The 288,358-nt window shown below is 31.8% G+C and overlaps 12 protein-coding genes and 1 long non-coding RNA gene across 28 annotated transcripts; 9 read left to right on the top strand and 4 right to left on the bottom strand.

Annotated features, from left to right (window-relative positions):
* Positions 1–3,137: 3,137 nt before the first annotated feature.
* Positions 3,138–16,658, top strand: LOC126850664 (fatty acid synthase-like). Its single transcript, XM_050593887.1, has 19 exons — positions 3,138–3,453; positions 4,390–4,640; positions 4,809–5,040; positions 5,161–5,579; positions 5,680–5,970; positions 7,756–7,963; positions 8,382–8,542; positions 9,101–9,418; positions 9,516–10,018; positions 10,170–10,474; positions 10,719–11,120; positions 11,221–12,236; positions 12,372–12,616; positions 12,874–13,570; positions 13,721–14,549; positions 14,710–15,185; positions 15,316–15,570; positions 16,075–16,326; positions 16,402–16,658. Exons 1-19 carry the CDS (start codon positions 3,282–3,284, stop codon positions 16,492–16,494), a joined length of 7,125 nt encoding a protein of 2,374 aa, XP_050449844.1. The 5' UTR covers positions 3,138–3,281; the 3' UTR covers positions 16,495–16,658.
* A 2,275-nt stretch (positions 16,659–18,933) lies between these two features.
* Positions 18,934–24,044, top strand: LOC126850679 (uncharacterized). 2 transcript variants are annotated; one of them, XM_050593918.1, is made up of 3 exons: positions 18,934–19,048; positions 21,374–21,540; positions 22,133–24,044. In XM_050593918.1, the coding sequence occupies exons 2-3, from the start codon at positions 21,437–21,439 to the stop codon at positions 23,865–23,867; spliced, it is 1,839 nt and encodes a 612-aa protein (XP_050449875.1). In that variant the 5' UTR covers positions 18,934–19,048; positions 21,374–21,436; the 3' UTR covers positions 23,868–24,044. The 2 variants fall into 2 exon arrangements, with proteins under 2 accessions (XP_050449875.1, XP_050449874.1); XM_050593917.1 differs by lacking the exon at positions 18,934–19,048 and adding an exon at positions 19,389–19,472.
* Positions 24,045–27,952: 3,908 nt separating this feature from the next.
* On the top strand, positions 27,953–49,508 carry LOC126850699 (transmembrane protein 114-like). Of its 7 annotated transcripts, XM_050593951.1 has the most exons (9): positions 35,898–36,002; positions 36,899–37,169; positions 37,252–37,356; positions 37,461–37,999; positions 40,168–40,414; positions 42,603–42,680; positions 43,172–43,309; positions 46,129–46,243; positions 48,696–48,949. In XM_050593951.1, the coding sequence occupies exons 4-9, from the start codon at positions 37,925–37,927 to the stop codon at positions 48,796–48,798; spliced, it is 756 nt and encodes a 251-aa protein (XP_050449908.1). In that variant the 5' UTR covers positions 35,898–36,002; positions 36,899–37,169; positions 37,252–37,356; positions 37,461–37,924; the 3' UTR covers positions 48,799–48,949. The 7 variants fall into 7 exon arrangements, with proteins under 7 accessions (XP_050449909.1, XP_050449906.1, XP_050449907.1 ...); XM_050593949.1 differs by lacking the exon at positions 46,129–46,243 and having other exon boundaries at positions 35,857–36,002; positions 37,011–37,169; positions 48,696–49,469; XM_050593950.1 differs by lacking the exon at positions 46,129–46,243 and having other exon boundaries at positions 35,887–36,002; positions 36,984–37,169; positions 48,696–49,469.
* A 1,637-nt stretch (positions 49,509–51,145) lies between these two features.
* Positions 51,146–59,751, top strand: LOC126850668 (proto-oncogene tyrosine-protein kinase ROS-like). Of its 2 annotated transcripts, XM_050593892.1 has the most exons (10): positions 51,146–51,275; positions 51,460–51,644; positions 53,572–53,683; positions 54,271–54,364; positions 54,479–55,123; positions 56,057–57,492; positions 57,658–57,747; positions 57,953–58,170; positions 58,481–58,951; positions 59,167–59,751. In XM_050593892.1, the coding sequence occupies exons 2-10, from the start codon at positions 51,552–51,554 to the stop codon at positions 59,512–59,514; spliced, it is 3,507 nt and encodes a 1,168-aa protein (XP_050449849.1). In that variant the 5' UTR covers positions 51,146–51,275; positions 51,460–51,551; the 3' UTR covers positions 59,515–59,751. The 2 variants fall into 2 exon arrangements, with proteins under 2 accessions (XP_050449849.1, XP_050449850.1); XM_050593893.1 differs by lacking the exons at positions 51,146–51,275; positions 51,460–51,644; positions 53,572–53,683; positions 54,271–54,364 and having other exon boundaries at positions 54,481–54,614; positions 54,685–55,123.
* Positions 59,752–60,347: 596 nt separating this feature from the next.
* On the bottom strand, positions 60,348–61,361 carry LOC126850711 (uncharacterized). The gene is made up of 3 exons (XR_007687570.1): positions 61,220–61,361; positions 60,923–61,140; positions 60,348–60,844 (listed from the first exon to the last, which is right to left on the bottom strand). It is a non-coding gene; the product is annotated as an uncharacterized LOC126850711 (long non-coding RNA).
* A 1,189-nt stretch (positions 61,362–62,550) lies between these two features.
* On the top strand, positions 62,551–71,126 carry LOC126850685 (antitrypsin-like). 4 transcript variants are annotated; one of them, XM_050593927.1, is made up of 9 exons: positions 62,551–62,712; positions 62,790–63,129; positions 63,350–63,513; positions 63,605–63,784; positions 63,866–64,073; positions 64,171–64,388; positions 64,499–64,699; positions 64,795–64,924; positions 70,676–71,126. In XM_050593927.1, exons 2-9 carry the CDS (start codon positions 63,120–63,122, stop codon positions 70,834–70,836), a joined length of 1,272 nt encoding a protein of 423 aa, XP_050449884.1. In that variant the 5' UTR covers positions 62,551–62,712; positions 62,790–63,119; the 3' UTR covers positions 70,837–71,126. The 4 variants fall into 4 exon arrangements, with proteins under 4 accessions (XP_050449884.1, XP_050449882.1, XP_050449881.1 ...); XM_050593925.1 differs by lacking the exon at positions 64,795–64,924 and adding an exon at positions 70,465–70,594; XM_050593924.1 differs by lacking the exon at positions 70,676–71,126 and adding an exon at positions 65,006–65,443.
* Positions 71,127–72,709: 1,583 nt separating this feature from the next.
* LOC126850686 (antichymotrypsin-2-like) lies at positions 72,710–75,443 on the top strand. 5 transcript variants are annotated; one of them, XM_050593929.1, is made up of 10 exons: positions 72,710–72,867; positions 72,947–73,140; positions 73,337–73,364; positions 73,529–73,692; positions 73,788–73,967; positions 74,051–74,261; positions 74,359–74,567; positions 74,683–74,880; positions 74,976–75,105; positions 75,184–75,443. In XM_050593929.1, exons 3-10 carry the CDS (start codon positions 73,355–73,357, stop codon positions 75,342–75,344), a joined length of 1,263 nt encoding a protein of 420 aa, XP_050449886.1. In that variant the 5' UTR covers positions 72,710–72,867; positions 72,947–73,140; positions 73,337–73,354; the 3' UTR covers positions 75,345–75,443. The 5 variants fall into 5 exon arrangements, with proteins under 5 accessions (XP_050449886.1, XP_050449887.1, XP_050449888.1 ...); XM_050593930.1 differs by lacking the exon at positions 73,337–73,364 and having other exon boundaries at positions 75,184–75,440; XM_050593931.1 differs by lacking the exon at positions 73,337–73,364 and having other exon boundaries at positions 72,947–73,136; positions 75,184–75,440.
* A 1,594-nt stretch (positions 75,444–77,037) lies between these two features.
* Positions 77,038–84,230, top strand: LOC126850671 (proto-oncogene tyrosine-protein kinase ROS-like). The gene is given in 9 exon segments (XM_050593903.1): positions 77,038–77,043; positions 78,700–78,835; positions 79,447–79,546; positions 79,663–80,310; positions 80,559–80,914; positions 80,917–81,999; positions 82,365–82,597; positions 82,869–83,339; positions 83,554–84,230. Coding segments are annotated over 9 exon segments (3,381 nt in total). The 3' UTR covers positions 83,902–84,230.
* A 2,475-nt stretch (positions 84,231–86,705) lies between these two features.
* LOC126850709 (probable small nuclear ribonucleoprotein G) lies at positions 86,706–87,849 on the top strand. The gene is made up of 4 exons (XM_050593967.1): positions 86,706–86,941; positions 87,083–87,105; positions 87,480–87,604; positions 87,725–87,849. The coding sequence occupies exons 1-4, from the start codon at positions 86,910–86,912 to the stop codon at positions 87,773–87,775; spliced, it is 231 nt and encodes a 76-aa protein (XP_050449924.1). The 5' UTR covers positions 86,706–86,909; the 3' UTR covers positions 87,776–87,849.
* Positions 87,850–90,150: 2,301 nt separating this feature from the next.
* LOC126850677 (uncharacterized) lies at positions 90,151–93,655 on the bottom strand. Its single transcript, XM_050593914.1, has 3 exons — positions 93,302–93,655; positions 92,924–93,044; positions 90,151–92,851 (listed from the first exon to the last, which is right to left on the bottom strand). Exons 2-3 carry the CDS (start codon positions 93,017–93,019, stop codon positions 90,752–90,754), a joined length of 2,196 nt encoding a protein of 731 aa, XP_050449871.1. The 5' UTR covers positions 93,020–93,044; positions 93,302–93,655; the 3' UTR covers positions 90,151–90,751.
* A 3,405-nt stretch (positions 93,656–97,060) lies between these two features.
* Positions 97,061–198,345, bottom strand: LOC126850665 (uncharacterized). Its single transcript, XM_050593888.1, is given in 14 exon segments — positions 97,061–97,146; positions 97,149–99,810; positions 102,510–102,639; positions 102,976–103,180; positions 103,283–103,484; positions 103,561–104,157; positions 104,260–104,451; positions 104,545–104,714; positions 105,887–106,051; positions 106,412–106,479; positions 107,762–107,951; positions 113,776–113,931; positions 133,249–133,340; positions 197,999–198,345. Coding segments are annotated over 14 exon segments (5,031 nt in total). The 5' UTR covers positions 198,141–198,345; the 3' UTR covers positions 97,061–97,086.
* An 843-nt stretch (positions 198,346–199,188) lies between these two features.
* On the top strand, positions 199,189–203,493 carry LOC126850681 (cilia- and flagella-associated protein 206-like). The gene is made up of 13 exons (XM_050593919.1): positions 199,189–199,281; positions 199,379–199,544; positions 199,628–199,808; positions 200,117–200,286; positions 200,516–200,717; positions 200,790–200,919; positions 201,209–201,316; positions 201,398–201,497; positions 201,686–201,753; positions 201,937–202,085; positions 202,146–202,244; positions 202,333–202,468; positions 202,852–203,493. The coding sequence occupies exons 1-13, from the start codon at positions 199,189–199,191 to the stop codon at positions 203,068–203,070; spliced, it is 1,821 nt and encodes a 606-aa protein (XP_050449876.1). The 3' UTR covers positions 203,071–203,493.
* On the bottom strand, positions 203,348–208,799 carry LOC126850698 (uncharacterized). The gene is made up of 5 exons (XM_050593947.1): positions 208,649–208,799; positions 206,661–206,751; positions 205,417–205,712; positions 205,089–205,333; positions 203,348–204,905 (listed from the first exon to the last, which is right to left on the bottom strand). The coding sequence occupies exons 1-5, from the start codon at positions 208,689–208,691 to the stop codon at positions 204,789–204,791; spliced, it is 792 nt and encodes a 263-aa protein (XP_050449904.1). The 5' UTR covers positions 208,692–208,799; the 3' UTR covers positions 203,348–204,788.
* Positions 208,800–288,358: the final 79,559 nt, after the last annotated feature.

A 288,358-nucleotide genomic window follows, 5' to 3' on the forward strand; every position in this document is an offset into this window, starting at 1 on the left:
GTCCTTATAATTATTTAATTAATTATAACTATTATAAAATTTACAAATCAAAGAAAAATAAAAACGTTTTTGTTACAGTTACTTATATTATAGTTCCGAAAATCTGATTCTTATTTTCGAATAGTATTAAACATAAGAAAAATTTTTATTATTAATTTTTGTTGAATTGTTATTTAATTCAACGAGTAAAAGACATTTGTTACAAGGAAGCACATTTAGCCATCAAATTTTAACAAGATGCTATATTTTTTTTAAACTTTGGACAGCAGAAGTTTAATAAAACATATGAATAATAATATGTACTTACATATTACAAATAACATAATTTTTTGATGCTTTACAGTTTATATAGTAGTTTTACATATTATAATTTAATAAAAGAGATATATGATTTATTAAACATATTTCTTTGAAACGAAAGAAGTGCGTGTTGCAATATTGAAATATATTGTTGCATCATCGTACTTTGATTTATTAATTTACTTGAATATTCAAAATATGTATATCCGATAAATTAGCCCGTAGAATTTTATCGGATATACATATTTTGAATGTTGAAATGAATTAATAAATCAAAGTACGATGCATCTTGTTAAAATTTGTTGTATTTTCTATTTCAAACAATTAAGAGTTAAGATTCTTAAAAAAATCAGTACTTATGCTGCCCATATAAATGATTGCTAAAATAAGGATCAAATTTGATCAGTAAATGAGTGTGCATTATAATAAAAGAGAAAAGTGTTATAAAATATAAGTTAATCAATGATTAAATAATCTATAGTAATATGTAAAGTCCAAAGCCAATTAATATTGTTTATTACTAAGTTAAAAGTCTTAAGTTTCACTTAAAGCTAAAATAACATGTGTGTAATTGGGCCTAAAATCTCTTTTCTCGCCACGCGCTTATATTCGCGCAAATTTACAGATGTTTTAAAATTAATTTCCCTTTAATTATTGCAAAAATCGCAAAATAGTATAGAACTTTTCTAATCAGGCTAACCCGCATACGGTGATATAATTATTATTGTATATATGTATATACGGTGATATATATGTACCCTACATGCACAGAGAAAAAGATTTCTTTAAACTTAAAACATCTATTTGTTTCATTTATATTTGTTTCGTTATAAAATCATAATTAAAATCATAATTCAAGTTTCTGTCATAAAAGCGTATATATGTCAGAAACTTGAATAGTGAATTGCACATCGCACCGCGGTAAGCGAATAAATTATAATTTCAAATAATAATAATTATTTTTCCATTAAACATACAACAATATAATTTAATGTATATTCAGCGTAATAAAACAAATATTATTTAATTAAAAAGCTTTATTCCAAATAATAATTATTTTTACGTCAAACAATATAGTTTAAAACAACTAAACTATTTAATTTTTATTCAATAAAATAATGTCTAAAATTATGTTATATGAAATGTTATAATTATGATACCTGATGACCCTGTATATAGGGTGACCGGCGTCAATCGCATCACCGTCCATAGAGCAGGTGAAACTGAAGAGAAAAGTCCTGTAGCACTTTGCTATTTTCGCAATAATTACCGAGAAATTAATTAAAAAGGATCGGCCAATGCGCGCGAGTATTAGCGCGTAGAGAGAAAGGACGGTTCTCGTTCTTCCTTCGCTTCATCGCGCGCATTGGCCTTTCCAATCCTTTCTAATTAATTTCTCGAAAATTATTGCAAAAATAACAAAGTGATACAGGACTTTTCTCTTCAAAAATTTCAAATAAAATCTCTCATATTGTTGTATATCGTTTAAAAGGGCTTAACAAAATTTTTTTTTTGCCTCAAATCAAAAATTAACGTGTCAACTCATTCAAGAATTATTTAAGATCAAAGTTTAAAAAAGCCAATTTTCAAAAAAATTGTTGTCTATTTGGAAAAATCCTAAATAAACGTTTGAGATTGGAAAATGTTTGTCTTTTCAAGTCTGTTTTATAAAAAAATTCAGATTTGATCTAGATTTTATATAAAAAATAATTTTGGCATTATTTTTAATTAAACATTAAACAGTTTTTGCGTATCATTTTCAAAAAAAAAACACCCAAGATTAAATCCGAATTTTTTTATGTAAAAAATTTAAAAAACAAACGCTTTCATTTCTTGAATGCTTTTTTAAGATTTTCCAAATAAAAGTAACAATTTTTTGAAAATTAGTTTTTTTCAAATTTTGACCATAACTCTTGAACGGATCAACCTCCGGTTTAGGCAAAAGAAAAGTTTGCCTTCTTTGTCGCAAACTGGAGATTGATATATTCCTTTTTTAAGCCCTTTCAAACAATATACTACAATATGGAATGAAACTTTTGAGTTGGTGTCCCTCTAAGAGGGACTTCTTTGCAGAGATAATTCCTCCAATCCCATTAAGGGAAACCAACGTAACAGCAGAAAAAAAATCTATTTTTAACAATTTTTTTCTGGTAAATAATGGTTTTTTCTTTTCAAATTACATTATTAACATCACAAAGTATAGAGATTGAACTATCTTTTGTGAAATTTTTGTTACAAATTATTAATATTAATATTTATAGTTATAAAAGCCTATATTGTGAGTAATCTTAAAAAAAAACGGACGCATTCATAACGAGGCAACAAAAACTCTAAAACAAAAAAAAACAAACATTTTCTTAAAATATAAGACAATAGCTTCAGTAATACGTATGGAATTTTTGATTAAATAATTTGTTCTTTTGTAATGTTAAAAAATAGAGATCAATATCTCATTAATTTTGGTACTTTTTTCTTCAACAGTCTGTCATTTTTTTTGTATCAAATAACTTTTTATTCAAATCCATACGTGCAACTGAAGCTATTGTTTTATATTTAAAGAAAATGTTTGATTTTTTGCTTCAGAGTTTCCATTGACTCACTAAGCGTGCGCCCGTTTTTTCTAAAGCGACTTGCACTATTGGCTATTGTAGTTATAAATATTAATATTTTTTAACAAAAATTTCACAAAAAGTAGTTTAAATTATGTACTTTGTGATGCTAATAAAGTGATTTGAAAAAAAAAATCAATTATTTATCAGAAAAAAATTCTTAAATATAGTTTTTTTGATCTCACACTGAATTCCCTTCCTTAAAAAAAAAATAGTCTCTCAAAATGATCGATATGTATTTTGCAGTTTTTCATAATTTTGAACCGTTCCCGAAATATAGATGATGGAGACAGGCTTTATAGACATCTTATACATGTAATTCTCAAATAAAGTTGTGATATCTCTTTTCAGAATTATTTGAATTTGTAAAAGATGGAAAATAACAAGCGATTCAATCCATATGTCAGTGTTGATGCTGAAGAAGAAATAGTTATCTCTGGTATTGCCGGAAAATTTCCTAATTGTGACAATATAAAAGAATTTCAGGATAATATTTTCAATAAAATGGATCTTGGTTCGAGCTATCATCAACGCTGGACTAACTGTAATACAATAATACAATTTTTGAAAATAAACTTTGAAAAAATCTATATACATTATCATAAATAAATAAATAAAATTATAGAGTATTTTACAATCCTCGTATAATACTTTATTAGTGTGTTCTAGGGGTAAAATAAAGTCAAAAATTCTAACGCAATAATTTTGAGACTGCAATAGTTTTTGAATTATAAGCAAAGTTAACCAATGATATCGCGTAATACATAGGAAACGATAAAATAAAATTAGTTGTGCAGTAAAAATCAATATCACTTGACTTGAAAAAATCAATAATAAATGACAGATCGGTATATATGTAAATGTAATTACGAGCATGAGCGCGCGAGTTTTACGCAATATCTTTGATAAACTTTGATTGCTTTTGATTCAAAAATTATTGCAATTTTTGTATTAGAATTTTTGACTTTATTTACTGATATTTTAGACGAAAAGTTTATATGAAACAAACACATTTGCTTTTAAACAAAAGAATTACTTTAATGAAAAGCCTTAATCGAAGAATAATAAAACAAAAAAAATATTTAACACAATGTTCGCATAAAGCCACGTAACGGTTTTTACTAGTCTCGATTGCACGTGTTTTCTCACCAAAGTATTGTTCGCCAGTGTGCTCGTTTCCAGCGCTATCACATTTTCGATCGCTCGCTCGTTAGCACGTTTGCACGTTCGCATATTTCGAGCTATCACTTGTGACGGGTATATTTAATTTGGAATTACAATCTTTCAACATTTACTTATAAAATATGCTAATAAAATATTATGCGGAGATTGTAAGACACTCTGTATATAAAATATGTCTTTAGAAATATTTTAGTCTAACTATCTACCATATAACAACGTGACAATATTACTTATTATATGATAATATTACTTATTTTATTATTATTATTTTTATTCAAATTATTTTAAATCTTAACAGATATCTATGAAATGCCTCCTCGAATAGGAAAAATAAACAATATAGAAAAATTTGACTCGAAATTCTTTAACATATCGACCGAAGAAGCTCATGTACTTGATCCTGGATGCAGAATATTATTTGAGCATACCTATGAAGCAATTATTGATGCGGGTGTAAATCCCGCAGAACTGCAAGGAACAAATACGAGCGTTATTACAGCAATAAGTGTTTCTGATTCATATACAGATTTGATTTACGAAAAACCTCAAGTATGTGGTTCACATTGTGTGGTTATTTAATAATTTAAGTATTAAAAATCGATAAAAGAAACACGCGTTTCTAAAAGTATTTAAATATACATATACAAAAAGATATTGACACAAAAGATATGGAGAGAAAACATTTTTAACATGAAAACTGTATATAATTGTTAATAGATTGCTGGATTACCCATTCTTGGATGCTCTAAGAATATGATAGGAAACAGAATTTCTTATTGGCTCGGCGTTACAGGACCAACATATAACATCGATACTGCTTGCAGCTCGAGCCATTTCGCAATGGTGGAAGCTTACAGGATGATTCGATCTGGCATTTGCGAAGCGGCTATTGTCGCTAGCATAAATTTGTGCATCCATCCTTTTATCACTCATCAGTTTTTTTGCCTGGGTATATGGAAGATAATATTACTGCGTTCAAAGTTGTTACATTCTTAAATAGTAAAATATTTAAACAAAATACATCAATCATTTATATTGATTGAAACAAATAAACTGCTGATTGTTTTAGGAGTTCTATCTACTGATGGTTATTGTAAACCTTACGATGAAGAAGGTTGTGGTTACATGCGTAGTGACTCAACTGCAGTATTGTACCTACAAAAAGCAAAAAATGCAAGAAGAATTTATGCGACTTTTGTCTATGGAAAAACCAACTGCGATGGTTTTAAAGAAGAAGGAATTACCTTTCCATCATTTGACAAACAAAAAATGTTATTGGAAGAATTTTACGAAGATTGCGATATTTCGCCTCTTGAGTTATTTTACATAGAGGCTCATGCAACTGGTACTCTAGCGGGCGATCCTGTGGAACTTCGAGCCATAGATGAAGCTTTATGCGCTAAAAGACAGCTACCTTTGTTATTGGGTTCAATAAAGTCGAATATTGGACATTCAGAAGCTACTAGCGGTCATTGTCAAATTGCAAAGGTAAATTTACAACAAAATAGGATTGACAAAACTATATAATCTAATGTTATATGTAAGTTAATGCATTATTTTCTCATTTAAACGTTATTTTTGAGTAAAGGTTTTAATAGCGATGGAAACTGGTATACTAGCACCTACTATACATTTTAAACGTCCACGAAAGAATATGCCTGCTATCATTGAAGGAAGAGTAAAAATAATCACTGAACCGACAGAATATAAGGATGGTTATATCGGTATTAATTCCTTCGGATTTGGCGGTGCTAATTGCCACATATTACTGAAACCAAATCCAAAAATTAAAATCAACAATGAAGCAGACAATAATTTACCTAGACTTGTAGCTATTTCTGGATGTACGGAGGAAGCGGTTAAAATTATATTAGATGACGTAAGTACACATTATAATTTATTTCACAAATGATCAAATTTTTCTTATAATTACTTTATATATTAAAATAAACAAAATGTACAGGCTCTATTAAATACAAATTCAAACAAAAATATTTAACAAATAAGAGCCAGCGCTGGAGTTGGTGCGCATACTTTATTTAAATATTAAATTAATCTAGAGCCGAATTTACGACATTACAAAATTGAACGAACGTTTCGGTCCTTTTTTGGGACCTTCTTCAGCGTGAAAATTAGACGCAAACATATAATTAAATCGGCAGGATCCTGAAATTGACAAGGTGGGTTAAATTTAACCCTACCCGACATGTATATGACCGTTATCGATAAAATGTCAAAACTTTAGTATTCAATAACTGTTTTTTGGCGCTCCCAACATATCGTTCTCAATGTTGAAAATTTGTCAGTACATATATTGAAATCCCGATGAAAATGGTCATTTCGATCCAGTTTGTATACCAAGATATGTTAAGGAAATGACATCACACATTAATTATTTCTCGTCAGTCTTCTACCTTAAGAATGGTCATTGGCAGATTATTGTAATTTTATTGTGTTTATTTATTATCTATGGCATACCTTGGTTTAACGTATTATGATTATATTTTATATATCTGACATATTCACTTACCAACATTTAATCAGTTATTTATTTATGTTTATTTATTTCTAACTTATTTATTCATCATTAATTTTTAATTTTATTTACTTTTATTTTTGACAGTTTTTTATGCTTTGTTATTCTTTTTTATTTATTGTTTAATTTTTGAAAGGATAAATGATTGTCTTTGAATAAGAAAATTTAGGGATTTAAGTATTATATCCTCTATGTTAAATTCAACCCACCTTGTCAATTCCAGCAGGTTTGCTATTGAAATGATTTGATAACATAACGTGTCATGCACTTCCTGGTTTGCCAACTTGGGAGAGATGTGAACCGTCAGATTTAAATAATTGAGATTCTCATGACAAGAAAGAGGCGCCTACGATATCTTGGTGATAAAGAATCAATGCATATTATTAAGATACAATTGATATGGATTAGTTCGCTTGGATTCACCCGCCGATTAATTATATGTTTGCGTCTTATTTTCACGCTGAAGAAGGTCCCAAAAAAGGACCGAAACGTTCGTTCAATTTTGAAATGCCGTAAATTCGGCACTAGATTAATTTAATATTTAAATAAAGTATGCGCACCAACTTCAGCGCTGGCTCTTATTTGCTAATTATTTTTATTTGAATTTGACTTTATATATTATTTCTGTTATTTTAAAATATTTACAAAATTGATCTGTTGTTAATAACAAATGATAAAGAATATCTGCATATGTATTGTACACAAATATACAAACATATGAAACATATACACGATAAAATGTATTTAATACATAAAATATATATATGTGATAATATACCACAATAAAAAAAATAAAAAAAAATTACACAATATAATGCTTATATGTAGTCCTTTGAAATAGAAGTGATATAGTACTATAAAAAATATTTAAATATTAAATAATAAACAAGAATAATAGAATAAAATATTATAATAAAATGAAAATCAGAAAAAATTTAAGAGAGTGTTTAAATTTATATAAAGATTTTTAAAAAGTTATTATTATATAACTTAAATAATATTTAATTAAAACACATTAATTTACGCACACATAAATTTTGAGTTTAAAAAAAATTAATTTTAAGAATAGTTTATTATAAATATAACATAATTGTCGTATACTTACGATTAGTAATAATATTTCTATAGGTACAGAGTCGGTCGATAGATGTAGAATATATCTCTCTGCTACATCGTATTCATAATGACAATATAAAAGGACATTCCTACAGAGGATACATTATTGCTGGATCTAATGAATCCGATAATGCAATAATTAAAATAGAACGCAACGTATGTACGAAAAGACCGATTTGTTTCATATTTTCAGGACTCGGATCTCAGTGTTTTAACATGGGTAAGTAAATCGCACAAATTTTATATTACAATAATATTACAAAAATATTTAAGAATTATTAAAATATAACGTACATAATTGTTTGCAATTAACATTTAATAATTTTTAATTTTTGCATATGTTGACATTCTTAAGTATAATTGAAATATAAAACACAGATGTAATATCTCCAGTTTGCAAACTTTGTAATTTTTTGGCATACATTTATTAAGTATGATAACTAAATCTGATTAAACTAAAATATACAAAATATAGTAATAATACTGTAGGAAGAAGGTGCAAAATCAAGATAAACAATTTCCCGAGATTTTATTGATACAGTTTTAGATCAATTTTTTAGCAAAAATATTATTTAAGAGAATGTATTACAAAACATTACGAAATAATGTAATTATATTGATTTTTTAAATATTGATAGGTCGAGCTTTAATGAAATTTCCAGCATTTACTAACGCGATCCAGAAATGCGACACAATTTTAAGACCTTACAATATATCGGTGACAGATATAATAATAAATAAAAACAAAGATATTGTCAACAATGTAATCCATTTATTCGTAGGCCTTGTTGGGTTACAGGTATAAACATATATTTATAAATAAAATACGAGGATCATTTCATAAGTAATGCTCAATGCTGTAACGCCGCGAATGCATGATGTAATCCCAACGAAATTTTTAGACAATTTAGTGGAGGACTCGAGAAAGCAAAACGTCGCTTAAAAACTTCTATAATGCGTGTTCATTGTGAATTGACGAGTGTTAGAAATAGCTTCTGCAAACGCCTTAGGGATATGACGGGTGAAGATCTATGATCGTATATCAAGATCAATACTTTGTAGTCAAAAATTTAACAGACATTCATAGTAATTTGCATTACTTATGAAATGACGTATATCTTCTATGTAAGCTACAGGATTTTTTTTGTATTGTCTAATTTCTTTTACAAGAAGTCTTATATTTAAAGATCAGTATTTTATTAAAAAACTAAAGTTATTTGTAAAATATATAATTAAAATAAAAAAGAACCTGTTGCATGATTATATGCAGAATGTTATATTTGTAACATTTCATAATATTATCTTATTCAACGAAAAAGCATTAGAAAGTTATAATAAAAAATAATATGTATGGCAGATCGGAATAATTGATCTTTTAACAAGCATTGGTATCACTCCTGATATTATAATGGGTCATTCCATTGGCGAATTAATCTGTGGATATGTCGATGGATGCTTGACGGCTGATGAAACAATCATGTTGGCATATTATGTCGGCTTAGCATTTTTTAAGTCAAAAATAATAGATGGCTTAATGGCTGAAATTAATCTCAATTTCGAAATTATGAAAAATATCTGTCCATCGGATATTGATGTAGCTTGTTACAATAATTTACATAATTCTATTGTAAGTGGACCAAAGAACTCTGTAAGAACATTTCTCGCCAAGTTACAGGTTTGTGAAAACACTCAAATATTATTAAATAATATATTTATATATTTATAATTATATATTAAATTTTAAATAAATGACAAAATTTATTCCTATTTAGAACGAAAATATTTCTGTAAAAGAAATTTCATTCGGATGTATACCTTTTCATAGTCGTTACGTCGAGCCGGCAAGAGTTAAACTTTTGGAATACTTGAATCAAATATTGCCGCAACAGGTGTCTCCAAGTTCAAAATGGTTGAGTGTGAATAAATCTTATGAATGGTTCAATACATCTCCAAAATTAAGTCTAGCAAAATATTATGCACACCATCTGTTAGCTCCAGTATTATTCTCAAAAAGTCTGCGCTTTATTCCAAACAATGCAGTGACAATTGAGATAGCATCGCACAACATTCTACAATATATTCTTAATGATTCCTTAGAAACAACAGTGACAAATGTCGCGTTAGAACAATTTTCTCACAAACCAAATGTTGAAACATTTTTGCATGGAATTGGAAAACTTTATAATGCAGGATTACAGCCAAAAATCGCAAATTTATATCCGGAAGTTAAATTTCCTGTAAGTCGTGGTACACCAATGATTTCTCATCTTATAAGGTAAATGTAACACAAGTTTCTTCAATTATGTTCGTTATTACATAAATGGTGAAATTTTAACAAGCAAAAGATTGAGTTGAAGTATTTTTAATGGTGATGTAAAGACAAATTAATATTTTATACATTGTTGAATTGATGACATTTTTTGTAGATGGGATCATTCCAAAGATTGGTATATATTTCGTTATACTGGGAAAAAAACAATTGACAAAGGGGAAGTAATTGTTACTATTGATTTTTTCGACGAAGAATTTACATATATGACTGGACATGTCATTAATGGAAAAAATTTATTACCTGCGACGGGTTATCTTTTACTTGTATGGCAAATGGTTGGCTGGTTAAAAAAACAATGTTATATCGATATACCAATTGTATTTGAAGATGTCAATTTTCTACGTTCTACAATATTACCAAAACAAAGTTCGATCGATTTAACTCTTATGATGCAAAAGGGTAACTTGTACAATTAAATTAATTTTGCAAATTATATATACAAAAAAATAAAAAAAATTTCTCTAATATATGAATGAGAGGAAAGATTATATAAATTCAGAAAAAAAGCTTGTATTTAACAAATAAACCATTAGAGCAATCTGTCAATAGAGTGACTGCAGATTTGAGCAGAAAATGTACTGTTAGCATCAATTGCGTTCTTATAACTTATGTTTACAAAAAATTGATATCGATATTTTTACAGGTAGTAACAAATTCGAAATAATTGAAGGAAACAATACTGTCGTTACTGGAACAGTACGAATTCCAATTAATATTGAAGACGAGAAAATATGTACTACATTTATTGATCGAAATGACAATGATGAAGAGGTGATGAGTACGAAAGATATCTATAAAGAATTGAAGCTTCGTGGTTATCAATATACCGGAGAATTTCGTGGAATAAAAAGCGCGTCCATTAGGGGAAAGAATGGTCACATTGTCTGGACTGACAACTGGGTAACATTTATGGATAACATGTTACAGATGATGATTTTAGGACTGAATTCGAGAAGTCTTTTTGTACCAACAAGAATTCGTAAAGTAGTAATCGATCCAGAATCTCATATAAAACAAATCGAAAGGCTTCCAAATGAAGAGAAACGTATGTTTGCAGTAATTATAAATGAGCACAATATTTAACTTTGTATTATTTTTCGAAAAATATATCTATATAAAATATGCGCTATTGTTCTATATTGCAGAAGTTCTTGTACAAAATTATAAGCATTTAAATGCTTTAATATCCGGAGGAATTGAAATAAGCGGCATTTTGGCTACAGTTATATCTCGCCAACAAAGAGCAATTGATCCCGTTCTTGAAGAATACAAGTTTGTCGCTCATCAAGATTTAGATGTAATGTCCTTAGAGGATACAACAAGAATGTCCGTGCACATTGCGCTCGAGTGTTACAATATGATAAACGTAAAAATCATGGAATTTGTAGAGGATAGCGATCAAGTGATGCCGGAGAATTTGAATTGTTTATTTGTGAATAAAGTTCTGGAAAATTTACCGCAAATTCAACCCGATATCAAACTGGTAGCAACACACGAGCGATTCAAAGATATCACTTTGTCTGACAATATTTCTACAATACAATTTGATAAACTGACAAAAAGTGAAAATTGTTTGATGATTATAGGTTACGAAATTTTAACAAAAAATAAACACGAATTATATGAACGATTATTATCTGTCATAATGCCAAAAGGATTTCTTCTAACATTCGAAGAGTTGGATGCTATCTACGATTACTCATGTCTGGATAAGTATGGATTAAAAGTAATTTTGGAGAAACGCACCAACGACAAGACAATTATATTATTAAGAAAAATACATGATATTGAAAGGAGTCAACAGATTGTGCATATAAATAATTATGAATTTTCATGGATAGACAGGCTTAAATCATTCATGAACATTGAAAATGAAACTAGGAGAATTATAGTCGTCGCAGAAGGAGACTTTGAATGCGGACTAATCGGCCTTGTAAATTGTTTGCGAAAAGAACCGGGCGGTAAAATGATTAGAGGTATATTTATTCAAGATAAAGATGCACCTACTTTTTCATTGCAAGAACCGTTGTATAGAAGCCAGCTACAACTGGATTTACCCATCAATGTTATACGTTCCAGAAGCATTTGGGGTTCTTACAGACATTTTCCATTACCATTACCCCAACCAAAACTCGTAAAGAGTGCTTATGTTTCTCAAATGGTATGTTAAGAAGATTCGGTATTTAGAAAAAATTGTAATAATATTTCGTGATAATTTTATTTTTAAATTAAATAATGATTTAATAAAATTTAATTTGAATAAATTAAAATGATTTATTACATTTATTTAATTTAGGTGCGAGGTGATCTCAGCACTTTTTGTTGGATGCAAAGCATGATACCTTTGGTCAACAATGATGAAGAAAATCTGGTAAGAATAGTCTATGCGTCTATTAATTTTAGAGATGTTATGACAGCTAGCGGTAGACTCATTTCGACTTCCGTCGCATCTTTTGAACAAAATAATAGTTCCTTAATCGGAATGGAATTTGTTGGTTTTAATAAAAATGGACAAAGAGTAATGGGAATGTGTCCAAATGGGTAAGATAATGATACGCACACACAAAGAATTTCGATTAATGTATTTTTAATAAATAAATTGTTTAAAATAATTCTTTTATATTTAAATTTAAAATAAACTTTTGATGAAGTAAATAAATAAAAGAATTGTTATATTTTGCATATTTCTTTTTAATTTTCTATATATAGAATATCATTCAAAATAAAAGATTTTTTAAATGTAACTTTAATATAATAAATAATTTATTATATAATCTTTTTTTAAATCTTTTTTTTAGCGGATTTACAAATGTTTACATAGCTGATAAATATCTCAGTTGGGTCATACCTGACCAGTGGACCATGGAAGACGCCGCGACAGTCCCTTGCGTATATAGCACGTGCTATTACGCATTGTATTTGAGAGGTAAAATGAAGAAAGGCGACAAAGTATTAATTCATTCTGGTACAGGAGGCGTTGGGCAAGCAGCAATTCACCTTGCGCTTTACGAAGGTTGCGAAATATTTACAACGGTTGGAAGTAGCGAGAAACGAAATTTTATAAGAGAAACATTTCCCTCTATTCCCGAGGATCATATTGGAAATTCTCGAGACACGAGTTTTGAACAAATGATTATCCAGAAGACAAAAGGTCGCGGAGTGGATATCGTATTGAATTCTTTAGCTGAAGAAAAATTGCAAACATCCATCCGTTGTTTAGCGAAAGGTGGTCGTTTCCTCGAAATTGGAAAGTTTGATATGATTTCTAATAATTCTTTAGAAATATTTGCATTCTCAAAAGGCATTAGTTTTCATGGTATAATATTGGATAATTGGATATTTTGTGCAAAAGAAGAGGGTAAAATCATATTGCATAATAAAATAATAGAAGGGATAAAGAAAGGGGCTATCAAACCGTTATGCAGAAAAGTCTTTGAAAGGGATGAAATAGAAACTGCGTTTAGATATATGGCTGCTGGAAAACATATTGGCAAGGTATGATCATATTTTAATATACCTACAATATAAAGATTAATTTGAATTGAAATATTAAATTCTCAAAAAAATACAAACAGTTTTTTTTTGTGTTATCTTTAATATTATATGTAAATAGAAACTGTGTGTTTTCATCAATATTATTTGCAGATAATAATAAAAATTCAAAAGGAGAATGAACTCTTGGATGCGCCTATACTTGCACATCCCCGGTACTACTGCCTGGAACACAAATGCTATATCGTTTTAGGTGGTCTAGGTGGTTTTGGTTTAGAATTAATTGATTGGTTGATTCTACGTGGTGCAAAAAATCTAGTAGTAACCTCGCGAACTGGAATAAAAAACGGATATCAGCAATCAAGAGTAATGTTATGGCAATCTTACGGTGTAAATATACAAATCGTTACAGCTGTTAATACTTGGAAATATAGAGACTGTGAACATATATTAAAATTTGCCGAAGAACAAGGTCCTGTAGATGCTATATTCAATCTCGCAGTTGTGTTGAAAGATGATATATTTAAGAATCAATCCCCACAAACATTCGAAGAAACCTTCGTGTCGAAGGCATGGACAACAAAAAAGATGGACGAATTATCGAGAACTATTTGCACTCAACTTCGACATTTTGTCGTTTTCTCTTCCGTTTCATGCGGAAGAGGTAACGCAGGCCAAACAAATTACGGAATGGCAAATTCCGTAATGGAAAGAATTTGTGAAAGAAGAAGAAAAGAAGGTTTACATGGTTTGGCTATACAGTGGGGCGCAATTGGTGAAGTTGGGCTTGTCGCAGATATGCAAAAAGATGACAAAGAATTTGTTATTGGAGGTACATTGCAACAAAATATATCTTCTTGTTTGGACACATTAGAAGTATTTCTGCTACAAGATCGGTCAATTGTAAGCAGTATGGTTGTTGCTGAGAAACAAAAATCTAGCCAAGCAATGAATCCAGTTGAAGCAGTTGCTAATATTATGGGTAAGTTTATATAGCAACTGTAATATAAAAATTTTATAGCGAAACATTATGCATTAAAGATATCACAAGAGATGTAAGGTTTAATAATTGCTACATTGTTTTAAAAGAAAATAATGATTTTTGATTAAAATCAAATCAAAATATTTCAATTTTAAAATAGGTCTGAAAAATTCAAACATAGTGGCGCCAAATGTATCACTGGCTGAACTAGGCATGGATTCAATGATGGCAGTAGAAATTAAACAAACCTTAGAGAGCGAATTTGATATTTTATTGACAGAAAAAGATATTCGAAACCTTAATTTTGCTGCGCTTAGAAAAATGATAAATGCAACCGAGCAAGAAAAAACGTATGATGTTACTGAAGCTGCTACAAATATTTTAGACAGTTTTGAAATGTTTATACAAAAACTTGAGGATTCTGACTTAAGTCCAAATATTTATGTAGAACTTGATACAAAAAGGGAAGTTACTGGAAACATAATAATTCTTATACCAGGAATCGACGGATCTGCAAGCGTATACAAACTGATGGAATCGAAAATTAAATCTATGGCAATGTGTTTGCAACACGGTGCAATTAATATGCCGGATGTTACTCGTTCAGTAATGAAATCAGCTGCATATCTTCTGCCTGTACGAAATTATAAGCTAATCTGTTTGATATTTTTATTTAAATTATTGTGTATTTAAACAACAATATTTAATTATACACATTCTAACACTTTTTTTACATACTATCTCATATTCTTATGTTTATTTTTAGTATGTAATGGAGAAAATGCAAGATCAAAAAGAATTTTTAATAGTGGGTTATTCATTTGGATCCTTAATTGCTATCGAATTAGCAAGATTATTAGAAGCTAAGAATTTCATTGGACGGTTAATACTTATAGATGGAGCACCTGATTGGATAAAATTTTTGAGTAAAAATTATTTTAATCATACTTCGCAACAAGAATTGCAAAATGATATTTTACTTTATCTTCTAAAACTATATCTGGAATCTGACAATGAAATGGTTAGTCAATTATCAAAATCACATTATGACTTTTTATTATAAAATTTAATTAATTGGGTTTACATACAGTTATATAAAAGAGTATATAAAATACTTTATTAAATTATTTGAATATTGTTCTAAAAGTCTTATATATATTTTTAAATGATAAAAATATTTTTTATTATCTAATTTTATATATAATACAGATTACAAAAAGATGTTTTTAACGTTTTATTGATAATTAAATATAATAATAATAACAGTACCTAAGAATTATATAATATTTACGATTGAAATGTAGAGTATATTTCAGAATATATGTAAAATGGCTGTCAAATTATAACAGTAATTCTTGATTACAAGTTATTGCTAATAATTAAAAGATAAACTAATTTGACTTACGTAGTTTAAAAACATAAAAAAAATAGTTAATATAGATAAGAATATAGACATACAGTATCTCCAGGAAATACAATATAAACTTTCGTATTATTGTACTAAAAATATTTACATTATTTGCAGATTGCGTTAGACCTGAAAGAGTGCAGTACATGGGAGGAAAAATTAGAACTAATTACTGCTCGCTTTTCGGAGAAGATTAATATGTTAAGTGTTGAAAATCAAAAACTCTTATGTACAACGGTTTACGATCATATAATTGCTGCACAAGATTATGATATATCTTCATTGTCACGCATAAAATCATCTGTAATATTATTAAAACCTACACTTACACCTTTCACTTTTCCTGAAGAGGATTATGGTCTACATAAGGTAAATTTTTTATTAAAGCGTAACACATTTTATCATTTTTAAGATATTTTTTTAGAGAAGAGAAATCACTTTTAGATTACTGAAAGTGCAGTGCAAATTCATTACATAGAAGGTTCTCATATCACAATGATGGACAAAATAGCATCATTAATTAATGAAGCATTCTAAAATAAATAGCTCTGTGGATGCTTCGCCGAACAAATATCGATTAGTTGGTGGAGGTGCAGGGAAAGTGGTTCATGGGTAAAATGCGGTATTATAACGGTTTATTATAACTAAATAATGGAATAAAATATAAAGAAAAAAATGTTCGTCTTTTTATTGCGATGTTAGATCTGGGATTGACTTTGTAGTCGCGCGGAAGAATGTCAAGTACTCCCTCGCCCGATCCACTTGAAAGCGTCAGAGCACGACTCGATATCACCGAAACACTGCTCAAAGATCGAATTTTTTAGAAATTTCGATTGCTTGGGTTAGAAACGTCGAACAAACTCTTTAAAAGTAAAACAAACTCTGTAATTCATCGCTAAGATACAGGTTTATGAAAACGCTTATAGTTTAAATATAAATTTACGACATAGATACTCATCTGTCCATAATGAATAACATTTTTGCACATTTCAAGTGTTTTGTGACACTTTTATCCTTTCAGCGGTCATTTTACATCTTGAAATTGATTTTATAAAATAAATATTTACACAGCAAAGAAATAAATATCAAATAAAAACATTAATATTAAACATTTTAAAAATTTCTTTATTAGGGAAGTATTGCGTTTATTTAATTTATATTAATGTAAACAATTCTTTTCGATAATATTGTAATTATTTATTAATTATACCATTATATTTATTGCTTTAAATCGCTTTAAACGCTGAAGATAAGCTCAAGAAAATGGACCGAAACATTCGCTTTAAATCTATTAAACCTTTGTTCTGTAATAAAATATGCATTTCATTTACTGCCCTAGCTTTGTCATTTTTTATTTAATTTGTAATTGTATTTTCAAGAACCTGTACTTTTAATTTATAACGATTTTTTTATATCCACTGGCTGAAAAAAATGCGCTACATTCTTATTTCTCTTTTTTCATAATATTTATTATTATTTTAGACATACAGTAATAAGAGTAATAAAATCGTGTATAAAGTATCGTAAAAATTTACTATTAAAAATAAATTAAAAATCAATTTCTTACATAAATATATTGCGTTTTTAATTTCTTCTCACGAGAATAAATTTGTTGAAGTATTTCAAAATAAGCTTATTTATTGCAGATCAATTAGTGGTTTTAAACATTTTAATTATCTTTTCATTAAGAAGTATTGCGTCCATTGAATTTATTTTTATGTAAACGATTCTTTTCATTAATATCGTGATTTATTAGTCATAATGTTAGTCATTTGTTTTATATTTATTAAACCTTTGTTCTATAATAAAGTATGCGCTCCATTTACTGCCCTGGTTCTCATTTGCCATTTTTTATTTAATTAATGATTGTATTCACAAAAGCCTGTACTTTTAATTTATTACAATTTTTTTATATACCCAGACTGGAAAAAAATGCGCTATTCTTTTATTTCTCTTTTTTTTATAGTAGCAATTATTATTTTTGGACATATAGTAATAAAAGTAATAAAAATGGTGAATCAACTACCGTAAAAATTAACTGTTAAAAATAGATTAAAAACCAATTTCTTATAAACGTATTAGGTTTTTAGTTTCTTCTCGCGCGCGCGCTCGCGTGGATAATTTGTTGACAAATTTAAAATAATTTTATTTATCGTAGATCAATTAGTAGTTGTAAACATACTAAGAATCTTTTTATTACGGATAGTATTGCGTTTATTTATATTAATGTAAGCGATACTCGTAAGTTACAGCGTGTACACACATTTCTCAATAAATTCAAAATTAAAAAAGAAATGAATCCTTTCATCGATTCTCAACGAATTCAATACCAACCATCCTTTAATAATATTCTATCTATGTAAAAAAATGTAACTCAATATCTCAAAATTTACGAAAGTTAGAAAGTTAGACCGTGTACAAACATTTCTCAAAAAATTCAGAATTTTATAAAAAATAAACCCATAGATTTTCATCAAATTCAATGTCAACCATCTTTTAATGATACTCTATATATAAGAAATAATATATAATTAGAAATAATAATGAGAAAAGACGTAAGGAGATCAGTAACGAATCTCTTTGATAGATGATCGATCTTCTTTAAGCAAATAGAAATTGTAACATAAAGAAACAACGTCAGTAGATATCAAGTAAAATTTTTCGGCGGAAGACAAAAAGAAAAATCTACGATAAAACTGTCGATGACACAATTCAGAGTTTAATTGCAGCAACATTAAGAATAATAAAAATAATTGGAAAACAAGAATTTCATAAATTAATAAATCAATTACGAAAGAATCAACCGAAAAAGATAAGTATAATCACGATCTGAATCATAAGTTAATATCTGGCAATATAGACGATTAAACATAAAATTATTATTAGGTAAAATGGGAGAAATGTCTCTTTGAAAAAAGAATATAAAAAGCCAAATAACACAGTTTTCAGCTCACAGTTCTTTCTCGCACAGTACAACTCAGTCTTATTGTTAGTACAATTTTATATACTCTTTTATCTTGTGTGTTTTCGCGGCCAACACCTAAAACAAAAACATCTCATTCTGCCAATTATTGCATAGAATTATCCAGAAGTAAGCCAACTTAATTTTCCTTCTATTTTCTCTTTTCTCTTAGATTTAAGTAAATTTACGATAATTATGCATATTAGGGCCAACTTCATAGGTCATTTCAATGACATTGATATTATATATTATCAAGGATCCTGAAGAACATTCAAAATATTTTAACCGTCGCCTATTGTTTATTAAAAAGTTATTAATAAAATAAGTTTAACAAATGAAACGTAACTTTCTGACACTATTTAAGAAGGAATATATTTGGTGAAATATGTGTGTTTATCATATAGTAATCATAATATTGCTTTCAATACGCTATTTGTTTATTTTCTTCATAAGTTATTCGCAGTGTAGTCTTATATTTTTGCTTAGAGTGTGGTAATCCTTCAGTGAGAGTTAAAATAAAAAATGTATTCAACAAAAATAAGAAAAAGAAAAGGTAACATTCAATATCTTAAAAATAAATAAATCTATTACAAATACGTAGTAAATCTCCTCTGCTCATGCGTCAAATTAAAAGAAAAGAAGTATTTTATAGCTTCACTATAAGTATAACACACACACACACATGCCATATATATTGTGTATGTGTGTAAGAACATATATTAATTGCTCCTTCAGTCCTATTATTGAATTCTGTAAATTATAAAAATATCTTGATATACATATAACATGTATTGTAGTTGAAAACAAAATAATAGAACATCCAGAATGGAAAACAAAAGAAAAAAAAATATACTATTGCGTACAAAGCTAAGGTTTTTCTCACTAGATTGTCTTGAATCTTTTCCAATGTGTTTCGAGCTTTTCGAGATCCGCTCAACCGCAGTCAAGTGCATGCGTACTCAACTAATATTTAAGAATGTATGTGACATATATTGAAATACTAGCAAAAGCATTAAAATTTCATAGATTGTTCTATTATTTCTTCTGAATATTTGTGCAAAAACTAAGCACAATTCTCTTAATGATTTGGAAGTTATTTAAATTTAAAGTTACTATTGATTCTTATGGAAAATCGCCTATTGTAGAACTTATTGACAAATTTGACAAAGAAAAAATATTACCAATGAAACAAAAATTTTCACATCTATTAAGGAAATTCGAATAAATATTTGTGCAAAACTTGATTTAAATCCACTAATTCGTTTAAAAGTTATTTACTAAAAATTGTAGAAAAATATTATCTGTCTCTTTTTCTCTTTCTGCAAATTACTTGTTTTTTATTGTTTTTCTCAGTTGATTTCGGAGGATATTCACAATCAAAAGTTTTTGCCATAAATTAGGAAAAATATTAATTACAATTATTTTCTTTTACAAAGACGTCAAAATTCACATTATTTTGTGATACTTAAATTTTTTTCATAACCCGGATTTATTTTTTTGATTTTTCAAACAGTATAAACGTAAGAAACATGTTTTTTTTTATTTTTAATAATTTTTTGCTACTATTGTACATTCAGAACAACCTTAAAGTCAATTTTATCAAAAACGAAACCTCAAATGAAAAAATTTTATTCTGCAATTTTGTTACCACGAGAATCACCGACCACCCTATATATATTTTCCACTTTTTTATAGTAATGTATGCAAATTGTTTTGAAATTGTATGAAAATTGTTTAATTAATAAAATTAGCAAAAATGCATATAAAGGCACATCTCACCGATTTTATCGCCACTTAGGCAATATTGTATAGGGGAAGTTGTGCTGAGTAATTCCTCGCAAAAATCAAATGGGAGACAGCGTTGGTTTAGAAGATATAAGAAATTAAAGTTTGACAATAAAGTTTGTATATATCGTAATAATCAGTTATTTTTTGACTGAAAAAGTTGATTTTACGATTTTCACACATAAGTGAAGGAGAGGCAAAGTTCCTGCACATTCACTCCAAGAAAATTCTAACCTAAGCAAATAATGTTTCATTTTTCCGAGAAATGAATTTTAATGTTTCATTTCTATTATTTCATTGTTTTAGTTCTCCGAAAATCGCTCTCTCTCTCTCTCTCTCTCTCTCTCTCTCTCTCTCTCTCTCTCTCTCTCTGAACGTAATACTACGTTCTTTTATGACTAAAACAACTAAGCTAAAGCAACTAACATTTGCAGCAATTTTTAGTTTAATGTTTTTTTTTTCTATAAAATTATAATAATTTAATAATATATTGTAACTATGGAAGTAGATGAAGATTTTAAATAACTCTTTCAACTAGATGAATTGCCCTTTTTTATCATTGTCTGCAATAAAGAATTTCCTGTATATATTCCAACTACAAATAATAAGTGATTTAAAGCACGATATAGAAAGCAAATTTTCAAAATTTTATTCTTGTCTTAATTGCAGAACCTTGCGGCTTTTCACTTTAAAATCGTGGAAAAATTCTTGATCGTGAATGTGTTAATTGACATGACAATGAATAAGGATAGAAAACTGACCGAAGAATATCTGTTGTTGGATCATCCTAACAGCTGTTCGTACTCCGACATGGAAATGGAGAATAAGACGGAAAGGTATGCCTCGTATTACACATTGGCGTAACTCGACGTTTCGAAAAGATTTCTTGACAAAAACATAGTTTTCTCGCACGCTGATTTTGATGCTGATCTCGCGACCTTTGTGCAATTCAATGCCTTTTGACGAATTTTTCGCGCGTACGGATAATACCTTAAATTTTTCGCGTTTTCTCGAATATGGATACATTTACTACACGTTTGATACTGATGACGATATAAATTATATCTCGAAAAAACACATTATAAGTCGAAAGAGACGATATGTTCAATATTCCATCGAGTTTGACTGTGCGTAAGATCAAATATTTTTTCAATCGCGAGTACACTCAATAGATGTACATAACTGAACGTGATAAAATTTTGAAACAACATGATAGTGGTGATGGTTAACAGATTTCGAACCGTCAGGTTCTTCTCCAAGTTGATTTCATTATCGCGTTCGTGAATAAAAAGTTTAGTGAAAAAAAAAATGAGATCGATCATATATATTTGCTCATTTATATAAGCTTAATATTGCTCGAATGGTACTTTCTTCAAGATATGTCAGAAATTTCGTTGAATTTTATGCAACAAATCGTTGTCATTACAGTTTTGAGGATAACAAGTTCAAAGATTCAACCGTACAACAGCAGGAAAAACGATTCAATTTTGAGTGTATGATGCAGGCAGTGATGGCGAAGAGTACGTCCAATGAACCAAAGGATTTGGATCGGTATACTATCGGTGGTGATGATACGGGAATCTATACGAAATGGAACACCGACCATTTAGTATTGGGAGATATGTGCAACTGGCTGATAGATTGCGCGTATTTTTACCTTTGCGTGGAGAACTGCAAAGAGCGCCGTAATAGATGTCGCGATATCATGGACGATTTTGTGCTTCGGTATCGAAAGGCGATGGAAGGCAAATATGAATGTATCTTTCCGTGGGGTAAAAATTGGTACCAATTCTCGGTCACTTCGACCTTAATGCTCTTCCATTATATGTTAATAAGTGAAAATGGACGGAAAATAGAGATTGATATGATACTATCAATCATTGTGACGCCAAGGAAAACGCTTTGTCAGAAACACAATCAGGCTAACAGCGTATACATGGCACTACCATGGATAGTGGCGCATTATTACAACACAATTGAATCTTTTTCCCAAAATGACGACTACAAATACGTCGTTGAGTATACAAAATTGCAGCCCGTCAAAAATAAAACAGGAGGATTGTACTATGATTATACATATATCATGCATGGGAATGTTTTAGCCTATGGATATTTGTCCGAAATGGTAAAGTTGAGTTTTCCGCTCCTCTCTTTTGACAATTGTATGACAGATTTTACGTTAAAATGGGAAAAATGTCGAAAAATTTTGGCTCATCCGACGATTTCTTATGGACCAGTCGGCTTCTACACTCGAGCGTCTACGTTGAAATCATTCTCAAACAAGGATAGCAAACTCGGTATAGAAGTCATTCCCACGTGTTTGTTTATTCGTATGTACGGTGACGATTATTCGTTCGCGGTTCGTGGACAAAATTCGTGGATAGCATATTACGAATCAGACAAACTGAGCGATGATATGGCGCAATATTGGGTACAATATAGAAATGTTCATTTTGCTAATCAAGAATACAAACCTACTTTTCCGGACGTTGGATTCTTTTACGAAAAGTACGCTAAAGAAAATCCATATGAACCTGTAAAAAAACGTTGTAAACTCACATCTCCTATTACAACTAAGGCATTTCTTACAAAACCTAACAAATGTCCAATTGTGAATGCAGGGTTTGTGTTTTCGTACGCCAATATTGGAATGATGCGACATTTTTATAATTGTGCCGAAATGCGTTACACTTCTAACCCGAATAGCGAGCGCGGCCGTTTTAGCGTAGACGAATACATACTTTGCGATTACAATAATCATACCATAGATATATGGATACGTATACATCGACACACAAATTATGATATGATCATCTTCATTGACCGGGAACGTTTATGGAAACAGGAGGATTCTAATGTATACATATATCATCTAAGATGGGATTGTAAAAACTGCACGCTGACATACTGTGGTAGACAAGAGGTGCAACATCCTACCGATAAATGGGATCTATGTTATCCGAAAGATATCGAGGTAGTTAATACGAATAACACGATTATGCTTCTTGATCACGGAGAACCTAAATTAGCCATGTATCCCAATTCGTACAAAGAATTGAATTCCAATTTCAAGACAGTCTATCAAGATAAAGAGTACGAATTTGTTTTTAACGATCAAATAAATCAATACTGCTTAGCCGGTTTATATATTGATAAAAAATAAACAAAAACAGCCACTGTACGAGATACTTTTATTGTTTTTAAAAATAAGAGAAGAAGAGTATTGTTATCATATTATAGTGCCTCAAATGAGGCGTGGGAATTTCGGGATCGGTTGCGGGATAAAAATTGGGAAATTGGGGCTCCGCCCAAGGAGTCTCACTTGGTTTTTTGTAGATTTAAGCACATATATACACATGATTTATTAGAAATATATATATTGAATTAAAGATTATATATATAAATCTTATTTCACTCCTCGCTCTTCAGACCGTTTTGCTTATCGCAATTTCGGGTGATTTTTATTGTCTCCTCTTCGATTAGTTTTTGAATACGGGAATCGCTCAGTGACATGATCAAATATGGTTGTGTCGCTTAACTCGTATCGGCAAGCCCAGATACAAGCAAAGAAAGTTTACAATGATAGGCCGTAAAAAACGTAAACATTAGCGTGCTATTGTTTATGTCGCAAGATCGCACTGTTATTGATAATTTGTAGCAAAAATTATTTTGCGTATTATGACGTATATATAAGCAAAATATTAAATTATACAAGTATTTTAAATTATAGATCATTTATTTAATAATTGATTAATATATGACGGAGCTTATTATTGTCATGTTAATCGGACCTGCGATTTGATTATTATATTACGCGTTCTCAATCCGATATTTTTTGGCCCCCCTTGCACTCCCCCTCCCTCCCCCCCGTGAGTGTGTATGTGTGCGCGTACGTGCGTGCTTCCTGGCCATGCATGTACTTTGATATTATTCAAACTTTTTTTGTTAATAACTTTTTAATGAACAATGATTGACGGGTAAAACTTTTTGAATGTTATTCAGGATCATGACCTTGACAACATATGTCAAGGTCATCGGAGATGCTTCCCCTCATCTTTATTTTTACCGAGATATATGTTTAACTTTGATTTCCTCGAAAACTATTATTTGTACGGTGAAAATGTGTAGAATCTAAAATGTTTATCTCTGAGAGATCTAAAACTTTTGTCTAGAATATTCATCATGATTATTCGTATTTGACTGAGATAAACGTAAAAAACTATAATTTTTATGAGTTTTTCATGATTTTTATCATGAAAATCAAGTAGTCGCCAATTTTCATTATGATATTCGTAATTCAGTGCATCAAAATGCGTAAGAATACTGAGTTTCATAAAAATCGGGTGTGAGTATTCTTTTCGGAATTACACTCAAAACTAGATTTATTATGTAAATAATTATATACATATACACATAAAATAAATTGCTCGCGCGTAGCGCGCGTTTAGTATTCTAGTTTTTGTAAAAAGAACAATAGAAATTTAATTAATAAACAGTAAAATGTGAATAAACAGTAAAATTAAAGTAATAAAGTAATTTTTTACACATTTTTTAAACATATTTTTAAAACGTTATTTTTTAACAATTATAAAGATGAGATAAATAAAACGTTGCAAGTTAATGTCGAGAAAGAGATGGTTGTAGAAAAAAAATTTAAAAGGAAAACTATTTAGTATCAAAGAGGGCATATGATGATAAGAGAGATTTTCTTATCAATTGATATGTTAACAACAAGATCAAGATCAAGATCAAGATCATTTCCATTTTTCAAATGGGATTATATGGATTTTTTACGCAGCTTTTTTTATCGTTACTAACGAACGAAAAGACGAGTCCAACGATCTATACATAACATCGACATAACGACACTCAAAGTCATTTCAAGATCATAAATAAAGTTTATCGGGCGTTTGCAAAAATGTATTGACGTCGATGACGTAGACATTTTGAACATTTATTAAAAAGGTAAATAATATTAACTCAAATAAAATAATATTAAGATTTATTGATCATGCTATATCATTTTGATTTTGGAGTACAAGATTATCTGAAGGTCACATTGTTATATATAGTTGAATTCCTGTTGGAATCAGGCAAAATGCTATTTATCTAAAACCATATGATTCCATTTAAAAAAAATATCGATGATTTTGAAATAATCTTCAAAGTGACTTTTATATGATTTTTCAATTTTATTAGCGTGTTTCTCCCTTTGAATCATACAACTTTTTCTTTAGTCATTTTTTCATATTTGTAAAATCACGGATTTATTTAAGGTGTAGGAGTTGATAGGATCTCTAGTATGTACACAAACACACTCACGCACGCACGCACGCACGCACACGCATTCATGCACTCTAGACAACGCTAGTGAACGGGTAGAGCACAGTAAACTAAACAGAAAAGTTTTTTATCGGCTAAATGTCGACTCTAATTGATCAAATTTTATTCAATAATAACTTTTTTATTAAGCGTTATAGAAAAAAATAATAAAGAATTTTTCTGTTAAGTTTATTGTTCTGTATCCGCTCATAAGCATTATCTAGAACACTTTGGGGTAGCCTGTATATATATATATATATATATATATATATATATATATATATATATATATATATAGAAAATAATTGTTTTTAAAAAAAAGTATGCAATTATTTGCAATATATTTTCTTATAACAATTATTTATTTTTTCTTTATACCGTTTGATTCATCTTATTATTCTGTCCATAAAAGTATTACGATACAATTATCGAATACTAAATAATTTTCGAGATATTTTATATTTTATATTAAAATATGTCAGATTAAGATACAAAATAACTCAAAAAATTCTTAATGAAAAAATAGTTTATTATAGTGTTTTGGAAAGCTATCGACATAAGCTATAAGAATATGCAATAAAAAATAGGGAATTCCGTTTAAGAAATTAAAGTCCTTGACTTGACCTTGCTATCCAAGGTCAAATCAATGACACCATCTTATGGTCCCCTCAAAACCATACAATTTTTGTTCAAAACGTTTTTCTCTAAAATGCTTAGTTTTTGAAAAAAAAGGGGTTTACGTGTGGTCTAGGACACCCTATATATACAGGCGTATATATACGTTGTCAGCTTTGTTTAATATATAAAATGCATTATTTACATTATAGTATTTTGAAGGATATCATAATTATGTTAGGTTAAAGTTTACTTAAACTGTTGCAAGTTTAAAAAAAAAAAATAAAAAAATATTTAATTATTTTCTGTTTAATTTGACATGTATTTTACTATATAGCTACTACATAGCTAACTATATTGCGTTGATGTGTCTATGCGCGCGCATGTGTGGTTAGTGTCCGATTGAAACCACTTCTTTTAGTTTCGATCAAAATCGAAATTTTTAAAAGAACAAAAACTTACAAAAGCTTTATTAAAATTAACGATTAAAAGAATATTGTTAGAAAATGAAATTCATGTATATTTCTTATAAAATAAGATTTTATTAAATATCTTATTAAAATATAAAAATAAATTCTTCAAATGATATTACAAAATAATATGTTATAAAGCATTATAATATTATTATTATTAATATTATTATTAACTATATTGTATTATTGTTAATTATATTAACCTCAACTTTCAAAGTTACAAAATATTATAGTTATTATTATAATATTAAGATTATTCAAAAGTTTACACTCAAATCGTTTTTACTTGAGCTTAATAATTAAATTTTCTAATTAATAATTAAACTTAAAAATAAAATTATACTACAACATAAAAATAAGAATTTCTCGACATTTTTTCTCGATTCAATTATTACTTAATTATGCTATTCGCATAAGTTTGCCCAACAGAGCTAAATAACTGTTTGCCTACATGGCTGATAAAAACTTCGTTGTAGCTCTCTATAATTGCAACTAGTTTCGACTGCCCAAATTTTCTTTCAATTTCGACCGAAACCGAGATCAAACTCAAAACTCGTGATTTTTGAAATCGGCTGCAATCGACAATAAAATTGAATTTTTAGTCGGACTCTAATGCGTATTTATATATATATATATATATATATATATATATATATATATATATATAAATAGTTTCCAAATAAATAATTTTATATGATTTTTGTGTTTTGCATCTATGTATGCACACGCAGAAAGTGAAGACTAACTATTGAAGAAGTAAGTTGCCCCACCTCTCAATTGTAACTATTGCTAGTTGTGCTTCTCTTATTCTTAAGCTATTCACGTATTCAGTGTGAGATCAGTGTCAGTCAGACCGTCAATCAGTGCGTTCGGACGGTTGAGCTCCGTCTTGCGTAGTGTTATACTATTTTGTGAAGCCTGTCGCGCCAACCGAGGAAGAACGGTATTTTCGGTGTTTTGCGCTCGAACCACATATCTCCTAAGATATTTCGAGGTGAGTCAATAGAAGATGGCAAGTCAAAAGAGCAACCGGCTGCCGAACACGTGCGCGTTTCTACTTGCGACGTCAACGCACCATTTAGAATCGCATAAATACATAGGGTAATAAATAATAACGACAAATTTTGCATATTATATTTATCCAAATGAAAATGATGAATGACAAAGATTTTATATATTATATTTATCATTCAGAAATAGATCTTTTCTGGCAAATGATTAAATTCTAATTTATAAATTGACATTAATTAAATGCTAATTTATTACACTTTCTTAATATTAAATCTTAATTTAATTAAATCTTTAATTTAATTAAATCTTTTATTAAATCTTTAATATCTTAATTATATATCACAAATTAAAATTATATCAAAATATAAATTAAATGGAGAGAGAATAAGGTTTTGTTGTTTTTCTTTTTTTTAATTTAAATATGCCACTGACACATAAAAATTAATATTGCAATTTATATATATTTTATTTTATATAAAATATATAGCTATATAAACATAAATTTTCAGAATAATGTGTTACTTATTTAGAAACGATTAATTTCTAAATTAATAATTATAAAGGATGGGTGATGATAAGTGCCTTAATCGCCTCCAGTTGTATTATTAGTAACAATAATAAATATATAAATTGTATTTAAATATTTACTTTTTATTTACAGTAATACAAGCATGATTTAGACATTTTTTGTATCTTCTCAATAACTACTTAATAAAATCGCAGAGAAATATTATTGATACATCAATAAAACAAAAATGATAATAATGATGTCTAAATAAATAAGATAATTTATCTCTTTAAATAACACTCGCAACAAAACAAAGAACAGACTATATCTTGTGCTATGAGTATAGGATAGATCTGTTTAAATTTATTTTTTACTATCTGCGCATTGTAATACTACTACCGATTTTACGTATGTGTCTCATGTAGTCATATATGTGTAAATCTGTGTGGTACACAAATATGCTCTATAAAAAAACTGCGAGCAAATGCTAAAAAAATATGATTTTTTTATGATTGTTGACGACCAGATCCAAGTTCGTAGTTTCTTAATGGACGGTATTAAAATAAAAAAATATTTTTATATTTCCTAGAACTCTATATGTTCTATATTTATGAAGATATGAAAAAAAATTGATTCTGCATATTTAAGAAAAAACAATATTTTTGAGACAATTTGAAGCCTTATTGTCATTCATCCTTTCTAGTAAAATTTTTAAATTAATATTTTCAAATATTTTTACATTAATATTTTTTATGCAATTTATATTTTACTATTTTAATTTAATTAAATAAGAATATTTTTTTAAAACATTGTTAAAATATGATGAAAATAAATGTACAAAATTAATTTTTTTATTATATTATTTATTAATATTTATATAATCGTATTAAGGAAATTACAAGACATTAAGAAAAGAATTGTATTATAAATATTAGCAAGAAGAGTCTATGATAATTTTATTTCAATATTAGTAGAGAATATTACCGTTATTATTAAATTTGTATTGATTTTATAGAAAAATATTTTTATATTTACTATATATATTCGTTTTAGATACATTTTATCATTTTTATATAGTTAATTTTTATCATTATTTCAATTATTAATTTTATCATTTTTTATATAGTTATCTTCTTCTTAAAGAAGAAAAATAATTCTTGAAGAATTATGATAAATGCAATTAAATTTTCTCTTATCAATATTTTTACTTTCATTAAAACTTAAAACTATTCTTACTTTTAAAACAAAAATATTCTTTGTCACATATTTTTTATTGTACATATAAAGATGAATTCAGGTTAAATAATACGTAAATCTGATCAAACGTGATACTCTCTTCCTTCCTCTCTCTCTCTTCCTCTTTTCTTCTCTCTTTCTATGAATCTATTGTAATACTTTTAGCATTAGAACTCCGTTAATAAAATTTACGTTTTCGTGTAATACATTCTTCTTAAGAATCATTTTGCAAGTTTTGTGTTACTAATTACTATTGTTCTCCGGATATCTTTGATAATATAATATAAAGAATAAAGGAACTACGAAGAAATGTTATCATAACACAAAATAAAGAATTTAAATTATGATGAACAATTACTTCAGTTATACAATACAATAACAGACACGATGAGAAAATAAAATAACAAATATAAAAAAATAACATATTATATACTAATAAAAAGATTATTAAATTTTCACTATATATTTAATTAATTCAATTATTTACGTTAAAGAAAAAGTTGGTGGATAATAAAATTTATATCATATCATATATACATACATTATCTTTAGATCAGAAAAATGTTCTAAAATGTCGATTTGTTAAAAAAATTAATATCATTTTGCAATATTTTCTTTATAACAGAATTTTGTTGTTATTTGTATATTTTGTTGTTACAAAATTCTTTTAAAAGATTTACTTGTAAGAATCAAAATCTATAAATCGATATTTTGGTTATTTTAAAAATATTTATTCAAAAGCAAATATTTACATAAATAATAAATACATAAATATAAAGCATACATTAGAATTAATCACAATACATATGTTACATGCTTAAATATATACATTAGATTATACAGAATACTTTATAGAGAATAAATCCATTTAAGTACAATATAAAATATTACATGAATGGCACACAATAAATGGCAATCAATAATAATTTATGATTTTATTTGATTAGTAGCATTTATTGTTTGTAATATGCTGTGAATTTTTTATATTTTTTTTATATTTGTTGACTTATATATTTTTGATGAATTGGTCAATTAGTTAATATTTTTAATGTTAGATAAGAAAGTATCATAACATTTAAATAACAAAAGATGAAAAAAAATTAACATTTATTTATTAACTTTTATTTCTAAGATTTCAATAATCTAGTTAATTAGAAACTAAGAATTTTAAATAGCAGTTATCTAAAAAAAAAATTAATTGTATTACTATATTTTTTTTTAAATAAAATTATTTTAGCATAAATATTTTTATATTTTTAATAATTTATGTAAATAATTGAGACATATATTTATATAAAACATATATATGCAAATAATTTATTATTATCTTTTAACATATTAAATGTTGAAAGATATTATATATTGTTTCTAAAACAAAAATCTTTATAAAAATGTCAGAAAGATTATTATTAAGGATGTTCTGAATATACAATAGTAGCAAAAAATTGTCAAAATTAAAAAGAAAACATGTTTCTTACGTTTATACTGTTTGAAAAATTAAAAAAATAAATCTGGATTATGAAAAAAATTAAAGTATTACTAAATAATATGGATTTTAATGAGATTCTTCGTAAAAGAAAATAGTTGTAATTAATATTTTTCTTAATTTATAGCAAAAACCTTTGATCGTGAATATTTCTGAAATCAACTGCAAAAAACAATGAAAAACGAGTAATTTACAGAAAGAGAGAAAGAGACAGATAATATTTTTCTACAATTTTTAATAAATAACTTTTAAACGAATAAGTGGATCTAAATCAAGTTTTGTACAAATATTTATTAGAATTTCCCTAATATATGTGAAAATTTTTATTTCATTGGTAATATTTTTTCCTTGTCAAATTGACACATACATCCTTAACTAAAATATTAATATTTTAACAAATTAATAATTCAGATTTTTTGGATTAAGGACTATTAAAGAAAGTTAATTCTAAAAGTGATATTTTGTTTTTTACGCGAAAAAAGATGTTTATTTTAAAAATATTTTAACTACTAAAAATTATCGGTATTTTAATTTTCCATTTCTTTGAAGCATTAATTGTATGTGTGTGCATGACATCATATCATAATAATAATATTTAAACAATTAAATTATAATTAAATGAGAAAACTGGTAGACCAAGGCATGGATATCGGTATGCAAACTTACACTATTATTATTAAATTTTATTAACTATGTGCATTAAAAATGTATGTTTTAAACCGTTTTTTTGGTCTATTTTTAGCATAAATATAAATATATAAAAATTAAATTGTAACTTGACATATACAATATTTGCAATTGCAGTCAAATGTCAAATTAAAAATAAATAGAATAAAGGCTCACTAAAACTCGCATGGAATGTATAAATAAGTGAACAGCGTCCAAATACTATCGTCACACCGTGTACCGTAGGTGGATTACGAATAATTTATATTGTTTTGCTGTTTTACAATATAAATTATACAATATTATAATCCTTCGACGATATAAATTCTACAATATTATAATCCACCGACGATGTAAGTTTAGGCACGATACACGCGTTTGGACGCTGTCCACTTATTTGTACAAATTCCACGACGGTTTTAGTGAGCATCCATTTTGCCTAGACAGCATAAGAAGGCTAAAAGGCATCTTAAAGATCGTCTAAAAGACGATAAGATATTTTTAAGTCATTTTTTAGGAACACGTACTATTTATATGATTGTTATTTTAAAATTTAAATTTGATTGCAACTGCAAATATTGTGTATGTCAAGTTTTACAATTTTAATTTAATCTTTATATTATATTTATATCCATGCTGAAGATGGACCAAAAACGATCTAAAATGTACATTTTTAATATACATTAATTAATAATAATAAGTTTGCACACCGATACCCGCGTCTTGCTTCTTATCTGTCAGTTTTCCCACTTAATTGTTCTTACCCTGAGCCTATTGCTGTTATTATTCAATTAAATAGTAACAACATATTTGTTACACATTATGCAAGTTTATAGTTACTATAGTAAAACATTATATAATAGGTAGTATTGACATAATATTGAGTTATAATTTGTTTGTTTACGTTATATGATGTATCTATTATGTATACCTTTCCCATCTGTTTGGACAAAATTGGTTTATTATATAATTCTTGCATTTTAGCTAACGTATAAATTCTAAAACACTCTTCAATTATTATTGCCTTTATCTGATTTAAAGCTATGTTTATTATCGATCTTGCATAATATCTTTCCTTGCAAAACGGTCTTCGACAGGATGTGTTATATTCGTGCTAGGTTTTCCAACTGTCAGATTGTTGACATTGATGTCGCTCACATATATATGCTTACACACACACACACATATATATAATCATAGATGCTAAAAGGTGTTCCCTCTCATTTCTTTATCTATCGCGATTTTGAATCTACGTATTTTGTGGCTGCCGAAATCAGTAGTCGTTTTGATATCATTATAGGAAATAAATCTCGGAAAATTTTGTCTTAATCTCGAACCACTTATTCTTTCGTTTGAATCTCAAATTGAATTTTAATATCATCAGTGATCATTAGTTTCACTGCGTAATAATTGTATCTTGCATTCGCTTTTCTCTCTTTCTAAATTTTATTACATTTTTATCTGGCCCAAAATGCCTATATCAAATTTACTTTAATTTAAAAGAAGTGATGTGTTTCTACACAGTTATTAGTAAAATTTAATCATTTATTTTAATAACGTATTATTTCTGAGGAACTCGATCAAAGATATTTTCACAGAAAATTTTTTGGTATAATAAATTTATTAGAGAGCCAGCTATTTTATAGCAACTTTTAAAGTCAAAATATTGATATTCTTTTAATATTTATTAACAAAGATTTATATTTATTTACGAAAAAAATGATAATGCCAGCAAGTGTAAGTAGGTAATTATTTACATTAACATATCCCTCCGATGACTTTGACTATGCTATAAATCAATCAATATGAACGACTCTTCGAATAAGAGCAGGATACTTTAATGCTTGTTGTCGTGACAATAATAGGTTGTCAGTAGATGTATCTAAACCCGCGCTAAACTGCGCGTTTATGTCTACAATCATTTGTTTAATAATAAGCACAATGAGTAAACAGACGATGTCTGTCTCGGTTGCGCAAAGCATAATTATTAAATTTTTAAAGAATTTTGAACAAACATGCTAAACCAGCTGAAGTTTTTGTGCAGATTATGCGTATAATTCGATAAGAACACATTATCAAAGTTCCGAGTATGCAAATGACATAAGCTTTCGTGAAGGTCATGAAGAGGTTGCAAATTTGACTCAAGCGCGTCATCCAAGGATTACGTTTGAGAATAAATTCGCGATTTCTTATTAAAAACGATTGAGAAATAACTGTTCGTGAATTTAATAAAGGGATTGGTTTAAGTTATAGAAGTGTGCAAATAATGATTGGGAATGAGTTGATGAAACATCACTGCACGATAAGTGCCTCAAATTTTGAATGCAAATTAGAAGGCCATAAGAGCTAAAATCTCTCAGAGATTTTCAGATCGTCATACAGCAGAAGAAGATGCATTTTTCATGTGCATTCTCACATATGATGGATTAGTTTGAACTTTTTAAAAAAAAATCTTAGAGAAAGAAAAGTTCTCCAATGACGATGAGGTGGAAGATTTCGCGCGCAATTGACTTTGTATATTCGTCCTGCTGCTTTTTATGAAGCAGAGATAAAGAAAGGAATTGTCATTGCGATGGCAAAAATGTGTGAACATTAGTGGATGCTAGAAAAATAATTTTATATTAATTTTTATATGTATTAATTGAATAAATAATTTTCGAACGAATCTCGTTTATATTTGATCCATCCTAGTATGTATTAAAAAAAAGAGGGTATTAAAAAGAACCTTTGCTTATAATTTCATCGATAATTTTTCATTATATTATATGTTAAAATGCAAATAATTTTTAAATTGCATTGAGAGTATTTAAATAGAGAGTATATAAGATACACAAGATATATTCCTCCTTGTTCTTGACAATTATTAAGATAATGATCCTGAGCAATTTTGAAAAGATTTTAATCATTGCTCATACTTTATTAAAAAATTATTAACAGTTAAAAATGATAATGCAAATAAGTGTTGAGAAATTAGATAAAAGAAATTTAATTAATTCGCTCGGCGAAAATACAAACGCGCGGCGAGAAGAAATAATCCACCATATTTTATAATAAATATTTTATAATAAATTATATTTTATAATTATTCCGACATTATCATATTGTACATTATTTATAAAATAACGTATTTCGCATAATTATGATCTACACAGCATGCTCGATTGTTTTTATTATTTTTTACATACAAACTATTGTTTATTTAATAATGATTATTTGATTCTTATTGCAATTACACTTCCATAAAAACTATAATTTTGCAGAAAAATATGTACAAAAAATTGTAATGTAACATCAGAAATGTTTTAAAACTCAAAAATTATTTTCCTTTTTTTATACAATGATAATGAGAAATGTAAAAACAACAGAATTTTTTTTTTCTCTCAATCCGACTTTTTTTTCAAATTATTAATTATTAATTCTTAATTCTTAATTATTAATACATTATTAATTATAGTATTTTTGTAGATAGGAATCCATTTTAAGCTACAAAATTTTCTAAAATTTTGTCAGAATTGCATCGAGATACTGGTTAAAATATCAGTTTAACAATTTAACAATTTTTTAGAAACATTATCTCTCCTTCTTTCCTTTATTATCAAAACGACTAAGAAGAATTTGCTTAAAATAAGATGTTTTAATTTAAGAAAATTAACTTAAAAAACTAGATCTTATCTCAAAGTTAAAATGTTTGGCAGACTTCCCTTACAAGTTTGATAAACAAACGAAATATTCTATAATATGACAAACCTTTTGCGCTTATCCCATAAATATAAGAATATAATCTTATGCATCTGACCTTTTTCTATCTTGCCAGGTTGTTGGTCCAAGTTAAGTTATAAACACCGACTAGTGGTGAACGTCGCAGCAGACATTATCGATTTCTCGCATGTGCCAGATACGCATTCTTGAATTGCTACCAAGAAACAGAAAGGAGAAACAGAAAACGACATGGCAAGTCGAATGAAGGCATTGTACAATCAGGTATTATACATGAATAGAATAAGAATCTATTTATGTGGGGTACACATATCATTTAAGTTTAACAGAGATCTTAAACATTTAACTAAACGCTAAGATAATTAGCCTATATTTATATGTTTTATGATATTTTAAATTTAGATTAAAATAACAGTTAAAATTTGCGACAACAAATAGAGACTTACTTAGAAGTTAAGACGCAATGATAAATGTTAATAACAGATAATAAAGAAATTAACTAAAACACTAACATATTTAAGATGTTACATCAATATTCATAAAATTAAAATCTATATAAGGTTATGTATGTTTTATATAAGCTTATGTATGTTTATACACAGGGTGTCCGAAAATTCGCGCAACACCCTTTAAGGAAAGGTAGAAAGTGTTATTCTGAACAGAAATGTCCTGTACCATTTTTTTCTACAACGCTTAATAAAAGAGTTATTATTGAGTGAAGTCTGGCCTATCATCGCCGATCTTCAGCCGGACGCACGTCGGTGAGCTGTCATAACATCTGAGCGCGCTCACGCACACTACCAGGCGCGCAACTCACCGATTGTCCGATGATAGGCCAGACTTCACTCAATAATAACTCTTTTATTAAGCGTTATAGAAAAAAATGGTATAGGACTTTTCTGTTCAGAATAACACCCTCTACCTTTCCTTAAAGGGTGTTGCGCGAATTTTCGGACACCCTGCATATATATATATATATATATATATATATATATATATGGGTTTATGTATGAATTTCACAAAATCTATCAAAAAAAAAAAAAACATCGCAAATTTTTGAAAGAGGATTCCGGGTCACCTACTGACAGAATACAATTTTTATAATTTTAATATACTTATATATTAATATTGCTCAAATTTACGAACACTTTTGTAATAAGATCTCCCTGGCTGCGTTTCGGTATTCACTGACAATACTGGCAGCACTGTGAGTCCGTTCCGATGTACATGGCAATAAGCTTTCAGTTTTCGTATTTATATATGACGTCATAGATTTTGTCGTCACCTCCTATTTTCACTACTACGGTACTCGAGGTGAGGCAGTTGCAGTAAAAACATGGCGGGAAAGTTGTGCCTTATAGACACAGAGGGCAACAATGATGATATATAAAATAGTTCTAAGTCGTGAAGATGCGGAAAAAGCACGATAAGGTATCAAAATACCATCAATATAATAATAAATAATTTCGATATTTTGATAAAGATGAAAACATCATTGTTACTTATTTTATAGACATGGTTTCTGCAACATTATTACTGCAAGAGGCTGGAAAAAGGAATACTATGCGACCTACAATGTACAACCTACCTTGCAATGCATCGCTGACTATTAACGAAAGTGAATATCATAAGAGTTATTAAATATAAATGCATATAAAATGAGTAATATCAATTTATTTAGTTGATACTAGGTACTTTTAAGTAAATATGAATGTATTATAGTGAACATAAAGATGAGTTTCATAACGGCAGATGTACTGTGAAACAATACTGGGAGAAAATAGCAAAGATTATGCAAGACAAAGAATATGACGTAACAGGCTTAAAATGTTCAACGAAATTTCAAGCTTTGAAACATACGTACAAAGGAATTGTGGATTATCACAATGACGAGTCGTAAAAATCCTTAGAAATATTTTAAGGCATAATATTTTGTATATTTTTAAAACTTATTTTTATGTAAAAAAGCATTTGCATGTTGTTATATATCTGTACACTTAAAAATTTTATTATAAAAATTATATTTAATTAGAGATTAATGTTAGATTAATCATAGATTAATTTTTGTTGATTTAATTATAAAAATAAATGTACCCTCTTCCTCTCTCTCTCTCTCTCTCTCTCTCTCTCTCTCTCTTTCTCTCTTTCTTTCTTTGCTTTAGGAATTATTTGTGGATGAGCCGTGGATGCAATCATTGGCAGTGGCTAGACTCATGTTAATGAAATTAAAGAAGAAAAAGTGGATAATCTATCAGAAAAATGTAAGATTAAATATACATGTAAAGTAAATTTATTATAAGTGAACATTTTATATAATTATAATTTTAGGTATTAAAAGAAAAAAGTTAAACACACTTATAGCGCAATATGTAGCGGATAAGAAAGAAAAGAAGATTCGGGAAAAACAGCATAATATAAAAAAATGATTGCGGATTGAGAATGATTAAGTAAATTGAGAATTTATGAAAAGATTACACAGGTCGACAAAAAAATTTTTGTTAAGTAACTCTAATCATAATAGATGTTTTTTATAGATTTTCGGCTATAAAAAACAATACTAACAATCCAAATTGCTCCATCATATCAGATTTTAAAGTTAGATTTTAAATTTTAAAATGAAAAATCGCTGATTTCTTATCTTAAAGTTCAAAATTAAAATTACTGATTACTCTGATAACAAAATTTTTTTTGTTGACCTGTATTTGATTAGAAAAAAAATTAATTCTGTTATGTGAGGTCAGAAAGAAAAAAAATAATAAAAGTTTTTGTTTTATATTATAAAATTTGATAATTAAAATATTATGTTATGTAAAGGTGATAAGAATTTATTTTAGTTTTTGAATCATTTCTTTTTTTGTTTTATTATTTTAATAAAAACCTATATAGTTCATTAAGTTCAGCTTATTAAACAGAATTTATAATATTTTTTTTTTAATTTATAGCATATGTATGACTGTAATAAATGCAAATTAAAGCAATATTTTTGATTAGTATTATAATGTTGCAATGAATATATTTAAGCATTTAAAACAAAAAAGGCAAAATATGGTAATATTTATTTTATAAATATTCAATTATTTTAATAAAAAATATAAACATGCAAAAATAAAAATGATTGTATTTTTCTTTATATTTTCTAAGGATTCTACTAAAAACATCTCGATCGATCTTGCAGCTCTATTGAATGACGTCACATCGTCAGTACTTACAGTGAATACCAAAACGCAGTCCCTATCTTTCAAACGAGCGTCAATCTATCAAGATTTATTGCCTGTTGTTTTTCTTATCTAACAGACGCGGTTTGTTTACACAAAAATAAAAATTTTTATACTTCCTATTTTATGTTTCTTTGAAAATAATTGTAATGAATTAATGAGATCTTTGCGGTTAATAAGACATTAAACTGATATAATTTGAATAAATTTTTATAAAACGCATAATAAAAAATTGTATTATGCATTTAATTATAATTTATCCAAATTATTTCGTATCTGATATTACATTAAATGCAAAAATGTTATTAATCTATTACAATTATTTTCAGAAAAATAAAATACAATAAAATAAAAATTTTTGTATTTTATAAAATATTTACATTCGTGAGTTAATATAGATAAAAGAAAATTCTTATAAAAAAAGGTTCTATAGAATACTTTGATACTAACAATTAGCTGAAAGCAAGAGCAAGAACAATTAAAACAAGAAATAGCACAGGAGGAAAATCAGATTAAGAAAAATAAAATTGACAAAAGAATATTAACAATATGAAGCAAGATGTGACAAAGAAAAAGAAAGTCATGGCCAAGTTCTCGAAAGCTGAATAAGAGACAGACTAAACAAGCAAAGCACGATCTGTGCTCCGACTGGGGTCACCGCACCCACTTCTCTTAACTTAATTAATTAATATTAAGCCAAATGCGAGACAAACCGGCGCTTATTATTATCTTTTATTATTTTTACTCGCTTATTATCATTGTTCGCTATTGAATTATCGTACATATCGCGCCTGATCATTGTAACTGCAAACCCGAAGTGTACAAAGTGACGCACGTATACATATATAGTACATATATATATATATATATATATATATATATATATATATATACATTTTTATATTATAATATATATTTTATATTATTTTATATTATAATTTATATTATATATATATATATATATATATATATATATATATACATTTTTATATTATTTTAATTTATACTTTGCATTTCTTTCATTATTTTTTTTTATTTGATATAAATATATATTTGTGTCTTCTTCTTAAACTTTTATTTACCAATTAAAATATTTTAAATATTTCAAAAAATTTCTGAAATATTTCCGAGTTGTGCTAATTTAATTTACTCACAAATATCTATTATTTAAAGTAAGAAAAAATATATAAATATTATATTAATATTTCTGCTAGGTTATTTTTGAAAGACGACTTCTTCTGGGTTGTACTGCTCTTGTGGGGCTCTCGATATGCATATGGTCCGTGGCTATAGGAACTGATCATTGGTTCTCAATACGATCACCAAATGATCAAGGTTTACCTCTGGGAGGTGCTGGTAAAGTTGGCAGAAGATTGCTTTATAAACACACGGGTCTCTGGAGAAGCTGTATCAACGGATTGGTGCCCGAATCGGAAACTTCTCCGAAATTAGTGGAGTATAGTGAGTATGACTTATTGCTGATTTTTCATAAAATATAACAAAAATATTTTTTCCGATGATTAAAATCAACTTAGTTTTGTAAATGTGATTTTATATGATTATATGATATTTCAATTTTAATATAATTGAGATTTTAAGAGATACTTTTTTAAGAATAAGTAAGATAAAAAAGAACATAAACATTTCAATAATTTTAATTAAAGAAATCTTTTGAGGCAATCAAAAATTTTGTTAAGCGGAATGTCAAAACGCTTTGCGAAAGATTATAAAATTTTAGAAAAGTAGCTTTTCATAGCATTGGAAAAAAAAACTCATTTTAATTTAGTTTAATTTTTATTTACAATTGATGATCAACGAAAATTTCTGCTATTGTACTAAAAACATTGGCTCTTATTTTGAGCTTTTATCGGCACATTTATATTATATTTAGAGTGCCGCATTTAGAGGCGCAGATAAATGTACAGTCACACGACTAAAGTCAGTCGTATTCTCATTGCACATTTATAGCACCTTTAACTCAGAGGTACATTTATGACTACCGTGTTGTATATCATGCTTATTACGTGCAATCGGCTGTCAAAGGTTCATTATATCACGCGACATGAGTTATAAATTTTTTTCTTTTAACGCAACACAAAACGCAAATGCTCATATAATTGTAACATTTTTTTTTTTTTTATTAACCGATATTTTTGTCGATCATTATAAATTTCAAAAATATATATTCTATTTCGAAATACTCTCAGGCCGCGATGTACTGCATTTATTTCCTAAACTTCGATCTCGTGATCAAGTGGCCTCGTTTGAATTGATATATTTTAATATATAAAATAAATACTATATACTGTCCAGTTCCATTCTTTAGAATGGCTATGATTGGCCAGTGTAGTACGTATTAAAGTATATCGATTAGGCCATAATCGTCAAATGATATTGCAGTTGAATATGCCCATTCAAGCTAGTTTTACTTCAAAGTGCAAGATTCGTCCTAATTAATCCTTCAAAATAAAAATAGTGTAATGAAATGTATTTTTATTGGACTTTATGCAACTATATTTTTAGAAGAAATTTCAGAATCGATCAAATATTATTAATATTGTTATAAAAAGTTATTATTATTTTCTATTATTAATTTCTATTATTTACAGAAAACTTGATCTATAATAATTTTATTAATGAAATCAATTGTATAACAATGATTGAATTAAGATTGTATGTGTCATGTGTCGAAATATTGAAAAAATTTCGTAGACTGTTTCTTCTATTTATACTAATTTATACTATTTTTTCTGAACATTTCTGCAAAATCTGAGCACAATTCTATTTATTTGATTAGGACGAAGAATCTTGTATTTTAAAGTAAAACTAAAAAAAAAGCTTCAAGCCCATTTTAAGTGCAATATCGTGGATGCTTTAGACGATATTGATCATGCAATCAAAGTTTGAAAAATAAATGATAGCCTGCGATTATTTAAAAATAGAATAAACTTCTTCTTCTTTTTCTTCTTCTTTGTGATTCTATAAATTTTATATTAGTTTCTATATAGAATTTGTCTATACGCCAGTTAGTGATATAAAATAGACGCTTTTGAAGCGCCACAACACGCTAGTCATAAATGTACCTCTAAATTAAAGGCTCTATAAATGTGCGATGAAAATACGATTGACTTTAATCGTGTTACATTTATTTACGCCTCTGAATGTGACGCTATAAATGTGATGATAAATGTGAGCTCAGAATAAGAGCCATGGTATTAATCTTTTCAAAACATTCAACAATTTATACAGTCAAAGGAATTAGTCTTTATTCATACAAGTTATTCTAATGTATCATGTCATATTTTTTTTTTTTAATCATTAGAAATCTTCTTGTAGACTGTATGCTTGAGGTAACTTTACAAAGTATAATCTAACATTAGATGCAAAAATCGATCGAGAAGTTAATCAATGACAAATCTAGAATGAACACGAAAAATGTTTTATTTAATAAATTGTTTATAATTTGAATATATGTTGATACGAAGCTCTGTTTTTATTGGAACAACAGGTATTTGCACAACACAGTTTTACATTACAAGTACATATTTATAAAATATATAAATTAAGAAATACAAAGACAAAACATCATTAAAAAAATACATTTAATAAGTTTATTTATAATTTGTGTATATATATTATTATTTTTCAGATGAATGCGATTATATAGATATGTTTCCGACAGACTTAGAAATAGAATTAGATAAAAGTTTGAATTTGAAAGTGCTGAGTAAGTATATCTAATTAAATTTTCATATAATTTGGAAATTAACATATCTATAAAAAAAAATAAGAGAGAGAGAGAGGGAAAGAGAGAGAGAGAGAGAGAGAGAGAGAGAGAATTATACATTTATTGCAAAGCAGCTAATTTGGTTAAAAAAAATGCCGGTGACTTATATTTTATTCTTTATGTGAAAATAAAATATTCTTTATTGAAAGCATATAATTATTATACAATATAATTGAATTGTGTATAAGCTATATTACTACATGCTATATTATCAATACATTTATTTCATTGAATGCCTTAAATTAAATTGCATAAAAGTGGGCTTGCTGTTTTTTAACAAATTAAGTTATTTCATAAAATTGCATGTACACGAATTACATACAAGAGTGTCTTGAAAAATTATCTTGTATAAAAGCATATGTGTAATCCTGTATTGTATGCGAGCTTAATATGTATTCACAGTCCAGCTTGATCAATTTATGTATTTTCAGATTACGCCAAGACTCAAGTCTCATTTGCTGTAATCAGTGTTTTCGTAATGGTGATGGGTTTTTGCTTCTCAATTTATACATTTTTAAATCCACGTTATATGTTTAAGCGTCTTGCTGCAGGAATACACTTCATAACTGGTAATTAGCATAACATATTAATTATATCTGTATAAATGTTTAATCTGCAATAAGTTTTTAATCCAATTTCGCATTTATGACTTAAGTAATAATTATATAAAAATTATGAGATTTATTCCAAAATATTAGTAGATTGTTTTGTAGTGATATGATGTTGTATTACCAACAGTTATCTAATTATAATAACGTAAAACGTGTTGATTTTCACTTTATCCTTCACTAATATATTTTTCTCTTAGAAATATTTTCAACGATTAAAAATAATTGATCAGGTAAATGTTGGCTTCTTGGCTTCTTTAATTATTAAAATAAATATGTATGTATGTATTGTTCTTCTTTTAATTGTTTTCTTACAATTTTAGATACATGTAGATGAATATTATACAGTGTGACTATTAAATAACCGGACTAAAGCTGTATAAAATTGAAACGACAATTATAATGACAAATTTAATTTGTTTTGTTCAAAATATGTTTTTTCAGTCAAACATTAAGTGGATTAATTTCTGGAGATTCTCTATTAGAATTGTTTTAAGCATTCTTGCCAGAACCGCTTGGATCGTTTTAAAATGTTATTGTAATGAATTCTTTTAATTGATATTGTCAAAATGGATTTTTGAAAACAAGATGCCAAATCAAGCAAATATGGCAGATAATCGAACACTATTAATGTTTCAAGCGAGTAATTTTTTAATCATTTATTAGCGACACAAATTGAGAACAGATCTTCTACTCTTTCAAATCCTTGTATAAAATGTTGCGGATCATATCTTTTGAGATATTCTGATTCTTCAGCTAACATTTTCACAGTCACATTTGCATCAATTTTTAGTAATTTGCATACTTTTGCCGAGATTCCGAGATGCCGAGATGCCGAGATTCGATTACGAAACTGTTTTTGAACGCCTCGATTGCTCGTCTTTTACATTCGTCTCTAAATTTTTCCAAATCATTCAAAAACTTATGTACACAATAGGGAATCATTTTAAAAAACTTTTTTCAACATTTATATTTATATTTTACATTTGTAAATTTTAGTACTTAATATTTTTATTATGTTTTTGCGGCGACATCAAATTTTTACTATAACTTTTACTCCAAGAGCTATATTCTATGATGCATCCAATAATGAAATTTTTATAATTGATAAATCCGTCTTGAAGCTTTAAAACAGGCACTTGTTGATAGTTGCCACTTACACAAAAAATAAAAAAAATTCAATCCGGTTCTTTAATAGTCGCACCTATATACCTTCATCCAACATTTATATCTTTAGCTAAGGATGCAAACTCATGCAGTGGGATAGCGTAAACGCGGAACAAAAGCGGAACAATTGCGAGTGTTCCGCAGTTTTCGTCATGCTCGCAATTTATTTCGCTCTCGTTTATTTTGCATTACGCTAAAATTTGATCAATTAAAACAAAAAAATTTACTCCTTTTTGTTCTGATTAAACCAAATTTCAATCTTTAATCATCAATCTTCAATTTTGATCCGTAGAGACTTTGATCTGATAGAGACTTAAGAGACATTGGCCCGTATTCTGAGCAAAATATTGTAGACCGCTTTCAGAAGTATAAATAAATGTTATAGTCGAAAAATCAGTCATATTTTAGTTATGATGTCCAGTTAAAGAACAGATGTTTAGTGTAATAAATTCACTTTATTAAATATGTATAGCACAAGTGTAAAGTCGTTCACTCCTTTACTAGGTGTATTGGCTTCTGCACACATGACGCAGCAAAAAGTGACGCAATAGCGAAATAGAAAAGTTATAAGTTGATTAGATATTTTGTTACGCGACAAGCATTGCTTGTGTTCTGTGTGCAAGAGCCACATCGCAAATGAGTAACGATTAGTAAGCAAAAGTGTGTATGGGAATGGATATAACCTAGAAATCGGTTATGCTTGCATGTTGGCGCCTGGAACTTGTTCAAATGGCAATCTGTGTGATGATTGATTTATCTTAAGGAGCCGCTTTTAGATAAGAGGTACATTTATAACTACCATATCGTATATCGTGCTTATTACGTGTTTATAGCGGCATTGTAATTGATCATCGAGTGGTCAATTTACGTACCATAACCTATCGTTAGAAAGTCTTGAAAGTTTGACTTTTTGTCTTTTGACGCGACTGCAATACAAAACGCAAAGCAAGCATATAAAATGCAATAATTAGATTAAAAATGTTAATTTAAGAAGATATAATTTAATTATAATTTATTATATATTATACATTTTTACAAACCATCCTGAAAAAACTGTCGGATCTGAATGAAACTTGAGATTTATTATTGGGGTGTGTTAAAATATATATACATTATATATAAATAACTTTCCCTGCAATATATTTAAATGGCGATAAAATTGGAGGTGTGTTACCTTCTATACAGTTTTACCTGGTTTTCTTGATACCATATAACTTTCGTAATTATATTTTTTTTATCGCCAAAAGTAACCGAATTATTTAGGTGACCTGTTTTAGATATCTCGCCCTATATAATGCTGACGTATGCGTGTACTCGTACATATGCATTCATATATGTGAATTTTGTATTTTGTAACTTTATATATTTATAATATAATAGCGTATATATAAATATTATTTACTTTATTTAATTTATTTAATTCTTATGTATATATTTAGAGAAGCAGGATTCAATCAATATTAAGATAATGAATTAATATTGATTTGCGACCGGGGGTAAGATTTCCAAAAAATGTTTTTTAATATTATATAAACTTTGATATAAAATAAGTAAGATAATTTTTATTATTTTGAACATAATATTTTTTAAAGAGAACGTTTATACTTTTGAAGGAAGCCACTCTGCAGTCAACAGAGGACATATCTGCCATCCTGAAGAGCTCATTGCAGAATCTTTTTTGGTCCACCTATCAGAAGATGATAAGCTTGTATTAAAAAGATTGTTGGAGTAAGAAATTAGTTTGATCAATGAGCCCCTAACAGAGCTGAAAACACTTGTTTTATTTTCGTAGATCGCACCATGCTTTAGATGTTCTCATTTGCGATTCGCTCTGGCGTGGCCTTGCTTTGTGCATGATTTCTTCTTTTGTTTTCTTCTTCTGTTTTTCCCTGTTGATGCACATTGTATTGTTCCATGTGATATTTAGATCCAAATAAATATGTCGTTTCTTATAATGTATAAAGATATGCTCTTTGAATTCTAATTTAACAGAGTTGAAAGAAAAAAGTTATTGCATATGAGGAAGTTCAGAAGAAAAAGCATGAAAAAATCATTGTGTGAAACTAGAATAGAACTAAAGATACAATCTAGATATAGAAATAAAAATACAAATATTGGCAAAACGAAAATAAAAACAAGAAAACTAAACAATTAAAAAAATTTTAAATTTAAAAATATCAACAATACCTCAAGATTAGAAGACTTCAAAATATATTAAAAATGATTATTACAAAATTTAATGCTTTATAATTGATTTGTTTCATTTTTTTTTTTTTTAAGAAAAATATTTTTATTCGTTGTTCTTTTATTGTAAAAATTTTTATTAATTTTTTTATTTCTGTTTTTTGATACATTTTTAATTGTATTTATCTAATTGTATGTATTTTTACTTTACTTTTATAATTATAGAAACTCGACGTGTATCGTTTTTATTAATGAAATCAATCTTATAACGCCGATATAATTAATCAATTTATCAAACATACCCTTACTGTCGAGTACAGCACGCCGTTATTATGTATAAACTCCCGGACACATTTTTATTGATGCATCTGTCGAGAATGGCATAAATATGCTGTACATATAATCTAGAATAAAATTTTCTCTATAAAATACTTTTTTTTTTTTAAGCAAAAAATGACAGTTTACTCAAAATCTTGCTATATTTATTGTATCATTTAAGGCAGTTTTATCGGCACATTTAGCGATACGAGTTCAGAATACGGACCATTATGTCGTATGACTTTCATATAAAACATTTTTTTCTACAATTTGTGATGTTTGAAATTTTACAATGTTTTTTTTTTTTTTTCTTTATTTTATATATGTGAAAAAAATATATATATAAATGTGTGAGTGGATCTGTATGTGTACACAGCACATGCATATTAGATGTATATATATGTATGTTTCATTTTACATAATGTGTAATTTGCGTGAAAAAAACAACGATGTAAAAAACACCACATACATTTTTTCTCCAGTTAAAATAACAATTCCTTACATAAATAGAATCTTTACAAAAACAAAATTATTTTAGCAAAAAAAAAAGTGATTTTTTACAAATATAAGACATTAAAAATATGTATAAATTAATGAAAAAATGCTGAAATCTGTAAGAGCAATTAAATATTAAAACTGTAAGAGCAACTAAATATTAGAATTGTTATTAAAAAAATCAAAATGGCATAATTAAAAGAGAGAAATATAGGTTAATGACAGAAAAAATACTGAAATCACTAAAAAATTCAAACATGCTAAAAACTTTACAAAAATTATATGTAAAAAATGTGTTGCCAAAATAACAGTTTTCTTTTTACAAATGAACGAAATAAAATAGATTTATGAAAAGAATAAATATATTAATATTAAATTTTCTTTTTCATTATTTTTGCTAATGGACGGCAAGTTGATGGCAGAAATAAAATTTAGAGAGAAACTTGACAAATAATTAATATAATACTAATGTGGAAACTTTTTATTGTTTAATTTCATTAACAAGTATACATTAAATATGTACGTTTTCTGATTCATCTTCAGCATAGTATATAATATAAAATTAAATTTGTATTTAAAATTAAATATGTACAATATTAAGCGGAAAATTCAACAATTGCCAATTTCCTTATTTAGTTTATCGTTATTCGTACTCTAAATTTATTTCTGTTATTAATAAAATTTAGACATGAGCGGAATGTTCAACATCGATAGATTTAATACGTTTATTTTCCAAATAATACAATTTACATACAATCAAATATATTAATTACATAAAATTAATATTTAATTAATTAATAATTCTAATAATTGATGTACTACAGTAATATCTAGTAAATATAGTAAAAAATCATTAACTTTTTGTTTTAAATATTTTTGAACTCTTTAGTGATTTTAGCACTTTTTCATGCCATTCTATTTCTTAATTTTTTTTAATTTTTATAAAAATTATTTTGAATAAAAATTTTATTTTTATAATAATTTTGCATACATGGTCACTCTTATGGCTTCAGTATTTTTACGCCTTTTAATTTACATGCATATATTTTTTTTATGCCATTTTTCTAAAGAATTATTTTTTTTTCTTTTTACAAAAATTTTATTTTTGTAAATATATATATATATATATGTAAATATATAAAACTATAATTAATTTTGCGTTTTTCTTCATTTTTTTTTCTAGCCGCTTGCAACATGGTGGTGATACAAGTGCTACTTTCTTCAATCGAATACGAAAGACGTCATGTCTTCGAAACTTTTCCAGAGGGTGCATTGGTGAAATATGATTATTCGCTTATTCTTGCATGGATCGTGTTTTTGTGCAATTTTATGTCTGGTCTTGCCTTCTTGATTTTCTCAAGGAAGAGAAAGAGAGATAAAGCACCTACGGAAGAAATAGCTATGGCTGATGAACCAACAATAATTGGACGTTGAATTTCTCCTGTTACCGTTATTGTTATCAATTTCATTCTTATTGTTCATTAAAATTAAGAGATTTGAGCGTGAATTATAAATAAGGCTAGCTATGTGAATATGCTTATAATTAACTTTCATATATTTTTTTTTTTATTACGAATTTATTACCGATAAAAAAACAGCTATTGTACATAATATCAGAAAAAGTATAACAAATAACATATACATTAATTAATATATCAAGAAATTTTGAAGAATTTTATATTTTGTGCAAAAAAAATGTAGAAAATTATGATCGATGTATATACATATTTTTATAATATAAATATATGTATATAAATATATATATATATATATATATATATATATATATATATATATAAGATGTATATAAAGGGACTGAATATTTTGTAAATATTAAAAAAAATATTTAAAAAAGTGCTTCAAATAAAAATTGTAACGTTTTAGGTAATGTATAATAATATTATTGATCTTGAATTACTTTGAGGATTCCGTAAAAATTATTCTGAATTTTTTAAATATAAATTCCCATTTTTTATATTTCAATTGATCAAAACAATATGTATTACAATATATTTCAAAATAATATAATCAAACTCTGTTGTTAAGAAATTTGTAAGTTATGAACTGCGAAGTTATGACATCTATCGACGGAGAGAATGAGAGAGTGACTTAAAATATGTCATATAAAAACAATGTACGATTAGATTTACTTTTAATACCTCTTTGTGTATATGTGTGTGTGTGTGTGCGCGCGCGCGCGCGTGTGTGTGTGTCCATGCATAAGTGCATGTACAGAATGTCATAACTTTATAGTTCCTTACTTGTATAATATTTAATAACTCCAAACTTCCCATATGATTTCATTTCTCCACAAATATGTCTATGTACACAGTGTGATCAAGAATTACCGCGAATGCCGCTGCAGCGTCCTATAGTTGAAAGAGGGGAGGAAAACTTACGTAGTGAGATCTAATTTAGAATTCTTATTACAATGGAACCTTAAAATAATGTACGGGGCTTTGGCACAAAGTTTTTATAATAACTATATAAAAACGAGGTTACTCCCGTTAAAATTCAGAGCCGTAGCAGCCGCACGAGATTTCTACGAACACGCACTTTTAAGTGCATTATCGCTGGAAGAGGACACTTTTTTTCTTATTGAAACAAAAGTATTAAGCATTTTAAGCAATAAATAATTAAATCATGCTTTTAATTTATGTAGCTTTTTATTATTAATTTTTTATTAAATATATTATTCAGCTAATTTTATTATTAAATTAATTTTTTTAATTTTATAAATTTTGTTGAATGCACTAGTGCATATCGATGCACATTAAAAGCTTTTATTATAAACAAATTTATATACGCATAATTAATTATTATATTTTCCTTTAGTTTTAACTGTGTTCTATTGTTTCTTAAGAAGTTTCAATTGTTGCAGCGTTAATTATTTTTTACACATATGATCGCCGATGATATTATCAGCTATCACATTTTCGAAAAATCTCATAAAATATCAAAAAATATCGCGATATCATGTGCAATATTGTTTTCTTAGTGTATAAAATGTTAAGAATGCTTTTTTTTATCTTTTATGGAATTCTACGCAAAATTTTAATTAAAAGACCGGAAACGCAAAAATAAAATTTAAATTACTAATTTGATTACTCATTAATAATATCAATAATATAAAATTAAACGAGAGTTTTTAGAAAGTGTAATTCTTTTAGCAAAGAGTATTTTCGCAGAAGAAAAAAAGTCGCAAGTGAAGTATAGCAAATAAAAAATAATGGTTCAGCGAAAGTGTTTTATTTAAATCAATTATTTAAATTGATGATACACGATGGTCACCAATCAAATACAAATACGCAATGATTAAATCAATTAAAATCGCGTGATATAAAAGTTACAGTCTGTCAAGAACAACTTGCAGTATAGTGGTAGGCCTTCGAGAACGCTTATATATATATATATATATATATATATATATATATATATATATATATATATATATAAACTATTTGTCACAATTACAATTTTAATTATACTAAAGGTATAGAAAATATAGATGATTTGTTAAAACTTGGCTTATGAATGGTAACAAAACTAAAGATTTATAATTGAGTAATTTCCTAGTTGCCTATACTTTCTCGAACAATAATTATATATTGCACATTTTTTTCTTCTATTTGGCTTTTTTAAATTATATTAAGGGGAACTACAGAGGAAAATAACTGATAACTGACAACATTTATATTATTGTTCGATATAACCGAATATATGTGTCAGTTCATAGCATCGTCATTGGCTTTCAAGGAAAAAAGTGAGTATTTAATGACTAAAAGTTTCATAATTTGATGATTTGTAAAATACATCGTGATTGGTTATAAAGAGAAATTTTAAAAAGTAACGCTAGAAGAGATCTCATGGTTGATGTATTAAATAAATTTCAAGAAATAATATACGTAAAAAAACATCGATTTGATTAGCATATTGACATTATCCAGAATATTGATAGTATCAGTATTCATAGCTGAGCCACCAAGGATTGCGCGAAAATTGATTGAGCCCAAGTATTTACAAAAAGAAAATAATTATTATGTCAAAAACGGTATTATGTGTTTTACTGAAAGTGTTAATGTTAGCGAGAGCAGATACCTTGTCAAAATATTCGGATTCAGACTTCATACAGGTAAGAGATTGTTTTGTTGCATATAAAATTAAATGTTATTATAACTAATAATTTATATAAAATAACTAAAACTGTTTATGATAATTAAATATATGTATTATATGATAATAAAATAAAATTATGTAACATAAAACACTAGAAAACACTAGTATGTGTAAAATTATAAAAAAAAAAGAATGAATAAATTTTAGAAATTTTCTTTATTAATGAATATTTTATCTTACAAAATTAATTAATTAAGATAGTAATTAAAATTTGATTTTATTATCTTTGTTTTTTTTTAAATAGTATTTTAAACAATATTAAAAGATTTCTAGTTTCTTCTGCGATATATTAATATATACTGATTTTTATGTAATTGTTTTTTTAATTCCTGAGACATTTTTTTTTAATTACTTACAATTATTTATTAGCATAATAAGATTTGTACTAAATCAGTTTTTATTTAAGAAAATTAATTCAAAAAATGAGCATTATTTTTTGATTAAGTTAAGAACAAATATATATATATATATATATATATATATATATATATATATATATATATAATAGAACAGAACTACTAAATATCGAAACCAATGAGTATTGATATAATAGATTTTAGAGTTGTATCAATTAATTATAATAATGAAATCAATATTAACAGGAATCAACAATATACCAATCAGCCGATTTTCGGTTGCGCTTTTATATATACATAATTTTAATATATTTATGTTATATAGCCATATGCGTACAATCTTATGCAAATAATGTAGATTAATTACAATATCATGTTCTCCAAAATTTGTTTAAAAAATGTAACCAAAAAAATAACCAAAAAAAATTCGACAAAAATTTACAAGAATTTATATAATTTTCATGACCATAAAAAAAGGCAATATTTATAATATTTATATTCTTGAAGTAGAAACGTTATTGAAATTTAAATGATAACAAATAAATTTTTGAAATAAAAATCGTTTTAAAGTAAAATTACTTATTCGGAGAAGTTAACTAACTTACCGTAAAAAATCCAATTTGTTAAACAAAATTGTTTTGACAATTGAAACTATAAAGTTACATATATAATTTTATATTTAAAAGAAACGGTTGTGCATTCTTATTAATCTTCATTAATTTTTTCTGCACGATTTTCGGCTGTCGCACATCAATTGATATAACTGCATACCAGACCGTCTGGATCAACGAGCATCAAGCGTCGAGCTATATTGATTTACATAACAAATTCATTGATCTAAACGATCTTATAGATGTCCATTTGAGGCCAATTTGTGTGCGATTGCTCTTCCTCTTTCATATAAGAGTCGTATTTGATATGCAAGAAGATGTCTTGAAAAACAATAAAAATAGATTTAAAAACATGTAATTACATTGTAGTTAATATATTATCGAACAGGAGAGATATAAAGACAAATCAAATATAAAGACAAATGAAGCCAATATAATTAAACAAACAAGACAGTTGAAAACAAAGAAAATTTCTATAAAATACATATAATAAAATAAGAAACTGGGCAGGAGGAATTAAAGCGCAAAGCGTTTTTCAAAAAATTTTCTTTTGATTACCAAATGTTTTTGTCCTTGTTTTGGAAATGAAACGTTTCAATATTGATATTATAAATCTATTGAAGATAATCCAAAACATGGACAAAGATTTCACTTGCCTAATTTCTTATTTTATTATTATATTAATTAAATAAACGAGTATTTCAGCTACAATATTGGAATACATGGTGGACAATTTAAAACACGACGTACTATTTTCAAGTATGAGCGTATATATTTATTAAACAAACAAATTTAATTTTATTTGTACATATTTTATTTATTATTTAAATCATTAAAAAAATAACAAATAGCCCACCAAATAATGCGTAATTCTTTTTGTATGTTATATTTTATCAAGGATATTCCAATATTTCAGAATAACAATTTACAAAATTTTAAATCTCATCGGAGTCATTTTGATAGTGTGGGCATGAGAAATAAAGTTGAGATTCCATTTGCAAATACATCTGTGATCTCAGAATCTATTGGTAAGTTGCAAACAAATGTATAAGTTGTTAAAAAAAATCTGCAATAAAAGAATTGCAAATATAATTTACAGAAAAAGCAAAAATATTAATAGAGAATAAATTACCAAAAAAAAAATATCTTTCCACAGCTAGAAAAATATAATTGTCTTTTTACAGCAAAAAGAGAAAGAAAAATTCACATAGTATGTAAAATTAATCAAGATTTAATATAAAGCCACCATTAATTATATTACTTAATTTTGCTAGTTTATTTATTTTTTTTAGAATAATCACAAATAATATATTTTTGATTTTATAATCAACAAGATATTTTCAAAAAACGTTTAATGGTTTAACAAATTTTTTATTTGTTATTGATTCGTATTTTGACAATTACTTTTTTAATTTTTAAAATATGCAAATTTTTTTATATTATTTTATTATTTTAGAAATTACTTGCTGTATTAATTTCCATATTTTGTAATTTACGTTTACTTTCTTTTTTGCTCTTATTTTTACTTTAATTTCTTTTTTCCAAATTACCAAGATAATCAAGATAATGTTTTGTATACAATTATGTCAATATGCTTCAACCTTCAAATTTTTAGAAAGCATTTTAAGCAAACCAACATCTCCCAGAGCATTTGTAGAGTTTCATAATGAATTCCAAAATGAAGAAAACAACATTTCTGTGACATTCAGGTAAGAAAATCTAAATTTTCAGTTTAGTACGTCACTTATATGTACATAGAATGACATTGGTTTTGTTACAATTTTACTAAATATAAAAACGCTAAAATCTTATTTTTTTTACAGATGGAACCAACCTGAATTTAGAGAGGAAGTAATACAAGGATATACAGTACAGTGTTGGTTCATCGAGAATCAGAAAGAGATTCAAATCTGTGACAAAAGTGTCTCAGCTACAATATTGGAATATACGGTGAACAATGTAAGACCTAACACGACGTACTGTTTTCAAGTACGAGCGCATACTAAAATTGGTGCTGGCCCTTACACAGATTTGATTGATGCATCGACGATGCACGAAAATCCAATACCGCAATTATTGATGGTAACGGAAAATGGTATCGACATATGGGATCTGGATTCAAAAATTAACGTTAGCCTCGTTAAAGTTAAGAACATTCAATCTGCCACATATTCGATAGCGGAACACAAAATTTATTGGAGCAACAAAGAGAAAGAGCTAATGCTATTTGAGAGGAATGAAAACAATATTACAAGAATAGTTAAGCTTCTAAATATTGCGTATTTGCTCTGCATTGACTGGATAGCAAGAAATCTGTACTGGTTACAATTTGACTTGAATATATCTAGTCTTTCATCTATGATGAGGCTCGATTTAACAATGTGGGAAAAAGGCATAGTGAAATATGAAAAAATTTCGGAAATAATGCCTTTTAAATTAGGCGGTTTTAATGTACTACCGTCCCTAGGGTATGTTAATTTTCATCCAATTAAAATAAATAGAAAGATAATCATGCATATTAAGGATCTCACCGATTTCAATGACTTTGACATATGTTACCAAGGACGCACTCTTGAATAACTTTTTGGAAGTTATTCAAGAACGCGTCCTTCGTTTAGTTATTGCTTATTACAAAGTTATTTAAAAATAAGTTTAACAAGTTATATTAAAGTAAGTTTAACGAATAAAACGTAATTATCTGATAATTACTATATATTAAAAAGTATACACATGCACATATATGGCATGTGTGTTATAAAGTGAAATTATAAAATTATAAACCTTTTTTTTTAATTTGACGGTTGAGCGAGGGAGATTTACTACGTTTTAATATGTATTTTTAGCAGAATTATATATTTGTGAGATATTGGATGGTGCGGAGTTCGGATGGGGAGGGGAGGGAGGAGATGAAGGTGACGCTGTCAAAATAGAAATTCAACTTACAAAAAAATATGAACAAATACGGTGTATTAAAAATAGTATTATGATTATTATATATTGAACACATATTTCACCAAATATATTCCTTGTTCAATATACATGGTGCCAGAAAATTACGTTCCATTCATTAAAGTAATTTTGTTAATAACTTTTTAATAAACAACGTCTGAAATTTTTTGAAAGTTGCTCAGGATCATATCTTTGACAACATATGTCAGAATTATTGTAATTGGTTATTTTTCCTTATAATTACCCTTGAATAATATTTTTGTTAATGATTTTTACTGATTTGTAATCTTTTAATAATTTCATATGGCCTTTTAATTAAGATGAAAAGCTATAAAAAAATAATAAATATAAATTTTATTATAAAAATTTTAAATATTTACTATATAAATAATTTTTTTTTGTTATTGTTAATAATGTTCTGTAATAAATAAAATAATGTATATATTTTTTAGAATTTTGTATTGGACAAGTTACGTTGATAATAGAAATCAGTTGATGCAATCTGATCTTGACGGAAATAACACTCAAATTATTGAGAATAATTTATCTATTATATGCCCCTTTTCACTCGGCAAGAACTCAAGAACGATTATCATGAAAATTGACGACATGAATTCTAAGATGCCGCTAATTTATTGGTTATCGTCCTATTTTTTCTTTGTGACAGACATTAATGGTTCTAGATGCAATTTGATTTTAGAATACAAAAACGTCGGCCGTAAAACTTACTTTCTATCTTTTGTATTGGACAAGACAAACATTTACATCTCTACATATTTCATAAATGGATATGTGTATATTTTGAAAAAAGAATACGCACTTCTTGATAGCGTAGATGCATTCAAACATATCCGAAACATGAGCAACATAAATGTGAGCATATCTGTAAAGTATTATGCTTTCGAGAAATCTTTGCAATCCTACCCTCCGACAAAATGTTTGACACCTGACAAAAGAGTGTACAAGATAGAAGAAGTGAATGTAACAACCAACAGCATCATCATAAATCTTCCGGAACCAGTTCCTAAGAGTGGATGCAAAAAGCACAACTTACCTGCCACTTTATATACAATCAATATAAGCTATTGTCTGGACAAAGAGTCTAACTTGTTCGATAATTTGACCGAGCAGACGTACGAGCGACATTACGAGATTCAGAATTTGACGCCTCTTACAGAGTACAAGTTACTGCTAATCCTAAGCAATTTTTACTCCGATCAGTTATCGATGGGCTCATTATTGGGCTCGGAAGTAACACTGAGAACTAAAGCAAGCAAGCTCGATGCACCGGACAATGTAACTGTTGAGGCTCTGACGCCTACTGTAGCGGCAGTTTATTGGATACCACCGAAGAAATTAAACTGCATTCCCGTATTCTACAAAATATACTGGACCTTAATTACTAACAATACGCGAGAAATAAGCGAGTCTCTAGTTGTCAATAAAATTGAATATAAGCTAAACAATAAATATTTACAGCAAATAATTGAATCATTGTTACCGGGACAAGTGTACTGGGTATATGTACGCATTTATCTAGCCAACTATAGCGATCTTTATACTAATAGTTTGAGCAAAACCTTATACATGTATCCGGAACCAAGCAATATAACTTTGAACAAAGTTAGCAGAAACGGTATGAATATCTCGTGGATTCCTAGCGTTAATTTGACAATTTATTACGTTATGCAATACAGAAATGTTGAGGCACAGAAGTGGCAAATTGCAAACAACTTTGAGCCGAATAATGAGGGGACAGTAATGTATTATATAAAAAACTTATTACCAGAAACTCTATACGAGTTTCGTTTGATACTCAGATACCCTAACTACGAGAAAGACTATATATGGCCATCTGATGGACGATTTATTTTTCCAACACTGACAAGTAAGCAAAAGAAAGACATTATAATATTTCATTTTATAGTTTATTTTCAATATAAATATGTTTACAAAATTTAGAAGCTTAGTAATTCGTAATAATAAAATTATAACTAGAAATAAGTGCTTAAATAAAATAAAGATATTAAAAACATATTTTTGCGTAACAAAGGTGGAACATCAGTTATGCGATATTATCTATCATTTATCGTAAGCTTGATTGCAATGCTTACTATAATCTGCATCTACTACTTTTATTACTGTAAGTATATTTGATACGCATTTAGTTCTTTAATTGCAGAAAGAAATCATATCTGACGTATTGTAATATATATATATATATATATATATATATATATATATATATATATATATATATTTTCTAAGAAAAGTGTTAATATTTTTGTTAAAAAAGCAATGTAAATTTTGCAATGCATATTATTAAGCATATTGTAATTTTATGACAGTATACCGACAACGCAAAAGAGACAGCGAGCAAGTTTTGTCTTCGACAATGACCAACATCGAATTAGCGATTCTACATGAGATACCTGATGGTAACCTTCAATTTAATACGTTATATAGTCCTATGCTGCAATATAATTCGGATGAATATGAATTCATCAAAATCAAACGTGAAGATATCAGATTAGAAAAACTTTTAGGCAGCGGCACGTTCGGATTGGTAAAAACGAATTTTTTCAATATTATACGCTATTTCAAATAATTATTTTTAACGTTATTAAATACATTAAATTTTAAATCTTTAAGAAATGAAACAGACATGTACTTCTCGATAAGAATAATTATATGAATAATTTTCTATAAAGGATTATAAGTAATGTAAAATTTTTGTGAAATAACATATACATGTACTACACTATGCATTTTTTCTTAAATTATTTAATTCATAAAATAAAATAATGTCACTTGACATTAAATTATACATTTTTTAATGAAACATGAATTTAAATTATTTAAAAATTTTTTTGCAGGTGTTTCAAGGAAAAGTAAAAAATTTAAAAAGATCGGGCACAGAGATATCGGTTGCCATAAAAACGCTTCGGAAAAACGCTTCGTCGCAAGAAAAAAAGAAGTTTTTAAAGGAAGCCAGGCTTATGAATCACTTCTGTCATAAACATGTGCTACAATTGCTGGCCATTTGCTCAGACGAAGATTCTCCATTGATCATATTGGAATTAATGGAAATTGATCTACTACAATATTTGAAGGATAGTCGAAAATTGCAACCGTCAGATTCGCACGCTCTGCGTCTGCACGATTTGTTCGCCATGTGCGAAGATGTTGCGCGTGGCTGCTGCTACCTGGAAAATCTGCGTTTCGTTCACAGAGATCTCGCGTGTCGAAATTGCTTAGTCTCCGCGAGAGATCGCGATAACCGTGTCATTAAAATTGGCGATTTTGGATTAGCTAGAGATGTTTACAAGGATGACTATTATCGCGTGGTAAATACATTTATCGTAAAACAAATCAAATTTTTTAGAAACATTTGTTCCTTTTTGTTAATATAATGCATTTTTACTTTGCATAAAATTAAAAAAAAATAGATTATTTCTATTTGTACAAAACAAGAGAGAACATTTTTCGTTCTAATATAAATGTTCTAAAAATTGACATTAACATGAACCGAAAGATTAACTGCTAATATCAAATGTTTTAGAAAGAACGAGCTCTTCTTCCCGTTTGCTGGATGGCACCGGAATCTTTGGTGATCGGAATATTTACTTCTCAGAGTGACGTTTGGTCATTCGGTGTTTTAATGTGGGAAATTACATCGTTGGGTGAACGTCCCTACACTGGCAAGACTAACGAGGAAGTGATAGATTATGTACGCGCTGGAGGCAGGTTGCCAATGCCTGTCAATTGTCCACCGATTTTGTACGAGTTGATGCTGCGTTGCTGGAGTCCTGCGGATCATAGACCAAACTTCAAAGTTTGTCTCAAAAATATTGTAGCTTTAAAAAGTGACATGGACGATACCTTGCTGAGTACAGTGGATATTATTTAGCCGATAAAATAATATTAATTAATGATTTTATTTTCCAAATGATCCAATGAGGAGCTCAACATAAGAAAAATCATTTAAAATAATTAATATTCTGCCGTTTTTAAGTTTACTCTTACAAGTGTAAATAATATAGCTGACGCTATTATTTTTAGATAAATAAAACAAGATCTAATGGTTTTGATTATTATAATTATTGATAAATTGTTACGGTTATTTTAGATAAAATACACAATTATATTACGTTAATGTATTTAGTATTTTTAAATATTAATATATATTAATACATTTATACTAATTTTTTAAACTGTCACTAACATTTTTTTTATTTCCTTACCTTTTTTTTCACTCATAATCTGGATGTATGACTGAATTAGTTTTAAGCGCAGAAATATTAAAAGAAAAAAAAAAAACAAACTTATAATGATACCAACATTATAATGACCATATTTCTGGCAGATAAAGGAGTGGATCTGGACTACTGGAAAAAAGAAATTAATTACCTAGAATTTCAATCAGCTAAAGCTGCACTCACAAACATTTTTGAGCAAGATATGGAATTATATTTATTTATAATTATACCTAATATACCTATATTATACCTAAATTTACGATTAAATATCATTGCAATATGACAGATATCTTTATAAGGTTTTTTTTTACAGAGATATAATATATAACACACAAATTGTTTTTATAAATTGGTTTTATTTTATAAATTTCCAGATATATATGACACATTTAAATCTTGCAAATTTTTTATAATGTATATTTATGCAAAAACATCAATCAGCATAAGAAGCAATAAAAATGTATAATGTGCTATCTCTATTTTTTATATTATATAATTATAGTTACATATTTGCTTAATTGTATATATGCATATTAATTATTTTCTTACACCTAATACATATGAGTGCAAATAATTTTGGCTTCCTTTAAGCAATAAGTAAATAGATCAGAAAATGACTATAACACACTTTCAAACTACAGATTATTTATTTATTAATGAATTTTATATAGATAATAAAATTAAAAATAATTTAAGCTATATTGTATTGTGGGATATTAACTTTATATATAAACATAAGCATGTAGTAAAATAAACATAAGATAATAATAAACATAAGAATGTTATTTAATCTATATAATAAAATAAAAATTAGTTTATAATTCTTCTTTTATTTCTATATTATATGTAATGTGATCTGCATTGTAAACCCCTTCCAGAAACCTCTGCATTCCGTTTATGTCTATTATATACATAAACGATTGATCTGAACAATAAATTTTTTCGGCGGTTTTACCGAATTTCTTTTCTTATTTTTGATAGCTGTAACGATTTTTTATTGTAATGCTTGCAATATGCAAAGTTCTATTATTTACAGATATATATATATATAATACTTACACTGTGATAATAATCCAGATAATATAAATCTCAAATCAAAAGTTGAATTAATCGTAAACATTGGTAAATATAACTCTATCTTCACATTTGTTTGTGTATGTAGTTTTAATTGATTTAAATTCATTAAAATTTACTTTATTTGATATATAGAACAGGCTGTCATGTCCAGATTTCATCTCTTCATTTGGCAAAAATATAGTCATTGTAATAACGTTACTCTGTAAAATTATTTTATTAATTATTTTTTGATTCAATATTTTATTTTCAAATGTTTTCTTATAAATAATAATTATTTACCAAAAGCTGAATTTCAATGAACTTGGCTTTCCAATGTGGTATTTCACCATGAATGAGTTTCGATTTTTCGAATTTAATCATTGCAGCCGAATACGATGCTGACGGAGAAATATTAAATTTGCGAATAAATATTTGTCCATCCAATTTTGGACATTTAATGTTGAAATAGAAAATGTTTACTAACATAATTTTTGTATCCTTGTTGATATTACCTTGTTTATACAAAATATTATTATTATTGAAAATGTACTTTCCATAAATTATACTTTATTTATACTTTATTGTTAGTCAATTGATTTATACCTGGAACAATTATTTCTCATATCTGATTTACTGTTTCTCTATTTGTTATTTCTTGGGCCCATGAATTTATAATTTTTGCAGCTTGCACGTCATTTCTGAAATCTAATTTTGAAATCGAACAATGGAATTTATTTTTGCACATAGATGAAAAATCGTCTGTTAGATCAACCGAATTGTGAACAAATATTGCAGTTTCCTTATAAAATCCGACATTTTTGAGTTTCTGAAATATTTTACTGTAGTATATATTGAATTAGTGTCCGCGAGAAATTATGAGAATGTCATTAAAAATTAGCGATTTTAGAGCTAGCTAAAAATGTTTACAAGAATGACTATTATCGCATATAAATGATACCTTGCTAAATCCAGTGAATATTATTTAGTCGAATTAAAAATTAAATGAATGTCGTTATTTTTTAAATTGCCCAACGAGAAACTTAATATAAAAAAAATAATTTTATATGTCTAATATTTTGCCGTTTCGGAGTTTAATCTTGAGATGTTAGATTTTTTCTCTTTAACTTCTTTCATCTTTTATATTTTAAACATGTTATAATTATAGAAATATGTATAACAAGCTATATCATGCTGTATTATTATATTATAATCATATATTTTGTTTATGAAATTGTTAATTACTAGTCTTCTGTAGTTATTTTCTGTCATTCAACAAATATAACAGTCAACAAATATAATAATTAATAATTTTATATAAAAAAACTTTTTTATATTAAAAAAATATAAACAATAAACGACAGCAGCAATCAAAAAAAATAATTTACAGCTTTAATATATGTAATTTGTAAATTATAAAAAATTTAATAAACATTTATCATTTAAATAAGGAAGTGATAAGGCTTCTTTGTTAAAAATAAAATTTAAATTGAGAGGGTTATTATAAGACATGTAAATATGTTTCAAAGCATGAGTTTTAGAAAGAATAACAGAATAATATTTATGAATGTTATTTCTCTCTTTTTCTTTTTTCAATTTCAATCACCTTTACGTGACACTACAAACAACAATATTGCTATAACGACCGTTACAGAGATGTAGGTAGACACGTATTAAGCAGTCGTGTATAATCATCGATAATTGTGGTATCAATTATTTCTAACCATTGCAACAAAAGTGCCATTGAACATCTTATACGAAAATTGTTCCTAAAGTTGGAAATTAATTTTGTTGAAGTAAGTTAAGACCGTTTATAAAATTACGTGAGACTAACTTGAATTTTGTTCTAAAATAACGTATTCTTTCTCTACAGTTATTTTTGATAATTTTCTTAATAGTTGATGCAAACAATACAATGCAGCTAGTATCTAATCGATGTTAAAAGAAGAGACTAAAATTGAACTAAATAATTTGCCTCTTTAAATTTTTGAATTTTGAAGCTTTTAAAGAATTGAAGAATTTAACTGGTCATTTAAGATAATTGATTGTTGGTACATAAGAAAAATTAAAAAGAAAACAAAAAAAGCTATATACATATATATAATATAAACGTATATTAAATTGCATAATTTATTCTTCAATTTATTCGATATAAGTATATACTTTTTATATATATATATCATAGAATTGGGATTTTGTTACGATGCATACAGGTAATATTACATTAATATTAAAAAAAATTTAAAATAATAATAATATACATATAGTTATTATATATATATATATATATGTATATATATACATGTATATATATATATATATATATATATATATATATATATATATATATATTAGTATCTAAGCCATAAATTATTAACATATTCAGAAATAACTGTTCTTTTTAATTTTATAATAAATATATTCTTTTAACAGCGCTGTTTGCTATCATCATCGCTAACATTGTGTATGCTTTCGATTTATCGATGCCATTTAACAGAAATATTTATAAAAAACTTGATCTATCTACAGCGATTGTAACATATGTAGAAATAAAGGATATACATAGTTTAAAATCACCAGTGTACACACATACATATGTAATTGATTTGTATCACATATAAGTTTTGAAATAATTTTTAATTTATCTTATATAAGTTTATGTCTAATTTTTAATTTATGTTTTGTCAGAGAATGAGAAACTTTGGAAATAGTCTGGTTAGTCCTATAGTTATGGATATGATAACAGCTTTACTTTTAAACGTACTTAAAAACTCGTCAAAGAAAGAATTGATAACATATTTGATCAGGAATAAAGTCGGTAAAATCCCTCTCAGCGATATGTACAAATCGGAATTCTCTTACTTAAATGTAAGGATGAAGAATGAAAAAATATACTATAGAACAAAATATAAATATACAAAATTATAATATAAATTATATGTCTTTTAGGATATCGAAAACATAGAATTGTATTTTGGAAATGCAATATATGTTCAAAAGTCAGTTAATTTAACAAACAATTTTATATCATTATGCATGAAAAAGAAACTTCATTGTTCAAAAGTAGATTTCAAGAATAACGTACAAACTGCAAGAATTATAAATTCATGGGTCGAAGAGAAAACAAATGATAAATTACCACACGTAATTTTTCCAGGTAATTATGTAAATCATTTGACTAACATTAAATTAAATATAAGTTAATGATAATTTATGCAAAGTACATTTTCAACATGAAAATATTTTACAAACAGATGTCGATATCAATAAGGATACAAAAATTATGTTGATAAATGTTGCGTACTTTCATATTGGATTGGATAATATAAAAGCAAAAATATCAGAAAAACGCAAATATTATGTTACTCCATCAAAACTGTTTTATGTTCCAACAATTCAAATTGAAAATTTGTCATTTATTTATGGCGAAGTACCATATTGGAATGCAAAATTTGTTGAAATTCCAGTTTCGGTAAATAATTATTAATTATAAAAAAAACTTTCAAGGATAATATATTGAATCAAAAGTTATCTCACAGAATATAAAAAATTATTATATTGAATCAAAATATAATTTTACAGAATGCCAACATTACAATAAATATATTTTATCCAATCGAAAAAGGATCTGAAGGCCTAGAATACATGTTAAATAAACTTGATTTTGATGAATTTAAATTAATTAAAAATGTATACACAAACAAATTTGAAAATATAGATTATCTAATTCTACCTAGGTTTACAATTGAATATCATGAAAATATGACAACATTTTATTATCAGGTAAATATTGTGTAAATAATAAAATCTGTTTACAATTGATATGTAAGAAAGATTCTGGATAAGTATTAAAAATAAAAACTGATAACCATTTGTAGAACGGTGTAACTACGATGTTCAAGAATGATGCGGACTTGACAGGTCTCTCCAAAATTCCTTTAAAAGTGAACAATATCTTTCAAACAAATTTTATAAACATTAATGTAAAAAATTCAGAAGCTCCAAATGGTAACCTACACATTGTGAATAATAAAAAACTTTAAGAAAATATTGCGTGTAAGCATTACAATAAAAAATTTTGAATTACAGTTAACGAAAATAAAGTAAGAGAACCGGCAGATTCACAGAAACAGCTGATCATAGATTGTCCGTTTTATTACGCAATCAATGTGCACGGAGAAGTAGCTTTTGCTGGAGTCATGCAAGCACCAGAATTTTTATTTAGAGGATATAGAAAAGATGAATTATAATTATATTTATTAATTTAAATTATATTTATTACATTCTTATATTTATTGAAAATTTATGTCACAATATATGTATAACTTAATTTGTTTTTAACTTTATCATATTAATGTATATAAAATTTAAGCATTAATTAATAAATAATTTGTATTTTGAAAATGTGCTTGATTGCTCATTTTTTGATCAATTATCTTATTATTTAAAAATAGCCAAATAGTGCAAATCAATTTGCACTTGTGTACATTAGATGTAACAAAATAATTGTATCCATTGCATAATTATATAATATAGAAGAGAGAAATAACACATATGCACTTTTTATAATTGACGCGCTTTATATTGATTGATCTTACATAAATTATGAGTGAATCTCGTCAAAATTTAACAGATTTTTTTTTTTTAAGTAATTATTTGCAGTTAGCAAAATTTATTTACAACTGATATGTAGGAGAGATTTTGGATAAATTCTAAAAATAAAATAAAACTGATAATTGCTTATAGAGGGACGTAACTACGATGTTCGAAGATAATGAGAACAAATCTCTCAAAAATTCCCCTAAAAATGAACAACATCAATCAAATAATTTCCGTAAATATTAAAGAAGGAAGTTTGAAAGCTCTAAAAGGTAATTTATACAACTGTGAATAATAAAAAATTTTAGGCTAATATTGTGTGTAAGCATTAAATATTAATAAAAAAATTTTGATTACAATTGACAGAAGCAAAATAAAAAAATCGGTAGATCCACTACAAGAATTGGTCGTAGACTGTTATTTATACAATTGATGTGCACGAAATGAAAATATTTTCTGGAACCACACGAGTACCAGTCTTTATATTTATAAGAGATGAATTATAATTTTTATTATATTTATTATTTTTATTAATATTCATTCTTATATTTATTGAAAGTTTATGTCACATAATGTATGTATAAATACTTATAACTTAAATATTTTAAATTTTATCATAATAATATACATAAACTTCAAGCATTAATAAATAAATAATCTGTATTTTGAAAATGTGCTTTAATCATTTTTTGATCAATTTTCTTATTGAAAGTAATCGAATTTTGCATTTATGTGCATTAAACGCAACAAAATAACTGTATATGCATATACAATCGAGCGAATAGGTATCTATAATTATAAAATAAAAGAGAGAGATAGCATATACGTACTTTTTATTTTTGACGCGTTTTATATTAATTGATCTTCTAGCATAAATATATTATAAAAAGTTTTTCTCAAGATTTAAAGCTATAAGGGTGATTCAAAACAACCTAATATCTTTGAAATGTTATATTCTTGAGCAAATTAGAAGCAAATTATAGCATAAAATCCCATAATAAATGATGTTTATTGTAAAATCGCAAAGTGAGACTGTTTCTTTTCTTTCCATTTTACTTAAAAATTTTGATATAATAAATATAACTACGATATCTTTTTTAATCTAACTTTTTCCTCTCGACTTAACTAATATGTGACATTACTAATAACTACGTTATTTTCGGCATCGGTATAGCTTTTAGGTTCATTAAACTACTTTAACTTACTCACTTGATAAATGCCTTCACTACTAAATATGTTCTCCAAAGTTTATTGTCGTGATATATATAGTTATATATTATTTATAAACGTTATTTACTCATCAATAACATAAATAATATAAAACCAAAAAAATCTTAGAAAGCGTAGCTCCTTTTAAAGCAGCGACGAGTATCTTAACAAAAAAAAAAAAATAATTCACAAGTGGAATGTAGCAAATAAAAAATAAAGCTTCGGCAAAAAAGTTTCATTTGAATCGATTATATAGACTGATGATTTATAATGATCACAAATACACAACATTCTATAGCTATATACATACGATCTTATCTAACAAGTAATGTAGTTAATTACAACATTATATCAATTCTCTAGAATGTGTTTGCGTTTAGAAATGTAACAATAACCGAAAAAATAATTCAACAAAAATTTATATAATTTCTATGATCATAAAAATACAATATTTATAACATTTATATTCTTGAAATTGAACAAACGTTGTTTAAATTTTAATGATAACAAAAATATTTTTGAAAATATCAGTTGGGTTAAGATAAAGTCACTTACTTTGAAAAGTTAACTAATTTACCATAAAAGAAAATTGTTAAATAACATTGTTTAAACAATTGAAAAGAGTTGTACTTTCATGTATTATATTATTTGCTAAGGGAAGCAGTTATACGAATTCTCTCAATCCGATTTACTGTGATTTGATTTTGGACTATCATACACATATATTGATATGGCTGCATTTCCATAGCAACCATCTGGGTCGACGAGCATCGAGCATGAAATTATAGTTATATTGATTTATATAACACCTTCATGGTCCAGACAGTTTAATTTGTGTACGTTAGCCCTTTCTGTTTGATATAAAATCTGTTTGGTATGCAAGAAGATCTTGCATATAAAAAGCAATAAAAACAGATTTTAATATAAAGAAAAAATAAAAATAAATTTGTAACTACACTGTAAAAAAAAAATGTAAAAAAAATGTAATTACAATGTATTTTTTAAACATATTATTAATCAGGCGAGATATAAAAAGAAATATTACGTTTATATGATTAAACAAACAAGAAATTTCATGACAATTTTTTTATTTGTATATATATTATTTATTATTATGAAATTGTTTATTACTAGTCTTCTGTAGTTATTTTCTATCATTATCAACAAATATAATAATTTATAATTTTATATAAAAAAACTTTTATGTTAAAAAAATATAAACAATAATCGACAGCAGCAATCAAAAAAAATAATTTACAGCATTAATATATGTAATTTGTAAATTATAAAAAATTTAATAAACATTAAACATTTAAATAAAGAACTGATAAGGCTTCTTCGTTAAAAATAAAATTTAAATTGAGAGGGCTATTATAAGACATGTAAATATGTTTCAAAGCATGAGTTTTGGGAAGAATAACTGAATAATATTTATGAATTTTATTTCTCTCTTTTTCTCTTTTCAATTTCAATCACCTTTACGTGACACTACAAACAACAATATTGCTATAACGACCGTTACAGAGATGTAGGTAGACACGTATTAAGCAGTCGTGTATAGTCATCGATAATTGTGGTATCAATTATTTCTAACCATTGCAACAAAAGTGCCATTGAACATCTTATACGAAAATTGTTCCTAAAGTTGGAAATTAATTTTGTTGAAGTAAGTTAAGACCGTTTATAAAATTACGTGAGACTAACTTAAATTTTGTTCTAAAATAACGTATTCTTTCTCTACAGTTATTTTTGATAATTTTCTTAATAGTTGATGCAAACAATACAATGCAGCTAGTATCTAATCGATGTTAAAAGAAGAGACTAAAATTGAACTAAATAATTTGCCTCTTTAAATTTTTGAATTTTGAAGCTTTTAAAGAATTGAAGAATTTAACTGGTCATTTAAGATAATTGATTGTTGGTACATAAGAAAAGCTAAAAAGAAAACAAAAAAAAACTATATATATATATATATATATATATATATATATATATATATATAATATAAACGTATATTAAATTGAATAATTTATTCTTCAATTTATTCTATATAAGTTTATACTTTATATATATATATCATAGAATTGGGATTTTGTTACGATGCGTACAGGTAATATTACATTAATATTAAGAAAAATTTCTTATAATAATAATATACATATAGTTAATATATATATATATATATATATATATATATATATATATATATATATCTATAAATTTTTAGTATATAAGCCATAAATTATTAACATATTCAGAAATAACCGTTCTTAGCTAATTTTATAATAAATGTATTCTTTAACAGCGTTGCTTGCAATCATCATTGCTAACATTGTGTATGCTTTCGATTTATCAATGCCATTTAACAACAACATTTATAAAAAACTTGATCTATCTACAGCGATTGTAACATATGTAGAAATAAAGGATATACATAGTCTAAAATCACCAGTGTACACACATGCATATGTAATTGATTTGTATCACATATAAGTTTTGAAATAATTTTTAATTTATCTTATATAAGTTTATGTCTAATTTTTAATTTATGTTTTGTCAGAGAATGAGAAAGTATGGAAATAAACTGGTTAGTCCTATAGTTATGGATATGATAACAGCTTTACTTTTAAACGTACTTAAAAACTCGTCAAAGAAAGAATTGATAACATATTTGAACAAGATTAAAATCAGTGAAATACCTCTCAGCGATATGTACAAATCGGAATTCTCTTACTTAAATGTAAGGATGAAGAATGAAAAAATATACTATAGAACAAAATATAAATATACAAAATTATAATATAAATTATATGTGTTTTAGGATATCGAAAACATAGAATTGTATTTTGGCAATGCAATATATGTTCAAAAGTCAGTTAATTTAACAAAAGCTTTTTCATCATTATGCATGAAGAAACTTCATTGTTCAGAAGTAGATTTCAAGAATGACGTACAAACTGCAAGAATTATAAATTCATGGGTCGAAGAGAAAACAAATGATAAATTACCACACGTAATTTTTCCAGGTAATTATGTAAATCATTTGACTAACATTAAATTAAATATAAGTAATGATAATTTATGCAAAGTACATTTTCAACATGAAAATAATTTACAAATAGGTGTCGATATCAATAAGGATACAAAAATTATGTTGATAAATGTTGCGTACTTTCATATTGGATTGGATAATATAAAAGCAAAAATATCAGAAAAACGCAAATATTATGTTACTCCATCAAAACTGTTTTATGTTCCAACAATTCAAATTGAAAATTTGTCATTTATTTATGGCGAAGTACCATATTGGAATGCAAAATTTGTTGAAATTCCAGTTTTGGTAAATAATTATTATTTATAAGAAAACTTTCAACGATAATATATTGAATCAAAAGTTATCTCACAGAATATAAAAATTATTATATTGAATCAAAATATAATTTTACAGAATGCCAACATTACAATAACTATATTTTATCCAATCGAAAAGGGATCTGAAGGCCTAGAATATATAGTTAATAAACTTGATTTCGATGAATTTAAATTAATTAAAAACCTATACATAAACAAATTTGAAAAATAGATTATCTAATTCTACCTAAGTTTACAATTGATTTTCATGAAAATATGACAAATTTTTATTATAAGGTAAATACGTGTAATTAACAAAATCTGTTTACAACTGATATGTAAAGAGATTCTGGATAAGTATTCGAAATAAAACTGATAACCATTTGTAGAACGGTGTAACTACGATGTTCAAGAATGATGCGGACTTGACTGGTCTTTCAAAAATTCCTTTAAAAGTGAACAATATCTTTCAAACAAATTTTATATACATTAATTTAGGAAATTTAGAAGCTCCAAATGGTAATCTGCACATTGTGAATAATAAAAAACTTTAAGAAAATATTGCGTGTAAGCATTACAATAAAAAATTTTGAATTACAGTTAACGAAAATAAAGTAAGAGAACCGGCAGATTCACAGAAACAGCTGATCATAGATTGTCCGTTTTATTACGCAATCAATGTGCACGGAGAAGTAGCTTTTGCTGGAGTCATGCAAGCACCAGAATTTTTATTTAGAGGATATAGAAAAGATGAATTATAATTATATTTATTAATTTAAATTATATTTATTACATTCTTATATTTATTGAAAATTTATGTCACAATATATGTATAACTTAATTTGTTTTTAACTTTATCATATTAATGTATATAAAATTTAAGCATTAATTAATAAATAATTTGTATTTTGAAAATGTGCTTGATTGCTCATTTTTTGATCAATTATCTTATTATTTAAAAATAGCCAAATAGTGCAAATCAATTTGCACTTGTGTACATTAGATGTAACAAAATAATTGTATCCATTGCATAATTATATAATATAGAAGAGAGAAATAACACATATGCACTTTTTATAATTGACGCGCTTTATATTGATTGATCTTACATAAATTATGAGTGAATCTCGTCAAAATTTAACAGATTTTTTTTTTTTAAGTAATTATTTGCAGTTAGCAAAATTTATTTACAACTGATATGTAGGAGAGATTTTGGATAAATTCTAAAAATAAAATAAAACTGATAATTGCTTATAGAGGGACGTAACTACGATGTTCGAAGATAATGAGAACAAATCTCTCAAAAATTCCCCTAAAAATGAACAACATCAATCAAATAATTTCCGTAAATATTAAAGAAGGAAGTTTGAAATCTCCAAATGGTAATTTATACAATTGTGAATAATAGAAAATTTTAGGCTAATATCGTGTGTGTAAGCATTAAATATTAATAAAAAAATTTTGATTACAATTGACAGAAGCAAAATAAAAAAATCGATAGATCCACTACAAGAATTGGTCGTAGACTGTTATTTATACAATTGATGTGCACGAAATGAAAATATTTTCTGGAACCACACGAGTACCAGACTTTATAATCATTTCCAACATAAACATGTGCTAAGATTGCTAGTCGTCTTAGACAAAGATTCTGCAATAATTGCGTTGGATGGAATAAATTTTGTTAATCTGCTACATTATTTAAGAGATAGTAAAACGTTTCAACCGTCAGATTTGCACACTCTATGTCTGCAAAATTTGTTTGCCATGTGCAAAGATGTGTGAGAAGCTGTTCCTACCTGAAATATCTGCGTTTTGTTCATAGAAATCTCGAGTTTTAAAATTGCTTATCCGCAAGAGTTTATGAGAACCGTGTCAATCAAAATTGGCGATTTTGAAGCTAGCCTGAAATGTTTACAAGAATGACTGTATTATCGCATATAAAAGATACCTTACTAAGTTTAGTGGATATTATTTTGTTAATAAGATTAAATTAATTAATGTCATTATTTTTTAAATTACCCAATGAGAAGCTCAATACAAAAAAAAATTATAAATATCTAATATTCTGCCGTTTTGATGTTTAATCTTAATGTCAAATTTATAAACGTATGGCATCAATGTATATATCAAGCAAAAACAATATTTTTCTTTTTAATTTCTTTTATCTTTTACATTTTAAATATATTATAACTATAGATATATAACAAGTTATATCATGGTATTATTATAATCATTAATTTTGTTTATAAAATTATTTATTACAAGTCTTCTGTAATTATTTTCTATCATCGTCAACAAATATAATGAGTTATAATTTTATATAAAAAAAACTTTTTTATATTAAAAAAAATATAAACATTATTCGACAGGAGCAAGCGAAAAAATACTTTACAGCATTAATATATGTAATTTGTAAATTATAAAAAATTTAATAAACATTAAACATTTAAATAAAGAACTGATAAGGCTCCTTTGTTCAAAATAAAATTTAAATTGAGAGAATTATTATAAGACACGTGCATATGATAAAGCATGAGTTTCGGGAAGAATAATAGAAAAATATTTATAAATTCTCTTTCTCTCTTTTTCCTTTTTCAATTTTAGTCACCTCTACGACACTACAAACAACAATACTGCTATTACAAAGGCGCAGGTAAACACGGTATTAAGCAGTCGTGTAACAGTCATCGGTAACTGTGGTGTCAATTATTTTTAACCATTGCAACAAAAATGCCATTGAAGATCTCATACGAAAATTGTTCCTAAAGCCGGAAATTACCGTTGTGGAAGTAAGTTTCGGACCATTTAATAAATTTACGTGAGACTAACTTGAATTTCATTTCAAAATAACGTATTGTTTTTCTGCAGTTATTTTTGCAGATAGTTTTTTTAACAATTGAAACAAATACAAATGCAGCTAGTATCTAATCGATGTTAAAAGAAGAGAATTTTGGATTAAAATTGTACCGAATAATTTGTCATTTTAAATTTTTCAATTTTCAAGTTTTCAAAAAATCGTGGAATTTAGCTCATCATTTAAGATAATTGATTGTTGATTGTTGGTACATAAGCAAAAATAAGGAGAAAACAAAAAAGCTATATACATATATATATATATATATATATATATATATATATATATATATATATAATATAAACGTATATTAAATTGAATAATTTATTCTTCAATTTATTTGATATAAGTTTATATTTTATATATATATATATATATATATATATATATATATATATATATAGAATTGGAATTTTGTTACAATGCTTACAGGTATTAATACTATATTAAAAAATTCTTATAATAATAATATATATATATATATATATATATATATATATATATAAATTTTAATATCTAAATTATAAATTATTAACATATTCAGAAATAAATAACCACTTCTTCCTGATTTTATAAAAAATGTATTCTCTTTGTAGCGTTGTTTACGATCATCATCACCAACATTGTGTGTGCCGCCGATTTATCAAAGTCATTTAAAAGCAAAACTTATAAAAATATTGATTTATCTGCAGCGATTATAACATATGTAGAATTGCAGGATATATCTAGTCCAAAAAAAACACCACTGTCTACATATTATGTAATTGATGTATTTGTATCTCATATAAGTTTTGAAATAATTTTTAATTTATCTTATATAAGTTTTCGTCCAATTTTTAATTTATGTTTTGCCAGGAACCAACATTCTTAGGAAATAATGTGTTTAGTCCTGTAAGTAGCGATATGATAGAATCTTTATTTTTAAACAGCGCTAGAGGATCGACAAGGAATGAATTGATGACTTATTTGGGCATTACTGATGATAAAATAAAACCTTTTAGCGATATGTACCGACCGGAATTGGCTTACTTAAATGTGGGATAAAGAATGAAAAAACAATACTATAGTACAAAATATGAAAATATAAAATTATAGTATAAATTGTATATGTTTTATAGGATATCGAAAACGTAGAATTGTATTTAGGAAATGCAATATATGTTCACAAGTCAGTTGATTTGACAAACGATTTTTTATCATTATGCACGAATGAACGTCATTGTTCGATTTCAAAAGTAGATTTCAAGAATAACGTAGAAACTACAAAAGCAATAAATTCATGGGTCCAAGAGAAAACAAATGATGAAATATCACAAATAATTTCTTTAGGTAATTGTGTAAAACATTTGACTAACATTGAATTAAATATAAGTTAATTATAATTCATGCAAAGTACATTTTCAACAAGAAAATACTTTACGGACAGGTTATATCGATAAGGATACAAAAATTATGTTGGTAAATGTTGTGTACCTCAACGTTAGCTTGGATAATGTAGGGAAGATAGACAAACGCAAATTTTATCCTTTTCCATCAAAAATGTTTTTTCTCCCAACAATTAATTTTGATAACTTGAAATTTATTCATGGCGAAATACCACAATGGAGTGCGAAATTTGTTGAAATTTCAATTTTGGTAAATAATTATTATTTATAAAAAAATTTTCAAAAATAATATGTCGAGTCAAAAGTTATATATCTCACAGGCTAATGAAAAATTATATATTGAATATCAAAATATAATTTTACAGAATGCCAACATTACGATAACTATATTTTTACCATACGAAGAGATGAAACTTGAAGGCCTGGAATACTTATTAGATAAAATTGATTTAAGTGAATTAAGATTACTTAAAACTATAAACCATTATGAAAATATAGATTATCTGTTTTTACCTATATTTAGGATTGTACATGATGAAAATGTAACAGATAATTTTTATCAGGTAAATATTGTGTAATTAATAAAATCTCTTTACAACTGATATGTAAGAGAGATTCTGGAGAAATTTTAGAAATTAAAACTGATAATTGTTTGTAGGAGGGTGTAACTACAATGTTCGGGGATGATGCTGATTTGACAAATCTGTCAAAAATTCCTTTAAAAGTGAACAGTATCATTCAAGCAAATTTTATAAACATTGATATAGGAAAATCAGAAGTTCCAAATGGTAACCTATCCATTTATAAATAATCTATAAGAAAATACTGCGTGCGTAAACATTACAATAAAAAATTTTTAATTACAGTTGACAGAAATAAAGTAAGAAATCTGGTAGGTTCACAGAAAGAGCTGGTCATAAATTGTCCGTTCATTTACGTAATCGAAGTGAACGAAGAAACAATATTTGTAGGAATCATGCAAACATCAAATTTTATATATAGGAGACATAAGACAGATGAATTATAAATTTTATTACATTTTTATATTTATTGAAAGTTTATATCACACAATGTATGTATAACTTAATTTTTTTTTAACTTTATAGTATTAATGTATATAAAACTTAAGCATTAATAAATAAATAATCTGTATTTTGAAAATGTTTAGTCATTTTTTGATCAATTTTCTTATTGAAAGTAATCGAATTTTGCATTTATGTGCATTAAACGCAACAAAATAACTCTACTGCATATACAATCGAGCGAATAGGTATCTATAATTATAAAATAAAAGAGAGAGATAGCATATACGTACTTTTTATTTTTGACGCGTTTTATATTAATTGATCTTCTAGCATAAATATATTATAAAAAGTTTTTCTCAAGATTTAAAGCTGTAAGGGTGATTCAAAACAACCTAATATCTTTGAAATGTTATATTCTTGAGCAAATTAGAAGCAAATTATAGCATAAAATCCCATAATAAATGATGTTTATTGTAAAATCGCAAAGTGAGTCTGTTTCTTTTCTTTCCATTTTACTTAAAAATTTTGATATAATAAATATAACTACGATATCTTTTTTAATCTGACTTTTTCCTCTCGACTTAACCAATATGTGACATTACTAATAACTACGTTATTTTCGGCATCGGCATAGCTTTTAGGTTCATTAAAATACTTCAACTTACTCACTTGATAAATGCCTTCACTACTAAATATGTTCTCCAAAGTTTATTGTCGTAATATATATAGTTATATATTATTTATAAACGTTATTTACTCATCAATAACATAAATAATATAAAACCAAAAAAATCTTAGAAAGCGTAGCTCCTTTTAAAGCAGCGACGAGTATCTTAACAAAAAAAATAAATAAATTACAAGTGGAGTGTAGCAAATAAAAAATAAAGCTTCGGCAAAAGAGTTTCATTTGAATCGATTATATAGACTGATGATTTATAATGATCACAAATACACAAGCGCATTATATATCGTTTGATTAGATCCGCGTGATCCAAACGTTGCAATTCATTGAGAACAACGTGCACGAATAGTGGGGACTTCTAGAACGCGTATATATAAGAAAGAACTGTCACACACAGTTGCAGTATTTAATCAAACAAGAGATATAGAAAATATATATCATCTGGCAAAATTTGGCGCGTGAATAGTGACAAAATTTAAGATTTATAATTCAATAATTTCCTGGTTGTCTAATTTAATTTTTTTCGAACAATAATTATATATCACACATTTTTTTTCATTCGCTTTTCAACTATTAGATTATATTGAAAGAAAGACTAATAATATTTATATTATTATTTGGTACAACAAATGCATACGTGTCAGTTTAACTTTAATATCATAGTTTTCATAGAAAAAAAATAAGTATTACTCAAAAGTTTTATAATTTAATGATATCGTGGCTGGTTATAAAAAAAAAAAATTTTAAAGTAGCGCTAGAAAAGATCTCGTGATTGATGTACTAAATTTCAAAAAATAATATACGTCAGAAAGTATCGATTCAAATAGCACATTGATATTATCCAAAATATCGATAGTATTACTATTCATAGCTGAGCCGCCAAGAATTGCCACAAAAATTAATTAAGCGTAAATATTTACAAAAAAATTATTATGTCAAAAACGGTATTATGTGTTTTACTGAAAGTGTTAATGTTAGCGAGAACAGATATCTTGGATCCGGATTCAGATTTTATGCAGGTAAGAGATTGCTTTGTTGAATATAATTAAATATTATAGCTAATAATTCGTTTGAAAATTAAAACTATATATGATAAAAAAATATGTATTATATACATCAAATAAAACTATATAACATAAAACACTAAAGAGTATGAAGAAATGTGAAGAGTATGAAGAAAAAAGAATGTACAAATCTTTGCAACTTGATTTATTAATAGATTATATAATATAAAATTAAAAAGCTTATACAGGATGTATTAAAACTTGACTGCATCTTATCTTTCTATTTTTTTCTTTTTTTTCATTAAGTACTTAGGTTTTAATACTTTTAGCATTACGCAAGATTTTCTATTTATTTTCACTATATTAAATAGTGATATTTGGATTGATTTTTTTACATTTTTCTTTCTAAGATTTTTTAATTTTTTAAATATTTATAACTATTTATTAGTATAATAACATCAGTAATAAATTAATTCTTATAGAGTAAAATTAATTTAGTAAATAAAGATCATTCTTTTTTATGTTTAGGATAGTTATATAAATATATAACATATATAACAAAAATTAAATTAAATAAAGTCGAGAAATAAAGTCGAATATCGGAATTTTGAGTTATATGAATCAATCATGATAATAAAGCTAATAATCATAGTAATCAACACATATCAATCCCATCATTACATATTAATATTATTATATATGCAATAAGCTAATCTTTTAGGCTACGCCTTTGACTTTGTGTATAATTTTAATTATACATACATCCATTCTATAGCTATATACATACGATCGTATCTAAGTAATATAGTTAATTAACATCATTTTCTCCAGAATTTGTTTGCATCAAGAAAAGTAACGATAATCGAAAAAAATTCAACAAATATTTATATAATTTCTATGATCATAAAAATACAATATTTATAATCTATATTCGTGAAATTGAACAAACGTTATTTAAACTTTAATGATAACAAAAATATGTTTGAAAATAATAATCGTGCGAAGATAAAGACCCTTACTTTAAAAAGTTAACTAGTTTACCATAAAAAAAGAAATTGTTAAATAACATTATTTGAATAATAGAAAAGAGCTATACTTTCATATATTATATTATTTGCTAAGGGAAGCAGTTATATAAATTCTCTTAATCCAATTTATTGTGTGATGTGATTTTGGACTATCACACACATATATTGATATGCCTGCTAGCAACCGTGTGGCTCAACGAGCATTGAGCATAAAATCATTAATATTGATTTATATGTATAACATTTTCTTGGTCCAGACAGTTTAATTTGTGTACGATAGCCCTTTCTGTTTTATATAAAAAACTGTTTGGTATGCAAGAAGATCTTGCATATAAAAAGCAATAAAAACATATTTTAATATAAATAAAAAATAAAAAAAACATTTTAAAAATGTAATTACACTGTACTTTTTAAACATATTATTAATTAGGAAAGATATAAAGAAAAATATTACTCTTATATGATTAAGCAAACAAGAACTTTCATGGCAATTTTTTTATTTGTATTATTTATAATTAAAATTTATATTAAAAATTTATATTAAAAATTATTATTAATATATTATTTATTATTAAATATGGACACGTTTTTAATCCAGCGGTGCTTATTTTATTCTTTTTATGTATTATTATATTTTATCAAGGATAATCCAGTATCTGAGAGCGATTATGACATTTTACAAAATCTCAAATTTGACCGGAATCATCTTGACAGTGTGAATGTGAGAAATAAAACTGAGATTCCATTTGCAAATACATCTGTGATCTCAGAATCTATTGGTAAGTTAGAAATAAATACATAAATTATTAGCAAAAAAAGTCTACTACAAAAAAATTGCAAATATAATTTACATTTAAATTTAATTTATATTTAAGAGTAAAAATAAAATCTAAGAAAAAATATCTTTTTACAGTTAGAAACTTGTAAACTTTATTTTGTCGCAAAAAATAAGAAAGAAAAATTCACATATTGTATATAAATAAGATTTAATATGAAGCAATTAATTATTTAATTTTGCTAGTTTATTTTTATTATAGCAATCGCAAATATTATATTTCTAATTTCTTAATCAATAAGATATTTCTCTATTATAATAATAAGAATAAGATATTTCTGAAAAACATTTAATGATTTATTAAAAATTTTGTATTTGTTCTGGATCAACAATTATTTTTTCATGTTTCAAAACACGTCAACTTTTTTATATTATTTTATAATTTTTTAAAATCAACATTTACTGTATTAATTTCCATATTTTATAATTTACGTGTATTTAACTCTTTTTTTGCCTTTATTTTTACTTTAAATTATTTCTTCAGACTTATTGAAATAATTAAGTTGATGTTTTTGTATATAATTATGCCAATATGTGCAATCTTAAAATTTCTAGAAAGCAAGTTGGTTTTGAGCAAACCAACATCTCCCAGGGCATTTGTAGAGTTACATAATGGATTTTTAAATAAAGAAGACAACATTTCTGCGATATTCAGGTAAGAAAATCTAAATTCTCAGTCTGTATTCTTTTAAATTTAATAATACGTCTAAAAACTTCGATTCTGTTATAATTTCATTAAATTTAAAGACCAAAATATTATTTTTCTTACAGATGGAACCAACCTGAATTTGCAAATGAAATAATACAAGGATACACAGTGCAGTGTTGGTTCATCGAGAATCTAAAAGAAATACAAATCTGCGATGACAAAAATATTTCAGCTAAAATATTGGAGCACACGGTGTACAATCTAAAACCTAACACGACATACTATTTTCAAGCACGAGCGCATACTAAAGTTGGTGCTGACCCTTACACAGATTTGATTAATGTATCGACTACGCACGAAAATCCAATACCGCAATTATTGATGGTAACAAGAAATGGTATCGATTTATGGGATATGGATTCAAAAATCAATGTTAATCTCGTCAAAGATAAGAAACAAGTGATAGATGTCACTTATTCGATAGCGGAACATAAAATTTTTTGGAGCAACATAGGCAAAGAGCTAATGATGTTGGAGATAAATGAAAACAATATTACAAAAATAGCTCAGCTTCAAAATATTGCGCGCCATCTCTGCATTGACTGGGTAGCAAGAAATCTGTACTGGATAGAAAGAAACTTGTTTTATTTTGGTGACATTATAAAGTTCGACTTAACAAGATGGCAAAATGGCATAGTCAAATACAATAAGATACTGAAAATAAGCATCTATGGTGACACTGGCGGTTTAACTTTACTACCCTCTACAGGGTATGTTAACTTTCATCCATTTGAAATAAATGAACAATTATTTTCATTAAAGATCTATACTGATTAGTAATTTTTAAAAATTTTATATAGCTTTTTAAGATCAAAAGTTATGAAAAAGTAGTAAATTAACACAAATTTAATTATAAGACTTTTAAATATATAAATAATTAATATTTATACATCGAATTTTTTTGTTATTGTTATTGTTAATGTTTTATAATAAGTAAAATAATGTATATATTTTTTAGATTTTTATATTGGACAAATTATACTCATAATTATAATCATTATTTTGATCCTCTGCCAGTGCAATCGGATCTTAACGGAAAAAATGTTCGAATTTTTCATAAAGATTTATCTGTGTGTTCCCCTTTCGTACTTAATATGTTCAGTTTTCATCATATAAAAATTAGCAATATAAATACTAAGGAGCCGCTAATTTATTGGCTATTCGATAAATTTTTGTTAGTGACAGACTTTAATGTTTCTATATGCAATTTGATTTTAAATGTCGAAAAGATTGGCAAATCATTCTTCAAATCTTTAGACATTGACAAAACAAATATTTACATTGATATTAAATACGATAATAAAATTTATGTTTTGAAAAAAAATATGCGCTTCTCGAGACTGTGGACGCATTCAAATACATCCAAAAGGTAGAATCATCTTCTCCGATAAATAAAATTCATGCTTTCGGTAAATCTTTGCAATCATATCCTCCGACAAGATGTCTGACACCTGATAAAAAAGTTTATAATGTAGAAGAATTGACGTACATGGTAACGACAAACAGCATCATCGTAAATATTCCAGAGTCAATCCCTAAGAGTGGATGCAAAAAGTACAACTTACCTACCACCCTATATACCATCAACATCATAAGCTATTGCGTGGACAATAAACTTAACGAGTTTGATAATTTCACCGTGCAAACATACGAGCGATATTACGAGTTTCAAAATTTAACATCGCTTACAGAGTACAAGTTACTGCTAATAATGAGCAATTTTTACTCCAATCAGTTATCGATGGATCCGTTAATTGGCTCTGAAGTTATACTGAGAACTAAACCGAGTAAGCTCGACGTACCGGAAAATGTAACAGTTGAGGCTTTGACGCCTACTGTAGCGGCAGTTTATTGGATGCCATCCAAGAAATTAAATTGCGTACCCGTGATCTACAAAGTATGTTGGATGTTAATTATCAACAATACGGGAGAAACAAACAAGTTACTTATCAATAAGACTGAAAAATGTACAGTAGATAGCAAATTTTTCACGACAATCGAACCATTGATACCAGAACAGCAATACAGGGTATACATACGCGTGTATTCAGTCAACTCCAATGATCATTATAATGACAGTTCAAGCGAAATTTTATATATGTATCCGGAACCAAACAATATAACTTTGAACAATGTTAGCACAAACAGTATGGATATTTTGTGGATTCCTAGTGTAAATTTAACAATTGATTACATATTGCAATACAAAAATGTTGAGGAGCAAGAATGGCAAATTGCAAGAAACTTTGAGCTGAGTAATGGAGAAAAAGTAATGTACTATATAAAAAACTTATTATCAGGAACTCGATACGTGTTTCGTTTGATATTAAGATATCCAAAATATGAGAAAAACTCTACGTGGCCTTCTGATGAAAGAATTGTTTTTTCAACACTGACAAGTAAGCAAAAGAAAATATTATAACATTATATGCTGATTTTAGATATAAAAATGCTTGCAAAATTTAAAAATTTAGTACTTGTTAATTTAGTACTTGTTAATAATAAACTTATAAATAAAAGGGAGTTTTTAAATAAAATAAAAATATTAAGTGTATGTTTTTGTGTAACAAAGGTGATATGTCAAGCACTCTTCAAGGAATCATTTTGCAACAGTTTAAAGACTTCTTTCTGTTTTATGTTATTGCTCTATGTTTTTTGATTTGTATTTGTATCCGGCGTTTTGACTCTAGTAAGTATATTTGATATATTTTAACTTTCTAAGTATCTCATAGTATTAAATAGTATATTATAATTTTAAAAACAGTATATCGAGATTACAAGGTATATCGAGATTACAAGGTAAGTAAAAAAAGAAAAAAAGTTTTGGCTGAAATAAATGCATTAGAGATTGTACCTAAAATGCCTAACAGTAACGTACAATTCAATACGTTATACAATCCTGTGTTGCAACATAATTCGGATGAAAATGTATTGACTGAAATCAAACGTGAGGATATCAGCGTAGGAAAACTTTTAGGCCGCGGCGCATTCGGAGAGGTAAATACTAATTTTTTCGATGCATTGTTATATATTATTACTATTCAAATCTATAAAAAATGAAATGTATACGCATTTCTCAATAAAATTAATAACACGAATAACTGTTTATAAGAGATTATAAGTAATGCAAAGTAACATACACATGCACTCTACTATATATTTCTAGTTACATTAGTTAATATAAAATAACATATATAATATCACTTAACATTGAACTATATATTTTTTAATAAAATATAAATTTAAATTTATTTTAAATATTTTGCAGGTTTTTCGAGGAAAAGTACAGAATTTAGGAAATTTGGGTATAGAGATATCCGTTGCGATAAAAAAGCTTAAAAAAAATGCTTCTCCGCAAGAGAAAGAAAAGTTCTTAGAAGAGGCCAAGCTTATGAATAACTTCCGACATAAACATGTGTTAAGATTGCTAGGCGTTTGTTTAGACCAAGATTCTCCATTAATTGTACTGGAATTAATGGAGGTTGATCTGCTACAATATTTGAGAGACTGTCGAAAATTACAATCGTCAGATTCGGAAAATCTGCGACTGCAAGATTTGCTCGCTATGTGCGAAGATGTTGCGCGAGGCTGTTGCTATCTGGAAAATCAACGTTTTGTTCACAGAGATCTCGCATGTCGAAATTGTTTAGTATCCGATAGAAATCGTGAGAATCGTGTCATTAAAATTGGCGATTTTGGACTGGCTAAACATATTTACAAGGATGACTATTATCGCGTGGTAAATTTATCGTAAAAAAATCAAATTTTTTAGAAAAGTTTGTTTTTTTTATGTTTATAATACAATACATTTTTATTTTGCATAAAATTTAAGAAAAATAGGTTATTTCTATTTGTACAAAACAAGAGAGAACATTTTTTGTTCTAACGTAAATGCTCTAAAAGTTGACATTAACATGAACCGAAAGATTTACTGCTAAAATCACATGTTTTAGAAAGGAGAAGCTCCTCTTCCTGTTTGCTGGATGGCACCGGAATCTTTGACGGTCGGAACATTTACTTCCCAGAGCGACGTTTGGTCATTCGGTGTTCTAATGTGGGAAATTACATCGTTGGGTGAACGTCCCTACACTGGCAAGACTAACGAGGAAGTGATAGATTATGTACGTGCTGGAGGCAGGTTGCCAATGCCTGTCAATTGTCCACCGATTTTGTACAAGTTGATGCTGCATTGCTGGAGTCCTGCGGATTATAGACCAAACTTCAAAGTTTGCCTCAAAAACATTAAAGCTCTAAGAAATAACATAAAAGATACTTTATTAAATCCAGTGGATGTTATCTAGATGTTAAAATTAAATTTATTAATATCATTATTTTTTAAATCCAATAAGAAGGGGAAATATAAAAAAAATAATTTTAAATAATTCATTTCTGCCGTTTTCATATTTAATTTTAATATTAAATTTATCAATAAAGATAAGAAAAACATTTTTTAATCCTATTTTGCGAGAATTTTGATAATTAAAAATCACAACACATGTCTTTACAACTGTAAACAAGTGTGAAGCTGATCTTATCACTTATGAGTAACCCAAACAAAACTTAATGATTTTTATTACTATAATTATTGATATATTGTTACAGTAGTATTAAAAACGATGACTATTTTATATTATACTAGCATCTTGTTTTATATTCCTTTTTTTTATTTCTTTAAATAAAATGTACAATTTAAAAAATTTTTCTATATTTTTTATTCCCTTTCCAGTTCTTTTCAAAGTATAAGATTTCAAAAGTATAGATATTTTTTAAAAAAGCAATTAAGAAAGAGGATATAGCAAGTCACCCTAATTTATTATAAAGAAAAGATCATTCTCTTAAACACGATCAAATTCGAATAAATCTCGATCAACGACGAGTTCAACTAAATAAGATAGAATTATCAAATTTATATCGTTTTTAACCTCTCCCTCATATCAAAGAACAAAAAAATTAATAATTTTATTTGTATTAACAATAGAAAAGTACTGTATGTACCAATGACAAATTAATCATCCATTAAATTAACCGGAATTTGATCTAGAAAGGCCTTCACACAACTTATCTCTCACCGGCAATTCATCATTCCGATGCGGTCATTGACGAAATATTTCACGTATTATGACATATATACGCGCGGAATATTAAATTGTAAAAGTATTTTAAATTATAGATTAATTATTTTTTTTTGATAGATGTATCATGATAAAATTTTTGTCAAATTAATTATTCGGTTCTGCGATTCAATTATTTAATTGCGTATTTTCAATCCAAATCATATTTGAATCACCGAAAAGTCCAGCGATACACCGAACAAAATATATTTAAATTTAAATATTTTTAAAAAATTATTATTACTCCCAAAGAGAGATAGCAACGAAAAGATAATTTATCTTATTTTAAATTCCTGTTACTACGTTTCTTATTTGATTAAATAAATAAATTATGCGAAATACGCGATTCAAAATTTATTGTTGCATATAATTACATATGATTTAATGTATATAAAAGATAATTAATTATTAATTATATTAATCATGTCAAATTATTTCCCTATATTTCTCACATTCGCTTTTGGAAAAAGAATTTGACGGAGCGTTTCGCATTGTGTCAATATTATCCAAGTATTGACGAGAAAATAATAACATAGTAAACGTAAACAATAATAATAATAATAGAGCGCAATACACCATCAAGATCGAATATCATATTACTGATAATTTATTGCTGTAATATTTTACGTCTTATATCATATGTACATGCGAAATATTAATGTGAAGAGGTATTTTAAATTGTATAATAAATTAATTATTTATTAAATTTATTAATTATTTATTAAATTGTGTAATCATGAAACTCTTCTGAGGCCTGAATACTACTTATCGATCCTACGATTCAATTATTTAATTACGCGTTCTCAATTCGAATTATATTTAAATAATCGAAAAATGTCGTTAAAGCATAAAACGAAATAGTTTTACTCTAAGTATCGATAAAAAATAGTTATTATTCACAAGGATCGAAGCAAAATTAAGCGATAATTTATAATTTGATTTCCTGTTTGATTTTGTTCTTATTTTGAGAGGTTTTTACTTGCATTTTATCAGTTTGATAATAATTTTAATGGATTAATGAAATTTTTGGAATGAAAATGACATCAAACGATATAATTCGGATAATTTTTATTTAGATAAGGAGAGGGCATTCTTCGGAATTTTATGTAAATGTTTATTTAATTTTTAGATTTGTACTTACTTAAAATTTATCTGAATAGTGTTTTGATATTACTTCATTCGCAAGAATTTTATTAATCAAATAAAATGATGTTCAAAATTATAAAAACTACAAAAATCTTATAAAATTTATATATATATATATATATATATATATATATATATATATATATATATATATATATATATATATATATATATGCAGGATGGCCTCGAACATTCCAGCCAGACTTTGAGATCTTATAGGAAATTTAATTCTAAACAAAAGATTTCCTATAAACATGGATAAAAAAATGCTTCCTTAAGAAGTTATCGCTGAAAGACCTCTGATAAAGGAAGAGCAAAAGATGAAAAGGAAATGAAATAAAAAGAAAATGAAACTTAAAAGGCAGAGCAAAAGGTGAAAAGAAAATGAAACTTAATAAATTTCTTGAAAAAAACGATAAAAATAAAAGTAAAAATCTTTTTCTTTTATGAAAATAAAATAAATTTTTTCGCTCCTTGTCTGATGTTATCTTATCCCAACAATTATCGCATCCGTGTGCTCGATACGTCGGTCATGTACATTAAATATATATAATAATAGTCTTGTCATCAAAAAAATATTCATAATTTTAAATTTTATTGTCACACACGCTTTTAATATTATTTTAATATTACACTTATTAATAACGACACAGTCGACACACGAATTATTATTTCACTAAAAAGACGCAGGAAAATTAGGGAAGCGGGAACCTAAACATACCTAACTTGCCTCTAGCTAGGTACGTCTGTGGTAACGCGTGACGTATTAGCTGAGACGTCACTTACGCATGCGCACGGAGATTCCCACGCGGGAAAAAATCCCACGGCAGCGCATCACTGCGAAAAACGCCGAGATGGTCGCTCTCTCTGGTATCAATTAGAAAAAGCGTCTTGTGAAAAACTGCGGCGCGACCCCTTTCAGGTTTCTCTCTGATCAAGTACTCTGTTTCTTCTACGTTCAACCGGCAACCGGCAGTCATCGACAATATAAATTTGTATAAGTGCGCAAAGTGTAATTTGCTTAAGTAAATTGTAAATCAACTGTCACCAAAATGAGCAAGGCACATCCGCCCGAATTGAAAAAGTAAGTAATTTTTCGCAATTTCACGCACGCACAATGCCTTATCTATTATTTAGTTTTCATCATTATTTTCAATCATCAACAGAATATATTGCGTTTCACACACATTATTTATTAATTACAATTTTGTACTTTTTTTTTTAGGTATATGGATAAAAGACTATCTCGTAAGTATTACAAAAATGTGCTAATAAAATTCAAATTATATACCTAAGAAAAATATTAGGTTAGATTCAAGAACAAAATATAAGTCTCATTACGTAGATCTACTTGTACATCTACTTAGAAATTTTTATGAAATATATTAATATATACTTGATATAAATATTTTTTTTTTTTCAAGGAAATCACATGTATTTAAAGCAAGCCTCTATGACTTTCTTTAAAAGAAATTGCATGCATTTATAATTATATTTTATTGAAATTTATAACATTTAAGAGACATTTATATATGTCGAAGACAATATATAAATGCATCTTTATATTAAAACAAATATATTTTATACTTTTATTGTGTAATTTTATTGGAAATATCTTGCAGTAAAATTGAACGGAGGTCGACATGTCATTGGCATATTAAGAGGTTTCGATCCATTCATGAATATGGTTATAGATGAAAGTGTAGAGGAATGTAAAGATGGTACCAAAAACAATATTGGGATGGTGGTAAGTTGTAGAGTATGATTTTATAGAAAGTAGATTTAAAAGTATGATATTCTACAAATTTAATATTATCATTTAAAATCAATGAAAAATTTTCATAAGATAAGTTGTATATTGTTCTAGGTAATTCGTGGCAACAGTGTCATAATGTTAGAAGCTTTAGATCGAATATGATTCATTCTACTAGAACTTTATCTACATTTTTAATATGTATATCTCTGAATAAATAATCAAATTTTTTCTAAAAATATGTAGATATCTGGATCTTTCTTTCATAACAAATAACTCAGATTAAAATTTTTGAGCATATAAAACACTATTAAAAGATATATGATTTACATCTAAAATAGAAATATATAGTTAACTAGCAAAAATTACAAATATTAATAAGAGATAGAAAATTATTAGCATTTAAGTTGTTATATCCTGCGATATAACTATGTTATATCCTGCGATAAATAGAAAGCAAATAAATAAACAAATTTGTTTTATTAAAATTTAGTTGTAAATTGAAGTATATTTAGAGAATATAATTAACATATTTATAAATTGTCAACTAATTTATTTCCTCATGTGATATTTAACAGATAGTCTTTTGGGGTAATTATCAATACTTGATTTATTTTACAGCTTCATTATATATTAGCTACTTTGTATATTTTTATTGCAAGCTTTATATTTTTATATCATAATAATACAAAACAGATTATGAAAACACATGAATAAGATGGATATCTTTAATATACAAAGCATGAAACAATATTTATATACTATTAGAGCAATGTAACAAGTTTGTTGCATATTTCTTAGATTCACGATACAAAACATAGTCTTCATGAACATGTGCGCCCTATGTGTAAGATACATATAGATTCTATATCTGCTAATTCAAGGCTCAAATCACTTAACAATAGAGACATATATCAAGATTTGCATTCACAGATTAAACGTATATTTATTAAAGAAATATAATAGAAAGAGTAGAACATGTTCAAATAGATTTATTTCTGCACAGACAAGTCATCTATATAAGTCCATAAAAAATAAATATGACTATATTAGAAGAAGTATTTCAAATCTACAAGGCACTCAACATTTCATTTTTCATATTCAGGAACATTATTTATCCTCAACAAATTGTAAATGTGACGTCGCATATAATAAAATATTTTATGACATTATCTTTCTCTCTCTCTCTCTCTCTCTCTCTCTATTTTACATTCTAACAACAGGATGGAACAGAATGAATATTAAATAGTGGATATTTCATGATACACAATATACACACAAACTTATTATTAAAAATATTCTATTGTTTCATATATTTCTGTTCTGCTCTTATATCAATTGTATTATAAAATTAAAAAATTATTATCAAACATATAAAGTGCACATATAATAAACTTTAGAAAACAAAATTGTCATCTTATATGTTCCGATACTAGAATATTTTATCATTATGGCTTATTTTAAAGGAGTGATATTTAGATGCAATATTTCTTTTAAAGAAGAAAACAATGATTATCTCAATAATAAATCTATATCACATCATAAATAAATAAAAACGTAGCTTCTATTTTATTCTTTTTTTATTTTATACGCCTCTTTGAAAGAGAAATAAAATGCAATACAAAAAAATATACTTGTATTACATTTCATTGTGTTGTATAACTTATATCATGTCAATTAGGAAAAAAAATTAGAATAAAAGGGCCAATTTTGGTTCAAATTGGCTCTTTATTAATTTGATTTGACATTTATAAATTCATGTCAATTAATTAATCATGAGGGAATGGGTCTTTACACAATATGCAGCAGAACTTTTAATTTATATCTACCATAATTAATTGTCTATATTCAAGAATAAAGTCAATTTTATACTCTTCTATCTTAAACTAAGATTTTTTTTATGTACATAAACATTTCATTGTGCATCGATATATATATATATATATACATATAAAATACTACTATTTGTTATACATATAAAAGTTCATATATTATATGTTATATTATATAAAAGTTCATATATTATATTAAGTAATTATTAATAATTAATAATAATAATAATAATGTGCTTTACAGTGCCAGCATAACTTGAACTTTCTTATACAAAATTAATAAAAAAAAAGAAACATTTAACAAATCTATAAAATATTTGTTTAAGAAAAAATAAGTTATAAGAGAAATAAAAATTTTTAATTATATACTAAATTAATTATATTTAATTTAATTAAAATAAATCAAATTTGAAGTTAATAAATCTAATTTGTTTATTTTTAGATTCTATTTTTTCCGTTTTGTATTCTTTGTTCTCTGTTTTAAAAAAGATTTAACAGTATTTGTGATTATAAAAGAAAACGTTAAAGAAGTAGAAAATCTTATTTTTTAATACTTGAAACAATCAAAAAAATAAAATAGTAGTATTATATACACATGTATATATCAATCCACACATACACATATATAAATATATATATATATATATATATATATATATATATATATATATTATGTGTGTAAAAAAATCTGATGTATCTTATACTTAATATCTAATACCTAATCTAATACCTAATATCTTATACTTAATACAGGAATGTAACGAAAAAATTACTAACGTAAATATAACTAATGGCTATGACAATCGAGATATTAAAAATTTTACTAAACCATTTTGTTAAATTATCATGTATAAATAAATAAAATTTCAAATATTACTCTCCCTATAAACGTTTTCTTTTATGCGGAAAAGAAAATGGGCAGTTTTTATTCGTCGCGGTTTTTATTTACACGACAGTTTAAAGTGCGATTGCAAGTAAATAAGAATCCTTTGCATTGAAAGAAATTCATATCACAATATTCCACATCATTAAGCTATGCAACTATCATGAAGAACACTGTCAGTACTCTTGCATACTCTTTTGCAAAGAGTACAATATTAATTCTAATATAAGTATATCTTGCTCACGCATTGTACAAAACACATATCAACATTTACATTTAACGCTTTTTGGTTATCAATAGGATACTTTCTCCAATACTCTTTTCCACATATATTTCTATTTTTCCAAGCTTTTTGGTATCAAACTTCGAAAAATAATCGTCTAGCTTGTATTTTTTATAAATAAAATATATTGCACGAATTTTTTATCACGACGTGATAATAGATTCTGGCTTGGAATTCTTGGGATGAAGACTTTTTTCTATGGAAACGAATGTAAATCCATTCAACTTCGCACTATCGTTCTCATTAATCGTCTTTAAATCTATGTCATCATCGTTTTTGACGACTATATTTTGGAAATTCTTGACATTGTCTTGTGTCGTTTCAACAGAAACTTTATTCTTCAAATTACTAGATATATCTTTCTCATCTAGGCTTAATTCCTTCATGTCCTTTCTATTTGAATCATGTACTGATGTTGTGTGGTTTACTTTTTCTTCAGAGGATTTTAATTTCTGTTTCCTCACTTTGATATTTACTTTATCAGAATTCAATGTTGCATGTGTTTTAATATGATTTTTGAAGAAAATTAACGATTTACAAACATAATCACATTTATTGCAAGAAAATTCCTTTGACTGATGAGTCGTAAACATATCCTTTTGACTACTGTGTTGTTTAGTCATATGTTTCTTCATATCGTACTTATTACTAAAAGATTCGTCACAAAGATTGCAGAAGAAGAGTTTTACACCTTTATGCTTCGCGATATGCATTTTAAAATACCAGTCCGTGCTGAAATGTTTCGAGCAGTAATCGCAAAAAAAGGTCTTCTTCCTTTTCAAGATCTTTTCTCCTTGCAACTTTTGTATCGAATAGTGCTGTATCGGAACTTTCGAAGTGTCTTTTTGTTGTGTTGTAGTAATAGTGTTCGAAGTAACAGAAGTAGTTGTAGAAGTGTTAACGGCATTAGCAGTAACTATAGCAGCGGGCTGAAGCGAAGATGGATTTGGTATAGTCACTGGTGTTACATTTTCCGCCATGATGCAGAATTTGGGAATACCCTGTGTCCGATGTAGCAATGATGGCGCAGTTATCAAGTTAGTTATAGGCACCACGCGTATCGGCATCGAAAACGGTTTAGCCTGAATCGGGGTGGTCAAAATGTGCGACGGTGACACGACCCAATTGTTTATCGACAAAGATTGAATATTAGTAGTTTGAGACAAACACGTTGCCATATGAACGTATTGATTCTGCGAAGATGAAGCTGGAACAGAAGTAGCAACAGGAACAGAAGAGACAGGAACAGAAATAGGTGTTGATGTAGATGTCACGTACGATTGTTGCAAATTTGAAAATCCAACTTGATTTATCGATTGCGTTTTGCTTTCTATCGGACACGATGTGTTTTGCGGTGAAATCGTGAGGGGCACACTTCCAAGAATATTCGCAAAGTTATTTCCTTGTGAATTAATTTTGATAGGTTGAGCATTAGATGCATTAGTCCCAATCGATTGAGTGGTGGGTATTGAAGTTATGGTAATGATCGGTTGTTGACTAGGCGTTGTTTTTGGAATGATTATTATCTCCTCATTCTTCCGCAAAATCTCCATCGCTTTTGCGGGGTCCGAGTAATCGTTTCTCTTCATTTTCGTAATTTCTAAAATTTGCAGTTCACGTTCGCGCATCCTTTCCTTTAACAAATGCACTCTATCTATATTGTTGTGTCTGTACTCGTCCTTCCTTGTGCAATTCCTGTGATATATCCGAGATTTTCGTCCTTCCAACGTTATCCCACAAATATCACATGCACGAGATTTATCGCATCTATGTAACTTTATTGACGCTCGACGACAACGATTATGATCGATACTCAACGCGTCGCAATATTCGTTTTTGCAGTGCTTTCCGACTGGCGCGTTTATTTCTTCCTCTTCTATATTCACTGCTAACATAGGTGATACTCTGTCATCATCTACGTACTGCTGCACTATTACATCGCAAATAATGTTCTCGCACGGTTCATAGTGACCACATAATTTTTTTTTAACAGGCAGCAAAGCAATTTCCGATTTCTTGTCCTCTATTTTTGAAGGCAGAAGATTAGCATCTTCTTTTTCTTCATCAGGTATCCTCACAGGAACTATTGATATTGCAGGTGGTTTCAGTGTCATTGCGTTCATGCCATTTCTCTTATTATCAAATATATTCTTGTCAAGCTCAGCCACTGAATTTAGAGGAATTGTCTTAATAATAATGTTTGGTTGATTAAAAAGACGTTTTACTGGATCTGATTGCAACACCTGCAAATAACATTGCATTTTGTAATATTGTGTAACACGATAAGTGATTGATTGCTTTGCTATGTAACTTACTTCGCATAAAGAGACTTTCGTCATGTTGTTCGGACACATGTTGGACGCATTAATGGGTATAAGCTTAGGTAGTGGTGCATATGCCATCTTCACCATGTCAATGCGTGCAATATAGAGTCTCCTATAATTTGGAAAAATTCAATTAATGGGCGATCTTGCGACCAACGCCAAATTTCACGAATTTTCAATGATTTTGCTTCGCTTATTCAAAATGACAAAACAGAGCGAACATGTCAGAATGAAAAATATATCGCATAGTAGAAAATCATTTGTAGGTTAGTGTTTGATTTATAGACAAAATATATCTCTAAGATTCCCCGCATATTTATGCTATATATGGTTCAGTTGTGTACATAGAATTTTTAAATTTATACTTACAAGAGAGAAAGTGGGCGAGCGACTCGCTACGACTGATTTACAATCGATGACATGATTTGGAATCTTAATATAAAATAATTGTCGGCGTTGCTTGTGCAATCCTCCGTATGTACACGGTGGTGCACGTTTCTTTTTTTTTCCGGAGAACCAATTTTTTGTCGATGATACACAGATATACACGGTACGTCGAATCGAACATTTATACCGTCCTTTTAAAGGAATGATAATCGTGCTTCTATGTTTATCCGGCAACACATGACGTGCGATCTGTCAAACGCGAGATCGCTGTACGACGGCGAAAAATAGCGGCAAATATCGCGAAATTAATTTTGACGGTGGTGGCCATCGACGAAACCGCGATACACAAACGCTCCGCGCATGCGCACATCTACTCGTCGCCGTTTCTCGCGCATGATCGATCTTGAAATCGCGCCTATCGAGAAAAGACCCGCTTATTTTTTTTCTTTCATTCTTTTTATATCTCTTTCTTCTTTTTTCTTCATGTATATCTCGTTCTGCTCGTTCCATTCTATTTATTCTACACTTTTATACATTTTATTTCAATATTTTTGACTTTTCGCTTGTATTGGAAAATATCGAGGACGGTACGTGTAATCTCGAAATTTATTTCTCTTTTGAAAAAGATATGCGTTTCAAAAAAATAGTTCCAAAAATATAGTAATTATGTAAATTAAATCTTTTTTGCTTTATATTCTCTCTCTCTCTCTCTCTCTCTCTCTCTCTCTATATATATATATATATATATATATATATATATATATATATATATATATCTTATAATTACTACATATAAATATCTAAATGTAATCTTATATCTTCATTTTTTTTATTTTTCTTTATTACGTACTTTTATATTACTTGCCAAATTTTGCATTTAAATATGAATAATAATATTTGTGTAATTTTATAATATTTAGAAGTGTCATAAGGCTTTAATTTTTAATTAAAAAAGAATAAAAATTAATTAAATAAGAGTCTAAATTAATGAAAAAATTATATGCAAATATACTTCAGCATAAGTTTTGTTTCATACAATTATAACAATAATAAGGATTAAATTTACAATTATTACACATTTTACATTATATATAATGTATCCTACGATGCACTGCATATATATATATATATATATATATATATATATATATATGTATGCAAAATATTTAACATTATGTTTTTAAAATTATGATCTTTTTTCGATCGATGCTGGCTCCAATTAATTCTTCCGCAAAATACGCCGGAAATACAGAAGATAGTTGAGAAAAATATTTAGTTGGAATAAAGACTTTATTGTAACATCGTTAAGATTTAAGGTAATGTACACATTATCATAATTTATATATATATTGTATATATTGTATATAGTGGTACTTATCTCAGCAGTGTCATAGATGTTACTTATCTTTGGTTCAGAATGTACAATATGTATTGCAATGATGCTTGTTGTTATTATATATTAACCAATGTAAAATGAAATTTTGTAACTTCATCATATGACATCGTAGGCTTTTATTGCCTGATAACGATCGTTGTATTTAAGTCAATCTGTCGGATACTTTTTATTGTACAATTATAATTACAATTACACGTTGTACAATTACGCAGTTTACTGTGACGTTTAATTCTTCTTTTCTCTCATTTCCTTTTTGAAGAGTACTCTTACTAAAATAGCATTCATTTATTAATAACAAGCAAAAGTTGAGCCAAAAAAAAGGCCTCATCCTCGAACGGGTATGCGAAATAAATTGATCGTCTCGCAACGAAGCAGCACACATACATATGACGTCACGTATAGAGAAACAAGCGGAAAAAAGCAATGCACGGTATACAGTGAGTAAAAAAGCTTTATTGAATTTTGGCGAAATTCTATGTGATCTCTGAGTACTCGCATGTAGGAACTATTGCAAACTGAATACTATGAATGAAGAGTTATCCACTGGATATTTTTGCACGTAACGAAAAAAGGAAAAAAAGAACGAGTAAATGCACACATATTGCCGGTTTAATTCAATAAAACCTTTCCACCTTTTCACGCTCTTAAATATAATAAAATCTACATATGTTTTTTTTTATATATATTTTCAAGAAATCGAAGCTGTTTCTCACAATCGCACGTATAATATAGTTATAGGTAACTTACAACTTAACTTATCCAATCCGAAGGTACATTGTATAAAACTTAACTCACTCTCTCTCTCTCTCTCTCTCTCTCTCTCTCTCTCTCTCTTTCTATGTATCTATCTTATATAAACAATATTTACACGCATCAGTCAAATAAATAGTTCTAGTCTTTGCGTCGAGAGCGGCCTTAGACGAAGCAACAAGCCTTTTATCGTTAATTCGTTTACGCGGAGAACGATGAAAAAATAAAGGCGTGATACAATACGCAATCGAAACGAAATACTTAACGATTCCAGTTTAATTTACTGTCGAAAGAATATCAACTTTACTTGATTCGCAGTGTTCTGTTATTATCGAAACTGTCAACACTAATTAATGACATCTCAATTTTGACTCTCACAGAATCTCAAAGGTACAATTTTGTGTCTGTATATATCCTAGATTTTGTTATAGCTTAATCTTTGGAAAGAGGCCTTCTATTAACAGAATAATGTCTGTCAGATATGACTACATTTTCCGATAGCTTTTAATTTAACGGCGCATGATTTTCGATACAATCTACTTATATATCGGATTCGGTCAAGGACACAACCTTAACAACATGTTCAAAAGATTCAGAGGATGTATAACATCCTTATAATGTTCCTTGACATGTTAAACATCCTTTGGATGACTTTTGAATATGTATGTTGTTGAGGAAATTCTCGCACATCGCTTTTAATAATTGATCAACCTTCAATGGATTAATAAAATGAATACAAGAATAAATTACGTGAAATTTCAAATTTCAATTCTCCCTTTCCTCTCTCTCTCTCTCTCTCTCATGCTCTCTTTGCCTTGCCTCGATCTGATCGCCGGATATATATCTCTCTCATCATATCTCACATTTGTGTAGCATGATATAAAATAATTTTGGTCGTATCTCGTATTTGCTCGTAGCCTGCTAGTCGTAACAAGATGACGTACAATGTGTTTCTGTGCAGTATATTTCTTTATACATATACATATATCACAGAGATTAATTAATTTCGTAACACGCCCTTCTCCAGTTTCAAGCGAAGGTCTCGAAAATAATGTCACTTATCTCGTATATCGCTTCTTATAAAACGCTTAAGATAAATATTACATATTAATTATTGGCTTATATGTGTAGGTACGCTTGAACGTCGGCAATGCGTGGGATAGTTTCTACAAAAAATATTTGACAATTTTTAAGTGGATGCTATTATATTTACAATTTTCAATACTATATGTCTCTCCTATGTAACGGCCATGTACGACCGTGTAATTTTACAATATCCTGACAAGAAATATAACATTTGCTCGTAAAATTAGCGTTTTTTTTATGGATCTTAGAGGGAAAGATTCGCGATCCTTGTACTATTTCTTTCAGCTTCCGTTTAAGGATTCTTAATTAAAAAGTTACAGATATATATATATATATATATATATATATATATATATATATATATATATCGCCCTCCTATATGTGTGTATGTATGCGGGTATCTACGTTTATACTCGTGCATGCTCATATCAGCGTGAACGTGTATACTCGTTTACATATATCTCCAACGAGAATAAATCAATGATGGACTAGAATGTTTCAAGTATAGATTTCCTTCACTTCTATTTCGTGATGATTATTTGTTTTCTTTTTTTTTTTTTTTCACACCGCCACCGCGCACTCCCGTCACTTTGCTCGCGCAGGCACCGGCTTTTTGTTATTCGCACTCGATATAGTCCTCGTGACACCAGTATTGTTCTTGTTGGCCTCGAATTTTTGCTGAAGTGACGCCACGTTGGATTTACCACTCGCCGCCCTTTGCAGCGGATTCGTCCTCGTTCCTCCATCCTCGCTCTTGATCGTTTCCGTCTTAGCGGATATCTTGGATGTCACAACCTTGGCATTATTCGAATCCTTGACAGATGACGATAATGATTTAGCTATGCTCGCGTTGCCGGTCGGAGACTTCTTCCTTTCCGAGAGACCAGTCGTTTTGGACGTAATGTTTAGAGGTTTCAACGGCGTCGTAGGCGTCTTTTGCCCACCATTTTTTGGTAGCGTGGACGTCTTGTGAGCGGATGTCTTCAAAGGGAGACTGAACTTGGGATTGCCGCCCACAACGTCCGGCGATTTCGTGCCGCCTTGATTCGAGTTCGAGCAGCTCGAGACCAAATCCGGGCTATTGAACTTGCCCGGATTATCCTTAGGACTACAAGGCACATTTTTGACAGATACAGTTGTACGCGATTCCTCTTTATCTAAATCGCTATTCGACTTGGTCGCATTCAGTTGCGTTTGCTTCGCATCCGAACGCTGCTTCGCCGAATTTATCGAACTCGCATCGGACGTTTTCGAGGAAGATTTCAACGACTTTAATGTATTATCTGAACTTTGTCTCGTGAGTTTTACGCTCGACTCGGTCGGTTCTCTGGAAGTCGGACTTTTCACGATGTTCGGTGGTGTTTTAGTCCTGTTCAAAGGCGGCTTAACCGGAACTTTATTTTCAGCTTGGTCGTCCTTCTTGATATGTATCAGATGAGACGATCGAATCTTGGTTGGAGCGAAAGGTTTGTGTTCTACAAGATTCTCAGGTGGCTTCATGCCGAGTTCCTTAGACAGCTCGTCGTTTATATTAGGATTATTAGACTTGAGGGTATCTAGCTTGCTTTTCTCAATAGGTTTCAAGTTGTCGTTCGCGTCCGAAATAGTTTTATCCGTCTCTTTTCTGTCCACTTGCGGAATATTTATCACGGATGGATGAAGGTAACCGGAGCTGGTGGTGGAGCTCGAGGAATTAAATTTACCGGAAGTCGAGTTCGAGTAAACGCTCCCGGGTGTTTTGTAGTGACTCGAATTCATATAACCACCCAGGGAACTATTGGAGCCTGTATTTTCCGCATTTTTCGATGCATTCTCCTTATCATTCTCCTTCTTCTTTCTGCTTAGCGTCGAGGTAGAATATATAGAGTCGAAATTGCGATTCGAGATCTCCGATACGATTTCCGATAGCAGACCCATCGACTCCAGACCGTTCATACCACCAGTGGACGACGCGTCGATGCGTTTCGGTAGTTTATATTCGTTTGCGGTTGGCTTTGTTGTCTCCAATTCCGTATTCTTCCTGTTCTTCTCCGGTACGGATTCCTCTATCACCGCGTAGATATTATCATTTGTGGGAGATTCCTCCGTGATCTCTGTCAAAGCCGACAATGAAGATTCCGCGATCAAGTTCATGCAGTCGTCGTAAACATTCTCCAAGGGCTTTATGGGTGGATTTTGATAGCCTGGCAGTCCTGGAATCTTTATCGTACTTTCCACGGACTTTTCCGTTTGTGTGATATTCGGTGGACCTGGAGGTGGTGACGTAGGCCTCGCGCTTGTAGGAATACTGGTGGGTCTCTTGACGGGTGTCGTCTGACGCATCGAACCGAATGTATGAATAAGAGGTTTTGGCGTAATTTTGCTGTCTCTCATTGATTGAGCGCGCAGGACTACATTTTTTTTCTCGACCTCGGCCGTTGATATCACCGGGATGACCGGTGTGGCGATTTCGATCTCCTTCTGTGGTATCGGATTGGAAATCTCCAAGTTTCTCAGGATCTCCTTATCGATGACTTTGTTGGCCTTGTGATGCTGGTTCCTCGGCAGAGAATTTGTATTTCTTTCATCTCTCTGGGAGTTGCTTCTCATGATGCCGGAACCAGGGCGCAACATCGATGCGATTCGGTTGAGCGTGCTACCTCTATCCTTCTTCTCAGGTTCTGGTAATATCACGTTCGTCAACGGCGTACTGTTGGGTCTCTGCGGCTTTGCGGGAGTCGTGGAAGCGGTGGTCGGCGGTGCCGGGGCTGGACGCGTGGGTACATCCGGAGCAGGTCTGGTGGGTATCTTGGCAGCTACCAGTTCGACAGATGTGCAAGTTGTGGCTGCCAATACGGGACTGCTGATTAACGGTCGCGCCATAGATCCGGGATTTAACGGCGGCAACATCGGCGCAGTCGCATCGTTGACATTAGAACTCAACAGATTGTTTTTATGCGGTACATTGCACCTTTGCGTGCTCGACTTAATTATGTTCGTCTTTATCGCTACGGTAGGCATCCACCCTGGCGGCGGAGGTGGGGCCGGTTTCGTGGGCTCGGCCAGTTTGGATTGATTTGAATGGATCGGCGTGATCGTGAATCCTTTAAACTGACCGAACATATTGTTGGTGTAGCGCTCGTCGGTCTCTGTCTTAGGCAGCAGACTTACGCACGCTGGATCCTGACTCAGGCTAGAATCAATCGTCTCAATGTTACGAGACATGGGGCTCGAACGATCGATCGTTTTGATTAGCGATCCATTGTGGCCGCGATCGGTCCTGAAATTTGAAGCAGAATTATAAGCGGAGGAATTGAGGAACTTGTAAGCGTAATTATGTGATATTTAGTGCGTGATTACATTGATTTGTAGTAAGATAAATCTGAGAATCTTTTCTATTCAGTATAAATTAGAATATAAAACACATGTGTTGCGTTTTTCTTATGCCAATCTTGATGATGAAACAAAAATATGTGCACGTGTGTGTGTGTGTGTGTGTGTTTATTAAAATATTAGTAGTATGAGAAGTAATATATGAATTTTAAACTTTTTATCATATACTACACACACTTTATCCAACACATGCATATATATGTTCAGCATCGTGTGAAAAATAATCATGTATAAGTATTTCTCTCAAATGCATAACTGTTCACCGCAAATCCAAACACATGCACAGGCAAGAAACAATTGCAGGGAAATGTTAGTTACTGATTAAGATATTAGTATAGCAAGCATTTGGAAAAGGAAATCATTAAGGAAGACTGAAAATACTGTGTATCAATACTATGTTTATTAATAATAATAAATCGTACATTTTATTTATCTAAATATGAGTAACATTCGTTGAATATTTATCTTCTATATCCAAGAAATGAGTAAAGAAATAAAAAAATATTTTTTATTAATAAAAGTTAAGCTCTTCTTAAGTAATCGTAATATCAACATAATGAGTAATAATATATAAAACTATGAACGTCCTCCAAATTTAGCTTTTAATTTATATAAATGGTCAATTTTCGTAAAATGCAAAGCCAGTAAGAAGAGAATTTTTGTTCATGCTCATGCTCACATATAACTTAATTTTCTGCACATGCTCTACATGTTACACAAACTTTTCAATAATTTCCGTCCATGTAAAGATATTACTTTATAATTCTTACATATAATTCGTTGATTTTTAATAAGAGAACAGTATTTTGTTCTGCAAAATTGAATGATTTACTTCACATTCATTATAATATATGTAGCATTGAAAAGTTAATAGTTTGAACTGTGTAAATTAAAGATAAATATTTGTCTCTTATAAAAGTTTTGTTACAGGTGTATATTAATATTGTAAATAAGTATATTGATGCATATTAAAATTTTGCTTAGATAGCTTCTACATATTTAATATGTAATTGAGAGCGTAAAACAAAGCCTTTTAAACTAAATAGCAATTTTTTTTAAGTACATGAGCAGTCAGTGAGAACAAAACGCTGTTCATTTACTAATTTAATTTAATACAGTTCTTAAATATTTTAAATTTACGATCACACAAGTAATGCATATTGCACTAAAAATGTATTCAATTCGATATGCTAAATAAAAAGTACATCAATTACTATGCTTTACATCACATCTCATTACGTTTGTTACATCAAAGAATCTGTTTTGAATAGATTTAATCACGATAGACGCGCGAGATAAACGTGATATGATTTATATTTACACTTATTCTTAACTATTAATTTCATTTTTTATTTAATTTATGTAAAAATATTATTATAAACTTTTGACTATATATATTTATGCATAACAATATACTGGAGAGCATATCATTACGATCAGCAGTTGGAATCACAGTAGGAATTACTTTAGCGTGTTCTGGCAACAGTAATGTCCCAATATTGCTTTATATACCGTCACCATTTTCGAGTCCCCGTATTATAATGCAAAAATCATAACTCGCACAAAAATGCTACGATATTTGCACTATATTAAGTAAAATTCTTCTTAAATTAACTATCTATACTTTATATTTATTTATAAAATATCATATACTCGGTAAATAACTGATTTTGACCTTTTTTAATTATTATCACGTTTTTCATATACTGATAATATCTTTGAATGTCTTTTGTTCGGCTTTTGTGCATATGATGTGTTTTAATTGAAATGATTATTTCCTGATCTATCGAAATCTAAAGATAAGCTCCATTAGCACTATAGACTATAAAACAGATTCGAATTCATATATCATAATGCATTCTAAAAATACACGAATTTTCACGCTAAATATCTACGTGTGATTAGATTCGTAAAGACAGATCAGAAATCGCTCAGATCTTTGGTTTTAAGCTTTGAGCAAGTGCCGGTGGGGGTGGTGGCTTTTTATTATAAAATGGAGCAGGCGTCTTCGAATCATTAAATAATACGTCCGTTTTTGGAGTAACGTCAGACGTACCGGATGGACTCTCATTCAAATGCTCGAATTTGAATTCTGTGTTGAGCGTAAGTCCTTTGACATTTTTAGGCGATTTTCTCTGAATCTGTTGAATACATTCCGATATCTTGGAGCCTAATTCCGACCTAAGCGGAGTAGGTCTTTTCGATTGAATTTCAATGGCAGGTATCGAAAGAGTCGCAACGTTATTCTGCACTTGGGACTGCGCGCTAATGTTCGGCTTTACGTTGCCGAATAGCAATGACTTTCTGTACTCGATATTATTGCTACACTTGATAGCGTCCGGATTAGTGGTGGATATCAAATCAGTCTTCGTTATCTGTAACGACTCTTTGAGCGCGGCGTTATCATTAATTGTAAATATTTTATTCACGTTACGGGTGGTACTCTTTCGCTTTGGCACGAAATAGGCGGAGATCACCCCGAAATATTTATTGCCGGCAGTGTAATGTGTCTTTGACTTAAGAACACCGAGTGACTTAGCATGCGGTTTGCGTTTCTCTTTAAAACGGTTGAAACTAGATACGTACGTAGACATCACGTCCTTCTTCCAATGCTGTGCAGAATTTCTGATGTACCAAACTCCGAGTAGCAGCAGAGCTACGGCGGGTACTATTCCCAAGAAGATAACATACAATGCAGTTATGAAATCGTTCCGAGCTGAAAACACATGAAATGCATATCATACAGTCGAAAATGCAGATCTATAAAAATATCAACTAAGAGAATTTTAAGGTTCTATATGTGAAAACACAACTTTAGCGGGCTAATGAGAGCCAGACGCGAATAGTAGTGTGTCAGTTTGACAGAAAATCATTTTTTTTTATGGAACTCTGCACAGGGCACTATAAAAATGTAATATATTTTAAGTTAAAACCTTTTCTCAGATTATCAATTGTTATTTTTCTACTGACATTGTTTGGAAATGCTAAAGGAACGTGATTTTTTTCTTCTTATCGATTAATATCGGTAGATATAAGTAGGTGAGATATTTACCGTTTGGATCTTCGGCTGGACCGCTATCTTCAGAGCCTCCGATTCCAGGATGAAGGCAGTCAGGTGGTCGAAAACCACGGTTACAATGACAATGACCAAGACTATTACATACTCCGTTACCGTTGCAATTATTTGGACAGGCATTACCACCGGATACGGATGCTCTCAAATCCGCCACTGACATACATTTCTGATTCACGCACATCTATATATAAGCGAATTATAATTATCCAAACTATTCAATTTACATTTCTGGTTTACTTCATGTTAGAAAAAAAAAACTCGAACTTTCATCGGAATATTTTACCTTTCCAGGCGCACACTTGGCGCCGTCTGGTGCGAGTCCAGGATCGACTTCGCTCAATCCAAGATCGACTATAGCCGAACGACATGGTATTATCTTTCCTCCATTGTTGATGAAGGAGTGGCTCAAGGTTGCGACCGATTCCATGCCAAATTCTAGTCGTTCATTTAAATGTTTACAGTGCAGCATGCCGCAGAGGAGATTTCTACAACAGATCCGCTACATTAAAATCCAACTTCTCTCAGGATATCATTCTCATATATGATATAATTTCAGCTTACTGATCATTGCACTTGATGAAACTCGCATCAATCCGATTGTAGCCGCAATTACCGTTCTTTGTGCCCCGATTGTTCATATCATAACATTGCGTGTCGGAGGACCAACCGGTGGGACCCCAAAGGAGTTTGCACTGATCGTCGTGCGTCCTGCATGAGCCCTGATAACAGAAAGCCTTGCCTACGCTGCAGGTTTCGCCGTCCATTTTAAACACGTCTGCCGGACAATATTCGCTCTGACCCGTACAATATTCTGGCAGATCGCACTCGTGTTCGGCGCTACGACACTCCGTACCCGCGGTTTTCGGCCTGCAGGTCTTCAGATCACAGCACTCACCGGTGGCGCAGCTCGCGTTACTGTGCAGCATGCAGGTAGTCACGTTACAGCAAGGATTATCGCAATTCTCCTTCAAACCGCAGTCGCACTGCTCGCCTGATTCGACGAATCCGTTGCCGCATATGGGACTGTCGAACAGCTTCTGCGGTTTGTTCCTCAAACAATAATCCATGCCATGCTCAAAGGCTATAGCCAAGTGTTCCAATGAGCATGTGGACCAATGCGTTGGTCCGGATGAGCCGCTGGATGACGCCATTATGCACCTGGAATAATGACAGAATAATTAATAAGGATGGACTTGAAGTGAATCAGCGATTTACAAATGGAATGTAATATCAATAGAAAAATATATAGCCTTGACGCACTTCTCTTCAGGACAGTCGCAATCCGGTCCATCGTGCTCCATGCCAAAATTATGGCCCATCTCGTGAGCAACAGTGGCTGCTACTAAACCAACGACGGTCGAGTGATCCATGGAAACGCCGCCTGAGAACTCGTAAGTGCATATCGGTCCTTTAAGAGCCTTGCCTACCACTCCACCTTCAAAGGTGATTCGCCTGTTGTCGAGAAAAACAATATTAGGCTTGTTATTATATGTTTTACATGCAGCTAGTCTATATAACGCATCTCGCACTGCAAGCGGCACTCACGTCAACAGCTGGGCGTTATCGTTGGGTATATCTTGAACCAGCTTCTCCCTACGGTAACGCAGGAAATTGGACAGAGTGGTGTCGCCGTTCGATGATAGATTTATCTCATCCGACTCGGACCACACTTGCACGCCAACCAGAGCGATGAATACGTTTAACGGCATATATAGCTGCAAACACACCGAGATACCTTTGTCTCGTATTTTACATAGAGATTCCGCGGTATCATGATACGGTTGAGCACTAATTAATCTCTTTGTCATGCTGCGTCAAAGAGTATACGCCACGGAATATACGGTATATTATGCTTTCTCTCTCATACATTAAGATCAAACAAAGATCCAGCACTATCGTTGACGATAAATTTTTAAAAAATGGAAAAATAAAAAATAAAAAATATTTAAGCTTCGAGAGAAACTGATAATAAAATCTAACTTTTTGATAATGTCAAGCAAATTTTATTTTAGCAGTTTAACTTGATTAGGGTAATTATCGAGAAATTTAATCTAAGAAATGTATATACAGGATGAGTTGTTATAAAAATTGGCCTTCTTTTAAGATACCTTCATAAATATTGATTTTAAACAAAAATTAAATTATTTTGAAGGGACTACATTTGGATCATCTTAGTTCCTTTTTAGATGCAAGTGTCAAAAAATGTTGAAGGTTATCTCAAGGTCATTTCAAAGTCATTTCAAGATCAGTCCACGGTCAAAGTGTCATAAGTTGTTCAATTCATTTTTGTATCCTCTACAATTATAGCCGATTAAAAATAGAGCTTTCCATTTAAAAAACTTGAGATAATTTTCAAAACTTTTTAACACCTGCAAAAAAAATAAGGCAACTAAAATAAAACCCTTTCAAAATAATTTAACTTTTGTCTAAAATCAATTTATATAAAAATATCTTAGAAGACAATTTTTAGTAACTCATCTTGCATATATATATATATATATATATATATATATATATATATATATAAATCAATTTTTAAAAGATAATGAGTTTAAGCAAAGAATGTGTAATGGCTCGCATGCGATTAACAAGATTCATGTAACGTTCCTACTTTTTGAAGAAAAGAATACTTGAATATCCATGCGAACACAATTATGCATATAACAGCCAATTAACTTAAATCAAGCAAAATTCGTAGAATAAAACAGCTAAACTCGATGGTTACAAAGTATATTCTAGCGAATTTTAGGAAAAGGAAACCGCAAATGTTCAAAGCGTCTAATTGGATAATGGAGTTGTTGAACTGGTGCCGCTCGCTTTAGCTCGTTCTCATTCAGGTCGACATGAATTATACGTCCAGTTAAGTGACGACGATGACGTTACTTACAGCGTTGATAATGTTGGCGATGTCCTTACAGTGCTGATGCACTTTGTCCAAGTTTTCGTCGAGCGCCATATATTCCTTCTTATCGATCACAAGTACTAGCTCCACGTAACGCGATTGTCTGTTCGCGTTATAGGGCCCTCGAATAATTTCAGCTGCTCTTTTGTGCTACGATGACAAAAATGATGACATGATATTGATTGCAAAGTTCATTAATTTTATCATTAGAATTAATTATCAATTTTATTCATCAGAATTAATAATTTTCTGCAAAATAATGAATTTTCATTTGCGTGTTTTTATCATCGATGCTAAAAAATTCAATTCTATCTCAATTTTTGCTACATGCAAGATTGATTCCAATTGTTTAGGAATCTTCCAACAAAAAGAAGGAAAGAACGGGAAAACAAGTCACCGAGGATATGAAGCCTTCTAGCAAGACTACGTTCTTGAAGATTTAATTGGGACGGGGGCGGGGGAATGGTTTGCGCGAAATTTTTTTTCCTCGTCCTCTACGCACATACGTACCCTGGAAAGTCTTTCAACCTCGCGATGATCGCGTCGGTGAACATGATGCGGTGGCGTGCCTTCGTAACCTGCAACCGAGGAAAAACATTAGACACGATCATTGGCAGCGAGATTCCCGGTAAAACCGGTGGACAAAGAGCCTTCGAGGCCTTGCTCTCACATTCGTTAAGACCGTTAAGGAGAGACGGGTCTCCTTCCGAGGCGGGTCTCCGAGTCTTCGCGCTCAAAGAAGGAGCGAGGGCAGTGACAATGAGGGAGAACGAGAACCTAAGAGAACCGCTCGCTACTAAAGGTTTGTGTTTCTCAAAGTCAAAGCTCGTGAATGCTCTTAAGAAAATCCGCGAAAATCGCTTTAGCCGAAGTTTCTCGCGACAGCAACACATAGCATCTCGGCACGAATGATCTGGGAGTAGTCACCAAGTAGTGTGAGTCAACTTATTAGTCATAAACTCTGAGGTCTTAATTATGAATATTGTTAGCTTCGTAAGATGTGACACGTGTCATCATATCTCCTTGAAGTATTGTAATAATCATCTCGACTTTTCGTGATCTTAAAGAAGCGGATGCTTGTACCGTTAATAAATAATTAAATTGGTAGAAGAAATATTGACACTGACACCTTGATAATATCAATCTTTCTTTCAAACACAATCTTCATCTTTTTCAGTATATTTCTGTATTATTAAGCATATGATTCTTTTAAGAATCATGTGTCATATGTCAAAACATTGACATATGACACATGCACATGAAAATTTCTTCTGAGTATCTGTGCACAACCTGGGCACAATTCTCTTGACGGTTTGGAAATTATTTAAGTTTAAAATTAGTATTGATTCTTGGAAAATCGCATATTGTAACACTTGACATATTTGACAAGGAAAAAAATCGCCAGTAAAATAAAAATTTTCAAAAATTATTACTATTATTATTTCAAATATTATCTCTCTCTTTCTCTTTCTACAAATTACTTTTTTTGTTTCTTGCAGTTGATTTCAAAGGATATTCATTATCCAAAGCTTTTGTCATAAATTAGAAAAAATTATTGCAACAATTAATTACAATTTTTTTTTTATAAATTAATTAAAACAATTTTTTTATGAACGTTAAAATATATATTATTTTGTGATACTTTTCTTTTTATAATTCGGATTTATTTATTTGATTTTTCAAACAGTATAAACATAAGAAATGTTTCTTTTTTCTTTTTTTTAATTTTGACAGTTTTTCGCTATTATTATTAGCCAAAATATAGAACTTAAGAAACATTTATATGCAATAATATAATATAATAATATAATACAATAATATAATAATATAATTGGTTGATCGCGCACAAGATATGCTTACCGCACGTATTATTGGCAACGAGATCGCTGTGCTTGTAGAGGTAATGCGGAGAATCCAAGCTCTCATCTTCCGGATGGATGTGGTGAAGATTCTCACCATCGAAGATGACACCGCGCAATCCTCTACAAGTGGATAACGCAACCCACGATTCGGGAACATCTCGAACGCTACCTTGGTAATGACAGAGTTCCTGCAAGATTCCCGCAAAATTCATGAATATCATTCTCTAAAATACACATTTAATTTAAGAGATTCTTTTTTTTTTTTTCAATTTTCTCTCAATCTTTATCGATATTTGAATATATTAAAATTTCTTTCTCGATTTCATCATGCGTTTTTACTTTGTATATATACATATATATATATATATATATATATATATATATATATATGTATACAATAAATTATTGTATAAATAATTATTAATAATATTAATAATATTGTATAAATAATTATAATATTTATAATTATTATATATCTTTTTTTTTCCTTGCTACAACTCGGGATGCAAAACTGGAAGAAGTTCTCATGAAACTTCATCGCCACGAGGGAAAAATAAATGCACAGTTTTTCATAAAGGTAAACTTTTAATTAAACTTACGCTTTGATTCTTCATACAAATAAATAAATAAATAAATATATATATATATATATATATATATATGTCTCTCTCTCTCTCTCTCTCTCTCTCTCTCTCTCTCTCTCTCTCTCTTTCTTACGTATTTAATTTAAATTAAATCTATTTAATTTTATCGTTTAATGTGTCATTTGTCCGATTCATGATGCGCGTGAGTCACGATAATGTATCGAGAAATCGGGACGCCCGTGCTCGATATTTCAAAGTTACAGTTCGCGGGCTTATCTCGGTTTCTCGGATGCGCATCGGTATCGTACACATCGGCTCACAGTGCAAATATAGTTGTCCCAGATTCTGGGACGTGCGCACGCCGTTGGCGAACCTCGACGGTTTTTCACGTTCCTTTTTTTCCTTTTTTTTTTATCGCCGCGCCGCGAGAAATGAGGGAGGAGAGGCGTTTACTTCGGAGAGCAAGCGCCTTACTTTCCCGAAAGGAGCTGCTCCGACAAAGAAGCACGATCTTACAGAGGGTGGTCGTATCGCGATCGTCCCTGAAACGCTTCCCTCATTACGAGGGCCATCGATCCACGGTCCGTTATTCGATTGGCGCGTAGAAAGGTATAGATGCCGTGACAGACGGGATTGAATTAACAGGAGAGCGTGTCGGTATCGTTAAATCATCGTAAAATCATTTGAGGCAAGCGGGATATTATTATTTATTGACGCTTATTTATTGACAACATCTCGCTTAACTTATCCATTTTATTCATCTCGTGAAAAGGCTGTAAGCATTTAAAGACGTCCCCCTCCCCATTGCGAAGTTATTTAAAATCGATTTTTTAGCAGCAATAAATTTACTTTTATTATTCGAGAAAATATCTGTGCTCTGGAAATTTCAATATTAAATAATGAAATGGAAAACAAAAAATGCAAGAATTAAAATACGCGAAAGGGGCTAAAAATTTATTTGCATCCAAGGATCTATGTTATCGCGTACAAAACATTCCAAAATTGCATGAATTACTACTAGCAGAAAATCTTCATTAACATTAAAAAAAAAAAAAAAATGCCAATCATATAAAATATTCTTTAGAAATATATATTTTAGGGATTTTTAAGCAAATTAAATGATTAATATATTTTGTTTTTAATGTATACCGCTCTCCATTCTTGGGAAAAATGTTTTCGGGCCTCTCAATTTATTAGGTGTATTTGATAGATTTTTTTACCGAGAAAAAGAATGCCATAAACTACGATGCGTTAGGATCAATAATTTTCAAGATATCGTTGTTTCAAAATTTTAATTTTTTTTTTTTGGAAAAATACATCGAGATTTCAAAATTATTAGCAAGAGGTCATTTTCATAGGATATTTCATCAAATTTTTTTAATGTAACAAATGTTAATTTTTTGTTAAAAAAATATATTGAAATATTAAATTTTTTTAATGCAAGAATTTTTTTTTTGAATAAAATATATTACGATTTTAAAGTTTTTGCAACGTAATGCAACTAATGAATGATCACATATAAAGAATAATAAGTAAAATGAAAATAATAAATAATAATAATAATATTTAATAAAGATTCATATTTCGGACATGGATTTGGGTTAATTTAGTTTTTTGTTTTTTCGGTGGGGATGCAAAGGAAGGAAGTTTCTACGCGTCCGAGTTTTCTACATATAAATAAATGAATCTGCTAAGAATATATTTTATAAAACATACACGGTGTCAAAAAATTACCATCAATTGCGGCGAAAAAAATTGTTGTAATTACGACTTTTAAAAATCGATATCTCCATAACTATGGATCGTAGCGCATTGTGATTTGCGGCATTCTTCTTCTGATAAAAAAAATTCTATAAAAATGGCTTATCAAATCGAGGATTCCCAGAAATAACATTCCTGCCCCACTTCTTTGCTGACCACACGTGCCTGACTTATAGTAATCTCGTACGCGTTTAATTCATCAAAACATCCATAATCATTCTTCACCTATATACGCGTTCAAGGATAATAACCGGTTGATATATAACGGACGGATAAAGCATACAGCTTGATTCATTGTCGGATAAGAGAAAAATTTCGCGAGAGCGTAACGCTGTCCATGGAAAGCGCGTTACGAGGCGTGTCGGCGGAATATGAAATTTTGCATTCGCCCACGGTAAGCTTATCCTCGCTTCTATTAAATGTAATATCGCGTGCGCGCTGCATTGGAGATTATGTAGATTTATATCGCGAGAGAGCGTCGAACGAAGGAGAGAAAAATATACGTTTCGTAACAGCCGCGTCCTTATTACCGGGACGGTAAATTTCAGAACCGCGCACGTTGAGAGGATAAAAGGGGATCCTATATATCCTCGTAACAACGGACGCGAATCGACTTTACTCTTTGATGAAAGTCACATCTATCGCGCATGTTTCATATCCTTCTGTTTTCTTTTTTAACGAGCTTGAAATTTGTTTATCCGCGCGGATGAACTGCGTTTGTATCACGAAGAATGGGGGGAAGGTGGGGAGGGTAGAACGGAACGATGGGAGGGCAGAGTCCGAATCGCCAATTAATTAAATACAATTGTCCAAAACAGTAAATACGGTGTCGTCGCTCTGACAGTTGTTGACGACGAGTTTCACGCATGACTTTTGTCCCACATTCCGAATGACGTTTTCCTATCTATCATTTGCATGTAGAGGAAGACGTCGCAATTGATTAGAAAGCAATCTTTGTTATTAATAATTCAATAAATAGTATCATTTTTTTTTATTATTATAATTTTATTTAAAAATGATAAAATACACAGAAAATATATAATATTGACTTTGTTATTATTATTATTTAAAGTTCCACAATTTTCCCTTATATTTATTATATCATTTATTTGTATCAACATCTTTATTTGTACTATTATTTAAAAAATGTTTTACGATATTTATCCAATTATTTTGCTCTGTTTGATTTTTTTCTAGAAATTTTATCGTAAGATAAATGAATTTATTCGAATTTCTAATATTAAATTTACGAAATGCTTCGATAAATTCAGAGTCTATTTTTCCTCAACTGTAATTATATGAAATGTAGAGATATAATTATAGTTATCGAGAAATGCTTCCAGCTTCAAATTGGAAAATATCGATATTTTATTATCGTGCTCGTGTAAAAAAAAAGTTTCTCCTTTCACCGGGGATGATGTAATCATCACGCGATTTCGCCCAAAACTTGTGATTAATCGAATAACACTCAGAAACTGCGCCGTAAATTTCCATAAAATACGGAGGAAACTTCCTAGCCGTTGACTCAGTGAGCGAAATTTATCATAATCGCCTTTTCGATTAACACACGTCGCGAGCAATACAATGCCGAATATATTTATATGCAATTTTCCGTTTCCCCTTTTAATCTCTGTCGCTTTAAATAATCTGCTGGATGGAAGGACAGCTGGTTAAAATAGCTATAAAGAAAAAAGGAAACGTTATGATAGACAGCGGAATTGGACGATTAACGTGAATAATTTCCGAGTTTTCCGAGGACGATTTTCGCGACTCGCTCTGTGGACATGTCGCAATTTAACGTATTCTGGAATATTTTTTTATTTTTTTTTTCCCTTCCGTCCTTCCTGCTTTTCTCCCCCCCGGTGCTTGAATTATAAAGCGGAAACACTGCACCGCTCGCGCAGTTTTATAACGCCCCGTCATCCGCCGAGCCCCGACACGTTCGCGTGTGCTTGCAACGAGACATCGTATTAAACATGCAGAGAGATCGGAGTGAGTCACTCCGATCGATTTCGGTCGAGTCGTTACACCTGTACGTGTACGGTGTGTCTATATCCCATCTGCCAAGTCCGTCCGCGATGGCGGCAGACAGATACGTTAAGAGAGAGAGAGAGAGAGAGACGGACATCCGCGGAGAGATTTTTAATTTTCGTGGGACCGGAAGTTCGAGCCGAGCGTGGAATCACATAAACTTTTCCCAGAGATAGATCCGAGTTCCTCGAAATAGGAAGGAAGAAATTAGTGTTTGTTATAATAACGCCATTTCTCTTCTGACATACTTTTATCGACCCGATTAATTAAATGAAACACCATCCAAAGTTTCTCATTGTTTGCCGATTATGTTGTAAATAATAGCACACTGAGAACAAAAAATTGTTAACTTGACTAAATGCGTTCAATTATTTTTTTTTTAATATTTATTATTACTGTATTTTGAATATTTTAAATATTATATTTTAAATATTACTACATTTTAAATATTTAACTGATTTTTAATATTTAACTGATTACTATATTTTTAATATTTCTTCCATGCAATTTTAATAAGATTTAAGTATTTAATTGTAAGTCAAATACATCATGTTAGATTTAATATGTCGTATTTAATTTAAATACTTAAATATTTTAATCAAAGAAATAATAATCAGTTGAACATATTTAGTCAAATCAACAACTTTTTTTTTCTCAGTGCAAATTCTGTCAAATTAAAATTAAATCATATGAAGCGATCTTACTTGCATGCATGATAAAATCGATGGTTCTATAGTCGACTTCTAGAATCATCGTAAAATCGAAATCGACTTCTAGAATCATCGAAATTACTAATCAACCTTTTAATTAAAATAAGATATAATAAAAAAAATATAATAAAAAAAGATGTAAATAAAGAATGAGAAAAATTAGACATTAATTATAATAAACGAGTCTCGGCATCTCTTTCTAAGTGACATTAGCAATGTCAGTCTTAAACAGCTGATTTGTGTTTACAATTAATTCAGCAACGTAACGTTTATTATAACATCATGTCGCGCTTTATAATATATAAAGCCTTGAAAGTGTAAACGAGATAAGCGAGAAAAACAATTATAATAAACGAGTCTCGGCATCTCTTTCTAAGTGACATTAGCAATGTCAGTCTTAAACAGCTGATTTGTGTTTACAATTAATTCAGCAACGTAACGTTTATTATAACATCATGTCGCGCTTTATAATATATAAAGCCTTGAAAGTGTAAACGAGATAAGCGAGAAAAAACAATAATAAAATAATATTTATTCTGAAAATTTATGCGCGATATTAATATGTCAAAAATCATGCAAAATGTCAGGCAACGCGCGAAGAATTACACGCATCAATTATTCTTCTTTTAATGGAATGAACGACCGTGTATTGTATACGATCGTAAATTTTACGTCACGTATCAAGCCATAAAAAGGCGATAATGCCGTTCTTTATGTGGCTATTCGATACGTCACGAATCGCGCGAGTGAATGGCCGCCGCGTCGGCTTCAAGTGGAATGAATCTTGGATGCTCTCTCGATCCTTTTCTACCTCTTCGTATCCGATAAAATTACGCTCGCTCGATATCGATTAACCGACATTGTTTGCGGAAAGGCGGTTAACACGCCACGGCGTGAATACTGTGGGAGTACCCAAGTGTACTTACAACTTTCGACGGGGTGTGCACTTTGTACGTGCCGCGATGCTGGTGGCGTTGCTGATAGCCGACCGGAATTAAATCGGTGTTCAGTCGAAGGTCGAGAATACGCTCGACACCATCCACATTGAAACCCACCGTCAGCACGTCCGCGTGCTCGATGTCCTGAAAGATAACAAAAAATCTGAAGTTTCTATCCGCCAATAAGTTCTGTCTTTCTTTGTAATAAAAATAATTGAAAAATTTATATTTTGTAACATATTACAGGTGTCTACTCGCTGGAAAACCCTAGAAAATCAAGAGTTCTCAGGAACTTCATATTTACTTTGAAAAATCAGGGAATTCTCATGGAATTTTATTTAAGCTCGGGGAATTTTTAAAAAAATTCTTTCTTTGATTATTTTGTTCTTATAAGCATCGGTAATCTGATTGGTCAATGAATTATAATAAATATATTATAAATATATATCATTCTCTCTTTGATTATATATATTCATTGTCATAGCAAAAAATACTGAATACACAATACCGAGTGCACATTTTTTTATTATAATTCTTAATTAATGATAAAAAATGAAAATATTATGCAAATAAAAAATGCTTATCTTACAAAAGTAATTAAGTTCTTTTCAGTACGTTTTTAAAATTTAGGTACTTTATTTTTCCTTTGTATGAGTGAAAAGTATTAGAAAATGTACACAAAAAATTTATTTTAAAAAATTTCATCTAAAAGTTCTTTAATTTTTTCTGAAATTGTGAACAAATTATCTGAAAAATCAAAAAATTCTTAGAGAATTTTTTTTACAAACTTTGGATAGACCTTGTATCAATCAAATTTATGACAAATTGATTGGGAAATTAGAAGAAAGGATTATAACAACGAGAAGTAATTATTATAGTTTATTACATAAAAAAATATATAAATTGTATAAAAAAAATATATAAAATTATTATAATTATAATTAAAAAGGAAACAAAAATTTTAATTTATATTCCGTCGAGTTTTACACTTATATTTATATTACTATGTATTTATATTCAATTTTTGCCATAAATTTCTTGTCTGCAAAAAGGGATTCGCGACTCAAATCGTCCAATAATATAGCCGATTCTTTCTTGTCACACCAGGAAGCCCGATCGCGCACCTGTTGCATTAATAGCGATAAAACTATGCTTAGACCTGAGAAAAGAAATTTTCTCTCTCGAAAATTGAATTCCCGAGATTGTGTTGTATCGAACTGCAATTAATTTTATACTCGGTTGCTCGCTTTCTCCGGCCATGAAACCGAATGACTGACAATGAATATCTAAGAACTCGAGAATATTGTTTCAACAATAAACAAGAAAAAACCGGATGTTAGATTGTCAGATTAATTAATTCAAATATGACTTGTATATTTCATATAGTCATAATTCTAGCATAAAGTGATATTTACCTGACAATTAAATTCTGTTCTTAAATTTTTGCAATAAAAAATATAATAATAATTTAAAAATATAAAAATATAATAATAATAATATGATAAAAAATATAATAATATAATAATATAATAATATGATAATAATAATAATATGCAATAATATAATAATATATAATAATAATGTAAAATATAATAATATAAAATATAAAATGTAATAATATAATAATATAAAACATAAAATATAACAATATAATAAAAAATAATAACAATAATAATTTTGTATAATATATAAAATTTAATGAATGACGAGATGATGTAATAATTCGGTGCAAAAATTATTTTCACGGTAACTTGTATGCGTAATTTCTACACCTGTTAATCACGAATGAGCATAATTTCAATCCTTGATTACCAGAGCAATGTCAATTATTGTATATTGATGGAACAGCTGACTGTGCGTCGCATTTAACGCATTTTCGGTACGATTAATCCAATTTGCCGACTGTCATATCGTTTTGAAATCACGTAAAACAATTAACGTTATTAGATTACAATTCCGCGAGGCCGGGAAGCTCGATTCGAAATTCATGTAAGCTCTCCGAGAGAATCAGGCGCGTACAGCGTCATCCCTTTCGAGTATACGCGTGCCGAGTGCGAAATGAATTTGCGAATCTCGTTTGCGCCAGCGGCGCATGGACGATGTTTAATTCATGGGATGCGTCCCAGCCGAGATACTCTTTTCCCGCGAGCGGTGGATGCTGCGTTATCTGCGTAAGCCGGATGCTGCACCGACGATGACACTGACGTTAACAGGGCGGTTAACAACCCGCTCGGTGGTAGGCCCGTTAATTCCGAGAGGACAATCTGGATGAATTTTTAGCCGCATATTTTTATCAGTAAATTAAATTAAATGAATAAATTAATTTTTTTTTTTAATTAAATCTTCATCGGTTGCTATCAACGTTTCCGAATAAATGAATTAAATTGCATTGACTGATTTTCCGATTAATCTCAAATAGAAGTCAATTAAATTTTTGATTTTTTCATTTTTCTTTCACGAAAATGTCGAGATTTCAAAATAACCAGCAAATAAAGTCGATCGAGTTTTAAATAATATTATACATTTTTTTATTTCAATTTGAAATATTTTTAAAAATAAAAATAAAATGCATCTATACACATAGGAAAAACTGAAGTATGCTTTCCTGGAATCAATTTAAAGGAAAACGTCAGGAACCAGCTAAGATTAGTTAATCAAGATGGTCGTTGCAACCGATGCTTTAAAAGCTTACACAAGATCCCTTGGGCTACATTTTACGTTCCCTTTTACAATTTATGTCGACACCAAGCAGAAAGAAAGCTCCTAACTAACCATTCTCTGTCCCGCGCGTGCAAAGGCGATGCAGCGCGATGGAAGCTCGTCTCTTAATTACTCTAAGTGCCGCGTTCAATTGAAATTGTGGCAGTAATTACGTGGTGTAACGTAGCGCTGCGAAATTGGAGAACCGCGCTTTCACACTGGAACAGATAAATCGAACGAAGGTACTGCGCCAACATGAATTATTGATTAACCTCCTTGCTCTTCGACAACGAGCGCCGTGTTTAATACACCCTCTTGTAAACTCAACGTTCTATTTTTAATAAATTAAGTTTTCCATGCAGAAGATGATAATATCTTATTCGTAATAACAATAATGTCGTTCGTAATAGGAGCCAAAGAATGTAACATTTAACAATTATTATATTGTCATTTGATTTCAGATAAAAAAAAATCGCTGATGTATGTATCTTGATTCAAAAGTGGAATAATTTTTTTTTTTTTTGTTAATACAACCAAAATTATTATTATTACAAATAATTGTAAATAAAGTACTAGCATTTTCAATAACATTAAATTCAAAATTCAGTTTAATATTATTTTAAATATATATTTTATTTATAATAGAAAGTTGATTCCGCAATAAAATTTTATTTCATAATAGAAGGATTAATAAATTAAGTTTTCCTTGCAAAAAGTGATAATATAACACTTAATTTGTAGTTATTTGTAATAACAACAATTTCATTCGTAATCGAAGACAAAGATTATAGTATTTTGGAAAAATTATTATATTGTCATTCGATTTCAGATAAAAAAAATCGCTGATATGTATGTATCTTGATTCAAAATCGTTAAAACAATGATGATTTTTTTTTTATTAATACAAGCAAAATTTTATTATTAATATAAATAATTAAAAACAAAATACTAGCATTTTCAATAATATTAAATTAAAAAAAAATTCAGTTCACTTATAATATTAGTTCAGTCACTTAATATTATTTTAAATATGTTTTATTCCTAAAGGAAAATTTTTTTCACAATAAAATTTTATTTCATAAGAGATGAATTATATTAAAAGTAGAAAAGGATAGATTATGAAATTGCTCGTAAAAATATATTGCACGATGATGTATGTAAATTAAAATTAGCTGCCTAGGTAAAACGCGCTTGTTAAACGACGCGCAATTATAAATGATCTCATTAAACTTTGAGATAAAAATAATTTAACTACTATTATTTCAAAATATACATATCATAGAAAATCAGGATCTATTAAATAAAATATAATTTTTAATTCAACAAAGCTTTCTACATTTTAAAATTTCTCTATATTTATACGCGTGTTAAAAATTGATTTCCAAAAAAGGAACGCATTAATCAAATTGAGGTGAATCTTCAATGTAATATCTGCAAAGCATCTTATACTGTATCGGAAGACAAATGGCGCAGTAACGATATTTCTTAAGAAGCCGTTCCAATGAAACCGGCATAACGCTGTGTATGTCGACAGTACGTTCCTTTGAAATCCTTTCAACGTGGTGTATATCATTGTCCAGTGACAGTTAGCAATCTATACTTGGCTCGCGGCCACCGCAGAAACCGTTTTTGATATCGTATCGTTGCTAGCTCTTACAGTGGGACGACCCGCATCCGTCTTTCGTCGATATTGGAAAACAAATACGTACATATATATATACAAGATGTCTCAGAATTGAATTGACAAACTTCAGGTGGTTATAAAGGACATCAAAATAATCCAATTTTGTCAAATTAGAAAATCATAGATTAACAAAGGCAAAAATGTTTGAAAAAAATTATTTTTTCAAAATTTTATTAAAGTGGTTAAATAAAAGTGTTTTTATCATGGAACTTTTGTATAAAACATTTTTTGACATCTCGAATAATTTTCGAGATATATCGTGAAAAGCAAAAAAGCCACTTTACATATGAGAGGTTAGGTTCCATCCTTTGAATCCTTTTTGAACCATAACTGGAAATTTCTAAATTCTTTATTTGCTTTCCCCTATATGTAAAATGTGTAAAGTTTCATCAAAATCAGAATTTTCGGATTAGTCTTTGATTCTCAAAACGGTTTATTTACACGGATTTATTGGCAAAATTTGTTTTGATGTCCTTCATAACCACCTGAAGTTTGTCGGTCTTCTGGGACCTTCTATATACAGGATGTCCGGCGTCAATCGCATCACCCGTCGTGTGCAGATAGAGTAAGCAAAACTGAGAAGAAAAGTCCTGTACTATTTTTTTTGATAACGCTTAAAAAAAGAGTTATTATTGAGTGAAATCTGTCAATTCAGCGCCGACCTTTAATTGGACGCACGTCAATGAGCCGCGTGCCTAGAATGTGTGCGTGAGCGCTCAGCTGTTTAGAGCGTCTCACTGACGTGCGTCTGGCTAAAGATCGGCAATGATTGGCCAGACTTTGTTCAAATAATAACTTTCTTATTAAGCGTTTAAAAAAAAATGGCACAGGACTTTTCTCCTCAGTTTTATCTGCTTTATTTGCATATGACGGATGATGTAATTGACGCCAGACACCCTGTATATCACCAGGACACGGGTATTTAATATATTCGTATAAGTACCTCACACCGAGATTGCTCAATCTCCTAAATTTATATTTTACTCAGTTAATCTTTTCTTGGCCGAGACAATTGTCCCTTGTATAATTAATTCTCCCTCTTTGCAAAATTCGCGCAAAAACTGATGCCAACTTTCTCGGACAAAAATTTCAAATCGATTATAAATAGATCAAAGAAGAATTCATAATTCATAAATAAATAATAGTTGATGCTAAAGTCTAAACATTCTATAATAACGCGATGCATGAACTAATTGAAAACTATAAAGTCACACTCTCCGTACGATGTCATTGAATGGCACGTGGTTAAAACAAATCCAAGAGTGTCGCCCAAGTAAACGCGAAAGTTCTTGGACACTTTTTTCTCTCCGCTCTGTTGGCGCATCCCAAACAATTTATCCGGTAAATTCAACAAACTGCATTACTCGGCTGTTGGATTAAACAGCCGGTAATCGTTTCAACTTTTCCGATGGAGAGAGTCGGGCTGCCGTCACGTCGTTCGCATGTCGACGGGAAAGAATCGTCACTGTATTGTCCTTTTAATCCCGCCAGGAGAATCGAGTTAATCCAACGGAAGGAAGAAGGAACATTGGAGAAGGAAAAAAAAAACAACAACGAAACACGCCGTAAAACACAGAAGAGAAAGAGAAAAAGAAAAGTTCTCCTTCAGCTACCGTAAAACTTGGCCGACGTGGCCCTTACGTTCCATTCATTGTGAATACCGTAAACCATCCTCGCCCACGGAGTTTCCCGAGTTTCCGCTTCCGCGGTTTCTTCCGCGCGCCAATTGTGCGTGCGCCCTCTCGGAAATTCTAAGAAAAGGAAAGCTTGGCGGCGACGCCGATCTTTTTTTAAGAAAAATTCTCGGCGGGGCCACCGGAAACGTCGACTGTCAAGAAAGACAAATTGAGAGGGACGTTTGCACGAATAGAAATGCACAACACGATTCAGCCAGAACGTTTTGATTAATCGCGTTTGAGAGCAATTTGTGTTCAACATCGACGGCAATTACTATAGCTTTCATATTTAAATGTAGTTTCAAAAAAAATCTCTCCTCTCCTCGGTTGCCAAATAAAGTTTATATGTGGTTATTCTATAAATACATATATGTATACAGGGTGAGTCACTAAAAATCACCTAAGATATCTTCATAAATATTAATTATACACAAAAATGTTTAAAATAAAAGTTAAATAATTTTAAAAACCACTACATTTTAATCTTTTTAATTTTTTGTTAGGTGGAGATAGATGACATAAATGTTTTGTGTAAAATTAATATTTATGAAGATATTTTAGAAGGTAATTTCTAGTGACTCACCCTGTATATATTATAAATTCAAAAACATTTTAAATTAGTAATCAATATTTGAAAGATTATTGAAATAAAATTAAGATGGTCACTTCTTTATGAGACATCCTGTATTTTATATATATTTTAATTAATTACAGAGAATCTATCCAAAGCTTGTACAAAAATTGCCTGAGAATATTCTGATTTTTCAGATAGTTTGTTTAAAATTCCAGATAAAATTAGAGAATTGTTAGATGAAACTTTTTAAAATAAGTTTTTGTATGCTTTTCACTTATGGGAAGGAGAAATAAACCGTTTAAATTTCAAATATTAAATTGAAAAATGAAATTAAATTTAGAAATGTTACTGAAAGGAACTGAATAATTTTTGTAAGATAAGCATTTTTCATTTGTATCATATTTTCATTTTTATCAATAATTATAAAAATTACAATAAAAAATATATACTCAACATTTTTTATGACAATGAACATATTAAAGTGAGAAAGATATACATTTATAATATAATTGAAACATATAATTTACAATCAATGGCCAATCAGATTGTCGATGCTTGCAATATAAGAATAAAATAATCAAAAAAAGAATTTTTGAAAAAATTCCCCGAGTTCAAATAAAATTCCATAAGAATTTCAAGTTTTTTCATCATCAGTTTTATATATTTTTTTTTTTTTGAAATATTCGAAATCTCCGTTAAATAAAATTTAACTAAAAAAAAAAAAAATATATTTATGCCTATTTTCTGTCAATTCTACAATATCTTAAACACATAAAAAAAAGTAAATTAAAAAATTAAAATTAAAATTAATATCTTAGGTCGTATAAATGGCTTAATATCATAAAAAGAATTTAGCACATTTTAAATTCAATTTCTCCTAAAAATAAGGATAAACCTATTTTTATGTAACGCTGTTCGCACGTGACTAATAATTTTTAATTCGCGTGATACAAGTAAGGTGAAAAGCCGACATGTGCAATTGAAAAGAAGAGCACGTGTAAGAGAGAGTTCCACGAGTTGCGGATCATTCAATGAGTCTCGAGGAATTCGAGCAAACATCATCGCGGTCACATTTAGACGAAACACACGCTCGTCAATTCGCGCACTTTCATAGAGTGCAATGGAAAACAGTAACCTGCGGCACGATATAAATGCGTTAATGGCGCGTAGCTTTTGCGACTTTAATTACGGCGCGGTTAGACGTGCGGTCGCGCCGTTATTCGTGTCGCGGAATACAAATCATCACGCTCGGCGCGTTACCTTCGGCTGGCCGCGGATTTTTTTGGAACGTTTAACCGCGAAAAAAAATCTTTATTTCAATTTGCTGAATCGTAACGAGGCTGATTTACACGCGTGTTTCACGTATTAATGCGGTCGCGTATCATTTATGCAAACGTGATTATTTGTTACATGTTTCCACGACAAGGAAGTCTGTTAATTATAAATAAATAGGTTACGCAGCATCAATGTGTCAAATGTATATACAGGGTGTCCCATTTTAAAAGTTCCATCCTCATAACTTTTCAGGACATTTGAAGGAAAACGACTCAGACAAAAGTTGTAGGGAATAAAGGGAGCTATCTAACAGTGACGAGTCTTGGATTTGACATTAAAGGTCATTTTCAAGGTTATTTGATTCATCTTATTATTCTGTAATAAAAGTATTACGATACAATTATCGAATACTAAATAATTTTCGAGATATTTTATATTAAAATATGTCAGATTAAGATACAAAATAACTCAAAAAATTCTTAATGAAAAAATATTTTATTCTAATGTTTTGAAAAGCTCTCGAGATAAGCTACAAGAATAATATGTAATAAAAAAGGGGGGTTTCCATTTAAAAAACGGAAGTTGACCTTCAAATGACCTTGAAAATGACCTTTAATGTCAAATCCAAGGTCACTATTAGATAGCCCCCTTTGTTCCCTACAACTTTTATCCAAGTCGTCTTCCTTAAAACGTTGATCCTGAAAAGTTATGAGGGTGGAACTTTTAAAATGGGACACCTTGTATAATTTCAATGACATTTGCAAAAATTGCTATTATTTTTTCGTTATCTTTTTAACAACGAAGAAATATTTTTATTACGATAATATTTTATTACGAATATAAAAAGCTGAAAACTGTTGATTATTTAGTGTCATTGTTTAAAAGAAAAAAGACTCGTGATCTAGCGAATTTATACGTATATCGGAATTCGTAAATGTGTGGAAACAAGAGATTCTTTATACAATTCCTCTTCGCATTTCGTTTCTCTACGATAATGATAATATCAACACGGATGTCGTATGTAAACGAGATGTCTATATATATCACGATTTCGCAGTCAAAAAATTTGTGTTAAATTTAACAGATGTCACATGTCCCAAACGAGGCATTTTTTGTCCACATAAATTTTTGTATTAATTTAATTTTTTGTATTAATATAGATATAATTAGTTAAATAATGACATTAAATACTATGTTAATATTTTAATACAAAATAAATGCAAACCTTAAGTTTAAAATAAATTTTGTGTAAAATCAACATATTTTTAATGATAAAATTAACTTGGGAAAATATTATTGACAATCTGTCACTTTCATTGTAGAATAAATTCGACATTTTTTTCTATAAATTTTAACAGATAAATCCTGTCATTAATAATAATCTATTGTGTAAAGTTAAAAATGGGTGCACATTGTGTTAATTTTACACTTTTTCTCAATTGTTTTAATAATTTAACTTGAGTTCAATTAATACAACAACAATATATTAAATTAACATATGTACGCGTTAAATATTTAATATTTTAACCGGAATATTTTTTTAACAAGAAAACACAAACTTTCCAACTATGTTGCAATCCTATTTTAACAATCTTTTCATGTAATCAGAAAATCACGGAAAGTAGATACATGCTACTTTCGAAAACTACATCGACTGGAAAGAGAGTGAGCGCAAGCGTGGATTTTAATTGATATGAATTCAACGACAAGTGACATCGGCGCAAAATGCGGGCGGTTCGTCGGCTTTCTAGGCATCCTTTCTTCGCTTTCGAAAAGTTGAAATGTCACGCCGCCGCTAATAAAAATGTTTCTTCCTTCGCATCAAATTTTTTGGCGACACAAAATTTCTCCCAATTTTCTGTAATCGCTCCATAATTATGGATAAATTTCCATTAATTTTTATGAAATAATTTTTTTAAATATTAGTTTCTATTCAACATTATATGTTGTACGGAAGTATGTGTCGCGTATGTTATTTTTAACTTCGCAGGACTGGAATTTACATTTTCCTGAAGATCGGAAAATCACGTCTTACACGCGTGTCGCGTACGCACGATATGAACAAATGCGCGCATTGCCGTATTCATTCTCACGATTACGCCAAGGTTGCAGTGAATCTGTGTTTTCTTTGTACAGGCCTTTCCCTCTCTCTAGCGGTATTTCAACACGCGCTGGAGAATACATAACAAACCGAACGCTTATACGGACTATTTATATCACAAAAAGAGAATTGCAACATCGTAATTTATCTCATCCCTATGATGATTTTTCTGCCAGAATATCAAAAACATTCTCATATGAATATAATAAAATATTTAAAGAGAAGAAAAGAGAGAACGATAGATCGTTCGCTTTGTGATTTTTGGATTTACGTGTCTGATAAAAAATATCACACGCAATGTTTCGTATTTAAATCCTTTGATGCTTAACTGAAATTTTTTTGCACTCTCTTTTATATATTAATTTCTTATTCATGTATTATTTATTTTATTATTTTATTTTATATTTATATAAATTCGTATAAATTAAATATTTTTAATTCTTGATATTTTTTAAATAGATTTTATTTTTATATTTTTGCAATGCAGTACGCTGTTGGAAAATTCGTGTCTTCTTTTTAAAAATGTACAAAAAAAAACACAATGTGCATATATTTTGCACAATATAGATGTTTCGTATTATTGGTGACAGGATCTGTCAAAATTTACAGAAAAAAATTGCTTTTATTCTACAATAAGAGTGAGAGCGACTATAGACTGTCAATAATATTTCTCCAAGTTAATTTTATCATTAAAAATATGTTAATTTCATAGAAAATTTATTTCAAACTACTATGAAGTTCGCATTCATTTTGTGTTAAAATATTAACATAATATTAGCATCACTATTTAACATATTCATATTACGTTAAGTTTAATGAACACAAAAATTCATGTAGACTGTTTGGGACATGCAATATATATATATATATATATATATATATATATATATATATATATATATATGTTAAATTTAAACCAAATTTTCCAGCAGTATATACAATACCATTGACTTGAGAATCAGCGAGCAACTGTTAAGCTCGAATTTACAAGAAAAGGCAGACGGGAAAATTTTCTAAACGCACGTTAAAATTATTCCAGTACGGTTCGCAGCTTCGAAATACGCTCTCCGCATATTTTCTGATTCTGCTCTATCGCCCTATGCCTCTGCAAGCTGCTGGCACATGCACGCAATATCACTTATAGAGACGTTCGTCGTAGTTACTTTGCGGAATGAAAGAAATCTTTAATCGTCCTAGACCAACGCCGAGCCCGCGAACAGAGGAAGTCTCGTTTCCGCAGTTTGCCGCCACCGACAGATGTGAACAAAGGACATGTCGTCCGTCTGATTAGCGCAGTCTAACGGAAAAATTTATGTTATGCATTACGACTGATGCAGTTCCGTTTCCAGTGAGGTGATATTGGAATTTGAATTATTTCTAATTGACTAAAAAAATTTCGTTGATCTGCTGACTGGTTAAAAGCTTGTAAGGCAACTAAAAATAATTGAAAGTTAAGATTAGAAAATAAGCTTTTATATGTTTAATATAATTTTAGTGAGAACAAACAATATAAGAGATTTTAATTATAATTGAATAATTTTTAATACATGTTAATGAACGAAATTTGAAAATATTTTGTATGTGTGTCTGCGAGTAGCTCACAAGTTACAGAATTTCATGAATAACGATGTCAGAGTTTATAACCAGATATAAACAGATATCAAATAGTTTGTAACCAGTTTATAAAGAGATATCAAAAAATTGAGCCACTGGAAGTACAAAATTATATAAATTTTAACCAAAAACGGTTGTAGAAAATAGTTATTTTAATTTCTTACAAAAATAAAATAATTTAATATTAAAAAGTTACTAAAATAATTTAATATTAAAAAGTTAATAAAATAATTTAATATTAAAAACCAACTAAATAAAAATCTATGTTATATATATATACAATTTATTTATTTTCAATATTAAAAGAAAAAAATATACAATATAAAATACAAAAAACTAAAATAACTAAAAATAAAATAACAAATTAAATAATTAAATAAAAAAATTAATAACTAAATTAAAAACTAAATTAATAACTAAAAATAAAATAACAAATTAAATACATTATAATTAATATAAAAATTAAAACTTAAAAATTATTAGAAAAAATTAAAAATTTATACAAAAAATAAAAAGTATTACAAATAAATAACACAAAAAACATAAAATAAAATATAAAAAAATTAATACTTATCATTTCACGAATATCGATGTCAGAATTTATAAACATGTAACAATATCTCGACTTTAAAATCATTATAAAATTAAGAAAAGTTGAAAAATTATGAAAGCGCTTTCGTGCTACTTATCTCGTAAAAGTGTCTTATAAAATAATCGGGAAATTGAAAAGTTATTACTCTCTTTTTTGTACCTTGAAGAATCTTTGAAAGATCGCATGTGCGCGCTACTCCACAAGAATATATTAATTAAAAGTTAATTTTATAATAATGACAGCAAACTTTATATTCACGAAAGAATAGTCGATCGTGTTTCACGCAGTTAATGATGTACATATAATCTAATAATTATGTGAGATCTGATCTAATAAGTACAAGATAATACTGTTATATATTAAAAAAACTCCGCTCTCTTCAGAGACTTTTATGGAGAATAGAAATGCCCTACATCAGAATATGCACATATTCTTTCAAACCTGAAAATTCGAAATCAATTTTTTGTCGACATATTTTTAATGATAAAATTAACTTGAAAAAATGTTATTGACGGTCTATATAATCACTCTCGCTATTGTAGAATAAAATCAAAATTTTTTTTCTGTAAATTTTAATAGATAAATCCTGCCACGAATAATACAAAACGTATCTTCGTTGTGTAAAATTAAAAAAAAACACATTTTGTTATTTTTACATCTTTTTTAGTTGTGTTAAAAATTTAATATTTGAGTTCAATTAACACAACAGCAATATATTAAATTAATTAATACATCAATGTGTTAAATATTGATCATTAAAATTCTAACCATCATATTTTTTAACAAAAAAAAAGAACAAATTTTTCAACAGTGTTTATTGGCCTTGCAGCTTGCGTCAAGTTCTATCGTTTAATTATCGTTCCCTGATTTCGATATAATGTTGTTATCGCGCCAGATTACGATAGATGATTACAACTTATCTCGACTGCATCTTGATGCAGCAAATTGAATGTATCTCAAGAGAATGATTTTATTAATCTCTGGAATGCTTTAAATCAATCATCTGAATTAATTATCAAAATAATTACAAATTCCAAATTCATATAAATGACAATTATGACATTTCAAGGAGAGCAAATAAAAATAAATATTAAATAAAAAATAATTGCACTTGTAAAAAAATAATTGTTTAATTTTGTTATCATTGTAATAAATAATATCTATTGTAGAAACGCATAAAAAGATTTAATGATGAATCTTATAATATTGAATGAAAATTGTTGACAACAAACAATTGTTTCTTTGATTTTTATCCGTCGTGGTGAGAAACTCAAAATGTTCACAGTTTCCTTGGCTTTTCTATCTTTCTTTATTTCCTGTTAGTTAGATTTCCCTGACCTTCCATAGAGTTTCCACGGTTTTTCTTTATTCAAATAATGATTCTGTTTCGCTAAAAGAAGCTCGAATGCAGATCTACATGCATTCTATTTTTAATAAATTAAGTTTTCAATACAGAAAACGATAATATTTCATTTATATCATCATATTATCATATCGAGAAAATTATTAGTGTAAACAATTACAAATAATTCTGAATCAAGATATATCAATTTTTTATCTTAAAAATGACGATTATTTTTTCAGAATGCTTAATTCATTATAAGTAGAATGAAGTTCATATAGGTGTACTAAGACATCACAAAATTTTGCCTTTTCATTTTTCAAGATAGACACACGGATCAGATCTCATATTTCGAAATCAATCACCTGCATATGAAAGATGCAGAAATGCGAGCAGCAATCATGTTATTCAAGATGCTGGGCAACAGAAAATCATATCCCTTACTTCTACAAGATTTCAAACAGATTGATATCGTCTGTTAGCGTGTATGATAACAAGAAATGAAATGGAGGATGATAACAAGAATTGGCTATGACCATTTACATCTTATGATATATGTAACAATTTATCGTGTAAGAAAAACTTGGCTATTTTAATGATATATTATTTAACGATAAAATCCGCCATGTTGAATATTGATAAGAAATTCGTATATGTTTATTAAAAGCTAGAAGAATTTTTTCAAAACAAATATTTAATGACAACAAGCTACTACGTTGTTGCATATATCTATTTACGAAATTCAATAGATTAGATGCAAGCATCCGTATGTTATTTTCCTATTGACTTAATTTAATATATAATATATATATTTATTGTAATATTATATATATTATATATATTTATATTGTAATATATATTATACAGAGTGTCCTAGACCACCCGTAAACCCCTTTTCTTTCAAAAACTAAGCATTTTAGAGAAAAACATTTTGAACAAAAATGTATGGTTTTGAGGGAAACATAAGATGATGTCATTGGTTTGACCTTGAATGGCATTGTTAAGGTCAAGTCAAGGACACCTTTAATTTCTTAAATAGAAAGTCTCATTTTTTGTTGCATATTCTTGCAGCTTATCTCGAGAGCTTTTCGAAACACTATAATAAAGTATTTTTTCATTAAGAATTTTTTGAGTTATTTTGTATCTTAATCTGACATATTTTAATATAAAATATAAAATATCTCGAAAATTATTTAGTTTTCGATAATTGTATCGTAATACTTTTATGTACAGAATAAAAAGATGAATCAAACAGTGTACAGAAAATAATTGTTTAAAAAAAAAAGTATGCAATTATTTGCAATATATCTTTTATAACAATTATTTATTTTTTCTTTACACCATTTGATTCATCTTATTATTCTGTACATAAAAATACAACATGAAACACTAAATAATTTTCGAGATATTTTATATTAAAATATGTTAGATTAAGAAATAACAAAATAACTCAAAAAATTCTTAATAAAAAAATACTTTATTATAGTGTTTTGGAAAGCTCTCGACATAAGCTATAAGAATATGAAATAAAATAGAAGATTCCATTTAAGAAATTAAAGGTGTCCTTGACTTGACCTTAACGATGCCATCTAAGGTCAAACCAATGACACCATCTTATGTTTCCCTCAAAACCATACAATTTTTGTTCAAAACGTTTTTCTCTAAAATGCTTAGTTTTTGAAAGAAAAGGGGAATACGAATGGTCTAGCACACCCTGTATATATATACATATATATATATATATTTTTTTTTTTTTTAATTTATATAAAGTGACTAAATCACAGTCAGTTGTCGCACGTTAGAATCCACAATCTTATTCGGCCGAGCAACCGCGTTATTAACTTGTTATTAGTAAACATGTCCTGCAGACTCGCATGTCAAACGGTATGAACTGTATTTTAGCGACATTGAAGAAGATACTAGTATTGAGTCCCTCTATCTAAACTAACGTACGAAGGCATACACGTGTATCTCTGTACTGTTGCAGTATTTGGGATTGCGGTGTTCCAAGTTTGTTTTGTGAATCTAGGATTCGCTATGTTGGTGCAGGAATTTCAGGATTTAAAAAGAGAGCCAGTAAAAGAGAATGAAAAACTTGATACAACTCGTTATGTGTAGTAAATTTTTTTATTATGCGTATTATAAATTTAAATTAGTTCGAATGTTGAAGACATTATTTTTCCTAAAATATGCCATTTGTTTTAAATTCATAATGGAATGATTTTTAAAAATATCTTTAAAAATTTGCAGATTAAAACAAAAAAGATTGAAACTCAAGATTATTTGAATTTTTTATCAGTTTTTAAAATTATTTCTGTATTTTTGCTTGAATTAAATCTTGAAACTTTTGTTCTAAAATTCCTGTCCTAAATCTATAAGGTGATTCTAAGTGAGTGCGAACAATAATAGATGATTCTTTGTCGAAAATTAAGATCTTTCATATAAATATATAGTCTTATATCACTTGCTGAGGATTTACATTCCTTCAAAGGAAAAGTAAAAATTATTTTTAATTTTTATTTTTTTTCTCTTTTGTGTTGCTTTTGTTCTATTTTGTCTAATATTGACTTGAAAATTTTTGTTTTGCTTGCTTTTTTTTTTATTCTAAAATTCAACTTATAACTCGAAACCTATGCCATTTAGCATCATGTTATGCATGATAATGTATTTTTTTTCTTGAAGACTATTAATTTTACGAAAAAAATAAAAGAAATAAAAAAGTTTCTAAAGAAATTATGCTTTCTAGCACATATTTTTAAATGATCACATTCCAGCCCGTTAAAAAGTTCTAATAAAAAATATAATAGGGATTGTTAGTTTCATTCCCTTATAACAATACAGGAGGATTAAAAAAATATTAATAAATATTTTTATTACTAGTGGAAAATGTCCAGCAAATTTTATTTTTTTTAACTTGCTCAAAATTTGAGAAAAAAAATAAAAACTTAATTTTCATCTCTCCTTTGGAAGAGTATAACTCCTTAGGGAAGAATATAGAAATATATGTTTATATAAAAGATCCCCGCATCTCCTAAAATTTTTCGCGCTTATTTAGAATCACCCTGTATATATTATATATCGCCGCGATTACGCAGCATGCACTCGCGATCGTGCATTATGCGTCCGCGCCGCGGTCGTCGACTGCGCTGGACGGAGGCCAATAAAATGAATTGTTCACGATATTCGAAGACACAAGAATGTCTCGCAAGAATATAGCCACATTAAAACGCAAGCTATTGTATTCCGCCGTCGTCACCTTTTATCGTTATATTTATCGTAATGCCGTTCACAAACAGGGCGATATCATTTAAGAGATAAAATTACTTTATTGTTTGGCGTGATTTCTAAGCACGTGCAATTCGGTAAAAAAAAAATCGTAGATATCTTTTGATTTATCCGTAATATAATAAAAAGCGCCATCTTTTATCACGGTGTGACGAAGTTGAGATATTTACATGTTGAAAGAATGAATATCGTACATATAAAGTTGGAGAGTTTGAGTTTACTTTTCAGCAGATTAGAATTGAAAAATTAGATTTCTTCTAATATTATTTAATACTTATTTTCTTTATATGTATTGTAGATTCTAATAATTTATAAATTATTATTTAAAAATATATATTTTTAAGCTATATAATTATTTTTTCTATAAATTCTATAAGCTATAAGTATATTCTTTCTCTCCCTTTCTTTTTTTCTTTTATAATAGAAGATCTCTCTCTTGATATAAGAATTCTCAAATAAATAGATAAATTGTATAACATTGTATTGTAAATTCAAAAATTTTAATTATAAATAAAAGTTATTTTTTTATTGCGCTTATTTCGTTTTTATTACATAAAATTTTTAACTTTATATATATATATCTGTCTATGTGTGTGTGTGTGTGTGTGTGTGTGTGTGTGTGTGTGGTGTGTGTTTGTATGTGTGTGTGTGTGTGTGTGTGTGTGTGTGTGTGTGTACCGTAGTATTCGCCAAACAATGAATTCAAAAGATATGACGGGATATATATATATGCATACATCGGACGTATAAATTCTATTGTTATTCCTATAAACGTGCATTTTTCTTGCCATCTTCTATTATGCGATATGTTGCTCCGGAAAAAAAAAAGCAAAGATAGGGAAAAGTCCAGGAATGTTGTGCTACATTCGAAATAGCTTTCATAAAAATGAAACATTCATATTTCCCTCGACATATTGTGTATCTTTTTAGCAAACGGAAAATTTATTGCGTAGCCGGTTCAAGAAAATATTTTTATTTCGTCTATTCATGTAGAATATTCGTTTCGACTATATTTCCAACTAAAATTCCCTAAAATTGATCTAAAAATCTAGAAAATTTTTCATTTATTCAAATTTAAAATTTTAAAAAGTTGAAACAATATTAATTAGTAACTTTAATGAGTCTGTATAATTTGAAACATATGCAACTAATTTTTAAGAATTTTCTCTCAATTCTGTTTACGATAAATGCTAATCATCGACAATTTTTTTTATTCGACAATTATAATATATCTAAGAATATATTTTTTTCTATGATCCTAAAAAAATATACTTTTCTTTTGAAATAAATTCTTTTCAATGGACATCAAACAAAAACAATTATTCTTCCATTAATTTTTAATATATGTATTTTTAATTATCAGATTTTAATTTTTTAGAATATTTTTATATTTTTTAATATTGACTTTTTACATATTAAAATTTAATAGAAAATTTATATAATTTTTCCTTATGTTTTCAAAATATAAATTTTAATTTCAAGATCATTAATTAAAAAAGAAATTTAATTAAATATTGAATTATTTATTTTTTTAGATTTACTTAATAATTATTGATTTATAAAAATTACTTTATTTCAAATTTTTGTTGAAATATAGAAAGAAAAAAATAAATAAATAAAAGATATAAAAATTTGACTAATCATCATAAAAGGATACTCAATGACTTGAGCTCCTGCTCAGATTGAAAGGATAAATATATTTATTAAAGAAAAAAAAAGAAAAATCAAAATTTTTATCGTTCGGATAGTATTCTCCAAAATTTAGTCACATGCCTAAAAACAACAATTGCATGTCTTCTTCCATAGATTTTTTCGAATTCACCTGGCAATAATAACTAACAACAGAATTTCTCTCTCTCTCTCTCTCTCTTTCTATGGTCGTAGCGTCATCCTATCTAATAGCAGAGTGATCCTCGTGGCGGGTATTTGTTCGCTTGTATTCGCTGCACGCCAGAACATTTGCATTGAAATTGTTGCAGCCGGCGCCAATACACGTTTCGCATCGTAATCCGCCTGAGCAAATGGCGAACGTCGCGTGAAAATTCGCGGAAAAATGCATTCTGGCGACTGCTGATAGCAAACAATGCACTAAGCCGAGAAAAGGTCACGAATCGTGAGTGAACATCTGCAAATCTCCGGCATATCCGATATATTTATCGAATGAAATTCATAGAATTAAAATGTGAGTGAAGATAAAGTGCATCAAGTCGCAAGCTATTTTAAGTAAATGCTTCGTGAATAAAATCTATTAAAAAGTTTCCACGAGATAATACAATTTATTTTAATTTTAATTAATTAATTAACTCCGCAAAGAAGGAGAGAGAAAATTGTCGACAAGAAAGGCTCTTTGTGGCCGTAAAATTTTTACAAAAGGATCGGGAATGTAATACCTTTGTACGGAAACCGCTATTACAATTCACATTTATGAGCCAAGTATTATACGATGTGATAGTGAGAGATAGAGAAGCGCTGATCCGAAAAGCCTTGAATATAACATTTTCTCATAATGCGATCGAAGAAAATTTAAATGAAACGTCGAGGGTACAGTTCGAGCTAATATTTCATGGAATTTTTTAAACATCTTTCAGTTCATTCAAAAATGAAACATTCATACTCACGTTCTCTTTGGTCGATGAGATCTGCCTCTTTGTCCTGCCGTGGTATACTCGCGGCCTCACCAGAATGTGTCTGCTAAAGTCTGCAGACGGACCTGTAACAATTCATTAAACCAATGTTGAAATATTGGACTTGTAAAGTACATAATAAAATACGAACTTTAATCCTCAGTCTCCCCAGACAAAGTAAAACGCTGCGTCAACTTGGTGTCTTATATACGTATAATTTGTCCTGAAACAACTTCCCAGGAGTTTAAACTTCCAAGGACTGTATTCAAAATAAAGGTAGAACTCAAATATAAATAAATAAATAGAAATAAACAATTAATAAATAAATAAATGTATATACAGATATATATATATATATATATATATATATATATATATATATATATATATAAACTTAGCATAAAGTAAAAGCGTAAAGCGTATTTTAACACTGAAAGTTCAAGAATATAAAATTGTTTTTGCATTAAAAACACCAACTTTTAAAAGTATGAGTAAATAAAATAAAATAAAATAAAATAAATAGAGTAAATAAAATAAAATAAAATAAAGTAAACAAAATTTCATTTTATTTTATTTTTTTTAGCATTTATAATCTCAAATTTATTATATACATATGTATATATATATATATATATATATATATATATAATAAATTTGAGATTTATAAATGCTAAAAAATAAAATAAAATGAAATTTTATTTACTTTATTTTATTTTATTTTATTTTATTTACTCATACATTTTAAAAGTTAGTGTTTTCTTAATGCAAAAACAATTTATTATATATATATATATATATATATATATATATAATAAATTTATTTATAAATGCTAAAAAAAAAAATAAAAATGAAATTTTGTTTACTTTACTTTATTTTATTTTATTTTATTTGCCCTATTTATTTTATTTACTCATTTTAAAAGTTAGTGTTTTCTTAATGCAAAAAAACAATTTTGTATTCTTGTACTTTCAGTGTTAAAAATACGCTTTACGCTTTTACTTTATGCTAAGTTTAACATCTAACTTATAAGTCAAGTGGCTCTTACAAAACCATTCGAGTGTTAACAAGTGACAAGCGACGTTGAAAAAAAAAAAGGATGCGCAACGTAAGGGGAGTCTACACCGTAATGCGGGATTTTACAAAGCTTTTTACGAAGCTTCCACATTAATGAATATAGTTGGCGAACGTTGGTATATCGATCCAAGTTGCTCTTACACTTTTTTTCGAACACCAGGCATCATTGTTTTCATCTTTTATGCATACGTTACGGAAGTTAAGCAACGCATTAAAAAGAAGAATGCTCTTGCATATAAGATTAAAAAAGTGTGTCATATATAATATTTAACGCATTGCTGAAAGATAGCGTCAACTAATTTACTGAGCGACCACTAATTATCTAATTTCTGATAAGGCGTTTTGAAGTCCCCCTTCCATGAAACTGACATTCTTCATTACTGATAAACAAACTTTTCCATCGCGAAATTTTGCAAATATTTCTTTTTCTCTCCATGAAAAAAAAAAAAAAAATAAAGATATTCAAATATATACAAAAGTATTTTGACAAAATTATTATTTATTGTGTAAGCACTGTTAAAATTCATAAGCGTAGGAGTCGATCGAAATAAATAACAAAATTGAATAAAATGTTATTTTTTTTTTGTTTTTCTTTTGAATGCTCTTTTCAATAAACTCTCGAGGAGAAGTGAAATATTTTCGATGGCAATCGAAGTCCCGGTATCAATATTGAGGGTTCCCAAAAATTGCGAGGCCCTTTTCGCAAATAGAGCGTTTTTCGCGCGTAATCGCGCGGGGAAAACCCGCGGCTCTTCGCTCATTCGTCGGAACATTCACAGGAAACTGCTCCCGTTCGTTTACACGAGCACGCCACATCTCGCTGACACTTTAGCCAGATGTTATATCGGACGAAAGTCCTTGACGCCGGCTGAACGGTAACGGGTGGGTGGGGAGGGGGAGGAGGGGAGGAGGGGGAGGAGGGGAGGAGGGGGTGAATTCGGCGCGGTTCCGCGGTCGCTCCTCGGTTTTCCCAAATTCGACTAACTGCGCGACCCCGTTCCTGTCCCGGGATCACCAGAACTATCGACCTATCCAATAGCGTAGGAATTTATTTTTCGACTCGAGCGAACGAATCCCCGATGCTTCCCAGGCGATACGATTTGCATTTATTCGCGTAGGGAGAGGCGGGCTTTGAATCCGAAAAATCGAGATTCGTATAAAAGCGCAGAGGCAATTCCGAGAAACTTGTAACAATAATGAAAATTTGTACGGACGGTTTTTGCTTTCGAAAATGAGGAGAATAAAATTATATAAAAATTATATAATAAAACAGAAGAATAAAATTATATAAAAATTATATAATAAAACAGATTTACGAGATTAAAACAAATCTGCGGATACGATCTGTATGACTATTTAAATAGGATCTTGTCACATTTTTTTTTTTTAAACAATTAATAATACGATTAATAATATAAATCATAAATTGAAGTCAGAGAGTCATTAAGTTTATTAATTCCATACTCACTTGTAAATCTGCAAATAAAAAAATTATTTTATCAATTTCTATATAAATGATTATTACTTTATTATTACTAACAGATAATTAAACATAATTGCTTATTAAACAAAATTATTAATTAATAATTTATTATAATTAGAATTATTGATTCACTGCTTTTAAACATCGTATTGTATTCGAAGCATCGTAACCGTGTTGTGCATGTGGGCGAGAAGAGGGTTTGGCTGGCGCGATACGTCATTCTGTCAACTGCACATTAAGCGCGCTAATTCTTCCCGTGTAGGTGGTAAACGGATTGAAATTATTACTTAACATTTCCTCTATTTCTCGTGACCATCGCGCAATTCTGAATTTCAATTAAATTCAATCGCGCACGATCGATATAGGCATCGACTCGATGCGCGTAAATTCATATTCAGCATCGACGCTATTATTCCTCGACGCTAAATCCTCGATATATCGAATTTGATCCAAAGAGAGAGAGAGAGAGAGAGAGAGAGAGAGAGAGAGAGAAATCCCAGTTTAAAAATGTTCTAAAGTATTTTATCGGTTATCGATATATCTATTGAATAAACCGTCGACGTGTGACGAAATAAAATTTTTTGAATCATGATTCGTTGAGTCATCCATTTTAATATTTGGACGGGCACACTATTGTGCTGATTCGGCGCATGGAAATTCTATGGAAAAATTTTCGGAAACGTTTGCTTCTTGAAAAAAAAAAAAAAATAACGATCGATCACGCATTATTACATCGTTAATCATTTTTCATGAAAATAAAAAAGAATTGGAAAACGTGCGTCTTCCATTTATGTTCCAAGATATGTTTTCAAAGTTGACAGAGACGAAAAGAATTTGTGTTTTTCTGTTAAAAAATATGCCGGTTAAAATTTTTATGTCAAATATTTAACACATTCATATATTAATTTAACATATCGCTGTTGGGTTAATTGAATTCAAGTGTTTATTTATTAAAATAAATTATTATTAAAATTATTAAATTAAAATTATTAAAATAAATGAAAATTATTCATTTATTATTAAAAATTATTAAAATAAATGAAAAAAATATGAAAATATCATATATATGTGTCCCTATTTTTAATTTTACACAATAGATATGTGCTATATTATTAGTGACGGGATTTATTTGTTAAAATTTACAAAAATATTGACTTTCTACAATAGGAGTGACAGCGACAACAGATCGTCGATAACGTTTTTCCAAATTAATTTCATCATTAAAAATATGTTGATTTTTGACACAAAATTTATTTTAACTTACTGAAAGTTGCATTTATTTTAGATTTAAATATTAACAAAATATTAATGTCACTATTTAACATATCCATATTATGTTAAATTAACACAAAAATTTATGTGGACTGTTTGGAACATGTTTGGGACTGTTTGGGACATGTTTGGGACTGTTTGGGACATGTTTGGGACTGCTTGGGACATGATATCTGTTAAATTTAACACAAATTTTTCAACTGCCTAGACCTAGATTCTTATCAGGTCACTTCCCATTCCCGTGCGTAAACATTGGATCTTTTATTCACGTGGTTTGCTTCGCAGGCAATTTGAATGACAGACGCGTGAAAGCGATAATACAATAGCTTCCTGCGATAGGGCGGCGATCGCTTTCGGGAGCAAATATCAAACGTCACTGTCATATCACGAATGATACCATCGATCAGTTACAAAGTGGGTCAGCGTAGAATTTTGATTGACTCTTTAAAGCGTAACGGCAGACGAATGGTGTACGTCCGCGTAAGTACACGAAACGTGTCGCGCGAAGCGCTCGCACATGTGCGACGACATTTACGAGGGCGAGATTGACGTCAATGGAGGTAAGAAAAAAAAAGAAGGATCACGTGCAAAAACAGTTCTCGCGAATATAGGAGAGTGCGAGGAAAGGCGTCAATGGCCGCGAGAGAGAACCATCTTGCGCGGCGACCAAACTCTTTTTTCGCCGCTTCCATATTTCGAGGAGCCCCTAACGCTTATCCAGGCCTCACCGGATACGAACGTTTTTATCTTTGCTCGTAAAATGAGAGGATATTCCTTTCTTCATCGTGTGAACTTCAACAAAATGTCAGACAAATGTATAAAATGTATAAAAATATACATTGTCGAGTAATTATTGATTAAAGCTTGTTGTTTCTTATGAAAATAAAATTCGTCCAGAAAATTATCATAAAAATCTTAATAAAAATATTATCTTCCATGAGCAGAATTCGAGATGTATTTCTACGCAAGACACAACTCAAGAAAAGTAAGAAAGTAGCACTCCGTGGTTGCAAAAAAAATTTCAGAGATACAACAGACATACATATATCTCGAGAATCGCATCCCAGTATCTTGAATAATCCAACGAATAAATAACCGCTATACGAGTGACGTAGAGACAACTCACACAAGCATAAAAACTCCACAAATATTTATCGTAAAAATATTTAAGCACACGTGATCGAAGATGAGTTGTAATATCGTACTACAAGCTTCGATATAGCAATATGACATTCGATCGACCGGGCTTGACATGCGTTTGATAACATCTGTCAAACGTCGCTCCGTTCGTCGGTAAGTACCTGTCCGCCGTAACGTGGCACGAGAGGAAGAAAAGGAGCGAAGTTTACGCACATCCGAGTGGAGTTTTTATTTTCCACGTCGAACAAAGTGACGCGCGTGAACCGAGCTGTCTGCCGCTGGATGAAACTCGCGGCTTCCGGCACGCCCGGCGTTGCGCATTTTCCGGATGCTTCCGCAGCGACGAACGCGCAAATTTGCTCGGACAATTCGGCCACCCGGTTATCCGCAGCCGCATCACGCGGATGTTACTCTCGTCCGGATATTAAATTCCCCCCGTCACCCGCTGCACCTCATCCCGCTATGCGGAGAGCGCTATATCCCCGGTTAATACGGGTACTTTGCCCTGTGATTAAATTCAAATAAACTTCAGTCTGTCGTTTCACGTTTCTCGCCCTCGCAAACAACGGATATTTAATATTTGAATAATTTCGACTAATGCCGCGATATGATGACTGGACTGCATACGCGGTTTTGTGCGAATCATCGGCGCGAATGCGTGCTAATGAGTTTTGTATTAAAGTGCGGATGAAAACAACCGTTTGCGTTCATTTGGATTTATCGGGAAAACACAAAGCTCTCTGCTTATCGTCGATTTTATGGATTTTCTCAAAAGCTGTTACTTTTGACAAAGCTTCGAAGATTCGAAGCTTTAAAAGAATGCGAAGCTTCAAAGTTTAAAGTAAGAGTCAAAGAATATATTCATGCGAATGGCGAATTCATTCAGGAATAAAAATATTGTAAATGAAAGGAATTAATTAATATATATGCTCAAAAAATATATAATTATTCAACATTAATTGCAACATTAAAAATTTTATTCGGATTTTATCATATAACTTTATAAATGTGTATCTCTAGTATTTAGTCGCGGTACTATTATATTAAATTGATAATTGTATAATTTTGATTCTTCAAAGTTTCAAAAGTTTAAAGATTCAAAGATTGAAGTGTCAAAGGTTCAAAGCTTCATAAATTGAAATATCAAAGTTTCAAAAGTTCAAAGTTTCAAAGATTCAAAGCTTCGAAAATTGAAATATCGAAGTTTCAAAGGTTCAAAAGTTCAACAATTTAAGTATCGAATTTTCAAAAATACAAAACTTAAAAAATTAAAGTATCAAAGTTACAAAAGTTTAAAGCTTCAAAGATTTAAAGTTTCGAAAATTGAAGTATCAAATTTTTAAAAGCTCAAAGCTTCGAAGATTGAAGTATCAAAAGTTCAAAGCTTCATAAATTGAAGTATCAAAGTTTCAAAAGTTCGAAGTTTCAAAGCTTCAAAAATTGAAATATCGAAGTTTCAAAGGTTCAAAAGTTCAACAATTTAAGTATCAAAGTTTCAAAAATATAAAACTTAAAAAATTGAAGTATCAAAGTTTCAAAAATATAAAACTTAAAAAATTGAAGTATCAAAGTTTCAAAAGTTCAAAGTTTCAAAGATTCAAAGCTTCGAAAATTGAAATATCGAAGTTTCGAAGGTTCAAAGGTTCAACAATTTAAGTATCGAATTTTCAAAAATACAAAACTTAAAAAATCAAAGTTACAAAAGTTTAAAGCTTCAAAGATTTAAAGTTTCGAAAATTGAAGTATGAAAATTTTAAAGGTTCAAAGCTTCGAATATTGAAGTACCAAAGGTTCAAAGTTTCATAAATTGAAGTATCAAAGTTTCAGAAGTTCGAAGTTTCAAAGATTCAAAGCTTCGATCTTCGAAGAATTTAGTGCCGAAGCTTCAAACCTTCGAAGCAAATCAGCCTTAATTTTCTTATCTTACAATTAGCTTTTTTCCGAAAAAAGATTTCAATTACCATTTATATATTTCATAAAAAAAAAAATTGAGAAAAGAGAGTAATAAGATGTGTGAAAAGACGCTCTTACGCAAGTATCTAGGTTATGAGAAAGGGATCACATGTGAAGTTGCAATCGTCACAGAGATCCTTGCAATTCCCAACATGCGCCTTACAGGAATATCCGAGCATTACAAAATTCCTAAGATAATAATACGGTGTATTGCTACTATGAACATCATTACATCATGCAGCTTGCCTTATCGCCATTATTATCCTGCGCGGAGAATTTTATGCGCTTTCAGATTTCTCTACTCGACGTTCCATATTGTTATGAAATAACGTCGCTATGCCGTTCATGACAGGTGCACTCGTAGGAACCAAGTCTCGTTGCCTTCACTTCCGCCATTGTTCTCTCGACTAAATTGCCACGGGTATGCAAACGGAACAACACGGAGCCGAAATGATAATTCTCTCTCGCGTCGATGTAATTGAACTATGTATCTTCGGCTATCTCGCAATTACGTCACGATGGATTTAAGCCTATCGGATAACTCGTTACGCTGGGCAGGGTCGATTTGTCATTAATTTCCTGTCGGACAAACGGCTATGTACGGTATACACAAGGGCGGGAAATCGAAGCCGGTTATACAACATCTCGTGTATCGCGAGAATTCTGACAATTCGTTACGATTGCTCCGCATGAATCATCCTAGCTGCATTTCTCGAAGCAGTCGATGTGCTCTGTTTGCTGATCAATTTATTACGACCGTAATTTTTGATATTGTTTACTGTAATTTGATCGGCAAACATGCTACGAGCGTTATCAAGATTGTTATTGTTACATATGGCCTGATTCTCTATTAAAATATTGTTACACATTTATCTGATTTTATAACGTAACACTCGATCTAGAGATACAGCTTATAACTTATCATCGATCAGTTTACTTTCTAATATATTTACAACATTAATTAATCGATCAGGAAAATTTCACCAGAAAGAAAAACAAGAGATTTTTGATCGCCTAAGTCTTTCAATTTTATTTTCCAAGAATCACATTCTTTCTTCAAATTACATTTATATGAAAATATTTCAGTCACTATAGTAGGTTGAACAGACATATAAACGTACGGTGAGAGATTGCATGGAAAGTGTTGATAGATCTCGTTCGGTCCTCAAAGCATCAGGATGATTGCGAGATTATGCGAATTCCGAAATGTGGGTGAATGGAAATTATATTCTGGGAGAAAGGCACGGACATTTGTTTCAGCCGTTTTCCCTATCTCGGCCGAGGTCGCAAGATAATCCTGATTTACGACGCGGGTCATCCTCTGTATAGCATAGATAGCACAGCCAACTAGACTCCACCATCTGGTCTGTCATAGTAAGCTTATACACGGAGACGCGAATGTGCTCGAATACGAATTCGCGTCGTTAATCAGTAATTATATCGTTGAACGTGCGTGTGTGTCATTGACCCTTGAAAAGGAAATCGAACACTTGGCAAGAACGAGAATTTTAAAAGATGTTACACAACATCAAATAAAAAATGATTTTTATCAATTAAATAGGAAAAGGAATGTAAATGTTGTTTGCTTCCCCCTCCTTCCCCTCCCGCCTTTCTTTTTTATCGCAATATGTGAAATATCTTCCATATAAGTTTCTTGTATATGACTTTCCACTTCGGATATCGAGTATAACTCGGGAACAAAACCTATCACAGGAACTCAAAAACGGTATGCTGAAAATGCAAAGACGATAGGAGTTTCACATTTTTCATCCTTACATATTCGTAGTTTTCATGCTTTTAATAACTGAATTTTTTATTGTTCTTATTCTCGATATTATTATTATATATATATATATATATATATATATATATATATATATATATACTATTATTATATGTCCTCTTTATCTATTTTCTCATGATACTTTTTACTTTGCATCTTCGTAACAGGAAATAATTGTATACTTATCAATGTCGGAATCGAAATATCTGGAATTTAAAATTATTAATAAATAGACCGACATATTATAAAATTCATCTCGCTGGAAAAATGAAGTCGTTACATTTTTGCGAACAAAAAAAGTTCACACAATCTTACTGATATCTTACTTAGTGGGGAAAAAGAAAAAAAAAAATACTTATCGTAAACTTATGTGTATAATCAAAATGTAAGCCAGTTTATTTCTTGATAATACATAAGTCAGACAAGTAATTTTAAAATTTCTTTTTCGGGAAATTGTTTGTTCAAACTAATTTTGTGCCTAACCCCATTTATTATTATATGTACAAACGTTACTTCAATAACATTTTATATTTAAGATATGTACAAAAAAAATTTCTTATCCAGGATATCTACTCAAATCTTGTAAGAAAATTTTCTGAGAATTTCTTGATCTTTCAATTTTTGCTCAAAATTTCAGAGATATTAAAGAATTTAGATGTATTTTTAAAAATATAGGTCTTTTTTATGTTTTATAATGCTTTTCACTCATATTTAAAAAATAAAGAGTCATTTAGGTTTCAAATGTTAATTTTAAAAATGTACAAAAAAGATATTTATAAATTACATAAGTAAATATTTTTAACTTCATAACATTTTAATTTTTTTTTAAATTTTAAATTTTTATTTTTAACTTCATAACATTCATTTGTATTTTTATTTGTCACGACTTGCAATGTAAAAGCAAAATAATCAAAGAGAAATTTAAAAAGAAAATATCCCTTCAATAAAATTCCGCGGAAACTCTCTAACTTTTCTAAATAAAAAATAAATTCCTGAGAATCCCAGACTTTTCCAGAGGAACACCTTGTTGCCTCGCGCAAATTGGGCAGAGCTATAATCATTTCACATTTCGCGACTCCAATTGAAGAAATTGAATGAAATCACGACGGAAGCGCTATTTTATGACTCACCAATTGACGCAAGCGCGCGAGCGGAAGGTTTGACAGACGCTGTCACACGCGACCGCGCAAAGATGTTCGCAGCTGACACGGCCGCGCCAGCCGGAGGTGAATTAGCGACGGTCAATTAGGACGCGGTTAATTCGGCGGGCAAACGCGCGCGTCATATCGGTGCATGTGCGAAGGCGGATCTGTATTTCGTGTTCCCATGACTCGCACATCCCGATTTCACACGTGTCCCCGTCCCCGGCGACCGCGCGCAAACACGACTCCTCTCGGCGAAGAACGACGACCATAATCCGATGTTCCGTATTTCGCGACGGCCGACATGCATGGCACGTAACTCTCTCAACGCTGTCTCATTTCTTTCGATTTACATTACGTCCGCTACATCAACGTATAACGATATGTATTTTTTTTTTCTTTTTTTTTTTTTTCCCTACTAAGTAAGACATCGGTAAGATTGTGTGAACTTTTTTTTGTTCGCAAAAGTGTAACGACTTCATTTTTCCAGCGAGATGAATTTTATAATATGTCGGTCTATTTATTAATAATTTTAAATTCCAGATATTTCGATTCCGACATTGATAAGTATAGAATTTTAATATTTCCTGTTGCGAAGCTTTCAACGTAAACGGGAAACAATGTGCATAAAATAGCATGGATATGAATTTGCGCGTCAAACGCAGTATGAGTTCTATGCAATCTAAGAGAAGAATGTATGCTGAACAATAGAGAAATATTTCAGAGAGGATAACGTGAAAGTAAAGAAAGTTCTTCCGTCTTGTTAAAATAGGCATCCGTCTCACAGTACCTGCTTGTTAGTAAAAATTCGTATCAAGAGTTCTATAAGATTTCTGAAAGCATTAAAGACAATTAAAAAATAATAAATATGTAATTTACTTAATGTAGACAAATAAAGATTTCTTAAAATCTGTTCAAAATTAATTTTGAAAACTAATATTCCAATCAATTATATTATAATTTCGGAAATTAATTCGAATGAGAAATCGATTGCAACAAAGTTAGGATCATTTTATGATCGCGAATAAACATGATAAGAACATTTTAAGATTATAATCGTAACGTAAATAAACGCAGCCGATTTTAGTGAATGGATCAATCAGACTCCGGTGTCTGCGCTTATTTTGTCGATCTCAGTCTACTCTCGTTAGCCAATTAAAGTTCGTAATTATAGTCGCCACTCATCAGTAGAGTCTCCCGGACATATGACTCACAACGGATGTCGCAATCCTCTTCTCATTTCACTCATACAGACGCAAAGACGAGTATCATTGTTAATTAGTTGTTGCAAATCGCAGTTATCGATTATGCGTCAAATAGAGGCGGACTCCGTTCATTCACAGAGGCATAATAAAACGACGAGTGATAAGATCTTCGATGTAATTTGAACAAACTTTTATTTCTGTCAAGTATTTTACATTTTGTCATTTTTTAAGGACGTCTTGGCTGTACAATAGTAGCTGTCAAAAAACTGTCAAAATTATAAAAAAAAAAATTTCTTACGCTTGTACTGTATCTGAAAAATCAAATAAATAAATCCGGATTGTAAAAAGAATTACAGTATCACGAAATAATGGTTTTTAACGTCTTTGTAAAATAAAATATTAATTACAACTCAAAAAAAAAAAAATAATAATAAAACAAAATTTTCTACAAAATTTTCATGCTTTTGTGTCAATATTTTGACACATGACATATACATCCTTAAATTCACTTTTATCAAAAATAAAACGCAAACTATATCATCATCAACGACACGATGCTATTATTTTTCATGTAATAGCAATCTTCATATCGATGAGGATGCTTAACGCTATTCATCAGGAGTTGGATTTTTTGTTCGTTCTTTCGCTAGACGATTTTGATAGAGTTGGCATCAATCCAAAAGTGACTTATCGCGTTGATAGCATTTGCAAGGCTTAGCAACGAATTGGCTTCGCGAATCGGATATCTCGATCAAATGTCACGTTCTGTGTATTCGTTTCTGGGACGATTTCGCCGTATTTAACGGATTAATATGCACTCAAGCGTGACAAGAAGGTGCACAAGCATAAAATTGTTTTTTTTTTTTATTTATCGATTTACCTTAAAACTTCACGCAATACGTCTCCTTTTTGTTTCTTCTACAACAACCTGGCGGGATAATATTAATGTATGCTATTTATTTAGTAATATTTATTTATTAATTATTATTTTATTATTTATTAATTAATATTTATTTAATAAATATTATAACGCGACGTGTATATCTTACAAAAATAAAACTAATCACTGTCGGAAGTTCTATATTTGGGTGTTTCTGTTTGGGCGATTTTCTTTTTCCCTTCAAACAGATTCTCGATATTGTATGTTAAAACAATATTTGACTGAATCAAATTTCTCTCGACGATTCTTCGAAGAAAGGCAATAAAAATACAATCAAAAAATACCGGGAATATTACGGCTCATCCAATCCCGTCCGTACTATAAACCATTTTGCCGCATTTACTTAATATCGGATTGCTTCTGCCAATAATCGCCCACCACCTCCTCTTTTGAGCGTATGTAATTTCACCCTCGAGTGAATCCGTATATACATAAAACCGCACCAATGAACGGACTTTACGAGGGTCCTGGAATGGCGGCACTCGTTTCGTCGTGCAGAGTTGTAGAAAATTGCTCACTCGTTCGAAATATAACCGCTGTGCTATAATTGCACTCGTTGCAAGGTACTCCTTGCAATTGCTCGCGCACCGGCGCGAGTGGGGCTAAAAGAGATCGCTTCTCTACCTGTCATATCACTTGTCTTATCGCGGTACTTAAGTATCGTTGTGTGCTCGCGAACAAATTCTTGCCGATGTCCCTATATACAACGAACGCGATGCGATTTGCACGAAGATTCCCTGTATCTTCGCGAAGCAAAACGTGTTGGCGGAATAATTTTTGCAGGCGATTGAAAACGGTACTTTAATCTCTTCGAGATGGCGTAAAGGTGCGTACGCAATTGAAAAATTTGGGTTAAATTTAACGGATATCATGTCCCAAATGGAACATATAAATTTTTGTTTTAATTTAACATAATATAAATATTAACATAGTTAAATGGTGACACTAATTAATAAATAATACTATATTAATATTATTATATTAATAATACTGTATTAATATTTTAATACAAAATATATGCAAGTCTCAAAGTAATTTGAATAAAATTTTGTGTATCATCAACATACTCTTAATGATAAAATTAAATAAATTTGGAAAAATGTTATTGACGATCTGCAATCACTCTGTAGTATAAAATTCAACATTTTTTTTCTGTAAATTTTAACAAATAAATCCTGCCCACTAATAATATAAAACATATCTATTGTGTAAAATTAAAAATAGATGCACATTGTGTTATTTTTACTTTTTTCAATTGTTTTAATAATTAAACATTTGAATTCAATTAACACAATAGCAATATGTTAAATTAACACACGCGTGTGCTAATATTTAAAACAAAAATTATGTAACCGGCATATTTTTTTAACAAGAAAACACAAATTTTTCAATTATGTAAGATGCGCGTATACGTCATTGATTTCACTGAGAGGCGATTGCGACATTCTTCATTAATGATCTCTCCTAAATATTCAAAGTATTCGATGTTGTAAAATTGTTAATGGATTTCCATAGTGATATATTGATGAGTTATATTCAGTGAATTATCAGTGAAGCGTGATTTACAAACTTCGCCTGAAGCTCGCATCATAACTTCACTATTTTAATACCCGCGCCCGCGCAAATAAACTCTTTAGAGTTTGAGCTCGGATATTTTTTCAAACTATGTTGTAGTAGAGAAAGCAACAAAATTTTGTACAGAAAAAGAAGAAAGAAAAAGAGAAATTTTGAGAAACTGCGTACATGTTCACACATATTTTATTATATGAATCAAATAGTGTAAAGAAAAAATAAATAATTGTTATAGAAAAATATATTGCAAATAATTGCATATTTTTTTTTAAATAATTATTTTCTGTACACCATTTCATTCATCTTTTTATTCTGTACATAAAAGTATTACGATACAATTATCGAAAACTAAATAATTTTCGAGATATTTTATATTTTATATTAAAATATGTCAGATTAAGATACAAAATAACTAAAAAAATTCTTAATGAAAAAATACTTTATTATAGTGTTTTGGAAAGCTCTCGACATAAGCTATAAGAATATGCAATAAAAAATAGGGGATTCCATTTAAGAAATTAAAGGTATCCTTGACTTGACCTTAACGATGCCATCCAAGGTCAAACCAATGACACCATCTTATGTTCCCCTCAAAACCATACAATTTTTGCTCAAAACATTTTTCTCTAAAATGCTTAGTTTTTTGAAAAAAAAAGAGATGTACGGGTGGTCTAGGACACCCTGTATATAAAAATATGCGAAGTCGCCTAAAATCTAAAATTAAAAAATACATTCATCTGTTCTAAATTGAATTAAACGAAGAAGGATAGAAAGATAGTCCGAGTTCGTTATTCCAACTGAGGTTAATTACTACGAATAGGTATTAAGCGATGCTTTCTTGGATGACCATTAGCGAAATCTCCTGTTCTCCGGTTACCATTTCGTTCTCCTTTCACAAGATACCGCTTGTCTTTTCTATCCACGAGAATTGACATCTACGTTATTTACTGTCTTACTTACTTACTGAATGTTACTTACTGTCAAATTTTTTTAGAATTCTTCTTATTACAGAAAAAAATATTACTTGAATAATTTGTTTATGATTATTTATGATTGTTATTATTGTTTATGATTATTATTTATTTATGTTTAAACATTTTATTTATTTATGATTATTATTTCTTTATGATTAAATATTTTATTTATTATTTATTTATGATTAAATTAATATAAGCATTGTTAGTAATTTAATATTATATTATGTAGAATAAATCAGAATCATTATTACTAATATTAATAAAAAATAAACAATTTTGCAATATTAAATTTCAGCTCCTTCTCTACAGAAAAAAGCTCGCTTTATTCTGAAATTATCAACGGGCACAAAATCCAATTGTTTTTTCACAAAGACGTTTCGCTTCGCGCTATCATCAGATAATAATTCCTCAATCAAGGTTTATCTATCCGAGAGTCAACGCACAGTGACCTGACGCTTTGAACAAAATAAGGTCAAACGATATAACTGGATTTCGATAATTATTATTGACAAGAGCATTATATATCTTCTCTCCGACGTGGAGCTGCATTTGCGATAAAAGGAGGATTTCATCCTGAAGAATTTCTTTACAGCTATTGTTTCAAATCATCTCCGCTCCTATCTGTGTTAACTTTTTATCTACGGTCGGAGTTTTTCCGCAAAAACTTTTCCTCGCCAACGAACGATCCATCGCTCTATATTTTCGCCAAGCTTCTACGAGAGGATGCGATAAAATCTTTTTAAGGTCATTCCGCTGCCGATTGCTTTTACATTTCCAGCAATTCTTCATTCATGTGCACGATAACTCAGAGTTGCCGAGCCTCATTTTAATATTATTCGACGATTTTCAAGTCACTTCTTTCGTGAAAGATTGTCTTATTCCTATATCTTTTCAATATTCGACGTTTAATGTCTCGATAATTAAGTATCAAATTAAATTCCATCAAAATTTTTTGCAGCAAAAATACATCAATACTTTTTATAGATATTAATTGATTAATTATTTGCTTAAACATCAAATTTTTATTCAATACATTTTATTATCTGTATTTTTTATTATACTGTTTCTTTCTCTCAAATAAATGTCTCCTTTTCCTGCAAATTTGATGGTCCAAGCTAGTCAAGAGGAAAAGAGAATCGCGGCTTCACGCGCATCACAAAACTGAGGCCAACGAAATTTCGTTTCAACAGGATACACCCTCGCTATTTCTACCCTCTTATCGTCGAAAGGATAGCGAAGAGGGAAACGCCAAACGCTCAAATATTTATTTCCCCTCATCTTGACGCGCCGCGACTTCTTCTCGTCCGATCAAGAAATCGCATTCTCTGTCGCGTAAAAAACATCCGAGAGGCTTTATTTTTGTTTTCGCGATGCATCACTCTCAAGTTTTTTTTTTCTTAAATTTTTTTCCCCTTTTTATCCGGCTCGTCGAATCGAAATGCATGAGAATACGGGACACTTGTATCTTAAATGTAACTCGAGAATGTACGCTGCGGAAAAAGATAAGCCGGTTGATTAAACGAGAAAAACAGACCACCTGATTGAGGATCTCTCTTTTCTGCGAACATAAATTTTTCCTCCTACAAGATGAGAGGATTTAGACGATTTGGAGCAACAGCGTGTCAGCCAAATTGTTTGAAGAAAAGTCCAAAATCTCTAGTTCTTTAATTAGAGATTTAATTATGATTACTTCAAAAACTTGATTTAATTATGATTACTTCAAAAACTTGAAATACTTTACTAGGAAAAATTTACATTAAAAGGAGAAGAAGTTAAATTGCCGCTGAGAATATTAAATCTCCGAATTCTTTTCGAGAGCGAAGCTAAGATTGTATTTTAATAAAGCAGGAATTGAAATTATAAAAAGGCAGAAAATTAAAACAAAGTTATCATCGACTACAGATTATAATAAGCGAAGGCTTAAAAATGTTTTGGATATACAATAGTAGCAAAACTGTCAAAATTTAAAAAAAAAAATTATTTTTTACATTTATATTGTTTGAAAAATCAAATAAATAAATCCGAATTATTAAAGAAATTAAAGAATATATTCTAATTTATGGCCAAAATTTTTGAAATTATAAATATCCTCTACAATCAACTGCAAGAAAAAGAACAAAGAATAATTTGCAGAACGAAAGAGAGAGAGAGAGAGAGAGAGAGAGAGAGAGAGAGAGAAATAATATTTCTCCACGATTTTTAGGAAATAACTTTTAAATGAGTAAAGTGGATCTATATCAAGTTTTGCAGAAATATTTTTTAAAATTCTCTTAATGTGAAAATTTTTATTTCGTTAGCAATGGTTTTTCCTTGTCACATTTTTCGATAAGTGATTACAATACTCGATTTTCTATAAGAATCATCATTAACTTTAAATTTAAATAATTTCCAAACCGTCAAAAAAAAAAAAAAATGTGCTCACCTTTTTGCACAGATACTCAGAAGAAATAGTAAAACAATCTACGAAGTTTTCATGCTTCTGTCAATGTTTTGACATACGACACATACATCCTTAAGCGTGCCATATTGCAAACATGAGCCTGTTTTATTGCTTGTAAATTATAAAATTATTTTATACATATAACTCTTCCATGTAACTTGAGATTTCGACGAAACCGTGTCATCGACAATGAAGTGTATTTCCATTTAAAAAGCACGATGGAACATTCCTGGAAATTCTCTGAATACATCGTTGTGCATCGATATTTCTGAAATGGCGCGGGCGTCGCGATATTTTTTTTTTTTATTCTGGAAATAACACGCGCCTCTCCATTTCCTCCTCTCTCTCTCTCTCTCTCTCGGGTTCCTCTATTAATTCACGTTTCTGTCCACTGGTGCGCATCAACGAGTGCAGACTCTCTAATGAGACGAATGAAGTAATAAGAATTCCTCGTCGCCGAGACGTCCAAGAGCATCGCCATAACGTGCACAACAAAAAGCGCATCTCCGCGACTACGCTCTCGCAATTTCAATTACTCGCCGCTCTTCCTTCACGGACGAGAAGTTCAGCAGTAAATAATCCCACTGTATATCTCGCACGGCAAAGTAATAAATAACAGAAAATTCTGAGGAACAAAAAAAATCCTCCATACTTATTATTCAATTTTTCACTTTCACGTTTTCATTGATATTAATATTATTTTCTGACATGTGTTGACATATTATTGAAAACTAAAATCGAACACTCTTCAATACTAAATTTGCCTACCAGAAATGACTTGATAGAACTTGAGAAAAAAAAAGAGACTTTATTTTGTTGACCAGTACAATTATAGTGCTTGTTTATTCAATATTAATATTTCATTCATTCGCATATAACACTGATGAAACTGATGAAAGAGAGAGAGAGAGAGAGAGAGAGAGAGAGAGAGAGAGAGAGAGAGACAGAGAAAGAGAGAGGGATAATTCATGTTTATTCTGTTCACAAAGCTCATGTTGTTATTCATTATCGGAAGCTTTTGTACATATAATGTAAATGTGCTAATCCCGGCCGCAAAACTGCGCTTGTTTAGGCACTCATATCCGGAGAAATTTCATATCAAGTATGCCGATTAAACGTGCCGAAATTCAATTATACGCGAATACATCATTCGATCATGGAGAGCACTTTACGTATCGCGATTCATTTGAGCAATTCTCGATTTTTAATCCGTGCGTAATGAAAGAACTAGCTCGATCTTTATTAAAGGAAAAGCGTAGGTTGCCTTGTATCCGCGACTCTCTTTCTCTCTCTCTCTCTCTCTTTTCGTTGACATTATCTACGGGATTGTTTGATAGCATATCTCGATCGTGTCTGTGTTTGGTCTTGGTGTGTCATATACTTCCGGTCCCAATGAGTTCAAAGGCTTTATGTATAGTAATGTATTATCTATTTGATTCTCATTCATACTTACAAAGTAAACAGCTACGAAACTCTGATCAAAATATAAAAAAAAAATAATAATAAACTAATAAAAATGAGTTATTAAAAATAATTAAATTATGATATATAAAATTATGATATATAAAAATATTATTAAAAATAAAAAATCAAGAAATTTAAATCTATAGAAATTACATGAATATTTGTGTAAAATTTTATATTCGATAGATTGATAACTGCGGCTTTTTGTATCCTATACTATAATTACAAGAAGAATTGAAAACTTAGTATTATTTCAGCAACCTTGTCTTAAGGCGTCTGACCGCTCGAAAAATGGACTTAAATTTTTAAAAATCTGTAAATTCGAAAGTATAAAACAAAATTTATTTATTTTCGGCCACATAGTAGATTAGGGTTTTAAGAATGTCTCTTATAAGTTTTAACAAAAAATATTTTAAAATGACGGCGCTGCAACTGTTGCCGTGGAGGTCCACGCGCGTAGCTGGCGGTAAGTTTATCTCAGTTATAATAAATCCGAAAAAAAAAAAAATTTTTTTTGCTTATTCGTGAATAGTGTGGCTATAATGTAGCGTACGGATTTTTTTCTATTAGTGGGGGAAATAACGGTGAGCCGAAGAAAAAAAAAATCGTATCTTTCATAGAAATTTGACAAGAAAAAAATTAATAAAAAAATAATTAATCAACTCATCGCAAAAACCGTACGCTACATTGTAACCACACTATTCACGAATAAGCAAAATTTTTTTTTTCAGGTTTATTATAATTAAGACAAACTTACCGCCAGCTACGCGCGTGGACCTCCACGGCAACAGTTGCAGCGCCGCCATTTTGGAATATTTTTTGTTAAAACTTATAAGAGACATTCTTAAAACCCTAATCTACTATGTGGCTAAAAATAAATAAATTTTGTCTTATACTTTCGAATTTACAAATTTTTAAAAATAAGCCTATTTGTCGAGCAGTCAGGGTGGTCCTTAAATGCACCTAAATTAATAATTGATTTTTGACTCGCATTTAAATCTTATTAATCATAATAGCAATTTGTCGATGACGTAAAAGAATTGTTTGTCACCTATTGGATCAGCTGAAGATTAAAGAATGTGGATGCATAACGAACTGAAGAACAGAGAATCTAATAAAAGAGGACGGTCTCGATATCGGAAGTGAACGCTTCAGTTTCCATTTTTTCCGGAAAATTGTTGAATATATTCATAGGCGAATATATTCAATTAGTAGAAGGCATGCTGAGTTTTTAATTTCAGCGTAATTAGAAATGTGATTACACGACGATTTACGAAGCGCGATCAAGCGTCCTCGTGATGTCGGCGACGAATAATTAAAGTGTCGAGAACGATGTATTAACGAAGCACGTACTAATCGATATGGCAAAAAACACAGTTAAATATAGATGACAATATATTTTCTCAACTGAATAATAATTACACGATTCTCGATAGCATACGTTAATTTATGCGTTAATCTAAAATGAAAGAATTGAGAAAAATCGCGCATAATTATTTCTTTTGATCGAAAAAATAACTGATCCAACTCGTGACCGCTTTTTTATATCGCGTTCAATATTCAATCAATCCAAGGGTGAAGACTTTATGAAATTTTAATCGACCAATCGTAACTAAAAGAATTCAAAAAGAAACGCGATGAAATACGAGTGACTAAAATATTTCACAACAAATATTAAATGCAAATTTTAAATACATTTTCAAGAAGTCAATCCTGGCAAACTCATATTTTTGGTAAATTTTTATATTAGAGTCTCCAATTTGTATGGAGTTCAAAATTTGCATGAAACTTTTTTTCAGCGTACAATTAAAAGTTATGATATTGTGTTTTAAAAACGGATAAACAGTACATCATTTTTGAAAGAAGTCATCAAATTTTATAAAAAGAAAAAAAACATTTTATAATAAAAGCGCTCTTTACAAAAAAATTAATTTTTTAAACTAATTTTGTTAGATTTTAATGATTCAATGATATTTCAAAAGCGAGCAAACTCAATATCTTATTATTCTATATTAAGATATTACATTATATAAAAAACTAAAGTGAAAATGGACTGGTAATTATTTAGCACTACACTTACTTCTTAGATATACATAGTGTAGCGCTAAATAATTACCAGCTCATTTTCAGCCCAGTTTTCTATATAATGTAATATCAAAATTGATAATAATAAGAAATCAATAATTTGTCCGCTTTTAAAATATCATAACTCTTGTAGACCGAAAAAAGCTCCATGCAAATTTTGAGCGAAATCGAAGGTGAAAACTTTAACAGAGAAATTTATCATATTTTTTCTCTGGCAAAAAAATTTTGAGTACCCGAACGTGCGCGTTCACAACTACGGTCGCACGAAGCTTTTCAATTACACGTTAATTAGAAACGAGATCGCCTAGCGGTTAGTAAATCGCCGTGACACTCGGGAGAAGATCGGCGCATCTTCCATGGAATTCCGTTAACGATCTCGCGGGATGAAAACGTAAGCGAGGACGCCGCGAGGGAGATTCCCTTGTTCGGTAATTCACCAGATATCGACTCGACGTCGAATGATGGTTTTTCGATAACAGAGAAAAGCCGGCGATATCCTTTTTTACAGAGACCATAGTGTAGATGGGGAACATTTTTATTCCGCTCTCATTTGAATCGCCCGACAATCATTTTCGTTCGGAGGGATACGCGAGGCGATTTTATTATCTGCTATTTGCCGCGACAAAAAAAAAAGAGATGATACGATTTCAGGATAGTATAAAGTACTATAATATTTCTCTCATTGCGACAGCAGTGAGACTTAAAAAAAAAGCGGATAAAAAAAATTTGATATAAGTATTAAAAATCTTCGATTAATTGCATCTCTCACCATAAATTCCACAACGCAAAACAATTTAAGAATGTTTTGACAGTACCTGTCAAAAAACTGTCAAAATTAAAAAAAGAATTTCTTACGTTTATATTGTTTAAAAAATCAAATAAATAAGTCCAAATTAGAAAAAAATATAGTTTTTAACATTTTCGTAAAATAATAGTTGTAATTAATATTTCTCCTAATTTATGACAAAAGCTTTTGATCGTGAAAAAAAAAAAAAGAAACGAAGTAATTTGCGGAAAAAAAGAAAGACATATAATATATTTCTATAAGTTTTAGTAACTTTTAAAGAAATAAGTAGATCTAAATCAAGTTTTACACAGATAATAGTTTTCTTAATATGTGTAAAAATTTTTATTTTGTTGGCAATGTTTTTTTCCTTGCAATTTTCCTTAAAAATCAATATTAACTTTAAACTTGAATAATTTCCAAACCGTTAACAGAATTTTGCAAAGATACTCAGAAGAAATAATGAAACAGTCTACGAAATTTTCATGTTTTTGTCAATGTTTGACATATGACGTATTAGTTGTAGAAAAAAATTGGGATTGATTACAATATTTTATAACACTTCAAATGAGGCATATAAAACTTGCAAAATAACTGTAAAAATGTTTTTTCTTCTTTTATCTTTTCAAGAAACATAAATATCACGTTGATTGCAATTTACGAAAAATAATTAGCGCCTCTATCAAATCGATTTGAAATGAATATTTCAATCGTGAGATTGTTGACCGTTTAAACGGGATTTACCCGACGAAGTAACGGGCGTGGCCTCCAGTTCTAACGTTAATGTGCTCCGTTTATTTTGGGTGTTCGCCGCGTTCATTCTTGACCGCCTCTGCATGCCTTCGAGTAAATGAAGAATGCACTTAAACGCTTCGCGAATTGCGCTGAACATTTTGGTTCCGAACAAAATTCCAAGATCTTCACGCAAGTCCGCGAATTGACATTCTTGAAAATCATTCTCTCCGAATTGATTTTGTCAGTTATTATAAGCAGAGATTAATTTTACCTCAAGCCCTTCAAGTACATACAAAATAATAAATTACGTAAAAAATATATACTTAATAAATAATAATAATAATAAATGTTTAATAAATAATAATATGAATATTCAATAAATAATAAAAATAATAAAGAAATATTGTTAAATAAGAAATAAGAAATAATAACAGAAATTTCTAGATGCAATTAAGGTATTATAATTATTATGCAAAACTGATTTTATACATCAATTATCGCGCTTTTATCGTCCAAGAATAGAGATGCAAATCATTTTAAAACATCTGTGCTATTTATATTTTAAAAATCAATATCAAAATTGTACCAATAATATATCTCTGATCTCGAATAAGAGACTCCAAAGATATTTCTTCCCAAGCTCGCACGTAATTATTCATTTGTAGACATGTAAAATACTTCCCCGAAATAAACCCAATCGTTTTTATCCGAGAATTTCATATGCAATCAAATGATCAAATTTTCCAAGTCTTCGGAGAGAGACGACATAGAAGAACATCTCTATCGAAGGGCGAAGGGAAAGTAATGAACGCATGTGTTCAGAACGCGTAGTAGCGTCCTGCGTTGGTTGCAGGGGCGATGACACACGCCCGATATAAAATGCACGGGTGTGTATAGCGTGTATACGTACCGGCCCGGCTCACGCTCACGCACGCGCGTGCGTGCACACAATCGAGAGCGCGCTCGCTCGTGCGGCGATGCGTGCGCGGAGTGCGTTACACTTGGTGGAAAGTCGAGGCCGCCCGTTGGGCGCCTCTCCTCCGGTAATTTGGGGTCCGGATTGTCGTAGCTATCGATCTGCAGGAAGTTACCGAGGAAACCTGACCGACACGTGACTCATTCGTTCCTTCGGACCCGGTGATCCTTACGGGATTCTTAAAACCCTCGGAGGAGGATGGATGCTGGCTCGAATCTGGTCATTATCTTAAGCGATAAGGAGCATGATAAACGTATTGGAAAAGGAGAAGAAAAGAATTTATTTTGTGGAAGAAATTATTTAGCTCTTTGCAAACGAGATATTAAATCGTTGATGTATCAAATAAAAGCTAAATCGAAATTAATAAAATTATGTTAAAATTGTTTGCCTTTCTTTTGTCTCCTTATTCTCTCATTTGCTTCAACAGATAGGCAGAATGCACTTTTAATATTCGAAGAGGAAAAGAGAGAGAGAGAGAGAGAGACCAATTATCCCAATGTAACATGCAAACCTATTCCATGTATCACTTAAAAAAAACCTGATATTCATTACTATCGCATCTCTTGTATGACGATATACAGAGTGTCCCAGAATTAGATCGACAAACTTCAGGTGGTTATAAAGGATACCAAAACAAGCCAATTTTGTCAATAAACTCGTGTCCGCAAATGAGCCGTTTTGACACTAGATAATCAAAAACTAATAAAAGAATCTCGCAAATTCGAAAATTCTAATTTTGATGAAACTTTACACACTTTACATGTAGGGAAAAGTAAATAAATAAATTTAAAACATTCCAGTTGTAACCTAAAAAGGATTCAAGAGATGAAACCTAACCCAACTCTTCATATGTAGAGCAACTTTTTGCTTTTCTCGACATATCTCAAAAATTATTCGAGATATCAAAAAATTTTATACAAAAGTTTTACGGCAAAAACAACTTTATTTAATTACATTAATACAATTTTGAAAAAATAATTTTATCCAAAGATTTTTGCCCTTATTAGTCCGACTCTAATGTCAAAATTAGGCTCCTTTGCGGACGAGTTTATTGACAAAATGGATTTCTTTTGTCCTTTATAACTATCTGAAGTTTCAGTCTAATTTTGGGACACCCTGTACAAAATGGTATTTTATAATGTAACACGTTGCACTCTTTCTAATGAGTGTATCGAGATATTGCGTTCTTCAGAGTTCATTATTTATTATACGCAGCTTTTAGTTATATGCAGTGCAATTTAACTCTCTGTGCTTACTGGTCGCTGTATTCGTTATCGCGGCAATAATCATTACAAATAATCATTACAGATAATGATGTTGATAAACGCACGAAGCGAACGCGCCCCTATCAGTGGAGTTATTAGACAAAAACGCTTCTCCCGAAGAGAGACGCGTAATAAGTCACGTATTATGATGCACCGCCGACTATATTTCGTAATATTTAGACGAGCACGGAAATAGTTCACACAATGCACCGCGTATATTAATCCCTCGGGCGATTCCTGGAACGAGCGTAGCGATTCAAGTATTTAATGAGACCCGTTTAACTGCTGCCGCATTAATACATCGGAGAGTTCAGACCGAGGTATGTATCTTGTTGATCTTAGCGTGCGTAATAAATCATTCAACTCGCCTGTCTATTTTCAGCTCTGATTTTACGTTACTTTAGATTTAGGACACTCTCGCGCCGTCCTCTCTCTATTTCTTTGGTCTTGAAAAGCTTGGACATTTAAGGATGTTTTGGCTGTACAATAATAATATTTCTTTGAAAAATCAAATAATTATAAAAAGAATTAAAATATCACAAAATAATATGGTTTTTGATGTCTTCGTAAAAGAAAATAATTGTAATCAATATTTTTCCTAATTTATGACAAAAGTTTTTGATCGTGACCTAACCTAACCTGATCTAATCTAATCTGATCTAACCTAATCTGATCTAACCTAACCTGATCTAACTTAACTTGATCTAACCTAACCTGATCTAACCTAACCTGATCTAACCTGATGTAACCTGAAATCAATTGCAAGAAACAAAAAAAAAAAAAAATTTGCAGAAAGAGAAACAAAGAGAGATAATATTTTTCTACAATTTTTAATAAATAACTCTTAAATGAGTAAATGGATCTAAATCAAGTTTTGCACAGATATTTATAGGACTTTTCTTAATATATGTGAAAATTTTTATTTCGTTGGCAATGTTTTTTCCTTGTATATACGCGATTTTCCAAAATTTTCCAGATTTTAAGAATCCATACTAACTTTAAACTTAAATAATTTCCAAACTGTTAGAATTTGTGCTAAATTAAGCACAGATATTCAATCATTAGAAAGAAAAAAACAATCTATAAAATGTTCATGCTTTTATCAATGCTATAACACCTTACCTATTATCCTTAATATTCTTAAATACAAACATACTGTATTAATCGTACAATATTTAAAAAAATAGTAAGTGTGATAAACTATAATTTAAATATATGCAATAAAATGTTCCTATGAATATTATGTTCTTAAAAATTTCCCTTTCAAGTATCAAGCACTTCGGAACTTGAATATGAATTCGGTTAAGGGATCGAATAAGAAATCGAAAACAGCCTTACATATTCAATATAACTTATGACGAACATATTCGCGTCGACGAGAAAAATGAATACGACTCGATCGATTTGCGCGGACGAGCTTGCTTGAGGGAATTCCTTCGAGTCACTGGTATTGATCTTTACTGCCATAAACTCGGGTTAGCGACGCCCTTAAGGATAACGCGGAAAACGTGTACTTTCGAAAAGTTCGATTCAATTTAATATTCAGTTACATCTGAAATATCCAAAGTCATAAAAGCAATCTCCTATTCGTTAATGTAGTCTCCGGGGACTGAGTTTCAACTACCAAGAGATATCAACATTAAATTATTCATCTGCAAAATTTCACGTAGCTTAAATTATTTTAAAAGAGAAATTCGATCTTGAAATACTAACATGAAATGGATGCTAATTTTTTAGCATTATTATGATTTTATGTAAATAATTCTGGAAGTTTATATGGCTAGCGAGCCGAGTCAAACAGAAATGAAATGGAAATGTAATATCCATTGCACGCAGTAATAATTATAAATATAATAAACATGTTACATTATGCTACATAAATCTTGTGCATTTCGAGAAATGAAGATTACGGCTCGCGGTTGGCGTATTAATGAAATTAGCGAGTTACTTCTTTTGTACTTAGAGTATACAGCGAATTCCCGGAAGAAAACGAAACGCATTCTCTTTGCCCTTTGGCACTATAATTTCGCCTAATTGCACGCCCTTTTATTCCCAGCGTATTCTCCTGCCTCATAGAGAAGATTCCACACGATTCCAACATCGCGATCGCGTAATCCATTTTGCGGCGAAACAGCGTATACAAGTTTAAGACCGTTGCGTCTAACTATGTCCTATATATACTGAAGCGTTGCAACCGCTATTTCGTTTCAAACAGAGAGAGATCGATTTGACGTTTATATTTCACGAGCGAGGTTTCGATATGTAGATAACAAAAAACATTGTACATAAGATAAACACGTGTATCGCGACTTTTTATGAAGAGTCTTTCTCTCACTCCCAAAAGAGTGCAGAAATATTATGTTTTGACAAGAGTTCATCGTCCTTTGTATAAAAAAATATATTACCGCATGGAAAAACCGTAACACTTTTACGTCATAATTGTATCAAGGCATTTGGTATTTTTAATATTTTTCCTTCTTGAATGTCATGTATATAGGGTGTTCCAAGTCAGGTGAATGAAAGGGTCTTCAGGGTCTTATAGGAAATTGGATTTGGAACAAAAAGGTTCCGAAACATAGATCCGGAAACGCTTCGTTAAAAAGTTATAGCTCATAAACTAAATTCTGGCACTGGAGAATCAAAGGGAAACTAAATAAAGCAAAAATCTTTAAAAAGAAAAAATATATTTTTTTTCAAAATTTTATTAATATGATTAAATAGAGGTGCTTTTATCATGAAACTTTTATATAAAGCATCTTTTGATATCTCGAATAATTTTCGAGATATGAAATCGAGAAAAGCAATAAGCTGCTCTACATATGAGGTGTGATTTTATCCCTTAGAATCATTTTAGGGCCGCAATTGAAAATTTCTAAATTCATCTATTTATCCTCCCTATATATACGTAAAGTTTCAAACTCAGAATTTTCAGATTCGCAAGGTTAGTCTTTGATTCCCTAGTGCCAAAACTCATTTGCGAACACGGTTTATTGGCAAAATTGGCTTGCTTTGATGTCCTTTATAACGATCTGAAGTTTGTCGATCTAATTCTGAGACACTCTATATATTTTTTTATACTCTATCCCAAGTTATGAAATTAAACACCGGCCGGAATCGAATACGATCTCTCGCGTATTGGACCATATTGATCCAAAGATATGGTTATCAGTTATCATAATTCTACATCTAAATATGCCTATAATCATAATCAATCTCAAATGAGGGATTATGGATAAATAGAAGCGAGTATGATTTCGATTCGCGAAAGTGAATAACAATTCAGGACGGAACCCTTTCGAAAGAGGAAGTGCTGGCGTCTGGAATTTGTCCTATATTTGTCCTATATTTTATATATGTATATATATATATACAAAAGTCGAATGTACGTATTGCGATGCAGTGGCTCTCAATCCGCCACATTTTGTGGAGCCACTCATATCGGATGTTACAATAATATTTTGACTTTATGACATTTTTATATTAAAGACGCTCTAGTATTTTCTCAAATGAAATGAAAAATAGAATTTAAATTTTTATCGTTTAATCAGATAAAAAATATAAAATCAAACACAGTTTTCGCGTTAAATTAAAATATCAAACTATAACAGCAAACGCAATAATTGTTAAACACACAGATTTCTATGAATTTTGGATATACAATATTTGCGATACAGCTAATATCGCTGAAAATAATTAAGATAAAAATTCTGTTTCTAAAATTTGTGTTAAAATGATATCTTGAAGTAGAGGGCAAAATGTGTGCAAAGGATAGAATGTCCCTTTGATGATTACACGAACAGGACGAAAGGGCACTGATATACATGCATGTACGAGAGGTCCGATACGTATTCGCATCAGTACGTGATGCGAAATTTGAGCGTCGCGATCGATTGATATCGATAACGTACTTGAGTCTCGAGGTTAAAAGGACTATCGAGTCTACGTGAGGACCGTCAAGATTCGCCTGCGCATCTCGAGAGCGGTGTATGTATACCCGAAGTGGGTTTATAGGAGAGGTAGCGGGCTCGATATCATAATAAAAAGATTTGACGGCGCCGATATACTTTCCTCTAGTAAACAACTGATTATTCATTGTTATGAGTAAGTAATTCTATCTTTTTCATATGTTATTTCATATATATTATTGATGAGTTTTTAATATAATGTTAAAATATTAATTTAATATAATATTAAATCACAAATTTAATCACAATATCAGATATGATTTCAATGGAATATTAAAATAATTGTGTATAATTTTTAATTAATTTTTAATACACTTACATAAATTGTATTAAAAGAGAAGTAAATTAAGATAAAAATTATTTAATAAAACCGTGACTTATTATTTTGTATGAAAAATGGGGAATAAATTTTCATACTGGTTATAATTAATAATAAAAATATTCCTCGATAATGTTGTTTTTTTCTCTCTCGCATCGATCTAACTTAATATTAGCATATAAAATCTACACACATATCTTCTGTCCTCGTGTCACTGCTATTTTTTTTTTAACCGAATATATAATGATTACAAACGCGAAGGCGTGCAAAAGGATTTCAATCTACAAGTATTAATTAATTTACTATCACATAAACGTAAACATTCCAGGATGCCACGCCTCACGCGCGAGATAATTATTATCTCATAAGTATTCCCTGTCTTGCTACATAAAAAAAGGCGTTATTTGCATGATAATGAGACGTTACCCATACTTCTAGGTTACCGTCCCCCGCAAGGACGTTTACGAGAACGAGTTTGTGAGAGTAAATACTATCGTATTAAGTTATTAAATATAAAGATAATTTCATAAAGATAATTTCTTGGAATACATTGCTCCTAATGTTACATACGAGGGAATGTCCGATCGTATATTGGCATTGATGTATTTAAAGATATAAAAAATCGGTTTTTTCTAATTAAAAAAAAAAACAAATGTTTTTTTGTTCATAATTTTTTTAAATATAGTATTGTATTATTTATGGGTATATATATATATATATATATATATATATATATATATATATTTTTTTTTAAATACTTAATATTTTTATATTTTGATTTTTCAATTTATTTATTATTATTATTTCATTCTTTAATTTTAACTTTTTAGATGATAGATTTTAATTAACCATTATTATTTTATCATCTAAAAAGTTAAAATTAAAGAATGAAATAATAATAATAAATAAATTGAAAAATCAAAATATAAAAATATTAAGTATTTAAAAAAAAAAATTTGAAAAAAAAGGCTTGTTATTTTTCATGAAAAACCATTTTTTATGGGAAAAAAAAAAAAAAAGACAGGCAATAGATATATCGAATATTATAAATATTTTCCACGAATATAATAATTTCCTTAAATAAATAATCCTAATCATCCAAATCATCAATCCTAATCATTTTTACATGCCTATATGGCGTAAGATCCTAATTAATTTCCGGTAAATATCAGATAGGAACCGTTTCGAGAATCAAATCTAGACATTGCATAAAAGATATCTCCGCTAGTCGGAGATAAGAATCGCTATCTCCTTTTTCATTTCCTTCAGGCCATGTTGTCTCTCTCTCTCTCTCTCTCTATATATATATATATGACATAATACGCTCTCATCCGCCTAGAATAAATCAGTCTTTCCAGAGTTTCTTTACATCTCGCCAAAGCCAGTCACTTCACGAAATTTCTTTCCCGAAATTTGATTGACCGGCTGCCTTATAAATAATTTATGCCCTATGAGTCATCCTCGAATTCGTCGCGCGGTTTCTCTTCCCTGGCGCCCACGTAGATAGTCGTCAGTGGTCGGGACACGTTCCCGCGAGTCGCCAGTTTAGGCACCATTGTTAGAAGCTTATGCCGCACAATGCGAGAGACAGCGGCACGGAACGCTGTTAAACGGAAATGTGGCCGCTGCATTGCGGCCTTATGAGCGCCGCATTGCGTCGAATTACGGCTTTATCGCTATCGGGCCGGACGTGCGGCAGCTCTACGAACGTCCCGTGTAACCGAGCAAATGATCCGAATTTCGATATTACATCCGTGTGCCATAGAAGCGATTGCTCGATAAGCGTGAGCGAGCATTTCACCTGCCATTCCGCCATTCAATAATTCTCGTCGCAAAGTAACAGCGCGCATAATCAAAAGATATATGATAGTTGACGTAATTGCGTGGCTTGATGACATGAAAAGTAATCAGAAGTTGCATTTGAAAGGAGATCTCGATAGTATCTCGGGCCATCGTTCTTTTGTATTTTTTCATAATTAAAAAATTCTGAAATTTTAAGTTAATCCGTGGAAAAAAGTTCTACTCAAACTTTCTCAATCTTTTTCCTCAAGAAAGTTTTCGCAAGAAAAATATCAAAGTAGTTCCGTCGTGCGATACCTATAAGAGGTAAGTCAATGATAGATACAAGGGGTAGGAACAAGATTCACATTTTCCACAAGCTTCTGAAAATGTTCTTCAGCAAAATCCATTTTTTTTAATTTGAAAAAATCTCATACACACACAGATATTTTTATTTATTGCCATAAAATAGCATTCGAATTAAATATCGAAAAAAATTTATAAACCTAATTTTTACTTCTATTATTTATAATGTATCAATTGGATTACGAATAAAAAAAAAATAAAAAAAAAACAGGAAAATAAAGAATATTAAGTTTATTCCATTTTTTTATTTATTTTTTTTTATTATATTAAATTTTCTATTCACAAATTTATTATTATTTCATCACAAATCAAAATATTGGTTTCAAAAAGAACAGGGTCTTCTCTTCTGTAAGAAAATGGTAAGAAAACTGGATTACTTCGCGACAAAATGTTCGGCGACCCGGACAGTCGGGGTTGCTTGAGTCATAGTAATTTGAGAACAATAATCTATCGTAGAACATCGGTTGTATGATACCGGGAAACCTTTCTACTTCCGCCAGACATCATCGTCGACAAAATGTTCAACGACGTGTAAGTGTCTCAAAATGATTCTTTTGATTTTCCTTCGAAAAGGTTTTTTCATCATTAAAATTATTTTCTCTATTCAATACCCTATCCGTCTAGTTTTTCGCTTTCAATATTCTATTAGAAAATTCAGTAATATAATAAAAATTAAAATTTCAAGGAGCTTACATCTTTTTTGTATATTTAATAGCACATGTCGTGTCACCAAAAATTTATTTCCATTTCGCATTGCATTGTCAAATCAGAGATAGAGTATCTGTTGATCCCCACATAAAATTAGAAAGGGCGATTGCAGAGATGCGAGGGATTTTATGATATAATATCATACAAGAAAATATTCTAAGAATTGCGACGAATGAAGATTTATTCAAAGGACTTCTTCTTTCCTCCGATCCTGTCATTTTATCTCACGGAAGAAATAGAAATAAAAAAGCTGATCCTTTCGCTCAAGAAGTTCTTATGTTCGCAGAGCCAACAATTATAAATGAAAATAAATCAGATGAATAATTATATAATATTATTTAAAATATTATTTAAAATATTATTTATATTATTTAAAAAATATTAAAAACTAAAATGAAAAAGAATTAAAAATGAAAAAAGGAACAGAATTATATTCGTATGTTCAGTTTTACATAGACAAATATTTTTATTTGAATTACAAATTAATTTTATTCAGTGTAAACAATTTATAGTTTATTTGAAACTATATCATTTGAGCGATAAAAATATTATTTCAAATAGTACGTTTTAATCTAAAAATATGTTATATGTATATGCACAGTTAACGTGCATTTAATTTTCTTGTATGCAAAAAAAACATACATGGAGTATATAGCTGCTAAAATAGAAAGTTAAAAAAAAAACAAACAAATAAAATACAGTTCGAAATCAAAATAGATAAACAACGATATAAAAGTGCATTGAATGAAAAATGAAAATGATTTAAGAGCACTTTTTTGAGGTTTTGCGGTTTCGATCACCGTACACGATACGCTGTATTAAGGATGTCACATGTCAACGATTAAAAGTGTTTCTCATAAATTAGGAAAAATATTAATTACAACTATTTTCTTTTACGAAGACATTAAATATTATTTTGTGATACTTCCATTCTTTTTATATTCCAGATTTATTTATCTGATTTTTCAAACAGTATAAGCATAAGAGATATATATAGTTTTTTTTTTTTTAATTTTGACAGTTTTTCTGCTACTATTATACAAAATATTCTTAAGCGAATAATTCTCTCTCACCTCCGATACACACGCTCGTAATTTCCTTGCCTATCAAAAATGCAACCGCTCTACATATATCCTATTACGCGCTTAATATCGCATGCGGCAAAGTGAAATAAATTAGTCATAGCATAGACAGGTCGCAGAAATGCAAGCGATACGTTCGCTATTCTGTTCGAATTGCATCGAATTGATTAAACTTCGTTTCTCAATCAAAGTTCTTAATCAAAAGCTCGGATGTTTATAAATAATGTTTCTATGCAAACTAAATATACGATATCGAAGCGCATTTAGAAATTTATCGGAAAAGTCATGTTACAGCGATTCCGAACATCGATCAATTTTCATCAAACTGCGATATGTGACACGTGCGATATTAGAAACGTCGAATAAAAAATCTGAAACTTAATCCGAGTATTTTAATATTCGAGCATTAATGTTCGTAATGAAATAATCATTATAAAGTAATTATAAATTTGTATATATTATAAAATATTATATTATAAAAAGGATACAATCAAGTCGTCTCATTTTACAATCCCAGAATTTTGCATAACATAAAATTGATAAAATATAACTTAAAAGTCACAAGGACTGAGGCTCCTGTTCTTTGTGAATTTTATTACGATAGTTTTATAAATGTCGAAATGCACAGCGTGTTATCGCAACCAATATCTCGACGTAAGTCCCTTCACAAATGTGATCATCTCCTAATGGCAAGTCGAGAGGTGCTCGTGGGTGAACGCACGACATTCTCAGCGCGATTTTATTGGACCAACAAACCGCGAGCGCCAGCTGCGCCGCTCGACGATGAAAAAGTCGATAAACCGAAGGCAACGAACCTGACTGTGAGTCATCATCGTCTAGGCGCCTAAACCGAAACACGAGCGACTGACGTTCGCTAAATCGAGCATCTCCGTCTGGCATAGTATCGTATATTGTATATTTCATTCGGCCGTGCTTCGTCATTAGCAGACGCGCCGCCGCGCTGTCAAAAACGCACGTGGCTGTCAAAATTCGAGATCGAGTAGAAATTCTCTCGCGCGTGAAAATGGATTGCGCTGACTTTTGCCTGATCAAATGCCAACAATTAAAATGATATATTTAATAACAATTAAAATCTTTGTAATTTTGTAATTTAACTGCGACATTAAATTACGTTCATAGCGCGGCTCGACTCGTTTTTACTTGACAATTCTTTCCTTTGTTCGCGTCGACACGCGTAATCGACCTCTGTACTCGCTTGGAATTTACAATTAACCGGACAAATCAATCGTGGAATCAAACGTGTTTTTGAGATTTTATTTTCTGTCGCAATAAAACTCAATTCAATGACAAAAATAACCGTGAACACAAAAAAAATAAAATAAACTGCGAGTCAAACGGTTTTTTTTTTCTCTTCCGGTGAACTCTTGGTGATAAAACATTGATAGAGCTCGAAAATATTCACGTCAATGCGACGCAACGTTCAAACTTAAACGCTTGATGAAATTACCGAATCTACGAGATCTAGTTTGACATAGGAAAATAAACATCCATGAGAGAGACGGAGAGAATCGCACTTAACTTGAAATAGCGAGCGTAGCAAAGCGAGTGCCGAGTAATCAGCATTAAGTCGAGAAAGCAGAAAGCAGCCGAGGGAGAATTGTTTCAAGCGTCTTGCAAATTTGTTGTTACAAATTTGCACTCCATATCTTGGGAAATTAGTGGGACTTATGAGCATAAAATATCTTCCTCGTGATTTTAATAATAACACCGTTTAGCAAAAAATGACTTTTTTCGGACACCGGAATGGGACTAGTTTCTTACAGGTTTTCGTACGCTGAATACAAATTCAGTATTGAAATTGTTTCATGATGTCAGAATTTTGAGAAATTTGCAATTAAAGTTGCAAAAAAAACTATTTTCATGAACTTTGTCATATGGAAGTTACAATATATGACGTGCTGGAGAAGTTTTATTACAATCAAAATAAAGTATGTATCAAAATAAAGTTGTTAGGACTTTCAATCTCTAAAGAAATTGTTGGTGTCAGTTATGATTAGTAAGATATATTCATGGATAAATATAGAGTGTATTGCTGAAATTAACCGTGACTTAAGTCATGATGATTTACCAAATAGCTTTCAATTTTGTTTATTTAAACTTATGAGTTTCTTAGGTTGCTGAATACAAATCCAATGTCAAAATTGTCAAATTCAGAATAGTGGGCTCAATATGACGAATGTCAAAACTTCAATTTTTATAATATTTCATAATTTTTATAATATTTATTTTGATTATCATAAAACTTATCCAGCATGTCACATATTGTACTATAATATGACAATGTTCATGAAAATAGCCCTTTATTGCAACTTTAACTGCAAATTTCTCAAAATTCTGACGTGATGGAGCAATTTCAAAACTGGATTCGTGTTCAGCGTCCAAAAATCTATAAGAAACGAGTAGTCCCGTTGCGTTTTTTTTTTTTGTGGAATTGTGTAATAATTTTATTCGATAATTTCATTTATTAATGCTGAATAGAAAAATCTCGAATTTTTTACCGACACACGTTTCCATTGTAATATCGCGCGCGTCACACATCGCAGCGAGTTTGATGAAGATTGATCGATGCTCGAAATCGCTGCGCGACAGATTTATAGCGATGCCGCACATTTATCGCACTGTTATAAATAAAGCTACACATATATCCGCCGTGCAGATGAGATCTGAAAAATTCTGCCAAATCGGCTTCTATACTTCTCTGCTATTTTTTCGATATTAAATCTCGTTAAAGCGCGAACGAGGATAAAAGATACAATAGAACGAAGGATTGCTTCGGAAAGGAGAGACGATAGAGAATGACTCTCGGGAGATCTCTTTCCGTGCCTTATACAGTGCCCGTGTTGTTATATCTCGGCCGACTGAGCGGATTGCCTCGGGGCTCAGCTCAAAAAGCCAGGGAAATGAAGAAATTGACTTCGATGTACTCTTCAATTGAAGGCACAAAGGGCGCAAACCGGATGCGAAGCAGCGCTACGCGTTAGTAAAGAGATAGCGAAGAGCGCGCAGGAAATCAAAGGCTCTAATCGTTCGATTGGATACACTATCGCGGATGCGTCTCTTTGAAGTAGCACATTATATAGAGAGGAGAGGGAAGGGAAAAAATAAGTTGTTTTGCTTATATTATTAAAACGTGATATCAAGCGAAAGCGTATTATCGAAGAACTTTACTTTTAAGTCTCAAAGGCATCTGTTTTAAGAAAATTCCACATTTGGATATCGAAACAGCATTGCATATTGGATCTTTGATCGCGAAGTAAATATAAACTGCGTGATATTTATCGGAATAGATAAATGATAGCAAAGTCGCACAATAAAGTTACTCTTTAGCATCTCTATAAAAGTTAATATTTAAGTTTGAGAAAATATCTTCATATATACAGGGTGTTCCAGGTCAGGTCAATGAAACTTCAAGGTTTTATAGAAAATGAATTTGGGACAAAAAAAGGTTCCTATAAACATAGATCTGAAACGCTTCGTTAAAAAGTTATGGTTAATAAATTTCAAAAAATCACTTTTTTTGATGATTTTTAAAAATACCTTCAAAACCCTTCATTCATTTAAAAAAAATAACGAACTAAATCTGATGGAAAATTAAATAATAAACTAAATTATACCCCCAATTTCATTTAGTTCTGATAAGGCGTTCAAAACAAAATAAGCTCAACAAAAAAAAAAGAAATTGGAGAAAACCATTTTTCAATAGCGTTTGTGTAAACACTTCGTATGAAAATATTGCAAATGTAAACATAAAAATGTTCCTATTAAATTTTCATAAATAATCATAACTAATTACTCACAGAGAGTTTATGAGCTATAACTTTTTAACGAAGAGTTTCCGGATCTATGTTTTTAGGATTTATGTTTTTAGGGCCTATGTTTTTAGGATCTATATTAGAAACTTTTTTTGTTCCAAACTCAATTTCATGCAAGATCCTGAAGTTTCATTGACCTGACCTAAAACACCCTGTACATGCACTTTAATAAAAGATCAAATGTATTTGAAAATTTAATAAAGATCAAAGCTATTTGTAAATTTATCATGTTTTTTACGTGTGTACTCTCGCAATATGCTTTTTTTATACTCATCAATCACGATGGGCTTATCACCGGGGAGCTGTTGCTCCGCGAAAACATTCGCGGAAAGACTTGCGGGATTCGCGTGCAAGACGCGCCGCAAGAAGTCGAAGGGAACGATCAATCTCGCACGAAATCACGTGACATTGCGAAATTGCGGCGCCGAAAGGAGACAACGAACGGATAACGAGACGCCGCCGAGAGCGTGGCGAGCTTTGCTTTGCGGCCACCAACGAAATGGTTCGAGCGAGTCTGACGCGCCACCAACACACAGCCCGCACCGCCCTGTCTGCCAAAGATAATTTCGTTGTTGGAACCGTCGCGGAACACGCGAATCTACGCGAGACAGAGGGAAAACGCGACGTATACACGAGAGCTGTCACACGAGCGGTAAGCCCGGGCGAATAATAATCCGTCGCCGCGCCGTGGAAAATGAAAGAACCGGATCTGATCGGGATTATAAGTGGAAATCGCGATTGCGAATCGGACGCGAGTGTACGTTGCCTAGATAAAATGATTACTAAACTGAGGCCCAATTGATCGGGCCTTGATCGGAGAATTATGAGCGCCTGTCGTTAGCGCGAGGGAGAATAGAAAGTTTCTCCTTGCGTAATTCGACGAGATCGTATCGACGAGGGGAATTATCGAAGGCGAATGAAATCATCGTGGCTCCGAAACGGAATGGAAAGATTACGTCCCTATGGCTTAGCAGCGCGATAGACGTGCTCATTCGCCAATTTTTTTAAATTAATATCTCAATAATTATTGTGAAAATTGTAAAATGGTAAAGGATTTTTCTGGTCAGCTTACTGTCCTCTATCCACGAGCGTTGTCACAGGTGTTCTGGGACATCCTGTATATACATTGAAAAAAAAAGGAAAAAGGAAAAGAGAGAGAAAAAGAAGAAGAAAGAGAGAAAGAGAGAGACAAAAGACAAATTTTAAAATATCACTAATGGAAACAGTCACTACTACCAACTAATTTCAGTGAGATTTCCTCAAAGCATCTGCAGTGCTATATTTATAACTGATTGAAGAGCATCAGTGAGACTATTCACTATTTTTGGGAGTATAATACACTAGTTCCATTTCCAGGAGAGTTTCATTTTCAGGCTTTCAGAAACATCAAAGAACACTCTTTATAATTGAATCCTTTTCCACTCTTTTGAAAACTACAAATAAACGAATGCAAGGTAAACGCGCTGCCGAAAGCAGAATCGTGTCGTGAAGCTCGTAAGCTCGGGTTTGTGTACGTTCAAGTGTGACCGCGAAGATAAGGGGACCGTTTGCGATGATGGTGATGGTGCACCCGACCTATGTGCCAAATCGACCAAGCGCCGATAAGAGAACCGAAAATCACTCGTTAATGGTTTAGTAGCCCGATGATTTATCATCGTAAATCTCGTTTTCAGCATCAAGTATGTCACGTCGATGTGTATCACGATGACGACGATGACAGGTCGCCGGCTGGTCACTTAACGCCTCGTAAGCGATTATGCGTGCGCAATTCAGCATGGGAACTGTCTCACGGATAAGGGTTATCGTTGATGCAACGGTACTAGGACCCTCGTAAGTAGCATGTGAAGAAACCCTACTCGACAGTCGCACGTTTTTTAATCCTTATCACTCTTTCTACAATAATTTCTATGACAATAGAATTGCAGAAGATATGGTATTGCAGAAGACAATAATTAATCAAGAATCAATCGATGATTTAGGATTAATACGTTGCATTGTGTCAATACATGTAGATTAATAATAAATTAATAATGATAAGAAATTAATAAATTGATAATAAATAAATTATTTGAAACATTAGCATCTGCTATAAAGAAGAAACTTGTACATATATACAGGGTGTCCTAGATCATCCGTACATCCCTTTTCTTTCAAAAATACTTTTTTCTATAACAATTATTTATTTTTTCTTTACACCATTTGATTCATCTTATTATTCTGTACATAAAAGTATTACGACACAATTATCGAAAACTAAATAATTTTCGAGATATTTTATATTAAAATATGTCAGATTAATATACAAAATAACTAAAAAAATTCTTAATGAAAAAATACTTTATTATAGTGTTTTGGAAAGCTCTCGACATAAGCTATAAGAATATGCAATAAAAAATAGGGAATTCCATTTAAGAAATGAAAAGTGTCCTTGACTTGATCTTAACGATGTCATCCAAGGTCAATGACACCATCTTTTGTACCCCTCAAAACCATACAATTTTTGTTCATAACGTTTTTCTCTAAAATGCTTAGTTTTTGAAAGAAAAGGAATGTACGGGTGGTCTAGGACATCCTATATATATATGTAAATTGAAAAATATTTTCTTTTAATTTTTAATTTTGTGTTAATTTTTTACTTATTGTTCCAAAAATCTCTTTCTGTTTCAAATTAAAAAGGAAACTTTCGAATAATATTTTTGAATATGTGACTACAAACATAAGTACAAACTTAAAAAAAAAGAAAAAAAAATAAATAAAAAGTAAAAAAAAGTACAAAATAAATTTTTCAATAAAATATGAGTTGAGTATGTTATTATTTCATCTTTAGGGAATTATAATAAATCACTGGAACAGATATACATGGCTACGTTCGACAACAATTCCTGCGAAGTTATCGCAATATATCAGTTAAGCGATACATAATGGCAAACACGTTCGCAGTCCGCGTGTGGATAAGAGTTATTGCTTCTGTTACGACGTATCTAGAACGATAAATCAAACGTTTAGCTTAGGACTAAAAAGAGAATCTGTCTTTCTTAATCTTATAATGTTACAGTTGTATAAAATTATATCAGGGTATCTATTCATCAAATCTTGTAAAAAAAAGTTCCCTAAAAATTCCTTGATCTTCCAGGTATTTTCAAATTCCCAGATAAAGATATTGTAAAGATTCTTTGGTATAATTTCCTAAAAAATAGTTTTTTTATTGTATACGTTTTCTAATACTTTTTATTGAACACAAAAAAAACACAAAATTATTTAAGTTTCAAGTGCTAGATTTGCAAATGTATTGAAAAAAAGAATTGAAACTTTCATTAAGACAAAGATTTTCGACTTGTATAATATTATCATTTTTCATCCTTAAAAATTAAAATAAAAAATTAGCAGAAAATTATCAAAGAAAGAATTGTTTTTTTAAATTTCATGTTCCAATAAAATTCCCTGAAAATTCCAGAGTTTTTCCAGGATGCGTAGACATCATGTACAATCCATCGCGATGTTTAGATTAATGTCAGGCCGTTGTTCGACAACATAATTGATCGCGACTTATTTGCGACAAAATAATCGACAATCAATTAACAAACCGTCGATAGATTGAAAAACGGGAGAGGGAAGTCTCAAAATTTCGAATTGACCGCGTACAAATAAGCAACAAGCGACTCACGTCGCGCTTGTGAAAGCTTTACGATCTTGTCAAGAAAGAGGAATGGATTTACACTTGTTTCTCTCGTCGAGAGAACCAACCGCCATCGGAGTTTCAGAGAAACGAGGCAATTTGCACAGCTGCTTAGCGTTGCATCTGCGCTTCCAAATCGCCCTTCATCAGTTCCTCCCTGATGACAAGGAGGATCTAAATAAAGATTACAAGCTGTTTATTTTAAAAATGTAAACTCAAGTTTAAAACACATTCGTATTCGTATAAAATACGGATACATTTCTAAAGTTGAAACTGGCTTTAAAATTGAGGATTTTGACACATGCAATTCTTGCCTTAAAAATTGAAAAAAAACAATAATAATTATTATTATTATTATTATTATTATTATCAATAAAAGTTATCTTATTCGTAGCAAGTGTTGAGAACATCTGTAGGAAAAAAATTCGGGTGTTCGAGAATATTTGTATAGAAAAGAGTGCAGGTATTTTGTGAATATCTGCAGGAAAGAATGCAGGTATTTTGTGAAAAGTTTGATTTCCGGTGGACGCAGGTAAAAGGAATTCTCGACGGTCGAGAAGATGATCGACCAGATTCCAAAAGCTCGTCATGGAAACGCGGCAAAACGGCCTGCAGTCGGCCGACTTGGAGCGAGTCCAACGGCAAGTGAGTAACGATAATTTCTATGTGGGTTAACAACCGGTGCTTCAAAGAGGAAAGGAGAGGAAAAGGACGCTGCGCGTTCGTCCAATCGCAACGACTAGTCAGTTTTCGAGACGTTCGCGTTTCGCGTTTTCCGAGGTAATATTGCAATAATTTCTCTCGCGATTCATTTCTCTTCGGCGTCCGAATGACTGTCGCACGAATAAATGAGAGATTTCGCGAAGATAACAGTCGGAGGAAGAAAACGCATGAAAGAATCGAATCGACCTTCAGATAGGATACGTAGGTTGCAGAATAAACCGAGAACTTTATGCGACAAGACGATCGATAGTCGAGAACAATTTAAAATAATGCGTCCATAAATAAGGCCGAAATACTCTCTCTACAATATTTGCTTAAAGTACTGTCTCTACAAGTGTAATGGAGCAAATAGCTGTTTTACACATTTTATGTAACAGGCATCCAAAAAAATTTAATCCCCCACATTTTTAGAAATGCGCACTTAATATATTGATATTCAAAAATTTATATATAAAAAATTATATATAAAATATACATAAAAAGAAAAAAAAATATATATATATAAAATAAAATAAATATATATAAAATATATTATATATTTAACATATTTATATATTTATATTATATATTTATTTTATACATATATAATAAATATATATAAAATATATGTAAAAAAAATATGGTAAAATATGTGAAAACATGATATACAGGGTATCTCAAAATTAAACCAACAGATTTTAGGTGGTTTAATAAAAAACACCGAAGCAAGCTAATTTTCTTAATAAATCCGTATCCGCAAATGATGTCCGTTTTGGCATTAGAAAATCAAAGACTAACAAGAGCAAAAATTAAAAAAAAAAATTATTTTTGCAAAATTCTATTAATGTAATTAAATAGAGATATTTTTACCATGAAACTTTTGTGTAAAACATTTTTTGATATCTCCAATAATTTTCAAAATATATTGAAAAAAATAAAAAACCGCTCTATATGAGGAGTGATTTCATTTCTTAAAATTGTTTTGGATCATAACTGGAAATTTCTAAATTCATCTATTTACCTCCCCCTCCTCCCTACATGTGTATGTGTCCCTTTAGTGTCCTTTATAATCATCTGAAGTTTGTCAATCTAATTCTGGGACACCTTGTATAAATTATATACGAATAAAATAGGATATATAAATTTTTTTTTTTTGTATTTTTGTTACGACGATCCCCACTCCGTTTTATTTATCTTCGCAGGAATTCGTGATAAAATCGCAAAGCATTTCCAGAGCGAGCCACTTAGAATGTTTCATGGTCCGTCCCAGTACGAGCGCTGCGCAAACTAATGCGAAAAGCTTGTAACGCGCACGAACTTTAGTTGTATAGTTTTCACGTTGCACTGCATTATGCAACGCCATGCTTGCTACAAAAAGAGGATTAAGATGCGCGCACGCCATCGTCACGAGAGATCATCGTAAATATATCTGCGCGCGGCATTAACACCCGCATTAAAGAAGAGGGCGACCTCCACGGCGAAATTACGATTGGAGGATTTTTCTCTCGGCGAGAAAGAGAGAGAGAGAGAGAGAGGGGGGGGAGGTATTTGGGACAAAAGAATTTATCGAGAAACTTGCGACGAATCTCGGCGAATTCGCAAAGTTTTCGACGAAAATAGGAAAGAAGAAGGAGAAAGAATGAGATAGCATCCGCATTTGACTATCCGGACGACGGATTTCGAGACATTCGTTCCTCGCTATCCCCTCGCCAACCCCCCCCCCACCCCACCCCACCACCCTTCCTCCCGCTCCATCCCTCAATGCCCAGGATTTAACGGTAGAGTCCCTCGAATCCATTTTTAGGTGACGAACCCTACTGTAGTAAAGCCGTGGCGGAGTTACTCTACGAAAATAAAAGTTCGAAATCGAGGGAATGGAACGACGACGAACTCTCTCCCTTGGGGTGAGCCCGGGCGGATCCGGGCTTATTGAAAAACTTCGCGTAAATCTGAGGTAAAACTTGAAGGAAGGCGGGATGAGAGGCGCGCGTTGGGCGAATGCGAAAGCTCGTTACCCATTGTATATAATTAGAGCCTCTCCCCTCCCCTCCCTCCCCCACCGAATAATTACACTGTGGGTTTGCTGTGTCACCGCGATTGTACATATTCGAACTATCTTAATGATATATATTTTATGTCAAGATCTGTAAATCATTCAGTTGTGCTCAAAGTGATAAAAATAATTAGTAGAGTCAAATTTATGCAAAATCCTCATCTCTTATATCATAAAAATGATTATGATTAAATTTTATTTTTAATATTATAATTTGTAAATTTAATCCGTAATAAAAATAATCATATTCAAAATCGCACATGGTTTTGTATGTATATATTTAATGTGAAAATTTAAATTAAATTAAATTAAATATATTTAATATGATAATTAAATGTAATAATTAAATTTAATATATTTAGTAATTAAAAAATAAGAGAACAGAGTATAATACTCTGGGAATATTAATGTTTCATCATGACAAGAGACCCTTTCAACAGGAAAATAAAGGCGACAAGAATACACGTTGGAAGTACACCTTTGACACCGTGAAAACTGTTAAAAGTTAATGACATAATGAAATCGCGGAAATGCATTTGCCATGCATCGACCTCGCGACCACGTTCGATGCTCCACTTACTATTCTTACACATATATACGATTCGCAGCGCTGGTTTTCGATGTAGGAGCAAACTAGCGCTGACCACTTATCACAGGAAACGCATATACGGACACGGATAAGAACTGGAACGAGCGCGCACGCTCGATATCGCGAACTCAATTATTAGGAGAATGTAAGTAATGCATAAGCTCATTATTGCTTAAAATTGCGTTTGACATCTTTACAGGAAACTTGGATAATTTTATCAATTTTGTATCTCGTCGAAAGGTTTAAATATTGTTCAAGGAAGCTATACTTTCTAACCTAGTATGTAATTTCTAATCTTCTAACCTAGTTTTAGAAAAATTAACCTAACCTGAGAAAAAACTTTTTTTTCTAATAGGAAAAAATAATTTTAAAAAATATTTTTTCTTTCTTTGAAAAAAGCAAATTTTGGTTTTTTTTTCATTATTTTTATAAATATAATATTATTTTTCTTTATATTTTTTGTTAATAAATAATAAACTAAAGTTCTTAATTTTTAATTAATTTTTTTTAAAGTAATTTTTTTAATAGACATAGATCAATAAGACTTGTGGTGAAATATATCGAACTCAATATAATTTTTAATTAGATGCATAACTAAATATTATAGGAATTGGAATACGAGTTACGTTTAAAATAATGATTAATTCAAATCTATAATCTAAAAAGTTAAAAATAACAAAAAATTGTTTTGCAGTAATCAAAATATAAAAATATTTGAAAAAAAAACAAGGCTTCTTCTTTTTACATCTCTTGTATCATATTTTCGATATAAGCAGTTCCTAGGTTTTTAATCAACCGTCGATGATTCTAGCGAGCCGAATGGATATTTTTTGTATGGAAAATACATTCGAGCATGGCAAGGCACTTTTTCTGGCAGCCGAATCTCGTAGACGGAGCTACCCGGTCGCAACAGTTAAAACTGTTGGGCCATTGTTAAAGCCGGGAATAGATTCGGATCTCTCTCGTTCAAGACGCCAGACCCGCCGACGGTTCTCAATCGCATGGTTAACATAAGACACGACTCTAAACATAGATCGGGATCGCGATTAGGTTACGTCGAGATGTAGCTCCAGTTGCAAGCGTGCAGAAGCTGCGTATAACCACACGAATGAAATATCTTCCTCCTCCTATGTCTGCGATCGTCGATCGCAAATTTCCCGCCAGCAAATTACGATAAACATTATGTTCTGCCTGTCTCGTATCCTAAGCTCATAGATTTAATTAAACGATCGCTACAAAGGAATATTACAAATCGATACGTGGCTGATAAAGTCGCTTTTCCTGTGAAGCAAATTAATTTTTGGTACATCCATGATAAGGAAATATTCTCGATTTACAAGCGATTAAGATCCAACAAATGTTGTATATAATTCCTAAAAATTGCTATAATTCCTAAATGCAATTAAATGACAAAACTTTATTATAAAATTGATCTAAATGCAATTAAGTTTTGCATAGTCCTTATATAATTTTGATTTAAGAATTAAATATTGAGATAAAATAAACTTTGAAATATTGAAAATTAGGAATATTAAAAATTGAAATATAAGAATATTTATTAAAATATAAATAAGGAATAAAAATATTGAATATTAAAAATTTGTAACGTATATAATATTCTCTCTATAAAAGTAAAACTAAATATGTCAATGAGAATCTACCTATTAGATAAAATTAAGAACGAAGGTTCTGAAACATTTTACAGATCGAATTATCCACTTCTCTAAACTTTGTTTCAACGATAGAAACGAGCAGTAGCCGGGTCGGTTCTTACACGTGTTCGACGATTTTCCGAGATCTGGATCGTAAAGGAAAAGTTTACGAAAGTACCAACACTTTCTTTGCCAGTAACGATTGTCGTCGAATCGGATTACCGTGGGATGCGGCCGATTATGCAAATCACAGCGTTACCGTTAAATTGCATTCGCTACGCGACGTTAATGTCGGACTTTCCGAGCTCGACGAATCGAGAGCGCGTGCAGATTACGAGATCGATCGGTGTCCTCGATTATTTTATTGTTCTCAATTTTTTATATCTAGAGGTGTAAAAAAATCTTTTTTTTTTAATGAAAAAAAAAATAATTAAAAAAAACATGTTATTAAATTTTTTTTTTCCACTATTTTATTAAATATATAATATTATTTTTCATTGTATTTTTTTGTTAAATATAATTTAAAAAAAAACTAAGATTCTTATATTTTTAATTTATTTTCTTTTTAAAGTAACTTTAATGGATCAAAAATTTTTATTATGCATCTAATTAAAACTTATCTAAACTATGTCGTGTTTGATATCATTTTAACCGCAAAAATATCATTAATCCATTAAAATTGTTTTCAAAAAGATAAAATAAAAAAATAAAAGAATTGGTTTTTAAAAAACATATAGACATTAAATATCTAAAAAGAAATTTTTATAAAACGCACAAGCATGTTATATCAAGCATCGCCATTCTTTGTGCATCAATTACTCATGACAACTGCAACGGCAATAAAAATTCTTTTCGCTCCGGAGAATACATTGTATTTGGAAAACATTCAAATCGCCGTAAAAAGGAAATGGAATGATCGGTTTGGCACGTTCACGATTGTTATGGAAAATCAAGTCATCCTTGCCAAATGTCAATGGCGGCCACTAGTATCGTCAGCATCGATGCAAGAAAGCACCAAATTGAGATACTCCAAATTGGATCCTTCTGTGCAAGTTTCACTTCTCTCGCACAATAGAACGCGCCCCTAAGAGTTTCTCGTACAATACTTTATGATGCCCACACAGCCACCGCGAACATTACGACTTACTAGTTCAAACATCAGCGAGATTTCGGGAAGCTGTTCTCCGTTCGGGGCAGGCTATATCTTCATTGCGCGCTTTATCGTTCCCGTAAAATCTACCTGTCGGCGAACTTGTTTTCGATAGGCGAGTATCCGAAATGGAATCCGTTGAAAAAGCAAAACTGGACTCGGAAATAAAACTGGGCTCGTGACAGAGAATTGCGAAAACTCCAGAACGATTTGAATTTATTCTCGTGTGTAAGCCTTCGAGTTTTCGATATGCTATTTTTTTTCACTAGCAAAATGGCAATAAAAGAGTCGCAGAATATTTTGTTCCAACAACTCATTTGCAATATTGATATATTCTTTTTCTTATTTCCACGATGAAAATAAAAAAAGAATATCAAAAAATTTATTATTGCAAGTTAAAAAAGTTAATTTTAAATATTAAATAAGAAAATAAATATTAGAAGATTGCAAAAGTAGGGGCTTGTGCGTTGATCTGGAGTGAAAATGAAAGAAATATAAAATTAATTGAATTTAAATTATTTCTCCCTTGCTCCACGCCGGATGGAACACAAAAAGTTTCTATTCTGCGTCACGTCTGACGAACAGCGAGAAGAAATATTTTCTCGACTGTACATGATTCATCGGCTAGCAACGTTAGGGGAAAGCCATAATTTTTTTACGATTGAAGAAAATTTATTTTAACCAAGAATATCAAAGATGCACTTGTTCTCACAAAGAAATTGAAAATCACAGACTTTCGAGGTCTTATAATTTGGTATTTTAAACTAGATTAAAATTATACAATAAAGTGACTATCACATTTTTTAATATATATGTTAAAAAAATATATTGCAAATTCGAATAAAACTCCTATTCATTTCAAAGATTGATTAAAAATTGATTGAATTAAAGATTAAATGTCTGATATGGTATTTTATTTGAAAATAATGCGCAATAAATTGATTTATTCAAATCGGTAACAAAATAAATTGAAATTTATGAGTTTTGCCTATAAATACCCTTCAACTTTGACATTAGAATAATAGCCACTTTCATAATGCGACTGGAAATGACCGAACAAAGTATCGCAATGCCAATCAATTCTATATCTCGACTATTGGCTTATTTATCTCCCGCGAGCCTTTACGTTCACGGCTAATCATCGTTTTATGTAATTCGTACGGCGTCATTGCCGTTGAACGTCATCTTGAAAGATGCATCACGCTCGCGGCGATGCTTGGTGTCAACTAACGCATGCTTTGAGTCATTGAAAAAGCACACACGACATGCAACGCGACGACATTGACTCCAGATGACTCGGGTCAAAACGAGAATATATCCCCATTTCGTAACGACCGTGAAGAAGCAGTTGGACATGAAAAATACGAAACACACGTGTCGTCGAGATCTAAAATTTCTACATCACTACTAATTACATTTATTCATGATTGTGTGTATTGCAACAACGCGATATGTATTTTGAATTGGCGACAAAGTTTGGATAAACTGGAGAACATGCCAAATGTGCTTTTCATAAAGGAGTATGTCAGTTTGGGCTCCGAGCATTCATGAATCATACATTAATTAATACAAAACAAAAAATTTTAATTGCCTAATTAAAATCCGACGAATGTACGGACCATTTACATACATGGTCAGAATAGTGAACTTTTGGACAGCTCTAGCAATCAAGGAATTTTACAAGATTGTGCCCATGGAACTTTTTAATCTTCTTCTGATGCCTTATAGCCTCCTAGCCATATCTCAATGCTGTTCACCGGGTGCCCAAATTCAATAAAAAACTGAGAATAGTTCAAGATATGCCCAGTTTGGGCCCCGAGTGAACAGTCACGAGTCATATATGTTAATCGATAGGGGAATATTTACAAAACAAAAAGGTTTTAATTGCTTAATTGAAGTTTGGCGAACATACGGACCATACATACGTACATATATGCGTACATAGCGAGCTTTTGAACAACTCTTGCACTTAGGATACTCATTTTACAAAATTGTGCCCATGAAACTTTTTAATCCTTTTTTGATGCACAATCCTAGCCATGTCTCATTGTTGGTGCTGTTCATTGGGGGGCCTAACTTCCATAAGAAAGGGCATAGTCCTCTGACGGATTGTCCACTCTACTTTCAATAAATTTTACAAAATTTTATAAAATTAATTTCCCCAGTAATTCTGTTGATAGCGTGTAATTATCATTGAGGGAAAAATTCATTTCCGGCGCCAGAATGCCTTCGCTCGCTAATCCGAAGGGAAGAATAGAATTATCACGCGTGGAACATATGGCAGACGTTGGCACGCGTCACAATTCCCGCTACGTTTAGAAATGTGAAAGACGATACGAGCGGAAATGAATGCTTCAATGAAAGTTGGACATATAAAGGACGTTCATCGCGAGGGGAAACGACGTGAGTCTCGAGTTTAATGCACTTACACGTTTTACGGTGCTTCTCTTATAGCTTATAGGCGGTTCGTTGATTTGGCAACCTTATGTATGTAGCTCTCGACATATAATACCACGTAATAATGTTTTCTTACAATAAACCATATGCATTTATCATTGTATTAAGCATTACAACGTGCGTACAATGATCGATACTGAAGAATCGTATGTCAAGAGAAGGCGGTACGTATTTCAGCCACTCGTTTCCATCATACTATTTCTTGCCATTTGGCGTGCTCGATTTAGAAATGCGAGAGAGAAAGAGAGAGGGCCTGAGTTAGAGAAGTGATGTCCTTCGATAAAAGTCGGGGAATACAATGGACGTTGTACGAAAAAGGGGAAAGGGTCCCCGATGTCGGATACGCGGCATAAATTCACCCATTCAACCGCGCTCTGCGTACTCAAGTTGACCTTCCTGGTCATGAAAACGGGTCGTAGGTGAGAGCACACGTGCCTGATTCTGAACAGCTTTCCGTAATCGTCGCACATATGGAATCCTAAGTATTTCATCGAACGTGTCTTCGCGAATGCCAAGCGCTCTCGAATTATTCCAAGAAATTTCAAATTTTATATATACCCTTTGATCATCTGTGTTATCACCGAATCTAATTAAGCATACTCGTGACAGTTGTTATAAAACAAAAATAAGGAAACAGGATTAAATAAGTAAAAATTAAAAAAAATAAAATAAAATATTGAAAATCGAATGTACGAGAAAGTACACAATATGATACTCGTGTAATATTAAAAAATAAAAAAAAAAAAATAAATAAAAATGCGTGGTCAGAGCGCAAAAGTTTTGACGCAGCAATTTATACACGAGGTGAACAACTCCGTCGATCCGCCTCCGCGACTCATCATTTCCTTATATCATCACGCTTTAACGAAGATACTCAATCGCGCGAATCTGGGATGAAACGGGGGCGGTTTAAGGGCTTGGTGATCGTGTAAAAAGAACTTTAGATAAGAAGCGCTCGCTCTTGGCAGACGGTTAAACCTGTTACGGATATAGCTCGGGCAGGAGGGCGCGGGTGGGACGGAAGATTCGTATTTTCGAAACGGACTGCCAACATCTGTCGGCGGGCATGGAACGGGTATTGGAGCAAACGTTGTAGAACCAGCAGGAAACACGAGGAGGATTATCTCAACCGAGGTGCGTACTCGGGATAACAGTACTAAAAAGGCACAGAAGTATATCCAAGAAAAATAAAACGAACACAAAAGGATCTCAAAGAGGAAGAAAGAAACAGAATGGACAACAAACAAGTTGAGCTCTTGGCATTACAGAAAATACTCTTGTATACTTATTTTTGTAAGGACTCGGTCTCTTTGATTTTTTTAAAGCTTTTTTATATAATCTAGATATTTCATATGTTTATATAAATGCAATTTAATATTTGTTTTTCATAAATACAATAACATTATCAGAATATGATTTCTATATAAATTAATTATTAATTATAAAACCGTCATACACAAACACAAAATAAAATGGCGTTTAAAGGAGTTTGTATCATATGTCAAAATATTGACAAAAGCATGAAATTTTCGAACTGTTCTATTATTTCTTCTGAATAACTGTGCACAATCCAAGCATATTTTTCTTAATCGTTTGGAAATTATTTAGGTCTAAAGTTAATATTGATTCTTATGGAAAATCGCGTATTATAATACTTATTGACAAATTTGACGAGAAAAAAACATTGCCAACAAAATAAAAATTTTTATATGTATTAAGAAAATTAATAAATATTTGTTCAAAACTTGATTTACAATTAAATCCACTTACTCGTTTAAAAGTTTTTACTAAAAATTGCAGAAAAATATTATCTTTCTTTCTCTCTCAGTCTGCAAATTAATTTTTTTTTTTGTTTCCCCGCAATTAAATTCAGGAGATATTCATGATCAAAAGTTTTTCTCATAAATTAAGAAAAATATTAATTACAATTTTTCTTTTACAAGGATGTTAAAAATTATATTATTTTGTGATAGTTTTATAATATCCGGATTTATTTATTTGATTTTTCAAGCAGTATAAACATAAGAAATGTTTGTTTTTTTTTAATTTTGTCAGTTTCTTGCTACTATTGTACAGCCAAAACATCCTTCAATACATTTTGTATTAATATTTATTTAAAGCGAAATTTTTATAAATTTTTATAAATTTTTTCTTGTGAAACTTTTCTCTCGATAACTATTGTCACCGCACATCAAATGCAATATTCAATTGTTACATAAGATCCGGTACTCTCTCGCTACCTCTCTCCTATATTATTATCAAGAGTCAATTGATTTCATAACGTACACTGTCTTCCGATGCAGACCAGACTTCGCGCCTAGCATCGGAAACACCCACGTTGCGAATCTAGGATTGGTCATTCATAGAGAATCCAAGGCCGAAACACATAATGAATTATACATGAAGTCAATGTTCATCATAAGACCAGTTAAAAAAAAGTATGCATAATTTAATGATAAATATTCTTGTAACTTTTACTCAAATTCAAAATATATTTACCGTATTCTATTTTTTTTTTTTTAGATACATGTTTTTTGATTAAAAAGAATGTAAATAAATACAGAATAACATCGTTTTAACAAACATATCTGCTCCTGCACTTGATATTCTTTTCATCTACATTAATAATTAGCATAAGATAGACTTAATAACATAAGTAACTACGTCCATTAATTTTGGTCCTGATCTGATTTTACATCGTTGGAAAGTTCGAAACTCCAAGGTTTCTTCATTAGCGATTACTAAACTATGCCTGAAATATAAGTAAAGCGGCTAAACTATACAACAATTAATTTCGGTTACACACTACAAAATAATTGTTTTTAAAAAAAAGTATGTAATTATTTGCAATATATTTTTTTATAACAATTATTTATTTTTTCTTTACACCATTTGATTCATCTTATTATTCTGTTCATAAAAATATTACGATACAATTATCGAACACTAAATAATTTTCGAGATATTTTATATTTTATACTAAAATATGTCAGATTTTGATACAAAATAACTCAAAAAATTCTTAATGAAAAAATACTTTATTATAGTGTTTTGGAAAGCTCTCGACATAAGCTATAAGAATATGCAATAAAAAAATAGGGAACTCAATTTAAAAAATTAAAGGTGTCCTTGACTTGACCTTAACGATGCCATCCAAGGTCAAACCAATGACACCATCTTATGTTCCCCTCAAAACCATACAATTTTTCAAAACATTTTTCTCTAAAATGCTTAGTTAAAATGCTTTGAAAGAAAAGGGATGTACGGGTGGTCTAGGACACCCTGTATATTGCAAAAAATATTGAAATATACTTTCGAAGGATACAAGTATCGAGCAGGATCTCGATATCAAATTCAAGCGTACCGTATTTGATTCTTCTATTTAAGTCAATCTGCAGACGACGCGGATGACGCGCCGGCTGGCACGATTCGCCTACACCACGCCATATACATATATATATCGCTTCTGCCTACGCATGGCACGAGCCTCCTCTTCGCCATCATCGATCATTCTCATTGAGCCTAACGTTCTCGAGCATCGCTCGAGCCGAATAACGTATTCTCTACTCGTGCTTAAATCCGCGTCGCGTAATTGAGATTTCCTACGATCGTTCTAAAAAGCGTTATCGATTATCGCGTCTCCTCCTTCCTTAGCTCCGTAATATGCGATAATAGATTGAGATAAATTTAACAAACTGGAGAGGAACATATATTATCAGCGTTACGCTGACGTTTTCTAGTTTTGACAGATAATACAAAAAAAAGAATTGTTTGAAAAATAAATTCGCACAGATCAAAAATTTGTGTCAAATTTGACAGATATCAGATGGTCCACACAAATTTTTGTGTTAATTTAATATGGATATGTTAATATTTTAACACAATGAATGTGAACTTCAAAATAACTTGAAATAAATTTTGTGTAAAATCATCACATTTTTAATGATAAAATTAATCTGGAAAAATTGATGGTCTGTCACTCTCACTCCTATTGTAGAGTAAAATCAACATTTTTTTTCTGTAAATTTTGACAGATAAATCCTGTCACTAATAATACTGTCACTAACATGTCTATTGTGCAAAAATAAAAATAGATGCACATTGTGTTACTTTTACACTTTTTTTTCAATTGTTTTTAATAATTTGACATTTGAATTAACACGACAACAATACGTCAAATTAACACATGAGTGTGTTAAATATTTAAGACAAAAATTTTATATCTTTTTAAAAAGAGAACACAAACTTTCCAACTGTGTGCATCGAATGGTAGTTCGCAATTTGAATTTTTATCTCGCGGCGAACGCCAAGTATGACGCGATTTCCCATGTGATGCAGCTGGCGGCTATCTTTCTCTCTCTCTCTCCTCTCTCTCTCGCGATACACTATTCGCCCCAGGTGCGCCCCATGTACCTAACGCGCTCCTCAGCGCCTCCCGAGACATACATTACACCGCAGATGCAACGCATCATTGTTGTCCATCGCTATGCGCGTGACTTTTCTTGCAGCAAAGATAACACGCTGTGCCCGCATCGAGAGATTCTTTGTTCGCTCGCCGTCCGTGGGTGGAGACGTAGCGGTGCTTTTCTCCATTACCAGTCGATTAAGCCATTAGTTTGACAATGGACCACTTTCTGGTAATGCTACCGATGTGTAAGGCTCCTCGGGAAGCTTAATTCATTTTTTCTCTGGCTAGCTGCTTTAAGAAAATATTCTTCCACGTGGACTTGGCGCGCGGATTGTCTTATTACTTGATCGTTATTAGAATAACTCGACTGCTAATGAGGAACAAACTTGTGGGAGAGGTAAAGAGGGCGAAAATAATGCTGCAGTTAGATGCTTATTACGTAAAGTGCATTTGGGGAATTTTTTATATTGGAAGATATAGAGTAGAACTGTAATTATCGGACGTCTTATGTTGCAATGCATCTGCAGCTGTATCTTTTCTCTTTTTTCTCGCCTAGATTTTAATATCTCTTTCTTTGTCTTCCTTTGGAAAGGAAATTAACTGTGAGTAATATATGTCAAAATATATTCTCGCATTTTCTTTTTCGGACCAGTCAAATTATTATTTATTTTTTTTTCGCTCGAAAGATTTCTTCATTCTCTCTGAAAGATACTGAACTGAATATACGTTCGGTGCAATTTTCAAAAATTAATAATCGATTGTTCGTTCCAAAAAATCTCATTCCATGTCTACTATCTCCGTGCCAAGTACAAGCGACCAAATTTCATCGGACGCGCACGTCATTGTCCACATTTTCCTTCGTCCGAGCGATCTATCGGTCGGTCCCTTTTTGTCGCAACGGTCTTTTCTGTCCTTCCGGACACACCCGGTAGCTCGATGGAGCGTTTTGACGTAGACACAATAAAGAAGAAAGGTAAAGCAGCGAGGTGTGTTTCATTGCCCTTCTCGGATGCAGCTGCATCCTCGCCACACGTGAACACGTTCAATCGAGCGAATCGACAAAAGCGACGAATTCCACAAAATAAAGTCTACACAAAGCAAGTCTCCTCAGCGATTAAAACGATACTGCGTACAATCATTTTTTTTTTATCCCAATCAATTTTTGACATTTCTTTTCCTTTTAGTTTTTTCCGCCGCGTAAGAGGGAAATAAAAAATTTATCCGACCTGCAAAACATATGATTTTTTTATTTAAATACACGAATGTAAACTAAGATTTATGTATTTTTTTTTTTTAATATTCACAGAACTTTGGAAAAAAATTAGGCGCGCGCGTGTCAACAAAATTGACTTTAAGACAAATTTTCAAGAATAAATTGTTCAAAACGTTAAACATTTAATATTTTTATATTTTAATATACTTAATATTAATAATATAACAATTATATGTTTTCAAAATAATATGCATATTTTAATATAATATTTTATTTGATATTATTCTATGCGCGCGACGCGAATAATCAAAATTTACAAACTTTTTTTTTAAGGAACAAGATTTTTTAAGGATATTTTGGCTGTACAATACATAACAAAAAAATTATCAAAAATAAGAAAAAAAAAACATATTTCTTATGTTTATACTATTTTAAAAATCAAAGAAATAAATTTGGAAAAAATAATTGTTATGAATATTTTTCCTAATTTATAACAAAAACTTTTAATAAATAACTTTTAAATAAATAAGTGGATCTAAATCAAGTTTTGCAGAAATATTTATTAGAGTTTTCTTAATATATGTAAAAATTTGTATTTCGTTGGTGATATTTTTTTCTTATCAAATTTGCCAATGAGTGCTACAATACGTGACTTTCCAAGAATCAATACTAACTTAAATAATTTCCAAATCGTTAAGAGAGTGCTCAGATTTTGCATAGATAGTCAGAAGAAATAGTAAAAGAGTCTACGAAATTTTCATGCTTTTATCAATGTTCTGACATATGACACACCCATCCTTAAACTTGATGTCGGATCACAATGATTTGACGAGATGAAAAATGTTATAAAATAAATATGAGCATAATTTCCTCAATTTCACATTTACAGTGGAAAACAATTTGGAGGATTTGTTTTCGATATTCCATAATAAAATCCGTCTGTATAACTTGTAAATACAAATTACGATAATTATAAACGGAAGCATTTCAGGCATCAAACGGAATCGTGCCAATAACTTGTGCGTTAATGCAATCGCGATAGTAATATTCATCGAAATTGCATCGCATTGCCCAGAACGCCGCCGTAATCATAGAATGATTCAGGCGATTCGGAAGCCGGAAATGGATCCACGAGATTGTAATAACATTCTGAATATTAAATAGATATATTACCAGCAGCAAAAACCTACAATTATTAGATCCAGTCAATATTTTCCATCAATTAACTTTGTATATAACATCATGTTTCATTGTATATAATATCATGCATTCAACGAACCGAATGAATAATAGAATATTAATATTAATTTGAGCTAATAATTTATCATAAAATTTCGATATATATCAATACGATATTTTTATGCATGTTAAATAATTTTGAAAGGTGATATTGTGTTTGAAATTTAATTAAATCATTATAACAATAATTAACATAATTTCCTCGCGTATAAATCTATGCATATGCCATTTTTGTCAAAATATGGCTTTTCAAATATGGATGATCGCAAATTCAGACACGATGATTATCGGGCGTTGATAATCAAAAATGTAATGTTATATTCATGTGCTATCACGTTTGATCATCAATGAGCGCAATTTATTTTCGCTTATCGCGATGAGCGGGGATCAAATTATTTATACGATCGGCTATAAATCGAAAATACTAATGAGTTTCTACCGATTCATGCGAGAGAGCCTCGCACAAATATGTAAATTATTATTACTTCATCAATCCCCGCCATCTCTCTACCAATATATTCTATGGCACATCCGCAGAGTGCGCGAACGATAAATCTGGCGCACTTACGGCCGTTTAATTGTCATCGAAATTACATACACGTCAACAAATCGATTATTAATAATACTGTTTTATGCGTCTATTAAGCGCGTCATGGAAATAGAATTTTTAAATGTGCTTTAATTTTCGTTTAATGAGTCAGGCACATTATGTGGATGACTCATCAAGTTGCTTTCACAGACGTTTCCATGATGGCTTGAGCCATCCGGTTAGGCAACACAAACTCAGACATATGGAATGCAATTAACCTGGCGACAAAAATATTTAAAAGTACACGGAATGTAAACATGAAAACAATAACAAGCGCAATAAAACCTATCAGGAACTATAGAACTATTTGGGGTGCAAATAGAACTCTCTATAAAACTTTCGATTTTTGAAAATGCGGTGCTAACTTCACACCGGTGCGCAATGAGATTAATTAATATTCATAGAGTAATGTAATTTAAAGAGACAGAAAATAATTGTTTACGAAATACTCTATTTTAACATTCGAAAAATAGTTACAGATAAAGATATTAAAAAAAATTTCTTTTTTAATAAAAAAAAAAAGTAGTTGAAAAAAACAAATTTTGTTTTATTACTTTCTTAAATATAATATTGTTTTCTTTATATTTTTTTATTAATATAATAAAAAGAACTAAAGTTCTTATAATTCTAATTTATTTTTTTTTGAAAGTAATTTTAATGGATTAATAAAACTTTTAAGTTACATTAAACTCGACATGATTTGGATAATGATTTTAATTAAATGAACAACCAAAATTTTTATCATTAACATTTAATTGAAAATTATCTAAATTATGTTGTGTTTGATATCATTTTAATCGTAAAATTAATCTCATTAATCTTAAAATTGTTTTCAAAAAGATAAAATGAAAAAATTAGTTTTTAATTTATAAGATGCTTACACTCACGAAATAGCCAAATTGTAATGCAAGTTACATTTAAAATAATAATGGTTAATTAAAATCTATCTATCTAAAAAGAAAAAAATAATAAAAAATTAATTTTCAGTCAAATGAAAATGTAAAGATATTTAAAAAAATAAGAAAAAATTTAAAAAAAAATTAAAAAAAGCTTGATTTTTTTTCTATCTGCATCTCTAGCTACAGGTCATCTATATTTACAGCAAAACAAAAGCAATTTGTGCTCCACCTATTACTCACATGAGACTATCGCGAATATTCTTCGAAGGATGTAACGGGAGGTCCGTTAACGCCGCGCTTTACAGTTAGCCGGTTGTGCGCGATTTATACGCTTATGTAGCTCCGGTAAATGCAGGTCTAGCCAGAAAAGATGACGGTAATGGAGGATAAATAGTATATCGGCGAACTTTTTTTTAGCAACGACGAAGCGCCGAACGTTCATTTTTTGATAATTAAATCTTTAATCCCGCGTGCGGACGGTAGCGCACGGTAACACTCGCGGTCGTTTCCTTCTGCACGCGGGCCATTAAAGCGCGATATACAAGCTAATGCAATTGCGAAATAATGACGGCGGATGCGCTGTATGAGGAGAGGTCGCGGGACCAGGTCGAGTCGTTTAATGAACAAAGGTGAAAAATCGCGCGTGAAACTCGCAACAGCGCGAGTTACCCGCGCTCGCTCGCGCATAGAACAGAGGGAAACGAATGCTTTTGCGATATAAAGCTTTTATAGACTAGGCTGACATTGTTACCGGCGACTAATACGTCGTCGATTTTATATTGCGAAGTGGGTAAATGGAACGATGTTGAAGCATTTAACGAGCGGCTTCGGTACTGTGGACAAATAGCGACTCGCACAGTCCCGACCAACCAGTGTTTGCTCTTATCTAGATGAAGTTATCTAGATAATTATTTAGATAAAGCAAACGCATTATCTCATCTTTATGTAAATAATGATAGGATGTATTATCTACATTTTTATCTTTATAGATGAAAAAAAATGTGTTATCTGCCTTAAATTATCTAAGATTGTGGTATCTTTTATTATTTTCATTTTTATCACTTGCAATTTCTCTATTATTAATATCATAGCGGAAAATATAGGAAACTATTTAATGAAAAAGTCTAAAGGTAAATATATAGTATTTTATTTGTAACATTTTTTCCTTAATTATTTTTTTTTAAGCAATGTTATCTTGATATTATCTAGATAAGATGCTTCATAATTTCATCTATTATCTAGATAAATTTAAAAAAATAAATAAATCATCTTTATTTTGTCTAGAATAAAATTATATATATTTTATCTTATCTTTATCTAGATGATTTCAATATTATCTATGCAAACACTGGTCCCGACTAGTATTTGCTCGTGAATAAGCTACGAAATAGCTGCTATAGTGACTATAATCGATCACATAAATCGCAGATTTTCGATTTTTCCGGATAACAAGATTCCTCACCCCACGCCTTCCCTTCCGTTCAACTGCGTGAATTTTCCGATCGATTTCTTCCTCGGGATCGCGCACCCGCGCGAGACCGGAAAATCTCTTCTGCTCTTCCTTTTTCTCCTCGTCAAACGAGTATGAGATGCACGGGAAAATATTAATACGCCCATTCGATTCGCTTCCACTCGATAAAATCACACGTGAGCGATAATTAATTTTTTTTCTCGCTCGCACGCTCATGGATCAATATATTTTTACACACGAGATTCGGAAAGAGGAGCCATTATTAAATTGGTTTGTGTTCGAAATTTTTAATGTAACACATTTAATCTTCTCTCAATCTGTATGAAGTTTGAATATAAAAAGGTTTTAATATAAAAACTGTTTCAATTGCATTTATGCAAAAAATATACGAGAGGATTATGGATTTATAAAGATTGTAAAAGGGGGGAATACGAAATATATAATAGTCCGATTTCATTTTAATGTTATTTGAAAACTGCTGCATTTATTAATACCTTTTTATCACAGATAAATCATTTTAATTATTAGTGCTATCGTAAAATTCTGCTTTACAGAGATTCATGCTTTAGGAATTTTAGATTAAACTGACATAATATTCATGAGAATTCATGTATCTGCAGAAATTCCGAAAAATATATTGTTAAATCTGAATGCAAAACACATTTTGCATTTTAATATCCCTGTGTAATTGAGTTGGTTGAAGCAGAATATCAAATCAATTTTTAATATGAGAATTCGCGATATGTTATAATAAAAGAGCGGATAGCGACAAAAATTTATGAAAAATGTATATTTCACATTCTCTTACATTCGCGTGTGTTTATACATTATGGAAACGTTTCGAATATCTTTATGTTTCGTTATGAATTATAATATAATTATTTACCATATAATTAAAAGAGCTTACATACACAACTCTTTACCCACAAAATAAAATTTTTTTTTCTAATGTAACAAACATATATCCGCGATTTTATAATATATTTTACATCTCGTTTTTATATAAATAAAAAAAAAATAAAAAACATGTAGTACTTATCATTTTGCTAAAATCACTCTCTCTCTCTCTCTCTCTCTCTCTCTCTCTCTCTGTCATTCCGAAATTCTTCATCAAAAAATGATGGTACAGTAAAAAGATAATTCATAATAAGTGTAATTTTTTAATGGCATCACTGTTACATTTTCTTTGCGCGACAAGAACATGTTGGCGAAGAGGCAATGTGCAATTTGTCATCGTTTTGCACTCGCGCGGAATGAGAAATAAACGGAAGTCACGAGTGAATCGATCTCTTTCGTTGAACGCCACTCTACGTCATTCTACGAGCGAATACTTAATGAATAACATGCCGACTCGAAGGAGCACTCTCGACTATAGATCGGCATCGTCGAGAGGGTTGCGTTTAATCATCGATTAAACAGCGATCCATTCGCTCTGGCAACACCTCGACGACGGTGACTCAACCGATGATGATTCGCTTTTTTATCGTCGGGAGCGGAAATGCAGAACGTCTAGCTCGTTGCGCATGGACTCCTATTCTAAGTATTATGTCCCGGAAGAAGGCGCAAAAAAAATTAAATGTAACAGAATTTTAAGAAAGAGACAGGATACATAATTTATATATTTTTTTGCTCAATTTATTCTATTTAATTTTATTTAATTTATTGTTATCGCATGCATATATGCACATATTTTTTTCATCTATATTTTTTTTTTCGTCACATATGATAGGGATATATGAGATTCCAGGAAGTTTATAATTCGATAAAGATTCTATTTAATAAAATTTATAAACATTTCATAAAATATGAATAAAAGTAAAAAAAAAAATAAGTAGCACGTAGGTTGAGTTGAGGCTATGATAAAAAATCTAACGACGTAAAGAGTTGGTTAAATAAAATAAAATAAAATACACAGCTCTCAATACGCCGAAGTACCAAGCAGCATCAAGGTCTTTTTGTCGGCACCTTCACGGCCTGTCAAGCATTCCGAGAAGGACGATAAAATAACACGCGCTAAGTCAGACTTGATCGCCAACTCGCAACGCCAGTGGTATAAATGAAGCCGATGCGCTGTTATAATACTTCATCAGTATATCTCATAAAACAAATTTCTAAGAGCGCCATCTACGACCAGTCCTTTTGCATCAACCGAAAAATAGGATTTGCCTCGCAAAAAAATAATAAAAATCCATGAAAATCGTTAACGGTTAAAACTAAAGTTTATACGCGCAGCTCCATGAGAATTTGCTGTGAGAAATGATTTGTAACGGAGGGAATATGTAATCGGATTTATGATTTGGAGGGGAACAGTAATATACGACGCATCGAGAGGCCAGGCTATATGCACATCTCGTCGACGTATAAAGATTATACGTACATCTCTATTCCATCTCCGCAGCCAGTGCGATTAACCACTTTCCCACCACGTTACGTATCGCGCGAGCATTCTGACATTACTCATTTGCAGCTGGCGGCTTTTTCACGCAGCTGTGAACGCAATGTGCGAAAGCTCAGTTAGATTCAACTATCTCATTGTCAGAGATTTACGCCAATGATATATACATGTGTTCATAATATAATTACATCGAATCGAATAAGGTGTTCCAGGTCAATGGAACTTCAGGATCTTACAGGATTGAGTTTGGAACAAAAAGGTTCCTATAAATATAGGAAGGACTTTGTTAAAAAGTTGTAATAAACTCTCTGTATGTAATTAGATTAGTAATTACAATCAAAATTTAATAAGAACTTTTTTATGTTTGCAATGTTTGCACTACGAGTGTAGTGTTTACACAAAGATCATCAAAGGTGGTTTTTTAAATTTCTGCTTTTTTCATTGTTTTGAGCTTATTTTCTTTTGAACGCCTTATCAGAATTAAATAAAATTGGTTGTATAGTTTGTTATTTAATTCTATTCAATTTATTTATTTTTTTTTTTTTTTATGTATGAAGAGTTTTGAAGTTATTTGTAAAAATCATCAAAAAAAACGTGATTTTTCGAAGTTTATTAGCTACAATTTTTAAACGAAGTTTCCGGATTTATGTTTATAGGAAATTTTTTTATTTCAAATTCAATTTCCTATAAGACCCTAAAGTTTGACCTAACCTGAAACACTGTATATTTTTATATATTTTCTTTTCTATTTAATATAAGCTATAATTTTTTAACGAAGTTTCTGGATCTATATTTATCTAAAATTTTTTGTTCCAAATTCAATTTCCTATAAAGTTTCACCTGGTTTGAAACATCCTGTATATTTTTCCTCTTGTTATATATCTTCTTTTCTGTTTAATATTAGCTATAACTTTTTAACGAAGTTCCCGGATTTATGGTTATAGGAAATTTTTTTGTTCCAAATTCAATTTTCTATGAGACTTCAAAGTTTGACCTAACCTGAAACACCCTATACATTTTTTCTCTTCTTATATATTTTCTTTTCTATTTAATATTGGATATATCGTATATATAATATATGAAAGAAACATTTCTTATTTTTATGTGATATTTGCCGACCGATAGTTTGAAGGTAAAAAGAAATATGCGGGGATTTCGCGTTGCGATCGATTCGAGGTTAAGGCAGACAGCCTTTAAATCCGAACATTTTTGGAGATCCAACGTGCCCGTTCGCCTCGCATGATCGGAAAGAATAAATAAATCGTAATGTAAATCCCCATAAATCCTTCGTACGAGCCGCCATCGCATTTACATTCAACATACACCCATAAATTTTTATCGACTGCATTGACGAACTGGCGATTCTCTCCCCAGAGTCCAACAATGGACATAAATTCCATGGCGCCCTTTGTCAGGATACTTCCATTCTCGCTGGGGACCTCCTTTTTATACGCCAGGGCGATTATTTATACCCGAACTGCGGGAAGCGGAACCGATCGCGACGATTCATCATTTAATAACCTTCGTTATCGGAAAGGAATATTCCCGGATTAAAATTTAATTTAAACATTAATCGCGAGAGATATCGCGGATGCTCCATCGATCTCCCAAACGCTTCGCGCAAAATTTTAAAAATGACGGGACTCTTATCAGAGTGGTCGCGCTCGATTATCGATATAATGAATCTACTCTTTCGCGCGAGCGGATAAATTAAATTTTTTTTCATCGTGACAGTCCGTGCCTTGAGCTGTATGCTAATCATTAAGAGCTGCGCATTTGAAGAATAAAAACGAGCTGTGACGATTGTCATCTTATTTACAATGAACACCGAGATGCACGCGTGGCAATTTATATAATAGCGTTTACTTCTCGGGAGTTTACAACGAAATGTTATTTTACAAGGAATGTTGGAATCAAGTAATTTTATGGTCGCTTCGAAAGATTCTACTGTTTCCTTTATATGTTCTATTTTCTGTCGTAACGATGAGTGCATCGCCTTGAAAAATGTGTCAAGAATAGAGACCAAATAGTCTGATAGAAAATGAGAAAATCGTGTAAAATAACATGACAGGTAAACTAAATATAATGACGTGAAGCCAATGCAATACAGATTAATACAATCTCCGTTAAATTACATATGTAATCCTTATCGCTTCATATTAAACAATTTTCTCGATAAATAGTTGTATTTATTTATCGATTTTCTATATTAAAGGTAAAATAAATTCTGCACGATCTTTTATTAAATATTGTTGATATTTTTGCAATTCATATCTACAATCGTTAAGGAAGCGGCAACAAAAATTATTTTCCATTAAAAAATTCAAATCATATGTTATAAATAAAATCATACTCATCATTACAATTCTCATTTCTCTCTCTGTATGAATATAATTAAATATATACGAAAAGCAATTTATAATTTGAAATTATAATATTAAGGGGAAGAAATTTTAAATAACAAACATTAAAATTAAAATTATATATATCATCTAGTAATATAATATAGATTATTTATAAAAAATATTTAAATTTTTAAATAAGATTGAACTGTTATAATTGCAAAAAAATAGTATTCAGCAGATTTTCAATACATAAAGTGTATATAAAATATATTTGACATATATATGAAACATAAATCATATTATACAGTAATCAGCTGATTATTATAATGATTCAACTGCGATTTGCGGAGGTTGAAATCTGCTCTTGGAATAACATCACGTATCACGATATTATAACAAACAAAGGAATTTTATTATAGAAATCCCTGAGGAAACAAACGACGCGGATCATCTCACCCAAACGACAGGTACATCACGTATTGCAAACGAAACCACATGCAATGACGTCAGTCACGTTCCGTGACCATGAAAGTGCAATAAATGGTGTGTAGTATGAACAAAACATGTCAACGATTCATCGATCATATGAGAATGTGTCATATGTGTGAGCGCGTCAATTCCTGTCATTAATCAATCGTGCAAAAAGTTGGTTTTGTAAATAAAAATAATATTAAATTTATAAATGCACACACAGTGTTATGTGTATGTGTTATTTTCATGAATCGTTGCACAATTTGTTGTTCAGAGATATAAATATAGATTTTTTTTAAATATTATTTTAATGTTTATACGTTGATTTTATTATTTTTTATTCCTAAACATATATTTACGTATATATATTACGTTTGAAATGATAAAAATGTAAACAGAGATGTAAAAAATAATTTATAACAAAATGGAGAAAATAACTTCTTTTCCGAGCGCACAATTATTAAAAAGGAGAGTAAACTTTCACAATCGATGCAATCAGAAATGTAAATCGCAGATGAAAGAGAAATCGTAGATTTGAAAGTTGTATGTATGCGCCAAAAAAAAATAAAAATAAAGATAAAAAATCACATAGTTATGCCGCGAGTTTGATGCGAATCACGCGGGTGTCATTCTCTTTATATTTTTGAAGGAACTATATGTGTGAAGTTAACACATTAAAATAAATATAAATTTCATTTCAGACACCGAGAGAAAAAAACGTACAATAAGCGAGGAAAACATCAATAAACGCCTTATAAATGAATGAAAGGTAAAGTTAAATCAAGTGACCTTGAAATACATAAGCGCGGAATTATTTTCTCCCTATAACGTCAACTTCACATCGCACGATATTCGTTATCGGTACTATTCACACCGATATTACGGATTGAATCAAACGAGATGACAAATGATAGGTAAACAAAAACGAGCACTAAGAACGACTGGAGTCACTGTATTGATACAATATGAACGTATACAACGATCGACGACACGTAGATATCACCGTGGAAAATAAAAAGCTAATGACACCCGCGTACATTAATAAGGACACGCACGTAGCGTGTTTAATGAGAAATTCACGGCGTGACTCACCTTGACTGTCGGCGTACGCAGGAACGACGATCGCGAGCAGCAACACCAAAAAGACCAGCACCAGTTTGCACCGCACTGTCGCACTGCCACCGCTGCCGCCGCCGACGACGGCGACGGCGACTCGTCGGAAATCGCGCGCCATGTTCCTGAGACTCGGACACGGCTGGCTGGTTGCTAAACGCCGTTGGCCGCGACTCACGCGAACGTCATGACAACACGGCTCCTCGCACACGCCTTCTTCGCACGTTGACTGTATCGCGTCTGTCGCTCGCGCGTGCACACACCACACTCTCGTTACCGACCACCCAGCCTGACTGACTGACACCGTTCCGTTCGGTTCGCGCCGACCGTCGTGACAGCTCTGAAGTCGGCCGCGACCCCCACTCCCACTCCCGCCGTCGACATGTTGGCGTGAGGAGACGAGGTGGCGCGGAAATAACCGAGAACACACGATTGCGAGCGCGCTCGAATTTAAATACGCGCGCAATAATTTGATCGCTGATGTGATTTTTATAATAAAAAAATTGATTTTTGTAAATTGAAAAAAAATTTTCAATGTTTACACGTCGAAAGAGAAAATAAAATATTGATAAATCCGATTCCTAGTTTACTACCATTTTCCATTATCTGAAAGAATATTACATTTTTATTTCTTAAATAAAGCCACATATATATTATAGTGTTAAATGAAATGTAAATCAAAATATATTTTTAAAAATTGAAAAAATTGTCGATAAAATTTGTGCTTCGTATATAAATATTTTGATATGTAAAATAAATATATTAATTACAAATCCATGCTGGATAAAGTTTGTATTTGTGTATACATATTTTAATAATTAATAAATATATTAATCATAAATTTATATTTGCTCAAGAAACTTGTCTATACATTTTGAAGTATGAAATAAATAAGAAATATGTTAATCGATGTGAGATTATTTTTTTGTGCGGCAATTATATATTTTCATATCAATACTTATTGCATAAAGTTTTGTGCAATAAGCAATAATCTCTTTAGTTCATAATATTTAAAAAGATTGAAAGAAATCTTCAAATACAACGACAACAAATGGTTCTAATACAAGTATTGATCAAACTTTAGGGATGGATGGTTTGAATCCACATCGTACTGTAGCAAGTGAGACTTTCTAAATCAATTGAAGAAGGACTGTTATCTGCTTCCTACGATGGAAAATATGCAAAAAGAATTGACGAAAAAGATTGTAAACGAATGTAAAGTGAAAGAAACACCAGTAACTAAGGATCTGGCTTCGTTTTTGGTAATTTAAATATTTAATAAAAGAAATATTACTGAAATACACTTTGTCTCGAAGCAATGCATAAACAATAATTACAACTTTCCGAAAATAATTCTAGCTTTCCCTGTATCAATTAAATCCAATATATCGAATAAAAGAAAACGATGAGGAGAACAATGCGAGAGTAATCCAAGCGATAGTGGAGAGGCTATGTGACCAAAGCAAACCCAGTCTGGTAACTCTGAAAAATCAGCTGTATTTTATCAAGCATTATAATGATAGAGGTAAAGAGATTTTTTATTCGTCATTTTTAAGTTTTTATTTTATTAATTACTATGTATTATGCGCGCTTTCATATTTTCTCCAGATGAAACTGTCAAAAAGCATCGATTACGACTGCATCAAAAGACTGGACCTCTGGTTGCCGAAATTTGCGAGACTACTAAATTGGAAAATGAGAAAGATACGGAAAGATATTATCAGAAAATAATGGCAGTGATAACGCTGCTAAGCGGTCTCGGAAGTCCTACAGTCCCCTCGGTTCTAAGGTATTTCACACAATAATAACACACACATATTATAATTTAATAAAAATTTAAAGTTGAATAAAATCAAATAAAATATATTTAGTTTTTCTTCTCCTTGATTATAGAAAATTTCTTATGTTAATTGTCACATTATTATGGCCAATGTAAAAATAATTCTCATTATATCTAAAATTTGCATTTATCAAAAATTGTGCCAGATATTATATTTAAGAATAATTGATGAAATTATTATGCTTAAATCCTCATAGAATTTTTGATGAAAAAAGATTAATATGCCTAATAATATCACAAGACATATTTCACATTAGAGAGGTTTCGTTAGCGATGCGGAGCGTCGTGAATATTTCTGAATTGCCAAATTTTGTAAGTTTCTCAAAATCGGAAAAAGAGGAACAGTTGATGGAGTTGATGTGCATAATCGCCGGAATCCGTTTGTTTAACAGAGATCGTCAACGCGGCGGCGAAGGAATCGACGATCGTAAGAGCACAATGGGTGCTTTCCACTTAATGACTCAAGTCGACACAAATCTCATTCTATCTTCTTTCAATACCAGTGAACAACAAAGATAGAATAATGCTTGTGTCGACTTGAGTCACTAAATGGAAAGCATTCAATATAACTATTAAATTTGAATTGAATAAAAGAAAAAAGAAAAAAATATACGCACGCTTTTGCCGCAAACAATTATAATAACAATTGCTTTCAGTGCCCAGCATCCTACAAGAGGCTTTAACGAAGACCCGTAATTCTATTCTTGAAATATTAGAGCCACTAATGGCCAAGATATATAAATTTACGGCTATCGTGGAAAACGCGATTACGAAAAAGACGACGTATGATCTGGAAGAACACATTAAGTGGGCTGTTGAGATGTTAACGGCTTGTCGTCAGCAAGAGATCTACATTCGGTACTTTCCGAAAGAGACCACGTAATATTTAATATGCGATTGACATAATTTTGAGAATGATCTCGTTCGTAGAAAGCTGTTGAGCGACGTGGAGCAAAGCGAGAACGCAGTGAACACTCTGACGGATCGTTTTCAGAAGCGGCTCTCCAAACTGTACGATACTGTTCGGTACAAAACGGCTATTCCCACGGATGAAATTTACGTAAATAAGCTATTGTTAAATACTAAAAAAAATAGATTGCAATTAATGCACAGCATAATTACAATATTTTGTTAACATTCCGACTTTTATTATATATCCAGGAATTGAAACACTTATAGAATCTCTTCGATTTCGCTTAAATTTTAACAGTTTCGATTAATATTTTCCTATTTTCGTATAAACATCATAATTGTTTCAATAAAGAAATGCTCTCATTCGCAAAAATTTTTCTTCTATATAGCAGAATTTTTATGTGATGGAATATAATGATATATAATCTGCCTATTAGCCACAATTTATTGATCTAGCGGATATATGGATGGGTTTGCAAGATGAGAGGATCATTTTGAACAGCATTAATAATTTCCTTTGGGAATTACAGACTTTGAGTAATAAGGTATCAATACATTTATTTACAATATTGATTTAAACATATTTTTTTTTTTAATATGTATTCAGCATAATATATATTTCATAGATTGTAAATACCTACGATCAAAAGCTGGATGACATAGCTCAGAATATGGATATTCTGACTGATGCTGAAAGATTGGAACAGTCTATGGGCAATTTAATAAGTAAAGATTATTCTTATTTCTATAGACTGGGATTTATATTTATCAAAAAATATGACAAATATATTTAAAAATAATTAATTAAATTATTATATTATTACGATTGTTTAAAGTAGGATAAATCTTAAATTAAAACAGATATGTTTATTATTTTATTTTATTTTGACAGTATAAACATTACATTTTTTCAGCGGAATGTGGAAAATGTTTAATATATTATCCAAATGTCACGAAGGATTTTGACAAGATTAATTTAGAGGTAAAATTACAATTAAAATAGTATTTATATATATATATATATATATATATATATATATATTTGTGTAATTTTATAAGATTAAAAAAATTAATACATTTGTATATGTCAAAAGATTTACGCGGTTTTATTCCAAAAACTGTATGAAATAAATTTTCACGTAATTAAAAAAAAAAAGTATACCAGTTTCTAGGATTTTGTGCATGGACATTCGCCACGGCCAAAGGAGCTTTAATACCGGGAAATCCAAACAATGGTGTGGCAAAATGGCGAGAAAAATTTTACGCTTTCAAATCGCCCGAAGCGGCAGCTAAATTCGGAAAAAATCCCGACAGGTACTTTTGTTTGTAGATAAAAGTAATCCGTGGTTTTTTTTCAACACCGATTGTTAATAGGTATATTTACGAGGCGCTCAATTTTATACGCAATCATCCGGAATATATACATCTGTTTCAATTGCACGAAGAAATTGAAACCATGGAAAGTCGAGAAGAGTGAGTTGATGATCGTATAATCGCACTTTCTCGTGCATTTATCTGCCAATGAGACAAAATATTCATTAAAATATTTATTTTCCACAAGAATCATGGAGATAGGATTGCAATTAAAAGTCCGTCATGATCAAAAGATTCAAACGGACGTTCACATATTACCGCCTTATATTGATAAAACGTATACGTCCAATGTTTGGGAACTGAGACAAAGAGCTTTGCACTTGGTCAGTCGAATTTTATTAGCCTTATTAGAAAATATTATAGTAATATATTTTTACAGTAATATATTTTATATTTAATATATTTTTACAGTAATATATTTTTATATTTCACTATTAACATATATATATACCTATATATATATATATATATATATATATATATATATATATATATATATATATATATATATTCTTTTTCTTCTAATAATAGTAATTTTTTTAATAGTATCCCATATTTCATTTAATTCATAAAATGTCATAATATATAAGAATATATAGGTAACATATTTTATGTATGTGTTGTTATGTAGCACATACCTTGCTTTCTGTTTTTTCTTAATTCTGTAGATGACAAATGTTTGATTTCACACATGATAATATTTCAGGCAAACATAAGTCGTTGCGTTACTCGTAGTACGCAGACATTCAACATACATGGTGTTTACGTACAAGTGAATCCGCCTCGGGATAAGGAAGTTCAAACTAGAAGAGATAACTATACAAACACAAAGAATCTCAAAACGTTCATATTTGGCTTGCGGGGCAGACGGGATGACAATCAACATGTTGTATCGTTTTTGGAAGAGGAGCTTGAACACTTATAAAAAAAATTTAGTAAAAAGTCGTTCAATTTCTTAGATAATTATGCAATCTTGTATACATATAAATAAATATTTTAATGAGTGACCCACACTAATCACAGAACAAAAAATATAAATATTGTTAAAAATATATTTTAATAGAATTACATATTTACAGCATCGTAAATAATCAATAATACATGCGATTACATTTATTTAGAACATTATTAAAGGATTATATCGGATAATGTTCAGAGGAAATACCAGGAAATAATTGAAATAAATTACACGCAAGACGCAATTTAAAAAAAAAATGAAAGCAATACTCTTTTTAATGACATTTCCAAATACATTTCACGGAACATTACAGCTTAAACCATTTTTTTTTTCTTTTTAGAAAACACAATATTAGGATTATAATTTATTATTCCGTGCGCACATGTTTTCCTCGCGTATGTATGCTTTCGTTATCGCAAACTGTAGGATTTCATTTGTGTGGCTTTCCTCGTGGTTTAGGCCAGCATTTCTTTAATTTATATTCAAAATACACGAATTTTACACATGTCGAAGCTCGAACAGACGTATGCGGTTAAGAATCCGCACCTCGCTCCGTGAGCCTATTTTACTTCCTACACTTCAACATTGCGCCAGTGACCGCTGCGCGCATTGTGACTTTTAATGTGCTTATATCGTACTTTTCAATGAATATATTGTTTTACCATTAGATCTTAAATGTTAGATTTTCAATTTTTACACCAAGAAATCTATATTACGACAATAATTAGTAATTACACGATAATACAATTAAACTTTGCTTACATTTTCATGTGTAATAATGTAGCTATTATACAGAAGAGGTACAGGATGATTTTTCGCATAGCTTCTCTCTTTATTTTTCCGCATTTCTTTTAAACATCCACACTTTTTTTGGAGATGAAATCTGTCGTTATGTTGCATCCAGTATCACCAAGAAGCATTTTTTTTTAAAGGGTAAAACAAAATGACAAGAATATCATGCGGTTTTTTAAAAATGATTATTGATATAATACAAAAAAGATGGGAAAAAAAATGTTTGTCCATATCTTAAATATATTGAAAGCAACTGTGCCACATACCAATGTGATAAATGTGTCAAGTTAAAATAAAATATAACTTCTCAAAAAACTTACTTTCAAATTTAAACATACTCTCTCTCACTTCTTTCTAGTTCATTTAAATGTCATTGTTATAATGGTGCGTCGTGTTACCGCGTTTGGAGTAAGATATTATTATTAATCATGATCATACAAATAATATAACATTTATTTTGAATTAGATGACTTAAAACCAGCTTATTGACTATTGGCCACTGTAATGTATTCACATTTCGAAATGATCTGAACGTCCATGGTAATAATTGTCCCAATATTAGATAAAGTCATTGGTAATCACTGGCAATTATATTTGTCACGCATTATCAAAACGTTATTCCTAACATTTGTTGGAAGTCATATCTATAATATCTATAAGAATCAAAGTATTGTAATAGTCAATGGGACAAAACGATTACGATGGGCGGCAGAATACGTCGGAATGGTATAAACATGGTCTAAAGTCTTAAGTCGCAAGAAATACGTTTGTGTTTCATGTATATATATATGTATGTATATCGTGAGAAAGATGGAGAGGTGCACGAGACGCACCTTGGAATATGTTATATATATGTATATAACTTGTCATAGAGATCGGGATTGAAATATGATTTAATCTACGAAGTGATTTTTGAGGTATTTCATCATACCGAAAGTTCTAAAGCGTTTTACGCCGATGACTTTCATTAATTCCTCATCACAAATTGCAAATTGTTTATTTTTAGGATCCTGTAAAAACCACAATCATTTTATTAGCAACATATGACTTTTTATATAAATATTATATATATATATATATATATATTATATAGCTAATATGTGACTTCTAATGTACAATCAAATTGATAAGATAAAAAAATTTCATAGCATGAAAAATCTTAGATAAGTAATGACATCAATGATGATACTTACATAAAGGTTCCTTTCTTTAATGATACTCCATACTTTTTTCACGACTTCATGTCGAGCCATTTGTTCTGCGCCGACAACCGCGGCGAGTTCTGGAGATAGCGTGATGGCGCGTGTATAGCCACCCCCTTTGCCTTTGCTAGCGCCACCTTTTTTTGCTGCACTTCCTGGAGCCTTTTTGTTTTTACCCCAATCTTCGTCACTATCACTGTCGCTTCCCTTCTTTTTTCCTTTCTTTCCAGGCTTACCTACAAAAAAGTTGACATTTTTTTAATAGAATCTTAATGCAAAATAATTTAATAATAAAATATATAACCAAAATATATTTTACTTTTTTTGGGTGCAACTTTAGGTTTCTTTGGGCTATACTCTTCATCGCTGGCATCATCATCACTAGCGCTTTCTTCATCATCGGAAGAGCCCTTCGTTTTACGTTTGTTAGGAGTCTTTTTAGCAGGATTTCGCTTAGCTGGTTTTTTTTCTTCCTCCTCCTCTTCTTCTTCTGATCCTTCTTCCTCCTCCTCTTCACCATCTTCGGATTCTTCACTAGCAGCCTTTTTCTTTTTCTTTCCTCCATCTTGCTTTTCTTGAAGACATTCCATAACTAAATCGTCGACCTCTTTTTTCCTATAAAGAAGAACACAATTTATTAATATATGTAAAATATTAAAAATAGAAATGTGTAAACCAAAATGTGCATGTCAGAGAAGGAACGAGGTGGCAACTTATATCTAATTATTATTTCAGTTCCACTCAGAAATTCTCTTTTTTTTCTTGGACAATGAGAGACTCTCTTCTGCACTATTTTATAGTGCACAAGTGCCTATTATATGTCCGCTATTATTCAGTTATTATTCACTTCTAACAATAATATGAATATTTAATTAAATGCTTGTTATATTAAAAGTTAAATTATCATAGTAATATAATTTCATTCGTAGATTTATCATGCACATGATAAGTTATTAAGTTAAATTTTATGAAGAAACGATTCTCTTCTCTATTTGAAAATACATATCTTGTATAAATATATTGTTTTAAGATATGAAAAAAACAAAATATTTTATGGTAATTGCTTGCATATTTATGCTAGTTTTTATATTTACATTATAATGTTTTATTAATATATAACTTATAATTAAAGTTGATTTACATTGATGACATGACAGAACATGTGATATAAGAAATGTTCTTTTAATATATGTCAACACAAACATAATTACATTAATCTTGCATATATACATATATAAAAACAAAAACAAGGAGGAATGTATAATGATTTTGTGAGAAAAAATAGTCTTTACATGTCATTACAAATCTCCTATGAATAAATATATTTTATATATATTTATGTAATAGGGTCTTGGATCTTATTATAAAATATAAATAATCAATTAAAAATTAAAACCACTTCTGCAATTCTGTTATTTTTTTATATATATGTAAACACATTCTGATTTATCGTATCGCATAACATAAATTGACTATTAATGACATAAACTGAAATAAACTGAATGACATAAAATGAAACAAAAATATTTACAATTGTAATCACATTTCCTACTCATCGCTTACCTTTCTATAAGGTCAATATCAAGTTTCTCCTCGATTTGTTGCCTCACTTTCTTAGCAGACATTGTAGTAAGATCAGCATCCTTAAGGATTGCTAAACAGAATTAATAAACATATTCTATTAATACATGTGCATCCAAATATTTTATCTATTTTAAAATATTAATTTTTTTATTTATTTATTATTATTATTTATTATTATTATTTCATTATTATTAAGAAAAATTCTGAAAAATCCACAAAGTTTTTAACACTAATACCAAACATAGTCAAACACATTACACAATTCTTGTTCGAACTATCAATATTAATTATGAAGTATGAGTTGCAGAGTGTTTTCCTACAGAATTACTTTATTCATCATTCAATTTCTATCATTATTTGAAAGAAACAACGCAAGGAAGAGAGCAAGAACACTGTGAAAAATAAATTAAGAAATACATAAGCACTTATTTATTTCTTTCCCGACATCTGCATTCAAAAAGAGCAGCAAGAATATACGCGTCTCCATTCATTTTTCCGCGCGTACATGCATGGCGCGCTCGCGCGCGCGCGTGTGTGTGTACGATCTGGGATATAGTACGGTTTCCCGCGCGTCGGGGGATCTAGTAAATATCGAGCGCAAATGGCGGCCGTGGCGCGCGCGCCGGCCGTACCGGTCATTGCCGATCGGAGACACTAACGGCAAAAGATATCTCTGCAAGTACGCGACGAGGCGACGACGTGACGCGTGGAACGGGACGCGGAGGGATTTTTCTCCGCGCGACGCGGTCGATCGGCCGGCGCATTGATTCTGGAAAAGATCGAAAACCGCGAGAAGACGAAAGTAGGCGCGCGCGAGAGAGAGAGAGAGAGAGAGAGAGAGAGGAGAGCGCGAGGGAGAGATAAGGAGCGGAGGGAATGCGCTCTCTCTCTCTCTCTCTCGCGCGCGCGCGCGCGCTCTCGGTCGATTCTCGCCGAAAATCTCGTAACGAAAAAATATGCGCGCGCGCTCGCGCGATGCATCGTTAACCGCGCTCGCTGTGTAATTTACAACGGGCGAGTCGCGATTGTAATGGCGAGAGGCAGCGCTCTTTTACACACCGCGACGAGAAAAGACATCAAAACTGACAAATATCTCTCGGAGCGGAGGAGCACGGTAACGGACGATGATGCGTGTATGTATGTATGATGTATGTATGTATGTATGTATGCGTACGTATGTGTGTATGCATGTGTGTGCGTGCGGTGGCGGTTATAACCAATGACTATCCATTCGGCGATACGCGAGGCGCGCAAAGGAGGGAAAAAGGGCAACGCGCGCGCGCTCGATTGCGATCGACGATGAGCGTAATCTTCCTTTCTTCAAAGGAGATTCGCTCAGGAATAAGTACTTTTTTTTTTTCTTCTATCTACCACGACGCAAAAATGCGTCGTGACGCGATGCCGAGAAGCGTATACGCGAGAAAGAGATTGGCGAAAAAGATGACGAAGAGAGAGAGAGAGAGAGAGGGAGGGAGAGAAGGAGAGAGAGAGAGAGAGAGAGAGGAGGCAACGAGGCACGAACGCGAGAGAGCGAGAGCGATAGGCGCGCGCCACCACACACACTCGAGACGCGTCATGTAGACGGGCCGCCGCCGAGGACGGGGCGAGAAAAGCTATCTTTTTATAGCGAACGAGGAAAAATCCGACTTTTCGCCTGGTCACCGAAGTGGATGGTCGGAAAATCCGGAGCGGATTGCACGGGCCGTCCATCCGGACGATCGCGCCGTTAATCCGATACGTAGGTGGCGAAATACGGCGAACCCGCGGTTGTAATGGCCGGCGTGGGGCACGCCACTTGGGCACATACGTGCGCGCTAAAGACGTCACGTCGCAAGAGCAAAGAGCCCGATTTCGCCCGTATTGGCGATGCGGCACGAACGCGCAACGCGAGCGCACGACCGAGATGAGACGGATTCCGGGATAATCCCGCTCCGTAATCGCCTACATCGCGCGATATCGCCACTTACCGGTGATCTCCTTACGTAGCTCGTCCTTCGAGATATCGGCCATGGTCGATGCTACTCGCTGTGCGTGCTGCTGCCAACTGAGCCTATGCCGGCTGCGGACTCCCGTAGCGTCCGTTGGTACAGTCCCCGCTGGCAGCGCACCGATACGCGCGCGCGTAACGCTCCTACGATCGCGAATAACTCGAGAACACTCGCGCGAAAACGAATACTATATACACCAAATCGTGTTAGTTTTTTACGGCCGACAAGTTTCTCATGACGCCCCACGCGTAATTCGGCGATCCGAGTGTGCCAATTCGTCCCTCGCTCGCCGCTCAACCGGCCTACTTTTCAGCCTGACTGTACGTCAAGCGGCCGCTCGTGGCTGCCGGTGGCGTCCACAGTACAGTCCGCGCGTGTCGCTTCACGGCGGCGCTTCCGGAAAAATCACTTTCGCCGTGCGATAACTTCGCATCGCGGACTCCAATACGGATACTATATACACCGAATCGGGTCAACTTTTTTTTCTCTACAAATTTCTCATCACGCCCCTGGCGCAATATTGCGATTTAACGGCTCGATACGCGTCCTTCCGACGCGAGCCGCGCGAGAGTTTTGCTGCCGACTGTACGAGCGGTAAGCATACTCTGAGTTTCGTAGCGTCGAGCGCCTAGTCGCGTCATATGACAATCAGTATCTGCATGTTCCAGGGATATCATTGAAATAATAAAAAAAAAAATTGGAAGAATGTACACAAAAGTAATAATGACGTCGACCTGAAAACCGATAAGTGTTTTTACGCTGCTGCCTCACGTATATGCGTCCGGATGTTTTCGCATGGTTTGTTCAATTATAATTCTTAATATGTTTATTGAATTATCGTATCTCTCGTATCAACGTTTGGTGTGCATCTTTAAAAGAAAAATGTATATATATGTATATGAATATATGCATGAAGTAGCATATTTCTCAATGCGTGATTTCGTCATGCGACATCTACTCGTACCCCACGTATTTTGAACTAAAAGGTAAATGCAAAGTCATCCTGTTCATCTCGAAATCCTAAAAGTCGGTGCGCATAATAACATCGTGATCACGCTTTAATAGGTAATCGGTAAAAAACGACTCTGGATATATTGATTCTGTAGTTCAAATGATGAAAATTACAAAGATAAGCGAATTTACTAGGTTTCGACCAATGAGATTATAAATTGTCTAGTAAATTTGCTCATTTTTGTAATTTGCACTCTCATTTAAATTACAAAATCGATATTCTTTTCGCAGTTATAAGTGCTGGCTTTGAATAAAAAAATTGATATACGTGTGAAAGAGATAAATAACTAATTCATCGACTAATGATTAATTCCAATTAAAATGCCTAATATCAATTTTACAAGCAATATTTATATAGTTTACAATCTTATCAGACGAAGAAAACTGCATTGACATAAGCATCTTACCATTTACCAGGATCTTACCATTTAAATTTTCCGATCAAATGAGAAATGTATCATAGCTCGATAATAAAAATGTTACTAGCACTCGATATTGTAGGAATTTATAGTCGTCGCATTTTTTATTTTACCGCCAGATAGCATCAGTTTGCACTTGCGCCATTCACCATTTGAAATGTCCGGAAGCGGTAAAAAATGCAGAGACTGACTAATTATTCTTACGTCATTATTTTACTATTTAATCCTCGGCGAAAAACATCGACTCGACGATGTTCTTCATAAGTAACGCACGTTTGAGTTTAATCGTTTTGATATGACGGCTTTTCGAGTATGTTTCTTTTGACTTTTGATTGCAAAAGAGAACAAACACGTTGCGGTTGCGTTATCCGTTTTACCAAGGAACAATGCTATCTTTCTGATAATATTGTATAAAGGAGAGAAAGAGAGAAGAGAGAGAGAGAGAGAGAATAATCATTGCGTTGGTACTTATCATTGTTAATTTCTTCTTTCTCTTTTTCTTTCTCTCTTTTTCTCTATCTATCTATCTAACTTGTTTATATGCCAAAATTGTAATTAAATCAGTAAAAACATTTTTTATGTAAATAATATCAGCCATTTGTGGCTTTGAAAAAAATTAATTAGCGAAGGTTTGTAACAAACTGTCTTGTCTCTCTCTCTCTTTTCCTCTTTTGAAACTCAGTATATTACCGACACTGTACGCGGAATTTTATAACGATATCGCATTCTCAATTTCACCGCCAGATGTCGCTAGCATATACACTTGCTCGCACAACCGGCCGTTTGAATTTCAAATTTTAAAAGTGTCGGATGTGCGGTGTGGTGTGATGCGTGTGGGACTTATAGTTCTTGTATTATTATTGCTATTTGGTTGTACCATGACCTCCTTTTACGCGGCGCATGCGACTGCATATACTAACCGGCTGTGAAAACATCGACCCGAAATGCCAAGCGTCAACGACTTCTCCGTAAAGTGGTGCGCGTGTTTGAGTTTTAATCTTTTCGGCGCGATTGCGAATCCGAGAACAAATATGCTCGCGCAGTTAGAAAATTCGGCTTAAATTTGACATAAATCACATGTCCCAAACAGTCCATACGAGCTTTTGTGTCGATTTAACATAATATGGATATATTAAATGGTGACATTAATACCATGTTAATATTTCATACATAAAATGAATGCAAACTTCGTTATGATTTGAAAGAAATTTTCTATAAAATGAGTATTTTATAAAAAATTTTTAATGATAAAATTAACTTGAAAAAATGTTATTACTGGTTTGCAGTCACTTTCACTCTTACTGTAGAATAAAATCAACATTTTTTTTTCTGCAAATTTTAACAGATAAATTCTGTTATTAATAATACGGAACGCATCTATTGCGTAAAATTAGAAATATACGTGTACGTTGGATTACTTTCACACTTTTTCAGTTGTTTTAATAATTTAACATTTAAGTTCAATGAACATAATAACAGCAATCTGTTAAATTAAGGCATGAATATGTTAAATATTTAATATAAAAAACATGAATATTTTTTTAACAAGAAAATGCAAATTTTCCTACTATGCGATCATCGGGATTGTGCTAAAATATTCTCCATATCGAGAAAATTAAATTGTTCGATTCAAGAAATAACTGTCTTTTTGAGAATATTATGCAACAAGAAAAAGAGACAAACGTGCACACATACAGAAAGAGAGAGAGAGAGAGAGAGAAAATCGCGCTTTTGCATTGGTATTTATCGTCATTTATTTAAATATTGACATTAGACATTGTAATGAGAGATATTATATTATCACTATATGCATTAAATTAAAAAGTCAAGTGAAATTGTGATAATATTAATTTTCAAATATCGCGTAATGTCTTCTCGAAATGCGATGCATCTATTTGCCGAATAGATGGTTTAACAGATGTTATCCCTAAGCCTCTCGGTATTGTCGTGCTCTTTCTCCCGATATCGGCATAATGCCGCTTTCTTTTACAGGTATGTATGTGTATATATATATATCGCCGATCTTCAGCCAGGCGCACGTCGGTGAGCCGTCATACATCTGAGCGCTCACGCATACTACCAGGCGCGCGGCTCACCGACACCGTGTCTCCAGCTAAAGATCGGCGATGATAGGCCAGACTTTGCTCAATAATAACTCTTTTATTAAGCGTTTTAGAAAAAAATGGTACAGGACTTTTCTGCTCAGAATAACACTCTCTTTCCTTAAAGGGTGTTGCGCGAATTTTTCGGACACCCTGTATATTGAGAGCTCGCGACATGGATCACGTGCGTAGATGCGTGCATGAGTGGCTAAATTCGACGTGCATTGGTTCTCGAGCTGCCGAATGCATACATATACTGTATACCATCGGACTCGTCCATGTATAATATATGCACACACGCACATCACGCGCGTTAGACACATGTATATACGCATTTACAGCACGCCAGTGTCCGACGCCTCGTCACGTGTACGTGTCAAAATCAATATTTGACGTCACTAGGTTATGATAACGCCGCGGTCCGTGTATATATATGTGTGTGTGTGTGTGTGTGTGTGATATATGGTGTGTATATGCGCGTATAACATCGAGCGGTGCCGGATTTCGCGGAATTTGCGCGTCGTCCTTGCAACGAACGGTGTAAACAATGCAAAACTTTTCCCATTTCGTATACAGACGCCTCGTTGCGTTACGTCACATTTATTGGACATTTTTGAACACTGTCAGAAATTGTTGGCGCACAACGATATCACGTCGTAGTCGCGGAGCAAGGTGCGATAGAAAAGTGGCTTCCGACATTTGTCATCGATACTTCCAGATACTTTTTGCCGAATCTCTCGATTGTTTTTGTCATCAATTGCGAACGACAATGACAACTCTCGGGATTACTAATTCTCATTGCGATAAATTGATCGGCCAATTAAATGCGCCGTTGTGCGTAGTAATTGAAGGGTTGAGAATAACTAAATAACGCTTTCTTGATTGAAAATTTATGGAAGAATCATGGAATTCTACGCACGCGAAAGCCCTTAAGGATGTAAGTCATATGTCAAAATATCGACAAAATTTTTTGAAATTTGACAAGAAAGCACTTATTGACAAATTTAACAGGAAGAAACATTGCCAACAAAATAAAAATTTTTATTAAAAAAACTAATAAATATTTGGGCAAAATTTGATTTAGATCCATTTACGAGTTTAAAACATATTCTCTCTTTCTTTCTTTCTCTCTCTCTCTCTCTCTCTCTCTCTCTCTCTCTTACTGTTTTTTTTTTTTTTGCAAATTACTCGTTTTTTTTTGTTTTTTGCAATTGATTTCAGGAGATTTCACGATCAAAAGTTTCTGTCATTAATTAGAAAAGATTAATTACTACTATTTTCTTTTACGAAAAAGCCTTTTACATTAAAAACAATATTATTCTGTGATGTTTTAATTTTTTTTTATAATCCGGATATATTTATTTAATTTTTCAAACAATAGCATAAACATAAGAAACATGTTTTTATTTTAATTTTAATAATTTTTTGCTATTATTATACAGCCAAATCATCCTTAAAATTCGATAGTATTAAAAATATTGTCTCACGCAGAGACAATAAAATTTTACGAAAGAAAAAACTTCTACGCGACAATGATACATTCAAGAAAATACATTTAATTTTGCGATTTATTTATTAACATACTATTTGTATGTATACATATATTTCCTTACTATAATAATCTTAATAAGAGAACATATTATATTTGTTACATTTGTTGGATGTATATTAAAACCATAATTTTACGTCGGGACACATGTTGCGGATATCTCTTCATTCAGAGGAAGCAGGCAAGTTCACGGTCGCTATTTTCGGCAGAGAGGAGAAAGAGAGGATCGAAGCGGCGGCGGCGAAAGTAGAGGAGCCGGGAGGAGTCAGCCGCAGCGAAGTAAAGGTAAAATATAGAACTGCCACCTGTTCGACTGTACCGCTAGCGCATTGTGCCGCGGGCTTTTTCTACTACGAACCGAAAGATTATCATTGCGAACCGAGTTTCGCGAGTCTATATCTCGACTCTTCGTGAAATTTAATTGCCGCATGAAACTGCATGGGAACGTTTTAACAATATTAATTATTACACACTGTCCGTGTTGAGTTCAACAGTTGATTTTGATTTTAACTAGACGATACGTTAAATTCGATACAAACTAAAAATCTCATTGGCGTCTTTTTCTCAGTTATTTATTGGCTATTTAAAAATGCAACATACTTTGATATATGATATATTATTCATTACTTAAATTCTCATTATATCAAATAGCTCAAGTGCATCGATGATATTAAATTTCTTTTTTTTTAAATTTTTTTCTTATTTTGATTTTTTTTTTTTTAACTCTGTGTCTCTCTCTCTCTCTCTCCGATTTAGGAGATATTTTCACGCATCCTTTGCAAGATGTGTTGTTACATCCATCAAAGATGGAATATTGTACGCGGATGTAATCAAGAGAAGGACTGTTATCGCCTTTAATTAATCGCGCTCGCTTGTCGATTTGCTTCTTGAGCGAGGACACACGTCTCGTATTATGCATCGTACTACTTTCGTTTCTCTCGCTTCCTCTGCCCTCTCTCTCTCTCTCTCTCTCTCTCTCTCTTTACGTTTCTATCATTCCCAGCACTCCGACAATTCTCCACGCATGGCCTGCCACGTTTTTCGTGCCGTTCATGCCTATTTTCCGGCGAGCGATTCGGTCGACGACGCGATTTTCCTGCACGCGGCATATTTCCCTCGCCGGTTATATCCGCAGACATTGCATTGATTCATATATATATATATATATATATATATATATATATATATATCCCGATATCAGCTCCGATGATGGGTGTAAACCAATGTCTTATACATATATACGAAGTCTTACAATATATCAAATAATTCCGAGAAAATTGCCACGTTGAAATTATACGTAGTTCTAATATAACAATGATACAATTGTTATTATTGAATTTGTTGCAATAATTACTTTCTTTAAAAATTTATTGAAAATAATTTTGTTACGCAATCTTTCGTTAATAGGCAATTAATTCTTAAAATAATTAATAAATAATTTACTAAAATACTTATAATAATTTAATAAAATATTTATTACAAATAATATTATAATTAAACATTATCAATTAAAAAGAAAGAAAAAAAAAAAAACTGATTACTGTGTCCCATGCGAGATTGCGAAAGTGAAGATAAATTATTTAATATCAAAGTGTTTTCGAAGAAATTAGTTATTTAAATAAAGCTTCCTCTTCCCTTCATTGTTTTCATGCGAGGACATATACTTTACCGCGAAATTCGCGCTTGCTCGTGTTCCACTCTACCCACACATCTATGCATCTTCCGGAATGGTACGTGCCTTCGATACGCACACGCGCACACGCACGACGATTCGTATTCTCTTCGAATGCACGCGGAATCGCTTCAACAAAGTCGCGCGCGCGCTTGATTCTCCCCTCTCGGGGCAATCTATACGTGTACGCGCGCACGTGGATGTCGATGGATGGCGCGCGTTTGTGTGTGTGCCGCACGCCACGCATACAGGACGGTAGACTCGAGTATAGACACACCGGGCGGGGGAGAGGGGGGGAGGGGGTATCTATCGAGTCCTCTCTATTGCAACAGATGCCTGTTGCTACGCGGCCCGAGCGACGCTATCACGTTTTCGGCTCCTCCGCTTCTCGAACTTCCGCCTGCCTTTGCCTTTCCCTCTTCCCACCCTCCCCTCCCCCGCCGCCGCCACTGCCGTCGCCGCCGCCCCCGCCGCCGCCGCCGCCGCCCCGTCTCCCCGTCGCTGCCGTTACTCACGAAGAAACGTTTTTCGCCCTTTTTGCCACGTGATCGGGCATTGACCCTATCCCCGACGTAGCTCGGGGGTGGAAAGCACGAGGCGCAGCAGCAACGACGACGAGGCGACCGCTTCCTTCCCCTCTCATTTTTTTTCCTCTCTCTTTCTTTTTTTTCTCTCTCTCTCTCTTCCTCTTTTCTTTTTTTCTCTCTATGGAAGACAATACTTTCGAACCAACGAAGCGATAACAATCGTGATCTTCGGGATAAATGGTACTAATCGGTGATTAATTGATTGTGTAGTTTACGCTCGAACGGCCTTTGCTGCTTTATGCAGCGAGCGATACGAGCGTCGTTAATTATGCGAAGTGGACCTTAGGAATGATCGAGAGAAGTCGGTGAAAATGTAACTCTTTTCTTCCTTTTTTTTTTCTTTTTTATATCGAAAGAAGAAAAGTTTTTGCTCGAGACATCAAATTATGTATCATGCCGCGTATATTTTGTCGTGCCGTATGATTTTGCTAATTAGCAGATAGTAATTATATTGGACAAAATAAGTTAGGAATGTATGTATTGGCGGTGGGGTGGGCGAAGGCGAAACGTGCATTGTTTTATAGCCAGTTACCATTAATTAATTAACTCTAACGCGTCGATATTTTCGAGCAAGCTTGAATTTCATTCATCGAAAATTGCTTCTTCAATAATCTTGCGCACCGCACTGGCTGTATTTAGAATTTCCAGAAGCCGCTATCTCCTGCCCTTACGCAATACTGCGGAAATAGATCCGCATTTGCAAGTGAAACAGAATCTGCCGATTCGATTGGAAGGCATAACACACTTTTACGTAATAGTATTTCATTGTATTTTATTGCAGATTAGATGACGTATAATTCTGAGAATTCGGATTCACAATTCAGATTACATTCGTCCAAGTTTTTCATCCAATAATAACGTTCTTGCGCAATATAAAGCAGTTTAAATTATTTTAAACCGATAATCGCATGTAAGATTATAAATGTGGTCGTTAAGCGAATTTTCCTCCGCCAGACCCAGAATATATATTGTAATAAATAAAAGATATCCCTTGTATTTTTATAATTTTGTCATATTACAATATATTGATAGATAAATTTGTCTGTATTTGTATATAATTATTTGTACTTTAAATATAAAGCTAGATATAATTTTTTTGTATGTATTTTTCTTTGTATTTTTGACTAAATAAAAAATATTTATATCTCTTATTAAATAATAATTTAATAAGAGATAAAAATATTTTTTGTTTAGTCAAAAATACAAAATGAAAAAATTTTGCATATTGCATTATTTATTATATAATATTCTTTATAAAATTATTTACACATATTTTTTATTCATTCACAAATTATTAAAACATTATTATTGAAATATTACTGACAATATTATTTAAACATTTTTATACTTTCCACTTTTTTTAGAAACATTATAATAATTGAAGTTAGCTCTACACATGAGAATTTTTCCGTATCTGATAATAAAAATAGTCCAAACGTAAAAGGATTAATACGCAAGTACACTTGAACATGAGATCGGAGAAAAAGATCGCTTGCATTAGATGAAATCGAACGTGTCGTTCAGCGGCGTCTTGGCGGAATACGGTCTGCGCCGAGGGATCAAGCCGGATCATCCTTAGCCGGGCGATGCAATCTAAGGATCGGGGGCTCGTGTTTCGAGCGCATCTGTAAAAGAAAGAGACAAAGAGAGAGAGAGAGAGAGAGAAAGAAGGGTCCGTTCGGTTCCGCTGCTGAAGCTGCCGCGCCAAGAGAAAGAAAAGAGTGTAAGCGTAATTAAGGACCAAAGGGATGGGTATGGGGCGGAAAAGAGAAGAAGGAAGAGAGAAGACGAAGGGGCGGTATTTGAGGGGAGGGTGTATGGGGTGTAGACATCGATCGGGCCAGGCGTGTAAGCGTGCACGTGCACGCCGTACGTCGTACGTGTTACACACAACCACCATATACGCCGCCACCTGGCTAGTCCCGCGTTATAGGCAAGATAATGCGAGTCGCCGGAACAAGGGCGGCGTGAAGGCGAAGCGGGGGGATGCGGAGGACGTAGCGGCCAGAGCCGGAGGGACCTGGGGGGTTCGGTTGGCCCCGAACCTACCCTAAATCGAAGAAGCATGGGACACACCCTGGAAGAAAATGGGAAGTGGGGTAGTTGGCGTGGGTGGCCGGGCAAGGATGGGATACCTCCGTACACTCTCTCTCTCTCTCTCTCTCTCTCTCTCTTTCTCTTGGATTCATTTTCGATCTCGCTCTCACTTTCGTTCTCTTTCTCGCCTTCGTCTCATCTCCCTCCCCCCCACCCTCCTCCCCCCCGCCTCGTACTCGATGCTCTCCTGCTGCCTCATCCTTCCTCTTCCACCTGCCGGTCCTGCCGCTCATCCTCCTCCTCTATCCCCCTCCTTCCACCGATATCTTATTTCGTTCTCTCACCCTTCTCTCACCGCGAGCGAGTTGCCTCACCCCACCGAACTGACTGAAGGCGCCTTCGTCCCCCCTGTCCACCGTTCTCAATCCCGCGCCCTCCGCCGTCGACACGCCAATGAGGGCTACCCCGCGACAGGGCAGGTGTGCGAGCCACAATGGAAGACGCTATAGAGAGATAGCCGCGTAAAGAGAGAGGATCGATGGACCCGCGAGTAGCCGCGAGAGAGCGACTGATGCTTTTCCCGCTCAACGAAGAAAGAAGATCGCGGAGAAGAGTTTGCGAACGGAAGCGAGAGGGCGGAAGGAAGAGCGAGGACGGATAAAAATAGAACAGAGACAGAAAGAAAGCTCGAGAAAGAAGAATAGGGGAGAAAAGTGTGACGAGAATGAAAGGCGGCAGACGATCGTTTGGATAGAGCTGAAGATACCGGACTCGCCACCTTGCCGCGAAAGGGGCAAGAAGGTAGCTCTCCGGCACAAGGCGGCAAGAGGCGCGGTGGCAGGAGGTCGAGTTGGCCGAAGGGCAGGGGAGGGACAGGGGAGGTGGGCAAGTAGGAGCGAAGAGGGGTGGCGCGGGAAGAGGAAGGCTGGGTACGCGACGGGTGTCGGGTTCTACGGAGATCAATAACTGCATAAAAATAAAGTGAGGCTCTGGCCCGCTACCTTTAACCCACCGTCGCCTTCCTCCCTCCCCCCTCCCCCACCGAGAGTTCTCCACCTTCACCTTTTCCTCCACCTCCGCGGCGGCGACGGCAACGGCGGCTGTCTCGTTCCTCCTTCGTTCGACGCCCCCGCGTCCCCCGTCCGCCTCACGCTACGCAGCAACGTCTTTCCAACACTATGCTATCCCTCCGTCGTCGCGCTCACCCTCTTCCTCCCCCCCCCCTCCTCCCTTTCCCTCCATGCCATCACAGCCTCCCGGCCTCCTGCCTCCGATGAGGATCCGGAGGTTATTGCCTGTATTTTCTTAAGGGATGAATTCTCCGCAAGGATCGGTACCGCCACCTTCGCCAATTTCCTCGTCGCGAGAGGGAGGGAGGGGGGGGGCAAAAGTGGTTGGAAGTTGGGTGGGGGAGGGAGGTGCTCGCGAGAGATTGGGTAAGAAGGTGTTAGCGATTGGTGCGGTCGGTCCTCGCTTCCGGTGCTAGCTCGTTAAGGATCCGGGAGAGACGTGACGAGGCACGACGGAAGGGATTGATCAATTTTCTGATGGAGATGTGATGCCGGACGGGTCGCATTGTCCGCGGACGTGACGTTTCAAGCGCATGGCGATCCAGCGAGCGAGAGGGATGGAGGGTGGCTCGAGGATGGGCACGCGAGATGGAAAAATAGGGAAAAATTTGTATTCAAATATTTATCGAAGGAAATATCGTCTCCGCGTGTTTCATATTGGGATTGATTAAACACACGCGGATAGCGCGTAAGACGCGCCAACTAGCGACAATTGAGCGCGAATCGAAATGTTTGCGAAATTTCTGATCGGGGTATCGGGATATGCGAGTCCACGATGCCTCCAAGCATGATGGCGGTATTTTTTTAACGTCCGCACGTGTACGGGCATACAGCATACACAATTCTGTATACATATGGAGTGTCTGCAGACACTCTCTCTATGGAAAGCATAGTCTTGTTGCGTATGTCAACTCGAAACATTATTTGAATTATACGCGAGATGTTCGAAGATAAATTTTCGGATGTTTTGGAAGAGAGAGAGATGGGTAGAATTTTTAAATTTACTTTTCTTTTCTTCGCGATCATTTTGAAAAATTCTTTAAAACACATACACAATGTATTTTTCTATTCTCATAATGAACGTTTTTTTTTTTCCTTTCTTTTTTTCTTTTTTTTTCATTTATCGATCATGCACCTATATAGCACGCAAACCGCGTATACAGTCGAGAGAATCACGATTCTGTACGCTTCGAAAGCAACAAGTACTTAGGTACGATCCGTCCGTAGGAAACCTAAAGAGCTCCCCGCGAGGGAAGTTAAAAACAAAGTTGCGACGATTATCTAGCACTACGATTACATGCTCAATAATAAATTACTGTTGTGAAAGAGTTTGGCTCCAACTCGCCTAATCATTTCTTGCGTGTCTTAGAAATAAATGTGCTCATTGCGATGATACTTTGAGGTTTGACTCATGCATCGCCCTTCTCATGCGATTGCGATTTCTAAAAAGTGAGTCTTTTAAGTAAATTTAACGTATTATATTATTCCGTTAAAAATTAAAATATCTCTTTGATAAATATGTCGAAATATATTATAATATAAACATTTATTTATATTATAAATATACTATAATATAAATATTATTATATAATATAATTATCGAGCAAGAGTTTTTGCGAATTAAATTTCAACAATGCAATTAAATAATGATATTTTATTCTTTAGTTAATTTTAGATACATTCTATTTTTGCAAACTTTTATAATTTAATTACTAAGATATTTAATGTGTATTAAAATTTTAAAATTTATACAAAATACGGAATTAAATCACATATGATGGTACAGTAAAAGCTACTTCAATTTTTAAATAAAAATATGTAATATTTATTACAAATAAAAAAGATTATTTTACATGGATATCGAACATTCTATACACATACACACACACACACACACACGACACGTTCTATTATAATAACATGATCTAGATTTGCTTATAATATAGTGCTGTGATGAATTAAAAATAAGAAAATATAGCGCGTATTTGCTTTCTCGAGAAATTCAATAGCATTTCAGGATAATTATTAGTGAGATGGCCGATGATATTCGCGTTTTTTGTTTTTTCCAAGCGACGGTTCCGGATTTGCTGCCCACTCCGGAAAGCCGCTCATCTATCGAACGGGCACTTCCTTCACGGAAAAAGAAATTAAAGGCGCCGTGGTTTTTGTGCCAGCAAACGTTCCACGCGTTCGCGAGAGCTAAGCCTTTTTTTTCTCTTCTCCTTTCGCGGACTGTTATCGTTTACAGGGTCGATTCCCTGCACGCACATGCCGACACACATGCACACATCTCTCATACAACACCCTTTCGCGAGTTTCGTATCGACCGCGAGGAGCGGCGAGCAACGGTCTTTTTCTTTTTTTTTTTACCTACGAAAAGCAATTTTGCAGGCCGCTCGTAATTCAGTAGCGCGAATAAAAGTGCGCGAAGGGGTTGGTCTCGACGAAGGGGGCAAACGTGAAGGGAACAGGGGATAGGTGGAAGGTATCCGTTGCGCGTCGCGAAATAAACGCAGGTATTCCGGAATCAAGGATACGCGTACATGGAGCCACTCTGCTATTATATTAAGGCAAAGGGGTCCGTATCAGAGGATACGGTGCGTGCCTTTTCGGATGCCGAAGCACAAAGTGGTCATTACGGTAAACTGAGATGAAAAACAATGCGGTGCACCGCCGAAAGCGAGAGAGAGAGAGAGAGAGAGAGAGACTGCGATGTATTCGCGGATTTCAATTCAAGCTTTGTCGTAAATCATGATTAACTTACTTTTGGCTGAATTAATTAGAGAACATCCTTGAGTTTCCATCTGTATTTCGAATAAAATTTTACAAGTAGAAGCAAATGAAATGTAAAAAACAATAAAATATAGGATATATTTTTATATAATTTTTAATTTTCTCTCTTCCTCTCTTTTCAATAATTTTTCTATTTTTTCCATTGCTTCACAGAAAATATCAGTTAATATTTATAAATAACTAAAATAAATTAATTATTTATGTGTGTTAATACAAAGATTTTTATGTATTATTGATAAGAAATGGGATATAATACGGATGTATGATGGGGGGCATTATCGTAATTAGAAAATTAATTTCAACACATTTTATGTATTCGCTTCTCTCTCACATTAAAAATACGTTTCGTCGTTAAAATATGCGAGGAAGGCACGATCGCGGGAGAAAATTTTTAGCCCTTTCCTTCGAGACGAGTACTCGTGCGCTCGGTGTGTCTCGAAAGGGCAAAGAAGGAAAGAGGGGTCTCGTCGCCCTTGAGTCTACGCACGATGCTCGTACATAAATCACGTAGTAGGGGTAGGTCAGTACGGGCTATTCTCGGAGGGTTGAAACTTTTAGGAAGGGAGCAGTCTGCGAACCGCTCGAACACGCAAATTTAGGGTGGGTCGTCTCCCTTCGTGAGAGACACATAAGTTTCGCCCCCGTCGTGCACTCGAAAATCAGCGGGAATGAAAAAAAAAAACAGAAAATTTTGTCTGGGAAACATATGTGAATACTTCTGTTATTGCATCGTATTTATATCTGCATACATATTTAGCTATTATTATTATGTATTTATGTATTTATCTGTTATTATGTATGCACTGTTATCAACAAAGAGATTAAGTTACAAAAGCCAAAGCGGAATTTAGCGCTCTTCATTTAGAATATATATTTTTGTTAAGTACGGTTATTGAGAAATCAGTTTTGATTTATTTTTGACAATCTCTAATTTATAGAGATAATTTTGTTTTATTAAATTTTTAATTTTTACAAAACGGTATAGTGTATATTTAATTGCTTTGACATAAAATAATACGAAAAAGGTCTCGAGAGAGATAGCGTAGAAGAATTAATATTTCTATAAACTAAATAATATTTGTAAATACCCAGCTCCAGAAAGAGAAGTGCATTATTTTTTTTTTTTTGAAAACAGCCATTCGTATCATTTGATTTGAATTTAAATAAAACTACGCTTTCACGTAGAGTTATATTTTTCACGTAAAAAACGAATAAACTGCCTAGTTTATATAATAGAAAATATCAAACAGAAATTAGTGACAAGGGCAAAGTGATAATTTTCAATTTTACGCCGTGAAACTATTCCTTTTTAATCAATCTTGTACGTATCTTTTTTTTTTTTTTTATTTTTGTTGCGCGCTGCACTTTTACGAGAAATAACATCATTCGACAAATAAAAATATATTGTGCTCCCGCGCCGCCGGATTTAATAAAACATTTATTTACAGTTTATCACGAGTAGAAAAATTGCCGCGCTGGTATTCGAGAGATGGAGAGAGAGATTTTTAGCAGCCCGGCATGTTCGCCCGAAAATAATGTAACTCTTTCATCTGTTCTGGATTACACTGTCGAGGCTCGTCCGAAAAAAAAAGGCACGCACTCGTGACAGAACCGTGCTATGATGTGCGGAAAAAAAAAATAAACAATACCACAGTGTTTTTATGATCCATTCAACGATTCTTTTTCTCTCTTTGTTTTGTAGATTAAAAATTACATTTTATCGTTTCACGATTTACATGATAAAAATCGCAACACCAAATTTTTTAAAATAAGCTTGATAAAATGTCATTGTGCGTGCGTTTAAGGATAAATGACACGATGCGTTTCAAAGTTGATTGTACATAAAAAAAAAAAACAAAAAAACATTATTGTAATCTAAAAATATATCGTTAAAACAAATTTTTAACGTGAATAAAATTTAAATCACCGGTTGAAATTATTTTTATTTTATAAAAATATGTAAAACGAAGCCTCAAAACAGATGGCACAATTTTGATTTTTGAACAAAATTGTGAGGAAAAACGCATATAGCGCTAATCTATTATTGCGTTAAATATATCATAATTGTCACGAGTGTCGCTATTCGGCATTAGCCGTACGGAACGGCGCTACCACAATGATCGCTGTTAACGAATCATTACTGGAAAAGTGCTCTCCTCGTTTACAGTTGCTTTGTGCGGCGTCATACCGACGCGTTATCGTAAAACAAACTATGCTTTAGCGACATTTACATTGCGCGATGGCAAAATAACAATTACGTTTCCGCTGGTCGGTGAGGCGATCCCCGAAACTACAGCGAAATGTGATTAGAGTACGTAGATGGGTCGCGTTGCAAACCTACCGCGTGTTATTTCAACGAATTTGCGCGCAAGTTGTTGAAATTTCGAACAACTGATGGCCGCCGTTATGTGCTGGATTATTGACGAAATCGTAAATTAGTAAAGTTTATTACACTTTCTGCACGGCGTTACCTGTCACGCTGATATTTCGGTAGAATAACTGATAAATTATTCGAACGTAATGACGCGAACTTTTTATGACACATGAAAAATGTGTAGAAAAAATGCACCGTCCTTTTAACAGCTTGTCTGATTAGACAGTCTGCGATTATTTTATTAGATATCCAGAAATTAAATGTTATTCGATTTATATATCACATTATAAAATCAAATAAAGAAATAGAGAATATTTTATTGTACAAAAATTGTTTTAAAAAACAATTAAGAATGTTTTGACTGTACAATAGTAGCAAAAAATTATAAAAATTAAAAAAAAATATATATTTCTTATGTATATACTGATTGAAAAATCAAATAAATAAATCCGGATTATAAAAATAATTAAAGCATCACAAAATAATATGGTTTTTCACGTTTTCGTAAAAGAAAATAGTTGTAATTAATATTTTTCTTAATTTATGACAAAAAATAATATTAAATAAAAAAAATATTAAAATAATAATATTATTATTATTGTTATTATTTTAATATTAATATAATAATATTAAAATTGTAATAATAATTTTCTATAATTTTTAATAAATAACTTTTAAACGAGTAAATGAATTTAATTTTGCACAGATATTTATTAGAGTTTTCTTAATATATGTGAAAATTTTTATTTTGTTGATAATGTTTTTTTCTTTGTCAAATTTCTTTTTCAATTTTTTCTTTCTCGATAAGTGCTATACGCGATTTTCCATAGGTATCAATATCAACTTTAAACTAAAATAATTTTCAAATCATTAAGAGAATTAGTAGAACAGTCTACGAAATTTTCATGCTCTTGTCAACGTTTTGACATATGATGCATCTTTAAATTTAATTTATTTTTTCTGTTCGCAGTTAATTATAGTTGAGTGGAAAAAAATATGTTTATACATTTTTTTTTGATTCAGCGAATAACATACGCATAACGGGGCGAGATCCCCCGCTTGCGGATAGGTTCTTGATTGTCGACGAAGAAAAAGAACGTCTCTGTCGTTGGCGCTCGATGCCGACGAGAGAAAAAAAAAGGTGTGCCGATACAGGTCGTTGAGCAGAGCGCATCCTATAGGACCCTAACCCGGAAGTAAAGGCATGCATACGCATCCGCGCGGCTGGATAACAAATCGGCCATGGCGCTAAGAGAGAGACAGTGAAACTTTTCCTCAGAATTTTCCCGACGCATTATTGCCGATCGGTTTTGTGTGATTTTTCGCAAAGATGAGCGGCTTAATGCGTGTGAAATCTGTACTTCGCGTACTCTGAACCTCTTGCATTTTTCGCAGCGGAAAGTATGTAGCATAACAGTTTTTACGATACGATAGTTTTGAATACGGTAAAGTCCCACCTTATCTTAGATCAATACCTTTATATACGTTGCTCGGCGTAATATTATTGTCAACCATACACACGGCGTACGTCACATACGTCATGTAACAAGGCGTCTCTAATGAAGTGGAATGATTATAAAAATTAATTATTAAAATAATCAATATTTCATTTATGTATCTTATTATATGCTCGAATGTTTCTCCTTTATTTCTATTTCGATCAGACGGTAAACTTTTTATGCTCTTCACTATATGTGTGTACACAAATTGTCGGCACATGACCGACCCACAAGTGGGATCCCAGAACACGCATGAGAGAGAACGAAATGGGAAGGTCCGTGGGGAAGGAGGGAGGGGCGCGTATTGAAAAGGGTTGCAACGAGTGTGCAATACTTTTGCGTGACGTCAATCTTTGTCTATTCGTCCGCGCATTACGTAGATCCGTGCGTCCAGATACAAAAGTACGAAAATTACTCGCGAGCAAATAAATCGTCGCTTTCAATTGCTGCCAGAATGAGACGTTTCAATATATCAAATGTTGCTCGATAGTTTATTTCTTCCTTTGTCACGAAACGCGAACATATCTCATCATTAAGAGTATTTTGGCTATACAATAATAGGAAAAAGCTGTCAGTTTAAAAAAAAAAAACAAACAAACATATTTCTTACATTTATACTATTTGAATTGATTAAAAAAAAAAACAGAATTAAAGTATCACAAAATAAAATTTAGTTTTTAATGTCTTCGTAAAGATGAAAAAAATTGTAATTAATTTTTTTCCCAATTTATAACTTTCGAAAATTTTCGCTCATATTTCTTGAAATCAACTGCAAAAAATAAAGAAAAAAAACTAATAATTTGCAAAAAGAGAGAGAAAGAAAAAGGGGTAATATTTTTCTACAATTTTTAGTAAATAATTTTTAAACAAATAAGGATCTAAATCAAATTTTGTGCAAAGATTTATTAGAATTTTCTTAATATATGTGAAAATTTTTATTTCGTTGGCAATGATTTTTTCTTGTCAAACTTATCAATAAGTGTCAACAATATGCGAATTTTTATAAAAATTAATCCTAACTTTAAACTTTGATAATTTCCAAACAGTTAAGAGAATTGCGCTCGCGAGACTTTGCACAGATCCTCAGAAGAAATAGTAGAATAGTCTACTATTAAAAAAAAAAAAAATCTCATGTTCTTGACATATGACACATACATTCTTAAGCGAAACAGTGTTTCTGGAAATGTCAAAACAATATTATTACCTGGCGTATTTTGTCTAAATAAATTATGTAGTGTGTGTTACATTGCATTTGTACTTAGATTTATTTCTAGATTTCCGATAGATGAATACATTTTATCTTACGCGTTTAATACGCACTTTTTGACGTCACTTCTTTAATCGACATTGACCGGTCGCGGATTCTTCAAGAACGGAAATCGCCGGTCAATTATACTTCCACAAGAATGCTCGTTTCCCCTAACCGACAGCTTCCGAGAAATATTGCGAACAACTCGACAAATCGCTCGCGGCAATAGAAGGCAAGTAACAAAATGAACTCCGCACGGCGACATCTAAAATTTTTTTCCCCACTTAGCCACCCTACCGCGGAATACCTCGAATGTCCGGGGTGTGCCGATGGAAAGATGATCGGAGAGAGAAAGAGAGAGCGTATACGCATGGCGGTAAGGCGGCGAGAAATCGAGAGAGATAGATAGAGAGAGAGAGAGAGACAGCAGGAGGGATAGAGGGAGGAAAGCGCGGGCGGACGAGCGATAGAGAGGATATAAGCGCGGAGAGGGACGAGGGGAGCGAAAGGTTTCGATGGCGGGAAAGGGATAGAAAATGAGAGAGGGAAGTTCTGAAAGGGGGTTGCGCGATGCGAGTGCAATACTTTTCCGTGAGACGGCACCAGTGTCGTCGGCCCTGAGGGGTGGGTTCGGGCCGGACTGGGAGTGTGCGTGGGGTTAACGACCGCAGTTGGGGTGGCTTCTCCCTACCTGATGCCCTCTCTCTCTCTCTCCCCGCGCGCGTGCCCATCCCCGCGTCGTGCACCCCTCCGCCTCTCCCCCTTACTCTTCTCTTTCTGTTCTCCCCTTTGCTCTACACCAGGGCACGTTGCGGTAGGCGGAGGTTGAGGCAGGTTAGGCTTAGCTTAAGGTTCAATATCGGGGAAAACACTGGCTTTTATTTGATCGCTCGCTACCCCGCTATAAGGAAGGAAGAGGTTCGGGGATGTTTAAGAGTACGAGGAAAACAGGGGAACTTGGATATGCGTACCCTTGGGTGGATACGCACATTGGTTTCCGTAGTTCTATGATCCTCTGAATACGAGAGAACGAATAGGGGTGGCATTGATACTGATTGTGAGCGAAAAGGAAAGCTTGACATATAATTTATTGGCAGATCTTGTATCTGTCTTTGTTTCGCGAACGACGCATCGAGTTTGTTCGGGAGATGAGAAAAGTTATATTCGGATGAATGCTGATCTTATATATTGTTAGTAAAATGTTAATATCTTTTTCTGTTGATTTTTCAAAGGAAAGAAAATAATGATATTATCTATAGTTGAAAACATAATTTTTAACATCAAATGTGTGCAAATCAATTGATATTGTTTTTAAACAGACAATTGTTGATTTTTCTTCTTTTTCTTCCTTCTTTTCTTCTTTTCTTTCTTTCTTCTTCTTTTCTTTTCTTTTTTTCTTCTACTCTTTTTCTTTCTTCTTCTTCTTATCTTCTTCTTAAAATTATTGTTATTATATTATCTTATTTGTAATTGATAATTGTAATTGAATATTTGATATTTTAACAATAATTACCACCACTATTCTTCTTAATTGACACAATAACTCTTGAGTCGTTATATGATCGTTAATTTTATATAAGAAATCATATGATTTCTAAATTAGATGCAGGTAATTGGATGCTTGGATATCACTTATCACGATTAAAATCTTGCTGCAGCTTCCGGTTAGTGGTGATCGATCGATCGATGTCAATCAAGACAAGCATTAAGTGACGAATATTGAATTTCATTCGAACAATTTTGAAATCGTGGAACATGACGATATCCATCGCATGTCCGCCTCTCCTCTTTCACCATCCATTTTTCTCTCGCGTCGCCTATCTCGGCAACACACGTGTTGCGCAAACTTTAAATCTGGTTACACCGGTGAGATAATAATTTCTCGCGCACGATACTTTACCATGGTCGGAATGCAACGCGTGTTATCGATATCTGTGTTTTACACAGTGTCTTCATCCATAAGTATTCTTCTCAACTTTACTCAGTTCGATGGAGTAGTCCTAATTTTTTTTTTGTTTTTATTCCCCGCTTGTGTTGAGAATCGAGCATTTCTCAAATTTGAAAAACTTTGAGGTATTCTTTTATATCGCCTTGAAATGCGCTCTTCTCAACACGATCATATTTCGCAGGCACAAGGCTGTTTCCAACGCACGATGCAAAGTTGAGTCAGAGTGACAACTCTGTACCTACAAAAACTAAATCAGTTTTTCTCCTTAAAGACGTATAATACTTACAGACTGCCGTAATACGTGCGCAAAAACGATGTAATGCAATAAATTCGCTTATCTAGAACATCTCATAATCGATTCGACTTATCTGGAATTATTTGCGGCATAGTAATCATTTTGTAGAATGGCAAATTGTCGATTAAGCTTAAATCACAATCCGCGATGCAAAGATGTGATAATGTTACTGTAAATATATTTAAATCCCGATTGTGATAAATGACAAATGTGACAGAGTATCTTTATCATTCTCACGTCATGTAAATCAGAACGCATATGTAGTTTATGCAAAAAAGAAATCGCGCTATTATATCACGAGTTTTTATAATGCACGATAAATGATTAAATCTATCGAAAGTCAACTCATCAGAATTTTTGCTAAAGCCAATTGAGAGAAGATGCTCATTTAAATGACAAACGTTGGCTATTTAATATCTCATATAATATCAAGTATTAATCGATGTCTCATGAAGCAAGCCAATGCATGTCAGAGAGATGAAACGATGCTAAGTAATAGGAAGTCGTAAGATTGGAAAAGTAATGTAAAAATAAAGGACTTTTACTAATCAATCGTTAATTAGAAATTAAAAAAAGGTGTACATTTTTCTTTGCAATTTTTTTGTGTAGTCTGTGAAATTTGTTTTTCTTTTCTTTTTTTTTTTGTATAGAATGCGAATATAATACATGGTTTTTGTGCAATTTTAATAATGATCAGAATATTGATCGAAAAGTCGTTTTAATTGCTAATTAAAAAGAATATGTTGATATTAATAATGCCGCGTTGCTTAGCCGATCGTTACTTATTCAGCATTTCATTTCTCAGTTAACGGCCTTTCTGATGAGTTTCTTTCAGCACGTTGCATAATTTATATCGCGCTTCGTAATTTATGTATAACGTAGACTAGCTGCTGCAAATTCGTAAAATCGAAAGAGAGACGGCTAGTTGAAACGAATAAATAAATGTGTAGATTAATTATCGTTCTTTTTTTTCGGATTCCTTTTAGATCATTTATTTCGCAAAAACATCTTTCTCTTTCAAGAGAATTTCTTTTCACATATAATATATAGTCGCTTATTTTAATTTTTTACGAAACTTATTATTTTTTTAATATCTTTTTTTCTCCTTATTATAATTGAATATTGATTGAAAGAAGGAGAGGAATGGTGATACGTATGATGAGTAAATTGAATACCACACTGCTGAATGTAGCAGTAGTTTTATTCCTCTTTCTCCCTTCCTTTCTCTCTTTCTACCTATCTCTCTATCTCCCTCACATTTCTATTTGCGCGATTATCGAGAGCTTCAAGATCCTCAGAAACAGCGTATAATCTGCATTCGCAGGTTGATCGACGTGACCATTGTCGTATCGCATCTCTTCCCTCAGTGTCTTCCACTGGATATAAGCGAAACGCGTTTGCTTTCATAACATTTTGCGTGCGCGCGAGCGGAACCGTGCTTTGCGGCAAAACTCTGCGCCGGTGATAGTGGTAGTGGGACGACAGTTATAAGCCGCTTCCATTTCCGTAATTAAATTCTGACGCCTCAGACGTCCGCTTTTCGTGGCTGCGGCAGTCAGCGTATCCGCAATTTTCGTCACCGCTAAGGAACTATCGATTTAATGTAAACGCATAACGACGTCAAAATGACGTCTCTCGTCGAATAAAAAGAAGAAGAAAAAAAAGGAGTTGTCGTGTATCAATGTTAGTTTCCGAGCCTCGAAAGCTATAATGAAATATTTATTTTGTTACGTCGCAGGCCCTAATTGCTTTGTAATTATTTCCAAGTACGATTGAGGGAGGCGGAAGAAGACCTACGAAATTTTTTTTTTCGAGGAAAATATTTATTGCGCAATGGAAGCCGCGTTTCGACGAATTCTCGCGATCCGATAACCTGCGGAATTACCCTAAGAGGAAGGAATAAAGGAACGATAATAGAGCGTTGCTTATTTTCATGTGTTCTTCGATATCATGTGGTGAAGTTTCTCGCTGCCCTTTTCTATGTTAATTATTTTATGGAGTGCTTCTTTCTTTTGGTGCACGTTACATGATATACGAAGGTGAAGAATTCTTCAACGTGTCTTTCCCTTGCAAGAAAATTATTTTATGCCTGCCGTTCTTCCAATATGGCGTTTCTTCGAAACAAGGAATTATTTATGACACATATGATGCGTAAAAATTAAAAAAAACAAACTTATATTTATAACAATTGTAAAAACAGAACGCGAAAATTATATGACAAAATGAGATAATGTAATTCGCATAATGGGATGATTTTGAAAAGAAAAAGATTAAATTTATATAAGTAGTAATATCATGAAAATGAGAAAAGCAAAAATGTAGATAACAAAGCTACAGCTGTGCATCAGCTGTTCGCTAAAGCTCAAGGGAGATTTTTTTTTCGTAGATAAAGCTCTCTTTTAAGATGATTGCGCGATCTTTCAATTATAATCATGATTTTACTCTCCAAATGCTGGTTCTATAATTATGGAAATATGTCATCGAAAGTTGGAAAATATTCCTTGATATTTTCTTTTCAATTGGAGAGAGAATTGGTAATGTTGATTGATATCCACAGGCCGATGAAGCCGTTTAAAGATTTAGATTCCCCGGAATAGCTCTAGCAATTAATGTTATTGGTATCGAGAGAGGGAGAGAAATAGAAAAGAGACTCGCTGTAGAAAATTCGCGGTAAGTATTTTATTTTAAAACCAGTACTACGTGCATACTCTACACAAAATTGGACTAATTGCACGGTTTTGCTGATGAGGGTAAAAAGAAAGATTGAACGTTTGCAAACGGAGAGGCTAAAATAACATTTTTGCGTAACTTGTCGCAGAGAATATTCGCTGTATGTTTGGGGAAATTATGCGGGGGGTTGATATTGCGTGTAATGCGCGGCAATAATAATTACAAATTATTCTTCGCTCTCTCACAGCAATATCATCGGTCATAGCCCCATTCTCCCGAATGATGTGTTTTCTATTATTTTGTTGACATCCCGATGTTGTTAACATCGTCATTTATTATTTTTGTTTGATGAATGGCCTGTAATTTATGAACGCACGACGATCGATTTATCTCCTAAATTTACATTGACTACATTAATATATTACAAAACTCTGGTAGAGATATTATCTCTATCAGAGAAATTGGAATTTGTAGTATATATGTATATTTATAAAATTCATTATATTTTGATTAATTAAATTTCAGCATTTTTTTTCTTTTTTGATAGTCAAACAATTGCTACACGTCATCGAATTTCTAATGACCTTGTGCTATTGCTGCAAATGAGAAAAACGAAAAGGGCATTCGAGAAAGAGCATTGTAATCGTCCTCGTAATCAAGTAACGTATGCCCGACTCGCAATCGTAACTTCATACCCCTCGAATTACAATAGCGACTACAAAGTTGGATAATTTGTATATCGCATTATATTGCGGCTCAATCGTGTGTGTGTGTGTGTGTGTGTCACGCTGTTTCTGTAATTTGTCATGACGATAATCACAAAGTGGTCCCATGAGAGATGATCTAGGTTAGGTTCTCCTTTTTTCGAGCAATATTTCTCCCGCGTTTCGAACAATTCTTAAGTGCTATCAAGGAATTATCTCTCATAATAACGCCATTCCGTATCATTTTAGATACTGTTCATTTCCTTGTTGCTCACGTACTTCTAGAAATATTTTTCAAAATACAAATATAATATATCTTTAAAAAGAAGTCAAATTTCTTCAAAGACAGCAAACAAATTGTTTAAAAAAAGAAACAAACATTGTTTTTGAATAATATAATTTTAGTATTTCATTTGTCGACGAAAATAAATTCTATTGCTGCCAAATCTTCCTCCCATGCTTGCCATTCTTGGTCGACATATGCGTGCCGTCCGATCGGAGCTCGCGTGTTGCGTACACGTGACCACCATCGAATCAGAGCGCGACACGCGGCCGGCACAATTCGTGCCCGGCAATTTAACGCAACCTGATTTTCTAAAAATGTACAAGAGTTCGGCGAAACTATTGTCGAGGCCGATGAGGAGAAGGAGCTGCGAAAGGTCTCGAGGAAGAGAATTAATCGATACTTGCTCTGAATAGAGACGGAAAAAGGAGGTAATAGGATTTGATTCTTTCTTTTTAAACTCACGCATCTTTATTAAAGTACAATTAAAGCTGTGATAATAGTATGAATCATGGATAATGATGAATAAAAATATGATATGCAGTGTTTGCGCATAATTACTTTAGCGACAACTTTGAGAACATTTTTTTAAAGATTTGTTGGAGCTAGAGTAATTTCTCTCTTTGTTTTTTTTTTTCATATTTTCACCAAAAGTAATGAACGTTATTTAGCGAAGCTACCTGTTGCACGTTTTGATATTTGTTTCCTGCTGTTATGCGCGTATGTCTAATTATTACGACGATTGTCATTTCGACTAGATTTAAAATGATAATCATGGAGGCTCATTGTATTTTGCTTGTAATCATTTTACAATCATCATTGATAAACTTATAAATTTAAGGAGCATTAAAGCACAATTCTTTGATATGCTTTTCTAATGTAATTTGTTTGATACATCTTTGGTTACCACACAGTTGAAAAATTGATGTTTTTTTATTAAAAAATATTTGGTGACAAATTTTATGTTAAATATTTAACACATTTATGTGTTAATTTAAGATATTGCTATTGTGTTTATTGAACTTAAGGCTTAAATTATTAAAACAATTGAAAAAAGTGAAAAAATAACACAATGTGCAGCTATTCTTAATTTTACACAACAGAATGTTCCGTATTATTAGTGACAGAATTTATCTGTTAAAATTTAGAAAAAAATTGTTGATTTTATTCTACAATAGTGAGAGTGAGAGTGACTATAAACTGTCAATAATATTTTTCCAAGTTAATTTCGTTATTAAAAATATATTGATTTTACACAAAATTTTTTTCAAATTACTTTAATATTTGCATTTATTTTGTGTTAAAATATTAACGTATTAGTTAGTGTCACCATTTAACATAAACATATTATGTTAAATTAATACAAAAATTTATATGGATCATTTGGGACATGTGATATCTGTTAAAATTTTCAACTGTGCAAGATTGTTTTTTATTGTTTATTTTTTATTTAATTGTTTCTTATAAAAGTCACTTTACTTGTTTCCTTTTACAAATTATTACAATTCTACTGATTTATCAGTAGAAGAAATTATTGTACGTAATTAGAGCTTTCCACACAATATTACTTCAGTGGTAGAATCGAAAATTGCTACTTGGGGATGTACGTGATGGAAATGATTATGATGATTATTGTCATATTGGCAAATAAAAGTTAAGCGTGTCGTGAAAAATCATTTAATGTCAAGTGATTGGCGAAACAGAAACTAGATGGGTAGAAAAAAAGTTAAATAAATTCAATCGTTTTTTATTTCGTCTTGATTCGATGAATAAAACATATATTCGTATCTTATATTGTATAGATCAGATTACGATACGATAAGTCCTGAAGAAGTTGTGTTAAAAAATGTACACTACCAACAAATTTTGTAGAATTATTGCATCTACAGAGAAACGATCTTAAAAATATAATAAATACTATAGACTACTAAAAATAATATAGATGTTCATGGAAATTCACGAGTCTTCTGCAAGAGGGGTTAAAGTTTCAAGCGCTCGGCAAATGATCGATAATGGCGAGCAAATAAGCATAACAGCGCCTGGCGAATGGCGGAGATGTGAAAACAAATCGATTGCGTGATAGAAAATATACTGCGCGCTCCTCTTGTCGGTTATTATGTAGATTCATAGCAGGATTATGCGCGCGCGTGCATTACGCGTGTATGTTTGCGGACTAACGGGGCATCCCGTAATTTGACAGGTTTTCTATAAAATTACGCGGGATGTAAAAAGAAAAAAAAACGCCGCGCAATCTGTGTGACGGAGGTGCAAGTCACGCGTTTCTAACCTATTCGCGTTTCTAACCTATTCGGCCCCTCGTGGATTTTTATGCTAGTGGTCTCTCGTGGACTGTCAGATTTTTGATAGTGGCTCTTTGAATGACAATGGGCGGAAGGCAGAGACGCGAAGCGGGATTTGTACATGTCGATGTGGGGAAAGAGAGGGGTGGGAGGGGAGGTTAAAATTTGCATCGCGCGATGTATATACATCGTACTTACTCCGTGGATTTGTAGATCGGTTTCCGATGGTGATAGATGTCGCTTTTTCCGGTTACGTTTTAGATTAATCAAAACAACAATGTGCTTTCAATGTCGAAATAATCGGCCCCCGTGCGGTGGATATTAATTTCGCAGAGAATAATGGGCTATAAACCCGCGCCCCGCCGAATTATTGAATTTTCGAAGTACTCGTGTATCCACTGCCGCGCGTTCAGTGACAAATAATTAATCAGGATTTATAAACCGGCCGCGCGGAAATTACGCATCGTATACGATTCAACGATAACGAACCCGATGCCGGTCCGCCAGCGTTCATTAAATCATCGTCGATCGATCAATCGGCGAATTACGCGCGTTACAATAAAACGCCGACGACATCTCGGCGCTGTCACATATCATGATCATTTGCGGCAAATTGAATTATGATTTATAATAAACGATAAGGTCCCTCTCTCTCTCTCTCTCTCTCTCTCTCTCTCTCTCTCTCTCTCTCTCTCTCTCTCTCTCTCTCTCTCTCTCTCTCTCTCTCTCTCTCTCATCGAGCGCAGCGCGAGCTAATAGCATTCTCATTAAAAATCGCAGTTTTAAGACGCTAACGCGAAAGGATCAATTAGTATGCAACATGCGGTCCCGTATAATAGTGACATTTCGCGCGATTGCCTTCGCACATCTGCCTTTGAAAAGGACGGCGCGATTGAAGTTTTATATCTTTTGAATTTCTCGCTCAAATGAATAAAACTCCTCCGCCATTGGAAATGATTAATCACTTATAATATACATAATTACGCGCCTCTTGGTTATTTGTCGCTTAAAGTGATGTCGCGAGAGACATTCCCATTCCGATTGATGCGTATAGGAGAGCTAATAAAACAGCGGCCCCGAGATAGCGGCCTGTCGCAAAGAGTTTCCGCGAATCTCTCTTTGCGGCGCCATCATTATTCTATTCTCGGTTTGAAATCGTTCGCGCGCTCGAGGGAGATGGTTCTTCTTTCACGGCGTGCTCTCTCCTCTCTCTCTCTCTCTCTCTCTCTCTCTCTCTTTCTCTCTCTTGCAGGGGCAGCCTGCTGTGAAATTGAAAAATTTTCGCGCGTTCTGCAGACGAGCTCCTGCAGACGAGTTACCCAGTGTATTTATACGTGTGCGCGTTCCTGTGTGCGTAGGCTCTGCCGGGTTACCGGTTAGGCTTTGAGACCCACCAAACAGACCGGAAAATATGCAGGCTGCATAATTCAGCATAGGCGTGCACGTATGTGCACTTAGCACTGTCCGCGCGTATGTGTGCGCGCGTAGCGCACGAAACGTTCACGGTTATCAGCTCCGCGAGTGATACCTCTTACATTCGCCTCTTCCTGTTTCTCGTTGCGTGGACATTGTCAAATTATAAGTTTTCCACGCCACGAACGGACGCGAGGGACATCGAGGTCGACATCGCTTTCTCGCTGGCCTCTTAATCACGATCGGAATCGTGTGATATACGTAAAACGGCAGGTGCGTCGTTCTTCTAGCCGGTGTACTCGAATTCATTGCGATGCGTCTAAGGCGTCGTCGTGACATAACCTTATCGCTCGGTAAAAAAAAAACGGACGAATCAGTTCAATTGAGATGAATTGGCAGGAGTTTGTTCTATGAATCTTTTTTTTTGCAATTATATTTTGCATATTTTATATTCGTAATTGTTGAAATTTTCAAAGGGGCTCTTGAAAGAATGTAGAATTTGTATTTTTTTTTATTTATTCATTTTTCTTTAATTTTACGCAACTTAATCAAAAGTATATTACTTGTATTTATGTTTCTGGCATAAAATATTTAATAAAACGGCTATTATATGCACACATTGAGTAGAATTTTTATATATAAAGCATTACTGTCATCGCGCTATGAAATGTTTGACCTACATTAGTTGTGGATGTATCACAATTTTCCGTATGAAGACTTTCATGTGGCAAGACCGAGATAAACTACATATTCAGAGAAGCTTATTTACGCGATGCTTTTTACGGATCGATGCAATCATGCAAACTGCAGTACATTATCGAATGAAGCCGAACGCCGAGGGCCATCGTTATAATTCACCGCATCGAATTAGTATCTTAAATTTAGTAGCGCTTGTATAGGGCATGTATTCCTCTTGCGGAAATATAATTTCAGATCCGTTACAGAAAGGATTCATCAAAAACTTAAATTTCCCGGCAAATATTATGCTGAATCTTTTTCAACAAGATATGAAAGATATTGATATTTTTTTTTCTTGTTTTTAAATATTTGATATCTTTGATATTTATATATATTTATTTTATTATTATAGATATATTTTAATATTTGACTATATTTTAACATAAAATAAATACAAACTTCTATAAATACAAATTTTAAATAAATAATTTGAAATAAATTTTGTGTAAAATTAACATATTTTTAATGATAAAATTTAAAAAAAATCGAAAAAATGTTATTGACGGTCTGTAGTTTACTTTCACTGCTGTTATAGGATAAAATCAACATATTTTTTTGGTAAATTTTAACAGATAAATTCTGTCACTAATAATACATATCTATTGTGTTTTATTTTGCGTTTTAAATTAAAATTAGATTGTGTTATTTTTATACTTTTTTTAATAATTTAATCCTTGAATTCAATTAATACAATAGCAATATGTTAAATTAATAAATGTGCTAAATATTTAACACAAAAATTTTAAGCAAATATTTTTTAACAAGAAAACACAAATTTTTTAATTATGAATAATTGTATTACCTGTTTGTATGTAGAAGAAATTAATTGATTAAAATTCTTCAATTTTTAAAGCACTTTTGACGTTAATCTTGCCATGTAATTTTACCAAAGCAAAAATTAATAATTGATAAATTTATCAGGCAATTTATACATAACCTACAAATGTACATACGTCATTACGCAGGATCATAATTTTATGCGTACATATGAATTAAGAAGGTGCATATAGTTAGTGACAGTTTAATGCAAAAGCGCAACGTGGACGTCGAACATTGTCGTTGAGGAGGGTCAGGGTTCCTCGTGTGCACTTCGGAGACGATATTTTCAGGCTGGACAGTAGGCATATAAATGTTTGGTGCTGCTGGTCGTGGAGACCAGCGGTTTGCAGGTCACTCACCGAATATGAGTGAACATCGGTCGCTACTCGAGAGCGGGCATCGCGATTGGCCAGCCCATTTTGCACCGATAGCATCTCGATCATCGCTATGCGATCGATTGAAAAACGAACAAAGGTGGCAAGCGATGACGAGCATCTGGCGATTGCTCGAGTCTCCAGAAATGCACTTTGTTCGATCAATTCTCTGCTTGTGTTACGATGCATAATACACATGTGCGATCTTCTCTTTATGTTTCGAACTTTTTTCTTTTGTGAAAGTCAGATTTTTTGAATGAAACATTTTTTGAGAGCTTTGATAATAAATTATACTATCATTGCTCTAGCATAATATTCTTCATTTTAGCTGCATTAAATTTTAATGAGATTTTTGAGATAAATTGCAATTTTATCTGAGTACATTGATTACGATATCACGCAATTTATTTAACAGTGTAATCATACAAGTTAAAATATTTAATAAATATTTAATAAAATATTTATTAAATATTAAAAATATAATAAATATAATATAATATAATAAATATAATAAATATAATAAATACATATAATAAATATAATAAATATAATTAATATTTATTAATTATTAATAAAATATTTAAATAATAAAAGGACTCTAAAGATACATTTACGAAAATGATTAACAAAAATGCAATTAATTGTTGCAAAACTGTTTATATTTAAAATGTTAATTAATAAATTTTTTTATTTATAGTCACAGTAATAATTATAGTAATTATCCGCATATTTTATTTGCAAGATTTGAAACAAATATTAGGATCTTGAATAATGAAAGAATGTCTTGAGATGCAATGAGTGGCGTGGAGTTATTCCGGTTATCGTTTCGGTCAATTCAATTCCAACATAGGATATACGTGCAGAGGAGTGTAAAAAAAGGAACAACAACGAGAGATCCAACTGCGCGCAAACCACTCATCGCCGACCATACTTAATGATAAAAGTGTACCGCGTCAATGACCTTGCGTACATGCGTGCGGGCTACAAATGCACGCTGCGAATGAAACTTTCCGTAGCGGAGTGTCCGATTTCGATCATCAGCCCATCGTCGACTAAGTGTAAGAGCAGTACCAACCGATATTAAATTGTCTCCGATATTAAATAACGCGTCAATTTTCTTCCAAAATTGATATATTTTGCATCACTGCAAGCACTACTGGAAGCTAGCGTGTTGCTTTCCGCGTCAAAAATTTTTACCAAAAAGAAAAAAAAAATATGACAGAATAGTTTGAAGGATGTTTCGGTTATACAGTAATATCAAAAATTAAATAAAATAGAAAAACATATTTTTAGTTTATATTGTTTGAAAAATCAAATGAATGAATCCGGATTATAAAAAGAATTAAAATATCACAAAATGATATGTTTTTTAATGTTTTCGTAAAAGAAAATGATTGTAAATAATATTTTTCCTAATTTCCTATTTTTTTAAACAAAAACTTTTGGTCGTGAATACTCCTTGAAATCAACTGCAAGAAACAAAAGAAAACGAGTAATTTGCAGAAAGAGAGAGAGAGAGAGATAATATTTTTCTACAATTTTTAATAAATACCTTTTAAAAGTAAGTGGATCTAAATGAAATTTTGCACAAATATTTATTAGCGTTTTCTTAATATATGTGAAAATTTTTATTTCATTGACAACATTTTTTCCTTGTCAAATTTGTCAATAAATATTACGCAATTTTCCATAAGAATCAATACTAACTTTAAATTTAAATAATTTCCCAACCGTTAAGAGAACTGTGCTCAGGTTTTGCACGGATACTCAAAAGAAATAATAGAACAGTCTACAAAATTTTCATGCTTTCGTCAATGTTTTGACACGTGACACATACATCCTTAATACACTAAATTTTGAAAGCAGCAGCAAAAGTAAATACTTGTAAGTTGCAAATAAAACAATTTTTTTAATGAACAGTCGTAAGATATTTTACTTTATTTATATAAAAATTTGTCAACATCGCCATTTAAGAATTGATCGAAACCTTTTGAGTGAACGTTTCATCGTAAAGTGTCGAAAATTCACAGAAATCGGCCAGCTTTCTTTCTTTCTCTTTCTCTTCTTCAGAGCGCATCTTACGAGTATTATATTACGTATAAAATTAACATCAATGATAATTATCAGCAGCGTAAAACGTGATACCGTAACGAATTACTGTATCGCGTCGTAAAAATGCGATAGCATCGGCGTGAAATCGCCGCGTATTATCTAACGATCCCACGCACGAACGCACACGCTGCGTCTCGATTCTCGATTACTCGCGAGCTCCGCACGCGATGATTCTGCTCGAGAATGTAAACTGAAGCATTCACGGTTATTCATTAACAAGCAGCGACGGCATTCACCGATAAGGATTGTTCTCACTAGCGTCGGTTAACGTTAACGATGCTTTAACTGTTTCCCGGAGAATCACTTAGGTCTCAATTAACTTTAACTTATGGAAAGAGGCCAACACAAGTAATCCCCATACGCAATGCTCTTAGGATCTTGCCGATTAAAAGTCCAAACTTATGTTGTGAATTTGTAACTATTTCTCAACAATTTTTGCATCTTTCGTTTTTTCAAAATTACATTTATATATATATATATATATTTTTTTTTAACTTCAAATATTCCCGGTTCTTCTGAAGAAGAAATTCTGAAACGTCATCTCGATTTTTTCAGATACTTGGAAATTATAATTTGCTTATTATTTATAAATATGTTGACATTTATTTGAGAATTGATCGGGAATTGAAAAATTTTCAGATTTATATGCGCGCGCGAGCCGTCGATTTTCCACGGTTAATCATGACGATTTTTATTTCCGCTCGCTGCGAATTAATACGAGCAAATCACCATATCGCGCGAAGCGGACGTGGAATTAAATAAATATTAAACTCAAGTATACGCGCGTTTAAAATATTTCCCATATCTGTTTGTGTAACGGAGAGCTTACGGCCGCGATTCTTCCATCGATATCGTCGACATTTTTTTTTTTTCTTCTTTTTTTTTCCACGGCGAAGTGATAAAGCCAACCTGCAGAATAGTAAATATAAATATGCATATGGAAGAAAAGCAAATATTAACTGTTATGCGGCGTCTAGGTTTTGCATTAAGCCAAATTATGTCAATATTAACTTACAAGAAGTTTTAGCAATATCAGGTGAATCGGGCTATATTCTTTTATGTCAATATATCGAAATATGGACTTATATTTACGTTACGCTACTCTATAATTAAAAGCATCGATGTATAAAATATTCTAAAATTCTATTAGAAAAAAAAAGACTGTTCTCTATATTACATATTTTTTATTTTCATATCATCAATGTTGCTGTGATATTGAAAAATTGAACGTATTGATAATATATTTACATTTCACATTTCACATTTAATTAAAATAATTTAGTATCTATATTACTTAAATGTAAAAGCGCGAAAAATAAATACGAAAAAAAGGAATAAATATATAAATTGTAGAAAAAAATTGTACGCAACTATTAATATTTTTCAGAAATTAAATAAATAAGAAATATATAAAAAAAGTAAAACACAAAAGTAATAATTTGTAACAAACTTTGACATAATAAATGAAATTATTTTAATCTATTTATTTATAAAAATCTTCTTCTAATTTACAATCATATCCTTTTTTTTATACTTTTTGACGAAAAATATTATCGTGTAGCTTTTACAATTTAATAATATTTTTTATTCATGACATTTCTTATTGGTCCTAGTGCAATTGAGATCAATTTTCACGAATTATTTCCTCGTGTTTAATTAAAAATATCTAAGAGTTATTTTTAAGCATTTTAGAATTTTATATTTAACATTTGTCTTTCAATTATTTAAAGCACACTTATATTAATGCAAACAAATTCTCCGTGGGATGATGCTACATGATAAGAAATTTAATTTAATTATCTCAATTGAGATAGATTAAGACTCATGAATAATAAAATTCCTAAAATTTCTCAAGGGTTCGATTTTCGCCGCGAACTCCGGCATGATTGTCGGGACTGTACCGTGTTACGCGTCGGACAATTATTATGCCAGGGGCGGCCCCACGCAACATCGTACCTCGTAAGGAAGGTTCGGGCCGGATGTGCTACAGCGAAAGTTTCGTCCGAAATTGCGCGCGTCGCGCCATTCGTGAGGACCTAACGGGCGATTTTGGGGTAGGTCACATCAGGCTGTCGAACATTCACACCGGCCCCTCTCGAAAGGGGATCGCAGCGAACGTGCAAGTGAAGTGAGCGAAAGAGAGAGAGAGAGAGAGAGAGAGAGAGAGAGAGGCAAGATCTCGCGGCGAAAGTTTTGTCGTGGCATGCGGCACGGGTGTGCGTGCGGGATGATGATGTTACGCGAGTCGTTTCGCATGCCACACTCTCCTTGTATAACGTCGCTTTATTCTGTTCACCGGGTTAATATCAAACTTTTGTTTGTTATTATTCTACAGAGTTGAAAAGTTTGTTCAATTTAACACATGTCCCAAACGGTGCACACAAATTTTTAATTTAACATAATATGGATATATATTAAATAGTAACACTAATATTACGTTAATATTTTAACACAAAATAAATGCAAACTTCAACATAATTCGATATGAATTTTGTGTAAACGTATTTTAATAAACGTATTTAATGAACAGATATTTTTAATGATAATTGACTTGGAAAAATGTTATTGACGGTCTGTAATCTCTCATTATAGAACAAAATCAAAATTTTTCCTGTAAATTTTAAGGTAAATTCTGTCACTAATAATACGAAACATATCTATTGTGTAAAATTAAAATAAGGTGCACATAGTGTTTTATTTTTACACTTTTTCCAATTGTTTTAATATAATTTCATACTTGAGTTCAATTAACACAACAATAATACGTTAAATTAATACATGAAAGTGTTGAATATTTAACACTAAAATTTTAACCGGCCTTTTTTTTAACAAGAAAATACAAATTTTTCAACTGTGTAATATTACACAAAAATACAGCCACTCCTTTTAATTGCAAAATTAATACGGCAATTTTTTAATATTATGATTTTATTTGTATGATAAATTTTAATCATGGCGATGTATTATATTAAATTGACTTGTAGAATTCAGAAAAATTCTGCTTTTGCGCGATATTCATTTGCTCACGCTTAAATATATGCTTTAAAGTTTCTGATATTTCTTGTACTATAATTATTCTTCTCTCTCTCCTCTACTTTATGTTACAAAATATTAGATTTTATTTGTTTAATATAATTTTATTCATCGAAAAAGCGAGAGTTTTTACTTAATGAAGTACATATATATTTATATATTTTTTTTTGTTATTGCACTTTTTTATTTTTTATTTTATATAATGATATTTATCGTTACATTATCTTTCTCATTGTATTTATATTACATTTTATAACTTTTTATTTGTTGCTGTTAAAAAAACTAATGCAGATTGCACTTTTAATAAATGATTTATTTGAATTTACTGTAATAATTTGTTTATGTATATATTCAAATAAAAATATACTTGCTTATATTAAATAAAATTTTTTGAGAAATGTTTGTGTATAAAACAAACGAGAATCTTTTATCCACAGGTAGTGCGGTTATCTTAAAGAGGACACTATATATATAATATTTATTTATATAAAATATGTTAATTATTTATAGTAACGCAATAAATATTACAGTACGCATTTAATAACAATTATATTGACTTATTAAAGTGCATTGCAATGGCGCTTGATTGAAATTGATCTATTATTGTATTCGAGATATTGTGTCAATGATCGAAATTTGAGAATAATATCCAAATATTATTTAAAAAACAATTATATATGTCGCTCATGAAGATTGCAATAACACCATAAGAATTCCTAGTTCCTGTCGCTCTGATTTCAAGTAATCGCAAGTCGTTTCATCTGTCATCATTATCTCTCGAAATATGATTGCGAGAATGTGACAAGTATCATGCTGATTAGACAAGACACTCATATACGTGCGCATGTATGTGTAAATATATATACACGTAAATTTTTGACAAGATTAAAATTTATAATTATTTAGTTTGTATGTATATAAGAATTATATCTTTATTTATTTAAATTATATAGAAGCTCATATAAGCACAAGATTTTCTAAAATTATTTAATTTTTCCATTAGAAATATATTTAACTAAATGAATGAAAAATTTTTAATTGCATTTATTTATGTTGGTTATTTTTGAAAAATTAATTATTTTATAAATTACGCGCAATACATATATATTTATATAATTTGGATATTAATTTTGTATTTTACAGAGATAATCATCGGAGATTACTTCGCTATTTGCACATCTATTGGTGAGTTTTAAATTATTTTTTTATATATACAGAGAGAGATATATACATATATCTATATGTATTGAATCTTTAAATTATATAAAAATTAAATTGCATTAATTCGCAATTTAAATGAACAAAATGTTAAGATAAACGTTAGGATAATATAAGATGTTAAATTAGTCAAACGATTAGATTTTTATGAAAATAAAAAGAATTAATAATCTTTTCATCAATTAATAATCTAATCAAAATTAATAATCTTTTCATCAATTAATTATTAATAATCATAATAATCTTTTATATATTATTTTATATATTATTTTATATATTATTTTATATATTTATATATTATTTTATATAATAATTAATAATCTTTTCATCAATTAATAATCTAATCAAAAGCCAAAAATTATACACATCACATAAATCAAAATATTTAAAATTCTCGCTCATGTGTGCGGTAAAAATATGTCTAAATTTTACGCATAGGCAAATTTCTATTATCAATAATCACTCTCTGCTAAATCGATTAGAAACTAAATAATCAAGAGATTGATGCGTATCTTATGGAACCTTACGAAACTGTATAAATGAATTTTTTTATTATTTATTTCTCTTTTTTACATATAATTTTAATATTCCGATACTTTTTAGCCATCTATTTTAAATATGTGCGTGTGTAAGTTGTGTCACGGACGCGTGCGTGGCGTTTGATTAGCCATTGAAACGCCGCATAAAAATTGACGGATGAAGTCCGGTCGATCGCAACGAAAAGAGAATCAAGCCGAACCACGCGTCGCGAAGCCTCGTTCGCTCGTAGCCTAAAATAGGACGCATTGCAACAGTCTTTTTTTTTCCCGCCGCGGATCGATAATCCGTCGTGCAACAGCTTAACCCTCCACGTTGGGAATGACACAACGAGCAAGAGAATTTCTTATTGTTAGTATGAAACTAGGCACTAACTTATAACGCGCATTAGTTAGTTGTTACCGTACTCTGCGCGGTTTCATAATTGCCGGAGATCGATTATCGTACACGCGACACAATATTCGTATTATGAAGGAAATGCAAATTAATCGTTGTCGAATTAAACGAAAAAAGATTTCTATCAAACGAAATCTTAAACGCGAAATAATTTATTAAGGACGGCTGTACAATAATAGCAAAAAAATGTCAAAATTAAAAAAAAAAGAAAAACAGTTCTTACGTTTATTTAAGAAATGAAATAAATAAATCCGGATTATAAAAAGAATTGAAATATTACAAAATAATATGGTTTTTAATATTTTTGTAGAAAAAAAAAATAGTAATTAATAGTAATTAATATTTTTCTTAATTTATGACAAAAAATTCTGATCATAAATGTCCGCGGAAATCAGCTGTAAGAAATAAAAAACGAGTAATTTGTAGAAAGAGAGAGAATATTTTTCTACAATTTTTAGTGAATAACTTTTAAATGGGTAAGCGGATCTAAATCAAAATTTGCACAAATATTTATTAGAGTTTTCTTAATATATATGAAAATTTTTATTTCATTGGAAAATTTATCAATAATTAAATATTTGCTACAATACGCAATTTTTTATAAGAATTAATACTAACTTTAAACTTAAATAATTTTCGAACTGTTAAGATTGGAATTGCTCAGATTTTGCACAGATACTCAGAAAAAATAGTAGAATAGTCTTTTTATACTTTTGTCAATGTTTTGACATATGACACATACAACTTTAAGTTTTGGCGCTTCAAGCAGCCAATGTTAATGTTTAGAAGTCAAATTTTAATGTTTAGAAGACTGATTTATTCTTAAATTTATATTTTGTGTATGTGTGTATTGTATCTTCGTCTAAAACGTAGATATTTTTATTTATAATTGATAAAATACATTTGACACTTTTATTTAATTAAAATAAAATATGTAATATTATATTTATATAATTTTTTATTTATCATATTATTGTTATATTTCTTTTTAATATCTAAAATACATTTTGAGAGGTCATTTATTTTAACATTTCTCTAAATTCTGACGTTCTTAAGTTCCTAGAACGAATAGAAACTGCAAGAGGTAGAATTGCTCTTACGCAAGCTGCGTATAGACTCAAGCTGCATCAATTATGCAGCTGGGAGCCTCTATTTATGTACTTCTTTATGTACTTCTTCGATATCACGTTGACAATAACAATGCAAAGAATTCAATAGCGTGTCGAGGAGCGGAGCTCGCGCTACGCTTCGAAATGTGATTTTATTCATCGAATTTTTTGACACGGACGTGATTGAATTACGCGATGTGTTGAGAAGGCGTTATCCGGAAACGGGTGACAATCATCCTCCCCTTTTTTTTTTCTTGAAGAGAAAGAAAGAAGTTTCCACTTTCCACCTTGGTGAACGCGACAGGCTATAAGATAATGAAAGAAGGATGCAAAGTTACATGCGCAGGAATTATGCATCATCTTTTGGTCGCACGACGAGGTAGGTATTTTTTAACCTTGTCCACGTTGTTTACCACTTACTGTTTTTATCGGCTACATCATATCTTCTTTCATGATCGAGACCCTTTTTTTAGCATCAAAGGTCGCGATTCAGTGACATGATTTGACGAACAAAATTAAACTCGTTATACAGGATGTCCTAGACCCCTTTTCTTTCAAAAACTAAGCATTTTAGAGAAAAACGTTTTGAACAAAAATTGTGTGGTTTTGAGGGGAACATAAGATGGTGTCATTGGTTTGACCTTGGATGGCATCGTTAAGGTCAAGTCAAGGACACCTTTAATTTCTTAAATGGAATCCCCTATTTTTTATTGCATATTCTTATAGCTTATGTCGAGAGCTTTCCAAAACACTATAATAAAGTATTTTTTTAGTTATTTTGTATCTTAATCTGACATATTTTAGTATAAAATATAAAATATCTCGAAAATTATTTAGTGTTCGATAATTGTACCGTAATACTTTCATGTACAGAATAATAAGATGAATCAAATGGTGTAAAGAAAAAATAAATAATTGTTATAAAAAAATATATTGCAAATAATTGCATACTTTTTTTTAAAAACAATTATTTTGTGTACGGGTGGTCTAGGACACCCTGTACATAAAGTAGAAATTGTATATAGTCTGCAAAATCTATTTATTCACATTTCTTATAAATCAACGATCACAAAAAAAAAAAAAATTAAATTTAACAAAATTTCTATCTCTTAATTAACGCGAATGACATGATATAACTATGATCGATGAAACATTTAATTTAATAAACATTATTAAAAGATATCGGATAATTAGTAGGCTATACTCTATCTGGTTATTAGTAGCATTATAGGTGCTTGAGCGAAAAAAAGTGTAAATAAACTCGCTGTAAATATTAAGCGTTGCGGGGGATAAATGGATATTATTTATACGGCGACCTGATAGCAAGCTATAAAAGCGATTTATAAAAAAAAAAATCTTCACGCCGCAGCATCCAACACTGCACGCGCGATGGTGCAAAGACAAAGTACCTTCCCACCTCGAAACCTCGTGTTCTCCGAAGAAATGCTCTGAAAGAAACCTCTTCCGCCCGCCTAAGCGCGCTCTTTATCACGAAGAAGAATGTTTATTACGTAAACAACGGCTGGCGGCGTGATGCAAAGTGCCGGCAAGGTAAATAATATATCGTATTTAAAGTTCGACGGCGGAATGTTTCGTAATGCGAATTAATCTCGATGTAAATACGCGACATGATTGCATATCCAACAAGCGGATAACGATTGCTATTAGTTGAGAAATATAAATTTTATATTTAATTATTTTTTGATTAAAATAAGGAAAGGAACCCCGCGTAACTGAGATTTTTATTTATTTATTTATTTATTTTTATTTTGTTGGCAAAATTCATTCATTTTATCGGAAAAATTTTATTGTGAGAGGAAGGAGCGAAAGAGACGATTTGCAAATCTTTTCACTCTTGTGAAAGAGATCTAAATTCGATTTCCATTGTGCATGGCGCGGGATGGCATAGAAAATTAATTTCTGATAGTTTCGGGGAATGTACGGCCTCTCGCTTAAATGTCTCCTCTTCGCCGAAAGCTTATCGCTCTGTGAAATTTAGTCGCGTGCTCTGCGACCGTCCTTACAGCGGGTAAGACCCGTCCACGATTTTGCATCACATGTGATACGTACACACGCGAACGCGACGGATGGACACACAGCCGCAATGCACAGTGCGTTATCGATCCGCGTTTTTGCGCGGTATTTCAACTCGTTACCGGACGTTGATCGAAGAGCGCAAGGTACACAATTACGCAGCGAGCTTCTCATCGAGAGAAGAAGGATCGTCCTAAGAGCTTCGCCTTTTCTACGCGCAATAAAATTGCTCTTGCACGGATCATATTTGGGCGATATATAGGGTGTCCCAGAACTAAACTGTCAAACTTCAGATATATTCAGGTTATAAAGGGCATCAAAATCAATCAATTTTGCCAATAAACTCATGCAATGAGCCCTTTTGTCACCAGAGAATCAAAGGCAAAAATATTTGAGAAAAATTATTTTTTCAAAATTTTATTAAAGTGGTTAAATAGAAGTGTTTTTATCATGAAACTTTTATATAAAACATTTTTTGATATTTTGAATAATTTTCGAGATATGTTGAGGAAAGTAAAAAGCTCTACATATGAAGGATGACTTCACTCTTTAGAATCATTTTTGGGCTACAAACACTGGAAATTTCTAAATTTATCTATTTAATCCCTCTACATATGTGTAAAGTTTCATTACAATCAGAATTTTCGAATTTGCTCTTGTTAGTCTTTGATCCTCTAGTGCCAAAACGGCTCATTTGCGGATACGAGTTTAGGTTAGATTAGGTTAGGTGGAAAAATTGGCTTGTTTTGGTGTCTTTTATAATCACCTGAAGTTTGTCAAATTAATTCTGAGATTTCTTGTATACATCTTATTGAAAAAAAAAACCGTATAGACACGATGAAAATCTTTTTAGATCTGGGATAAGTTATTCCAGAAAATATCTCGGGATTGTTTTAGTGCTATAAAAATTCTTCCGCAAAAAAATTACTTAACGCTAAAACGAAATTTCCGAGTCGAGTCTCCAACATGATATTCTTTCTGATAAAACCCTCCTAATTTCTCTCCGATGTCGTATATCATATCGAAACGGGGAACGAGAGCCTGAAACGAATTCTGTGCTCAGAGGATGGACATTCATGGAAAGCTCATCGCGCTGCGGCCTTTTTTCCGCTTCAAACGGCTCGTTGGGGATGGTAATATTAGCCCAACGTTTTCCTGCTGATTTGACTTTAATATCGGCAACGAGACGATATTCATTTCCGTAGCCGCGGGCAAAGAGCGCAATGAAAATATTGCGTTACATCCGCCGGGACGGTATTACCGGGCGGAAAGAAAAAGCGGAAAAGGTTCCTTAGAACATTGTATGACGGCACACGTACTTTAGACGACGAAGGGAGAAAAAAATATGTCAACCACGCGGCGCGCAGGCAAGGTAAAGCGGATTACATTACGCCGTGGAAATATCTGAACCAACTGGATGGAGAGGGGACTAGAGGAAAGGAGGGGAGGGGGAGGAGGGAAAGCTGGAGGGATAAGAGAAGGATTCGCAGTACAAACGTTACTAAGAGTATAAATGAGGGAAAGAAAATACATCGAAACTCTGTGGGCAAGTGTCCGTTGAATTTTCCGCTTGAATTATACGTATAACGTCGCGAGCGACGTGTATGTGTGTGCGTGTTGTCAAAAAGAGCGACTCGACGCGAGTCCTCTCATCCTGCTGTGTAAAGCCGCTATGCAAATTAGGCGTCTCTCGTTCTCTAATCGTTCGAGCATTATCTTGCATTTGGTCATTCGGTCAGAACAGTAATTGACATAACGTGGGATAATGTTGAAACCGCGATAATTGCACTAAAATTCTATTTAAAATTTTGATGTCAATTAATTTACGATGGATTTTGCATTTTATGAAAAAAAAATAGGTGTACTTAACTGAGATTAATATATAAGTGCTATTGATCAACTCAATCAATTTGCATATTAAAATAACAATTTTTTTATTTAATTTTAAATGTGACGTTTCTGTTTTATATGCACGATATTAATTTTAGGTAGTAATTCTTTCGAGTAGAAACTGACAAATTGCAATAAGGCAAGACTGTTAAGATTACAACTATTTATTTCAATATTGGATAATTGATGATGAACATTTTTGCAAAATACGTAGAAATTGTATTTCTCGAGTATCTGGGAAATTTCGGCTGTTTGTGTACTGTAGAGATGGAAACGAAGCGGATACCACGTTACTGGGTCGCTCACGCGTAGCACGCGCGCTATCGATTTGGTTTCCTTGCGGCAGGATGACAACCTAGGGTAACCCAGCACGTTAATCGTGTATACGTATATATGTATAGAGGCAGGTTCTCGTAGGCTAGGTTACGGTGAATCGGCATGCAGGATTAGTCACGAGCAAGCTTGCCTCTGGGTAATGACAGCTGCTACCAGAATGCGCTATTCTAGTCATCAACCGCAACTATCAACGCCTTCAACCACCAACGTCGGGTAATAGTTGTTGTTGTCGAGACGCAACTTTGTGGGTAATGACGGGAATCCGTTGAACAATGTCGAAAATTCGTTTCTAGGGTTGCTTTTAAGCATGACCGAAATCGATTTTCTTCCAAATGTAAGGAATTTGACTGTTGAGGAATTTTACTGTCTTTTTTTTTTTTGCAAACACTTTTGTTTACGAATTATAATAAATTCAAAATAATGCAATTTTTATTATAAATAATCTGATTTAATTTCCGTGTGTAATTTTTGACATTTGGTTCTTTCTCTTTCCATCAAACACAATCCTTTTCCCAAAAGTTCTTTCTCATTCTATCAAACACAATCCTTTGTCTCATCTTAACACGTTTTGCCCTGAAGAATATAACCGCTCCAGTTTTCAACTAGAGAGTCTGACCGACCGCATCATCATGATGGACGCTAACGTTCGGGTTCCGGAGCATCTTCGCCGACGGCGCGAAGAAGCTCTTTAAATTTTTCCCCCTTCCCTCCCCTGCGCCTCGATCGTTCACTCGCTGGAACAGCTTCGGTTTCGAGGCTGTAATTTAGTGCAGTTTCGATGTAATGGTGTAATGGAAGCGAGATTCACGTCGGTGAGCAAGCGTCTACCAATAAGAACGAATTGGGTCCAGTAGAGTTGAAACTGCTAAAAGAACGAAGAAAAAGAGCGATCGTTAATATGTCGCGTCACTCCGAATTGTTGCAATCCATCATCGATCATGAGGCTTGAAATTGTAATAAAGAAAGATAGCCGCTAGTTGCAACTAGGGTAAATGGTTCATATTTCTTGTTCGCGTGTCTGCGAAATTTATGACCAACTACTCTTTGATGCGATAACCAGATAAATCTGTCTCTGTTTCTCTATTTATAATAATACCAATTTATTAATTATAGTTTTATTTTTTTTATAGTTTTAATTATTTATAAGAATTTGTATTATTTCTTTTTAATTATATTGGAATTATATATATTTGAATATATTAATATATATTGAATATATTGATTTTTCATAAATTTATATCGTTATCATTTCATAATTACTAGTTTATATTGTGATAAGGAATTTTAATATCAAGGTTTATTATCCTGCTGAGAGAAATGTGAAATACAAAATCAATAGTAGCGCGTTACATTTTATGAGAGGCGCAAGATTTATGACTGTTGCAACTTACCCTAGTTTCAAGTAACCCTATCAAACTCGAGACGGCTTGTCGCGCCCTAACGTGGGTTTGAATATTTAAATATTAGGGACTGTGAAAAGGAGACGGCACGTCCGACACGTGTGGAGAAGCGACAGATTTTACAACACCATGCAAGTGACGACTTTCCACTTTTTTACTGCGATTAGAAAGAAAATCGGGATACGTGGAGTGAGATTTTGTTCCTTGATTTTGTTCTTGTGTTATTTGTTGGGCGAAAAAAAGGATGATAATTATTATTTTACATGTTTGATGTAACATCAAGATTTTATTAAAGATGTATGTCTCATATGTGAAAACATTGACAGAAGCAAATTTATATATATAAATAAAAATAAAAATTTATAAATTAATAGGAATAAAAATTTCGTACACAGTTCTATTTGTTCTGAGTATCTGTGCAAAACCTGAGCACAATTTTCTTAATGGTTTGGAAATTATTCCAGCTTAAAGTTAATATTGATTCGTATGATCAATGATTTATTGATATAAATTTGACAAGAAAAAAAAACATTGCCAACGAAATAAAATTTTTCACATATGTTAAGAAAACTCAATAAATATTTAATATATAAATATATTATTTAATATATAAAACTCACAATAAATATTTGTGCAAAGTTTGATTTAGATCCACTTATTCGTTCAAAAGTTATTTTTCTAAAAATTGTAGAAAACTGTTCTTTCTCTCTTTCCTTTCCTGCAAATTACTCGTTTTTTTTTTCCTCCTTGCAATTGATCTTAGGAGACAATCACAATCAAAAGTTTTTGTCATAAATTATGAAAAGTATTAATTACAATTATTTTCTTTTACGAAGACATTAAAAACGATATTATTTTGTGATATTCCAATTCTTCTTATCATCCGTATTTATTTTTGTTTAAACAACAAAATAAAAAAACATGTTTTCTTTTTTTTTTAATTTTGACAATTCCTTTGCTACTATTGTACAACCAACATCCTTAAGTTTGAAGAACGATATTTTTTTCTAGTTTACATTTTTCTTTTTCTACTAGGAAGGAGAAAAATATTTTCCAGTTTTTAATTTCGTACTTTGGTTAACTGCAGAAATGCAAATTTCTCCATGAAGGATAGCCTCCCCTGGAAACTGAAACGGTCTCCGATGCCCGCATATTTCCTCTAAATGACCTCGCAGAAAATGCACTTATGATAAAGTAGCAGCAAGGCGATATTGTATTTGGCACATAATCAATAATTTACTCTCCTAAAGCAGAAAGAGAGAGAGAGAGAGAGAGAAATAAAAATCAGTGGTAAAAAAAAAAAAGTACAAAGGACGATAATACTCTTATTTGTTGTTACACGTTACATTCCAAAATCCCGTCGCATTAACGCGGATTAATATCGCCGTTTATTTCGCGCACGGCGTTCATATATGTTTAATCGCGCTCGGACTTTTCTAGGAATGTAATCCCCTCACAAAACGGCTTTGCTTTGCGTGGCCAGCGAGGAAGCGATCGTATAACCAAATGCAAATTCTAGGCACGTATAATCCCGAGGTCCGCGAAATCCCCGACGGAACTACATCCCTCGCTATACACGAGATGCTAAAGAAATAGAGTTGACCATTGTAAAAGTATATCTATCGATATTTTTATCCATTTAAGCATTCCGTCATCCATATATCGTGGGTCGTCAAACAAATAGACGTCATTTAAGAAAGTATTCGTACAAAATCGTGTCAAAATGGAGGATGCATGCATATTATCGTAGATAGAATACGGGCAAAAGTTCAAGATAATGATCAAACGACATGTAAAAAATTAAATTTTTTTTAATCGCCTTTATTCTATTGTCGATAGTGTCTATTGCGAATTGTCGGTGAAATTTCAATAAACGAGAGAGAGAGAGAGAGAGAGAGAGAGAGAGAGAGAGAGATCAAAAGCATGTCTGGACGATACGCAGCTTATCTGCCCGTTATTCGCGTTATCCCTCAGCTCTCTGGCGAATTACTCGAGCCCAATCGGGCGTGCGATCGGCGGTGCGCGCGACACAGGGTGTCGAGAAGGGCGAGACGCAGGACGAAGGGACACGGAGGGACGAGCAAAGGATGCCTGATCGCTTGTCTCGCTCCTCCGAGGGACGCTCGAGACAAGAGAGGGCGCCAGGTGGATGATCCTCCGAGGACGGTTCGGCGGAGGCTGAAACAGGTCGGAAGTGGACCGGAGAAAGGGTAAGGCGAGAGGCGGAGGGAAAGGAGAAACGGATTCGACGGGGACCACCGGCCGAGGGCGAGGCAAGGGAGAAGAACAGCAGAAGGTGGACAGAAGGGCAAGTTGGTCCAAAAAGTCATGGAAGAGTCAAGGAACTCTCCGGGACACGCACCAAGGACCGACGGCGGTTTTCTTATCCCTCTTAAACCGCTCGCTAGAATCTGCCTCTCTTCCCCCTTCTCTGTCTTTCCCTCTCTTTCTCTACCTTCTTCGTGTACGCTTTCCCTCTGCCTTCCCTAGCCCTTTCTTTTTACCTATCTGCCGTCCTTCTCCCTCTCCCCCCTCCCATCCCCCTCCCTCCCCGTTTCCTCTCGTCGGGTACCAACGGAGCAGGATTTGAGAGGAAAGGAGAGGGGAGGGACGATGTCAGGGAAGAGACGGCACTGACCTAAAGCAACGCGGTCGACAGTCGGATCCCAAAGCGAGGAGGAGAGAAAGAATGCCGGGGCTGAAAAGGGAGCAGCGGAATGAAACGGGGTCGAGGGTGGGAGGGAGGGAGGAAGGGACGCAGGAAAATTAATGGCGACGTGCGCTCGACATTTTTGCGGGCCAACGTCCGGGAGTAGTTTTCATCTTCCGTGCGCCGGAAAAGATCGTCTTCGGGGGCGGGATTGTCGCTCGCTAGAGCCAACCCCGGCGAGAAATTTTCGCTTGTTAAGTGGGGGCATTTGTTTTACCTGACGGAGCCGGGTGAGGCATGGCCGCGATAGTTCCACGGTTGGCTTTATCGATATTCCGACACCTTTAGTCGGCAATTAATTGACTCCAGGTCCGTAGATGTCATTCGTAAACAGCTACTGCTATTATCTAGATGAAGTTATCTAGATAATTATTTAGATAAAGCAATTGCATTATCTCATCTAGATAATACAATTTTTTTTACTAATTTGTTTAGCTGAAGTATTTATTTAGATGAAGCAATTACATTATCTTATCTAGATAATAATAGGCTGTATTATCTACATTTTTATCTTGAGAGATGGAAAAAGGCGTCATCTACCTTAAATTATCTAAGATAATGACTTTATTCAGCAGAACTCATTGTCAGCCTTTAATAAGCGCTTTATGATTTTCTCTTTATGATTTTCTTTAATATGTTTGGTCCTTATATATATCTAAATCTTATATCTAAAGATATAAATATATAATATATTATTTTAATTGTTACAGTTTATTTTTTAAGCAATGTTATCTTAATATTATTTAGATAAGATGCCTTATAATTTCATCTATTATCTAGATCAATTTGAAATAAATCCTCTTTATCTTATCTAAGATAAAATTATCTATATCTTACTTTATCTAGATGATTTTAATATTATCTATGCAGCGCTATTGTAAAACACTATTTGTAAATAAACAGAAAAAGGGTAAGTTAGTATTATAATTAACAACGTCTCGTCTGCAGGGAATCAGATGGGAAACTAACAATAAAATATTCAGACATTTATTACGAGCGCTGCAAGTATGTGTATTGAGAGAGAATCATATATATATATATATATATATATATATATATATATATATATATATACATGTATATGTATATAATAGCGTATTAAACTTTCATAAGAACTAAAACGCATCACATTTCGCGATTCAATCCTTTATATAAATAAAAGAAGTAAGTCGCAATGATTTGATGGATTAAACTCGCGCTCAGAAAAATCGATGTCGATCATAAACGTCGTCGCGATAAGGCGCAACGATCGAGTCCCAAGGAGAGAGTTCTCGGCAGTTCTCGATTCGTTACCGTGATATTTACGTCATGGCGTCCCTTCTTTACTTTGCTCTTCTGTCCGGTGCGATCGCGTATATTACCGTGATAAGACTCGACGAGAGGGCCGTACCGTTGGGATTCCAATTTCATCGACCGGATCGTGAACCTGTTTTTCTGCGAGACCTTAATATCCGCCCCTAGTTGCTTCCACTCGCAAGGTCCCGTTCCATCAGGAGAGGCCTTCGATTTTCCCTACTCTTATGACACTTCATCCTCGGTCGTTCTGATATCGCCATCATTTCTTCTCATTCGGAACGAGACAGGAAGAATGACGATTTTTTTTTTTCGCTTTTACGGAATACGCATTGCAGCGCGTAATTGTTTGTAATTGCAATAGATTGTTATCGAACGAAAGAGATAGAAAGGTAGCTTTCTTACCGGAAAAGGATATATTTTTTTTTTTTATACGATGAAAAGATTGAACTGGAGCGAAGCAATTTTCCTGAATCACGATGATATAAAGATTCACTGAAATTCATGCAACGAATCCACGATCTTAATTTAAATCTAGAAAAACAAACATTTCTCCGCAAAGGCTCGTGTTCAAATGTGTTATCAAATAAACTTATTCGCTCATGTAGTCAGATGCATGATATGAAATGAATGATATTCCAATTTTATGAAATTTGATACAGTTCTCTATAAAGATTTATCATGACAGTTTCTGCTTGTGCGGTTACAATCTAATAAAATTATAGATACATAGGGTGTTCAAAAATTAGACCGACAAACTTCAGGGCATCTTTAAAGGACACCAAAACAATCCAATATTGTTAAGCCATTTTCGCACTAAAGAACCAAAAACTAACAAGGGTAAAAATTTAAAAAAAAAAAAATTATTTTTTCAAAATTTTATTAATGTTATTAAATAGAGATGTTTTTATCGTGAAACTTTTATATGAAACATTTTTTGATATCTCGAATAATTTTTGAGATATATCGAGAAAAGCCGCTCTATACATTATATGAGGAGTGATTTCAGTTCTTAGAATCGTCTTTGCCCTCCTCCTCCCCCCGTTTTTACATATGTTTAAAGTTGCATTAAAATCAGAATTTTTAGCTTTGCGAGATTTTCTTGTTTAACTAGCTTGATTTTCTATTGCCAAACGATTCATTTGCAGACACGAGTTTATTGGCAAAATTGGCTTATTTTAGTGTCTTTTATAAGCACCTAAAGTTTGTCTAATTCTGAGACACCCTGTATAATTAAACATGCAAATGGAAGGAAAATTAAGCCCTAATTTTGTGCCATAACTAAATCCATTTCTTTTTTATTCTCTTTCTGTCTGTCTGCTTGTCTGTCCCTCTCCCTCCCTCTCTCTCTCTCTCTCTCTCTCTCTTTCTCTTGCTTATTGTTTTCTCGATGTGTGCACCTATAATACTTGAAGCGTTCCTTTCGCATTACATTCTATGACGACGTGACACATATGCTATATATAACTTGACATTTAAACGTATCTTTCGACCGTCACTCGAAATTTTCACTAATAATCGCGAAGTAATTACTTTTTTACATTGACAGGAAATTGGAGTGTAGATAGACAAGGAAAAAAAATTGAATACGTATATAATTATACATTTAAAAAATTGTTGTATCAAATATTCGGGGCAAAATTACGGGTTAAAATGTAAAAACAAACTATTTTTCATAATTTCTACATGAAAAAAAAAAGGATGTTAAAAAATTTACTTGCATCTGTAATTTTTCACGAGGAAAGGCAAGGATTTTAACGAAGAAGCCACTTTTTATATCTATTAATTTGACTAGTAGAATGCTTCTAGCATTAATCTGTTGGAATGACAAACCTATGTGCACGTGCCAATGATACTGCATTTTCTGTATATATATATATATATATATATATATATATATATATATATATATATATGTATATTTGTTGTACGTAGTTCGACGCCAAACTGCAGTTGACTAAAATCAAGTCAATTTGAATCAATTAGCGAACGCACGTGTGTAAAACACGGTGACGATGAGTTACTGATAAAAGCGCGCGTGAAACGCATGCATAGCTGCAAAAATTGTATCGCATGCGTTGCAGACTGGCGCGTGTGCACGTACACACGCACGCCATTTAGCCGCGCGCATTATTCGTACATATTTCACCGTAAATTTTTCCATCTCGCTGTGTGTCCGCGCACGTGGCGTACATTTTTCACTATTTTTTGGTAATTCAATACGTCGCCCATATACATAATACAGTTAGCGGTGTGAAAAAACTGACGATAATTGATCGCGTCGCAGAAACAACGTTTGACCGCGCTATAATAATTTTCATCATCGTTACACTTTTTACCGGCTGCACATTCGCGTGCCGGACAGCGGAATTATTTGGCACCTTTTGAAAAAACCCTCGCGAGTACCGCCCGTGGTTTTGCGACGAATATTTATTCGTCAACGTGTCCCGAGGGGAAAAAAATGCACTCTTCATTTTTACTCGCGTCTAGTCAAACTGCGCAATTTCGAAATATCCCTTCGGGAATTTCCTCATCCCTCGAGTTGCGTAAAACAAAGACCTTTCAATCTAATTAACGTTAAAGCGCGATGCGACATGGGTTGCGAAGGGACTTTAAAATTTTGCTGGAATTCCGAGGAGGCATTCCATTGGATACACGTGCGATTTGACGTTTAATCTTAAATCCTACGAAGGGCTCCCGAGTGCGTCGACTGCGCAAAATATATCCATCGAAATATTTAAAATCTATTTTTCGACTTATGTCTTATAGTCAAAATATTAAACATAAGTCGTTTTATAAAAAAAAATTATTTTTATAAAAAAAAAAAATGGTACAAATGATGAACCTTAAGACTTTTTGAAAAGAAAAAAGTTAGATAGAATTTTATCAAAATATTTCATTTCAAAATTCTAGAATGGCCTACTCTAGCTTCAGAAATTATTCCAAGTACCCTTGATAGAGATTAGGGATAGTGATGACTACTATGATGAAAAAAATTCGACAAGTAGAAGATGATTCTTAGAGAATCCTTACTTTCTTGTTGAAGGAGAAACCGAGCCCATTGTTTTTAAGGGAGAGGCAATGAAAGAATGAAAAAGAAAGGGTAAGGAAGGACGAACGAATTGTCGCTAAGGTGCATTGTTTCGATACGATAGACGGCCACACCTGCACGAACTTTCTACGCAAAAGTCGGCGCGGAGATGGCACTGCCGGTGCAAATAGAATTTCAAGAGTCGCACATTAAACGCTTTATATCGCCGGCGCACAACCTTTTACGACCTTACGACCCGGTCTCCACGGTGACATCGCGAGGATCCTTTGTACGGCGGTGTGGCGAAGTAATGCTCTCGGTTCCCAACGAAACTTGCGCGCGAGATAAACAACGAAACTTGGCTCGCTTCACTTATTTAATTCAGCAGAATTTTCAATACACCTTCGCGATGAATACTGTTAAATTTTTATTTATCATTCATTTCGAGTAATACATTGTCGGAATAATATTGGCGGAAAATTCTTGAAAATTTCAATCTTAATTAACAATTGAATGCTGAGTAATATACATGAGAAAGCGATACCGTTAAAAAAAATTGAATTATATATACAGGGTGAGTCACTAAAAATTATCTTCTAGAATAATCTTCATAAATATATTGATTTTAGACAAAATGATTTGACAAAAGTAAAATTATTTTGAAAGGGACTACATTTTTTTGTCGTCTTAGTGTTTTTTTTAAGTGCAGGCGTCAAAAAATTTTAAAGGTCATCTCAAGGTCATTTCAAGGTTGCTTTATGGTCAAGATGTCATAAGTCGTTCAATTTGTACTTTAATCCTCTACAATTATAGCTGATTAAAAATAGAGCTTTTTATTTAAAAAACTCGAGATGATCGTCAAAACTTTTTGACGTCTAAAAAAAAACTAAGGCGATCAAACAAAGTAACCCTTTTAAAATGATTTAACTATTGCCTAAAGTTAATATTTATGTAATATTTATGAAGATATTTTAAAAGGCAATTTTTAGTGACTCACCCAATGTCGTGTGCTTAAATTATTTACTTATGTAAGACATAACATTTTTTTTTGATCAAACAATTTGTATCTAAACTCAGCGAGCGAAACTATATTTATAGCAAATATTTTATTGCAAATGAATCGGCTCGTTTCTCGCAAAAACGAACTCGCAGCGGGATGCTGCCAGCTGATGAACTGCATCGACCCGATTCGCGGGCAAAGAAATGAGCGCGCGTGTCTTCGTTGGGTGTTAGATCCATAGATCACTTTGTCGCCGATTAAGGCCTCGGTCAACGAGCTTCCCGAGCTACGCGCGAAGCGATCCAGCTTCATGAGATGACCCACTTTTACGCGAGATTGCCGTTCATCGCGTAAAAGCCGGAGACGCCGCATCGCGATTTCCTGAATGTATAAACGAGACGCTTGATGACCATCTAAAAATATCACCCGCCACGTTGATGATTTGCCGGAATGCCACGACTCGAAGCGATGCGTAAGCGTGGAAACGTGCATAAGGTGCCGTCAGGTGGCCGCGTTGCTTTTGATGAGCGAGTCGTTAAGTTACTTTCGGATGTGTGTAACATTCCCCCTCCTTTGCCGACAGCGAGATCATCTTCGTGCGGCAGCATAAATGTTTTTAAACGACGATGATCGTTGCCATTAATACTGTAATAACTGCATCTGAAAGAGGGATAAGTATTTTTTTTTAAGAAAACGATTTGATGTGTCTTACAATATCTAATATCTGTAATTTAAAAAATTTTTATGGTATTTTAAGGTCCTTTATTATACGTGATACCATTTTTGCAAAAATATTTATATAAAAAAAATTACATATTACACTAACATATAGGATGTTCCAGGTCAGGTCAATGAAACTTCAGAGACTTATAGTTTAGGAAATAGTCTAGGACTTTATAGTTTAGGAAATAGTCTAGAATCTAGGGCCTTATAGTCTAGGAAATTGAATATGGAATAAAAAAGTTCCTAGATAACAAAGGTCCGGAAACGCTTCGGTAAAAAGTTATAGCTAAAAAACTTCAAAAAATTTTTTAAATGATTTTTAAAAATAATTTTAAAACCTTTCATTCATTTGAAAAAAATAATGAAATAAATTTGATGAGTAATTAAATAACAAACTAAATTATACCAATTTTATTTAATTCTAATAAGGCGTTCAAAAGAAAATAACCTCAAAACAACGAAAAATGCAGAAACTTCAGAAAAAAATCACCTTTCCAAGTATGAATATTATATTCGTAGTATTACAAATGTAAACATAAAAATATTCTTATTAAATTTTAATTATAATTAACTTATAGAGAGTTATAACTTTTTCCGAAGCATTTCCGGATCTATATTTATAGGAACTCTTTTGTTCCAAATTCAATTTCTTATAGTTGAAGTTTTATTGTACTGACTTGAAACACCCTATATATATATATATATATATATATATATATATATATATATATATATATTAACATTTGTTGTGTGAAATATATTTAAAAAAAACATTTAAAAAATTTGAAATGTGTGTATTAATTGCAAATAATTAAAATAAATTGTAATTAATAACATAATAAATAATTCTCCTTCCACTTTTCACATTTTCAGCTTCACTCTGAAAGAAAGCATTTGTGCAAATAATCCATATGTATATCATAGAATATCTCAAACTTGTAAATCACTCTTTCTCGATATTATCATTAAACTCCTGGATACGGAATCTAAACGCATATCGCATATCGTAACTAAGCGATAATATTCACTATTAAGGGAATAGCTAATAGCTTAAAGACGGAGACGCGCATCTGCCGTGAGTAGCTAATCGTCGCCGATCAATATATGCTACGCGCACATACGCAATATAACTACGCGTAATTAACACCCATTACTAACCACTCGATGCGCGGCCGCGCGCGTTTATGGCTTCTCTGCAGGAGAGTCCTATCTAGACTCCTCGGAATTAGCTCGCGATCGAAGAAACAACCGAAACGATCGAGATCGATATATATATATATATATATATATATATATATATATATATATATATATATACAATGTATCCAAGCCTGATATAATTTCGTAGCTCCTAGGGTTTGAGTATGGCACATTCCTCGCGAAGGAATGTTGAAGGAGGCAACTTCAGGACGCGGCTATAAAAGAGAGGGGGAGAACGGATTGAAGGAGGAGATGGGGAATAAGAAGAACGGGAATAACGAAGGAACGAGCGAATGCGTGTGTACGAACTACTTTTTGCCAGACTTCCCTTCCACCCCGGTCGGGCTCCATCCTTCGTGTATTCCGTGTATTCTCTTCGACAGCCCCGTCTTCCCTCCATCCAAACGTGCTCGCTCGGCTTTGGCTGGCCTCGGCCTCCGCACTTTTATTTCTCTAGATTTCAAAGCACTCAAACAGGTTTCAAATTCCCGCCCGCGGAAAAATCCGAGTGCCATCTCTCTCCCTCCTCCATCCCCCTGCCTTTCTCTTCTCCTTACTTCCTTCTCTTCCTTCTTCTTCTTCTTCTTCTCAGCGTGGCTGAGCGCTGTAAATCCTTGCTCGTCGCATCGGCCAGCTTTTCGTCGCAGTCCATCATTTGTCCTCACTGTTATCTCTCCTCTCTTCTCGCAAGTGTTCAACATTGTTTCGTAAGGTATTAAAGTCAAGGTACGAACGAGGAATGTCGGATACCATTATGTATTTTCGTCCGTGCAACGCTGCAATCTCGCGGTGAACTGAAGAATTATCTCTTCTCGTGTATTTAAAAAAAAAACAAAAAAGAAACTGCGCGTTAGCTTCATCGTCGGACAGTGCATCATAAATACTTTCTTCTTTCTCATTCGCTTACTTCATCGATATTTAATCGCGCTGCTCACATTCATGTTATACGTACGAGCTTGTTTTCGGTTGATAAATATTTAAATAAACACTGTTTAGACAAATATTTCTCTTTAATATCTGCCTCACTTCTTTCTTTACGCTACACGTACAAGGATTTCTCTTTACATACACTCTTGATAAGATCCGTTTCCCTTTTCTCTTCGTTTCTTCTTCACCTTTGCGAGCTCGTCTAAAAGACTTCCAGTGATCCCGACGAGCAATCTGTCCGTCTTGTCCAGTCCTTCCGCATTGCCGACGCGTGAGGTTGCAATATGTTCGATGAGCCGAGGAGGTTTTATATTGTTCGCCCGGCGTGTCAGATTAGATTTCGATTAGACGGTACCCGAGAATGATGCCGTACGTGCCGTACGAAGCTTTTTCTTCTCGCTTTTAAAAGCGCTCGCGATCGCGAACGCGATAAATCAACGCGCTCCCGCAAAAGTCGCTTTTTATCGAGGGTACGTTTTCAACGTATCTTATAATTCATCGCCTCTCGTCATGTTATTTGCATCTCGTGTGCAATCAAGTCGCAACAAAATCGTAAATTCGCCCTCGTTAGGCCTTAATATTGGCGATTGGAAAATTTGTATTTTATTTTGTTAAGAAATATTTTTTGAATTTAAAATCTTGAAATTTCAAAATATTTTTTAACAAAAAAAAAATAAATACAATAAAACGGTTAAAACTTTTGTGTTAAATATTTAAACACATGAATGTGTTAATTTAACATATTGCTGTTGTGTTAATAGAACTCAAGTGTTAAATTATATTAAAACAATTGAAAAAAATTTTAAAATAACACAATGTACACTTATTTTTAATTTTACACACTAGGTAACTCAACGTATTATTAGTGACAGGATTTATCTGTTAAAATTTACAGAAAAAAAATGTTGATTTTGTTTTACAATAGGAGCGAGAGTAACTACAAATCATTAATAACATTATTCCAAATTTTTTTTTTATCATTAAAAATATTTTGATTTTACGCAAAATTTATTCCAAATTACTTTGAGGTTTGCATTTATTTTGTATTAAAATATTAACATGATAGTGTCAATATTAGTGTCAATATTAATATACATTATGTTAAACAAGCATAAAAATTTGTATCGCTTGTTTGTGTTAAATTTAATAAAATTTAATACAAACTTTTCTAATTGTGATTTTTTTTTTGGTAAAAGCCGCCCTCAAGCAACATATCTCTCGCAGCGAGCGCGAATTCGATTATTTTGCTCGCTACTCTTTCATTTAGCTCCCTTTCTCATTTTTTTTTTAGACCACCGCGTAAAGTAATTAGCCGCACATGGTTGGTCGTATACAATCTACGAGCGGGCGCGTATCGAGAAATCTCGTGTTGTTCCGCAAACCCTGAAAACCTGCGTGCGCGTGTATATATATATATATATATATATATATATATATATATATATATATATATATTTCATGAAGGTATATGCGAATACGAAATGCGATAATGGATGATCGATGAGTGAAGAGGGTGTATGAGAGGAAAAGGGAAAAATAGTGGTTATTAGTATATTGAGATGGATATTCCGGGGCGTAAAAAAAAATTACGCGCATGCAAAAATATCAACAGAATTTAATAATATTGATGGCGCAGAATTAAGGATTAGAGTTCAATATACCTATATCATGGCGGTGTCCATTTTGCCACATTAAATTTCAATAACATATTACATTAGTGATATCGTAGATTACACGTAGATGCGTGTACACGACACGGAACATCCTTCTTTTTGCAAAAATGATGCGAGTATAAAATCTTTCATGAAATAAAATATTCGTCGCTTATTAATTCGCGCCGTGCTTTTTCACGTCGTGCACGCTCGCTTTATACTCGTTCTTCAAGCTGCATTTAACAACAGCTGGCCGCTTTACGTTTTTAAGACACTTAACTTAAATTTGCAAATCCAAGCGTGTTACACATCACTCTCGCGAAATACGCCTGTCCGGAACAACTTAATACCGCCGACAGGCCCTCTTCTTCTTCGTCCGAAGGCAAACTCCCAGGGCTACGGAAAATTCATCGTCAAACTAATGTTTCGGCATTAGCGTCAAGGAGCGAGCGGGCCGGAAAAAAATACGCTCGAATCTTTCCATCGTGCGATGCTAATGTGTCAGTGAGCGGGAAAAAATCCGGAGGAGGGAGAGAGAGAGAGAGAGAGAGAGAGAGAGAGAGAGAGAGAGAGAGAGAGAGAGAGACGGAAAGCTTAAGGAGAGGAAGAAACAACATTAATTTGAGCCACATGCATCGCTCTGGCTTCGTATTTAGGTGGATAATCGGCTTACCTGCCGGGCAGCCCGTCACTTGCAGCGAATGCATCAGCGAACGCCGGTTGCATGCGCTGCCATTGCCGCTGGCAGCCGCGCATGCACGGCTGACTGTCATTAGTGTGGAGTGTTAATGCCGAAGGTTCTCGCGTTAATGACGAGGTGGTGTCCTCGCTCCGCACGACTCTGGAAATGAAAAACATTCCGAAGTAACGCGGCATTTTCTTCTTGGCTTCTCTCTGTGCGCCGCACTTTTTGCCCAAGCGAATTTCACGTCCGGAGTTTCCTCGAAGTTTAGGTGCCTTATGAGGGGAGGATTATCGGCGGATCGTTGAGATTTGGAGGGGATGGTATAGATAGTTGAAACAGATAATTGAATGCGTTTTTTTTTTTGGATGCATTAATTTTTTCATTGCTGGTTCCAAAAAATTGTGAAAGTCGAAATAAATATTTTTGGAAAGCTCATATTATTTCACAGAACGAATACAAGTGATTTATGGTCTCTATTATATGATCTATATCTATATCGTTTGATATTTATTAAAGGATTTTTTTTATACTTGCTCTATGCAAATTGTCGAAAATAACTTGAAATATGTCATATGTCAAAACATTTTGTCAATGTTTTGACATATGACATAATTTTTTTTTACATGTTATTTGACATGTTTTGACATATGAAACAAATGTTTTGACATAATTTTTTTTTTATGACATAAATAATTTTCTCTTAACAGTTTGAAAATTAATTAAGCTAAAATTAGTGTTGATTCTTATGAAAATTGTAGCACTCATTGACAAATTTGACAAGGAGAGAATATTGCCAACAAAATAAAAATTTTCACATATATTAAAAAACTAATAAATATTTGTGCAAAACTTTTTTTATTTAAATTCACAACCACTCGTTTAAAAGTAATTTACTAAAAATTATAGAAAAATATTCTCTGTCTCTCTCTTTTTCAGCAAATTACTCGTTTTCTTTTTTTTTAATTTCTTGCAGCTGATTTCAGGGGGTATTCAGGATCAAAAGTTTTTGTCATAAATTAGGAGAAATATTAATTACAACTATTTTCTTTTATGACTATTTTTAAAAAATTTTATATAATGATACTTTAATTCTTTTCATAATCCGAATTTATTTATTCAATTTTCCAAATAATATAAATGTAAGAAACATATTTTTTTTTTTTTAATTTTGACAGTTCTTGCTACTATTATGCAGCCAAAACATCCTTAAGTCGTACACGACGACAAATGAGAGATGCACCGTCACATAAGGTATTCTCGCATTCGCGTTAATTAAATTCATTATCGTCAAAATCGTTATCATCGTAACTATTATTAGTGCCGTTACTGTTACCGCTACTAGAGGACTACCACTATTACGCGGATAATTAAGCGGCTTATGATTACGCGGTAATAGCAACGATAAATAGGTCACGTGCGCCGACCCGCTCGCGTCTATTAAATTATTTTATACCTGTGATTCCGAATTATTATATCCGGCGTTTATGATTGCTTTGTATCGTGTAAATGCGCTTACGCGTGTGTATGTGTGTGTACGTGTGAATGCGTCCATCGTATAACTCTTCCAGCGTAGTTAAAATTAAAAGGGATTATAGAAAGGGTGTTAAAATGTGACTGCGGTGTGCTTTCAACGCACATTTCTCACAATTAAAGAAATTAGCTTTGTTTGAGGAAGGAACGAGGTAGCGCGCAGTAAAATGTAAAAAATATTTTCGTGCGCGGCGCATTACGTGATACTGGCATTGCTTTAAACATAAAGGGGACTCCCAAAAGTATGAAGCTTGTTGCTTCAAAAACTCCTCCTTTCTACGATAAATAAACTAAATCTCGTCACTTTAATTACCGATGCCAATGTAACTCTTACACGCGATGTAAACACCTCTCTCTAGTATAGTTTAATTTTCCGATAATTCTGAAACACTCGATATACACGCGAAGCATATAAAATAATATATACACGCTATCAGCACGCGGAATGAAAGGAAGAAAAGCGCGGAGAAGGTGAACGTGGAGGATTCTATTTTTTATGTAACTTACTCCGCGGCTCTCGCACACGCGGAAAAGGGACAAAGAGAACTTAACACGCGAAAGCGTGTAGCCGTTGCATTTGCATTCCTTCCCTCCCGTGCACTGTTCTTGGGTGATATCCCCGGGTATAAGGGCGGGAGTGCCGGCGACGCGACGTCGATGTTTCGCGTAAGTGAAACTGGTTGGCCCACCGGGTGTCGTAAGCTGCCCAGGTATTACCCGTGTCCCCGATTTACACGCGTGTTTCTCTGTGAAACACGGTGAAATTTCGCGTGGCTCGAATTACGAATCACCGCGGATTATTCGAAGGAGAAACGACACCCTCGGCGGATGAAACATTTCGGACCGAGTACAAGCGCAATTAACTCTTTGCGCTCCAATGTCATCCGGGGGCATATGCTTCGAGCACTTTATACAAGTCTCGGCGATAAAAATGTCAATGGCTTTACAGAAAATGTGTTAAATTATTTATTCACGTAATAAATAATAGATTTTAGTAAATTTTTCCTTGAAATAATAAATAAAAATAAAATGAAAATGAAAATAAAAATAAAAATAAAATAAAAATAAAAATTCAAATTCAAATAAAATAAAAATTGTCAGATATTGCAATTATAATTACAGTTTATAAAAATTCATAAATGCCATATTGATTCGCATATTGTACAAGATTTCTCTATTACAATATCAATCATTTCACAGACCCTCTTTTTATAAAATATAGCCACGAAAGATTGTAGAAGTTACAGCACTTTCCTCTCCAATTTCGAGTTTACTTATCATCAACGATGAACTTAATGTTGGAAGTCGAAAAAGATCGACGTTACTTGCGATCCCTTTGAAAATTTCCGCAGGCGATCTGCGAAAGTTTAATACGCGACAGGCTTGGGTAGAAATTTTCAGAGATCCTATCGACTTTCGTGTTATTATGTTTGAAAGTAACTATCGGGGAGTTATTGGTGGGAGGGGAGGGCAAGCGGGGCGAGCATATGGGTGGAGAAGGGTATCGAGAACGATTCTTAAATGCAAATGTCCATGTGCATTTTTATGCGCCTCGCCGAGGCGTCGAGCGTCGTAAGCCTTTGAGCACGCCTTTGACTTGCAGATGGCGAGCGAAATTTAGAATGGTAAAGTGACCGTTTTATGCGGGGCTTACTTATATCTACACAAATATTTGATATTGGTGCGCAAACCGGCGCGAATTACGGTAATCGAAATATCGTGAATGTAATTTCGCGAGAGAGCAAGCCGTGTGCGGGCAATCTTGACGACGTTTAGGAAGTGCCTTGCGTCGGGACATTGCGTCGTATGTTAACTTCGCAGTATGCGTACATCGGAATCTAACGGGATTCTCAGTCTTTTGATACTTGTCTTTTTATCTCCTTTCTTTACTTTCCATAATCAAGTCTCCCTGCACAGTATGTCACTGAATTCTATCACGAGCATTAAATTATAATCTGACACATCCATATGTTTTTCTTATAAATAAAAGATTATAAATATATATATATATATATATATATATATATATATATATATATATTTATAATCTTTTATTTCAATAGTTCTCAAGAAAAAAAATACTTTCGACCCTCCTTAATTTTCAACAAAAATCATCTTCTAAAATTTGTCACCCTTATTTAGAATCACTCTGTATATATATATATATATATATATATTTGACAAATTTTAGATGATTTTTTGTTGAAAATTAAGGAGGGTCGAAAGTATTTTTTTTCTTGAGAACTATTGATTTTACGAAAAAAATATAAGAAATAAAAAAGTTTCTAAAGGAATCAAGCTTTCTAACGCATATTTTTAGATGCTTACATTCCGACTTGTTGAAAAGTTCTAATAAAAGATTGAATAAGGGTTGCTAGTTTCATCCCTTTATAAGGATATGGGAAAATTAAAAAAAATATTAATAAGTATATTTCTTTACTACTCCAAAAAAAGTCCATCAAATTTTATTTTTTAACTTGTCCAAAATTTGAGAAAAAAAATAAAAAACCTAACCTAACTTTCTTACCTAAAATTTTTACTTTCTTTTTTGGAGAAATGTAAATCCTCCAGGAAAAGATAAAGGAGTATACATATTTATATGAAAAAAAACTCCAATTTTCAAAGAATCATCTCCTAAAATTTTTCGCATTTATTTAGAATTACCCTGTATATATGGTATATTTTGTTGAGAAGTAACATTGATAATTGTACGTAACTCTCTTGTAGCTTACAAATTATCGGCGTAACATATATTGTAAACGAAAGATGTTTTATTTCAATACTCAATAACAGATTTAAGAAGCTAAAAGTTTCATAACAAATTGGCGAGTTTCTATGAGAAATTCACGTCTAGGTATAACGCACCAGAATAAATCCATTATACAGCTCGTCGGACCGTAGGCCAAACGGGGGTTCCGGTGACACGCTGCGAAATTATTTTGCGTATGCGATACGTGATAATCGCCGATCGGCGGCCGATCGCTCCAATTAACGCGAGAATATTTGCGCTAAAATTACGGCTCCGTCGTTCGGGGCGAAACCTCGCCCAACCGATGGGTAATCGATACAAAAGTCCACAAGGGTTGATACACAAACAAGGGTGTATACAAACAGCTGCAACTGGCCGGTAGTCGAGTGCAAATTGCGACACCCGTGACGGGCACTCGTGAAATCTACTCGCGAGATTAACGAATAAAAAGAAAAAGTGAAAAGGGGGAAGAAAACTCGTTCGCGATTTCCTCGAGATTTCTCGTCGACGAGACGAAAACCTTTTCCTCCGTTAAATTGAATGACAATTATATTCCTTCCACGAGTATTCCTTTTCCCAATACTATTTAGCACGGAAAGATCAGAAGTATATAGGGTGTCCCCGCTACATTCGCGCGAAATTAGATCAAAGTGAAATGCATCAGCGATAAATCATTGTAGATTACATCCGTCACGGTCGCGCTCATTGTCGGGCTACGCGATCATTAGTTGAGAACGCGATCTACTACCTTTTCGCGTTCACAAAGGAGAGGATTTGACAACCGGTTTAGAAGGGTTAATATCCTTCTCTATACCCGGCAGCGGCGCGCGTTTTTTCCGCTCGGGAATTCTCTCGAGCCGGCAATTGGGTGCCCGAGCGATAATACAAACGTCCTCAGTGACGTAGCGATCCACGCGAGAGCCCTTCGCCTCGCGCTTTCGGCGCACGCTGAGTGGGTGGATGGTGGGTGGATGGTCTCGACCCCGGGTCTATATTCCGTGCTTATAATCCGTCTCGACGGACAATGCACACGACATCCGGTTAGGAGGATCCCATATCGGAAGCGCGCTTCTAAGCGCGATAGGTAATTAACGTATTGTGCGGGTGGTTACTGCCATTTGGAAAATAACTGGGCGTGACGCGAAAAAAAAACGGCCCAACGCGATACAATATCGTCCCGAGAGTGCAGGATTGATAGAAATAAACCGTCAAGTTAATAAATTTACGAAGCTCCTAGGATCTTTTTAATTATTACGGATAGGGTGTCTACTTCCTGAAAGTCTCAGGGATTTCGTTTTTATCTTGAAAAATCAGGGAATTCTCAGGGAATTTCATTTGAATTTTCAGGGAATTTTTTTAAAAAGTCTCTCTTTGATTATTTTGTTTTTCTATTTCAAGTATCGATAATCTGATTGGCCAATGATTTTGAATTATGGGTTTCAAAAATATTTTTAATATGTGTGTATTTTTCTCTCTTTAATATGTTCATTGTCATAGCCAAAAATATTGAATACAATATTGAGTACACATTTTTCATTGTAATTCTTAAAATTAATGATAGAAAATGAAAATATATTATGCAAATGAAAAATACTTATCTTAGTCATTCAGTTTTTTTCAGAACATTTTTGAGTTTAATATTTAAAATTTAAGTGATTTATTTTTCCTTTGTATGAGTGAAAAATATTAGAAAACGCACACAAAAAAATTTGTTTTAAAAAATTCTATTCAAAAATTCTCTGATTTTACTTTGAATTTTGAACAAATTAATCCTGAAAAATCAGGAAATTCTCAGGGATTTTGTTTTTATCTTGAAAAATGGGAATTTTCATAAAATTTTATTCGAATTTAGAGAATTTTTTCAAAAATTTCCTCTTTGATCATTTTTTTCTTATATTATAAACAATCTGATTGGCCAATGATTGAATTACATGTTTCAAATATATTTTAAATATATATCTTTATCTCTCTGATTATATGTTCATTGTTATAGCAATATTGTTATAGCACAAAAAAAAATTTTTTAAAAGTTCCATCTAAAAATTTTCAGATTTTACTTGGAATTTTGAACAAATTATCTGAAAAGTCAAAAAATTCTCAAGGAATCTTTTTACAAGTTTTGGATAGACATTCTATACGGAGTGATAAAGATAAGCAGTTAATTATACATGTGCGATGGAGAGATTTTGACACAAGGAAAGATAAAGATCGCTTTTCTACTTTCTAGTAATTAGATAATTATTGAGATTTAAATTTCATTTTACAATGTCATTAATAAAAAAGCGCTTAGAATCGTGCGTAGATATTGGCGCGCATGACGTATGAAGCTGAGATTAGGGTGACACTTAGATTACATTATGAAACGTTGCTTAAGATGATTGAGACTTCGAACTTTATCTAATTTAAACGATATTGCTTACAGCCGCGGCTTGGCATCTACAATATAATAAAACAGCAAGAGCTGCACTCTAGAGACTCCATATTATTACAAAATTTGATTAAAAAAATTCTCGGTTTATGCGTAGAATTATTGAATATAGCGACGTCGATAATTCTTGCATAATGAATTACGTATTGGGCATTTGCGGAGAGCGGAGCGATATCGGCGACACGCTAGTTATAATATACCCGGTCGCGTGGGACCGTCTATTCCAGGGAATGGAAGAGTGGCGAAATAAAGGCGTTCTTTTAATGGGCAATACTAATCAATGAAATACGAAGCCACGGGGGCGCGCAGTGGATATGTAGAGGCCAGGCACGAACGTGCCGTACAAACAAAGAGGTATGCGCCCGCGTGTCCCCCCTCTCTCTCTCTCTCTCTCTCTCTCTCTCTCTTTCGCTTCGTCTTCGACTCTCTTCCTTTCTCCGTTCGTACCCCAACCCCGCGCCCTTCCATCCCCCTCACGCACTCTCGTTCCCTCTTTCTTTTTCTCGCGTTCGTTCTTTTTTTTTCCCTTTCTTCTACACGCACGCGTAAACACACACACGCACACAATTAAACCCGATGTATCCGCGCGCGCGCCGTCGTCTTCCTCCGCTCCTCTCTCGGACGCTCGCACAAAAGCCGAGGGCAAAGAGAGAGGGCACGATATTTTTCAGGATGGGATATTTAACGCATTGGCCAGGTCAGTAACCTCGGGGACGAGCGGGGGGCCCCCGCGATTGGTCGGCCTCGTCGGCGTTCTGCCACGAATTCCCGGTCCCTCATTGGCCGAGTCGGGCCCTAGACCTACACCAATGCCCTGCGTATTGCCGCACACGCAGCCGTCTGTCGGTCGCGCCGTGCCTCGCCGAGCCGAACACGCAATGCCGCTCGCGACGACCCAAGAGCGTGTGCTCGTTGCGTGAGCACGTGTGCGTACTGCACCGTAGGGCACGCGATACGTCACAGAGCAGCGGCGGCGGGCGGTTGCCCGTTGTTGCAACGCGATGCGGCGTGGAATCGTCGTCGTCGAGTGAGCCCTCGATAAAGCCGGCGAGAAAGCCAGCCGGAGATTGTTTTAATTGAAGAGTCTGGCCGCGATAAGCAGATAAGTCCGATAGTCGTTGGGAGTAAGCTCCTTTCTTGCGTTTATAAAAAAGAGGAAATTGTATTCTCGCGCGCCGAGATTCTAAAAGAAAAAAAAAAAAAAATGCGAAAAAATTGAGAAACTTTTTACACCGCATTTCTTGACAGTTACGATATGTAAATATAGTGGCATTGTCAAAATTTAATTTGACATTACTTTAATCTTTATGTAAGGCTCGTGAATCATCACGTATTATGGAACTGGCTTTTTTTCTGGAAGAGAATATATTTGTGTTTTACATGTTTAATATTTTTAAAGTTATTAATTATTGTTAAATAAAAAAAATCAATAAACAATTATTAATCAATTAATAATTAAAATTAATTATTAATTAATTTACATATATCAAGCAACAATTTCAGAATTGAATTACTTTAGATATACGAATAATTTATAATCGAATAAGACGACAAAATCTACGTGTAAGAAGATGCTGGACTTGTGGTTGTGGAAATTATTGAAAAAAAAAGTTCCAAAGCGACCAGAATCATGCATAAAGGAATCGCGCGTTAGCTCGCGCACGCGGAATACTAATCGAAGCACGTGAGACACATTTCTTCTCGCTCTCACGCTCTATCGCGACAGATTTTTCGATCGTTTTTGACTGCAAATAAAGTAGCCGCGGTGAAGGAATTGAATTTCAGTGACATGGCAGTTAGCCGAGGAAAATGTAGGTCGTGGGAAGAAACATGTGCACGCTACTTTATGCGCGTGTTTATACATGCCGCGTCGCGCAAAATCGATCACATAAATGTCAAAAAATATTTTCACCTTTTATTTCACGTATCGTACGCCGCGTTTTGACGCGGCGCATTAGCCAACCGGGGAAAAATACTACGAGGTATATCGAATTCCCTGGCTTTGTGCACTTGGTGGATTAAAAAATTTACGAACCTCGCTTTCAGACACGGGCCCATTTAGTTTTATGAGCATTATCGCGGGATAATACGATCGCGCTACTCTCTTTCCGCAGTCCCGCGCGACAGGATTTTGTTTACTCCACCAATAAATCTCATATATATTCGCGATATATGTACAGAGTGTCCTAGACCACCCGTACACCTCTCTTTTTTCAAAAACTAAGCATTTTAGAGAAAAACAAAAATTGTGTGGTTTTGAGCGGAACATAAGATGGTGACATTGGTTTGACCTTGGATGGCATCGTTAAGGTCAAGTCAAGGACACCTTTAATTTCTTAAATGAAATCCGCCATTTTTTATTGCATATTCTTATAGCTTATATCGAGAGTTTTCCAAAACACTATAATAAAGTATTTTTTCATTAAGAATTTGTTGAGTTATTTTGTATCTTAATCTGACATATTTAGTATAAAATATAAAATATCTCGAAAATTATTTAGTGTTCGATAATTGTATCGTAATACTTTTATGTGCAGAATAATAAGATGAATCAAATGGTGTACAGAAAATAATTGTTTTTAAAAAAAAGTATGCAATTATTGGCAATATATTTTTCTATAACAATTATTTATTTTTTTTTTACACCATTTGATTCATCTTATTATTCTGTACATAAAAGTATTATATATAAGTACGATACAATTATCGAAAACTAAACAATTTTCGAGATATTTTATATTTTATATTAAAATATGCCAGATTAAGATACAAATTAACTCAAATAATACTTTATTATAGTGTTTTGGAAAGCTCTCGACATAAGCTATAAGAATACGCAATAAAAAATAGGGGATTCCATTTAAGAATTAAAAGGTGTCTTTGACTTGATCTTAACGATGCCATCCAAGGTCAAACCAATGACACCATCTTATGTTCCCCTCAAAACCATACAATTTTTGTTGAAAACGTTTTTCTCTAAAATGCTTAGTTTTTGGAAGAAAAGGGGTGTACGGGTGGTCTAGGACACCCTGTATATATATGAAGCCAAAAACCGGGCGGCAAATCGTGTATATATATATATATATATATATATATATATATATATATATATATATATATACGCATTTTCATTTGCATGCCGTGTGCATCATTACATAAGCCATCCGCGAGCGCGTACGAATTAAAACATAATAAGATAACGGATTTAATTAAAAATGTTTGCGAGCGGCAAAAACCCATTCCGATAACCCCGATAATTCGATACCGGCCGGATTTTTCGACGATCCATCCATCTCTCGCGCAGCGCGGCCGCCCCGATTAAAAGTTAACCCGGCGTATTTCCATTCGCTGTTAATGTCGAACTCGCATCGGATAATATTCCAATAAACGCGACGTTATACTGATATAACTGTCGCTGCACGACCGATAATTGGATGACGTTGCGCTCGCACGATTCTCCCGGCGTTTGCCTCTGATTCGAGAAAAAAAAGGGGGTTTGAGTTAATTTTTCCTTCTGTCAAAGTCATTAATTCCTGTAAAAATCATTAATATCCGTCACGAGTCCATCGGCAATTAAATGCGCGATAAAAAAAAAATACTTTAATGCGTAATAAATATTATTTTGGCGATACGAGCTATATATGAAACTTGTCATAAGTTTATTCGAAGTTTAACAGGATAAAACAAAACATATTCGATATTCAATTGAAGTAAAAAAATTTATTTCGCGTGACTTGAAAAAGAATCTCGAGGCATTCCAAAGAGAGAGAGAGAGAGAGTCAACCATGACAGGCGATCCAAGAGCTATTTACATTTTAAATTGCACGTGTAATAATGATCATTATTTATGATCACCCTCTATGCAAGATGACGCAGCACGTGGAAGAAAGTGCAAGCATCGCTCGACAGCTATATTAACGTAAGAGAGAAAAATATCGCGCTACCAATTTCCCATGGTATTGACATGATTTTATTCCGCGGTTTTCAGAGGCGCGTCGCCTTACGTTGGCAAGATAAAAGGCTAAGGGAACGTGGCGTACGGCTGAGAGCCGTTAACGTCTCGACGTAACCAAGCGGAGTGTCCGCGTGTGCGGAGTAAAGACGTATAGATAGTGGCGAGGAGGGAAAGAGATGGGGGAGAGAGTAAGAGAGAGAGAGAGATAACTGCGTTCGGATGTAGGCTACCAGAGTCACGACCCTCTTCCTCACTTCCTTGCGCGCGTTGCACTTTTGCCTTCTCTTCCTCATCTGCCTCTTCTTCTTGTTCTCCCTTTTCCCGCTCCACAGTCGCCTCCGCAAAGGTCAAACGCTGGTCGAAGGTGATCTGGTCGATGTAAGACGCTTAAACATAACTTGCAAACGTTCATTTCCGACTTAATCAGTGGCGGACTCATGACCATACCGGGTGACCAACTCGACGATGTGTTTACGGTATCGCGTGCCTCATAACGGAGAAATAATATTTAACTTGCATGTCTTGAGGACATGCAAAAATCGTAAAGAAATGATTATTTTGTGTATGTAATATTTATTATTAATTATAACATTTCAGTGTGATCACTACACTGTTGGAAAATTTGTTTTCTTCTTGTTAAAAAATATGCTGGTTAAAAATTTTTCTGTTAAATATTTAACACATTCGTGTATTAATTTAACAATTTGTTAATTAAAAATTTGAAAAATTTTTTTAAATTCAACAATTTATAAATTTATTAATTGAATTGACTTTTTTGTTAACCGAATTCAAATGTTAAATTATTAAAATAACTGAAGACAAGTAAAAAATTGTGCAACTTAGAAACTTGCACATTGCTTTCTCATAATTTTATTTTTTACTTCCTCATAGAGGAAGCCCTGTTTTTGTGGACAAATTTTTTTTTTTTTTTTCAAATTTTTATGCCAATGTTCCGAATGTTCTAAAACGTGTCCGAAAAAACATATTTTCACAAAAAAATGTCCGTATGTGTGAATGTGCACAAAAAGGACGTGGTTGCTCTAACTTCCGTAAATTTTAAGAGATAACAGGCTAAATATTTTTCCATGAATAGAATATCATTAAAGGACGGTTGGTTTATTGGTAATTAAATTTGATAAGATTTTATATAAAATTCTTTTATTTCTTTTTTTACAAATGAGCGTTGAAAATTTAAATTCATCACATTGTAAACTTGCTAAACATTTTATCTATGAGACATTGTGATTGAATCGTTAACAATATTTTTTCTTTTAATGTATTATCATTTGCATTTTATTAACTTTAATATTATATATTAGAGTGAATGTAATATAATATATTACAGTGGAAATTATGTTACGTATTATGATTTTAATTGTTTAAAATTGCAAAATAATTTTTGCAGTTATCGATACAATAAATTACAAAATGTTGATACCTTTATTTAGTTCCCTAACTTTAATATATATATTTATGATGTGTGCTAGAATTTACTAATAATAATAATTTAAAGTATATGACTATATTTATTTTTGCGCAAATATACATCATAAGCTATAAGAATATGTAATAAAAAAATAGGAGATTCCATTTAAGAAATTAAAGGTGTCCTTCACTTGACCTTAACGATGCCATTCAAGGTCCAAACCAATAACATCATCTTATGTTCCCCTCAAAACCATACAATTTTTGTTCAATACGTTTTTCTCTAATATGCTTAGTTTTTTGAAAGAAAAGGGGTGTACGGGTGGTCTAGGACACCCTGTATAATGCGTGCGATTTAACTAAACTGTGGATAAAGAAATTTATAATTATATAAATTGCATTAAAATTGTATTGAATTAATTTATAATGAGATCGTCTTAAAAATCGAGATTTCTTAAAAGTCAAAACATGATATACTTGATATGATCAAGAAAATGGCAAATTCTAAAAAAACATATTAATTTTTAATTAAAATTTAATTTTTAATCTACATAGTAATAGTGATATTTGTGATATTGCGATATCAGTATCGAGAAAAAAAAATGTTGCTAGCGATGTGTGTCATGTTTGTATCTTATCGTATTTGTATATAGTGTTGACTTTTAAAACACACGATGGATCTTACGCAGTAAAAGAATAGTGTTTACATGTATTAGTCAAAGTCAAGTGATCCCTGTGATTCTCAATCGGTGCGGCAACAACACAAACGTATATGAGTTGCCAAAAAGTTCACGCATACGAGACTCGTGTGGCAAGAGAGAGAATCGAAAAGATCGAGGAGAAAGAGAGAGCAGATCACGGAAAGTGAAAAAAATGGATCGTCGCCGGGATTTAATCAATGGTTTCGACAAGCGATCAAATAAATAGTAAATTATATTTGTCATTGGATGATGGTTTGAAAAAGTCCATTACAATTATAACGCGATAACCCTTTGGCAAATATACAGGATGTTAAAAAATTAGACTGACAAGTTTTGAAGGAAAATAGAGGACTTCAAAATAAATATTTTTTTTTTGCTAATATTTTTGTTGATAATTTTCTCTGCGGCGTTTCGTTTTTTGGTCTTATATTATAATCAAACTTTCAATAGAACAGAGGTTTCAGTGTGTTTTGACAAGTTACATGTAATTTATTTATCATTACGGAGCGATTCATTCGGATAGAATTAACTGACATGCATTTTACTTATAGAACAGCTGATTGAAATGAACGAACAGCACAGAACAATCAACGTTTCCATCATATTATTTTCGTATTGAAATTAATGGAGGAATTTTTGAGCATTTACTGTTAAAAGGTGAATCACTTCTCTGTATTTGTCCCATTTCTTGTTCAAGAAATGTAAAAATATAAGTTTATCTATTGAAATCGTTTATCTATGAAACTCGTATTTTATATCCTGTGATGTTAAAAACGTCATAGAGATAAATATTATTATTCAAAAATGAGATCAATATTTTTATCAAAAAGTGTTTCTTTATCAAACTATATATATATATATATATATATATATATATACAGGGTGTTAAAAATTAGACCGACTAACTTTGAAGGACAAAATTAAAGGACTCAAAAGAAATACTTTTTGATAATAATATTGATTTCATTTATATATATATATATATATATATATATATATATATATATATATATATATATGTACAATGAAATCTTAACTTTCGTTTCCCCTTTTTATGGCTTCGTCATAAGCTATCTTGAGAGTTTATGCGCACAGTCTATACGCCCCGTATAAGCCCTCGAAAGATCATTGCCCCTCTCCTACCCCCACCCCACCCCACCCCGGCCTCCTTCTCGCTCCGTTATCTTCGGGCGACGAGCAAGCTTAACAACAAATTGCGGCGGATTTCGACGACGGCTTGAACGTTCGCTCGCCACGGAACGAGCAGTATCGGACGAGTTCTTTTCTCCCGTTCATAGAATTCAATTTCGATATCCTTTCTTTCCTTCTTTCTCTCCCACTCTCTCTAGCTCCATATAAATTAATACCTATTCTATTATATTTTTATATAAATCCCTGCATTCTCTCTCTTAATCCTTTGCGATTAGAGTATATTTTCAAATTTTCACACATATATATATATACTCTTTTACGTCAAGAAAGAAAAAAAGAAGAAAAAAGGAAAAGAAAATTGTTTTTAAAAAATCTGTAGCCTTTTTTCGCGGCCCATTTGATCGGCGATCGTCGACCTGCTCTCTCGAGCCTATACTCGGCTCGCGAAGCGACGCGACGGTGCACGCGAGTGCACGTGCACACACAACCGTGAAACTTTAAGTAGGCCATCGCACGCTTGACATTACGCCTTGCTCTCGCGGGCGAACGCGAGAGCGGGTCGCGGCGGCGTTTTCCGGCGGCCCGTGATAACTCATATCGACCATGCACTCTCGGATGCCGCTACTCCGTCGAGCGAGAGTAAAAGGCGCTCCGTCGTGTACGGGGCTTGCGTGTTTTAATGGCGCGGCCAGCAAGCTGCAAGGCTAAGGTACCGCCTTCAACCGGTAATAGATTAGCCGGTAGGTACGTTACGCAGAGAAAAAGAGAGCAAGGAGGAGAAAGGGAGAAGAATATAACGATTGCTGCACTTGGACTATGAGCTCGCGCTTGGCAGCGAGCGGGGTCGAGGGGAGGGCGAAAGAGTAATAGAAGAGGGGTGGGGGTGGGGAGGGGAGGACAGGTAGTGATTGCGGTAACAGAGAGAGAGAAGGAATAACAGCTATCAACTTAGTCGCGAGACAAAATGATTAAGGCCTGCGTGTAAATTGGTCGGATTTGAAAATTGCATGGAAGGGAGGAGGAGGGGGGGACGAGAGACTGAGTTCTTTCGCATTTTTTTCTGATAGAGAGCGGACAGAGGATAATAATAGTGCGTATAAATATTGTGAAATTTTTTATATGTAGTGTAATTTTTTTTTCTTTCGAGATAAATAAATTAATATATTTGAAATAAATTATTTTGAGATAAATAAATAAATATGTAACGAGTATAATTAAAAATTCGTCGATACACATTCGAAAAATTGGTGAGCTAAAATTTAATAGTCCCATACAGTCGACACAAATTTTTGTGTTAATTTAACATAATATGGATATGTTAAATGGTAACATTAATATTTTAACATAAAATAAATGCAAATCTCAAATTAATTTAAAATGTTATTAATGATTTGTGGTTACTCTCGCTCCTATTGTAGATTAAAATCAACATTAAATTTTGACAGATTAATCCTGTCACTAATAATACGGAATATATATTATCTATTGTGTAAAATTAAAAACAGGTGCACATTGTGTTATTTTTACACTTTTTTCAGTTGTTTAATTAATTTAACACTTGAGTTCAATTAATACAACACACACACACACACACACACAGAGCAACATGTTAAATTAACACATGAATTTTGTGTTAAATATTTAACACAAAAATTTTAACCAACATATTTTTTACAGGAAAACACAAATTTTTCAACTGTAAAGATGAATAATTATCTTTTGAAATTATAGATTAAATATTATAGAGAAAATATAGATTTTTTCTTTTAAAAAAATTAGCTGTCACGTTGGACACTTTATGCGTTATACAAATAGGTTCTTCAACCGAGCACGATTACTTGACAATTTTCCTCTTTACATTAAAAGCGAGTATCTCTTATGTTAATGCAAAGCGTGATCAACCACTCCTATTATAGGTTAATTAATGTTAACTCGCGATACCAAACTACGAATGTTATAATAATTGTGTAATAATTTTTTCCAACGCAGCGATATAATAATATATCAGAAAGTGCGATGACACTTATTGATAATTACTCGAATAAAATAGATTAAGTGCATACGGAAATTTTCTTTTCCTTTGTCTTTTCGATGGCGCGAATTTTCAAAAAAGTCTTGAGAGTCTTGAAAGTTCTTCGGCAACAGCATCCGTTTGCACATTTCGGTGCGCGCCTCTTCTATTTCGTTTATCTTTCCTTTCCAAGTAAAATGCTACTCTTGCCAAAATTCAGTGTATTTAAGCCAGCGTGATTTTGCACGGATTTTCTTGCGTCTTTTATTTAGTGATATAATTAAAATTTTGAAATTTTTCTTAATTAATATTATTAATATTATTATTAATGATAAATATTTTTAAGATCGCCTGTAAAGATAAATGAGATAGATGTAAAGTATGTTTTAGATTCTTTGTACTTTCTTTTATCTGCATATTATTTAAGTATTTAATGTAATTTAAAATTTAAACATTTAAATATTTAAAGTAATTTAAAATTAATTTATATTTTACTAAATTACACAATCGTCAAATTATAATCAATTGGTTAGAGCATTTTTTTCTTGTCCTGAAAAAATCTTAAACGAAAGATGTAAGCTTCCGATACACTCTGTACTTCTCTGTACATTTTCATACGTAGCAATTTACATATTACATTTGAAATACGAGTATTGTCGCGTTGATTGTGCCGGTGAAAGGTTTCTTTTTATCCGTCCGGGTCTGCAACCCCTAAGTCTTGCGATTGAGACTGATTGCTACTCAAGAAACGTTTTCAGTTTCTTCGAAATACTTACGATTTCGCGGATTAGAAACTAGTGCACTGTACTTTATAAGCAATGAAGGAGCATTTTCAACTAATTAGCTTTGCAAATCACACAACGGAATAACGAACGTTTCAATTATTCATACCCTCGTTTACCATATTTGAAATATGTTCATGTCCGATGTCATATTAAGCAGTAAGTACGTTCTACTAGCTAATTAGCTGCTTTTATTTGTTCAATCGTCGTTCTTCTTCGTTTTAATATATATTTTTACAATTTCGCATTTCGTTGTCTTGAATGTCAAAATTTGAATGAATTAAATTTAAAACTATTCTTTTTTTTTTTGCAGAAAATTGCATTTGTACTTTTCTATTTTATTCCCGCACACTAAACTTTGTTAGCCCGGCATGTTGAAAATGTCTCTGGTTCCGTCGTGCTCTTATTTGCATTTTATCGATGTAAAATCACGCGCAACGGACTATGATCCGGCAATCTTAAAGCCCTAGCGAAGCAGACGATAACGAAACTTTCTATCTCAAATAACCGTGAAACTCTTGCCTGAAGCTGCCAAATTTTTCCAACGTTTCTGTAGAACGGAGATAACGTTAAGATAAGTTCGTCTTTGGTAGCTCGCAACGCTCAGTTGCGGATTGTTGTAGCAAGTTTGTGGAGCGAAGATAAGCGATGTGAAAAAAGACGGTGGCGTGAAATCGCATTTTCTTTCGAGAGATAGAAAGAAGAGCTGAAGGTGTAGAATATAGAGGGATGGATAGAGATCTACTACAGCGGCGTGCACTTTTCACAATCAAAGTCAATAAGATGATCTAGTATCTATATTTGATCGATCATCTTATATATATATATATATATCTTCTCCATAAATATTTATTATATACATAAACTGATGAAAACATACATAATTTTTACATAATTATAATTTTTAAAAAATTTAATTCATTTATTTTTATCAATTACTCTACATGATATTACATTTTACGAGAAACTATCACATTTGGAACGAAAAAAATAGGAATAAAATTTATATGTCGGATCAATGTGGCACTTATTACATACACACATGCACATATACCGTTTTATCAATATGATAGCCATCTAAGGAGAAGTGTTATGATAATCACGCTGGTATTAATTATAGGGATGCAAGGTGCATCCCTATTTGTGTATTTTTATAGATTTTATAGATGAAATCGTGGAGATGTGCACAGAAGGAATGCTTAAATGAGGGAAAAACCGGTTGGCGTACATCCCTAATTTTCAAAGCGCCATTGACAGATAAAACGGCGACGAAGCGGTTTGCCATGAAAAAAGAATCGCCCGGACAAGCAGGTTTCGTCGATGAGATCATTACACACGATTACGCTTTTAATAAGCACAATTCCTCTAATCGTTTAAGCGTAATTCCAGCTACTTAGTTGTACCAAGCGATGCGGATGCTTCTTACGCTTAAGGTCGAATCTGCCCACGCGCATTATCTTCGTATTATTCGGATTTAGAGTTAATTAAGAATGGACACGTACATATATAACAATGTCTATAGAAATTTAAACAAAAAAATGAAGATAAGTAATATATACTAATTTAATAATTAAGTAGCTTAATTATAGCATTTGTAATTGCAACCAACATTGCAATGTAGGCAGACATTCAGAAAGCGCTCGACTTTTAAGGATATTTGGGCTACATAATAGTAGCAAAAATAATATCAAAATTAAAAAAAAAAACATATTTCTTACGTTTATACTGTTTGAAAAATCAAATAAATATATCCGGATTATAAAATGAATTAAAGTATCACAAAATAATATGGTTTTGACTTTAAGTTTTTTGCGAAAGCAAATAATTGTAATTCATATTTTTCCTAATTTATGGCAAGAACTTTTGATCGTGAACATCCACTGCAAGAAACAGAAAGAAACGAGCAATTTGCAGAAAGAAAGGAAGAGAAATAAATTTTTCTATAATTTTTAAGTCAGTAAGTAGATTTAAATTAAGTTTTGCACAGATATTTATTAGAGTTTTTTTTAATATATATTTTTATTTCGTTGACAATGTTTTTTTCTTTTTTTGTCAAATATATCAATAAGTTACAATATGCTTATGGAAATTAATTTATATTGTTTGAAAAATTATTACTTTTAATACTTACCTATTACTTGTCCTGTTTTTTTAGACTTTCTCATTTCAAGGTCAAATGCCAAGGTCATCCCATGGTCAAATTGTTTTAGGTTATTAGATTCGTCTTTTCATCGTTTGCGATTATAGATGATTAAAAACAGAGCTTTCCTTTAAAAAAATTTGAGCTGACCTTCAAATGTCAAAACTTTTTGACATTTCCAAATACTAACCATCAATACTGACTTTAAACTTAAATAGTTTGCAAACCAAGAGAATTGTGTTCAGGTTTTGCACAGATATTTAGGAGAAATAGTAGAAGAGTCTGCGAAATTTTCATGCTTTTGTCAATGTTTGACATATGACACATACATCTTTAATTAACAAGCGATTTTACCTCAAGGAACCAATCTAACATCTACTGCTCTTTGAGAGACGCAACCGCATCAAAATCATCGCGGTGACGAAGCGGCGGATATACGCAATGTTTCCGCAGTGTGTGAAAAGCGGAGCGCCCAACGGCAGCTTTTAATTCCCTTGAGGGTTGTAGTCGAGCACCTCGTAACTTTTGTAATTAAATCTAGCGCTCGAAACGCGCGTGCGACAAGTAGTAGTAGTAGTAGTAGTAGTAGTAGTAGTAGTAGTAGTAGTAGTAGTAGTAGACGACCTCGTTGTCGTTCTCGTTCCCATGTATTTCTCCCCTTTGGCCCGAAAGATCTCTCGCTCCCTTTCTCGCATCTCTCTCCTTCGCCCTGCGGCCATTTTCCGTCTTCCGCTTTCTTTCTTCTTCCGTCGCGCGGAAAGATGGTACGTTAGTTCGGTTCGACTCTCTGTTCGCGCGACCACCACGACGGAAAATTGTCGACAGACTCAAGTACACGTGGAGCACGTCGTGCTGCGTGTCGAGAAGCTAAATGTAAAAGACGATGCATGCGTCGCTTTACCTTTAATCCCGCCTCCAATCGACGTTTAAATCGCCTTTTCTTCAAGACTATTATGTATGCGCACTTTTATTATTGTTCTCTATTTAAATTGGATTTTTTTTTAATTGTCATGTTTTTATTCATTGTTGTCTATTCGATGTTTTTAATATTTTCTAAAAAAAATATACTCATATACATTTTTGTAATTACGTATCCATGGATATCAGCCCTAAATATAATAGATTTCACAGATCCTTTATTTAATTATTTCGAACATTAATCTTCAATATTTATTCGGCAAAATAGCTGCAAAGTGATTTTTGCATTATTACTTGTTATCATTTCCTACAGCAATGTTAACAACTTGAACAAAATTATGTTCCAAGCCAAATATAAAAGAGGAACATGACGTATAGCATCTCGTCTCTTGTCGCTTTATAAGCAGCGAATTTTTCGAGGCATTATGAATGTGTCGCATGCATCGGTATCGATAGCTCAATTATCGATAAGAATCGCCGCATTGGAATTCTTCTCATCTGAACCTCGCCATCCAATCTACAGTCACCATCGATCGTTCCCATGACTCGTCGATTCGAAAACAATTGGTAGGACAAGGAGGCGAAGAAAAGCTCGTACAAAGATCGAATGGAAGGCAGGAGGATAAAGGCAGAAGGGGGTGAAAAGGGAGAGGAGAGTAATAAGAATGAACGAAGAAATATGAGAGAGAGAGAGAGAGAGAGACGCGAGCCCGGCCTGCTTTTACGACGCGAAACCTGAAGCCTCTGCTGCCGTCTCTTTCTCTCGGGGAATTGAAAGGCGCGGGTCGACCACGATAACTTGACATAACTCGCTTTTTTTCGATCAGGTGCGGTGCGTGTTCGCGACTCTAAACAAACCTCTCGAAACGTGTCGCGCGTTCGTTCCGAGCAAGTTCATTAAGCGGAAAGCAATTCGCGGATTTATCTCTTCTCTGAACTCGATAAGATTCTTGAGCCACTTGTCAAAGTGACTTTTATACTGAAAGTATCACGATTCTGCAAATTTTAATTCCTGCTATCGTTCACGTTGGTTATAAAAATCTGAAATATTTTACATAAAATTTTAATTTGTTTATTAATTATATATAATATATTTATACACATGCATATACAAAAAAAAAAATAAATAAAATCATCTAATAATATTTTTATAATACAAAATATAAGGGAAGAGAGATTCTCTCTCTCTCTCTCTCTCTCTCTCTCTCTCTCTCTCTCTCTTTGTATAAAGAGAGTTTAGCGTAATATATTTGTAATTAACATTTTCTAAGCGTGATGCCAAGCGCTCGGAAATTTTGCGCGCGATTCGGAATTACATATCGCATCCGTATGCGGTATGTAACCCGCAACGACACGTAATTATGCGTACAACGCGTATTACCATATCTGTATCATGCGCCTAATTACATTCCTACATGCGAATCAGGCAAACGACGTGATCATTTACGCACTCTCCGGACCTGCTTCGAGTTTCGAGTTCCCCCTTACCCCTCCACCCTCCTCCGGTTGTTTTTCGCGGCTCGTAAACGCCGATCGTTCCGTCCTCTCCGTCTCGAGACGCGCGCACGCATCCGCGACGCATACGGAATCGATCCTGAGAATCGAACTTCCGGCGACGAGCTCTCTTTCCGGTACGACGCGTTATTAGAAAATAGATGAATTTTAGAAACGCGACACAGTGTCGTAATCCTCCTTGGAAATAGCCCCCGACACGATCGTATCATTCAATTGTATACAGGGTGATTTTAAATAAGAGCAAAAAATTTTAGATGATTTTTTGTCAAAAATTAAGGAGGGTCTTTACAAACATATCTCCTTGAAAAGTTACATTCCCCCAAAGAGGAGGTAAAAATTTGGTTTTATTTTTTTCTTAAAAATTTTTGAGCAAGTTGTAAAAAATGGTATTTGGTGGACACTTTTTACTAAAAAAAAATATTTATTATTATTTTTTTAATTCTCCCGTATTTTTATAAGGAGATGAAACTAGCAACCCTTGTTTAATTCTTTATTAGATCTTTTTAATGGACTAGAATCTAAAAATATGCGTTAGAAAACTTGATTCCTTTAGAAACTTTTCTATCATTTTTTTTTCGTAAAATCAATAATTTTCAAGAAAAAAAAAAAATAAAATACATTATCATGCACAGCACGATGCTAAATGGCAAATGTTTCGAATTACAAAAAATTGAATTTTAGAACAAGCAAAGAAAATTAAAATTATAATAAATGTTGAATAAAATGGAATAAAAATTATGATAAATGTTGGAAATTTTCACCTTTTCCTTTAGAGGATAACTTCTCAGAAAAAAGTATAGGAATATATGAAAGACTTCTCTTAATTTTTGACAAAAAATCATTCCCTAAAATTTTTCGCTTTTATTTAGAATCACCCTGTATATAATTTTAAATATCACGGCTTCCATTCATTTTTATTCCATGAAATTAGAATATACAAATTATAGAAAGAATATTGTTTAAAATTAGGGGGAGCTATTCATAAAATTAAAACTTTTAATTTCTTGCTTATTGTTTATTTACACTGACATATATGTTTATTATTTTGATATATATTCACGTCTATGTTTATGATCTCTGTTCCTGCTACAATCTTTCTATAAACATGGCATAAATAGTGCGAGTTACTCGGGAAGAGAACGGATTTATTAACGACAAACGGATGGAATATATAATCTTTGTACGCAATCG

This window comes from Cataglyphis hispanica, chromosome 6 (assembly GCF_021464435.1).
Source record: "Cataglyphis hispanica isolate Lineage 1 chromosome 6, ULB_Chis1_1.0, whole genome shotgun sequence".
NCBI classification, from domain to species: Eukaryota; Metazoa; Arthropoda; class Insecta; order Hymenoptera; family Formicidae; genus Cataglyphis; species Cataglyphis hispanica.

Excerpts from the sequence above, each read along its gene's own strand:
- LOC126850677 (XM_050593914.1), bottom strand. The coding sequence starts at position 93,019 with ATGGTGAAGATGGCATATGCACCACTACCTAAGCTTATACCCATTAAT. Across the intron at positions 92,852-92,923 it reads CGAAAGTCTCTTTATGCGAA|GTGTTGCAATCAGATCCAGT; the intron begins GTAAGTTACATA and ends TGTTATTTGCAG.
- LOC126850686 (XM_050593929.1), top strand. Across the intron at positions 74,262-74,358 it reads ATCACAAATAATTTCTTTAG|GTTATATCGATAAGGATACA; the intron begins GTAATTGTGTAA and ends CTTTACGGACAG. Across the intron at positions 74,568-74,682 it reads TTGTTGAAATTTCAATTTTG|AATGCCAACATTACGATAAC; the intron begins GTAAATAATTAT and ends ATAATTTTACAG.
- LOC126850709 (XM_050593967.1), top strand. The coding sequence starts at position 86,910 with ATGAGCAAGGCACATCCGCCCGAATTGAAAAA. Across the intron at positions 86,942-87,082 it reads CATCCGCCCGAATTGAAAAA|GTATATGGATAAAAGACTAT; the intron begins GTAAGTAATTTT and ends TTTTTTTTTTAG. Across the intron at positions 87,106-87,479 it reads TATGGATAAAAGACTATCTC|TAAAATTGAACGGAGGTCGA; the intron begins GTAAGTATTACA and ends AATATCTTGCAG.
- LOC126850664 (XM_050593887.1), top strand. The coding sequence starts at position 3,282 with ATGGAAAATAACAAGCGATTCAATCCATATGTCAGTGTTGATGCTGAA. Across the intron at positions 11,121-11,220 it reads GCTTCCAAATGAAGAGAAAC|AAGTTCTTGTACAAAATTAT; the intron begins GTATGTTTGCAG and ends TCTATATTGCAG. Across the intron at positions 15,186-15,315 it reads CAGCTGCATATCTTCTGCCT|TATGTAATGGAGAAAATGCA; the intron begins GTACGAAATTAT and ends GTTTATTTTTAG.
- LOC126850699 (XM_050593949.1), top strand. The coding sequence starts at position 37,925 with ATGCAATCATTGGCAGTGGCTAGACTCATGTTAATGAAATTAAAGAAG. Across the intron at positions 42,681-43,171 it reads TTTGAATTTGAAAGTGCTGA|ATTACGCCAAGACTCAAGTC; the intron begins GTAAGTATATCT and ends ATGTATTTTCAG. Across the intron at positions 43,310-48,695 it reads AGGAATACACTTCATAACTG|CCGCTTGCAACATGGTGGTG; the intron begins GTAATTAGCATA and ends TTTTTTTTCTAG.
- LOC126850685 (XM_050593927.1), top strand. Across the intron at positions 64,074-64,170 it reads ACCACACGTAATTTTTCCAG|ATGTCGATATCAATAAGGAT; the intron begins GTAATTATGTAA and ends TTTTACAAACAG. Across the intron at positions 64,389-64,498 it reads TTGTTGAAATTCCAGTTTCG|AATGCCAACATTACAATAAA; the intron begins GTAAATAATTAT and ends ATAATTTTACAG.
- LOC126850679 (XM_050593918.1), top strand. The coding sequence starts at position 21,437 with ATGACAATGAATAAGGATAGAAAACTGACCGAAGAATATCTGTTGTTG. Across the intron at positions 21,541-22,132 it reads ATGGAGAATAAGACGGAAAG|TTTTGAGGATAACAAGTTCA; the intron begins GTATGCCTCGTA and ends TTGTCATTACAG.
- LOC126850698 (XM_050593947.1), bottom strand. The coding sequence starts at position 208,691 with ATGGCCGATATCTCGAAGGACGAGCTACGTAAGGAGATCACCG. Across the intron at positions 206,752-208,648 it reads GCTACGTAAGGAGATCACCG|CAATCCTTAAGGATGCTGAT; the intron begins GTAAGTGGCGAT and ends AATTCTGTTTAG. Across the intron at positions 204,906-205,088 it reads TTAAAGAAAGGAACCTTTAT|GATCCTAAAAATAAACAATT; the intron begins GTAAGTATCATC and ends TGGTTTTTACAG.
- LOC126850668 (XM_050593892.1), top strand. The coding sequence starts at position 51,552 with ATGTCAAAAACGGTATTATGTGTTTTACTGAAAGTGTTAATGTTAGCG. Across the intron at positions 55,124-56,056 it reads AATGTACTACCGTCCCTAGG|AATTTTGTATTGGACAAGTT; the intron begins GTATGTTAATTT and ends TATATTTTTTAG. Across the intron at positions 57,493-57,657 it reads TATTTTTCCAACACTGACAA|GTGGAACATCAGTTATGCGA; the intron begins GTAAGCAAAAGA and ends TGCGTAACAAAG.
- LOC126850681 (XM_050593919.1), top strand. The coding sequence starts at position 199,189 with ATGGAAAATATGCAAAAAGAATTGACGAAAAAGATTGTAAACGAATGT. Across the intron at positions 202,086-202,145 it reads TTCGGAAAAAATCCCGACAG|GTATATTTACGAGGCGCTCA; the intron begins GTACTTTTGTTT and ends GATTGTTAATAG. Across the intron at positions 202,245-202,332 it reads ACCATGGAAAGTCGAGAAGA|AATCATGGAGATAGGATTGC; the intron begins GTGAGTTGATGA and ends ATTTTCCACAAG.